General features: G+C 45.6%; 6 protein-coding genes and 1 long non-coding RNA gene across 18 annotated transcripts; 4 read left to right on the forward strand and 3 right to left on the reverse strand.

Annotated features, from left to right (window-relative positions):
• Positions 1-9,874: 9,874 nt before the first annotated feature.
• On the reverse strand, positions 9,875-44,798 carry MAP2K3 (mitogen-activated protein kinase kinase 3). 2 transcript variants are annotated; one of them, XM_082314650.1, is made up of 13 exons: positions 44,725-44,798; positions 24,582-24,614; positions 24,098-24,167; positions 22,161-22,209; positions 19,148-19,261; positions 18,535-18,654; positions 17,940-18,056; positions 17,729-17,780; positions 16,779-16,906; positions 16,059-16,136; positions 13,970-14,109; positions 13,109-13,154; positions 9,875-12,627 (listed from the first exon to the last, which is right to left on the reverse strand). In XM_082314650.1, the coding sequence occupies exons 1-13, from the start codon at positions 44,738-44,740 to the stop codon at positions 12,544-12,546; spliced, it is 1,047 nt and encodes a 348-aa protein (XP_082170776.1). In that variant the 5' UTR covers positions 44,741-44,798; the 3' UTR covers positions 9,875-12,543. The 2 variants fall into 2 exon arrangements, with proteins under 2 accessions (XP_082170776.1, XP_082170777.1); XM_082314651.1 differs by lacking the exon at positions 44,725-44,798 and adding an exon at positions 29,779-29,928.
• A 4,823-nt stretch (positions 44,799-49,621) lies between these two features.
• On the forward strand, positions 49,622-62,087 carry NATD1 (N-acetyltransferase domain containing 1). 2 transcript variants are annotated; one of them, XM_082313563.1, is made up of 4 exons: positions 49,622-49,818; positions 57,676-57,794; positions 58,602-58,719; positions 59,658-62,087. In XM_082313563.1, exons 1-3 carry the CDS (start codon positions 49,722-49,724, stop codon positions 58,716-58,718), a joined length of 333 nt encoding a protein of 110 aa, XP_082169689.1. In that variant the 5' UTR covers positions 49,622-49,721; the 3' UTR covers position 58,719; positions 59,658-62,087. The 2 variants fall into 2 exon arrangements, with proteins under 2 accessions (XP_082169689.1, XP_082169688.1); XM_082313562.1 differs by having other exon boundaries at positions 58,602-62,087.
• Positions 62,088-64,608: 2,521 nt separating this feature from the next.
• TMEM11 (transmembrane protein 11) lies at positions 64,609-78,333 on the forward strand. Of its 4 annotated transcripts, none has more exons than XR_014228177.1 (4): positions 64,609-64,836; positions 72,896-75,687; positions 76,184-76,414; positions 78,243-78,333. XR_014228177.1 is itself a non-coding variant. In XM_082312004.1 (2 exons), exons 1-2 carry the CDS (start codon positions 64,772-64,774, stop codon positions 73,410-73,412), a joined length of 582 nt encoding a protein of 193 aa, XP_082168130.1. In that variant the 5' UTR covers positions 64,609-64,771; the 3' UTR covers positions 73,413-76,159. The 4 variants fall into 4 exon arrangements, 1 of the variants encoding a protein (XP_082168130.1); XR_014228178.1 differs by having other exon boundaries at positions 72,896-74,297; XR_014228179.1 differs by having other exon boundaries at positions 72,896-73,688.
• On the reverse strand, positions 76,428-91,286 carry DHRS7B (dehydrogenase/reductase 7B). 3 transcript variants are annotated; one of them, XM_082312001.1, is made up of 7 exons: positions 91,257-91,286; positions 83,855-84,030; positions 82,094-82,209; positions 81,176-81,386; positions 80,388-80,480; positions 78,748-78,900; positions 76,428-78,410 (listed from the first exon to the last, which is right to left on the reverse strand). In XM_082312001.1, the coding sequence occupies exons 1-7, from the start codon at positions 91,274-91,276 to the stop codon at positions 78,205-78,207; spliced, it is 975 nt and encodes a 324-aa protein (XP_082168127.1). In that variant the 5' UTR covers positions 91,277-91,286; the 3' UTR covers positions 76,428-78,204. The 3 variants fall into 3 exon arrangements, with proteins under 3 accessions (XP_082168127.1, XP_082168128.1, XP_082168129.1); XM_082312002.1 differs by lacking the exon at positions 91,257-91,286 and adding an exon at positions 90,851-91,225; XM_082312003.1 differs by lacking the exon at positions 91,257-91,286 and adding an exon at positions 85,914-87,217.
• Positions 78,359-90,821, forward strand: LOC309590645. The gene is made up of 3 exons (XR_014228180.1): positions 78,359-78,448; positions 78,860-79,033; positions 88,534-90,821. It is a non-coding gene; the product is annotated as an uncharacterized lncRNA (long non-coding RNA).
• A 19,622-nt stretch (positions 91,287-110,908) lies between the features above and the next one.
• On the forward strand, positions 110,909-222,158 carry USP22 (ubiquitin specific peptidase 22). Of its 5 annotated transcripts, none has more exons than XM_082311706.1 (17): positions 111,099-111,176; positions 116,028-116,251; positions 116,775-117,006; positions 117,125-117,237; positions 152,212-152,344; positions 164,104-164,217; positions 164,763-164,807; positions 169,690-169,791; positions 194,178-194,347; positions 201,133-201,280; positions 208,594-208,699; positions 210,396-210,554; positions 212,764-212,890; positions 215,727-215,818; positions 217,291-217,353; positions 219,283-219,432; positions 221,277-222,158. In XM_082311706.1, the coding sequence occupies exons 5-17, from the start codon at positions 152,233-152,235 to the stop codon at positions 221,317-221,319; spliced, it is 1,431 nt and encodes a 476-aa protein (XP_082167832.1). In that variant the 5' UTR covers positions 111,099-111,176; positions 116,028-116,251; positions 116,775-117,006; positions 117,125-117,237; positions 152,212-152,232; the 3' UTR covers positions 221,320-222,158. The 5 variants fall into 5 exon arrangements, with proteins under 5 accessions (XP_082167830.1, XP_082167834.1, XP_082167832.1 ...); XM_082311707.1 differs by having other exon boundaries at positions 116,775-116,870; XM_082311705.1 differs by lacking the exons at positions 116,028-116,251; positions 116,775-117,006; positions 117,125-117,237 and adding an exon at positions 148,321-148,421 and having other exon boundaries at positions 111,142-111,176.
• A 6,453-nt stretch (positions 222,159-228,611) lies between these two features.
• TNFRSF13B (TNF receptor superfamily member 13B) lies at positions 228,612-232,614 on the reverse strand (the record flags this gene model as incomplete). The annotated part of the gene is made up of 4 exons (XM_082312252.1): positions 228,612-228,886; positions 230,341-230,592; positions 231,243-231,359; positions 232,476-232,614. The coding sequence occupies 4 exons, from the start codon at positions 232,612-232,614 to the stop codon at positions 228,612-228,614; spliced, it is 783 nt and encodes a 260-aa protein (XP_082168378.1).
• Between the last annotated feature and the right edge of the window lie 7,633 nt (positions 232,615-240,247).

The raw sequence follows: 240,247 nt of genomic DNA on the forward strand, positions 1-240,247 counted from the left end.
GGTCTGCAGCTCCATGTTAAATCTGAATTTACTATATACCATGCCATTTACGTGTGTTAGATGCTATTTCTTCGTTCTCCTTGTTACCCCTAAAACCAGTTTTGTTTAGCTCTAGCTCTGCATGTCCTTCACTGACCATTGGTGAGTTGTTTATAGACATGGGATCTCCACTGCTAACCTGGACCCCAGGTCCCACCATCCCATGTTTGTGGTCCTCTATGCTGCCTCCCACATCTCCACTTTTCACTTCTCTACTTTCATACCAGGCCTGTATTTCTCTATCCCACATCATTATATTAGTCAAAAAAAACGCTCATTCTATATGGAATAACTGCTTGCTACGATTGTCTGTATAAAACTAAGGCTCTATCACACAAACAGAAGTAAAATAAATTAGCCACAGGTTCCTGCTTAATTAGAAAAACTGCTGTTACAGCTAAACCAGGTAAAACAAAGCCATGGGAGGTCAAGAAAAGCTCAGACAGATCAGGTCCACCAAGCCTCAGTCCTGAGGCCTTGCAAACTCAGTGCAAGGCTTATGGCTTCGTGCAATGGCAGCACCATATTACAGGGCTGCAGGTACCAGAGGTTGCATTGAGGAGCCCCATCTTCCCACCTCCAAATACCCTGGGGGAGCAGCACTGGCGCCTTGGGGTGGGGAGAGATGTGTCCCTCTGATGGCTCATTGAAGAAGTTGAGGTCAGGATGGATTACTGTTTTCTCCCCAGCCTGGGGGATAAATGCCCAGTGTCTCAGGCAAGATACCGCAGCCCTGCTCGGGGTCTCCGATGCTTTCACTGCTGCATCCAAGCTGCTGCCGAGGGCTGGGGATGGAGGACAGGCTGCCAGTGCGCTCTTCCCTGCCTGCTTCATTACCTCCAAAATTACACACACAATAAACGCCCAATTAAACACTTGCTGACAGAAAGGCATCTGGAGCAGGGGGCAGCACAGCTCTGCAAGGATTATTCCCTGCATCCCAGGGGCTGTGCTTTCAGGTGAATTTATATAAACCACATGTGAATTCCCATAATTAATCGCTGCCATCCCCAGCTGCACACATGCTGGTGTGAGCGACAGCAGACAGGGTGGGCATGCAGGGGAGGCAGAGAGCCGAGCCCACATCCTGACACCAGCCAGGTCAGGATGAGGCCAAGCTGGGTACCACGTGTGCTGGAGCAGCAAGGGTGGGGGATGCTGGAGGTGCTCCCCAACAGTCCCTGGCTGCAGTGAGGTCGAGCCACCTCAGGGCTTTGCCAAGCAAATTGGCTTTTTTTGACCAGAAACAACACAACCTGTCTGGTTCAGTCCCCATTGAGACATGCAGTAAGTTCACCTAGCCCCAGAATGTGATCTGATCCCAGGACGAAGGGAGCTTGGCTCCTGTGTAGCTTCCCTGGTGTCTCATAAGGACCAAGCAGCATCAGCATGGGCACACAAGCCCCCGCCTCATCTCCCTCCTCCATCAGCCCTGTCTCCATGTCACCCATGGGAATCTGATTATCAGCAAGATCTCTGCCGCCGTCAGATGTGATCAAAACCACAATTCAATTAAATTTGATTGAATTGAAAGCCAAGGTTTTCGAGGAGACAGGTACGTACGCCCAGAGCAGCACGCCATTCCCCAGGGAAAGCGGGCTGAGAACTGCAGGATGGTCAGCACTAGGTGAAGGAAAAGCTTGGATGTGGCTCTGGCCCCAGGATGAACTCCGTCCCTGGGGGCAGGAGCCTTTGCCAGTTCACACATCTGCCTTCTGGAGGATCCCGGATAGAGTAAGGTGAGCCCAGCCTCCCGGAGACGCTTTTAATTCTTTCTCATCTTTTGAAATCAAATAAAATTCTGAAGGAGAAACTTTGTCATCTGAGTAACAGAGGAAAAAAAAAAAAAAACATGCCTGGAGATGAAAGGGAATTCTAGATGGGTATTTCATCTCTTGCTCTTGTAATGAACATGAAAACAAAAAAAGAAAGAAACAAACAAAAAATCCGAGACACGGTTAATGAGCTTTGCATTTAAATGTGGCACCAATGTCACCGTGCAGACTGTTCCCTCAAGGTCCCGCGTACCTGCTCACGCCAGGCGATGGGCGTGGGACAGCCCATTGGAGCAAATATTGGATGAGATTAAATTTCACTAGTGTTTACTAAATAAAACATGCATTTTGAGAAATCAAGAAAAAGTTTGTTAAATATTTTAGTACATCTGGTCTCTTCTTCCCCACCCATATACGGACTTACAAAATGCTTTGCATATTTATTTTAGCATGCACTAGATTTATTTAAAAATAGCATCACCAGCACTGGAAACAGCCCACTTGCTTTTCATCTAGATCTTTGCATTGAATCAATGAATCCAAAATTAAACAAGGTTGGGTGAACTAAATCTATACAAGGACCTATTTGCTGATCAATACAGAAATGGATGCCTGGGATCTCTTTACTGTGTGAAATATGAGGACTTATGAAAGAGAAATTGGTTTTGTTATTACATTAAAAAAAATGAGATTTAATCTCCCCACATAAAAAAAAATTATCAGAGAGATGCTTTGTCCTAAATAATTCATGCTGGTTGTATAGTACCCAGAAGAGAGAAGACTCCCGTCTTCCATTCCTAATGAGAAGGAAAAAGACTGCAAATATTTTTCTTGGATTCAGTTTTATCAGCACAAGGAGATGAAACTCTACTTGGCTTCTAGAGGGTGTCCTCCTCCACCACCTCAGGGGAACGGACTCCCCCAAAACACGAAAAGAAACCACAATGCGCTGCATATGGAGGGAGAAGAGCTTCAGACATGTCTGGAGGCCAAGCTCAGATCACCAGTAAGAGGCACCTTGCTTGGGCATTGAGGCTCAAGGGATGATGATGGTGACCAAGTAGCCAGAACCCATGTGACAGAGGGAAGAAGGGCCTCCTGGAGAAGCCACCTCAATATGGCCGTAATATAAATCCAGCCTCCACTGTCTGTGGCTGGATGTGTTCCTCCAAAATGGGGTGGAGGTGAAGCCATCCTGGGCTGCAGTGAGCACTGGCTCCCCCAGCAAAGCGGAGCTGGAAGACGTTGGAAAGTCAGCCCAGGCCACCCCATATGAAGTATAGCAGAGGCACGAGCCACAAAGGCTAGTAGAAATCCCTCCTGGCCCAAAACAGGAACAGAATCAGGGCTGAAGAGAATGGCTTCAGGAAAAAAAGTTGATTGGCCTTTAGCCCATCTTGGGCACAAAATTTGGGGCTGGCTTTGGGAACTGCCTTGCACAGCCATGTGCTCAGCCAGGTCCCTTTCTCCTAAGCGTGCTGCACTTGATCCATCAAAGGCTGTACCTGCTCCGCTCTGAATAAATCTGAATATCAGTTACTTCCATGAATGAAAAATGCATGCGCCAGTAAATTGGAGGTGAAATAATACATCTGTTGTCAGCACTCTTTTTTTTTTTCCCTCTTCCACAAGTTTCATTAAGAAGAGACATGTCGTCTCTGATAAAGTTAACACCACCAGTTCACTAATTGTTCCTGACACTTCCCTGTTGCTTTGATGATGGATCGCTGCAGAAACACCAGCCCCAGGCAGGGAGGGATAAAGTCACCTCCTTGGGCTATTTCTGGAAGGAAACAAAATGAAGCTGCAGACCCCATGCCAGGAAATGGCCCTGAGCCATGGCGAAGCTGGGGATACGGGGATGGCAGAGGTGTCCCAGGAGTCCTGCGAGGTGCCAGCGCCAGATTCGGATCCTGCAGTGCTGCAGCCGGCTCCTGATGTGCTTCCTCTGAATCTGCGAGTGCATGAATGAAAGGAGGAATGAGAAATAGCTGACCCTGGCAGGACACATCATGGGTCCCGGGGGTGAACTGAGCTCAAGGGACAATCCCAGCCCCAGCTTCCCCGATCACCTTCATCCACCTGCATCTTTCAGCCCTTCTCCAGACCAGGAGCTGGGCAAACCCAAAATGACTGGTTTTGGGTCTGGTGCCCTCTCCCTGGGGTGCTGGCACTCAGGCTGTTTCCATCCCCACAGGAAGGGACTCCATGGTGCGAAGGATGTGGAGGGACCAGGTGCTTGGTTCCCACTCACAGAGATGATCCCACCCAGATGATTTCAGCCCTCCTGTGGACAAGGCAAGGGTGGTCATAGCAGCCAGCTCCACTCAGCATCACCTCAGGATGCCTGGAGAAGCCAGGTGGGGTGGTGATGACACCAGTGCCCCCATCTCTGCATGAGCCCTGTCTCACCCCCATGCTGTGCCCTGTCCTGTCCCTACATGGCCAGCAATCAGGTTAGCGGCTTGCAACACACCCGAGCACACAGCAAAGAGGCAACAGCTGCTTCCCACTCGCCCAGATTGAGGATTTTAATTAAGGAGAAGATTTGGGGGAATAAGGGGGAAGATCCCTCCCAAAGCTGTAATTAAAGAAACTCAGGGCAAGGCAGGATGCTGAGAAAGGACATGTCCTGCTGCCGAGGGGGCTCAGCTCAGGAGGGCAGTGCCAGGGGAGGGGAGACCCCCACAGTGGCCCCATGGTGCTGGCACAGCCCCCTCCCCGAGGGGAGGTATCCCCCACACACGCAGGTCATGGAGGCTGCTCTGCACCTACAAAAACAACCTTTCAATCTTCACTGAGGTCCCCCAGACCTCCAGCAAGATTCACCAAAGCGAGCAGGCACTCCAGCCTAGTTAAAAATATATTAAACCCAAATTCCTGTTGCTTTGGCTCTAAGTTACGACAAAGGTTTGCTGGGCTGGTGAAGCAGAAGGGTCCTTGTGGGATTCAATCCCAGCCCCAGTTCAGCCCCTCCAAGCCAAAAGGGGCCAGGTCAGAGCCCGGAAGGCCACCATGGCCTTTGGGAGGTGGGTGCCACCACTGCCAGGACCCACAGAGCCCTTCTAAGCTATTTGGAGAGGTGCCGCAGTCCAGGACAGCCTGCTCCACAGGCTGGCCACCTTCCTGAAAAGCAGCACAGCTCGCTGCTCGGTGTGCACTGGTGCTCCAGGAAAAACACCGTTTCAATACGGCGCTGCTGAGAGCAGCATCGCCAGCCAGAACGGGTGACCAAGGGCACCAGACCTCCCACCCTGTCTCCAGCAGGATGGGGGTGCCTGGCTGGGGAGAGTCTGAGAACTACACCAGTTGCTGCTATCTCTCCGTCAGCTGCTGAGCCAGGCACAGCCCCTGCCACCAGCCCACTCAGGGTTGATGCTGGAAACAGGTGATTTTCCCACTTTATTTAGCTCTTGGTGTGTCTCATCAGCCCTGCAGGAGCAGCTCAACCCTGTGGGCAACATCTGCTCCCCAAAACCCCCTTGTCCCGGGAGGAGAGGCTGCATGGCCCGCTCCAACACTCCAAAACCCTCCAGACTTCAGCAAGAAGGCACAAAGCCAGCCCCAGACAGGGCAGCAGCATCTGTCCTGGTCCCATCTGCTGCTCAGGCACAGTCTCCAGCCCTGGAGCTGCACATGCGTCAGACTTTAGAGATGGTTCTCCTAGCTCAGGCAACCCCAAACCTGCTCAGGAGACTCCCTGCTCCCATCACAACATGGGACTGCAGGGACAGTCCCTCCTGGCCACCAGAGAGGAGAAAAAGTCGATGGGGGCTCACAAGCCCTGATGCTGCACGTCCCTGCATGGCTGTTCAGTGCAAACCAGCCCCTTTCCCAGCCCCATTACTGCTCCCTCATGGCACCTTGAAACCCCCTTTCTTCTAGTCCCTTTTAACCTGAGCTTCTGCTTCGCTTCTTTAATAGATGGGTAAGGGAAGAGCACAGCCAACCCGCCAGGCCAGCCAACAGCAAGCCAGGTACTTGCCACAAAACACATCTCTGTCACCAGATGCCGACTGCCTGCAGAGGTGGGAGCTCAGCACAAGGCAGCGAGCAGGGAGGGGAGCAGGGGTGAGACTCTGATAATAGGAAGACCCCATGAAACATCTTTCCAAACAACAAGAGCCGGCCTTTCGTTAGTGGTGATGGCCACAGGAGCCAGGTTGGGACCTCTGTCCCAAGATTCAGAAGCACTGCAGGAACCAGGGTCGCATTCTCGAATGTGTGAGTAGACGTGGCTGTGCCCAGGGCTGCAGGTCCCTGATCACCTTAGGGGCCAGGAAATGAGGTTTTGAGGAGAAAGGTGCAGCAATGGTCCCTTGTAGGGGGGAAGAGCCCCCAGGTGAGGCATGGAGCAAAGTGACAGACCCTGGCACATGGTAGCCACAGGTTAAGTCTCAAAAAAAAAAACAACCCAACAGCCCCAAAAAAAACCACCAACGGGGTGGGAAGACAACCTGGAGGTACCACTCCTTGAGAAGCACTGCTGCCACCCCGACACCTTGCACTGGCAGAGCCCTAGGAGCCACCAGCACCTCTGTGTCCTCCTAGCTTACCCCAGGCTCCCAAAATTGCATCCAACAATGCTGCCCATCACCGCAGCCTGGCTTTGCCAGGTTGCTCCCTGTCCCCGGAGCTGCGCACCATCAGCCCGTATCAATTCAGGTTCACACAGCAGCTGCTGTGTATTTACACAGCGATTACGAGCCCTGCGAGAGAGGGAGGCAAAGAGCATCCCCAGGGCTCCTGTTCCCAGGGCTGGGGGCAGCTGCACACGAGCTAAACACCTCCTGCCACCAGCAAGGGCTCACCAAGCACGGTTTCCATTGCACGATCACATCCTGGGGTACCCTCAAGCTCATTCAACAGCTTCTCGTTGCCAACACTGAACGGGACCTGTTGCAGGCGGTGATATTCTGCAGGGCCTTTGCAGAGGGTCGAGATGACCTAGGAAATACTTAATTAATTGCCTCACTGAGGCAGAACGGCGATGCTCGGAGAAGCCATGCACGCAACGCACGCTTCATAGCATCTCGGGCAGCTTCAGACCCAAGCTGGAGCTTTTGTCTGAAACCTTGGATTTTATGTATGAAATCTCAGCTTCCATAAGAAGAAAAGAGCGTATCACTCTAGAAGAGACAGAAGTGGCCCTGAGCAGGGATGACACCGGGAAAAACACAGCCGATATCAAGGTAACTGCTTTGGTTCATCGAGGTTCCCATCTCCTCCACTCCGAGCTGCTCCAAGATGTAAATCAAGTGCAAAAGCCACCCTGGCTCGCCAGGCTTCCCCGCAGCCCTCTGCCCACGTGCCTGCAGCATTCACCGCTGCTCCCAGCGTCTGGAAATAAACAGCCTGTTCCAGCACCGCTTGGTATTTCAAGAAAGGTTAACACAGCATGTGAAGGGCCAGAGCCACTGCTCACGGGGGCTAGAAAGCCTCCAGGCAAACCTGCCAGAGGACCGGGGCTCCCTGCGTAGGAGGAGACCTCCTTGGCCCCCCCTAAAGTGCTTGCTTCAACCTTCAGTATTTTCAGGCTTTGTGCTGCTAAGTCTTCCTTTCCCCACCCCCGCGGTTTCCCCACCAGCATTCCCACCTCTGAAAAATCAACAGGAATTTCAAGCCGTGAGGGAAGCCAGGAGGTCCGCCTTCACTGGGCAAGCTGGGAGTTTTCCCCCTGCTTTGAGTCTCCTGCTGAAGGCAGCAGAAAATCACCCCAGTTTTCCAGCACCCCATCCATGGGGAGCTGCTGTTGGCCCTGGTGCAAGTCCCAAGGGAATGAAGCAGCAAAGCAGCTACACGTGGACCAGTCCCATGGCTTGCTCCATAAATAACACACACACTGGGGCTGGATTTGCAAACCAGGCTGCTAGGACAGACAGAAAAGGCTTGGAGATGCTTTATATCCAAGCCAGTGGTGAAAGCAGAGCAAAGCATAGAAACTCATATCCAGGGATGACCAATTATCAGGGGAAATTATCAGGCAGGCACCAAAGCACCTGGATACCCATGGTTAAACCAGAGCTTGAGCTCTCCTCACCCCAAAACAAGCCACCTACCCTCTGTTTGGAGGGAAGAGCTGGGAGACATCCACAGCAGCTCTCCATGGGCAGCAAAGACCTTCGTCACCCAAGTGCACCTCACCTAACCCCTTCCCTCTCTGATGGGCTGCACTAATCCCTCCAGGTGCCAGCCGAGATGATTTTAAAGCCTCTGGCTAGCCTGGCTGGGCCTGGAAAGGCTGATCCGTATTCCTGAGGTCTCATTGGTATTCTGCAGCTTCAGCTCATTAGCACTTAGGTGCTACAAGAGCAGGAGCGTTGGAAGTTTCTGGGCGAGACAGCTATTAGGGGAGGATTGAACAGATCTCGTACAAACCAATGGCCTGCATGAACTCTCTAATTTACGCTATCGATCTAGAAGGTGCCCACAGGCCACCTGAACCAAAAAAAAGCCCGCCCTAGATACAGTCTCAGCCACCTTCAGAAAAAGAAGAAAAATGAAGCAAAATAAATAACCTGCAGCCCCAGAAAACTGGCTGCATCATCACACCCCCTGCTAACGCTATTAGCCAGGCCTCCTCCACAAACGGCTCTTCAGGAAAGGTGTGCGCTCCAGCTCAGCAGCTCCTGGAGAGACCCACCAGCCCAGCAAAGGGCCAGTATGACCAGTACAAACACCCGCACTGCACTGGGAGAGCGCATTTGGGGGTCTGCCCTCTGAGAGAGACCGTGCTCCCAACACATGCTGCTCAGCAAAGGGCAGGGAGAGTTGCTAGCACTTAAATTCAGGAGGGCTGAGCTGCTGCAGCCCTGATGGTCCCGATGTCCTCTCCCTGTGTTGGATGTGCTGAGTTTTCCCTTCTCTGCAGCGAGGGCTGCATCCTCCTCGCCCAGATTTGGGCACTGCCTGTTTACACCTTATGATAGACCCACAGGGAAGAAATAACCTCTTTTTGCCTGTATTTGAGACAAATGGGGAGAAAAAAATCACCATTTCTCCTAATAAGGGAACTCAAAGTGATGAATTTTCCGCTTCTCCTGAAGTTCTCTCCTCAGAGGCACTGATGCATTTTTAATGGATCTCGATGTAGCTATTAAGCTGGTAATTGAAACTGAGAGCCCTCCAGCTCGGCCCTGGCCCCGCGGCAGGTCAGGTCCCCTCCGAGCACGTTCCCCAGGCCATGCAGGTGGGCCAGTGGCTTTTCCTGAGGTCCCCGCTCCCCCGCAGCATCGCTGAGACCCCTCGGTCCCATCTCTGGACACAGCATCGCCACCCAGTTCCCGGTGCTTGAGGGACCCGGTGTCCCTGGCCTGATCCTGCCTGGCGGGGGCTGACAGGGGAAATATTTGGGGAGGGAGCCATTCTCCTTCTCCCTGTCCCATTGCATGGCGGGGGGGAAATAACACACACCCGCCGCTAAACCTGCAGCTCCGCCGCCCGTGGGGACGATGCACTGGCGGTGGCGGACCCCCCCCGGCCCTAATCCCGGCCACGCACCCCTGAGGGACGCCTGGGGGGTGCTCGGGGGGTCCCAGCAGGGCGGGGGGTGGGCGGGGAGGGGGCGAACCCCCCGCCGGTCCCGCCGCCGGCGGAGGCGCAGACCCGCGGGAGCGGAGCCGGGCGCTGCCTCCCCCTCGCGGCCGCGGGCGGCCCCTGCCGCCCTCCGGACCCCGGGGCGAGCGCCCCGCTGCCCTCCTGCCCCCCCCCCGGGGCGAGCGCCCCGCTGCCCTCCTGCCCCCCCCGGGGCGAGCGCCCCGCTGCCCTCCTGCCCCCCCCCGGGGCGAGCGCCCCGCTGCCCTCCGCCCCTGCCGGCGGCACCCACCCTCCGGCCCGGCCGGGGGGAAGCGGAGTCCTGGGTGGCCCCGGTAGCCCTCCCGGGGGGACGCGGGGGTGCTGCTCGTACAACCCCCGGATGGGGACCAGCGTTACCCCACGGTAGGAGGACAAAGCACGATGGTGGCAGGACCCCATCCTGGGGTGCTGCGGACCCACCCTTGGTGTGACCAGACCAAGGCTGATGCTCAAACAGTAACAGAAGAAGCAACAAGAAGCGGGTTTCAGGGTGAATTTTATTGAAAACAATGACTGGGTTTAATGGGTACAGACCGTTCTCAAAAATACAAGGCTGGAGGGGCTTCTGCTGCGAGGCAAAATCCTCGTCCACCTTAGAGCCAAGCTGGTTCCCCCCAGGGCTGCCATTCCCCCTGCCACGGCAGAGGGGACACAGCAGGGCAGGAAAGTGTGGGATGTGAAGAGGGACAGGTACGGCCCGTGCCAAATGAAGCAGAGCAGATGCCACATGGAGGTATTGTGTTTGCCTCTGCTCTGCTTCATCCACAGGTCCCAAGTCCACCCCAGAGGCATCTCCCTGGTGTCTGAAAGGGCAGATGCTCCCTTTCCCAAAAATATGGGAATCAGGACTTTATCCAGGAGGACAAAAAAATCACCATTCCCCAAAGCACCAAAAAAGGGTGAGATAAAGGAAGGGGAAAGGAGTCAAAACAAGCAGAGAAGGGAAAAAACAAAAGCTCAACATCAAAACAAAAAACAATCCAAAGTAACCAACTATGAAAAAAAAAAAGAAACAAAAAACAAAAAAACAAAACCAAACAATTGTACATCTCAGCTGCAAAGCCATCAAACCGAGCGGGAAAGGGCACTGGTGCTCCCAGAGAGCGTCGGGTGGTTTGCAGAGCGGGACCGAGGAGGGAGACGTGGAGACCATCAATCACTTTCTTCTTTTACACAAAGAGGTGGAGTGTGGGTTCAGGGTCAAACCAAAGGGTTTGTCCAGCTCGGCCTGGGCTGGTTTTCTTGGCATTTGTCAACTCGGGGAAGGGGATCAGAGCAGTGACCGGGGCGTGTGGGGAAGCGCTGCTGCACGATGCCCCAGCACAGCTTCCCCCAGGAGCAGCTCATGGGAATAGATGGTGTCAAGCAGCCCTGGTGCCCAGCGCCACTTCAAACCCCGGGCTGCAGGAGTGGGGAGCAAGGAATTTAAGGGGAAGCCATTCTTCTTTAGGTGAGGGACCCTGAACGCTGGAAATGCACCCTGAAATCCAGACCTCCAGGGCATGAATTTCAGGAAAAATGTTTTTAAAAGATTCAGTTAAAAAATAGATTTTTTTTTTTTTTTTTTAAAGTCTTAGGCCAGGCTGTCTTCTAGTGACCCCTTCCCCACCACCCCAAATTTCGCCAAAAAAATGCTAGTCATTTATTTCACCAAATCTGCTGGCCACAGACATTCACACATTCATCATGGATTTAAAAATATATAATATATATATTGCACACACACACAAATATGTATTAGAAAAGAAAAAAAATCCCTCTGAAAACTCAATCTATTAAAAAACCCAACGAAATCCACAGCCGGTGCGTTTATCCTGTGATCATATACAGTAGAAGACAGAAATCCCTTTTGCTCCCGTAGCTCCTTGCAGAGTGCTCAGGCTGGGAGAGTGGAGAAACACATCAGGTTTTCACAGTGGATTTGTTAGTGGAGAAGGAACTGCTTCTCCCTCCTCCCACACAGAAGGGCTTTAATTTATAGCAAGTTAGATTAAATCTAGGAAACATGTTACAAAGTCCATTATATATAGACATAAAATGTACAACTGTCGGCAGCCCCCGTGTGAGTCACTGGGGTTTCGATCTCGACTGACACCTCAGCGGGCAGCTGGAGGGTTCAAAGGCAGTTTGGGACACGAGGGGTGCAAGTACGGCCTCCGAAACAAGCGGGTGTCACAGTGCAAGGTCTTACATGAGCTCCAGGTTGGAAGGGAGATGGAGCAACGTCTTCTCCAGGAGCCAGGGAAGGCGGAGGCAGGGGCTGCGAAAGGCGTTAGATGCCCAGAGGGGAGGATGCGCCCTCCCAGCCCAGGGCTGGAAGGGAGAGAGGCAGCGCCCGGAGCCCTGCTGGTCGTTCCATCCCCCGTGCCCGTCTGGGGAAGGGAGCACTGTGTGCTGGATGAAGTCCTATGGGCAGATGTGGGGAGAGCGTGGGTCGCAGCTTGCATCAAGGTGGGCTCATCAAAAAATGCTTTTCTTTTTTTTCCCCCCAAGGGAGCAGTGTATCGATTGAGGGAGGGGGACGCCCGGTCTGGTGCTGCCTCGAAGGGTCATTAAGATGTTGAGCCAGGCATTAAAACATCCTCTGGTGTGAACAGCGGCGTGCCCAGGGAGCCCCACAGCCCCCTAAAAAGCTACGTAGGCTCCCGAGGGCAGAGAGCCAGGCACAAAGGGAAGGTGAGCGAGACCAGACTCCAGGGAAGGGGCTTTGGGCAGGCAGGGGAGAAGACTGGGGCAAGTGCAGCAGCATTTTTTCTCTCTGCCTTCCCCAAGCAGCAAAGAAACACAACCCCCCTGCGCTGCGCACCAGGCTGCTAGGGAGGGGAGATGCCCTCTGGCACCCTCTGCCCCGGCCTCGCTCAGGCGCCAACCGGCACAGTCCTCTCCCCAGGAGGGATACGCTGGCATCAGCGGAGAACTCCCAAGCCTTCAGTCTCCGTGGCTTAGTTGGAAAGTTGTTGGCTTCAAAAGGTTCATCCTGGGGGATTTCGTTTACAGGGCAAAGAGAAAAGAGATTGCGAGGCCAGATGGGGCCAGAGATGCCCATGGGTTGGGGAAGTGCGATTTGTGCAAACCACCATTAACTCGAGTCCTCATTCGCTCTTCTGTGGGGAAGCCAGGATGGAGGGGACTGCACAAAGCCGTGAGGTTTGAGTTAGGAGTCCTCCCCGAGGATCTCTGTCACGAAGGAGGCCATGTCAGTCTCTTTGGTGTCGTGCAAGGTAAAGAAAGGGTGTTCCTGCCAACAAGACCAAAGACAACATCAGCTAACTCCCAAGGACAGACACACCCAAGAGCAGTCCCTAGGGGATGTCAGGCAGCTGGCGAGGTGCTGGGGGAGAAGTGGACACCAACCTCCTCCCCGGGCTCCCACAGACACCATCCTTTAGCTTAAAGTTTAACTAGCGCTTTCAGGTTTGGCATTTCTAGGTTCAACCCCAGCAGGACAGCCCACCTTGGCAGCTGTACTACCACCATTTGAGGTCTAAACTTGCCAAGAGCAGATAAGACAGAGGAAGAAAACACCTAGAAACCTTGACCTTAACACCCGTGAAATCAACACACCCTTCCACCTTACACACACTACACCCATCCCACTCCGTGCCTGAAAAAATCACCCACATGTCCTGTTGTCCCATTTTCCTAGGACCTGCTGGACCATTCATTTGACTTTTGAAACGCGTTGCAATAAAAACCAGCAGAAATAGCTTCACACTTACCATAAGTTCTAAATAGTTCATTCGCTCAGCAGGGTTCTTCCTTAAGCTGGAAGACAAAAAATGGGAGAAAAAGGCTGTAAAATCTTTTTTTTTTTTTTTTTTTTTTTTTTTTGCTGCATGTGGTCTATCACAAGGGATCTCCCCTTTCCAACCATGACATCCTTCTCATGGGCAGCACCCATTCCTCTCCCTCCTTGGCCACGCAGGTTCAAACTACCAGCAAAGCAGCCAGGCAGGTAACTGGGAAAGGCCACCTCAAGGTGTTTTGCCACAAAAAAGCACAAGCCAAGCAGCTTGCTGCAGTCTGCCCTGCACAGCCTCATTTGTCCACACAGACCACAACAAACGGGGAGGAGAGGGATGGTTTCCCACCATCTATGCGGTGGGCAGATCATCTCAAGGCTCATTCGAGCCTTGCCTCGGTGGGCTCACCCCTGCCTGGAAGCTCCAAGCAGCACACAGGGAGCAGAGGAACACCCCGAGAGGAGCAGCTGCTGTATGCAGTACCCACAAAACCACAAATCAGCTTTCACCCAGAGGCACCCAGACGCTGCCAGGCGTTCGTTCTCGTTTCATTGCTGCTTTGCCAGAAACCACCGGAATTTCAGCAGCAACAACTGCAAAAGGGGAAGAGAAACCTCTGTGCCTTCCAACCAGCCTGGGTGAGTCAGGCCAAGAGCAATACCAGTTTGGGCAGCGCTTCCTGCCATGGCCGAGCACCAGCCTCGGTACAGCGAGGTGGGGAGAAATGGGCTCCAAAAGGACGACAAACCCAGCCCCACGCTTTGCTCCAACCCCCACGGATCAGAGCTCCTCTTCAGCCAGGCTGGGAGAAGCCACCAGTCCCTGCCAGACACTCACCACTGTGCTGTGAAGTCCACAAACTCCTTGGAGAAGCGATCAGCGGGCAGCTGGGGCGAAGGCTCCTCCACCACTTGCTTGAGCTGTTGGAAGGGGGTCCCCCAGGACTCGTACGGGAAGCGAAGAATGGCCAGCTCGATCTGAGAATGGAGACAGGCCGACATGAGACACCAAGACGAGCGCAACCCCACATAGCCTGCCTACCTCAGCCTCTGCAGCCAGCTCTAGATTCAAAATGAAAAACCTCTTTCCTTACAAACCATTTTCAATTTGGGTCATACCACTTTTTTTTTTAAATACAAAGACCCAGAGGCCAAAAATACTTCCTTTCAAGGCTGGCTCAGCATATTAATGCATTTACAGGAAGCCGCCAAAGATATGTGGGATTATTTGAAAAGATAATAATAACAGCACGCCATTTCTGCACCAGCTTCCAAAGTGCTTTGCTCTCCATAAGCTAGCCTCTGGGCTTCAGACTAGTGCTGTATAAGCTAGACAGAAAAAACATCCACAAACTCAAGAAAAACCAAGTGCTACAACATCACTTAAGAAGATCTTTGCCAAATCACCTCCATTACCAGGTCCTTCCTACAAGTCACCTCTGCTCTGTCATCCACTCAAGCAGGAAAAAGCCCGTCATAGTTCTTGGGCAGTTGCCTCATGCCAAGGGTCAGCTCCCATCTCGAGACAGGCAGCAGGACCTCCAGAGCTGCCTGGCAGGGTGGGACAGGATGGGATGGAACGGGAGGAATGAGAAACCTGAAAGGATGCGGGGCAGAGCCAGGGATCCCTGCCTGCTCAGGCCTGGGGAGCTCAGCTTCTGCTGCCAGAAAACTGAATGAAGCCACCAGCCTGGAAAGGCCTGGATTAGCCCTGCAACTCAATGGCCCTAAAACTGGCCGGTCTGAAATCAAACCCCTTCAGAAATTAAAAAAAAATAAAATAAATAAAAAAAACCAACCAGGAAACCAGCCCAGGAGGAAGACATTAGAGGGAGTCAAACAGGTCAGGGCTCTGTTCAGCTGCAGGCTGGCAGGCATTCAGCAAGGTCCCCTCTCCCATCCCACTTTGGAAAGGTTGAGAGATTTCGTCATTCATGCAATCTCCCACCCCACAGCTTCCTGCATCTCAGGAGGAAAGCCGGAGCTGATTACATTTCCAGCCAGCCAGCCCAGTTCTGCTCTGCACTGGCATGGGGACATCAAGGAGAGGCGCTTGGGTTTGGCACTGCAGACAAAACTAGCTGGGAAAGAGAGAATATTTGCCAAGAGATCTGTACAGAACACACAAACGCAGGGATGCAGCACCCAAAACAAGCCACAGCTAACAGGGTGCAGGAAAAATTCCTGAAAATAATCTACCCGCAGAGAGACAGTCTCCTGGAAAGCGAGAGATGCATTCCCAGGCGGCATCCCCTTCGAGCCAACAGCTGGGATTTCCTTTGTCCTCTGGCGCCAGAAGATTTCAGCTGCTTTCTGCAAGATCCGTTTCTTGCAGGAGGTAGATAAACCATCCTGAGCAGCTGCGATTTTGGAACTGAAAGTATTTCCCCTTCCTGTTGGCTGCTCTGAGCTACTCTGCAGGCAGGACTTGCTGCAAACCATGCACAGCACCTCTCGCTGCAGCAGCGCAGGCTAACTCGCCCCAATCCTCCTGCAAGGCTTTGCTAACACGGGAGGGGGTGCATGCAAGAAGGCTGTGACCCAGCCGCAGCAAATCCTGCTCCACTGACTACCTCTCCAGCCAGCGTATAGGGAACTGCAGAGCAATTAAAAGCCAGGCTCTTGGATGCCTACCTAAGCCCACTGTCATCCAGATATTGCCCCCTGGGAGTCTGCCATCCACACCAACATAGTTTAGAGCTAACTGGAGCTATCTGGAGCTGGCACTGTACACAAGTAGCTCTGTGAAACCAAGCAGAGGGGTACAAGGGAACTACGTGGGGATAACGGGCCTTTACGTAACCCCCAGGATCCAGCAGCAAGAAGGGAGAGGAGGAAAGAGAAGGGGCAGAAGATGGATCACCTCCTGATCAGACCCCATCCCAACCCCAGGGCTGCAGGGTGCCAGTCCAAGCCCTCAGCGTTACCATTGTGATCCCCAGGCTCCAGACGTCCGACTTCACGTTGTAGCCCTTCTGGTTCAGCTCAGGGTTTATTCTTTCTGGCTGTAACAGCAAAATGGAAGTTATTACAACTCTGTCTTGTTTTCCCAGTGCAAACCCCACAGAGCAAATCTCTGGCTCAAAACTCAGGTTGGGTAGATTCCCCTGGCTCACATCCCCACGGAGGCAGGGTCTGAGGTTAAATCTAGCACTGATTGCTCCACACAACCCACATAGACTCTCCCCTCCAGCTCCTGTGTGAGACTTGTACTATCCCTGCAGCATGATCCCTGCCCCAGGAGCACAAGCTACCCACAGAGATGCCACGGATGGCAAATGGAAATTCATACCAACTTGAGAGGATGAAATTAAATGATCCTGCCAAGAAAAGCCTCAGCATTTTCTAGCCAACAAGGAGCAGCCCTTCCAACCACCAACCAGCACCAGCCAGTCTTTTACCCTTCTGCAAACAGAAGGTGGCAGAGGAAGAGTCTGCTGCGGGATTAACACAGGCAGCAGGGCTTACAGGGAGGGTAATCACGTCCTTGGAGGACTCTGCTGAGTCAGGAAGCCCAGAGCACTCTAAAGTGGTTTCTGTCTCAGGACAGAGGTGAACCAAGACTGATTTCTAAGCAGCAGCCTCTTCACGTAAGGGCTGAAGGCAGATGAAGGCTGCCAGCTCTGACCCCACACGAGCACACTTACAGCCATGTATGGTTTGCAGCCAGCATCCATGGTCTTTGCAACCGAGTCCACCAAGTAGCCGCTGATCCCAAAATCACACATTTTCACATGTCCCTCCTTGTTGATCAGCACATTGGAAGGTTTCACGTCTAAGAGAGAGAACATGAGAGAGCAGATTGGGCCTTTGCAGAGGTATCACAGAGCCTGAGACAGGACAGGAAACTCCCCACCCACCCGGGAGGGGAGCAGGCAGGCCCTAACACAAGGGAAGGGAGACAAAACCCCACTAGTCTTTTATTGAAATAAAAGTTGTTCACAAGTAAAACTATAACCATGCGCCTCCAGGCAGAACAGGCCTCCTCTCTAACAAGGCAGGTAAAAAGGTTGAAATAAAATGTTGAGGAGTTAATCCCTAGCTCCTTAGATTTACGTGCCCAACACAGCTGTAAAAGCTCAACTCTACCAAGTTCTCAGGACAGCCTGTCTCATGCCCATCATGATCTGTCCACAACTACACAAGGACCTATGCCAGGATGAAGAACAGGACCTGAGCGTTACAATTCCCATCTGTGATTTGCAAGGTCTCCTTCAGCCCTCACCTTGCTAAAACTACCCAGCCAGGAAGGCTAGGGGATTTTATCCCCAAGAATTGCCTTTGATGCATCTCTGTACTCCAGGAGAGCTAGAGATGCCCACAAAAATACAGGTAGAGAGGAATTCAGTTATTATATTCAACTCTTCATCTGGAAAGGAGGATGAGAACAACATCATGCAAGCAGATGCACGAAGGATACATCTCAGGAATAGGCCTTGGGCATCTAGATCTGTCCACAATGGTCCCAAGTACCTTTAGACCCCACTGTAGGCATCCCAGAGGCATGCACCACGCATCTCCTGGGAAGGAGCCCTCACATAACTTATTTCAAGGCTAGATCTCCAGCCACATCACACTAACCCCATCCAGCACCTACCTCTATGGATTACGGACAGTTTACTGTGCAGATGCTCCAGAGCTCGTACAATCTGGGAACAAACACAGCGAAAGAGTATCCGTTAATCAAATGCAGCACCAGCCTTCACTGCAAACACACCACCCATTTCTACATGCCGTGGACTCGAACAGAGACCTCCAACGGGCTCAGGGGATACAAAAAACCACATAAGAACTCAAGAGGCACTCACAGACACAGCCATTTTCCCCAAAATGTCTTCAGGGATGGTTTTCTTCTTCTCCAGTACTTTCTTGTAGAATTTATCTAGGGAGGTGTCCATGAGCTCCATGCAGATCCACACGTCACCCTGCAGATAGAGAGAAAGCAGTTGAGAGGGAATCCCCTGGAAATCCCCAGAGCTGGAGGGAGAGGTGGGGACAGATGGACAAACAGACACCGCCCCTTCCACATGGGGCAAGCCAAGGTCCCTGCCACACAGCCACTGTTGGCCACACCACCAGCACACGGGCTCTGCACTTGATAGTGATGGGCACAGATGTCCAAGTACTACCAAAACTACCTGCGATGGCTCCCTTTGAGGGTCTACCCCAAAGCCAGTCCAGGCCACGGACAACATGCTTGGGCACTTGCCATGAAGTGAGGAATGGGACCTACTCAACACTGCCTGATGGAGGCAAGCCTTTGACTTTAAGTCATGGAAGCATCTCAAACAGCCCAGCTGGGCTGAAGAAAGCAGAGGTGGTTTGGAACAGTTTAATGCCTTCGGTGCAATCGCAGGGGCCCCAGGTGCTGTGCAGCCCACCAGCCATCCACCGGCTCAGTACCTCACGGAATAGGGCTCCATAGAAGGTGACGGTGTAGAAGCAGTCAACGGTCCTCATGGAGATGTCCAAGTCCATCAATAACCTCTTCTGCTCCTGAGTATTCACAGTCGCTCGAATCCTCTGTGACAAATAAGAAAGAAGAGGGGTTTGATGTAGGTGGGATAACACCATTATCCCTCAGGCTGACTCAGAGGACCTGTGGTTCTGGGGCCAGGGCAAGTGTTTTGGGCTTATTTTGAGGCCAGTAGCACCCCAGGAGATGCCCGGATTCCCTCTTCCAGGCAGCACCTTAATGAATGACAAACCCTTGGCAAGCTTGTCAGCAGATGCAGGATCAGGCCAGCAGCCTGGACAGACACTCTGACATCCAAACCTTGCACTAACTGCAGGCACCAAGCCTGGCTTTCAGAGCCTGCTGATCAACCCCACAGTGTCCAGCTGGTATCAGCACAGACCCTCCAACAGGCAAGCCACACTGGGGATACCAGAAGCTGCCAAACTGAGACAAGTCTGTCCCCATTTGGTACGACTGGTGGAGTTCAGCAGAGTCTCTCCCCTCCCTTGGAGCTGCATTTCCCAACCTCCATCTCCCTCAGCAAGCAGCTGTCCTCACCTTCACAGCCATGATGGTGCCGCTCTGCGCATGCCGGACTTTCTCCACCACGCCGTAGGCCCCACGGCCCAGCTCCGAAATTGCCACCAGGTCATCCGCTTCCACCTCAAAGTTCTTGCAGAGACAGAAATCAGACACAGGCACGCTTATCACCAAGAACATCACCAGAGGTCCAACTCTTGCAGCTCATTCACGCAGAGCACTTCCAAACGATGGTACCTACAGAACCCCACCAGCTCCTATATATACCAGAGGCACCATACTTAGAGAAGATGTGTATATTTTTTGCTCTGTTGAATCAGAGCCCAAACCCTCTCACCCTGTACTCACCAGGGCTCATTTAATTCCCCCTCTGCAGCTAGAGATCAGGACTTTCATCCTTTAAGCCAGGGCACGCTGCCACTGGAAAGGGCACCAAAGGTTGGTGCCTCTTCTGCCTGCTCGGGATTACCCACACAAGGGTATTTCTGCAGTTGCTGAACTACTTGCAGGATTTTAACAGCTCCTGTGCCAACACAGGCAGCAGTCAGGAGCCTCTGCCACAGCTCCAAATCCCTGTGCGCAGCCAGGGATCCCCCACCTCGCCCCGCATACCAAGAGATCATCGGTCACAAACACACCTACGTGTCTAATAACACCTCCACCTGTGGAAAGCCTCTCTTCAATAGGATGGTGCATGCAGCAACTCAATTCCTAATTATCAGGGAGTTCAAATGGGTTTTACCTGCTTTCAATACTTTCTCCCACCATCAGAAAGCAGCCAGCAAGCTAAAACGTGAGTTAGCACCAACAAAGGAGCTCAGGCAAGCGCAACTACATAAGTCTCACTTGAAGCTGCAAAAAACCTGTCGCCAGTGCTCAGACAAGCGAGTGCCCCACGCAGCAGGGAGCCAGCGAGCTCCTGTGCAACCCACGAACAAGTTTCCCTAAAGACATGTTACCCTGTAATTGCCTGCTCTGCTGGGCAGGGCACAAACTGTTTGAGTGAGACATGGGCTATTTTTAGACACTGCATTCTTTGCTCCTAATAAGTCACAGGCCTTCTTTTAGCCAGGCTTTATCCAGCCTCCAGTTTTCCTCCGGTCTCAGGGAACAAAAAATATAATACCAGGATGCCAAATTGCCCCAGTAGCCACAAAGGCAGCAAGGGTGGGAAATATCCACGGCACAGCGCCGGATACCGTGCCTGCGAGCTACACCCAGAGCAGAGAGGAAACAGCCTTTGGCATTAAGGAGCCAAGCTGGGAGATGTGGCTGTCGGGCTCCTGGCCAGCAAGCTCCTCTCGGTGCTGGCCACAGCACAGCCAGCAGCGACCAGGTCCGCTGGACCTTCCTGCCAGCCCCGGCTCCATTTATTTGAGCCAGATGTGCCTGGCAGGCAGCCGAGGCAGGGAGCAAGAGAGGTCCGTGCTTGAGCTCAGCACTGAGCTATGCACTGCCCAGCACAGGAAGGTGCCGGCCCTTTCCTGGGCAGGACGGTGGATCCAGAAATGAGGAGAGCGGAGCTAATGGGGATGCATCCAACCCCCCACCCTGCCGCCCCGGGCAGCTGGCAGAGAAGCAGTGCAGGCTTGCAGCTCCTGCAGGAGCCTCCAGGAAGGATCTGGTGGTGCTTTTCAGGACACATGTTCTGCAGTTGTTCCAGGTTATTGTTTTTTGTTGTTTGTTTGTCGTCCCCATCCCATCCCCCCTCCCCTCCCCCCCCCCCCCCCCCCCCCCCGCCATTTACCCTAAGGCTTCCCCAGAAGCTGGCGGTTCCCAGCACACTCCAGGAACCAGCATCGCCCTGCCCAGCAACAGAGGCAACGCACCAACAGAGGGCTGGCGCTCCCCTCCCCAGCATTGCTCACCCCGTGCCCTGGGGGGTTCGAGTCAGTAGTGACGACACAGGGCATCACCTGCATGGATCTGATGGACCCGAGGTCATCATCCACTCCCACGACCCAAAGCTGGCCTTCTGCCCAAGCCCTCTTCCTCCATCCCACATTGTGTCGCTACAAAAGTACCTGGACCAGACCCCTCCTGCAAACACCAGTGCAGGCAGAGCAGGAAAGCATGCCCAGGCTGTTACAGAGAGCATCTCTCCCCAAGCTATTAACACACACAACACAATGGCCGGAAAATGGCACAGGCAGCGGGGCTGTTCCCTGGACCCAGCCAAAGCTTCTTCTCCTCTCCCCTCTCTCCTCTCCTATCTGTCCCCTAACCCTAAAACCTTGCACCAAGGCCCATCAGCCAAACCACCTTCCAGCCTGGAAGGTAAGCAGCTAGATATAGGGCTGATCCAATGTATGGTATTTTTAGCTCGTTTGCAAACAGCCTTCTGCAGCCCCAGGAGAGCCCATAACAAGAGAATGAAATAAGAGAGAGACAGTGGCTATTTCTAGCAGTCTTTTTCATCAGGTCACTAGAAGAGGCTTTGCAGAGTCTGAGAGAAGCATTGTGCCCAGCTTCTCTGGGGCCACAAGCAGTAACACAGCCCTGCGGGTCAGCAGGACAAAGGGGACTTTGTCTGGGGCAGCCAGAGAGCATGGTGAGGCCACACTGATTTGGGGCAGATGGGATGGGTCCGTGCATTCAGACCAAGGTGGCCAGTGGGGCTGTCAAGGGACCACTGCCATCTCCCGCTACAGACAAAACTGCACACCCAGCCTTTGACACCCACCCGCCTTTCAGGGACTGCCTGCAGGCAGGAGAGACCAGCCAGCAAGTGCACAGGCTCAGAGACGAGCCCTCTTGCAGGCAGGGTGACATGTTCAGCTCCCCAATGGTCACTGCTCTAAATACACACAGACACCCCATTGCTCCATAGGGGAAGGTCCTGCTGTGGGATGTCTCATCCCTGCAAAGATGCATCCCATGAGGCTTCACCAGGACGGCACTGTTTTCTTCATGGGATGGCTCTGAAATCTCAGGATCTGATTTGACAGGCTGTCAGGCATGATCCATAAAACTCCCCATACAAGGGGCAAAAATTGGAAGCAAGCAAAAAATAAACCACACTGACACGTACTTTATCTCCGATGGTAATGAATGCTCTGGAGTCCAAGTTCCTCGGGGGCCTGCAAGAAAAGAGAGAGAGTCAGGAGAAAGCCCAGCTTCATTAACCCTCTTGGCCAGAGCCAGGTTTCACATTCCTTCGAGTACTTTCAGCCACTGCTTTCCACTGTGCCTTGTTGTCGTGGGTTCAAACCAGCCCCCTCCAAACACTCACAAGTGCTTTAATCGTGCCAGTAACACTTCAGCCCACACCCATGAGGCACTTGCTGCACGCACCCAGCAAGAACCCCAGAGACTCAGCTAGGTGAAACATGCATCAAACCAACAGGCTACGAAACCATCCCTGCTCAGGAGCCCAAGGAACCGAGACCGACAAGGTAAGGTGTTTCTGTGGCAGAGCAGCTCAGCTGTCATGTTTTGACAGGCAGGTGTTGTAACCGGACAGCCACGTAGCCTGAAACACACGCCGAGGGAACAACAGGTAATTCCTCACCCGTGAGTCATTTATGTACACTCGCAGGCCTGTTTCAGGCAGTGTGGCAGGCAGGGAAGGCAGTACTTCAGTGTCACACTTTGCACAACACTGCACAGGTGAAAGTCTTCCTTTATGGCTTTTTTCCTCATCGCTGCCCACTTCCCATTATGGGCAGCACGGTACTTTTAGAGCCGACAGAAGTGTTTTGTCCCTCGTGCCTCACTTCTCTGCTCTCCCTATCCCCTGGGACCTTCTAAGAGTGAAGATTGCCCAACTGGTTTAGCCTCCCAATTCCAATCAGAGGAATACAGCAATCTATACCTTCAAGGAAGTACTTCAGGCTCACAGCAAAAGCCTTGCACTGTGCAAATATTTGCACTGCAGCTTGAAAACCACAGAGAAAAGGAGTTGTGGATAGCTTGCACCAGCTTTTACGTGAACACTCTGGGCATGCAAGCACCCTGCAAACTTTGGCATGACCCCTTCTCCAGGGGAAATTCAAACACCCATAGGAGCAGAGACAGATGCACCCGTGGGAGAAGGAGGTGGCTGTTGCGTGCAGGGCTCAGCGTGTGCATGCTAGGCTGCCCAGCATTAATGGGGGAGTTCCCCTGGCTCCCCCTCTGGCAGATCTGCCCTATCTGCCTGGGATTTTCAGTAGTGATATTTCCCCTTTGGGGATTTCACTGCTCTCCTGGAGGTGGGAGGGTCTCTAGAAAGGGTTTCTGGAGCAAACAAGGCTCAGCAGTGGAGATGCAGCCCAAGGTGTTTTGGAAGAGGACCATGGAAGAGGAATTTTAGCTGTCTGCTCTTTGTCAAACCAAGCGCCACTACCGTGGGCTCTCCCCCACAGCATAACAAGCATCAGCCCCAGAAGCAAACAGGGCAGAGAGAAATTCCAGTGCCCTGAGATACTGCTGTGCACCGGCCCCCGGCATCAAGCAGCACAACAACGCAAAATATCTGTGTCCTCCTTGCACCAAGGCGAGGAGCTGCAAACAACTCAAACTATCCCTGACACACAGGTCAGGGGGAGGATGCCCTGCCATGCAGAGCATCCCCTAACCCTCACCCCCCTGCTCCTGCCATGGTCCAGCTGCCACCACCTCTTCTCTTCACCTTCCCCTCTGCTTCCCTCGGGCAGATTTGCTCTCTCCACCATGTCTCTGCCCTTTGACATCGGCACAGCCGTGGCAGAAAGACTGACAAGAGTCTCCCAGAAGTCTCCTAGCCTTTCCCTTTCAGCCATTTCAAACCAAACAGGCACCTCCCAGAGAGGCACACGCTGTGCACATGTCTGCATGCAGATCGGCATATGTGTGTAATTCCTTCTCATCATCCACAAGCCAGAGCTTAAGAGAAAAAAAATTAACTATGCTGATTTTGTGAAGTCTTCACGGGCCATTCCCCTTGAGATGGCGCTGAATCCAGCTCCAAAGAACTGCTGGCTGGCTTAAAGCAGCAGACGCACTTACGTTGTGTTGGCAACGGGCTGTTTGATGGGGACACATGTTATCCTCAGCTCCCGTTTCTTCTTGCTTTTCACTGGAAGAGAAGATGCACATGTAAGCAACTGGCATTTTTACTTTTCTTCCTTCAAGCATCCTCTTGCCTGCAGGCACCAGGTAGGGGAGGCAGGGCCTGGATCTGTGCAGCTACAGCAAGATGACAGAAAGGTCACAGTGCTCATGACCATTTGCCCAAAATTTCAGGCAAGAGCCAGAAGCACAAGTGGTTCTCAATGTCCCTGTTGAGCACTTTCCTGCAGAAATACCCAGGGCTGCACTGACAGAGACCATTTTCCAAGTCTCACAGCCAAGCACTGCCTTGCAGTGCCCCTCAGGCACCCCAAAAGCGCTCTTTACCCTTCACAGCCATTATCAGGCCCCTCTTCTTGGGGATTTTAATTGCTGATGTTCAGGAGATGGGTTAAAGCTGCGATTTCTGCTGGGCACTTACCCGGTTTGTGCGGCTCCAAGGATCCTTTGGAATCTGAAAGAGAGAAGAGAGACACCAGCTCAGCCTTCGTGCTCCAGACCCGCCGGGTACCAACCCTGTATCCCTCACGGTCCCACACATGGCCCAAGGCAAGCCCTCCCGGCTGCGCTGCAGGCAGAGGGAGGCAGACGGGCTACCAGAGCCCAGCCCAGCAAAGCCTGGCCTGGTCCCCATTTCTCCAGCCACAAGAGGTCCCCATGCCATTAGTGATGCACAGGGCACCCGAAAAACGCTCCCCGTCTGGCTCCTCCTTGCCCGGCAGCCGCCTGGCCTCCACCCAGGCCTTCTTGGGAAGAGCCAGACCCATTCTGCAGCCCGGGTCAGATCTGGCATGGAGGGTGACAGCCATCAGACCTCAAGCAAAACCAAGGAGTTAGTCCCAGCAGGAGAGGGGACACCCCACACAAAACGAAGGGAAACCAGGGCAAAGTCAGATAGGAGCTGACTATAAGAGCCAGTAGTGAACTGGCCGCAAACCCAGGCTTGCAGAGGCCGAGACGCCACCAGACAAGGCATGACCCCACGAGGAGCAGCTGGCGAGAGGGTGCTTTCTTCCCACTCCTCCCCAACTCCAAACAGCACTGAGATAACATAACCCACTACTGCAGAGGGAAACGGAGTTCAGGCAGGTCCAGGGCAGGCCAAAACACTTGCAGATGAAACTACAGGGACAAGAGATAACAAGCACAGAGGGCCCGCAGGCAGCAACAGGCAAAGGAGACCTGCGCAGGGCTGAGAATCAGCTCCCTGCAGTGCCATGGACCCCAGGCTGCTCACCGAAGCCCCAGCAGTTCCTCCATCAGCAAACAGCTCACCCACCTACCCCAGCTTGCTGGGAAAATAAACAGACCATGAGGGGCTGGGATGGGGGCTGAAGTGATACAGCTGAGAGTATCCAAGCCCTGATCCCCCCAAGAGAGACAAGGGGGCAGCCGTGCTTTGCAGCTAAAGGCACTTCTGGCTGCAAAGACCTGGAAGATGCATTAAAAACCACGAACAGCAAGGTGTGCTCCAGGCACCGGGCTGGGAGCTGACAGCTCGGCGTGGCCTTGGACAGCCCTTCAAAACGGCTCCTACCTGCCTGGCTCCCGGGAACAGGCGTGCGGACAAAGTCCAGCACTCCAAAGGCTGCCAGGGAAGGGAGGAGAGAGGTGAAGAGCTGGGATTTCAGCAGGAGATGCAGCACTGTGCAAAAGCTCCCGCAGCAATGAGACAGAAGGACAATACATGTCCAGAATGCTCCCAGCACAGACAGCCCCCATCCCCATACCTGTCCCCCGCCAGCTCCACATGCCTCAGCTAAGACGGGTGCCTGAAATCCACTTTTCCAGCCCTGTCCTTCCCCAAATGCAAACCTTGCTGAGGCTGCAGGTGAAAGCTAGTCTGCAAAATACCGCAAAGGTCCCAACCGCAGGACCAGCAGCATCTCTTCCTGCTGAGGGAATCAGCACGGATCAGTCCATATCCCCATCTTATCTGTCACCTTTCCTGCATCAGAGCTGGCCCATAAGGTCTGGGACCAGTGCAGCTCCCATAAGCTACAGGAGTGATGTGAACTGCCAGCTCAATGAAACCAACCAGCAAGCCACTCCACCTCAAACCAATCCCACTCGGCTGGAAACCATCTCCAGAGACACGACCACGTCATGGCAATCACGGCTTCTAATTCATGAGCCTGCAAAGTTTCCCCTCCCTATCACCCACGCAGCAGGGCTGGAAGGAAGACTATCAATAGCCCAGCATGCCCACTGATGACACTTTGCAAAATACCTGGTTGAGCAACAACGGGAGCAAACAAAACGGAACCAAAGGAAAGACGCCGTCCACGGGTTCAGCAATGCCTCCCCTTCCCGCACCCAGCCTCTCACTACTCGGCATAGGGGGGCCGAAAACAGAACCTAAGAACTGGGGTCCCCAGAGTCCTTCTGCACCCAGACAAGTTGAGGAGCTCACCGTGGGCACACATCCCATCCCATCCAGAGGGATGGATTTAGCTCGCTGCTGACTAGGAGCCTTGCACCGACCGTTTCTCCCCCATGACCGGCTCCAAAACACAGACAGCAGTTTGCATGCAGCCCCCCCCAGGCAGTTACCTCTACAAGAAGCCCTGAAATGCCCCCCATCCCAGCTGGTATTTTGCTTAATCTGTTTGCTCTCCCTCTCCCCAATTGCCATAGTAATCCCGCAGCCGGCACAAAGCGCCTTCTGTGCCGCTGGCTCCCCTGGCAGTGCTGGCTGCAGCATGGTGACTCACGCAGCAGGAGCAGGGTCCACACACTCCCCAAGCCAGGCGTCCTGCAGGCTGCGGCGTCAGCCCTGCCTTAGCCCTGGCTGCAAGAGCCATGCCAGAGGGAGCTGGGAGCACCCAGCCTGGGCTCAGGAATCAATAGGGCACGTTTTTTGGTGGAGCACAAGCTCGCAGGCAGGATGATTTGCAAGCATGGGTTAGAGGGGCAGCGAGGGATGGGGAGATTCCCCATTACAAACCCTCTGCACCATACAGGAAAGCCATTTAACATCCCTGTGCATCAGTCATGACCCATGAACTCTGCTAGAACAGGGGTACCCCCAAACCGCTGCCCTTCACTTCCCAGCATCGTACTGCCAGGGTCAGTGACAATCCCCTTCCCACCTTGTCATGCCTAGCCCCAAAACGCATTTCCTAGCTCCAACCTGAAAAAGCACTGATTAAACTGGAAATATTCTGCCACCACTCCCAGGCTCTGCCTGGGCCACCTACACCAGTGGAAAACCCATCTCAGCCCATGCCTGCAGGCATAAAATCAGCCATGATGCTTCCCTGCAGCTGAGGGAGCCAAGGTGGAGATTGGATTTGCCTGTTACGGCTCTCCCAAAATTTGCCACGAGCTTTCCAACACCTTGCAGGCTGGTCTGAACTCTTGCTTCTTGCTGCAAGCTTCTCCTGCTGCTTACAGCGGCAGTATGGGTCCGGCCGGGCAGAGGTTGAGTGGGCAGGCACCGCTTCCCCTTGAGCACAGCCCGGAAAAAAAAAAGGGGGGGGGGAGGAGAAAAAGAAAAAATAAAGAGACCAGCAGTCCTGCCCTGAAGCTCTGCACAGCCTGCTCGGGGCACAGCCCAGCGATCGCCCCCCAAGCACCCGGAGGCTGCCGGGCTGCCTGCTGCAAGCCCCAGAGCTGGCTGCATCACCCTCTGGGAGGTGACCTCGCTCCTGAGCCTCTGCAGCCCCCCAGGGAAAGCCCACACACTGTTTCAGGGCGAATGAGGGTGGAGGAAGGCTGGAGGGGGGGGAATAAAATGCGAGGAACAAAAAGGCAGTGGGATGGGCATGACAAGACCTTGCAATTCAAGCCCTTCTGTCCCGAGTACATCCCAGGGCAGCATTTGCTTTTAGCCCCCGCAGGCAGCGGCTGTCAGCTCCTTCTCACCAGAGTGGCCTCGGCACTCTCTCCCACATTTGGGATCCCAGTAGGGTCAGTGCAGGAGGAATTGCTATAATGTGCAGAACGGTTTATGTGACCTCAAAATCCTGGAAACACGCTAATTTCCCAGGGCTCTTGCAAGAGGCGTGGCTGCAAGCACAGAGCAACACAGCTCCCCTCTAGAGATCCCTCCACATGGGCAAAAAGGCAGCAGCGGGACAAGGCAACATGGGGACATGTCCTGGTGACCCTTGCGAGCCCCAGGGCTCTGCTGCCAGCCCTGAGCACGCGGGACGGCTGGGCACTGCCGGTGCGGTGCTCCGGGCAGCGGAAGGGGCTGCTGGCCGTGGGGGCATGCGGCACAGCGCCTTGCACCCGGGCAGGGGAAAATTAGCTGACAGAAGTTCCTGGTGCGGATGAGATTGTAACCCACGTGATGGTGCAGGCACGTAACTGCATCCTTTATGCTAAGAAAGGAACCATTTCCTCCTAAAGAAAAAAAAAAAAGCCTAACAATTTTTTTTCTCATGCTATAACCTCCACCAGCTAAGAACTGACACAGACGTTTCCTGGAACTGCTTAATTCAACATCCGAATCCTTGTCTCCACCATTGACTTCAGTCCTATTAAGTTGCACCTCTCCCCGGGAGCTTTATCCTTCCCACTCCACTGGTGTGGGCAGAGAGAAACAAACAGGACAATCTAAAGAACTGTAAATAAAACTATCTGCCTGAGCCGACCTTTGAAATTAAACCTCCCCGCTGCCTCCCCAGGGCTCTGGTTCCAGCCCCAGGTGAAGTCCTGGGGATGGCTGCAGCATGGGAGGCTGCTTCCAGAGCTGCGCTGCTTTGTTAGTGCTGGCGAAAATGTTTGGGATGCATCCCGGTTCTCCTCTATCCAAGGAGGAGAGTCAAGTGCCATGGATGGGGCAGAAGGCTGGAGGGTGTGTCCCAGCCCTGCTGCAAAGAAAGAGCTGGAACAAAAAAAGATCAAGAAAAAAAAAGAAAGAAATTAGAGACAAGGTGCAAAGCAGACGGGAATTTGATGGCTTTGGTCATGAGAGCCAGCTCCTCACAGGCACACTTTGTGCTATTTTCCACTGTTGAGAGTGGAAAAAAAGCTATCTGTGGAAGTGGAAAAAGGGCTCTCAACCTGCCGAAAGCCGTCACTCATCAGCCTGCCAAGGTCCCACTGCAGAGAGGGGCTCTTGCAGGTCATTGCTGCCCCACGCTTGCCACTTCTGCAAAAAAAGCAAGTGAGGAGAAGGAAAAAAACACGCTTCAGAAAAAGCCCCTTGCAGCCCCAAAACAACGTGCCAGCCTGCGCTGAATCAGAGCTCCTGACTGCTGGGGCCACCGTGCACACCCGCCTTTCCGATGCAACAGGCTTTTTATCAGGGGACGACCATGCAAGAGCTGCTGGAAAACCCTGCGTCCTGGGAATGCAACCAAAACTGGAGCCAGGAGCTAGCTTTACCCTCCGAATATTTTCCTTTAGCCATGCTAGATTTTACTTTTTTTTTTTTTTTTTTTTTTTTTTTACAATTAAGATGCCAGTGTTTCAACCCCACACAAAACATGCAAGTTTCCAGTGCTTTAAAAATAGATCCCCAGCTGCAAACACCAACCCCCCGCCCAAGCAAGGAGAAAGAAGTAAAACCACATGGATTGACCCAAAAAAGTTACACGGTGCCTTTTAGCACCAGAATCAGCCCTTTGCTCTCCCCCACCACGTGTTTTGGAAATTGCAACATCTACCTTCCTTCTTGTCCATGGTTTCCCAGAAATGAAGAGCAGTGCCGGCACGCCTGGCAGAAGAGAGGGATGGGGGCGGGCTAGAGGAGGGAGGGGAAAAAAATCCCACAGGATCCAGCACACGGCACTTCTTGCAACCACCGATGATTATTTTCAGTGGGAATGCATGGCCCAAAGCACTCGCCAGCTTCACGCAGCTCTCCTCGCCCAGCGTCCCTGGCTCCCAGGGGTGTGTGAGCTTGGGAGCAGCAGCAAAGGCAAGCGGCGGGAGACAGGGAAGGTAGTGCCGTGTTCCCTCATCGGCAGCTGCTGAGGTTGGCCGGTCTCTGCTCCGATTACCCTTGAAAGCTCAACAGTTGTAAAAACTGCAGCAGCGAAATAGCAGATGACGTCAACAGGAAACTGGGGGGGAGCCAGCTCCAGCTCCGGGAGCCATTGAAGCACTGGATTGCTACAGTGCATCCCCGTGGGACGCGTTTTCTTCCGACAAATTAAATCATTCAAACCCAGCCTGCAGGCAGAGAGGCAGAGCCCGCTCCTGCCTCCTCCATCCCCCTTCCCAGGCATCCCACCAGAGCGAGCCTTGCTCGAGGATGGCCCTGCTGCCACCCAGCATCAGCCAGTCATCAGAGCAGAGGGAAGCCCACGCTCGCTGGTTCGGGCACTGAGAGGGTGCCAGGATAGAAAGAGGTCACATTTCTTTGTGCTGCAGGTGACACACTAATTGCTTTGCCACTAACAACTATTACCACAACAAATAGTAGAAATATTGTTCCATGACAATTCCGGCACAGAGCTCAGCAGCTATTCCAGGGTGACAACCGAGACGGCATCTCTGGTGGCAAAATATAAATTGCTGCATGGATTTAGCTAGTAAATAGCAAGGGAGAGAGATGAAGGCGTGGGGGAAAAAAAAAAAAAAAATATCATTCATTTCTCTGCAAACATGTGCAAGAAAAGCCGTGGCAAAGTATCGCTGCTCTTCTCCTTTCCCTCAAAACCAGCCCAGTAGAAGCCAGCACTGATGTTCGTGATCAAAGCCAGACTCGGCTTTGACAGGCTGCAGTTTTGTTTTCGATTTCCCTGTCAGCCTGGAGGGGGGATACTGCACCAGCTTCTTTACCTTAAACTAATTACAGAAAATAATGCCTCTGGTTCACTCCCGAGCTATTCCCTAACTTGTAGGCTGTGCCAGGCCATACACATTTGCAGGCAGAAAAGTCAGAGGTCAAGGTAAACGCACATACCAACATAATGAGTGACTCTAATTTTAAATAGTGTTTATATAAGCCCCAGAAGGACTGCGGAAGATATTTTCTCAGGCGTATTTCCAATCTCAGGGTATAGTTTCAGGCACAGATCATCAGCACATAAAGGATGCTGACGCAGGAGCTGCTATCGCAGACAGCACCAAGAGCCACCGGCACCCGTCCCCAGCACTCCTGGGGAGAACGATGCTGCGTTGTCCTCCTGTCATTAACTCTCTGGCTTGATGGCTAATTCCCTGACCCAGACATAAGACACTCCAAGCATCTTTGCAGACACCCACAAAGTCAGTGCTGCTTTGGAGCAGAAAGTCCCTAACCCAGCAGGTGGGACGGGAAACACGATTTCTTTTGAATTAGTCCTGTCAGGTTTCAGTGCCCAAGGAGCAGGGGCAGTGTAAAGCAGAGCGTCCTGACATCTCAAAAGCATCCAAAAAAAAAAAAAACCCAAACAAAAAGAGGAAAAAAACCACCAAAAAACCAAAACCAAGCCCAAGTATCCTTTCAAGTCTCACCGTTGGCAGCTCTTTCTAAAGTTTGCCGACATGGTAGGAATTGCCCAGCCTTGAAAGACGCACACCATTTGACATTAATCATCCAGCTCTTTATACACTACAGGTAATCCCAGACGAACAAAAGGCATCGGGTGTTTTGCTGGTGTTAAGGAAGCCTCCCCACGCCTCTGGGCTGGGACATCACCCCGTAACTGCTGAGGGAAGCCGGGGGAGCAAATCCTGCGACAGGGAGAAGTCAAGGCACTTGCTGCAGGTCCAGGTACGCTGGGGCAGAGCCAGGGACAAGGCGCGGGTCCGGTGGGATGGCAGCCATGCTCCCATCGCTCCCAGCAGCCTCCTGCCAGTGGGCCGCTTGAATAAGTGGAAGAGCACACCCTTAAAAACAGCAATGAACTCAAACAGTGCCCTACCAATTCCGGGCCCCTCTCCCTACCATTCCCCTGCGGAAAGGCAGCATCTCCCGAGGCTGGTTTGGTTAAGGCTGGGTCACCATTGCAGCCGGGGACCGGGGAAGAGCCACTTTGATGAAAGCGGCAAAAAAGGAATGCCCCATTTAGGGTCAGCAAGGAGCTTTTTATAGGTGTGTGTTTGGGGTTGAGAAAAAAATTAAATCGTTTCACCTGCCCTGAAAGAAGAGTTACTGCCTAACTGGGGGGGGTGTGATTTTCACAGAATACCCCTTTCCTGCTGATCAGAGAAAAGCCCACACACCAGCCGGCCACGCCGTCCCAGCGCCGTGTTGCCCGATGCCCACTGCACCTCGCTGTCCGACCAGGAATCGCAGCAGTTTCCCTGACCAAGGCTGTAACACAGCCACTGTCCCAAGCCCGGGATGCACTTGCCTTTCCACGTACGAGGTGCACGTCCCATGGGAAAGCCCCGCGTGCCTGAGCCATGCACGGGACCCACAGTCTGGAAACTCTGCGGCAGTTCTATTTTTAAACAAAGCATTTGAACCGAATCCGATTGGAAAGGTAACAGGGTCATCTTTCTCATCCCCTCGGACGTTCCCCTTGGGAACAATCAGTCACCGATACCACACAGGGCTCGTCTCCTCTGGCAGAGCGGGATGTCACACTGACGGTGCCACCAGGGCTGGGTGAGGGGGAGATAGATGCAAGGGAGAAGGGTGCGACCTCCTGGTACCCAGCGAGGGATTTGGGGACGGGCACGTTAGCCAAAGCTACCAACAGCCAGAGGCTGACATTTGTGCTGCCACCTCTGGGGCTCGGAGCCACACCCGGCCTCCGTGCACCGGCCAGATAACGCCACCGCGAGCCGCGCCGGCTCTGCCGGCAGCTCCGGGAGGATGTCACCACCCAGTTACATTCCAGCTGTATTTTTAGGTTACCTGCATAACCCCAAGGGCTGGAAAAAACGTTTGATTTTGTGATTTGTTCCCAGGTGGCAGCTTGCTATCCTGCAGCCCTGTGACAATGGAGCACACAGGCTCCCCTCCAAGAAACCCACATGAGCAGAGACCAGAGTCTCTTTAGGAAGCTTAAAAGCACCAGCTAGCTGGCATTTGCACTATGCCATTACAGGACACGCTACATACATGCCAAGAGTCATGCTGCTTTGCACCAGAGCTTGTGCAAAACCCCAGTGTGAAGGCGGTTATGGTCACAGGGGCACCTCTTTGGAGCAGACGCTGAGCCGGGGTGCAGGCAAAGCATCCTCTGCGGGGCTGGAGACTGCCTCCTTTGCATCCATTGTTCCAACTGGGTTTTCTCCCAAAAAAAGCAGCGGCAGAGGCAGCACCTCCTCAAAGCTCAGCTGCAGTGCAATGCCACATGGACCCACCGAAGGTGGGAAAACGCTTGAGATGGGTAATTAACCCAACCCACAGCTTGTCGGGAACCACGGAGCTGGGCAGTCCACAAGTCCAACCAGCCCACAGCGTGCACGGCCAGTGTGAAACCCACGGCTACAAGACATCTCGTGGGACCAGCACGGGCTGCACCGGCTCAGCTGCAGACGCTGGCGTGCCACCACAAGACAAAGGTCTGGAAGCAATCCCAGCCCCAACGCCTTAATTGTTAGGAGAAGGCAAAGGAGACGGTGCTTAGAGAGAAGCAAAGAGCATGCTAAAAAAAAAAAAAAAAAAAAAGCAGAGAAAAAGGAAGAGGCAGAGCCACTGTCACCTGCGCCCATCTCCCGGCCAGCAGGTACCCAGCCCTCCCCAGAGCAACACTCCTCCCTTTGATTTCTCAGCCCATAGGCGAAACCATGAAAAAATAAAGCCTGTTTGGAATTTGATGTGACCGGCTGGTGACAGCTTCCTGATGGAAGAGAAAACTCAAATCATTTTTGGAATAGATCAGCTTGACAGGAAGCACACAGTTAGTTTTTTCTTCTTTCTGGGAAAGGAAAAGAATCATTTGACTTTTTAATTGTCAGCTGTAACTCAACTCCAGAGTCAACAAATACTCTCCTCCTATCCAAACTGGTGCAATTCAAGTACTTCCAGGTGTCCCCAAAACTCTGTAAACTTGGCAAGAGAGCAAAGTATTCCCTATCTGCTTCTAATGCAATACTTAAATTAAAAAAAAAAAAAAATAGCTTTCTACCATCATCCCTCCAATTTATTTTGGGCAGGGATAGAGTGACTTAATCTCTGCAAATGATGTAAGACAGAGGAGGCACCTGCTCTGAAAACAGAATTTATGGAGGGAGAAAAAAAGGAAGGCCTCAATGTCCGCAGCCGCTTGCTCCGGGAGAGAGGCAGAAACAAGAGACCAACCCAGGTGCTTCCCTGGCCCGGAGGCTTCAGGCAGGACTTTCTCGAGACCAGCATCTGCGCTGGAGAACGGGGCAGGCAGCTGCTCCGATGGTTCGCGGTGACGTTACCCTCCGGGACCTGGAGGGGGACATCCTGCAGCCTGTTGTTTCTTGCTTCCCGGTGACGCGGGACCAAGCGTGCACAGTTCACATGCTTTAGGTCTGTTATCTCACCACAAATGTCGCAAACTCAGCTGGGGGGATCCAGGAGTCAGAACAGGTCTGTCCATCGTGGCCAGCCGCAGCACAGCACAGGCAGGACCAACTCTACACTCTGCCTGCCTGAACCAACACACACATTTATGCCTAACAGACCCAACAAACTCATCTGCTATTTTTACCGTGTTTTTCCCCAATTACATCCATGCCAAGACGCTCTCCCCAGCTGAGACAGAGGAACCCAGGGATCGCCCAGGCACGGCTCAGGAGAGAGGAGCTTCTCCACCATCCCAGGATGCTCCAGGGATGCCACCGTGGCTCGGGAAGACGAAGCCTGCGCATCTTCAGAGGAAAACCTCCGATCTCCAGCGGTGGCCCGGCACCGCATCTCCAGGGTGGAGGAGCACGGAAAACCTTCTATTATTTCTTTCGGAGCAGGGTGCTGATCCAGCGGCTTACGGAAAGCAGCAGGCGAGCGCTGCAGTACACTTCCCTATGTCTCCTGCTATCCCACACCAATTCTTTGCTCTTTTTGGTGCATCTTTGGTGCCATCCCTTTTCCCTGCCTCTCTCACCCTGTCCCCTCCCTGCTCCGGGGAACCAAGCAGAAGACACAAATGAAATGCGCTCATCACACGAGAGAGCTGGTGCAAAGCAGACACAGCCAGTTGGAGCCCCCAGTTTCTCCACTGAGTTTTTCCGAGAGAAAAATCCACCCCATCACAAGGTGATGGGGGAGGCAGGAGGCCTCCCTGAGCTCAGACAAGACAAAGGAAAACCACAGGCTGAGAGCAGCCAGGGAATATGGACACTGTCCAATTCCCCTCAGGCCGCAGCTCATCCTTATCTCCATGTAAAGCCTGTTACCACACACAAACCTCAGCACCCAGCTGAAAAGCTTCAATCTTAACCACTAACAATGCTCCCAAGTCAAGAGAGGCAGCAGGTGACCCGTTTGGTCCCCATGACCTGCTTGCAACAGGGGCTGGGAGAAAGGGCTGATGTAGCAAGGAGGGAGCTGGCTCCTGAAACCCCAGGAGAGCTCAGCTGCCGCCAGCCGGACCTGCAGCCTCTTTTCCTGGCATTAACCACACCATCCCTCTGACCCGCACCACCATACCTCTTGCTCTTCCGTTGCTGTTCCTCTGGCCCAGAGGACAGATACATGTCCACATCCCCAGAGCATGTCCCACATCCACAAGATCAGCTCCTTCTGCTTATCGGTTTAGGAAGTTAGATATATCTATATACCTATCTTATAAAGTAAGGTGGAGGAGGAGAGAGAGAGAGATACAGAGATACATATAAAGAGAAGCACCACACACTTGCTAAGCTCCACGTTTTGCAGAAGTCACCTGCAAACATTTCTCCTTTGCTCCTCCAAACTCCCTGCTGCAAAGCTTAAAAATCCGTCCCCAATGAAAGGCTGGACCACCAGCACACTGAAAGCTGCTGCCAGCCCCGCTGCCCAGCATCACCCTGCACTGTCCCGTCCTGCCTCCCCGCTGCGGGCTCTTATCTGAGGCTGCAACAGCTCTGCATGGGGAAAACACCTATTTTGCAGCGGACTTGCCTGGTACCCACAGGGCAGCTTTGATTCGTGTCTGGGAAAGGCAGGGGCTCTGCAGGAAACGTGCCCACAGCTCAGTGGCGTTTCGCCACCACGGTCCCACGTGGCTGCCGGCAGGAAGGGCACAGCCTCGCTCCGCTGCTTCCCTCTGGCTTGGCTTTATTTTTTTCCTCCCCTTTTTTCACTCCTCGCCTGCCTCTCTCGAATCCACCTATTGCACTGCAATTTTTCCGATGTTCAGGGGAAGTCAGTGTTGCAGACTTTTCCGAGTAAAGCCGGATTACAGAGCCGTCACTCTGTCCCAGGAAGCCAGAGGTCTCCGCAGATGGGCTGGTCCCAACGCATCCGGCTCATGTCCCGGCTCACAAGCTTGCAGGCTGTGACTCAGTGCAGTTCAGCCTGCAGCTTCTCATGGGGCACGCTTAGGGCTTCCAAGAACCATTTCTATTTAAATAAGAAATAATAATTTTTTTTAAATCCCCTTTACCCCCAAAGAGCGAGCATTGCATCAATGTTTTGGGGGAAGGAGCAGTGCTCTGCAGGGCAGCGTGTGAAATAGCAAGTAGAGGAGCTGGAAGGAGACGTGTGAAACGTCAAACCTGTTTGAGATAAAGGGAAACGCACACTGGGTCCCTTCCCTGCAACGGTTACACACGGTTTCCCTCGCTGAACTGCGACTGTAAAACCCCACGGGGAAATCCACAGTTACCGAACAAGAAATTCTTTCTGGATCCAAAATTAAGGGTAAACTCTTGCAGCAACCTGGCATGTACACAGAAAAGGAAACCACACGTACAGGAGAGCAGCTGGAGGAAAAGCCGAATTGTTTCCTAGCACCTTAGCAAAGCACATGCAAGGCTGATAAGAATTTCAACTAATATTCACCCACAATTTCTGACTGGCGATTTCTAGAGGCACCTCCTCCAACCTCTGCTTTACTCTCATCACCAAGCCAGGCAGGGGCAGGCATAATTAATACTTACGAAAAGCTTCTCTTGGGCAAGAGAGCAGAGTCTGCAGAGCACAAGAGGCAGCCTGGCCAGGGCACAGCCCCGCAGATATCCTTGGCTCAGAGGACGACCCCAGCCCTGCCTGGTGCCAGCCCACCTCTGGCACCTGGTGCTCACCACTGATGCTCAAGGCAAGTGATGCTCACAGCCAAGGAATCGCAGGAAACAACCAAAAGCCTGGAGGAAATGGGCTGCAGATGCTAAGGAAGAGTTAACACAGGGGGCTGTAGAAGCAGCAGATATAAAACGCCCACCACCACCTCCTTTTTTGGCAGCCTTAAGGCAGCGTGGGGCTGCTTCCAGTCTTAAGGCAAATGGGTGCTGTCAAAGAGAGAAAGCCAGAGCGCAGAACAGAGGCAGGTCTGTGCCGGTCCCCTGGCAGCATCACCACCCACCTCCCACCCTCCCAGCACCTGCATCCTCCTTTCTGCGCCGCTACATCCTTTGGGTCCTCTGACCACCAAGCTCCCACCGATGGGGATGGCGGTTAGCAGGGAGCATCACGGGCAAGCCGGGTATGGATTCGGCACAGGGTAGTTGATTTTAGTTGCGGGGGGACCAGGGAAACCTTGAAAGCCAGCTGAGAACACGTGCACATGCACAAAAATGCCTTGCGCTGCCCTGCCCTGTGCCGGCAGGGATTTTCTGGGTGCAAGCACGGGGTTTTACAAACAGGCACGTGGGGCTGGGCCTGCCACCTACCCCCCGAGCACCTTTCAAAGGTGCTTGGAAGATGACAAAGAACAGCCAAAGCAATGTATCAGCAGAAGATCATTTCATCTTTGGCTGAGATGCAACTTGGCAACACGTCAGGAGAGAAACCAAGCAGTGCACAGCAGCAGGGGATTTTCAACTATGCAGAGCAGCTTTCTTAAAAAGCCTTGATGGTGAGCACATCTGGCTCTCAGAAAAAGAGCCACGTCATTTTAGTGACAAGCTGCAAAGACGTCCTTCAGGACAACACACCCCCCTGCACCGTGGGGCACACGTTCAGGACTGACTCAGAGGGACCATTCTTGCCGGTCCTCAGGGCTGCACACTCTGCTGCTCCATCGTCTCCCTCTCAAGCCTCAACTTTGTCACTCCGACACCAAGTAAACCAAGATCTCCATTCTACAACAAAAAATACCCCCACCACGCGGTGTGTTTGCTCTTCACTACCTCTAATGGGAAACACTCTCCTGCAGGGAGAGATGCATGCAGCAGGAGAGGACATCTGCTCCGGCTGCTTTGAGATGGATGGCAAATGCCCTCCAGCAAGCCAGGTCAGGATGCTGCCACCTCAAAGGGCTGCCATTAACACCAGTAAAGACGGCCAGGGCTGCATGGCACCGGACCCACCATAGCCTACTCCCGCAGCACAGGAAGGCTGCTTCGTCAGCCGTCCCTGCGAGATTTGGAGCGAATTTATATACACACACCACAAAGCAATATCTAACTGGCCTGCAAGCCCAGACAAGCTGACACTCCCTAGATAACCTCGTCATCCTCCCCAAAACCACCCCCTGCCCGTCCACATAACCAGCCCTGCGTGTTTATGATCTGTCAGACACATGACTGTCACCTGCCAAGCCCTGCAGACGAGCTTCTTCCCCTCCTGTCCCTCTGCCCTGCACCACAGGTCATTTCACCGCTGGTCCCACCCACACCCGTCACCGGCAGACGATAAGGACACGGCTCTCGGCGCCGCCAAAGAGATGGCGGCAGGACCTGATCCCAGCTGCAGGGTTTTATGCATTCCTTATTGGAAATCTCCAAGACCCTTATGGGAATGAAATACAATCATTAAAAGCTGCTTTTAAGTTTCCTAAAAGATACAACAGGCACTATCGAGGCAGAAGATGAGACAAGCAAGGTACAAACGCCCCGCAACAAGGGACACTTGGTGCCCCACGTGCAGCTCCCGGGGAGGAGAGGGTCCAGGCACCACCGTCATCCTTGGAGAGGCTCATCGGATACAAGCAGTTAGGCTGATGCCAGTGCCAAACCACAGCTAAGGTTAGCAGCCTCTGATGGGAAATTACTTGTATTGAGCACTCTGGAGGTTTCTTCCTTTCCAAAACTAGATTTTTCTTTGGTGGTAATGGTGGTGTGGGGGGAGGAAGGGTGGATGCTCTACAAACAACTTCTGGTAAGTTTTGTCTCCTCCTCATCCTGCCTCCTCTTCCACTCAAGTTATGTTTTTAATGGAAATTTACCTTTTTGAAAAAAAATATAAGCATTTCACTTGAAATTACGAAATTAAGGCTTAGAGCATGCGACAGACCTAGTTCAGCAGCGACCTCCCAGAGCACCGTGCAGGCAGGAGGACGGAGGCTGCGGCAGGCCGGTGGGTGCCAGAGCCTCCCCAGCCCCTCCTGCACTCTGCCAGCACCCAGAGGAGGAGGTAACAGCCAGGCCATCGCCTTCACGCTTCTCCTTCCCTCGCTTCCCGGCGAGCGGGGCTATGAAGCCATCGCTGCCAGGGACTGGAGGGAGCCAGGGGCAGGGCAGAGACATCCCGCTGCACCACACCCCAGTGCACCAAACAGCTCCCCAAGGTCACAACACTCACATTTTGGAGAAACCCAACTCCAGCACTAGACGTCTCTAAAAATAAGATCGGGTGTCTCTTTACACAATCTGGCTTAATTCACCCAAAAGCTGTTGGACCGGCTGCAGTAATTCCTGGAAGCAACGCCCTGACCTCCAGCCAGGCACAATGCTCACCATCATCCCTTCTGACCTTAATGCCCATGATTCAAGTGATTCCCCATTCCCCGCTACGTTAGATCCAGCAGCACACAAGGGCAATCGCACCACACAGAAAAGCCCACCCGCCTCCGGGGCTTGAAAGGGACATGCTCTTCCAAAGTGCTGTCCATCTTCTCTTGCAACAGGTCGATAGAGCAGAGAGTGCACAAAGGAGCCCTGCAGTATTACGCCCGTGGATTAATTAAGCCATATGGACAACGCAGCACAGGATTAGTGGGGGAAAGGATGCTGGAGAGTGTCCACCTCCCCCCCACTGCAGGTCCAGAACCTTGCCCAGTATTAGGCAGCAATTCCCTCCCTCCCCTACCCGCTGGGACCACGAGACCCACAAATCCTGCCCTTCCCCTTAGCCTCACCGTAACCCACTGCATCCTGCACAGGCAGCAACTCTGCTCCAGCCTTTTGCTGGACAGAGAAGCAGCTGCAAGAGAAAGGTGCAGGCAGGGAGCCCTTGTCCCAGCTCCAGAAAAGGGAGCAGAGACTTGGACCCACTGCAAACCAAGGCCAGCTGGTGCCACAAGATGCTACCGTGATATCTGAGATAGCTACGGTAGTGCCCAGTAATTATGGTATTCCTTGGGGCAACGAACATTTATACTCACAATGCCGCCACGAAAGCAGTGCAGCGGCATCCCCACACAGACAAGGGGCTCTGGAAGAACAGAAACTTCCAGTTTCTACCATAAAAAATCCTCTCTGCTTTCTCCCTCACTCAAAATCCCTGGCTAACACTCGACCTGCGCTACAGAGTTTTGTCAGCAAAAGAGGCAGCAGGTAGACCTAGCTCCACACGTACCCACAAGCAGTCTTGAGTCACGCCAGTAAAACCCCAAACTTTTTGTTGGTAGAGTAAAATCACCTCCCCAGCCAACGTAAGTTCCTCTCCCAGCTCTTTCCCCAGCAAACAGCCTGCCCGGGCAGTGCCTTATTAACACCAGTAAAAACCATCTTCCGTCCAAAAACCCACAGAGCCCCACGTCCGCAGCAGTGGCTTCTCAGGTCACAAAATCACCAGGACCAGAAACCTGCACCCACTCCCAGGCACCCAAAGGGAAGCTCTACAAAGCACATCGCACCTTCCTCCAGCAACGACCACCTTTGCAAACGGGGGGGGGGGGGGGGGAGCAAACTCCGGCTCAGTCCTGGACTGCATCCCCGAGCTGGAAAATAAAAGCACCAGCCTTCAGGGAGAAGCATTATCCACTGAATAGGAGCATGGATCGCTGAAGCACAGCTAAATATTTATCAAGTCCAACATGATATTTTCCAGCACCCACCGTTATGCTAGGAGAAAGCAGCACAAGGAAGAGGGCAGGAGCAAAGCACTGTGCTCTCTCTATGATTGTTATAATTAATCGGATGCAAGCTCCATGATGCTTCAACTAGAATTAAAATAAAAACCTGGCTCTGTGGGTTCAGAGCTCCCAGCCCTGCCGCCCCCCTGTCCTCACACACCCAGGGGACACCAGGCTGGTGGCTGCTCTGCCCGGAGGCGACGGGAGCCCGAAGCCAAAGCCCTGCTTCTGCAGGTCACGGCCCCGTGTATTTTCAGCAGAACTGCCTTTTTTTGGGGTGGCGGCGGGAAAAGCATGAATGGCACATGAGACAGTGCAGGATTCACAGCCGACTGAATTGAATAACGGTGGTGTGCTCCCACAGAGGGCATGGCCAGGGCACAGGAGGGACCCGTCCCCACCACTTATTTACCTACCCAGAATAGACACACCACCAGAACAAGTACCAGTTCATCCCCAGGTTCTGGCATTTCTCCCTGCTGATTTTTCCAAGCCTTGGTGTCAAAGAAGAGCTGCTTCCCCAGAAACACAGCCTGGCTCCAGCTGGATCCTGCCCACTCTCCCCAACAGCACCTATCTTCCTGCAGGAAGATGTCTCCCCTAAAGAGAAGGGCCTGCTTTTGAATTACTCGGGGATCAGCAGTGGGTGAGCCCAGGGGAGGCCAAGCAGGTCTTCTCCCTCCAGACCCCATCTGCGCATCCTCCCTCCCTGCAGCTGCATGGCTGCCATCTCCAGCAAACTCCCCACTTTCGGGAGACACGTGCCTCCCTGCCAGCACGCTCCTGCCTGTCCCTCCAGGAGGGGCTTCCCGGGCATTGGTGGCCACCCGAGTCACAGCCGACAGCCACAGCAACGGGCACATGGGTCTTCACACAGGCTGCGCACACAGGCAGTAAAACGTGTTGAGCCCCACGGGAAAGGCAGCAGCCTGGATTTGTACGCAGAGTCTAACATAGACCCTGCACCCTCTTTCTGCACGCACCCAAAGGCTGCAAACTCCCCAAGGCTTCCTCCCCGAGGCTTTAACCTCTTGGATACAACACCCCTCCCTTCACAGCATCCGTTTCACCAAAAAAAGTGCAGGCTTTGTTGGAAAATCATGCCCAGGACCAGCCATGTGTTGCAATCTGCCGCTAGAGGCTGCGTCCCTTGCAAAGCTCTGCAAGGAGGACACACCGGCAGCTCCAGAGCTTTGCACGCAACTCTTTCCCTCGGTGCCACCCATTCGATGAAACACAGCTCGAGGGAGCTTTGGTGACCTGAGACAATGGGAAGCTTTTGCATATTTTAGTAAACATCAGACTCGACAGTACAAGATAACACGGAAACCAAGCGACGTTTTCCCACACACCTGATCCTGCGAGATAATTTGGATCAAGCAGATACGAGCAACGGGAAGAGGAAGAAAGCCGAAATCTTTCCTAAGCTTTGCATAATCCCCAGAAGGTGTTTATCTCACAAGCTATGTTTAGAGCAGAGCGAGGCAAAGCTCTCGCCCAGCACCATTCCTATCGCGCGTGTCACAGCCAGCCACGCGCATCCCTGAAAACTCCCGAGGCAGGAGACAACCCCGTGACTAAGCCAAAATGACGGCAGGCGAGTTTTGGTACGCATCTATCATGGAAATAGCCAACCTGAGAGCTTCAACACAGCACCCTCCATTTACTACCATGATCCACTCAAGCCTGAGAAGGCAAAGCAACCAGCAAAAGGAAACCTGAGACTGCTCGCTGAATTTCCCAAAGGAAAATTAGGGAAGTTTATCTTAAATTCAGGCCGCCCAAAAGCAGAGACAGAAGGACCTGCCACAAGTGCTGCCAGCGGCGTCCGCAGTCCCAGCAGCGGGAGCATGCACTCGGACCTACGAGCATCCCTACGCGGCAGCGTGCAGCCGGCAAATCCACTTGGAGGGCTGGCACCACCAGGGCAGATGCAAAAGCAAGAAGAGGCACAGCAGAGGGCTAGCAGGACAAGAGAAGAGGGTTTTGAAGAGGCAGATGCATTACACACGCTCAGGATCGATCCCCGTGCTGAGTGCTGCCCCAACAGGGGCAAAGGAGCTCGGGTCAGATGGGGAGACCAGGCGCACTCGGCACAGGCGCGACACCTCCAGCAAAGGATATTAGGAGTAATTGTATGAATGAACCGGTTTGTCACAACCAACAGCCCCGTGCAACCAGAAACCTGCAGACACAGAAGGGTTCCAAACTTCCTCCGAGGAAAGCACCACGCTCCCAGCTGCTCCCACAGGCATCGCCTTTTGCTGTCAGCCAGACTGCTTCCCCCAAAATTCTCCCAGGCCCAGCTCGGGCCTCGTCTCCTGCGGGGCACAAGCGGCCCCTTGGCCAGGCTCACCTCTTCCCTCCATCCACACATCCACACACCGCCCACGGCGCCTGTGAGCTGAGCGAGAGGTCTGGGCTCAGGCGTCCCGGCGAGAGCCTTTTTAAGAAGCCCGGCTGATCCCTTTCAATGCGGGACAGCGGCTGGAGGCATGTGCTCCTACCTGTGAGTCAGCAGCTCCGCTCAGCAGCACCGTAAATCACTGCTGATTCACACCCTGCTTACACAGCAAACAGGAAACTCAGGTCCACATTCCCTCCGGTTAAGACACGGACCATTTAAAGGGGGGAAAAAAAAAGTCACACCAAGGTGCGTTCATCTGCTCACATGGTTCCTGACTTCAAGTTTCCAGTGCATCACTCCCGCACAAGGAATACCCCTCAAATTTTATTCCGGTGATAAGAGAGGCAGCAACCGTACTCCGTGTGCTCCCTCCTCCCTCCGGTCTGCGCTCACGGCGCTGATGCAACCAGCTCCCCGGAGCACCAAGACACCAGCGAAGCCCTTTCCCCGTCTTCCTCAATCCCGGCATGCTGCCGGTGTCATCCCGGGCCGATGCCTGCCAGCCGGCGCCCACCTAGGGACAGCGACCAGGCCACCTGAGTCACGGCGATACTCTATAAATAACACCCGTGACACACGGTCACGTTTGCCAGCCCGTACGGTGGAGACGATGGGAAACTCCGCCGCGGCGCTCCCGGCACCGCGCTGGGGACCGGCATCCTCGCCCGCGTCCTTCCCGCCTCGCCGGGCCGGGCCGAGGGCCCTGCTCCGCGGCAGCCACGCCGCTTGCTGAGCTGCCGCGGGCGGCTTCTTTGAGGGGAAAGACTCCGGCAGATGAAACGCGTGTATTTTTATCGTTCCCCACGCCGAGAGAAGCTTCGCCCCCGCGGGCCGCCTGCCCCTGCGGGCAGCGCGCCCGCCCCGGGCTCTGCAGCTCCGGGGGACGCGGCAGCCCGGCTCCGGCCCCGGCCCCGGCGAGCGATGCCGGGCTGCAGGCGGGGAGCAGCGCGGCGCTCGGCCGGGACCAAGCAGGGGGAGGCACCCGGAGCCCACGCAGAGGAAGCCCCGGCCGGCGGCAGCGGGGAAGCCCACGCCCGGCGGGTTGGGCAACAGCCCCGTCCCCGCAGGTTACGCCAGACCCGACGGCACGGCACGGCTCGGCCCGGCCCGGCTCGGCCCGGCCCCAGCCCCGCTCCCCCCGGAACACCCGGCCCGGAGCCCCCCGGAGCATCGCCCCCCGCCCGCGGCCCTACCTCTGGGCTGGGACATGGCGGCGGCCCCGCTGCGCCCGGGCAGAGCGCGGCGCCCGGCGGAGTGCGGCCCAGCGCGGCGGCCGCCGGGGAAGAGCCGCGGGGCGGGGCGACGGGCGGCAGGCTCCGCCCCCTCGCGTCGCGATTGGTCAGCGGCGGAGAGGAGGCGTGGCTAAGGCCTCCGCGGGAAGAGCTTCGCGGTTCTAGGGCACGGCTGTGATGGTGAAGTGAGTCGGGCGGGCGGGAGAGCGGAGCTGTCCGGCCACCGAGCTGTCCCCGCTGTCCCCGACACCGGCGTGACCCCGCCGCGGCACCCGCAGGGCAGAGGTGGCCCCAGAGGGTCCCCGGTCTGCGCCACGCGGCGCCCACAGGGGCACGGAGCGTGGGGGCAAGGTTGGTGCTGGACTGGGAGACTGGTGCTGTGCAGCTGAGACCGGCCCAGGTCATCACATCTGCCGTGGGTCCCCACTTCTGCACACCGGTCCCACCAGTGGGTCTGGCTGAAAAACCGATGGGGATTTATTCCTCTCTGAGTCACTGTGGTATCAATCCCTCCTAGCCCAGCAATGTGCCACGGCACATCCTGGGGCGAGGATGCTCTCCCAAACACCCGAGCTGGGCTGCAGAACGTAGCGGCTGAACAGGAGACGAGTGATGCAGTTGAACAAGCAAAAAGGAGAATACAAGTGCCATTTTCTGGCTGAAATTCCTAGCGTGATCCATACAGATACAAAGGAGGGGTTGGAGGGGCGGCAACTGCAGCCAGCCATGGTGAAATCACAGCTGGTCTGTCACAGTCCATTCTCAGCTTCGCCTTTTGCAGAGCATTTTGGATCAGTTTGAGGGCTGGAAAACCTGCCTCAAAACCAAACAGCTCAAGGGCATCACCGCAGGAGCGAAGGAGCTGGGCAGACCGGGGTCTGCATCTGTGCAGAGGACTGGTGCCTCAAACGGACCTGGAATGCAGCAGCGATGGCATAAGATCCGGCAGCTGCAAATTGAAGCTAGAAAAGTTCAAATGGGAAATAAATTACAGGTTTTTAATAGGGAGAGCAATTACCTTCCCAAGACAGGTAGTAGATTCACCACCTTTCAAGTCTTTCAACACAGGCGAGGAGTCTTTCTAAAAAAACTCTGCTCCAGTTCAACCACAGGGTTATTAGCTCTGATGCAAGAGCTGCAGATGTCACTGCCTGGGCTGGGCAAGCAGGAGGTGGGAGCAGAGTGGACCTTTCTGGCGTTCAGCCGTACAAATCTCTGAATCAACAGCTGGGTTTGAACTCCGGCCCGGCTGATCTGAGCGGGTTTGGGCTGGGCCGGTGCTCAGGTGCGAGATTCAGGGGGTGCCGCTGCAGGGCAGAGCATCGTTAGCACTTTTGCAAACGCGCAGCTGGACGTGGACCTGCGAGGACCGGTGGGACCGGCTTCCACACCCGCCCTCGGCGCTGGTGGCACCTGGGGTGTCGTTGCAAGCGCAGGGCACGACCCTGCTGTCCCCAAGCACATTGCATGCTACGCCATTCCTCCACCTGCATCCCCAGGCACGTCTGGAGATCGCTGTTGGCCCCGGCTGCAATTATAGGGGTGGATGAAACAGTCGCCTGGCTTATATTCACCCATCTTGAATCGCCAGGCACTTCACAAGCAGGGGTTTGTCACCTGCTCCAAGGCCTTCCAGTGCAGGAGCGCTGCAGAAGCACAAATGGAAATTTGGGTATGCTCGGAATCAAAATCCAACAGGGTGGGAAGGTGTGGGGCTAGGGAGGGAGCCCATGGACCTCCGTGGGCTGCAAGGAAGGGACCAGAGGCAGCATATGGTCACCTTCGCTTCAGTGGCAGGGTATGGGGGCCTCCTGAGAGCTCCTCTCCTTTTCTTCTGCAACCTCTCCGTGCCTGCCAGCATGGCTCCTTTTGCCTGCACCTCCTCTGTCTGCCCGAGCTGCTGTCATCGGACCAGCAGACTCTTTGCTGGAGAAATGTATCTGAAAGATTAGAGGCAGCTGTAATTGCTGGCCCAAGGCAGAGGGAATCATCACAGGCAAAGGCAGAACAAAGTGTCCCGGCAGAGCCTGAGTGCTCCCAGAACTTTCAACAAGGGTGCTGGATTTTTGGCACCCCTGGAAGGCCGCTCCGCGTTTCTAGGGTGCTGTAGGTAAACCTGTGGGTTTGCAGTCTCTGGAAGGAAAGCCCGACGGAGGGAGAGGGAGGGAGGGAAGCACCGGTGCGTCCCGGGGGCCAGATCTCATCGGGCACGCTGGGACCTTTGCTGCCGGCGCTCAGCACTCGACTCTTCAGTGCTGGCCCCTCGCTGCGGGCCTGCATCAGGCTTGGTTTGGAAATCCACCCACGGCAGGACAGGGCGTCCCCAGTGTCCCCAGCACAGCGATCGGGAGGATCATCGAGAGCAGCGGGGAGCCCCTCGCCTTTGTGCAAAACCTGCTTATCCTTTCCCCTCTCTCCTAAGGATTCCCAGCAAAGTGACTGACTTTCCCCCAAGCATCGCAGTGCCAGAGGGCACCAGTGCTGCCTCACAGCTCCAAACTGTGTGCAGGATTGGGCCCCTCTCTCCACCTGCCCCAGGCTCCCCCTTGGCCTTGGGCTTGTGCCACTCATTTTCCTCCCTGCAAAACTGCAGCTGTACTTGGACCAGCTGTTTGCAGCCTGTTTGCCTTCCTCTGCACTCCCCTGCTCCAGGTGTTTTGCTGTCTTTATCCTCCTGCACCGCCATACGGTGTGGGAGCACAGGTGGAGCAAAGGCTGCCAGGGAGGGGATGAGAAGAAGGATGGCATCTCACCACTTACATTTTCCAGTCTTTCGTAAAGGAGGAGGGTAACAAAGCCCTCTCCCCTAGCAGACACCTATTTCTGCGGGCCAGCGGGTGCTGCAGGTGCTCATGCTCAATGGGAGTCGGAGAGCGTGACCCCGATGGGCACAACACCAGCACCTGGCACCGGCACCCACCAATGGAGCAGCACAAACCAAATAAATCAAGTGACCTGATGAATTAATCAGCTGATGGACTCTAGCTCAGGGAGCAGGAGCCAAAGGGATGAGTAAACAAAGGCCAAGCTACACGAGACGGTATTTAGGTGCAGAGTAGGTGCCAGTGAACTATTATGAGTTCCAGATTAATTCTAGGTGTTGTTGCTTTTCCTGTTGCACAGCTACCCGCTGTGTAGCCGGTGTGCAGATGCCTCGGACAGGCTCAGCTCCTACCTCCGAGAGCTTTCGATTCACATATATTGAGGTGTTACTGCTACAGCTCCACAGGCATGGAGACAAACCCCCCTATTTTCTCCCCCAGTTTTGCACGTGGTGGACACACCGAAGTTATTGAGCAGACTCTGAGGTATACAAAGAAGCTTGAGTGTGGAAGCTCGAGTGTGGAAGCTCGAGTGCTTCTGTTTTTGAGGGTGCACTTAGTGCAACTGTCCCACAAACAGTGATTATGGCATGTGTCCCCCCCAGGCATCCGTGGTGTCCTGTGACAGCCCATGCACAAGGCTTCCTTTGCTTTTGGGACTGCTGGGACGAGCATCTTGAAGCTGGCTGTTCACACAGCAGTGTGGCATCACCCTGACAAGCCTCCTGGTGCTTTCTGGGGTTTTCTGTGCTGCAGGGTGATGGGACATGGCATCGCCCTGCAGTAGGGCACTGCCGGACCCGCCTGCCCCGGGAAAGGGCCTGCTCCTGGGGGGGCAGAGCATCACACGGGGGCCGTGACCTGGGGCTCCCACTGCACCCCGCAGTGTCAGCGCAGGGCACTGGCATCGCACCAGTGCACAAGCCCCGTGTGCTGGTTCAGTACCAGTACAACAGGGCAGTAACAGCGCAGCACCAGTACACTGGGGCAGAGAACCCAGTACACGGGCAGGGTATCCAGTACAGTAAGTAGAGCAGATGGCACAGTGGGGCAGTACCAGTGCTGGGCCCCAGCACAGTACCAGTAAGCCAGTACAGAGTACCTAGTGCAGGACCAGTAGAATCATAGAATCGTTAAGGTTGGAAAAGACCCTTAAGATCATCAAGTCCAACCGTTAACCTAGCACTGCCAAGTCCACCACTAAACCATGTCCCTAAGCACCACGTCTACCCGTCTTTTTAAATATCTCCAGGGACGGGGACTCAACCACTTCCCTGGGCAGCCTGCTCCAGTGCCTGACTACCCTTTCGGTGAAGAAGTTTTTCCTAATACCCAAGCTAAACCTCCCCTGGCGCAGCTTGAGGCCGTTTCCTCTCGTCCTGTCGTTTGTTACTTGGGAGAAGAGACCGACCCCCACCTCGCTACAACCTCCTTTCAGGTAGTTGTAGAGAGCAAGAAGGTCTCCCCTCAGCCTCCTCTTCTCCAGACTAAACAACCCCAGCTCCCTCAGCTGCTCCTCATAAGACTTGTGCTCTAGACCCTTCACCAGCTTCGTTGCCCTCCTCTGGACACGCTCCAGCACCTCCATGTCCTTCTTGTAGTGAGGGGCCCAACACTGAACACAGCACTCGAGGTGCGGCCTCACCAGTGCCCAGTACAGGGGCACTATCACCTCCCTGGTGCTGCTGGCCACACTATTCCTGATACAAGCCAGGATGCCATTGGCCCTCTTGGCCACCTGGGCACACTGCTGGCTCATGTTCAGGCGGCTGTCAACCAGCACCCCCAGGTCCTTTTCCAGACCACCAGTACAGGACCAGTACACCACGGCCGCACCAGCCCAGAGCACCAGGACGGAGCGCGCCATGGCCGGCTCGGCGGTGCGCTGCCCCTTTAAGAGCCGGACGTCTGTACCAAAACAAAACAGCGGCGCGGCCATTGGCTGGGGCGCGGGCACGTGGCGCACAGCTGGTTTCCTGCGGCCGCGCGCCGGTGGCAGCCCCGCGGCTCCCGCCGCCACGGCCCGGCCCGGCCCCGCCGCTCCCCCGCCGCCGCCCTCGGCGTTCCGGGGCGGGACCCGGCGCTGCCGGGGCTCCCTGTCGCCTGCGGCCCGGCCCTGCTCGGCCCGATCCGGCCATGGCGCACTCGGCACCGCTCGGCCTCCTGGAGCAGGGTTGCCCCATCCAGGTGGAGCACGATCGGAAGCGGCGGCAGTTCACCGTGCGGCTGAACGGTAAGGGACGGGCGCCCAGGGCTCTCCGGTACCCTCCCTGCTCCCCTCTGTGCCCGCTTCTACCTCCCCGGGGCCCCCAGTACCTACAGCCCCCCCCTTCCCCCCCCCACTTTCTCCCCCCCCCATTTTCTCCCCCTTCTCCCCCCCCATTTTTTCCCCTTTCCCCCCTCATAGCCCTCCTCTCTCCGTGCCCCGAGTGCTGCCGTGTCCCACGGCACCTTCCCTTGTACACCCTACCTTGCCACCGCGTCCCCCCACTGCGCCCCCCAATACCCTTCTGAGCCCCCCCCCCCCCCCCCTTCCCCAGTGCTCCTGGTTCCTGCTGGTGCCCCACATCCTTCCTGCCACCCTAAAAGCTGGGCCCAGGAGATCTGGGGGTCTTTTGGCTCCCTTGGTTGGTGTTGGGGTGTGGAGCCCCATGCTGGCCTGGGCAGGTTTTTGGGGGGACTAGCTGGGCCCCCCCTGGAGCAGGTGCCTTTGGATGATGTGGAGGTGCCATGCCGGGTTGGTGTGGGGACACGTGCCTCAGCATTTGAGCTGCTCAGTGGCTTTTCTGGTGGGATTCCTGCAGGGAAGCCCCCTGGGGATGTGGGCGGCCCATGGAGGCCCTGGCGCTGTGGGATCCTACCTGGTTGAGTAGGATCCACAGCATGGAGCCAGGCTGCCATGAGCATCTGTGGGACCAGGGCTGCAGAGATCTGGTGACGCAGTGACCCACCAACAGATCTGTCATGTATCAGGCAGAGCAAATAGAAAAGTAGGTGCCACTGACATTTCTTTATGGCACGCCGATTCCTTTCCAGCCATCCTCTTAATGGTTAATCCTAAATATTAAACAATCCCAATGTCTCTTCCCTGTCTGTTTGTCATGCCGAGAACCACTCTGGGGAAAACAGGCTGTCTTGCTGCCCTACAGAAATTGCAGGGTAGTTGCCTTTTTAAAAAAAAAAAAAAAAAAAAGGGTAGTTCAGAAATTATACAGACTGTAGGAGGCATTCTTAATAAAACAACAGGAATAGTCTGGATTTTATTTTAGACTTTTCTTCCCCCCCACCCCATTTTCATTTCAACCACTAATTACAAAGTGCAGGCTGGAGGCTCAGCGGTGGTGGAGCAAGGAAGGAGGAGACGTGTGTGCTGGGTGCGGAGAAAACAATTTCAGCAACTGCTTATTTCAAACAGAGAGAGATCAAACGAGGTCCCAGGTGACGGGTCCCCACTGCCATCATGAGAGCTGTAACACAGCGTTGTCGCTGTTGGCGAAGTTCATATGTGCATGAAAAAGAGGAGAGAGCTAAGGACCAACAGTTATTAGGGAAATGTAATCCTTTTATTGTGGTTTGCCGAATAAAACCTCTGCCAGCCACACCGTGGGCTGAGTAGCGTTTGGTGGCTGAGTGGGGATGAGTCGGGTCTGGAGAGGACAAACTTTGAGAGAATCAACTGTGGGACCCAATGGTGGGAGTCGTGTGTAAATCAACACAAATCCTCCTGCTTCAGGAGGGGACCACCGCGGTTCAGGGAAGCCATAGCCTTCCCCAGGGTTGTAGGTGGATTCCCGTGGTCAGGGTTGGTTTTTTTCTGGGTATTCAGGGAAACTGAACCCTTTTTTTGAGTTCATCACTGGCCACATAAGGAAGCCAAGCTGCACAGCGTCCTGGCGTGACGGTATTCCTGCCGCTGGGCTGACTAACATCCACTCAGGGCGGGTGATCCATCTCTGCTTCTTCTTGTTAGGCTTTTGTTGATAACAGCCAAGCCCTGGAAGGCGGGCAGAAGATAACCATCTCTGTGGGAGTGCGTGGCGGGGTGTTTGTTTATTTCCTGCACCGCTCTCTTCATCGCTCCCGCTTCTGGTGCAATGAGCATCAGTGATGCTGAATGCTCTGGCAGGTTTTCCCTGCTGCACACAGGGGAATGACAAGAAAAGGTCAGGCACAGATTTTAGCTTCAGTGTGACCCACCTGTCCCTCTGAGAGCACTTTTGTCCTGTGTTACTGCACTGTGGCAGAGATGAACAGCAGCCCATGGGGCGAACCTGCAGCTCGCCAGTGGGCTCCAGGGTCAGCTTGTCTCTGGTGTCTCGGTCCTCATTTCAGCTAGATGTTGAGTGTGGGTGACGCTCTGGGAAAACACAGGTGCATCGACCTTGTGGACCAAGGAGCCAGGCTTTGCTCATCTCCAGTAATAGCTGGTCTATGGGCTGATGGCTTGGTGGTTTACAGTAGCACGATGTTGGGTAGAAAACTTTCTGTGGTGATATTCTTATGAAAATTCCTGTAGCAAGAGGCCTGAGACACTGTAAAAGCTGTGAACTAGTTGTGAAAGTGTTTGTTTGCAGCATTGGCCTGTGTTTGCCTTTGTGCCCCCGTGTAACCTCCTGTCGGGACTCCCTCCTTGTATGCAAGAAAGATGAATTGCATTTGGTGTTTTCTGGGTTGCTCTGTCTTTCCCTACTCTGAGCCCTCGTTGCTGCACATGGCTCCTAAAACTCTGATAGAAACAGCTGCTTCACTTTAACACCTTCCCTTTTTGTTGCATCCCAAATACAGAAGCATTGAGAAGCTGAAAGTAAAGCTGATTATAACCAGACCTCCCCGAGCTTCGATATCCCTCTGAGAGGAGGGTAGAAAGAAGCCCAACTGGATTTGTAATCGGTTAAGATGTGACTAACAGCACGAGCTAGCCAGAAACCTCCTGATGCAGTGACTGTGTTAGAAAACATCAATTTGTCAAAGCTCAAAACTTCCATGGGAATCATATAGGCTGGTTTTGTCAGGAATAGTTGGGTGTTTTTTTGGATCCGAGAGAAAATTTCTGGTCAAAACAAGAAACCCAAAGAGACCCCCACCCCGAAGTAGTTGGCCGGTCATTCCAGCAGCTGGCACAGCTGCTTGGGGCACGGGAACAGCACTTTCAGCAGTGGCCTCTTTGACTTCTTGATACCTATCAAACACATCAGGCTCTCCAGTCGGGAGATGGGCTCACCGCAAGCACCGGCTGGCTCCAGTCCCTCAGGGATGCACGGGCTTCTTGCACGCCCACGCTCCCATTCATTCAATGTGTGGGTGCAGAAAGCCACGCTTCCCAAACCTCCCGCTCCTCCTCAGCTGGGTTTGGGCAGGATCCAGTGGCTGGAAGCTCCTGCTTTGCCTGCTGCTGATCTGAGTCTTGGGAGCTCCTTGTCAGGAGTCCAGGCTCGGGCGTATGAGGAAAACGGGAGCAGGTCGTGCCTTGGTGCTTTCCTCCCTGCCAGGGCAGATGCTTCCAGGAAGGGAAAGCTGCCGCGTTTGCAGTGGGGACAAAGGGATCTGGCCACTGCATCAAGATGTCCCCACTCTTCTCCCGTACCACAGTTGCCTTGAGAGAGCTCCTAAACAGGAAACTGCTTCAAACCAGAGTGCCCCCCCACTGCCACTCCTGCGAGCGAGGCCCCTTGGTGACGGTTGCGCCGTCTCCGCTTGGCGCTGTCTGTTGTGCTCTGTTTTGTTTTCTCTCCGTAGTAACGTGCCAGTGGCTCCCAGGGAGCAAGGCCAGCCCGTGGCGTGCAGAGAGCCCTGGCCTGGGATGCATGCGCTCCTCGGGACGTCTTGTCCTCTCGGCTCGCCCCACATGCAGCTTTCAGCGGCCACCTTTTGGCTCAGCAGCCAGAAGAGCTGAGCTGCCTCTGGGCTTTTGTGGGTCTGAGAGCGGGAAATGGGGCTGGTGTCTGCTCTCTTCCCCTCTTGCTCTTGGGGAATGGCTTTGCAGCAGTGGCCCAAGGAGGCTGGAGCTCCGGGGCTGCCTCCAAAGGCTGGTGAGCGCAGAAATTGGCCCACAGGCAGCAGCTGGGCCCCTGCCCTGCTCTGGTCCCAGGCACACAATGGTGTATTGTACGCTGGGGCCAGAACAGACGGACAGGGAGAAGGCCTCAGGCTGGGGGGACGGGTCCTGCTGTGCTGCCAGTGCTGCAGCATTCCCTCACCGGGCAGGTACCGTGCACGCCCCGGGAGAGGGGACCAGCGAAGGATGGGCTGGAGCAGGGTGCCTGTGTCTTCCCCAGCTCAGGGCTGGGGCCAGGCTCGCTCCTTGTTCCTCCAAGGCGCACGATCTGCCCGGCCTGGGGGCTCGTGTCTGGCTGTGCGGCTGAGCCTGCGGCGCAGGGGCCTCGTCTGCTGCCCAACGCGGTCCGCCCTGCTTGGGTGGAAGCTCTGTGCTGCTGTTCCCAGTGGAAACCCTCCATGGAGAGCAAGTTTAGACCTGATCTCTCTCCCACCTCCTGGAAAAGCTTCCCCTTCCCTGTGCACCCTGTGATTCGAGGGAGGGAGGGAGGGAGGGCTGGGGACCAGCTGTGCTGCCATTGCTGCCATTTTCATTGCGCAGCCTCTTCTTACTCCTCTTTCTTGCTGTGCTGATTTGCATTGACTCAGACTTCCTCGCTCACAGTGTCCTCAAAGCCAAGGCGCTGTGCAGGGGAGTGTCTACAAGTCAAATATCATGATCAGGCTCACGGGGCACTGCTCAGGCCAGCCGACACCTGAGCCTGTTTTGCCAAGCTCTGTCTCTGCAGGCCGATAAAATCCCTGCCCCAAAGTCTAAGGGGGCGAGGCAGGCGGGAGGCTGGCTTGCGGCATCCCTCTTTTGCCATGTTTTGGTGTGGTTTCTGCTTGCATGCCCTCTCTTCAGGGGGGATTGAGACAAGCTGGGGCTGGGCTGCTCCTGCAAGGGGTCAGCGCTGCTTCCAGCTCCCCCAGTTTTGCAGTGTTTCCTTCGCTGGGGGCAGCCCCCCACACCCAAGGTACGTAGCAGCAAGGCTTCTTCCAGCACTGTTACTGCAGCAATGTGCCTCTGCTCCCCCATCTCCTCCCTCTGGCCCTGGGGAGGCTTTTTGGTGGGAAAACAAGGGTTATGCCTGGAGCTGCTCACGGGGAACCCAGGAACAGTCATGGCTTGGGGGTACAGCCTGCTTCACTCTGCTTTTCCCAGAGGCCCTGGGCCACGGTGAGGATGGTGTGGAGAGGCTGTGCAGAGCAGCTGTTTTTGAAGGAAAGAGGCTTTCTGCCAGATGATCCTTTCCCTCCCTTTATGAGCTGTTGGCCACCTTCAGCCTCTGTCAGTAGAGGAATAGGGATCTCGATCTCCAGGAGAGGCTGTTCCTGCAGGACCTGTGCTGTGAGCCAGCGTCACCGTGGAGGCAGGGCTGCCGTGAGTGCACAGCCTGACTGTAGACAGTGGAGAATCTGGGCGGGATGCTGTCTCACAAGACTGAAATCCTTTTGGATCCTGGCTTGTTTCTCCTTTGTTGATCAGGGCTTTTTCCCACCTCCAGCCCTGGTGGCAGTGCAGTCCCATGAATCCACCTGTGCCCAGCTATGGGTTTGGCTTCACATGCTTTTGTCTGGAGGGGCCCCAGGGTGTATTTGCGGTGACCTTTAAGCATAACCACTCACCTCTGGCTGTCCGCCTCCGTCAGCTCCTCTTGCAGCCTGGTTGCTCAGTTTGTGGCTCTGCATCACCCACCATCCTGCAGCAGGGAGCTGGAGACAAGGGACCAGGAGCTGCTCAGCATAGCCCAGCCCGGCCCCGGGGCTGCGCAGGAGTGGGGACGCAGCAGTGGTCTCCTCCCAAGCCGTTGGTGTCACCTGCAGGGCCTGCAGGGGTGTTTTTCTGAACTGGGACCAGTTTCCCACAGTGTTGGCAGCACTGGCTTTCTCTGCAGAGCCTGTTGTAAAATCCTTTGGGCTCTGTGTGTGTTCATCTGTGTGCTAGTGGCACCCTGCAGCTCCCGTCCTGGCTGGGGTTTTGTGGTGCTACTCCAATACAGGAAATATCGAGGGAAAGTCTGTCCAGGGCAGATCTGAGATTCTTCAAACACTGCATCATCTTCTGGTTTAAAACATATTTTTGTGGGTGATACTTCTATACAGATCATGTATAAATATAATGTATAAAAGTATATTTAAAAAACAAAACAAAACAATCTTTTGCTCTGTCATCACTTAGAGAAGGATTTAATTTTGAACTTATCAAAGCTTCAGACAGAGTCTATGGAAAATTTTGGCCTGGGAGGAAAGCAGAGTGGAAGGTCTGGAGCATGTGAAAGCTACCGTTATAAGAGCATTTTACAGCCTTCGGTGGTGCCAGCTCTGCCAGTAGCACCTCTAAGAGAGTTGCTGCTGAATGTGTCACTTCTGATGCAAGGGTGAGGGCACCCAGCTTTGCCTGTGCCCTGACCTGGGCGGGCTTTCTCTCGAGTGAGACAGGTCTGTGCTGCTGGGGAAGAGCTCAGCTTTGTAGCTGCTCCCTTGGCTCTTGGCTTTGTTTGGATGCCTGGATCCACACAGGAAAATGCTGCGGTTCTCCGTTTTTTCCCCTGCAAGGATTTGCAGCTATAAAATGGGGCTGTAGGATCTCATCTGCACTGGTCTTGCTAACGGGGAAGAGGCGAGCACCCCTTCAGCCCCTTCCCCACCCCATTACCTCTGCCTGTCCCAGCGGTTCACCCCAAACCCTCTGTCCCGAGACAGAGAGGGGAGTCTGGGATCTGTAAGGAGACTAAAAGAGCTTGGCTTTTTGGCGAACTAGAGGCTGAGAGGGGCAGGATGGATGCCTGTAAATTCTTGGGGGGATGGCAGGGAGGGAAATTATTTCTGTCCACCCAAGAACGAGCAGGTAGAAACCAGCAGGAATAAACTCAGGCTGGAAATGCGAAGGTTTCCATCCGATGTAGGAGGATTGAATCTCTGCCTGAAAGGAGCAGGAACAAAAACTTGAGCTGCTTCTCTTGAAATGCAAAATTCAAATGGTCTCATTTCTAGTGCCTCTCAAATACAGGGATCAGGGGAACTGGGCTGGGGTTGTCAGCTGAAATGCAATAAAATAAAGCGTATTGAGCTCAGTTAAAGCATATAGTAAATGCAGGTGAACCCTGTGGCCCTTCATCCTCCAATAACCATTGGAGGGAAAGGAAAGGTTTCCATTATTTTAATTGAGCTTGTCTCTTTGACTGGAAGCTTGCATTTCTGAAACTCACTTTTAAATGCAGAAACCCTCTAGAAATGAAATGTTTGCTTTTGTGTTGAAGACAGAAGCTCAGGTTCTGCAGATGAAGCTGGAGGGGTGTTATTAGCTCTCCTCTGATTTACATGTGTGCTGAAACTTCTTTTTTCCTGTAACTGAACTGCTGTGAGAAAGGTCAGGGTGTCGCAACAGGAAGCCTCTATGTGTGTGTGCACGTAAATGTGTGTGCACAATCCCCCTTGCACGCCTGTGTGCGCTTTCCTGTGTGTTTGTGGGATTCACCTCTCCCAGCATCTTCCCCAAAATGTGTCTGTCCAAATGCTGCAACACCAGGCCAAGAAATCTTGTCCTGTGTTACATGCCACGACAAAAACCTGTGCTGTAGAGAGAAAGGAATTGGCTGTTACCTGGGTCAGCTTTGTCCTGTTCTTCCCCCTCCTCTTTTTGCTCACTCCCGCATGAACACATCCCACCCCTCCCCACCAGCTGCTTTCCTACCCTAAATGTGTTGTGTTGGCACGTTGGCCCTTGATTCCGGGCTGGATAGAAAAGGTCCAGGGGCTTGGAAAAGCCAAGCAGATCTGCCTCTGCTTGCCCCTCGGCGGGGGGGAACCAACAGGGACATCCAAGTGTCACTGAAAGCAAAATCTCTGCTGAGACTTTCCACTGCGTGAGCCCACCCAGCACCACAGCCGTTCCCATGGGTGCGTGGAGCCGTGCGAGGGCTGTTTTAGCAGTCCCAAAGCTACCTGTCCCCAGCTGTGGGCTCCCTGGGGAACAGCTCCATCCGACGGCAGGCCGGGAGCCTGGGGTTCCCTGGGGACATCCCGCACCTTACCCCTTTCCCACATCCCCCAGGTTGCCACGACAAGGCGGTGCTGCTCTATGAATATGTGGGGAAGCGGATTGTGGACTTGCAGCACACGGAAGTACCAGACGCCTATCGAGGGAGAGGAATAGCCAAGCACCTCGCGAAGGTACGGCCCCAGCCACCCCTTCTCCCCTGGGCAGAAGCTGTTGCTGTCCCAGCTGTGGCTAGAGACCCTGGCTGAAGCAAGGCCCCATTGCATTGGTGTTGCACGCATGCCCCATGGGAACCATCCCTGCTCTGATGGGAGACAGGAGCAGCTGGCGGGGCAGATGGAAATCTATGGTCAGATATTCCTGTTTCTGGTGGTGAGAGGGGCTGGGTGAGTTCCAGCACGTCCAGCCGCTCGCCCAGGGTCAGCCTCTTCCTCTTCGCAGCAAACAGCCCTCGTGCCCATCTTGGAGGGGCTGATGCAGTGCCTCTCCTGGGGGTTGGACCCCCTCATCTCAAAGCTTCAAGGCCCTCATGAGCCCTTTTCCTGCCTTGGGCCCTGCTTTTGAGGCCCACAGTCATGCAGGGAAAGCTGAGGAGTCGCGAGCAGAGTGGTGGGGGTGACTCTGGGGTGATGCTTTGGGATTACAGCTGCTCCCTAGCCCTGTAAGCCAGGGCAAATGGGTGACAAAAGTGGCCTTCACGTGATGTGGCTGGGTCACCCACAATGCAGCATCCACCAGGCTGGATGCATTGAGGGTTACCTGGGGGTTCCCTGCACACCTCTGGTTCAACTGGGGATGCTGTGGCAGGACGGCCATCCTTTCCCCCCAGCTGCCTCGTGCAGGGGGTATGTGAGGGCAACCTGCCATTTCTCCCAGCTGCATGGGGGCGTACGTGAGTCCAGACCCCCGGGATGTTTCAGAGGAGAGCATAGGCTGGAGGTGCTGGTTGTAACCCATCTGTCGTCTCTGGTTGGTTGCAGGCAGCCCTGGACTTTGTGGTGGAGGAGGACCTGAAAGCTCACCTGACGTGCTGGTACATTCAGAAATACGTCAAGGAGAACCCGCTGCCGCAGTACCTGGAACACTTGCAGCCTTAAGGCAGGACAGCTCTGACACCAGTGCACCTGTCCCTGACTGTTCAATGCGGCCTTTGCTTCTCTGCGGTCTCAGGAAACCCCCCTCCCACACTCACAATTCCCAGTTTTTTAAGCACATCCATGTGGTGCATGAGTGTGGGCACGACCTCCTCCTCTCTGCCCACGTGTGAGCATGGCTACAGCCCCTGGGCCAGGCTGGCTGTGGGCACACGTGGTGTCCCCCAGTGCTCTTCTTCCCAAGCCAGGGGGTGGAAGAGAATGATTTTTCCACCAAACTCCATCACAAGACCAGGGGATGACTTGCTCTGCGCCTCATCCTCTCCCTTCCACTTGGTGACAGCTGTGAACTTGCTGGGGGATGTTGGTTAGGGGGGGTTGTGGAGTACCAGCCCCCTTTTCCTCTCGGCAGCTGGCGAGATGCTGTGGATTAAGCCTTGTGGGACAGAGGGAGGTGCTGGAGGAGGCCCAGCCCCATGGCAGGTTCATCCCCTGCAGCATCTGCTGGGCGCGGAGCCTTGCCCAAGCCCACATGGAGTACTGCTGAGAACATGGGGGCTATGGTGGTGCCTCGGGGGCTTTGGTGCACTGGCTGTGGAGACACTGGGATGGTGATGCCTTTGAGCCTAGAGACAGGAGCCGTGCGAGGAGCAGGCTTCAGCTGTGGGGGCTGCGGCAGAGCGTATGCAGCGTGAGCGTGCAGGGGAAGAAAGGTGGCTGAGTTGTAGGCACTGCTCCCTGGAGATGCCAGCTCCTGCCCAGCCGTCTGTACATAGCCCCGCCGTGGCATCCCTGCAGGGTTGTGAGCCGTTGTTCCTTTCTCTGCTCCCTGCTATCGGTGTTGTCTGTGTTGTTGTGGACACAGCCTGCTCAGGAGATGAGCACCAGCCCCAATGGCCAGCCCTGGCCTAAGCAATGAGGGGACATCCCATGCTTTTGCAGGCACCAGGGTGATTTCCTGCAGCTGAAGAGGAAAGCTCCCCCATCTTCCTCAACTCCAGCCCTGCACTCCCGTGTGTGCTCCAGATCGTAAGGCCTGAGCCGTCATCACGTCCTGAGAGCGTTGGTGGTAAGGCCTCCGGGACCTGGTCCTGGCCTATCTCCAGGGCTCGACGCTAGAGCCGCCTGCCTCCGCCTGGATGTTGATCACTTCTCCTTATAGCCTTTGGAAGGAAGCCCTGGCTCAGGGCATTACCTGTCGTCTGCTCACTGGCCTCCTTGCAGTTCCAAGCCCTGGGCACTGGCAGCATCGTGGGGTCCTCAGCCAGCAGCAGGAACACCCTCTCATCATGCTGTTACCTCCGCAGATGATGACCTCATAGTGCAGCTCAGCATTGGCGCAGTCGGATGTAGAGGTAACGCTGTGATGGCAGGGCACTGCCTGCCTCCAGCTTGCTGCCTGTCCCGCCTCGCCCAGGCTTTCCAGGACCTGAGCTAGATCCCAGAGCATCTCCCCCTGAGCTCTCAGGATTTTGTGGTGCCCCAGGGCTGGGCTGCAGTGGGGGAGATGGTGCTGCCGGCACGCCAGCCCTGAGCAGCTGCTGGAGGCTGCAGCCAGGCAGAACGAGCTAAAGAGCCTTTCACCTGGAGGCTAAATCTAGACCTAGCTTATCTCTCAGCAGGGACTAAAGTTTACAATCTGTGCCACGGACCGAATGAAGCCCCGGCCAAGAGGCAGCTCAGTCCTCTCCCAGAGCCCAGTGCAAAGGCAAAAGCTCCTACAACCTTCTCTCCTGGTTGGGTTGGTCAGAGATGGAGAACCTGTGCCTGATCTTCAGCCAGGGAGGCCCTGAGCTGTTCCTCCCGGCCACTGGCTCGAGGCGAAGCCCTGCCACCTGCCTGTGCTTGCGGGCTGCCCACCGCCAACATAACGCAGCCCTCTGCCCGCAGGCTTGAGTAAAACCTCCCAAACTCAACTCCATCCCTGCCCTGCCACGCCACAGGCTGTGAGACCCCTGCCTGTGTCCACCACCTGCCTGGGGAGGGACCTCTGTCCGGTGGCAGACCCATCTCCGTCTCGTGCTGCTCAGGAAAGGCATCGGGCTCAGCCCTGCTGCTGCCTCCTGCTTCACTCTTGCTGCCTATTTCAGCCTGTCTGCAACCTTGAGGATGGCTTAGAGGGACTGGGAAAGGGTCGCAGGTAACGAACTAAAGAAAAGGGGCTCAAGAAGAAATCTGGGCTGCTAAATGTTCACTCTTTAACATGCAAAACACACCTCAACATCTAGTCACAGGAGCAAGGCTGGCTCTGTTATAGCCAAGTGATGACAGAACCGTCCCTGCTCTTGATCTCAAGGTGAAGCTGAACCGTCTCCTCTCCTGCAAGCCAAGATAAGACACTGTCATATCTTTGTCACAGTGGGGCTGGGTGCTTGGAAGAGATGTGTGCCTGGTTGCCTCGTGGGAGCAATAGTGTGAGCCCAGCACTGCAAGCCTCTGCCCTGGTTTTGTGCTCATTTCCACTGTGTGACAGTTCCCAGAAGTACCCCGTCATGTCCGCTGCATGAGAGCAGCTCGCTGGAGGGTGTGCTGTGGTCGCTGCACCGGCAGGGTCCCAGCATCCAAGTCCAGTCCTGGAGCCCTTCGTGCTGCTCTGGCAGGAACCTCATGCTTCCTGGCGCTGGATCACAAGTGGCAATCGCTGCCTTAAATCAGGCACCGCACACAGTTTTGCTGCTGCTTCCCTTCGAGGTGCTACAATCCCTCCGGTGTCTGACCTGACGGAGAGGTGTGCCAGTGTCCGTGCCAACCGTTTCACTGCTGTACCCATCCTCCACCCTGGCCTTCCCTTCCCTGTGGTCTTTGATGTCAGCGAATAGCAATACCCACAGGTCACCAGTGATGCCGTGGTCCACGGTGCTCCTGTGATCTGGCACTGCTGGGTGGGGGATGACTCGGGGTCCCTCGGCGCTGGGCAGCCCTTCCACCAGCCACCCTTTCCCAGCTGGTCTCTGCAGGAAGGAGCTTTGAGTCCTGCACTGCCCCTTGGTGCTGACTAAGCCTGGAGGAGTTGGGGATCCTGGACTCTCTCTGGCGACGGGACTGTGGAAGTGGTTTGGTTGAATATTGAGGTCCCCAAACCCATTTGAACTACAGACCTTGGTGGGTGGGGAAATGCAGATTGCTGTCAAACCTGCTTCCACATCACCCAACTTGAAACACCCCTATCCCTTCTCTGCTTTCCAGCATTGTCTTCCTCTGTCCAAGGTTTCCATTCTGTTGAATTCGGTGGTTACAATGTGCCTTTCCTTCTCAGGACCTGTTACAAATGACCTTTCTGCTTTTGTTTATGTCTAACATTTATCTTTATCCCTCCCTCTGTCATACTATAAAACATGAACATATTGCATGGAATACAATACAATAAAAAGTGTGGCTTAACTGACCCGCAGTGGTTCGCTGTGCTGCGCTTGGTGGGAGGCAGGAGGAGGTGCCCACAGAACCAGGGGACCTCGGGCATCCCCAGCTCTGTCACTGCTGGGCTGGGTCACTTCAGCAGAGAGCCTGTTTCACAGGTCCTGTCAAACAACTCTGCTCTCCAGTCCGTGTCCAGGCTATGATTTTTGCTGTCTTGTTGCGTATTTATTTTCTACATAAATGTAAACAATATTTTTCTCATCCCCAAAAAACATGTCCTCTAACAAATCTAACCCCAAATCTCTTGGACAGTAACCACCATGCATCTGTCAGTGTCTTGGAGAAGGTGAGGGAAAAGGCAAAAGTTGGCAAATCTGCACATTGGTGTACTCAGCAGCTACTCTCCTACTGCCTAGCCTTCCCCTCCAAAAAATGGAGAAAATGCTACTTCTCTCTCTCATGAGGAAGAGGACCTTGTGCAAGAAGAACCCCATCCAGGTGGTGAGGATTTTGGAGGGTCCATAAGACCCTCACTAGGTTCAGGACAAATGAGTCTTGGTCCCAGGGCTAGTGTTGGCCACAGCTCCCCCTGACTTGCCACCAGCCACTCATGTCTCTTCATCACCTAACCTGGATGCTACCAGCATCACCCTTCTCCCATCACGGAGCACCTCGGAGCCAGATCCCAGGTGAGCCCAGCATGCTCCCATTGCAAATGAACAGGGAGGCGTGGGCTGAAGCTACTGAAATGCAGCTTCGGGTGAGCAGGCACTCAACGTTTGTGTTCATCACTTTAAGATGTTTGAAAACATTAAGTCACAAAAACATTTAAATAGGCAGGCAGTTGTTCCCTGCTGTCCTTGTCCAGAGCAAGGCAGGCGGGCAGGTGACTCAGAGGAACACAAGGCGCTTCCCTCCTGGGGCCAGCGCTCCTCAGCCCTGGGAGCGCAGCCTGGGCTCCCTGCGCAACAAGTTTACGTCGCTTCCTAAAGCTGGGTGCAAGCTATGGAGGCTGAGGCCGGAGTTTCAATAGCTGAAAATGCCAGGGCTGGGGCGGGTAGTGGGGAGAAGGGCCACAGCTTATTTACAGTTATGATTTGATCCAACGTGACAAGTGACAAGTGGCCCCTGGGCTGCAATTCGAGCAGGCAGGAGCGTGGGTTTTGCTCCTCCCAAGAGACAGCACGGTAGGTTTGGGTTATAGCACAAAGCCGGGCTGTTGCTGGTAACACGCTCTGTTTACATTCCACATTCCAGAGAGTCCGATGCTCCGGCCTGCCCCAGCAATGCCGCCGCTCGGCCGTGCGCTCTGCCAAGCTGGGCACGCTTCCCAGCTGCCTCTTGTTCGTGCAAATGCACCATTTACCTCCACCGAAACAGCCGACCCCCAAATTACAGCTGAGAAAGCAGGGGTGCGGGAGGGCCCTGCAGCCTGCAAGCGCAGCCCCACAATGCCAGGGAAGGTGGAGGAAGCCGTGGGTTTGTCTTCTTTAGTTACATCACTTGGAAATAACGTTGTCAAAAAGAGGCATTTTCTAGGAATGGGAGATGCAAAGACAGCGCCGCTCTCTTCTGAAGCGGACTGTCAGGCTGGAGGAGGGTTGGTCACGCTGAGGACAGCTGGCAGCACAGCGTACCTCGGGGAGAGGGGAGGCAGCGGAGCAGGGAGCCGCTGTTTGTTCAGGGAAAACCAATTCCTGAGAAAAAGGCTCCTCTCCTGGGAGGAGTCAGGACTGGGAGCTAGAGAGGGCCCCGGAGAGGCGCAGGGACCCCGGCGTGGGTCCCCTTGGGTGGCCCTGCTGTGCTGGGGGGTGGCCCCGGGGCCAGAGGCTGAGGCCAGGGTGGGTCCTGGGCCACCCCCGCAAAACCTCCAGCACCGGCTGCTGCTGGATCGGCGGGAGCCGGGAAACCTGCCACAGTGGCAAACCTGAGTTTTGTTTCCTAGTGAAGAGTTTGGCTATAAACTGTTATTCGTCCTCAGAGGTGCAGCAGTGGTGGAGCCTCCCCATTCCCCGCTCCTCTTTCGGAATGGATTAAAGGGGCTGAATTTGCCCCGGCAAAGGCCAGCCTCTCCTGCCCGCGGAGGCGCTGCTCGGCGGCGCTCCGCCGTTCCTCCTCCGCCTGCGAACACAACTCGTGTGCTTCTTTTCGAGCAGGAGAACAAGGCCACGCTCAGGCTCTGGAAGGCTGCTGAACCCCACCGAGAGCTGACCCCGCTCCTGCCTACGGCCTCTTCCACGGCCCGGGCCAGGCCGCCTCGCCCGCGGCGCAGGCCGCATCCCCGGCCGCACCCCCCCTCATGGCGGGGCCGCGGGGCAGGCCGGGACCCGCCGCGGCGCTCCTCCCACGGCCGGCCCGCTCCCCGCGGAAGAAGCCGGCAGCAAGGGCCGAGCCAAGGGCCGCGGGGCGGCCCTGCCCGCCGCAGCCGACCGCCAGTGACGGGGGGCCCCCATCCGGGCTCCCGCCCCGGGCCCCCTCCGGCCCCGCCACCCCCACACCCGCCGAGGGAACTACGCGTCCCAGGGGCCCCCGCGGCCGGGCGGTGGCGCGGGGCACTGTGGGACTTGTAGTCCGCAGGTGGGCTCGCCCCCCGCCCGCTGAGTGGTTCCGGCGGCCCCCGCGAACTACATTTCCCGTCGGGCGTCGCGGCGGGCCCGGGGTCCGTTGGTGGAGACATTTGCGAGCCGAGTGTCTCCAAGATGGCGGCGTGGGGAAGGAGGCGCGCTGGCCCCGGCAGCACCAACAGCGGTGGCGGCCGGGAGAGGTGAGCTGAGGCTGGAGTGGAGGGTGCGGGGCAGCTGAGGCGCCTCGGGCGGGCAGGGAGCGGGAGGAGGTGGGCTGCAGCCGCCCGGGGCTCCCCGCGACCCCGCGGCAAGGGCGGGGGCCCCGCTGAGGGGAGCGTGGCCAGGCAGGGCGGGTGGGGGACGCGGCCCCGCTGAGGTGGGGCCGGGGCGGAGGGGCTCGCCGGGGCCGGCGGGCTCCCGCTGTGGGCGGGCGCGGGGATGGGGCCGCGGAGGGGGGCCGGGGCCGGGGAAGGTCAGCGCGGCCCGCAGGGTGGCGGTGGCGGCGGCCGCAGCCCTTCCCGCCGCGGGGATGCGGCGCTCGGGGCCGGGGTGGAGGAGGGCCAGCCCTGGGGAGGCTCCTTCACGGCTATTTTTAAAGGCGGTAAGGGCAGCGACGAGTCCTCCAGGGTGACCTCCTTTTGCGGGCGGCCACGGCGGTCCCGGCCGCTTGGGGGTTCAGCGCGGAGCCGCCGCGCTCCCCCGGTCCGCGGGGCCGGGGCGGGCGGCGGTCGCCGGCTCGGCGGTCGCAGAGCTCCGTAAGGCTCCCGCTTTGCCGCTGTCAGGGCGGAGGAGCAGCTAGGACATGCTGGAACTACCCGCAGAGTAGCTGTAGAAGTTTGGGAATTGTAACTTTAATACAGCAAAAAGAGACAGAGGAAAATCTTGTTCAGCTACTTTAAAATCTGTATGCACAGTTCTGTACCTACTTAAAATGTCTAGTTAAACCCTGTATTTCCTTACGTTGGCATTTTCCCTGTTTTGCCCCAGGGCTGACTGATGTAACCAGCAGCTGCTGAAAGCTGCTGCATTTTTATTGTGAGGAGTTTTCTTTTGTCCTGCTGCCTTACCTAGAGACTCTGGTATCTCTCTTCATTTTTGCTGTGGCTTTTGCTTCATTTTGTTCCCTTGCTGTAATTCAACAGTATTCTTTTTGATGGTGTTGACTTTACATAGCCAAGGAGAGCCACAAGTAGCCCTTAAAATTCTGGTGCTAATGTGAATTGCAGGAATGCTGTCTCTGCTCAGGGAATTTAAAAGTAATTGAACTGGAAGAGCCAATGGAATTACTGCATCAGTGTAGTTCATATAAACAACTAAGAATACCTCAGAGCTCGGTGGCATAGTGGCGAAGCTGTCTGCACCACTGCTGGCACCTGCCCCAGCGCTAAGCACAAGAGGTGTGGAGTTTTCGTGTGGTAGATCTGTCCTCCCAGCAGAAGTGAAGAAAAAAAAAAAATATGGAAAAGAGCACTTAATAACTTCAATGAAAATTATTCTACCAGGGTGAAAACGGATGCAGACTTAAAAGTGAATTGTTACCTTGTAATTTAGTCTAGATTGTGAACTATACAATAATCTAATTGTAGTTTGAGGTGATTTTTTAAAGCTATGATTATGATCAAAAATATTTATTCATAAACACGAGTTACTTCATGAACCTGCTGCACGTAGTATTTTTCCTTTGGCAATGAGAAGTATATGGCTAAGTATAAGAGAGCACAGAAGCAACACAGCAGAACAACAGATACACCATTGACCAGCGTTTCACAATCCCTATCAAAAGATGGTGGTTCTTGTAGGTGTCATCCTATATGAACGTGACGGAAGATCATGCTTCTCATAGGTATCAGGTGATGTCAGCTAGGTACTACTTCTTCCTTGCAATTGCAGAGCTGGAGATACGCGTGACTGGGCCTCTGCCTCTCTCCATCAGTGGCTAATCCCAAATCACACCTACTGATCTTGTTTGACTGCTGGCAACGCAAGTTGTGTAAAAGGCAGTGCTGACAGACCTGATGTCATCAAATGATGACATATGCTTTTTATACGGTGAATACAGTTTTCTTAGACTGGGCAGGATTCTTGTCCAAAGACACATTCCTTTGAACTGAATATGCTAATCCAGCTTTCCTCATAAATGAGCTGCTTCAAGGAGTTTTTATAGTTGTCAGCCAGCTAGTCTAAAAGGCATCTGTGTGTTGGGAGGTGGTGTGAGGAAACTCAGTAGTGAATAAAATACTGTCTGCTATTAGACTAGACCAGCTTTCATTTAAAAAAAAAAAAAAAAAAAAAAAGGTCCAGCAACTCTATCTGTGGAGACTGTATCAATAAATGACTTTATTGATATAAGGAAGTCTGAAATTGGTCAAAAAGTGCTTTCCCCAGTAGCACTAAATGTAAGGATGTTAATTTCAATGTTAATGTTGGCTGTGAACTCCAGCTGGGCTCTGGTGGTGAAATAATAAGGTTAAACAAAATAACCCAAAACACTGACGAGAACCAACTAAATATTTGTTTTTCTTCATTCTGGATAGACTCTTTAATGGAGACTGTCTAAAGGGAATTGTTAATCTGTAGACCAAAACAACTTTTTTATACAGAACAGACACTGAATTGTACTTAGTGTTTTTGTATAAAATTCAGCACGATGACCGCCAGAACACAAGACAGAATGCCATTTGTTCTCCCGGAAGATGTTCTAATAGACTCCAGAAAGGACAGCTTTAATGTCATCACCACTGCTTGTATTGGCTTCTCTGCACCCTTAAAGAGATCTCTCCTTTCGCTACCTGCACTGCTCAGATTTCTGGTACTCTGTTTGCTTACAGCAATGATTGACCTATTTCCATTAGCCTGGCTAATCATTAGTTGACTTAAAATTGACACCTCTTTTTGCTCTGGTGGCTGGAGCTTTTTCTTATGGTCTGGTGATGTTTTCCTTAGTATTGTCTTCCCTTGCCGAGGCTGCTTGAAGATCTCGCTTATGTTCTCCTGTTCTCTTTCCTATCTGTATTTAAGGTGTATCTTTTGAACAAAAGTCTTGCTTTATTGCTACGATTTTCCCGTTCTTCCTCTGCTTTAATGCATGCATTGGCAACCTGTTGAGAATGGCCTTTAAGAAGCCATAGGCCTGACAGCTGTGGCTGATGGCCTGAGACTGTTATATTGTGTGGACGTTCAGCAGAGAAACAATTCTTCAGGTGCTTAAGCTCGGATGTGTTCATACGTTCTGTATGCCATATCCTGGAGCTCTCCTGAGTAGGAAAATATACTGTTGAATATGACTTTGAGGTGGAGTATTTCCACTGAGAATTAAAGCCAGACCATAGCTCATTCCTTAATCTTGAAATTAAATTAAATTTCAAGAAGGATTTATGTGGGGTGAGGGAAATTTAGTTTTTGAATTTGTCATGCTTTGACTTCATTGACTTACTCAAGCTTGGCTTAGATGCTAATAATGACCCCAGTGCTGTGCTTTGGCTATCAGTAATGTCCTTTTTCTGCAGTTCACTTGCCCAGCCAGCATGAAGTCCCTCTGCTGCATTGCTAAACTAGATTTTGTGTGTGTGTGCTGCTTGTGACTGGCATTACCACACTGCTGCAAGCCTCTCCTTTCTTATTTTTTGAACTACTAATCAGGCTGGTCTTCATTTACAGTTAATCTGAATGTATGTTTGGTGCTCTGAGCAATACTGTTGTCCAGGAACATTCTTCTTTTAAAAAACAACGACAACAACAAAAAAACCCTAACAAACTTGAGCTACGTGTTATGGGAGGGGTTTAAAAAGAACCTTTTTTTTGCACAGAACTGTACCTGTGCTTTGTGCAGATTGAGATTGTTTCTAATTGTGATTCTGAACATTTTGCAGAACTGAGATAGCTGGACAACTTGAAACTCTCGCCAGAAGTCTATCTGGCAGATCGAGGAACACCATTAGGCTGACAGCAACAAACTCGTGAGGCTCAGTCATTCTCCCCTGCAAGTGGACAGTGGTAGAAGGATGCTGGGGTTTCTTCCAGGATGTTGTCATCTGCCCTGTTTTCAGCACTGTGTTCGTTTGTTTCTCTTTTTGCCAGTTGGCACCTGGCAAAACTTAAGCTCTTTTTACATCGAGTGGCATTGTGTCTCCTCCTTAGAAGGGTATTTATTTCTTCATCCATAGGCACTATCCAGTTGAAACTTACTTAACAGACAAGCTGCTGTTTTCAAGAGGCAACTAGGAGACTGCTTCCAAGTTGGAGGCAGAGAAATGGAGCTGCTTTGAGGGCTGTAACTGGGAAACTGCTGGAGTTGCTATTGTTCAGCCAGCTGCAGCACCCCTCTCCTGGTGCTCTCTGATATTCCCATGTTAGGAAGATAATCCAAATGTAATTTGAAGCTTGCCCTATAGCTAAGACACTTCTGCCCCTCCTGCTGGTGGTAGCTCTGTTAACAACTGATTCCTTGTTTATAACTTTGGCAATACCAAAATTTTACATCAGTGATTTTAAATTATATTCATCTTTCTATGCTGAATAGTTGAGTACTGTCACATTCCCCCATCTATGCATGCAGTTGGTACCAGGAATGAGATATTTAAAATTTCTCAAGAACAGAATGTGTGAAGCTGCAATAGAAAAAACTATTTGCAAATAAGGTCCAGAACTATTCTTATAGAACAGCTGTACAACTTTTTAACATAGCCCTCTTTTTTGGGGTGGGGAGGCAGGTCCTAGAAAAGCATTTGATTGAATATTAACAACTGCTTTTAGGTTCTGGTCTGTCTAGTAAATAGCAATCTGGGCTTCTGAATATGTGGCAGCATTTTATGGTTTCTGGAACTAGATCCTCTCTGACACTGGTTATTTACTATTCTTTTAAGTAAAATGGAATTTATATAAAATCACTGCACTTTGTAACCAGTGGATGCCAGCTTGGAGTCGATTGCATAGCTCTGCATTTTTGTTTGTCATTGCTGGGGGGTGGGGGACAAGCTCCAAAAAGGAAACTCCATAGCCTCCAGTGTTTGAGCAAATCCAATTGCTTTGGCTGGATTTGTTCATGTGCAGCTGCTGTGTTCAATTGAAAGGCTGTGTCAGGAGAGATTGCCTCTGCGGACTAAGGTCCTTGGTCCTACTCTGCATGCCAACAAGGGCTAAAACCTTCTCAAGCCCACGTACCTCATCTGTGTCTCTGCCTATATCATCTGAAAACAAACCAGTTTTCAGCTTTCCATCCTCCAGGGGCAGACAGTTCTTGTGTGAAAATAATACGTGATAAACCCCACTTCCTCTGTTACAGAAATGGAGACTTTCTGCTTGCGTTGCTGACTCTTCATGTGTCCTATTGTTTGAGCAGCTAATTTTTCATTCTTTGTTTTTGGATTGCCCATTTTGCCATTTGCAGCTTCAGCACTGTGATAGAGATTTATTCCCATATTAGAGGACTAATTTGGAGAAACAGCATAGTTAAAGGGCCAGACTCTATCAGGGATGAAGCCTTTGTGCAGTTTATTTCCCAGTGATTTTTTCAACAGAACATGTTTTAGGATCTGCTTGTTTTGGCTTAGGAGGATTCTGCATTTCTTGACTTTATTGTTAAAAAGCTCCAGAGCCTGGCAAGCCAAAAGATTCCAGAAGAGATGGACAGTACTGCCTCTCGCCGAAGTCTGTCGGATTCCTGCTCTCTTTGACAGGTGGCCATTGCTTGTGGTATGGCTCTGTTCGTGTACGTTACAGTGAAAGGAAAGAAGGGATATTCAGAGGGAAGAACAGGCAAGATTTGAGCTAGAAGTGAGGCTGATAGGTTAGTGCCACCTGTCCTGATGCTGAACCTGGAGAAATCCCATCTAATGTAGTTACTTGACTTAATTCCTAGAGTTAGAAGCCCAGTTCCCCATGGCTCTTGTACAGAGAAGAAATGGGCTTGCTTCACCCTTGTTTTCTCACTGATGGCAGGGAGATCCAAGGGTGACTAGGCTACTGTGCTGTTCCTGAGCCTCTGCAGAGTTCTTAGTTGAACTTGGATTCTGCTTCTCTGGTACTTAGTTGCCAACTGGGGTTAAACCACGACAGTTTTGCAGACCCATGCTGTGTGTTCCTAGGTGTTACAAAACGCTGAAAATGCTCCTTGGTAGGAAATACTAATTTTATCTGGAGGGTTGTGTTAGCACTGGGTCAGCTTCCAGCTTGAAAATGCCTTTCAGCAATAGCTCTTCCCTGAAGTCATTATGCCTTAGCAAGTGGTTTCACATAGTCATTGGTGTTGTTTTAGAGTTACCTTAAATCTCAGCATGTCTTCTGTAATGAAACTGGAATTTTTGATTTGGAAGAAGCTGCGCTTGGAACAGTTGTCATCAAGAAAAAAAAATCCTTGGCAGAAACCATTACCAGCTGTGTCCTTAATGTCTCAGGATAACACCTGGTTAACTATTTCTTTGTTGGAAATTCCTTAATGTTAGCTGATACTCTTAGTTATATTAGAGATGTAGTACTCTGTAAAATTTTTATCTAAGTGCTGTCTTTTGAAGTTTTTCTTTAAATACTTGCCAATTCACTACAGAATGTCAGAACCCACCGCATCCTGTGCTGAAAGGTATAATCATAATTTTCCAAATAATGTCCTACAAGATGATGGCCTTAAAGAAGCCCCTGGCATACACAGCATTCAGGTGGATTTTTATTTTTCTTTCTACCCGTGAACAGGCCAAGGGGGAAATGCACTGCAGAGAACTCAATAACTAGCTTGTGAGTTGAGTTTTCCTTGTAGTTTATATAAATTCCAGCCAGACTTTTAATGAAACTGCTTATTACTCTGCTTTGAGAGAGGCTGGTACGTCTTGGGTCCTGCTGTTTGATATGTTTGCCACTGTTCACAAAAGCAGCTACTTCTGGCAACAGCTTGTAATTTAACAATATTCTTGATTACAGATGGCCACTGCACGATACCCTTTGCAGCATGAACGGAGCTGCGCATTAAGGGTAATGTCTGGTAACACAGCAGCTTGCGAATGTGTATTTTTCTCCCTTATTTTCCAGTGTATGCACATAAGTACCACTGTACTAATGGAGCAAGAAGTGCTAGTTTCATTCTCCATCTCAGCAGTGTCTTGCCTCCCAGTATCGGGAGGGTCTAAATGCTGTTGGGATTTTGTCTGCTGTGATTAGGTCAAATATGTGTGCCATTTGTTCTCCTTCTGCTAAAGGAATCTGCTAGATATTTTTATCCTTGAGAGGCCACGTGCTCAGTTTTGCTCTGGTTAAGCACAAGTATGTCAGAAATAGTTATTTCTTCTGCTTAGAAGGGAGGATTTTGCCTTCTTCTCATGGCTGGGTGTTTACCCTTCCTCAGCGCAGGTAAACAGTCATAATCCTATTTCTTAGCTATCTGTTACATTAATGTAGCTGCAGCCAAGGTGATGTGTGTGAAGAGGGTGGAGGGAAGGTGGAAACTGATGTGACTTCAGGTAGCTGAAAGCTGCTACTCAGATGGGGGAATGTACAAGTCTTGTGAATTCCCTGTCAGCAGGGACACTGCTCCAAGGCAAAGCGAGCAGCTCTTTCTTCACTGTTAAAACCTGCCTGGGTTAAAAACATGTTCCTTTCTTGCTTTGCTGCGCCCTGTTTCAGGAGTGAGCTGTTCTGTAACAAACCGAGTTCTCTGCTACCTTTTTCACCTTCACTTCCAGCAATGTTTCTTGGCCATCCTTGTTGGATTTACTACGGAGGACTAAATAGCAAACTGCATCAGTGGCAAGGAGGGTAGTTACTGTGGGGAGAAAGCAAACGTATTCACTGAAGATGCTTCCTCTCTTAAAACCTTTCAGTGCAACTTGCCCTCTTGATGGATGAGTTGCTAGTCTTATTTTCTGTGAAAACTCCTGAAGTCTGTATGGTTCGTTCATTGATGGGGTGTGGTCACTAGGGTGTGACGCTTCCAGTATCTCCAGAGAAACTGCTTGGGTCTCAGTGTGAGGAACCACTTCAGGATTGTTAACAAGATCCTGTTTTTCTCAAAATGTTCTAGCTCCTCCAAGTTAGGAAAAGGTAAGGAAAAATACATTGCCTTATTCTGGGATGACTTCATGTACAGGAGGCATAACTAGCTGATGTGAAATGAATCTTGATTTGAAAAAGCTGCTTGTTGTTTAACAGAGGCAGTGACTGACCTTGAGGGGCTGCCCTCACTTCAGGCATTTTTCTCGCGTGTTCTCACAGCTGGGTGGGTGAAAAGTCCATCTTTAAGCTCTGTAGTTTTAATTCTGTATTTCCTGTTAACAGGGTCACCTTGTCCTCCACGGACTGTTACATCGTGCATGAGATCTACAATGGAGAGAACGCTCAGGACCAGTTTGAGTATGAGCTGGAGCAGGCGCTGGAAGCGCAGTACAAATACATAGTGATAGAGCCCACTCGCATTGGGGATGAGACGGCCCGCTGGATCACTGTCGGGAACTGCCTGCACAAGACCGCCGTGTTAGCGGGCACCACCTGTCTCTTCACCCCTCTGGCACTTCCAGTAGATTATTCTCACTACATCTCCCTGCCTGCTGGTGTGCTGAGCGTGGCTTGCTGCACCCTTTATGGTATCTCTTGGCAATTTGATCCCTGTTGCAAGTACCAAGTAGAGTACGATGCCTATAAACTTTCCCGCCTGCCCCTGCATACGCTCACCTCCTCCACTCCAGTGGTGCTGGTGAGGAAGGACGACCTGCACAGAAAGAGACTGCATAACACGATAGCACTCGCTGCCCTGGTGTACTGTGTAAAGAAGATCTATGAACTCTATGCTGTATGACTTCAGCAGGGAAGAGAGAAACCCACAAAGACAAGTGTATTAAGACTCCCACAGTAACATTTTGTTTTTCCTCTTTGAGAAGCAGTGGAGACTGGGAAGGATTTGGTTTAATAGAGCTGTTATTTTTAAAATAACATCACTGGTGCACCAAGGTTTTTCAGTTCTTCGTTACACTTAAGATGTGGATGTGTGGTGACTTGAGAGCTGTATGTTAGGCCATGGGAGTCCAATCCAGCAGTGGAACGTCGATGAAAGAAAGCTATAGAAAGAGGGGGTGTGAGAGCTTCTTTTTTTTTTTTTTTTTTTTGAAACATTTAAGTATATTGTTTAATTGTATTACACAGAACCAGCCAGAAGTTATCATTGACCATTAAAGGATGAGAATTTCAAATGCTTTTGCTCTCTGGTTACTGTTATCATAGTTCCCTTTTATAGTGTGCTTCCAGGGGATGGAGGCTTTGCTATGAGAAGTCCAGTGGTGATAATTATTTATGCATGCTCATACACAGACCTGATATTCCTCTTGTCCATTGCACATGGCAGCAGCACCCATGTTACTTCACAGCAGCCATCTGTTGAAGGAATAGCTGTGGAGTGTTGCTTTCCCTCTTGCTTGACTAGTTTTGTTTCTTGGAAGAGGGCTTACTTGTTACCCCAGTGTTTATATCTTTTTGATAATTGCTTAAGCATTGATGGTTGGGGCTAAGGTGTCCAAATCCTCTGCTGCCCCGCCACCTCCAACTATGACTTCTCTGCACAATGGAGATAACGCTCTTAAGTTTCCAGTTACAAACACATTCTGCTCAGTTCCTGTACAAGTTCTTTCCAGTGTGGATACATCTCCACTGACATGCGTTGTAGCACATGCAGCTGAGGAGTGCTGAGGTGGGAGCCCAGCTGTCTTCCCTTTGTGCTTTGTTACTGCTGCTGATGCTCTGGCTGTGCCCTGACTACGCAATTCCACTGCTCTTGCTTGGAACACGCTTCTGGAGTTGCCTGCTACTGCTGCAAGGCATCCACATGATTGTATCTTGTAACTGTGTTATCTGAAATTTTACAAGTCAGTCTTGTGCATTAATTCATCTTTTTAGCTCAAAACTGTCAAAATCTTGTTCTTAGAATGGCAAGTATTTACTGTTTTGCAAGATCTGCCAGTGACTTTTAAAAGATAGGGGCTTGCTTTCTTTAATCTCCTCCTACCAGATGGAAAATAGGCGTGGCTTGCATTTACAAGGCCGGCTTGGCACAGCTTCAAGTGTTACGATCTGAATACAAGAGCAAAGCCCTGTCATAAAAACCGCCTGCACACAGGTGTACTGCTTGCTTCAGTGGTAGTTGCAGTCCGACCTCCACAGCTGAAGCACTGACCTTGGAAAGGAGTCTCATGAGGTCGGAAACCAAATTCAGTAGTTCTATCTTTATCTTTCCAAATTGCAACAGCAGGCACCAAGAACTCCCCCTCGCCTCCAGACTGCAGCAGCCTTTTCTGGCCGCGGTTCCAACTTGTGCTTTTCTGCTGATGCAGCTTTTGTGTTAGCAGGCTGTGCATCCCAGCCGTCTGCGGGCTGGGCAAACGGGGTTTGCCAGCAGTTTTGAGCGAGTGCTTTTACCACCCGCGCAGGCAGCCGTAGCTGAGCAGGCACGTGAGCTGGAGGAAACTCCTGTGGCACGGAGACATTTCTAGGTGGCAACAGCCCTTTGCCTCTTCTGCTGGTACAGTGGCTGAGTTGTCTCCCTCCAAGGTTAAAAGAAGCTGGGATCCAGAGTGTCTCTATTTATAGCAACAATGTACAGTTGCCTTGGCAGACAGGAGGGGAAGAAATGCAAGTACTTCATCATTCTGCGGTTAGGCCAAGACGGCTGGGCCGGCTGCCTTCCGAGTCCTGGCGTTGTTTGTTCCTAAAGTCCTGTCTACTGGATGAATTTTAAACTAGTGGCAGATCTGCCATAGCTAATACGTACTCTATTGCTGCAGAAGGCCCTGAAACATCCTTATGCTAGCCACACAGAAGACATTCCTGCTCTTTTTTAATAATGCAGAATAATTGTCAGGGCTATTAGCTCCTTTTCTTCACCAAACCTCTGTGGTCCTGGGCATGTTTTTTGTGTTAAGCTTTCCCTTGCCTGGAATGATGACTATGGCAGAAGGACTAACCCTTGGTAGGCTCCCTAAATGCGTGGCTTGCGTCAGACTCTGGAGTTAAAAATGAGCAAGTTTCCTCTGGTCTCTTACTGCAGGAGGAAAGGTGAAAAGTCAGCTTAGCTGTCAAAACAGGTAGGTCTGTTTTAAAAACACACCCTTCACTCCATTCTGAGGTGGAGAGGACATAGATGGGGGCTTGTTTTCCAAGAAATATTAGTGATAATGTAGCTAAAATGCTTGGTGATATCCTGGGTATTAGTCAGTCAGTGCTGTAACGATGCAAGGTGACCTGGGAGAATGAGAGGGGTCTCAAGGGTCGTGTGTTTCGCCACATTGCGTGGATGGTTGCTGTATGCAGGGCTTTGGGGTCAGTCTCTGCCTCCCCCGTGCCGGCAGCTGTGGGTTACAGCGGCTGGGAACAAGCCTTCCTTTCAAAAGCCCCGCACGCTTTGCTGCCCATCCCAGCTGTTATGGAGGTGCTCTGAAATGGAGTGTGCTACATTCCTCTCATCACAGAGAGGGAATTTACTGTCAAAGGGGAATGTGCCCGCTGTCAGTAACCTCTGACTTGGAGCGGTAGTTCAAACAGTAACTATGGTAACTCCCCACGTAATTTTTTTTTCCTCAGGCCTGATGTGTCACAGCCCTCGGCACCCTGGAAGATAACACAGAAATGCAAAGCGGCTCCTTGGTCCTTCCTGGGGAGCCATGACCTGAAACGCCAGAAGACGGAGCAGCTGGACAAGACTGGCGGGAGTACTGTATTTTGCCAAGAAGTGGAGGACCTGAACATGCAAAACACGAAAGGAAAAGCACAAGTAACGCTTACAGAAACTCTCCTTGTGGAGAGGGAGAGAAGGTAATGCCTTGGTTTCCTATCTTAACAGGAAAAAAGATAGATACATACACCTGAAAGCTTCAACTTGTAACTTCAACCCTAGGCCTTTATGTAACAAATCTGCAACCTCAGCCACAGCGAAAATGGTAGAGGATGTCCCAGCTGAGCAGCGGCATTGTGATCATTAAACATGTCCTGGTCATCATCTGGGATGGATTCTCGGAGATCATTTCTAAATCTGTAGTGGTCAAGAAAAGGCTTTTTGAAGGAGAAGGTCCTGCTGAGCCTGCACACCTGTATCAGTTTTAGTGTGACTAGTCCTCTGTGTGGATTCACACTATGTCTACTGTGAGCTAGCAGATGATGTAAAGAGGGCTGGGATGAAGTATGTTGTTCTGCAACTACTACTGGTAAAATAGCACCTTGCAGGAATGTAAGAAAAGAAAAACAAAACCCTCCTGCTTTCTCTTCCTCTAATGTTACCTGCTGTGAGGAGCTGAAGTAGAACAAAGGATTAATTTCATAGCAATGTAATTTATTTGTCACCAGATGTGCACTCACAGGCAGGACATACAAGGCAGTACACATGGAGAATGCGGGTAAGTGCATGGAGGTGGCAAGCAGGGGTCTGGACCTTGGTTCCCACTAGCAGGCTTTATTTCAGTTATAAGTCAAAAAAGATTATTTCTGTCCTTACTGAGCCATCTCTGTGCAGCCACTCCTTTTTCCTAGTGGTGCTGGTATCCCTCACATGAGGAGAAGGGCTGAAGAATGGAATATGGCACTCCCTCAGGCTGTCAGACTCCCTGAAGCCTGTGATATGTGAACAGGCGGGTATCGCTCCCCCACTGGATGTGATCCTAATTGGCATCCGTGATTGCTTTAAAACAGATGAGAACTAAGGGTCTGTCTCTTATACTGTCCTCTCTACACACACAGATTCTCCTCTGCTTGCCAGGAGACAGTCTGCCTGGCATCTACAGAATTGCACCTACTCCGTGCTCTAGGCCTGCAGGTGGACCAGGCGCGCTGCTGCCAGCTGCGCAGTATTTACACACAACAACATACCTGGTGGTGCTGTTTTCTATCTGTTCAGTGGTGCCCCTGCATTAGGGGTTAATACTGTACTGTCGGGTAGCACAGAGTTAAATGTCCCTGTATATCAGTAAGGCATGGTTCAGACAGATAAAATAACTGCCAAATAAAACTTAAATTTTACATCAGTTGCTTCTTTAAAAGGAGCACGAGACTTGACTTTAGCTTAACATGTCAGATGATTTGGCGCGTTAACAAGCAGAGGCTCTGAAGTTTCCTGCTTCAAGCAACATGTTCTAGATCAGATTGGGAGTGGGAAGGAGACACTGATCACCAGAGCTCCCAGCCAAGGACTGTATTTCACAGGGGCCACAGGGTGGGGAAAGCCAAGATCTGCTTTTGTGAAGGCAAAACGGGTGGTTTTTATTTGTAGCAGGCCAGTAAAGCTGAGCATGCCTGGAGTGAGGTGAGGTAAGGTGCTGTCTTTCAGCACATAGGCCTCCCCTGCTGCAAAGTGTGTTCCCTTCAGTTCCCCTCCCCTGCAGCCTCAGCTCTCCCCCTTTGTCCAAGCACCCTTCTTCAGGTGAGGTTTAGATGCTGTCTTCCAGCAAGCAGGCCTGACCCGATGTGGGGGAAACCGCTTCCCACTCTCCATGCAATGGTAAATTGCAGCATTTTGAGAAAGGTTTTTCCTGCAGGAGCACCTCCACTGATGTCCCAGCCAATCTGCAGGGGGTTAGCCTCTCCCTACAGTTACTGCTCGAATGAGCTGAGCTCTAAGAGTCCTTTCCTTTTCTCTCCTTCTTTGCTCTAGCTGCCATCAAGGTGAAGAAGAGCCTGGGGAAGAGGTTTCGCAGGTAGACAGCCAGGGAGGGGGTTAGGCCAGCTACAAGTACTTCCTTCTTCTTCTGTCCCACTGCATTGAGAACCACCTGAGCGACCTCTGCGGCTGTCTGTCCTTCAGCGGTGTTCTTGTCCATAACTGCCAAAGGAAAGCCGAGTAAGCACCAACGCCAGCAGGTAAGCCCACGCTGAAGTACCTTTCCTAGGTACATGGCTGCTTGTATGGTTTTGGTTTTTACACCAGTTGTGTATGGGAGCACAGGCAGGTATAATTCATGGTTGGGCTAGAAGGCAGTAGTTACTGTCTAGGAAGGCTAAATTTGGGGGTTACTGTTCCTACCCTGCATCCAGAGTTGTCTTTTGATACTTCAGGGCTAACCTGTGTCCCCACTAGAGGCCATATATTGCAAGCACATCTTGGAGTAACTCAGTGAGGTGGAGATGCTTTAGATATAGGGCACAAAATCATATCTCACCTCCATAGCGAGATCCATCTGCTGTTACAGCATTGAGAGAGAGGTTTGTCTGAATGTATCCGGGGCTTACAACCGTCACATCAATGTCATACTGCTCTACCTCTGCTCGTAGACAATCAAAGAAGGCCTGGGTAGCATGCTTAGAGGCAGCATCTGAAAAACAGGAAAAGGACTGCACTAAGGAGAAGGAGCAAGGCTGAAGGAAAATTCACTCCCCTGAACAGGTTTTTCACTGCAATGCAGCCACTTCTCAGCAAGAACCCAGCAGCTGTTCTCCAACTTCTAGGTTGGTTTTGTTTTTTTTTTTTTTTTAGTGAATGGCAGCAACAGGTAGTGGGAGTGAGAGGCAATTTAGGAAGGCAAAATGTAAATACTCAAGTTGGAAACTGGCTAGGATCCTGAGCTTAATATCACAGCCCTGCCAAAGCACTACGGAGCGAACCTAAGCTGCCTCCTACTCGCGATAAAGGAGACGCGAAGCCTGGCTTGGGAAGCATTTGATAAGACAGGCTGGGGCTGGGGGAATGCGATGCCAGTACAGGAGGGCAGAGCTGACATTCGCTGCTGAGCACCCTGCTGGCCTGCATGCGCTGAGCGTTATGGACTTGCAGAGCCAGTTCAGAGCCTGGCTGCGCAAGAGTCAAAACCCGATCACACAATCGGACAGGAGTAGAGAAGTGTGGCCTCAGGCAGGACTTCCCCCTGTTAAACAGCTGAGCGACTCCGTTTGCTCGCTCCCTTTCCATGTATACTTGGTCACTACCACCGTGACTGCCATCACCTCAACGTGGCTGCAGGGTTGATACCAGCAGCACAGAGCTGAGCACAGGCTGCATACCCCGTCTGAGGACCTAGGCAAGAGCTGAGCTCCGTCCTGCCAGGCCCACGTGGCTCTGATCACTGTGCAAGCGCTCGGGAAGCTCTTCAGAACACACTTCTTGGTGCAGTTGTACCCACATCATCTGCAACACCAGGTGGCCCAGACGTTCCTCACTCAGCATCATGCCCTACCACTCTTATGCCATCACCACTGTACTTTTCCATTTTTATGTTTATTTTCAGTGATTTACAGATGCTTGTATGCCAAACCCTCTCCTTTTAGTTCCTCCTTCTTTTATAAGGCCTTTTCCAGTAATCTCACCAACATTATTTCTTGTCATAACTGATTTAGCATAAAGAGTTTGCTGGATCAAGATAACTGTTTAGGCTTTTATTTTGGCATTGGTTATACTATGGCACTTCGTAACTTATTAAAACAAAAAGTTCCTACTTTCTTATAGGAGATTAACCAGGCAAACAGCAAGGATAAAGTGCAATAAAATTATGGAATTAATCAGAAAGTTTATAGGGACTCTCAAGTGTTAAGATAGGAATATCAAGCTGTTTTCAAGAGATAGACTGAAAACATATTCTCCTTCCCCATCCCTTAACAACTTTAGGACAGGGCTAAGATTTTGTATTTGAGAGTGCCTTCCTCAACAGCTGTCAGTGATTTGTGACCACACTAAGAATGATGCACAGCTCTGCCTTCCCTGCGTGCAGCCAGCTCTACAGAGAGCTAAATGTGGAAGCAGTAGCCAAGTATTCATTCAGTCCGGTGCCCCAAATATGTCTTCCCCATCTTCTGTGGAGGTACTTACATGCGGATCTGAAAGGAATGCTTATTTTGCCTTGAACACTGCTGATGGCCACAATGTGGCCTTGTCTCCTCTTGATCATGGAGGGGAGAAGTGCTAGCAAAAGACAGAAAAGACTCATTCAGAATAACAGTCCTGCCATTACTGCTGTCAAGAATCGATGCTTTCAGAGCATTCAAAGACGCCTAAGTGAATTACAAGATCCTTTTTCAGCGTAGGGGCTGGGCAAGGGACAGTGCTTAGGATGCCTCTAACTGAGGCTGCAGTCTGGCTGGGACATTCACCTATGAGGAGACTCCTTGTGCCAAGGAGGCTGCACAAAGGCTGTTACAGTTGCTATAATCTCCCACCACAGGCATGGTCAGCAGGACTTGCTCTTTTCTGCCACCAGTACATCTTTCCAGTTCCTGCAGCTGACCCACTCCAGGCTGAACTTTCTGTGTAACCAAAGAAGCTTCCTAGGAAAGCTACAGCTTCACCTAGAACCCGCACTGCATTCTCTAGGGTTTTATCAGTGCAGACAGGCTAACCATATCTCTCTTTATAAGTTCCTGCCAAAGTAGGGTCAGGAGGTTTTTTAAACAAGATGGTATCTCTAATCAGGTACTTCACATGCAGTCATGCCCAAGCATTTCCTTTAGGCCTGCCCATAAAACAAAACTTTCCTCCCCTCTTATACTGTACTGTACCAAATACAATTGCAAACAGAAGTTAAGCTGTGCTTAGTTGTGTTGGCCTGCGGAAGGTATCAGCCAAATCCCTTGTCCCCCTGTAATCCGGATCACAGGTACCTTTGGTGAGGGCTATAGGACCAAAATAATTTGTTTCCATCACTTTCTTATCCACATCCAGTCCTGTGTCCACAATTGTGCCTCGGAAACTGATGCCTGCATTGTTGATCAGTATGTCCACGTGACCCAAGTACTTCAGGATCTCTTCAGCAGCATTTAGGACAGTTTTAGTGTCCGAGAGGTCAAATACCACAGTGTGAGGTTTGTGTGTCTGTGAATAAACAAAGTTGGCAAAAGAGCAGTTCAGGCTGTGCTGAATGTGGTGTTATGTTCATGCTCATGATGGGATTTCCCAGCTCTGGAAACACAGAAGCAGGGCCATCTAACCCTTGTGCAATTACAGTGCAGCGGTTCCATTTGGTAGGAATACGTGACAGAAGCAGGTTGTGCTCTCGTTTTTCTCTGCTCCTGTAGCCTGTTCCTTATACCAGAGCCTAGGAAAGGGGCAAGTGAGATCTTTCTCAAGTACTAAAGTTTCCTATTGTCTTATTAAAGAAAATGCATCCGAAAAAGTAAAAAACTTAACCCACGTGTCTTCTATGGAACCCAGCAATACCCTTCTTAGCCACTGTCAGCAGAACTAGACATCAAAAATAAAAGCCAACAGAAGGAAAGTCACTTTTCCAGATTCAGTATATGACATACAGTTGCACAGGGTCTGGGCACTCTGCACTCGCATGCTTTCACTTCCATTACAAGGCAAGGAGTCTTTCAGCTGGCTTATTTTTGTAGGGTTTTTACAAGATACGACATGTCAGCTCAATGTACTCCTATAACAATATCTATCCCTAACCACAGAGTTGCATTTTTGCTATTGCTCAACAGAACAACCCACAAGCAATTCTGTAACTTCTGTAATGACATGAACAGAAATCCCTGCCTCACGAGACAACAAGCCTCTCCTTCTCCCACACTTACGTTCTTTTGGTGATTGGTCATGGTAGAAAGCTCCTGCACCAGGTCTTTGAGTTTCTCGCTGTCTCTGCCACAGAGCACCAGCTTGGAGCCAGCTGCATGGAAGGCTTTTGCACATTCTTTGGAGGAAGCAAGGAAGAGAGAAAAGTAGACATTTGAATGCCAGAGACAAACAGCAGATCCACATCATACCTGGTGATAGGCTAAAACTTCTTTTAGCTGGCAAGGATCTAAGGTGGCTTTATTACTCCTGAGTGATGGACTGATTTACAGTGAAGTCACAGCAAGATGCCATTTTCCTGTGACTTTGACAGACGTGTGACAACGGTGAGGCAGCTGGTGTGTTCACAGTTACTGGGCTGGTTATGCAGTTACTGTGCTGTTTATGCATCCGCCCCCATCAGCTGCCTGAATTTGCCTGTGCCTCTTAATTTTTGACTATATGCCCTTCTTAAGAGGGACTGCGGTTACCTTGTGTATGTCATCTAATGCAGCAGGTCCTAGTCTTAGGAGTTTCAGTTCTAGTGAACGCTCCAAGGGTTTTGGAAGCCTTGGAGCTAATGGCTTCATCAAGGTGATCCTCTTCATCAAGAAAAGGCTGAAGAATGGATGCCATGCTATTGTCTGCCTTTCAGTGCTACCAGCTGCTGAGGCAACCGCGTGTTCTTCTACCCCACCCCTCTGTGATCCAGTGAGACAAATTGCTTATTTGTGCAAGAGATTACAGTGGGTGGTAACGAAGGGTGTTTAAGAGCACACAGCAATTAGAGGTGGTGTAGTATATTAATAACTGGGAGTCAGGGGAATAGTGTAAGATCTTGCCAATGAGTCAATAAGGGGGGAAACTTCACTGTACAGTGGTGGATCTATACACCCAACACCACACAGCACTTCATCTGCCCGGCCTATCACAGCTGGAAGGTCTCTCCTGAGATACTAGTTCTATCTCTTCTTGATGTGAAATACAAATTCTTTTACCACTCCCAGCTCTTTGGTTCTGACAGGCAGAGAGGACCATTTCATCTCCTTTGGCCATTCAGTTACTGAACACTCCTATCCTTAAGGACAAGCTCACATGCAAAGACAGCATCAATTTAAGCTCTATTGTTCTAGAAATGTAGTCATCCTAGTGAAAGGCCTCGATAGCAGAGAGCACCTTGTCTTCTATACTTGCTTTAAAAGCTTCTTGAAGAGAAAGCAGAATTAGAGAACCTATCCACTCAAACAAAGAATAAATTTTATTTGGAAAAAAAAATACTGTGATTTTATTTAGAAAAAAATACTCACTGGTGTTAATATTGCCAAGAGTTTGAATTTAGAATGGATGGATTTGTACCACAAGTGAAAAGTACCTTAACTTGGGGGAGAGGGGCAGGGAGAAGGAGTAGAAAGTGTAGCAGGGTATCTGGAAATATACCAAACACGAATGTAGTCTGGGAAGTTTTGGAGAAACAATTTGACTTTCTGGCTTTTTCAGGATTTAGAGAAAACACCCCTGACAGTACAAGAACAGTATAACTTGTTCCTTGCTTTGATGAGCTCCAGTTTATACAGCATACTTAAAATTTTCCTCAACAAATTTGGAGACTTTCTTGCATCAAAATTTGCACTGGCTATAGTTATAACTGATATGGCTGTGCAAGCTATGTCCCTCAAAATTCAGAGCAATAGGAACTTTCTGTTCATTACTGCTTTATTCCAATCAGTGGCCCTTCCACAACCCTCTGCTTGTCCTGCCTTTGGTGCCCTTCTGTCGGTACCTACCTTTTCCCAGGCCAGAGGTAGCCCCTGTGATCACAACCACTGCTTCCTGCAGGTAAGCTCGCATCCGCATCCACTGCAATAGCCGGAAAAGGGCGAAGATCCCCAAGCTGCCAAAAAGCAGCGGGATGATGACTGTGCTTGTGAGATCCATGAGTTTTCCTTTATGAACAGTCTTCCTAGAGCCACAAGATGAAGGAAACAGACCATTTCACCATCGAGAAAATTAGCAGAGGCTTGAAAACTAGGGAAATCCTTTTTCTTAACCCTGCCTTAGACCACCAATAAACCAAATCCCACACAGAGGTATCTTCAACAGATTTCCTCATCTCTTCATTTAGACTTTCAAAAGTTCACATCAGTACCCAATTTTAAGCATTTAAATGCTAATCTGAACATCCCAGCAGGACACTTGGTGCTGGATCTTGTCAGCTGTCTTGTAACAAACTTGGGTTCAGAGATGCTCTTCCCACATGCTTTTCCAGTTTGCTCTAGATTCACTCTCTTATACAAAGTGTATTTAGAGTGGAAGCTCCTCAGGGCTGGGGTATGTCTCTGCATTCTTCTGATTGCAATAAAACCTCTTGGATTTCTCTAGAACAGCCAGTACCGCAGTATCTACATGCTAGAGACCAGTGACTGTGTATTATCCCAGATGGACATAAGCCAGTCCATCTTCTGGAGACGCAGAGTAAGTTTTCTCTCTGAGCGTGTTATTTGCTTTATGCACTGAAATCTGTGCTTCCATCTCCAGTGTCTTTCACCACCCGTTAGTAGAGGCAAGCTAACTGATTTAAATCAATCACATGTCTAATCTAGTAGGCTAAAGCCTACATTAATGCTCTTTACTTTTATGCCAACATTAATTGTGCAGTTTAACAGCATGAACCTCTGTTCTAATATACTGAAATTAAACCTGTGAATGAAACCCAAGCTCATCCTGGAATTGGATTCTGATACCAATGCATAGTTCTAATCTCCTTGCTAAGCCACTGCCTTCAAGGGAGTAGTTTATGTTACAGCTTACTACATGGCCAAAGAGTAAGTGATACTTCTGCTTAAAAAAGGTCACTAATTTTCCCACTGTATATACCCCCAAGCTTTTATGCTTGATGTCACAGTAAAGTCAGTTACAACCCCTTCCTGGAATCTCTACAACTTTTGGGGCACACATGAAGTCAAAACCAAAGCGGAGTACATCTTCCCTGTTGTGCAGATAGAGTTTAAACTCTTGCAGTTTGACCTGCAAGATAGGCTTTTACCAGGCAGATACTGGAAAGGTCTGGGCACACAACTCATAGACTACTTCAAACAAAAGGACAGCATGAGGAGCAGAAAACAAGAGGTAACTAATAATGCTAAGCCAGAATTCAGTGTCATTAAGTAGGACTGAGCTTGTATGGAGCTGAAGGGATAACAGAGGCTCTACATGCCATGGAACAGAGCTAATGTGGAAAGTGTCAGGCTCTTCCAGATTTCCATCACAGGCTTGGACAGAATTCCTCAAGTAGGTGGTCAGTGAACAGACTAGCTCGCTGAACCAGTAGCAAACTGTATAAAATAAGTATTTCTGGAGGTATAGCTAAAACACAATAAAATAGCACATAAAGATAGCTGAGCTAGCTCTAAATAAGCTTGACAAGGTCTAAAAATAAAGTCATCAAGTTAGTACGCAGCTCTTCTCAAGGTACTATGGAGCTTCCCATTCATGAGCTAACTCATGTATCTACAAAGTACTTCATTGTGTAACACGCTGTGCGTAATGCAGCTAGACATCCAGGCCACAAGCTCCCCTGGGCGTAGGGAGTATGCCCAAAGTGGGAAATCAGAAACCCAAAAGGAGGATTAAACTCATTCTGTTGCAAAGCAGTGCATGAGCACAGCACCCAGCTGCTCAGACCAGCGTCTTATTCTTCCCCCTCCTTGTACTGAGTGCGCATAGAGAGTGTGTATTTTGTACTGATTTACAGCAGAGGACTGGTAGAGCTGATTTAACGTAAGAGTGTATATCGCCCCTAAAATAATTCCTGGGAAAGAGCTGTTTAGACACAAGGCCACTGACCTTTAGGCTGGATAAGCAGGAGGTTCTCCTTACTGGTTCACGTTCAGCTAGCCATTTCAAGCAGCTGCCCTCTTTATGTTGTCCCTTTTTTTTTTTTTCTCTCAAAGGTCTCTTGAGATTCAGAAGACAAGATGTGGGCAGGGACAACAGGTGCTGTTCTGACATTGAGCAGCAGGGCTTACAGGACATTTTGGAATCAAAAAAATCTTCAGCTCCCATTTAGGACCTTTTGTTATTTCCAAAGTGGGAGCTGACAGGTGGAGTGGCACGTCCTTTATGGGCCCAGATTGAAGCTGAGGCATTTTAAAAATCTGGTCCTGACCAGCTTTGCTTCTGATTTCAGTAAAATGCAGCTGACTGTGTAAAGCAGATGAAAAGGTAACTGGGAAGATGGGGCTTTTCTGACACCTTTTCTAACTAAACCACACTAGGAGATGGGAGGGAGTCCCATGTTTGATTACAGCACAGTTCCTTCACGTTCTTTGGCAAAAATAAAGGTTGAATTTGCAAGGACTGAACTCTGCCACAGGGCTGGTGGAAAAGAGCCCCCATCTTACCAACTAAAAGCTAACTGTGTTTTGGTCAGGTAGCATCCATTGCTCATCAATATGAACCAGTTATGCCTGCTTAACTTATTCCTTAATCGTATCACTTATTCATCTACTTTCTAAAGAAAGAAGGTCTGCCTTTAATCCTTTTTCATTTGAAAAAATCTTTACTCGCCTTTTATGGGTTTTCTTTCTCTTCCCCACCCCCCTATCATATACAGGAACTGGGTAAATTACCCAATCTCCGCCCGAAGGCTGCAGCAAGCCATGAACCCAGTCAGCAGCAACAACCCACTTTTGCAGCTTCCAGGATAGAGTTGGAATCAACAGATAAGCCTCTCTGATATATGGGGAGGGGAAATACAGGATGGGGAAGAGAAAGACTGGACAAAGGAGGGAGAGCAAGAGAGAGAAGGACTAGCCGATCAGAGATGTGGATCCCTTTTTTATTAGGGTGTACAGTTGCAGTACCTTCTTCCAAGGAAGGTACTCAAATGGCCCCTTAAAAAGAATCACAGAATCATAGAATCATTAAGGTTGGAAAAGACCCTTAAGATCATCGAGTCCAACCATTAACCTAGTACTGCCAAGTCCGCCGCTAAACCATGTCCTCAAGCACCACGTCTACCCATCTTTTAAATACCTCCAGGGATGGAGACTCAACCACTTCCCTGGGCAGCCTGTTCCAGGGCCTGACTACCCTTTCAGTGAAGAAGTTTTTCCTAATACCCAAGCTAAACCTCCCCTGGCGCAGCTTGAGGCCATTTCCTCTCGTCCTGTCATTTGTTACTAGGGAGAAGAGATGGACCCCCACCTCGCTACAACCTCCTTTCAGGCAGTTGTAGAGAGCAATAAGGTCTCCCCTCAGCCTCCTCTTCTCCAGGCTAAACAACCCCAGCTCCCTCAGCTGCTCCTCATAAGACTTGTGCTCTAGACCCTTCACCAGCTTCGTTGCCCTCCTATGGACACGCTCCAGCACCTCCATGTCCTTCTTGTAGTGAGGGGCCCAAAACTGAACACAGCACTCGAGGTGCGGCCTCACCAGTGCCCAGTACGGGGGCACTATCACCTCCCTGGTGCTGCTGGCCACACTATTCCTGATACAAGCCAGGATGCCATTGGCCCTCTTGGCCACCTGGGCACACTGCTGGCTCATGTTCAGGCGGCTGTCAACCAACACCCCCAGGTCCTTTTCTGCCAGGCAGCTCTCCAGCCACTCCTCCCCAAGCCCCAGAACAAAGAAAATCTCAGTTCAGTCAGACTTGAGAAGGAGGACAACCTAGCCGAACTAAATTATTTTGGAAGGAAGGAAGAATTTCTGTAGCACTGTAGACCTACAGCAACAAGTTTTGCTTTGATTTCATAGGCTAGCTCATACCACAAACGCATGAGTCCTTATTTTAGCTTGTCATATTGAACATGCTGAAAAAAGTAATTGATAAAATAAATATCAGTGGAACAAGAGAATGTGGAAATCAGCTCAAGCCATAGAGCGACACTGCAGTGTGTTCAACAGTATCCATCTTCTGGAGCCCAGTGCCAGGCTACTGACACAACAGGGTGGCAGTTTTACATTCTGTTCAGTTTTCAGGGTTATTTGGTGGAAAGACCAAAGGAAAGAATTGCTGCAACCTGAAGAAGTTATATTCTGTTCGGTATTAGGGTTATTTGCTGCAAAAGCCAGAGGAAAAAACTGCTGCAATCTGAAGGAGAATGAAAGAGATCATAGATAAAAAAGACTTGATTCATATCAACAAAAATGCTAAGTTGCAAGACAAAGGCCGGGAGAAGAAGATAAAAAGCATAAAACCCAACTTAAGATAGATAACACTTTGAAGTAGCTAAAGATATCCCAGGGCAGATAACGCCATGTCACATTAAAAACGTGGGGGAGGGTGGGGAACACATGGGTTTCCACACCTAATTCGAGATGAGCTGGATATCCTCAGATCTCCTGCTCAAAGGTCTGAGACCCCAATATCGCCTTTGTTCAAAAATTTGGGTATTCATGTTGAAAAAATCTGTTATTAATTCTTAACAGATAACGTTTATTATCTGTTTATTATCACCAGGTTATCAGCAGGAGAGAAACCACTGCTCATAATTGGTTCAAATGAAGTCCTGTCATTCTCCGTTCTCCATCCCAAAAGGCAGGGCTGGAACATGCAGGTTATTAGAGAGCAGAAATAAGAACACCGATAATGTAAGCAAATACAAGTGATTGGAAACTTTTTGAAAGGCTTACCATAAAATAAATCACATATATCCAGTTAAAAAAAACTTTCCCCTTAAAACAAGAACTGGACGTTATCCTATAAAAGCCGGGACTACGATTTCCAAAGGAACAAGGATCTTAGTTAATAAGGTCAAGAGTGCACTAAAGGCAGCAAAGATGAGATCAAGTCCTAAAAGAAACAAAAACCATGATAGTTTTCCTAAACAACACCTATTCTCCTTTAGCTTCAGCCACCTAGAATCACATTGTCCTTTACATGACAAATGGCAGCAACTGGGAGGCTATTTTCAGAAATCAAAAGGTGTCATTTAAAAGGTGGGGGGATAAAAGGAAGGAAAAAAATAATTTTTTTCCTATGGAAGCCCTCATCCAGGAGCACAGCAGCTCTAAGCTTGATTAGCTACTGACTTTAGTCTGAAGAAAGCACAATATCCTACCTTTGAAAAGAACTCACTTGCCAGTGACTCTGTGAGATGGTGTCTCCCTCTGGTCTTTTAACAGGAGAGACCTGACTTAAATTTGGAAGTGGCAGCAGTCCAGGCAAACGCGCTCTGTCCAATGCTAGCACAGCCAAGAACTGCCTCTAAAAACAAACCTCAGGAATACAGTCTGTGACCTTTGAAATGTGGGGGTAATTTAACCCCCAGATTAAAAAGATGGAGGTGAATTCAAAACTTATGATGACCCTCTGATTATTTCTAGTACTAAATAAGTAATTTCTAGTATTGAATCCACAGCATCCATAAAGATCAACACTTAAAAAAAAAAAAAAAAGGCAACTTGTGAATCAGTTGCAATGGTTCTCTATTACAGTTCTCTATACAGTTCTCTATTACTGTAATTAGTTTTGGGGCATACACTGATTTTACAGTGCACACTCTAAAATGGGTACCACGCTAATTAAAACAAAAAGGACTTTTTTCTGTCTTTACTTAGGATTCTTGAGAACTTTGAGGACAACTGAATGGACAGATAAGTTTCTCATCACACTCCGCATCAACACCCGATATTTACTGGGGAAATGGGCTTTCCCTCCAGCAGAGCAAATTCACTAAATCCCTTATAAGCCATGTATGACAGGGAGAAAAGTGAGCATTACTTGCATTTTATATCAGCTAAGCAGTTTTACTGACCTAACGGCTTTGGAAAGAAACTGAAATCAGACTTACAGACATCTAAGCCAGGAAAAAAAAAAAAAAGTCATATAGCATTGTCTGTTAAATCAGGGGTTTAATATAAGCCTATGGGAAATTTGCTGACAATTTCTCTCATGCACAAGATCCCCATAAACAGTAAGTGAAACTTAAGAAAACTCATTCAAAACCCAATGAGAAAAAACAGATTAAATTAATTCAAACAAATGAATTACTGAAATGCCAGTCTGCACTTACGTGCTTACATAATCAGCTTTCATTCCAAACTTTACGAGCAGAAAATAATGTAAAAAATACACAGAAGTCATCATAAACCGGTAAAACTCCTAAGAAAGGATGCAGGAACTGGCCAGAGCTCCTCACTACAACACAACCATTTCAAACAGAAAGCAGAGAAGGGGTTCAGGAGAAGGAATACAATAACCCAACTGGAATTCTCTAAAGAAAGGATGGCAACCGGTGTTATCAGGAGCGCCACAGAAGTGCTACGCACTGGTAGCTGGTAGGTCTCATTCTAAGTAGCTGGCAACAATGAACAAATGTTTGAGCTTCGCTGGGGGGTGGGTAAGTATCAGTTGTAATATTTTGAATTCGCTTTTTCTAGTGCAATTTGAACAAGCTACCATCTCACAAGCATTGCTTGAAGCAACACCCAGGAAAACCATCTGTTGTATTTCAATAGTACATTCAATGGCATCCTGCTTATGTTTTTACATAATCGTTATGCAAAAAAAACACCTTGCCCCATGGTACAGGAAGAGGGAAAAAATATGTTTCCAGCACCCAAAAACCAGACTGGACTTGAGAAATCATCTTCTCATAAACCTTCCTGCCACTTTTATTCAGTTACAAGCTTCATTTCCAACCCTCCCACTCGAAAATCCTCTGTTGGTGTTTGGGACACAAAAAAAGGTAAATCAAAGGGACATGATTAGAAAATTAAAACATTTGCTGTGCCAGAGAAAGTATTTTGCAGATATTTACCAAATCAAGACTCACCTAAAACATAGCGAGAAAATGAACAGTTGGCTTAATGTCTCTCCCCGCCCTGGTTTATATATAACTATGTGTTTAATGGCTGTCACAGCGATGAACTATGTACTCGGGAGCCCAGTGCTTCCCCGCACCCAGACCCGGGGCACTTTCCCCCAGCCTCTCCCACTCGCCAGACTTTCATCTCCTTGGCCCGCACTCGCAGCCCCCCGGCACCTCCCCGTGGGTTCCCCCGGGGAGATCACGGGCGGGCGGCGGTGGGCAGGGCCACGGCGGGGTGCCAGCATCCCCTGAGGGGGCCGCCGGCAGAAGGGAGCCGCCTCCCCGCCGGAAAGGGACGGAGGCGGCCGGGGCCGGGGCCGAGGGGAGCGGGAGGCCCGGGGGCAGAGCGGCGGGGGCGGCCGGGCCCTACCTGGCTACCGCCGTCACCATGGCCACCGCCGGAAGTGCCGGCAGCGCGCATGCGCCTGAGGCGCCCCCGAGGGAGAGGCGGGCCTTCTGCCAGAGCGCCCAATGACAGGCAGCTCCTCCGCGAGGCGAACCGGAAGCCGCCGCCGGAGGGCGGCCCGCCTGCTCTCGCCGGTCCGCCCGCAGGTGCCGCCCGGCCGGGGAGCGGCGCTCCGGGCCCGGGGTTCCCCCGGCCTTCCCGCCCGCCCGGCCGAGGAGGGTCGTGCCTTGCCGGCCCGCAGCGCTAAGGCCGGGGCTTGTCACCGTGAGCGCCGGGCTCCCGCCCTTCGTATGGGCACTGCTTACCCCGTGTCTCCTGCCAGGGTCGCCTCCGGCCGAGCTGCGCGGTGGGGCTGGGCGGATGGGGCGGGAGCGCCCAGGCTGCTGTCCCGGCGGCCTGGGGAGGCCCGGCGGGGGCAGAGCGGGGAAGGTGGCAGTGGCGCAGTTTGGCTTCACCAAACGGCTGCAGTTGGGGCTGATTTTTACCATCAGGTCCCAGACACAGAAATGTGGCTGTTCCTAAGCTGGGCGGGCTGTGTCTGTGGCTCGTTTTAGGGGAGTCTTCCATAATTACAAATTTGACCTCCAAAGAGGATCCCTGACGAGCTTGGAAGACTTCCCATTTCCAATGGTCATTATTTTATGTGCACATTGCTGATGACACTGACCTAAATTCTCTTCTCTTCTTTGATACCTCTGCATCAAAGGTGAAGATGGGGCAGCTGCATGTGACGGGACTGCATGCAATACGTGACTATGAGGAGCAATGGATGGTGAATTCCTGTAGAAGGAGAAAAAGAGGTGTTTCTGCAGAGTCCCTTTCAAAGCCATGATCAGAGGAAGTCTGATTTCTCCATTTTTAAATGAGCTCTGTGCAGCGCTGCTCACAGACTGCAGCAGTTGTATGGAAACATTTCAGTTTGTCTGTGATGAAATGGGCCCTGAATGTTAGGCATACTAGGAAAACCTTCTTCACCGAACGGGTTGTCAGGCCCTGGAGCAGGCTGCCCAGGGAAGTGGTTGAGTCCCCATCCCTGGAGGTGTTTAAAAGACGGGTAGACGTGGTGCTTAGGGACATGGTTTAGTGGTGGACTTGGCAGTGCCAGGTTAACGGTTGGACTTGATGATCTTAAGGGTCTTTTCCAACCTAAATGATTCTATGATTCTAATGTGCTACAGGTTCTATAGCTTTAAATTTCCTCGTTGAGGTAATGGCACTGGTAAGGGGCAAGAGAGCCTTGCTGGGCTGTAGCACAAATCTGACCAGGCCTTTGGAAACCCAAGGCCCCAGTGATACCAAAAGCCCAAATGGACTCAGTGGTGTAAGGAGCTTTTGCCCTGAGGAAGGAAAGGGTGCATGGCTTCATCCCAGCACCGAGAGCTTTTCCACCTATTTGTTACGGTATGCGTGAGCAGAAGATACATTTACAGAGGCAGTTGGAAATACTGTAGTGTTATCCAGAGACAAAGGCAGTTAATCCCAGATGTCTTTCCCTGTGAACAGCAGCAAGATAAAAGATAGCTTTTTATCACAGCTATTTGAAAGACAGTTTTATCAGAGGTTTTTATGATAACAGTGTTCTGCTCCTCTCTTCTAATAAGGAAAATACACTGAAGCTGTGAATTCATCTCAGTAAGTTTGCCACTAGTAAGGGATCAATATTTGAGGAAAAAGGATAAAAGAATTCAAGATCTTCCTAAAAAATTACATTCTGAAAGGTCTGATGGTAATGCACTTTTCTGGCTTCAGGACCAATGCAAAATGAAAGGAAAGAATCAATAACTTTATTTATGCAAATGATACTGAAAAACAAAAACCAGAAGAAGGTAATTTGTGTCATGGCAACCTTACTGGAAGCTGTAGTCAGTTCAGTCTTCTGAAAATCAGAGCTGGAAAAAGCCATTTCAGGCCCTCTTTCCCACCAAATCAAGGCAGGATGAGCTGCAGGCTAATGCATTCTCTTTCTTACAGGACAGTAGTTGCCTGAGAGCCCTGTCCAATCTCCTGTGGTCATTTACCTGGTATCTGCCAGCTTATTTATTTTAGCAGGGAATAGTCTGTCACCAGACTGGCAGGTGCTGGCAAAGTTGATTGAAACCAAGTGCCCTGCAGTGATTGTATAAGTAGTGAGTCATATAGGAAAGCGCTAGACTGGAGCTGCAATTAGAGAAGGAAATTCATTGAACTAAGGCTGAATCTGATTGGGATTCTATTTTCTTAGGTTAACCTGCTGTAATTAGGAACAAATTCACCGTTGATTTAAACCTGCTGATTCACACATTGCACATTGGATGGCAGTTAGGTGACTGACTTATGTTGACATGCCTTTGTTCGCAGAAACGTTAGAGGGGAGTCTATCCCGAATCTAGGACTTTTGTTTTGGAGACTGTACAGGCCTGACTGGTAAATGTTGATACAGTCTTCTAAAACTACGCCTATTGTTTCCATTAGCACTCAGTCTCCTCTTTTCTTTCTCACTGTGTCAGGCCAGAACTGCAAAGGGCTGGAATCCTTTTAGCATTTTTACACTTCCTTGACAAACATCCTGCTGTTCTATCGCTGCCCTCCTGAAGTGTAGGAGCTCTTTTTTTGAGGGGAAAAATACCTCCAAACTCAAGGAACTATTTGCACTTGTGCTTGGTGACATCTGCTTTACTGCAAGCATCACTGAATGCAGATCTACAGCCTTTTAACCCTATTCTCTAGGGCAACAATTTTGTGCTCTAGTTCTTCCAGGCTCTTATTTGTCACCTTTTTTCAAGGAGCATAAGATGTAGTTTCTCTCTTAAGAAAAGCTTTAGTTGCTTACCCTAAGAGCAAAGATCTGTACAGAACTCCCCACAGGGTAACAAAAACCTTCCCCAGGGAAAACATCCTTGAACTAGTTTGAACTGAAAGCTCCCAATTTCACAGTGCCTTTGGCTGGAAAATGTAAATGTTCAAAGAGCTGTGGCATGATTAAAGATTTTCTTGTCTCAGCCTCTGATGCAAGAGTGCAGACCCTCCTCGTCCCCTCCCTCCTTGCATAGATTGGGTTTACCCATGCATAGATTGGGTTTACCGGCATGAATGAAAGCAGACTAGGGCGTTAGGGGAAGAAACAGAGACCTAAGGTAGAAAACAGAGAAACAAGGGCTTCTTGGGGCTTTTCCATTCTTTGCCCCTGCAGCTCTGTGCAGATTAGTCACCTGTGTCCCTTCCAGGCAGCGGACCCAAGAAGATGGTCTTGATTTTTGTGCCAGTGAGAGTTCTGGTTTGGAACTGGGCTCTGACCCAAGGACATCAAACACCTTCCGGAGAACTCTTGCTGGACACCTGGTCACTAGTCTCTCAGCTCTTCTCTCCAGGAGAATTTTGCCCTAGGTTCAGTTCACTGCACTCACGGTTTTTGCACTGCCTGAGTCTTTTTTCAAAGTTAGTTTCTATGAGGTTTGGTTCCAGTTGTTTATAATTACTGTCTTCTCCAGACCCTGCACTGCAGCATTTCCAGGCTCAGTATGAAAACAGTGTAGACTTAGTGAGACTGCATTTCTGATGTATTACTGTGCTGCAAATCCCTGATCTTTGTAGCTAACCCAAAAGCCGGGGAAGAGGGAGCAATATCCTCTCCTCCTGCAGCTAAAGATCCTCAAACATACACCACAACCTTTTTAACCGAGTTGAACGCCTCCAGGGGAGAGAGTGATGTTTTGTCACACACAGAAATAGAGACATGGCAAAGCTGAGGTACCATTTCCATTGCTTTAATTGCTGAGCAGACAGCTCAGGCCCAGTGTACAGAAATATCTCCTACCTGCAGCTTTGCTGATCGCAGGCTATCCAGCCCCATCTTTCCCTGCTGCCTTCCCTCTTTGTTTTAGAGTGGTAAAAGCAGGTGAGGTCTAAGGGCTGGGCCCCCAAGAGCTGTAAGGCAGCAGGCACGTATGCAGAGAAGTGTATAGCTTCCCCCTTTTCTGCTTTTTGGTGGGTTAGGAAAGAGTTAAATGACACCAGAGGGAGAGGCTGTGCTATTGTTCAGGCATCCCTGGGTCCAGGGTGGCTGATCTCTATTCCCGGATCTGCCTCTGGCTTCCTGCATGACCTTGGACCGGTCACTTACCTTTTCTTTTCCTTAACTCCCAAATTATAACATGGAAATCATTCTCTTCCTGTGGTGCCTCCTTCCCTGCGGGTTTCAGGGTGGCTGAGGTTCTCTGGTGGGAGATGATGGGAGGAGAAGAACACATTTCCAACGGAGAAATATTTACACAGAGGGTAGCAATTTTTGGACGTGTTCTTGTTCACTCAGATACGGCGCGGGCTGTGCATATGGTGATATTTGTTTTTTTTAGTAGGCAAACCTGTAGTGAAAGTCAAATTCCATTTGTCGTTGATGCAGCTGCCCGAGAGCAATGCCAGCTGCAGTGATCCTTTTCTTCACTAGATGGTGCTTTTGATCAAAGATTTGAATAACGGCAGTTCTGTTCTGCCCAGAATTTCCCAATTTCTCTTCCCCAGTCTCCATTCCTTCCCCTCTTCTTTCTGCGCTTTAACACTACGGGGGACACTTAATGATGCTGGATATTGAGCAAGGCTAATCTGGTGGTAATACACGCTCCGAGCCACCCGCGCCCACCAGCCAGCTTGTCGTCTGGGCTTTGGTTTTTGAAGCGTGTATCAGCGCTGCTGGGCTGTGGCAGAGAATTGAATTCTTTCCGTGTTTTCTATTCCCATAAGGAAAAGGCTTCAAAGACCAGGTCCCCTCCCCCTCTCTGCTGGTGAAGGGCATTTAGGGAAGCTGGGAAAAGAAATCCAGCTCTGACAGATGCATTTATTTAACAAACCACTGCCTTTCCCTACCTTAGCAGAAGATTGGTTGTGGTTTTTTTTTTTTTAAAAAAGAGAATTGCTGCGTTTATATCCATCTTTGTATTCAGGAGATGGTTACCTAGCCAAGGTCATTGCTGCTGCATGCCAGCATCAAGCAGCGAGTCAGCCTCCTCTTCCTTGAATGAGCACTGATTTCGGTAAGGCTTCCCCAGGTAAGGAATGGGAACGGGCTTGAATCTGCCAGTGCGAGGTCCCAAGCTGCTGCTGGGTAGAGAAAGCCGCCAGAACAGCCTTCCCTGTTATAAAGGCAGCAGAGGAGATGAATGAAATTGTAATCAAACATTTCCTGTGCAGACATGCACGGGGATCAGTTATGAGCTCGTACAGTGTGAGGCACAGCAGGGTGTGTGGTGGTGTGCTGTCATCATCCGTGACGGTGCGTGCGGGGCAAATCGGGCTGCCTGCCCCCAGCACCCCAACCTGGCGCACGCAGACGATAACCATCGTGTGCTGGCCCCCTCTGAGTCCGCCCCAAGGCTCTCGCCCCTCTGGCACTCGCCTGCAGCGATGACGTTTGTTCACATTTGCGCGCTCGCAGGGCTACCTGCAGCCTGCGGTGCCCGTGCCTTCATGCCAGGCTGACCTCGCACACTGCAAACGTGCATCCAGACACTCCCATCCGGGAGGCTGCGAGGTTACATCACTTACAGCTCCCTCCCCGTGGAATTTTACAAACATTAATGAATGGGGCTGGATTGCTGCTATGACGCCAATCAGCCATGCACAGATTTATAGTCTGAGGCCAGGGGAGATTGTGCTTCTGCCTCTGGCACTGTTCCAATGACAGCAATTTCATGTGCGTGCTGACAAGCCCTCAAGGCCAGTGCCCGCAGCAGCCCTGTCCTCACATGCTGGATGTTATGCTTATGGCAGTGACGTCCCCACAGGAGGGACACGAGCTATGCTAAACTGCAGTGTGACACAAAACTCCTCTCGGGACTGGGAGCTGACAGTGATTTCTTTGTCATTCCCCTGTTGTCATCTTCCCACTGCACATACATTTGTTCATCATTAGTAAGATATTGCTGATGACTAAACACTGGGTCTGCATCACAGAGAAAACGTTTGAAGGAGCAGCCCAGAACTGCAGGGTTCAAACTCGTAAGAAGAGTGAGAAGTGGGGACAGTGCATTTCCTCCCATTAGATCTGGAGAGCAAACCACTCTCCTTGTCCCTCCTGGCTGAGAGGGAATTGCATCACTGGTGCGTGCAGATATTTTTCCTGAAATCTGCTTGTTTTATTGTTTTCCTTTGGTGGAATTTGCCGACCTGTCCCAAATTATGTGGTTCTGAAAATGAAAAGCAACATACCTGTGAGGGGGAGAGAATGAGTGGTTTCGCTTTGCAGTCTGGCTCTTCCCTCCCTCCTCTCTTTTCCCCACATCTTCATGTGTTATGGAGCCAGCTGCTCCCGGAATAGTTTGGGAATGAAATGTCACCGTTTGAAACTGGTGAGTCACACTTTTTGAAGGGGGGGGGGGGGGGGAGAATATGAAATCTTGCAGTGTGGCAGAGCGTCTCCTGGTGAGTACAGAGAGATTTTTAAAACCACAGGCTCCCTGATGATGGAGTTGAGGGGCTTTGAATAAAGGCTGCTGGGTGTGTCCACACTGCTTTTTGCAGGAGGATCTCGAAACCCTCTGCAAACTTTAGTTGCCTTCCTTAACATGCCCACTGCAGCTGGATCCCAGTGCCTCCTCCAACAGGACTAGGTTGTATCTGTCTGGCAACACACCTACAGTGACTCTCTTAATTAAGTCTCCCCGCACTGCTGTGAGGTATGTAATTACAGTGAGACCTGACTTAAGCAACCCCTCAAGGGACTAACAAAAAAAATTCTTTACCAGAGCAGGGAGGAAGAGAATTTTACTGAATACATTTTGGGGGATATTTTAGGGGAAGTTTATTAAACAAAAGGGATTAATTATGCTGGATTCTTCTCTGTGTTTCCCAATATTAGGATGATGCCTTTAATATACTGTGTGTTAATATAGTCATTTTTTTTTCCTTCTAAAATGATACTTGAGATCTTTTGTCTTTTAACAGAGATTGCTATTAAAAAAGTGTCAATTAGTGCAAATGATGGCAATGGTCTTGCAAAATGAACTACTGTTTACCAGCAGCTGAGTAGTTGTCTCTCCCTGCCCAACCTCTGTCCAGTGGTAAAAATATTTAGTCAAAGGGCAGCATTCAGGATTCGTGCTCTAGGGTTTTACAACCACCCATTTTCGCGACTCTGCATGGCAGCTCTGCCTAGTAGGTACTAGGAACCGTCTATCTTGAACTAAAGTACCACGGTAGCTGCAATACTAATGGTGTCTCCCAAAGAGCCCTAGCAGTTCCAGGCAGACTGATTTTCGATGTCGCTGCCCCTGCCCGCTGTCAGAGGTCTCTGTCCAGTACCCAAGGTGGCAGGCTGCACTGTGCATCACCACTCACCGCCCAGCGTATTATTCTAAACTGCCAACTATTTCAGGCTGCATTACTATTCCAAGCACTGAACTGTGGTGGCCACGGAGAAGATGCCACCCATTTTGCAGCCTCTGCTTCAACAGTAATGATCTCCAGCTGAAAGACAGGAAGAAGCTGGAAATAGTAATATCATAAATAGTCCCAGTATGGGCTGGCAGCCCTCCCCTCGAGTCCCACCTTCAGTGGCATTCTGAATACATGCTGTGAGTAAAACTCCCAAATTGCAAGCCAAGCTATGCAGCTAACTTGGTGGGGATTTTGCAAGCATAAGCCCTAGGGGGGTTGATGCCATCTCTGTCTATTTTATTTGGAAGACTGAGCTAGTAGCGAGATTTTTATGAAGTGTGCATTTCTATCTCAAATTTAGATAGTGTTAACTAGAAACCCACATACTCTATCGTCACTAGATTTGACAAAAATAATCTCTGGCTGCAGAAATTTGCTGCAGAGCCTAAGATTTTGTTTAATACAAAATAAAACAACCTCAGAGACAACCTTGAGAAGTCAAATCTGTGTGACATTCCACATGCCTTTTTCTCAGCAGCAAAGCCTACTTATCCACCCCACTCTTTTCTCTTTTGTCTATCATTGTTGCCTGTTTTTCTTAACTCAGACTGTTTCAGTGATTTGGCTTACACTGCAGGTCTGCAAAGAGTTGAACCAGCAATGCTGCAGGAGCTCTAAGTTGCGGCAACAATGTAGGAGAGAGCCAAGGACCCAGGTAAGAAAAGGGTACCCCTATGGGTACCTGCTACGCTGACAAGTTTGACCTTTCAGATATTCCAAACCAGTAACTCTAAGAGATGTGAATGCCAGTGGATCGTCAGGTCTGAAGCATAATGACAGTATTTTAGTGCTTGATATTGTCTTCTTAGCCTCTTCTAGCATAGGTGTCTGCCTGGTATGTTTACCTCCCCAGATCCCTAACGGGGATTCCCTTCAGCTTGCAATTTCCTGCAGATAACTCCCAAGATAATGCTGGGCATGATCACTACAAATACTCCCTATTGAAAAGTAGCTTATTTCTTAGAATGAGGTTAGTGTCATTTCAAATTGAGTAACAAAAGATGAATTTACTGAGTATACAACTCACTGAAGTACTGAATTCAGTAAGCATTTGAAGTTTCAAAGATAGGTGATGATTTCTTTAAAACTTAATGGATTTTTGTCCAAATTAAAGGATTTTGCCTCATCACCTACAGTGGGATTTCCCAGGGAGCCTGCGACCACACATCTTCAGCCTCTTAGACCTTGGTGAAACTGACACATAATGTGTGGAAGTCTTCCTAACATGAAGCATTTCAGTTGATTCTGAAAGGCCAAGATTACTACTGATTTGTTTTGGGGGGAAAAGAAAAGGACAACCGACATTCATTAGGGAAGCATTGTCAGAACACAATAGAAGAACAGACAAAAGCCAATCCAGATTCCGTGGTATTTCCTAAAGGGCTCCCTGTGGCACATGGCTATTCCCTGCCAATCCTTTTGTATTGTTTTTGATAATGAATAGAAGCTGAACAGATGATTGTTGCATTGTCCACTAAGTGATACATTTACATTAAATAGTGCTCCAAAAGTAGGCTTTGGGTGGACTTTTTTAATCACTTTAGTGATTTATTTGTACAGTTTAATTACCGTCTTTTAACTCTCCACTGTACGTAACTATTTCCTGATTGCTTCAGCTAAATTACACGAGGTGTAACTCCTCTGAAGTCAGTGGTCCAACAAGCCCTGACACAAGAAGCAGCATCTCTGCATTTTCAAAGAGGCTTAATTTTGAATGGCCACCTCTAGAAAACTGTCCCTGACTTGGGAAGGCGCTGAGGTTCTTAAGCATCTGCAGGTCCCTAGTGTCCTTGATCCCTATCTCTGAAAGTCGGGCTATGAAGCAGAAACTTTGCTGCATAAACCATCCCAGTTCCATTGATTTCCTCGTTAATCTCACAACTTCTGCGGCATGTCTGCACCAAGGTTTCTTTATTAACCCAGGGCTTCCATTACAATTTCAAGCTTTTCTTACAGAGGTCAAAAGTTTTGTTTTGTTTTCTTTTCTTTTGTTTTGCAGGGTGTGACAGATGTTACGTGCTTGAGGGCATATTGACAGTACTGGAGTTTTCTAATTTCAGTGTAAGAAGCTATTTAGTCCCAAATCCACATCCAGAACTGCAAGTCCACTAATTTGGATGTACTAATGAGTGGTGGAGAATGACACATACTGAAGGGTTTTCTGATGGCTGAAAAATCTAAGGAAATCAACACTCTAGGCCTTGCCATCTCCCGGTGTCTGAAAAGTTGCATGACTTTGCATTCGTTTAATAGCTGTAGTTCCATCTCAAAGGCCCTGATTTCCTAGTTGTTCTCTGTTCCCCATTCCATGTACCACATAGAGAGGTTCAGCGTGGGCTTTTGGTTCTGCCTGTGTGAAACAGTAGAGTCTGGGGCCAGGCAGCAAAATAGTGAGGCAGAGAGGGGAAGGGAACAGTCCTAATACTGTTGAGTTGTACATGTAATATGGCCTAGGTTGAAATCTCCCAGGACAGAGCAAAGCAGCCTTTGCAGTCTTTTCTGACATTTTCTCAGTCCCTTCTCCATCCAGTTAGGAAAAATGAAATCACCAGTCCTGTGCCTAGATATAAAAGAAAGAAGTTTGTTTTGAAGAGTTTATATGCCTGTACCTGCCAAGATGAGGCAAGAAAAAGACTGACTCTTTGCAACCAGTTTCCCATCAACTGATAGCCAAATGAGCAGGGAGGACAAGTATGCTCCAGTACATTGTAGCCTTCCAACTGTGAAAGACATCGCACTACAGCTCTTTGCCATTCTCTACTGCTCGAGCTACAGAACCTGGGCAGAAGCTGCTGCATGGCTTCCGGAGGTTTAGGCTTCTTTGTGGGTGACATTTCTGTTACCCTGCTTCACAAACTGCCTTTGCCTGGTCTGTGATTAAAGCAAACTTTCCACCCCTTGGGACCTCCCTGAGCTTTAGCCTTCTTTGGGGTTTTATGGCATCTTCACAAACCCAGATGCCGCTGAGCAGACACACAAATAAAACCAGCCCTCCCTCTGCATAAAACCACGAAGTATTGCTAGGGTTTCCCCCACTGCCCTGCCTTCCACTTTAACCCTCCAGCATTGGTCTCCTTGTATTCTTGCTCTCCCAGGAGCCCACATCGCTCTGTGTTCAGTGGCAGGCGATGAAATCAAACCGTGCATTAGCAGCTCCATAATAGCTTTGCTCACTGGAACCCAGCTTCCTTCATTAATCCAGAAAATGAGAGTTGTTTTCGTACATTTGAGAAGCTAATTATTTAAGTGCTGGGAATTAAGGCTCATCAGATACTGGAGACTGATTTTGGTTTTGCTTCCCAGGGGATGGAGCAAGATGGAAGGAAGCTGGTTTTGCACAGGTGTGCAGGATGGTAACTCACCAGTACTTGGAGCAGGGAAAAACAGTGTGCAGATCCTTGTCTACCTTGAGCATAAAAGCCCCTCTCTTTGTATGTCCCTTTTCTTCCAGACAGACATCATCCGATGATTCTTCCCATTTGAATAGATTTTTTAAGTCACCACTGATCAAATAACTCTATAGCTTTATTTTTTTTCTGACATGAAAAGATGTACCCCACTTGTGGTTGACCTAGCCTGAATATTTTGCAATAAAATAATGCCTTGTCTCAGCTGGGTTTTTAAGAGAGGGAAACAAGCTCACATTAGTTATCCTTCAGCCTTACCTTTGATCACCATACTCAGAGAGGGGTTTAGATAGAACAGCTACTACCTAACCTAACAAGGGACCTTCCAGTGGCTTGGGAAACAGAAGATTGCTTGGGTGAAAACCCCCCTCGTCTGTGGGAAACCACAGATGAGGACAGATCTGTTGTTCTAAACAAAGTTTTTACAACAGAATGACTTTCAACAGTCGATGGGTGCCTTTGACATTCTTCCCAGAAAATGACAGAGAATCTGTTGATGCTATTGCCAATAACTATATGCTAAAGAACGTGGATTTGGTTCCGACAGTGTCACTGGACGGATCCACTCTTTATTACAAGCAGCTCGCAAAGAACAAATTTCTCATTTTTATTGCGATAGCCAATGTCTTGTGTTGTCTTCAGAGACTAAGGGAGTGAACTTTCCTCTGTGTTCAGTTGAAGCCAGATGTTAAAGTATTGTCTGGATGTAATTGACTTGACAAATAGCAGGAGTGACATTTTAGCTCCATTTAAGTCAGTGGCAAAATTCCTGTTGAGTTCAACTGGGGCCAAGATTTCATCCTATGACAGTGCTGATGGGAAATCTAACAAATGATCTTCAGAAAAATAAGCATAGGCATTCTGTTTTTCTAGGACTCTTTTCAACCTATGGGCCATGAATCCTTGGAATTCTGTGCACTACTTTGAAGAGGTCTGCAAAATATCAGAAAGACAAGGAAGCTTATTATCAGTAGATTTAAATTCGCTATACAGGGGTCCGTGATTCCAAGGGAAAACTTCAGGAGGCAATTACAAAGTTCTAAGTCAGCTCGATCGATAGACTAACAAGCATCCTTCTGGCAGGACCTGTGCAGCTGAACTAACCCTTTGTCACTGAACATTGTGGAATCAAGAAGCCGCTCTGTCCCCTACACTAGGACTGAGCCATGTGGAAACCTCTAATCTGGCACCTATGAGGTGCCGTTACCAATGGATTAGGCTGAAAACAAAACCTTTGTTTTAGAGAAGCTGCTGTAGCTCGGACTGTACAACCAATTCAGTTTTGTAGCAAGGTCAGTACTTTGTCCCTGAGATAAATGAGCAGGTCCACAGTGTTCTCCCTAGACTGTGAGGTGCCTGAAGTATCTCAGATGAACTTGATTGGGAACTAAAGGCAATCAGCTTCAGGCAGAATCATGCAACAGATTCTACCTATGATACCTCCAGAGATTTAAGCCCTGCGGTCAGACATACAACCTGAAGTGCTTTAAAGGCTTTGGATTAAGTAATGGTAGTACTACTTGGATGGAAGTTCATAATGCTTCGATGAAAAAAGGCTTGCGCTAGGAAAAAAAAAAAAACACTAAAGATCTAAAAATAGAGTAATTTTAAAATGTTAAAAGTGTTCTGTTTAGGGTTTCAAAAATTTTTCCATGTGGGTTTCAGTAAGCAGAGTTGTTCTGTAAGTTCTCTCCTGTTAGATTGTGGAAGAACTTGTCTTTTTTAGAGTGCCTGAAAAAATGCAGGAGAGATACTGAGGAATCTTCATGTATTATGTATTGGTTATTAGCATGGAGAGTCCTTGTGCTTGCAGGAGCAAATAGACTCTTTGTGACGAGAACAATATGCCATAACTGGATCTAGCATTTTAGCCACATGCACAGAGGCTAACTTCTCTGTGTCTCTTACTAGAAGATGAAATGGGGTTCATATCTGGAGACCTGGGTCCAGGGGAAGCCACAAAGGAGTGAGTGCTAAAGTCCAGCATCTACCACAGAATACCCAAGCCATGCTTCTCTTGTCTTTATATGGAGGAGTGCCTACTTAGGAGTCTGCTTTGATTGCTCTGCCAGAAGCAGGATGACACTTAAGGAGTACTACTTTATGGCAACATATTCCTGAGTTCCTTTCTCAGTTCTACCAAGCATGTGCAGAATTAAGAACTTTGCAAGCTATTCAGTCCTTGAGTTTCAAACCAGCAAGCAATGCAAGCTCCTGAATAACCCCCTTCAAATCCACTTTTGGAGCCAGGGTCTTCAGCTTCTTGTAGGTTCAAACATAAGACAGCTTCACTTGTAATCCAAGTTTATGTGAGGAATCCTAGCTAAATCCTTGATGTTGCTCATACATCTGAGCTAAGGGAAAGGTTCACGTTTACCTGAGAACTAAATTGGAAATTTTAATGCATGCCCAAGTGATAAAGTAACAATTGATTCGTGGCTATCCAGCAAAGTCTAGAAGCGCCACCTTGGGATGACATGGATAAAGGATACATTTACTTTGCTTTTCCAAGTGAAGAACGCTGCTTCTTCCCAGCTGAGCTATCATGTAATGTAGATGACTCTCTGGAGGAAGCGTTTGCTGCACATTTGCAGTATGTTTTAGCTACTATCAACATTTATATTCCATTGTCATTTGGGGGTAAGCACTAATTAGCATAATCATCAATGCTTTAAAATTAAAAATTCTTCCAAAAGACGCAGGAGGGATTGAAACTGTTTCCTGTTCCCAGAGGCAAATCCTTTCCCAAGCTATCTGCTGCACCAAGAGGTTTTATTCTAGAAACATTCCCAAGCTATGCCCAAGAGTAAATTAAACTACAGCAAACTTGTGAACTCTCGTGTGTGTGTGTGTGTGTGTGTGTAGCAAGCAGGCCCTGATTTGACAATTACTACATGGCAAAACGTTGTCACTATTTCCCACTATTTTGTTTTGACTGCTGCTCTGTGCTGCTCTGTCACCTTTACTGTGTGGGCTGGAACAATCAAGAAGTGTTTGTAGAGTATGAAGTTTTTATATTTCACAGGACAGATTCTGGTGTCTTCACAAGATGGAAAGCAAAAGGTTTAATGACAGTGCCCCCTTCTAGAGCTTGCCTCAAGCTCCCCAGCTCGGGAGCTGGCCTCAAAAAATCTCAAAAGCCATTCTTTTCTAGACTATTTTAGAGTGGATTTTTACTCTAGTTCCAAAATTATTCATTGACAACAAGAACCTCAGATTGGATTTCTGGCTTAAAGAGACTTCTTTATGGAGAATAAATGCCAGGAAAACCTTGGAGGAACTTTAAGTTTGAAAGGTAACGTCCAAACCTTGGAAATGTCCCCTAAGAGTCAATCTTTAAATTTCTGCGTTCCTGCCTTTGGGAGATGACAGCAGGCCTCAGCCCCCATTGGTAGCAGGTGTGGTCAAGGATGGGTGTCCTGCACGTGGGTTCCTTGTGTCTCAAAGAATGCTTCTCATGTCCTCAGCAGGTCTTCAAGTGGTGGGCCATGAAACCTCAGGGAGCAGGAATAGTTAAATGTTGTAATTGTTCTTGAAATGGCCAGAGAGAAAAATTAGTATTTTTCCAAAGGAAATATTTCTTTGAGAGGGAAGGAGTAACAAACACAGGTGTTTCTTAAAAGAAAACAACTGTGTTTATAAACTCACAATTCTTGTTATTGCTGCATAAGACAAACACCACCACACCCTACATCGAGTAAACATGAGGACTCTGCAAGAAAGAGTGGTACAGAAATCTCTGTGAAAATTTCAGAATCCGCAGGGCATTGAACATATGTATTGTCTTTTTGGTATCTTATTTTTTCAGAGAGATGGAGTTAAATTTCACCGGCAGAAATTCTCTCTTTTATCTTTATCTCCTGTTTTGATGTGGTAGCCATGGAGAAAAGCCCAAGATTAGTAACAGCAGGTTGTTGCAGAATAAGAATAACTCTCTACTTGTATTTAGACTCTAGTAATATCGGGGTTTTTGTCTAACTGGAAGATACTCAGATTGCACAGAATAAATACTAAATGTTGTTAGGACATTAATCACCCATCCCATTGAGTTCTATCCACCTTGAACTCAACGCTGGTCATCTTTAACTTCCATCTGTTCTGAGGGATGTTTAGGTGGCTTTCACAGGGTAGAGGGTGGTTCTCTATGCCTACTGCTTTTGGAAACAACGGTTAGTTCTCCTGAAGGTCAATGTGTTTATACTTTTGCCCTGCTACAGACACCAGGGCACCCGGACCCTTGCAACTTGACTCTGGCTAATAATGAATGAAATGGGCCATATTCTGAAGCTGAGATGCCTCGAGTGCCACAAGAAAGCCAAATTAAAAAATACTACTTTAGCAGCAGTGTCTAGCAATGAGTTTCCAGATTCCCTCTGGAAGCCCGTACTGAGAAACTTTAGAGAAAGGAAGGAGGTGGTGAATCTTCTCTCAGAGAACCTAGGAAAAGACTGAACGCCTTTGGCAGTGACATGGGCTAAGAAAGCGGGACAGTGGTAGAACAAGGACACCACACCTCGCTCTGGTTTGCTATTGGCAAAGCAGGCTATGGGTAGGATTAGTGAATGCTTGGCCATAAAGTTTTAGTTTCCCAAATATAGGTGATATCCATGCTGTCTGGTATATTACTTGATTTGCCTCACCTCAGCATCTCAGCACGTAGCCTCATGCATGTTTTGCAACTTTTCTTTAGAAGACTATTTTGCATTTTATAGGACCATACAAACCAGAGCTCTTGCAGCATATTTAGGAAGAAAAGAATTTACACTGCTTTTGCTGGGATGACATTGAAGGATGACAGAGACACACAGTGACACATAGAGATAATATCACATATTGTTAAGCACCAGTCAATGTGCTTTTACAACATATATCTTGTTTCCAAATGATCACAGCTAATGTCCTATTTTGATTCATGGGGATGGAAACTAGGGTTGGATGACTAGCTGATTTTAAGGCTACAGAGAAAAGGCAGATTGTCAGAGAGACCAGGGTCTGCTTGAAGACTGGCTTCTGAATTAAAACTAATTGGTAGCTTCCTTTGATGGCCCTTTTGTATCTGGATGAGAAAGATATACGAGAACTCATTTTTATTACTACTTAATTTTAGTGGATGATGTCAGAACGCCATCATGACTTATGTACATTTCTTTTGAGAAGATAAGAGTTGTTTGATTAGTAAATGTAAAAGATCTATATTTTCCTGATGGTTTTTCATTGCTAAAGATCTGGTAGATGTTAAGATCAAGGTTATTAAAAACAGTTTATGACATTTCTTAGGTGAGACACTCTTGAATGTGTCTGCTGTAGATTTGGTGTTGAAATCAGAGTGATATGAAAGAGTATGGCCGATCATGGCATGTAAGAAGTTTCTTTGGTATTGTCTTTGTGAAGACAGGACAAGCGTGCAGCATTTAGAGTACAGTTCTGTTACACCTGAAGTCAATAAGGAATATTAACATTGACTTAATGGAAGTAGAAAAGGATCATTGCCAAACCCATGAGGCTGTTTTTTAACATTGGGAGAGCGTTCTCAGATCTATAAAGGTTTCACTTTAGCTCAGTTATTACCATTTATTATAACACCTAGTAACCCCCACTAATCTTCGCTGGACAAATGCAAAAAAAACAACCAAACAAACAAAAAACTGAGTCCCTGCTCCAAACAGCTTAGGAGCTAGGACAAGATAAGAGGGAGACTTTGAGAGCGTTCAGGGAAACAACCTACTAATCATCAGGTAGACATTGGTATTGATATGTAAGTAGTTTCCTGAGCCTCAGCTTCTTTGTGCCCACTGCAAGCAAAGGGTTCTAATCAGGGGTTCAAAGGAAGGAAAGAAGAAGCTACATAGGTGTCATCAGGGAGCTTGTCCCAAGCATGGGAGATGGCATAGCTTAATTGGTTCATACTGTTTCTTATGTTTATAAAAGAGCCATTCGGACTTCAGGGAATGACTGTCTTAGCAAGACGTCCAGCCGTTCCTTGATGTGAGAAATGCTCAACACTGGGGTCATTAAGCTGTATTCATTAGCATCAGGAAGGCGTCACGCATGTGCAGGGGTCTTCTCACACAGAAAGGACGAGGGCTTACAAGCCCCGTTATGGCTCATAGTCTCTCAGATGTGTTAGGGTGAGTAGGTGGTGTCAGAGCTGCAACACTGAAGTGACTGCGGTTGGAAGCGTTCTGCTGCACAGTCGTGGGTAAAGATGTCACTGAGGGCGACGGGCTAACATGTGGGAACTATATGCAGCACCAGTTCTTGTTACCTTTTCAAGAAGAGGCGTAGGTTGCACACTCACTATGATGACTTAATAGGTCTAATGATTATGTAGGGTCAAAGAGGGGGCATAGCCTCACTCCAGATTTTGCACAGAATCTTCTGAAACTGCTTCTCTAGCAGTGCAACTAGCAGCCTCTACCAGCTTGTGTACACAGCAGGATAACTGGGCCCCTTCCTATCTCTTGGCATCTTTTTTTTTCTCCTGTGGGGCAATTCTAGTTTCATTGCTGGAGCCATAATCCCTAAACTTCATGGAAGTAGCATTTCAGAGGGAGGCTAACAAGCAGTATGAGCCAGGCAGACTGAACGATCCATGTTACCGTTACAGGAGGTCACCCGTATGGCACACAGCTACACTGGCTGGACAGCGCGGCCTGATGCTGCTTCACAGCCTGAGGGTATAAACTCAGGCCTTTTGCTAGCCCTATATTCCCTACTTGCTTTGCCACCAAACCTCAAGTTATACACGAATCATGAAAAAATGTTTCTCATACTACCGGATACCATGCTTGCTTTCTAAAATGGCAGCACCTCTAAAGAAAACGGAAAGTGATTCTGTCCTCAAGGGATAGTTGCAATTGTCTTTGATTTCTCCAAGTTGCAGCAGTAGGTCAGGGAACCAGACAGGGCCTTACAAAAGTCTGCCAGGTAAAGACTTAAAGGTTGTAGCTCCTGAAAAAGAATGTAAATAGCACATATCGAAAAATGGATTGATAAAATAATGCAGTGGTACTTAACCACTACCTTTCCTGTTGCACAGTCCTTCCAGGGCTTGTTTAAGAGCCTAGCCTCTGCAAAGCCTCCTGCCTCTTTTTTCACAAATCTCGGCAGAATTCCCATCCTTTTCCTCCTGCCTTGCTCCACCATTATGTAACCCTATAGTGCGTGTGGCACACAAGCCAAGAACTATGCACAGATTCAAATTTTTTTCAACGTCTTCTCATTTCCTTGTATAGTCATTTATAGGAAAAAGCTGAAATAATACCACTTCTGGCTATACGCTACTTTTGTTTCTTCCCTGTGGAAACACCAGGAGAGAAGGATGGCAGCCTAGCGGGACCATATATGGTCCTCAGGGCAAATCGGAGCATCGCACAGATCGGCTCCCCGGACCCCGACGATCCCGATGCTCGGCGAGGCCTGTTACACCCAGACCTGCCCCCACAGAGCCGCCCTTGGCTTTTTGAACCTGCGAACGATAAGGAGGGGGCCTGCCTCTCGTGTTCATTTTGTCCCGCAATACCGGCTGACCTAACCGGAGCCCGCTGCGGCGTTGCCGGAGCCACCCCCGGGCGGGAGCCCCGAGCGGCGCGCAGGCTGTTAACAGCCGCCCGGCGCGGAGGCCGGGCCTTGGCAGGGCCTCTGCCAAGCACACAGAGGCACAGGCGGGGAGGCAGCCCTGCCCCGGGAGCGGGAGCCCTGCCCCGGGGAGCGGCCCGGCCGCCGCCGCCCCTCTCCCCTCAGGAAACCACTGAGGGAGCAGCGAAACAGCCGGGACCAGCGGATGTGACAGCAGCGCTGCCCCCACAGCGCAGGCTGCTGCCGGGAGGGACCGCCCCCTCAGCCGGCCATCGCCAATCCCCTTACGCCTTGGTGTGTGACTGACGGACGCTCCGGCCAGTCCCGCCGCAACACTCGCCATGCAGGCCACGCCCCTTTCCTCCGTTGGCCGGACGTCCTGTCAATCGGCCGAGCCCTTCCCGCCCCTTTCCGGCAGGGGGAAATGCTAGGTAGGAAGGGTGGAGGGGGGAGAAGAAAGGGAAAGAAACCAATGAGGCGCTAGAGAGGGACCCCTCGGCGGCGGAGTGACAGGCGGAGGGGCCAATTGCCGCGCTCCTTCCCCCTCCGGCTCCCTCCCTCAAGGGTGGCGGGGCAGAGGGGGCGCACCTACCGCCCCTTCCCCGTTGGTCTGTCCCACTCCGGGCCTGGCGGGCTAGGTTGAGTTAGCGGCTCGGACCATTGCACACGGCGGGCGGAGGGGGGTGCGGGCGAGGAGGAGGAGGAGGAAGGAGACGACGAAGGAGGCGGGGGGGCGGTTTAAAGAGACAAGAGCCGAGCGGGCGGCCGGCTGGGGGAGCAGGAGCGGCGGCGGGCGGAGACTCGCCCCCTTCCCCACACACGCTCGCTCACACCGCGGCCAGGGTCGCCGCCGCCGCCAGCGCCCCCCCCCTCCCCTTCCCCTCCGCCCGCCGCTTCCACAGCGGCCTCTATGAGGTAGAAGGGAGCGGCGGCCACTCCGGGGGCGGCAGCGGCCGCTACAGCCGCCGCCTCCTCCTCCTCCTCGCCTCAGAGAGCCCCATCTTTGTGTGTGAGGGAGAGGGCGGGCGAGAGGGAGTGCGCGCTGCCCGCCCGTCGCCGCGCTTTGTTCGGAGCCGGGGGGCCGTGGCGGCGCGGAGCCCCGGCTCTATGTGCCAGCCGCTCCCCGCGCCCCCACAGCAGCCGGCGGGGGCGGCGGAGGCCGCGCGGCAGGCGGCGGCCTGAGGGGCCGGAGCCCCGGAGGGCGGGCGAGCGGCGGGGGGGGGGCCGGCGGCGGGGGGGGCGCGCGGCCGCCCCGGCCCGTGCCCGCGTCCGTGTCCGTGCGGTTGCTGCGGAGCGGGGGAAGGGGCCGGCTCGCTGCCCGCCGGCCCGGCCCGTCTGCGGGCGGATTGATGTGGGGGGGTCTGACATGAGTCCGCCGGCGGCCGGGTGCTGCCATGTGACCGGCTTCAAGGTGGAGAACTGGAAGCAGAACCTGCGGGCGATTTACCAGTGCTTCGTGTGGAGCGGCTCGGCCGAGACCAGGAAGCGCAAGGTACCGGGGGCGGCTCGCATCCACCCCCCTTCCCGTCCCGTCCCGTCCCTTCCCTTCCCTTCCCCACACGCGCTCCCGTCCCTTCCCCTCCCTCCCTCCCCCGGCCCACCCGCCCGCCCTCCCTCACACGCACTCCGCCGCCTCGGCCTGCCCGCGGCCGCGGGGAGGGGACGGGTCCCCCGCCCGCCCTTCCTCCCTCCCTCCCTCCCCACGGGGCAGGTGGGCCCGAGCTTCCCCCAGCCCCGTCCCCGCCCCGCCGGCAGGGAAGGGGCCCGGGCTCCGACACGCGGTCGCGGGGGGGGGGGGGGGAGGAGGAAGCGGTCGGTGTCTCCGGCCTCCGGGGGGGGGCGGGGGGGGGAGTCGGGGGGCACAGCGGGACCGGTCACCGGGATGGAGGAGGCAGCCCCCGGCGGCGGGGCCTCCCCTCCCTGCCACCTGCCCCGGCGGCGGGGACGGTTTTCCGCAGCGGGGCTGTTCCGCAGCGCCGCCGCCTTCCTCCTCCCGGAGGTGCGGGAGGCAGCGAGGGTTTCCCGGAATACGGCGGCGGGGGAGGGGAGGCGAGGCCCCGGGGCAACGGGCACGTCCGGCCTGCGGCGGAGCTTTGTGCCGCCGGGGCGCGGCGGGGCCGCCCGGGGCACGGCGGCGTGTGGCGAGTGCGTGGGGAAAGCGGGGAGGCACAATGGCTGGGAGCGTGTCTGCGGGTCCCGGAGGCGGGGGGGGGACGGGACGGGCTGGTTGGCTTGTTTATTTATTTATTTCCTTAAAAGAAGAAAAAAAAAAAAAAAAGGCAAGCAAGCTGCTCGTTCTGATAATCCGGTTGGAAAAGGGGATTCCTGCTGTAGTGGGGCGGGGGGAGGAAAGGAACTGACTCAGTCCGGAGCAGACGGAAGGGGAGAGGGGAGTTTGCTCTCGGAGGCTGTCGGTGCTTGGGGCAGGCGCTGCGCAGGCAAACGCCAGGAAAAAAATCCGTGTTAACGAGGCAAAATGCGGGAGGAAGAGCGCGTTTTCCCACGGATCTTCTAAAATTACATCCCTATCCACATGCATGTTTCGGGAGGACTCCTCTCTTAACTATGCAACGAATTACTGTTTTCCCTAGAATCAACTAGTTTTTACTTCAAAGTGACTTGGCAGATTTCTATCGGTCGTCATATTCATGACTGAGGAGGGGAGCGCAACAGCTACACGTAGCAAAACTTGTTTTTTGGGACAGCACAGATTGTGTTTGTGTTGAAGCAACCCATTGAAAACTTTCTCATCCCAGTTGCTGTGCATTAAGCTGCTCAGCTTATTATTCATCCAAGAACTAGAGTATGAAGGATGTACTTCAGGGGTGAGGTGGCTAACCATTTTTCTGTGTTCCGTTTATGTTCTCAGGACGATCCAGTTTTTTACTTAAAGAGGAAAAAAAATGGAATCTGAGAAGAAACACGTTTTAAATGTGTTTAGTTACTTGATAGCCCTGCAAAATATAGTCAGACTTGTTTCCAGTATTTATAGTCCCCAACAAGTCAATGTTATGAAATATATTAGTGAAAATCTGGTTTTATTTAGCCTTTAGTGTGTCAAAATACAAATTGGTATATAATACGTGGTACTTACAGCTTAAATGGAGGAAAAAATATACATGTGCTGTGGAAGAAAAAAATGACAAGTGAGGTAAGAAGATGTCTCAGACAAAGATAAATCAAGTGTTACGTGGAAGAATGAAAATAAAATTTCATGAGCAAAATTACCGCTTTAGCTTTTTTTTTTTTTTTTTTTAAATGTGGAGCATCCCTTGTAACCTGCATACCATTTGTATGCTGCAACAGTTTGGGTTTTTTCTCCTGAAATTTAATGGTAGTGATGTGTTCATCATTGCTTGAAAAAACAGCTGGAAATAAATAATATTCCATTGTAATCAATCTGTTCTCACTTCCTCTTCACACAGCCAGGCTCATAAAGCAGAACAGGATTGTTTCAAAATTATCTGTCATCTCATGGAAAACATCAGTTTTCCAAATACATGCTAAAAATTCCTTCCCCTCCCGCTTCTTTTTAAGCAGGTTACCAGTCTGAAAATAGTTGGATTCCTGAATTCAGCCAACCTGAAATATGTGGGAGTACATGATAGGGAAATGTTTTGGCTAGCTGAATTTGGGGTTCAGTTCCCAGTCTATATTCATAAAGATTGAAGAAAGTATAGAAACGACAGTTACGGTACTTATCTCTCCTGCATGTGGACATGAGACCTTCTCCTGTGGAATTTTTCTTTACTGAAATTCTCTGTCCGTATGTATGCCTTGCAGTTTTACATGTAAAATTTGATAAACGATATTTTCTGTTTGGAGGCATGTTTATAGTCTAATACCTAGAAAACAATCCTTTGTCCTTTGATATTTTATATATACATATATTATGTATGTGTACATATATGTATTTTAGGAGCATAGCTCTGACTGCTTGAGAGTACCTATTTATTGGTGGTGAGGATTCTTGTTCTTAATCCTAATGAAAATGATGAGGTCAAATTAAAGGTTTGGTAAAAGGTGATTTTCTGTTCTGTTGCAAAATCAAGGATGATCGCATCATTCATTTATTACAGAAAACATTCAACATATGTAGCTGATCGTTAATGGGAAGCATTGGTCAATTGTTAGTCAGATGAACCTAGCTGTAAAAAATGTCTTGGCTGCCTGGTGATAGCCAGATGTAAATTGTTAGGTTTCTAGAATGGTAACATACTATCCCTCCTAAGGCTGTCTTAAAAATCTAGATAGCGATGGAAACTGCAGGGGGCAGAAAGTGTCCATTCCTCCCGCTTTACGTACACTGCCTACTGCATTATGCTTTGGAAGACCATTTTAACGTTGCTTGCTGTTTGCTGTTCGTTTTTAATACATACCTTTTCTGCGAATAAGCTTTTACGAGCTTCAGCTCTTGGTTTGGTATGCTTTACACCCAGAGTTTTGAATAGAGTAGCTGTAAAGCACAGTTTATAATTGGAAAGCTGTCTTTTGAATGTGTATTTGAATTCTCAGTCAGAAGCGAGAGGTAATTATGTATTTACCTTTGTAGGTACTGGAATTCTGGTGAAGGTTTTGGGAGTATATTTGCTTCTGAAACGTTGTCGACACCGGATTTGAGCTGTCGTCATGGTGCATCGTTGTATCTACACGAAGGAGCGAGGCTGTAGCTTGCCTCACCTCACTGCATCTTGGCCAAAGTAGTAAAGTGCAGCAGTCGTAGTACGTGCTGTTCTAGGCAAAGGCTTTGCCATAGTGTAAATGTGTTGCTGACGGTAAAGCCTAAGCGAAGACAAGACCTGTCTGTCGCTGAAGAGTGGAACAGGAAAAGGGGTAGAGGAAGAAATCTGAAGAATGGTTCTTGAAATTGTAATAATTGTGATTAAAAGTTGGAACTGGATTTCAGGACTTAAGTTGTATGTAAAGTGGCACAAAATTAGGGTTGACTGTCTTGGCTTTAGGACTTTGACCTATAACTCTTGATTTTTAATTTGTGATAGTTAGAATCTGTTTAATAAGCTGATGGCAAAGTTCATGTTTCTGTAGGTCGTGGACTTTACCTTGAATATTTTGATGTGGAAATTGCCTCACACTTAATTAAGTAGCACTGTATAAGAGGTCCTTAAATTTGACACCACTACCTCCCATTCAGGGATTATGGAACAGACAGAGGATGCTGAAAAGACTTACTGCCAGCCCTTCGTGTCAGCTTTTTCCGTTTTTCTGTAGGGTCACACTTGAAATGCTTTGCTTATTCCATTAGAATTACAGATGAGCAAAAATCTGTTTTGCAGTGCTGAATGTAGTTTTTGGTCCCCATCAGGGAGCAATTAGACATGTAGATGCATCTTTGTGTCTAGGAGTTGGTAAGTAATGGTTTCAGTGCTTGAAGGGCAACTGAATTTACAATTAAATTCTGTCTTACTGGACTATACACCTTGGAGGAAAGCTGTCTTTCTTGTTCTGAATGATTCGTATTATCACTGCTCTGAAAAGGTTCTTGATGATAAAAGTAAGCTGCTCATCATGACCACAGTCATGATACGCACAGGGTCCTATTTGGAATTTCAGAATGTTTGTTCTGTGCTTCTGCCAATAGATCAAAGAATAATTGCCTGTCAGGGGTTGTACGCTGTCATTGACAGCGGTGCATTCTAGCATATTTCTTCCTGTTTGAGAGCTTCTGTTGTTTTTTCCATTTTTCCATCTTTACATGGACCCTCCAGACTTATTGATGCTTTCAGATATGAAGAAACAATTTCTTTTATGGGTGATGACCTTTTCACAGGTATCCTCCCCGTGTACTTGCGACTTCAGTCCTTTGTTCCTTCTAATATTTGACAGATAATTGATTCATAGGTGCTTAAAACTGAAATGACTTTGGTTCGCTTCCTAACTTTCAAAGCAGAAAAAGCTTAATAATATCTTAGCAAATAAATGCCATGTCATGTTTTCAGTAGCAAGTATTGTGGTTCACAGTCTAAATCAACATGTTAAGTTCTTGCTAAAATGACCTTGCAGTCACAGGGTAAGCTAATGGTGGAACTTCTCATCGAATGCCTGTTGAGGCATGCTTGCTCACTTGCTTTCTCCCCATATACCTGTCCAGGAATAGGGAGGTGTTGCTTAGGCGATTTGCTTTGTACCGTAACAGATGGGCAAGGAACCTTACCAGGCTGGGCCGCCTTCTCAGGCTTGGTGTTTTGGTTGCTTAAATTAATAAGGAAATCTTAGCTTGTTTTTCTTTAACGTTTTTAGCATATGCACCAAACTTCTGGATTACAAATCATGTGGATAATTTGAAAGAGGAGTCCAGGATTCAAGAAGCATGTCTCTTTTTCAGCTGCATACTCCACTTTGGCTGCCTATGTGAACTGTCTGATTCACTCAGGAAGGATCTTCTTCTTTGCCATGTGTTGTGGGGACTACCTTCTCCCTGAAAGCCCATAAGAAGTGTCAAAATCAACTGCAAGCTTCATTGTTCAGGAGGTCTCCAGTTTCATAACTGAACAATCTTCCTTAGCCCTTAACCTGTAAGGAGTAGAAAGGTCCTTAGACCTGCTGAAGGTAATGTTCTCTTTCTTCTTGGTGTGAAGACACTGTCTGGTGTGAGAGATATCCAGAGATGAGATTTTTAGCTCCATACACAGCAGAGACTTGCATATGTGGGACAAGCCAGTTTGAAAATGCTCCACTGAGCTTGTCTTTGGTGTCGAAGGCCTTCCTCTTCCTAGTGGTGTTACTCCCTATTGTGTATCCTCTGCCATGTTTTTTTAAATAAATGGTTGGTTTCCAGGCCAAAGGTTAGGAATTACTCTTGTGCCATGAACTCTGCAGTGGTGAACAGCAATTCGTGAGTTGTGGGACCTGAACCATCAGGACTTACCCGAATACTTGCTCATATCTCTTTCTCAAGTCAACACTTACAGTCTGATTTAGAGGTTACACAGATCTCTGTCATTGAAGCTGACTCATGAACAGTAGTTGTATTGGAACCATTTCCTTCTCTATTTTTTTTAATATGGATGGAGACACAAACGAGCACAAGGAATACAGTTTTCCCTATACTTTTGTTTGCTCCCTGTTCCAGAGAAAGAAGATGGATCTGCACAAGCTGACAAAGGAAAAAAATGGATATGCTGGACAAGAAGGCTTCTTTTTTTCTGTGGTCTTATCAGCAGTCAAGGTTTGCTAATAGCCGGGCTGTTTGTTGGGAGCAGTTGTAGCATCTCTTTAATTTTGTCTGCAGTCAATGATCTTACTTGCTTGATGTTGAAAATGGTGAAAGCTTTCAAAGTAGAACGACAGCTAGTAGTGTGAAGGTGAGCAGAGTGGAATGGCTTTGTTTGATTTGTTGGACTATCCGTTGAGCTTTATTTTAAGCCATCAAAGCTTTAAACCCCAAACAAAGGTTAGCTGATATCCTCATTTTTGTTTCAGGCCTTAATCTGTAGCGTTAACATGAAACTGGAGCTGCAAATCAGTTTCAAACCTTCTACTCTCCTTTCATTTGAGGATTTTCTATCTTGGTAACTGGAGTAACAAATCAACAGGTAAATGCTGCTGACTGATAGTGGAAGTTGCCTGCTTGTGAATTGCTGACTCCCCTCCTCCTGCCTTAACTACTCCTTGAGTCTGAGCAAAAAAAAAAGTGTGTTTTCCTTTGGGTCATACTCTGGGGATCCTGCTTCATAACAAATGATGTTGCAACTGTTAGTTTGGTTCCCAACAGTGGCTGTGGTGGCTGGTTTGTTTTAAATCAGAGAAAGATTAACTCAGTTGAAAAGCTTGTGTTTCTTACATTAAACCTAGCACCCATAGTTTTTCCTGCTTATGTGCGATTGACTTGGAACTGTGGTTTCTTGACGTCTTTTTCCTGATAGATGTAGGGCTTTCTTTTATCAGCTGTACCTTTCCATTTCATTTGGCTGGTAGCTACTTGAAAAGGTTGGGTTTTTTAATTCTTGAATTCCCATGGTTCTCCAAGTATTTGTAATGTGTCTGTAGCACATGGCAGCATCTAAGGTGAGGAGATACATAGGTACTCTTGCTTATGTATCAATTATAGGGGCATCACAAGAAAGGCAATCTGAAGGTGACCTGTATGCATTTTGCTGGATTTACTAGAACTATATTTTAAAAAAGTAATCTTTTTTTTTTTTAAACCATGGAAAGAGCCATCGTTGTTGGAGCCTTTGTAGACTTGGACAGAAAGAGCTGCCTAGAGCAGCTATCTCCATTCTCTTGTTAACCTATGGGCAACGGAGCTAAGTGAGTGAAATGCTATGATGACATTACAGTTTATTATGTTATCCTGGACTGTGTTGTCAGCAAGCAGTGCTGAAGCGTAGGGAGAGCCATATGTCATCTGAGAGGCCTGAATTGGGAACCTTTTCTTAGCAGAAGCAGTTCTAGAAGCCGATGGATCTGTTCTGACTGGATGAAAGCTCTGTCTTGGTAGTTGTATACTTCTACATATTGATTTGGCAGTCCTTTATGTACACTCTGCTTAATTCAAGATTAATTCAAAAAGAACTTTGCTGCATTAGCTAGTAATATAATCAATGTTGTAAAGAGTTACTCATTGCAAAATTAACCTGCGTTCTGTTTGGTTCAAAACACATGCAACTTGCATAGCAACTCCAGAACAATCTGTGGTTTACTTTAGTGGTAGGACAGCTTCCACCATGTTGATATCTCTCATTTAAGAAAAAGAATGATTTTAATTATTTCAAGACCTATTTGACAATCAGTAAAGTGAACTGTTAGCAGATGCCAATTGACTCAAAGTAACCTGAGATTCACTTTATCAGTTGGTAGCTGATGAGCAGTAAGCGTCTATCTTGTCACATTCTTTTGTGTGTGAAATACAGCAAATACTCGACTTTTTTCAGTTCTCCACTTAGGTAGAATGTTACTCAAGGTTGTTGTGGGTTTTTTGTGTTGGGTTTTTTTTTGGGGGGGGGGTTGTTGGTTTGTTTTTTTTTTTTTTTTTTTTTTAAACCTCTCAGTTATATGTAACACTAATTTAAGATTCTTATTTTTTTTCTGTCTGTCTCTGCTGCTTTTCCAAGTTGGTAAAGATAACTTTTTCCCCCTTCTTCCTTTCCTGTGTTCAGTGGAGCTTGAAATTAACATGGCTCTTCTTGTCTACCTTTTGTATAGTATCACTGGTGATGTCAGCCTATCCCTGGGAAATATTTCTGTGAAGGTCTACAGTGTGCTAAACTTGTCATTGAGTTAAAAAATTGGGTGTTAGACAAGGTGAAACTCAAAAAAAAAAAAAAAAAAAGGTAGACATGGTAACAAAAGTTGTTTTCAACACAGTTAAAGAATGTAGTGTCTTTTTAGCATGAATATTGGGGCCAGTGGAAGTTCTGATGTGCAGTAACAAATTCAGACATTAAGACATGTCAAATATATTAATTATTCTCATATTAAAAGTAGTAGTGAGAAGCAGCTCACTAAATGTGACACTGCCGTAGTAGTAACTCTGAAAAGAGTAACTATGCTTACATGGTCTTGTTCTTATACCATGCTGTTTTTGCAATGTGACAGTTTGCACACACAGCCGAGCTCTTCCACGCATGCATGTAATATGTAAAAATATAACTATTCATAAATTCAATGAGTTGTGTTTATGTAGCATTAAATTTTAGAGATGATTAATCTACATTTCAGTTAAGAGATTATTAGAATATCTCTTTTTTTTCATTAGTGTCTTAGTCTGGAATTCTGTGTTGCAACTTTTGCCCTAGTATATTAAACCAAGTTGTTTTCATCCATATATGTGTATATATGTTAATCCACAATTTAAAAAGTAGTATGTATAAATCTAAAAAGTAAAAATTACAAAATTAGTAATAACTTTATTTTTGTCTAAACACATGAAAGACCCTGTACTACGTGAATATAGTGAAGTGATGGGGATGGTGGAAGTATCAAACACTGATGTGACACTGAGTTCCATTCGTGGTGATTGCCTTGCTTGTCACTCAGAAGTTCACGTATCCAAGCAGCCTTTTTTAAATAGGATTGACTTTGGATTCATCTTACTGAATTGACTGCCAGGGCTTTTATATGTATGTTTTGCTTCTGTTTTTAAAGGGGTTTTGTTTTGCATAAAGTACAGACTTGAATTCTATTACTTCAGTGTGTGTTAGCACAAGGAGAGAAAACAGCAGCTATAACCTTTATTTTTGCCTTCCCCCCCATAATCTTTTTTTTTTTTAAAAGATTAATCTTGCCCCCCTTGTGTCTTTGAACCACCTAATGTTATTTCACAAGGTTTGTCTAATTATAATTTGGGCTTCTGTCCTGTGCATTCAGGCTTGTTATTGCATGCAAGTCAGATTGTAAGGGACATTCTTTAGAATATAGTTGGTAAATAAAGGTAAGATTTATTGCACAGCAGATGTATGATGACTTCATAAGTGAAGACAGCTGAGATAGCTGACTGGTTTCAGTACCTCATTTATGTTAGGTGAGGTTTTGTGACCCTGTGCCCTCCAGTGACAAATGCAAAATTTGTCTTAAGGTTTTAGGTTTTTCTTTGCTGTGCTTCAATATGGTCATATTACTGCCCAGTTTTCTTCTTAAAACTGGATCGTTGTCCTGCTTGGCAGCTAGTAACCTGGGTGAAATTCTCATACAATCTTGTTTTCTGTACATTGCTGACTTTGTCATGCTCTCTTAGCAAGCATCCTCCCCCAAAAGCTAATTATTGAATATTATCTGAATTATAATTATCTGAATGGTTAATACTCTGTTATTTGGTCATTTGTGACTACATTTTGTGTTTTTGGTTGTGGGATGATCTTAACAGTGATGTGGAGAACAGAATGAGGAAGACAGTGAAAATAGTTTCAAGAGTTATTGCAGTTATGTGCATAAAGAGGAACAAAGCTCTCTTCTCTAATTATGAGGCTGTTCCCTAATGAAATTGATCTTACACTTTGTCCAGCATAATTTTGTTACTACCCTTAGTGATGTGTTTCGTTGTCACATAGTAATTTTGCTTCTTATAACTTTTCTTGATGTTTAAGTTCGTGTTGCCCCAATAAATGCAATTCCTTTTCTGCATTTCTTTATAATTATTCTGCATTGATTCAGTTATCAGAATTGATTCAGACTTGCACATACAGTAGAGTTACTGTCGACCACTTGTTTGCTAATTGAAGGGATCTTAATCACAAAGTGCAATGGAATGGTACCAAAGTTCATAATTATATGGAGTATATCACTGTGTATCCGTGAAATAGTGCCAAGTTTAAAAATGAAAAATGTACATGGAGCATTAGAGAAATTGCTTTATGATGCTAAGTAACCCTCTTGTTCATCCATGCGGTTAAGTATTTTACAAAAAGGAAAGTTGTGGGGAGAGATCCTGGTATGTCTGAGGTCACAGGGACATCTCATAATTGGAATGCAAGTTTTTGGGCCCTTATCGAAAGATTTCAGGCAGTAGGAGGTAGAGGTTTTTTTTGTCTGTCTTAGGCTGCGTAGTGCAAAAGTCTGGCTGTAGAAAAACAGAATTCCAGTCTAGTGGTCACCTGAAGAATGACTTTATTATGGTAATTCTTTATAGAGCAAGCAATTTAATTCTGTAAGTGCGATGTACCTGTAGGTTGAAGCTGTTTTGCAGACAAGGTGTTTTAAGCAGTGGAAAAAAAAAAGAACGCAAGAAAATTGCTTTAAGGAGGAAAAAGGAAGTTAGCAAATTGACAAATTTTAAAAGCTTGAATTAAAATTTAAAAACTAGCTATATATGTGGGTATTAGCGACACACAAGTATGTGAGGGACTTGGCAAATGGTTTGGATGGCAAAAATGCCATTCACATACAGGACAGTGCAATATTTGATTTACCAGAGGAGAGCAAGAGATGTGAAATTTGGACCTTTCTGTGCATTATCACCAAAGACTAATGAGTGGGGAACATGAAATCCAGCTCTTTGACTGTGGGTGTATGTGTGTTAACAGTCTGAGGAATTAGCAGCTCTTGGCTGCATGTTCTTGCTGTCATACCATTCGCTGCATCGTGTTGGTGCGATTGTGCTGTGAACCAGAAAGAACAGATAACGATGAAAAAGGCTTTTTTCTTCTCTTAATAATATTTCACCTGAATTGGCTCTATGTTATGTGTCAACGTAGGGTTGAACAAACAGCTGTAGTGTTGGTAGCTTGAGGGGAGGAGTGCCTGGGTGATGGCAGAGGACCTGAGCGGTGGCGCTTGGAGGCTGCGTAAGGCAGCTTGAGTAACAACTGCTGCCAGTGTGCAACTGCTGCCTTCCCCCAGACTCTGCCACTGACAGATTGACTGTGTTTGAATATTGTCCATGTACTAATGGTTTCTTCTGTAGAGTGTGGCTAATACTATCTTCATTTGAAAGGTTCTGTGAAGGTAGACCTCTGTTACTGCTACAGTTGTGTGATTGTACCTGCTATTTTAAGTATGGCATGCTTTCACAGATGTACTAGTGTGTGCTGAGCCTGATACGTGAAACTTGTCTTCTGTTTGCAGTCATTAGAACTTATTCCTGTATGCAAATAATTTGCTTCTACTCCAGTTTCCTTGTGAAAAATAAATGAACCAGGGAGTGTAGAATGCCTGTAATCTGTGATCAGCTATTACAGAAAATCCACTTTTCACATTACATTTAATTTAATGAAATGAATAGTGTTTTTCTAAGTAATCAAGTTATGAGCCACTTGTTTCCCTCTTTAAACAGGCTTGTCTCTCAGTTAAGATTTCTGTCTTCTATAATCAAACTCTATTAAGATGTTTTAACTTTTTGTTTTGTTTTGTTTAAAGCATCTGGTCATGGGGCGTGTCCCTAGATCATGCTCATGCTGCATATAGTTGAGGATGATGGGGTAATGGGTTTGTAAATTAGCTCTTTATGGTACTGGTTTTCCTCTGGCCTGCTTCCTTGTGTAGTCTAGAGCAGCCCCAAGGCTGATCTGAGCTGTGCCAGCTGGCTGTAGCCCTGCGGGACTGGTGTGCCAGATGGAGACAGGAGAATAGCAGCACTCCAGTAAAGCTCTAACATGCTTCCTAGGGTCAAGGAGAGGTGCTAGCTCTGCAACCACACCAGGGCATCCCTGGGCAAGTGGTTGTGCTGGTATTCAGTTACTCTTGTACTGGTGCAGCCATGGAAAGGACTGGACTAGTGGGTCTGTGGGTCTTTTTTTTTTGAGGAGATGCGTAATACAGGATTCAGTTTTTGAAACATTTTGAGTGTGTTAGCATCTCCTTTTTCCTAGTTTTATGCTTCTGTACTGTATCTGTGAAATGTAAATTCCATAGCTTGTACAGATAATCAAATAGACAAAAATCTGTCTTAATGTTGAGCAACTATGGTGTTTCCTGATGTGTTGTCCTGTTTTTTCCTGACTATTGAAAAATGCTGTTATCTGTAAGATATCCAGACAAGAAAAGCTTGTTAATGCTGATGGTTTTTCTTTTTTTATTAAAACGAAACAAAACCTCAAACCTTTAATTTTACTGCCAGAGAATGACAACTTTAAACATGCTCAAAATGAAAGATATCAGAAGTTTTAATCCCTTCATTTGGTGAGCTGACTTATAGTTTTTACTGAAAGTTATTTCTTAGAATACTAGTGAAATCTGTTGTTGGTATTACTGCATTATATTCAGGTGGGCCTGCTGGTCCATCTGAACCCTGTGGCCTTCTTTGTCTTCAAGAACAAGCTTAGTCAGAGTAGTCTTCCAGCAGGAGCAGTATAGTCTCATCTGCAGATGTACCCCACAAAAACAATGCATTTGAAAATTTCTGTCTTGTAGAGATGAAGACAGTAAATGGGTGAAACTCCTCGAAGAATCGTGTTACCTGATGGCCGCTCAAACAGTAGTCATTTTTTAGAGGAGCTGAGATATGCCAGCTTACCCAGTGTTTTATCACTCTCTTGCCACAGAAGACTTTGTTCTCATTGCCCCATTAATGCAGCTAACGCTTCTAATCCAGCAGCCCAAAATAGCTGTCAAGTCTGGATTTTGCTCTGGTGGCAGTTGCTGCACAGATAGTTGATATAACCCAACATGCTGAACTGTAGCTGAAAAAAAACCCAACTGAGGCGCGTAAAAGATATTTCAAGTGTCTGATTTAAATAAGCTAATAAACACGATAGTATGTAAAAAGGCCCTTCTCAGAAGAGCAATTTACTTACTTTGAGACAAAAAACCCCCGTCAGCCCCCAGAACTGTATGGATACTAGTGGGAATAGGTAAGGAAGGGTGTGCCCTGTAGCTCCCTTGCTCCAATGATTATCTGTGCTGGAGGAGTGAAGTAGAAGGAGAATGGACCACAGAAAACGGGGCTATCATATTCCAACCTAAATAGTATCTATCTCTGCGCTTGAAGACAAACTGCTGGTATTTTTGTGATCCCATAGGACATTACATTGGTTTGGGAGTCATCGTTTTGTCTTTGTTAGCAAAGGTAAGTGATTTAAGGCTCAGTCTATCATGAAAGATACGCTAGCTTGAAGTAACGGAGTACTAGGGAAAAAAAGTATGGCGAGAAATAATTTACAAGCTGCTCTGGGGGAATTAAAACCAGAACTTTGTACTTTAGCTTGTTTGTAGTTTCATGGGTGTTGGGGGGTAATGTGTTTCTGTTAGGATTGATTTGGTTTGGTTTTTTGTTTCCTGAGTGATCAACCATAGATGGCAGCAGTAAGTGTGATCTCTCTGAATAGTATGAATTAATTAGTGTTTCGGAGCAGTCCAGTGGAACTGAAGTGGTAGCGCTGTGCCCCAGAAGACTGGAGTCTGGTTTGTGGACACTTCATACTAAACTATGCCCCTTGGATGAAGGTTGGTCTTGCCAGCCAATACGGCATTCATTTCATCATTACAAGCCAGTATTAAAAAAGTTTTAGATGCACTTCCCTGATTTCTTTACAAAGTAGATTTTTCCAAACTGACTTCAGTTACAGAATCTGCTTCAACTCAGTGTTTATTCCTCTTTGCTAGACAATATTTTTGCTACCTTTTTACTTACAGCGAAGCTTCTAATCTCAGGGAATTGGAGCTAATTTCCTAGGAAGATAATAGATGAATTGTAATCACTTCCTTACAAAATTCTCAACACATACTCTTCTTTTAATTCTCTCTTGTGCTGTCATATTTGAGAGTTTGGAGGTATATTGTATCTACTTACAGGTATGTGTTTGAAATAAAGCTTTTCAAGGAAATTGTAAAATTTTCCTTTTGTTATGCAGAAAGCTGTGTTCTATGTAAAACCCTACTGATTGTGATGCCTACTAGACTGTTCTGTCACTTTAACATACTTTTATATCCAGCTACTACTAATAGTTCATGAATTAGATTTCTTTTTTTTTTTAAGAGATGAAATGCTTTTGTCCTGGTTTTCATCAGTGCTGAATCCCTTAACCTCACCTATTCATGTGCTTCAACTCACACTGCTTAACTTCTTAAAGTATTTCCTTCAAGTTAAGATCTTGGAAGTAGAACACATAATCTGTGAAATCAATTCTACCAGCATTAATATTATACATTTCTTCTGGTTCATGAAGCAAAGTAAAGCTGCATTAGAGGTGAAGCTGATGATTGGTGGAATCTCCTAACTGCATCTATAGAAAAATTTCTAGCAAACCAGATCAAAGAGCTGAAGTCATGCTTTACAGTTTTACCAATTCTGCAACGAAAAAGAAGATGTAAGTATGGTGAGTGTTCAAGCAGGAAGAAGATTCCAGCATGTTTTCTTCAGCTTCATGGCTTTCTTCACTTCCCTCTGCAGTTTTTTTTTTTTAAGAAACTTGTGGTAAGGAGCTTTGTTTTCAGATTTCTTCTCTTTGTGGTCAGTTAGCTGGAAAAGTAGAATGGATGACTGTGAATCTGCCAAACAGAACTCCTTAGTAGAGTTGGTTTTGATGTAATGTAATCTCTGACCTTCCAACGAGGCCAAAGCTGTTTTTGAATCTGCACTTAATTCACAGGTAATGGCATGTACTGTTGTAGAACACAAGATTTGACAAACTCTTAACTCGGCATGAGTAACGTCCTAAGTTGGACTCGGTGATTGCTTTTTTCTGTAATTTCCACCTAGCTTTCAGAGTAGCTTATTTCATGTCAGGTTGGTTTGACTGGATACTTTAATGTTTTTGTGTTAAGTGGGAGAAATCTGGTGGGCTGTTTTCTAATTTTGCGGTTTGTTCTGTAACTGTTCTTTGGAGCATGTCCTCCTATCAAAGGCAGTACCTTGTTTTCAGTGGCTGCTTTCTCTTTTTTTCTTTTTTCTTCCATACCTTGAGTTTCTCTTGGTGTTCCTACTTCTTTGGCTGTACACTGCCTTTTTCCCTAGAAGTTATCTGTTTGTTTACAGTTCAGGCAAATGCCTGCATTTCTGTGCTCTTAATTTCTTAACGTGATCCCACCCTTTCGAGTCTGATCATGGAGCACTACTCCTGACACACTATTTGAGCAGACTGCTCTTCATGCCAAGGTTGTAAGTGTTAATCTTGCTGCAGACTGGGGTGATAATTCATTGCTGTCACAGCAACACATGCTTAAAGTTGCTTCTTGCCAGATTTGTTGGCTATATGCTACACTAGAGAAAATTATTTCAAGAGTCTTATTGCATAGCCAGATGCTGTAGAACGAGTGCAATCAACCTCCCTTCCCCCCTTTTTATGACTGTTCTGACTTCAGGGAGGAAAAACTATTATATAGTGAAACACATTCCTGTGGAGCACTAGTAAAGAGGTAGATGAACTTCTGATCATGGCTAATTTTTCTGGTTTTGCTAGTAGGGAAGTGCTATTTTGTGTTCAGGTTAAAAAGGAAGGAAGGCTTTTAAGGTGGGGTGAGGGGAATTTAAAAAGGAATTAAACAGTGTCCCCCTTGCTGTTTTAGTTGTGTTCTCTGCAATAGTCGGGTGCGGTGGAAGTTTTATGTTTTCTTTAAGAACATGTACTAATGGCTAGATTGGCTTGATTCTGAAGAACTGTAACTTCTGCCATCTGTGTCCTTACAGTCTTTCAAAAGAAGGAGAAACTTTGTGAATTCTTGGTTGATAATGGCCAGTATTATCTAGGCACTGGCCTGTAAGATGCTGTTTGGTTTAGTTACAACTGCTTTAGCTAGGTTAGGTGGTTATAATTTTATCTCACTTGCAATTTTTATTCTATGCTGCTCTAAATGCCCAAGGATACATATCCTGTTCCTGGAATTTATGGCTGTAACTTATAAACTCGTTGTTATTTGGGCTCACTGGAAAATGATACTGTAAGCCAGATCAGAGTACAGGTCACTGATGCTATTTGGTCACATCAGTCCCTTGTAAGGTTTCTATGAGCCCTTACATCGGTAGCTGTTCTGTCTCTGAGATGCTGTAGAGCTCTGAAGAGGAAAATTGGTGGCTTTTTGGTACAGGATCTGAGGCCCCCCCAGAACAACTTAACATTTGCCCTCATATACATGCTGTAGAAAAATGCTAGTTATTTAATGGATAGCTTCTGGAAAAACTACATTTTGTGCACAGTGGTATTTGATTACCAGGGAAGTGAGATTTATTGTTTAGTCAGACATAAACTTGCTAATACGCTTTTCCCAGTGTATTTCCAGCATAAATCTCAATGTCCAGTGGCTAGGCATTGTGTCACCAATAACTTTATTCTCTGTTATTTTAAGAGAAGTTGCCATAGAATTTAAATTATTATGAATGCGTTCCCACAGGTCAAGATCCAGGCAAAAATGTGGTGTCGGAAAGTTTGCTCTAATATCACCAAATTATGTGTGTCATGCAGCCTTCCCTACTTTTCATTCTTTGTGCCTCAATTTTTTGCACTACCAGATTATAGGAAACATTACCTTGAAAACCAGAACTAGGAAGGACTTCTTTTAGACCCGAGTAAACCACCTCGTTACTTGGCAGGGATAGCTTTTAAGCAAGTTGAAATACTCTCAAGAAGGCCTGAGGCGTTACTCTCAAATTCTTTTTTTAATCCTGCTGTAAAGCATAAAGACCATGTATTTGTCCACAAAACACTCCACATGTTTATAACCATAGAAACAAAGCAAGAGATCAGAACTAGAAATCTGTACAGGATCTCATGCAATACTTTTGCTCTACTCTATGTGAGATTACTGGTGATTTGCAATTGTAATACTTTCCTCAAGAATCCCCTGGTTTTGCTTCAAGCTCTTAACTGGTTTTTCAAGTGAAGCATGCCAAGGCAGTTCTGGTTTTTGCTCAGGTAAAAAACTTAGTAATTCACTCTCTCCTTCACTCCCATGTTTTCCCTTGTCACCCCCATCCCAATGCTGTGGTTTGTGCATGTGTATTAGCCTTTCAATTTTCTGTATACAGGGGCTTTAAGAGCCCAGAGGCTGACTAGAGAAAGGTTGAGTTCTCTGTCATAATTTCTGGCCTCCACTGACATGTCTGAGTAAATGATAGATTGAGGCTGAATCTGTCTTGCCATGCGCGTTACAGATGTTGAATTTGTTACTGGTACCATTTCTGTGAGTGTGGAAACAGGGATTGTTTAGATCGAATTGCAAGATGAGTTCTCTGTTCTTATCAAAATGCGGATTGCACTGTTGTTATTTTTAATAGCAAATACAACTCTTTTTTTTTGTTTTTTTTTTTTTAACCAATGCCAAGTGTGTGCAAACTTCTGCTATTATGTTAACTTTGGTCTGGAGCAGTAGTGAGCTGTTAGTATACCAGCTAATGCCCTAACCAGCACGAACTGTTGGTAAGTCTATCTTAGTTTTGGAAACAGGGAGGAGCTAGATCAATGGAAGAGCATACTAAAAGGTACGCCTCATCTGCCAAAGAATATTTCTTAGTATGTTGGGAGCAATAAATAAAATAAGAGTTTCTGAAAACTGTTAATGTTCCTGTAGTATGGGGAAGAACAAGGAAAGCAAATAATGATAAATACCCTAGTTCTCTCTTTCCCAGTGAGACTGCAGTTTCAGATCTTCAAGTCCAAAGCAGCTGTTCCCCCCTCCCAAATTCAATTGTTCAGTTGGGAGACAAGAAGCATTAAGCTTATCTGTTTGCTTGCACTGATTGATTTCAGACCTCAGTCATTTGCAGCTTTGGGGCAGAGCTTGTGGAGTCCTACCTTTTGATGATGTTTCCCTGTTGGAATGCAATGTGGTAACTTTCGAGATTGCATCAGATGGATTCCCTACTTAAGGGGAAGCTGTGGATACCAGCAGACCATCCATGTTGATTTGGGGAGAGAACTGAAATTCAGGAGGGAAGGCAGGACACACAGAACCCACGCCATCTGTCTTTTGGCTTGTTCAGACTTCTCTGCGATTCAATTTTCTACTTATATCCACTTGATATAAATTATTACCTTCTACCTCAACAAAAACACTTTTCATTTCCTGTATGGAAAGTAAGTAAACTGAAAATAATGAGAGATGGAAGCCCATACAACGTCTAACCCAAAGTGAGGGAAGGTAGAAGAGTTGGAAGCAAAGCCTCTTGTTTTGGATGGGGAGATGATGGGGAAAGTGTCATAATATGGACGGTTCAGGAAACCCCTGGTTAAGCAGTGAGGATACACCAAGGAAGTAACTAGTGACTAGATACTCAAGCAGCATAGAACAGGCCAGAATCCTGTTCAGGTGTAACTATCCCTCTATCTCAAAGGTGAAATACGATTTTGGCTTGATTCTGTCAAAGTGGTTTTTGGTGGTATAGCTGATTCTGTCCATCCCAGCAATGTGTTCTCTCATACAAGATTGATAACATGAGGCTTTGGAGCAGACACTGTTGGCCAAGTTTCATTTCCCTGAAGGACGTTATAATGTCAGCATAAATTATTGTGTAGACTTGGCCTCCCCATTTGCATGAACATAGCTTTTTCATGTGGATGGACCTTCTTGTTTTTTTGTATTTCTTTTAAATGCTTAAATTCTGTGCAAAGGCTGTGTAGTTGCACGTTAAACATAACTGATAACTTTGTCCATTAGTGCATGCACGTGTTGAAATTCAAATTTAAAACCACTTAACAAAAGAAAATTTTTCTATCAGTCTGAAAAACAAGAACCCGTCACTTTTGTGCTGTGGCAGCATGTAAGATCTTGTGCTTCTACCACCATTCTTTGTTTTTTAGAGAGAATCCTGAAGTACCATTATATTGGCTGCTGAGAAGCCAGTTGGAAATAATAACTTTTTCTAATTGGAAGACTAAATGAGTATACTCTTACGTCCCTCAAAAGCACTGCTCATGGTATCTAATGTCTGTTAATAATTTCTTAGGAGAAATTATGGAAATACTACTCAATGTACTAATTTTCTACAGCTTTTCTAATTATTCCGTTGATTTTTGAAGCATAGATTTATGCCAAGGTACACTGGGGTATATTTGAACAAAATACAGAGCAATAAAACTATAATTGTAATTCATGTATGATCAACAAACAAAGCATTAATTTTATTAGTTTTGCTAGCAGTCTCTGTGTTTGAAGTGTGTGCTTGGTTCTTTCTTAAGCCTGTGCCTCATTAAACTTTTTGCACTGTTCTGTCTCGCCTATCAGGCAGTCTCTTGAATTGAATTGGTGTTTTATATGTAGATGTATGCGTATCTGTAGGTAATTAATTAAAAAAAAAAAGTCAAACAATGTACGTAAAGGCTGGCTTAGTAGTTACTTTTTGTAACACTTTCCCCTTCTCCATGGTGTTGTTTTAACCATAAAAGAAGAAAAATGTCACTTAGGTTGTTCCAGTTGGTTTATGTTCAGTTATTAAGTACTGGTACACTGAATAGTCACTGTTCCATTGTATTACAGTTAATCATACAGTGACTTAATCTACATTGTTTTACTAAAAATGCAAATAATTATTGTAAATAGTTTTAAAATTTATTTCTCATTTAAATCCCAGTGTCTCATGGAAAACTCCTATTGAACTTTATCTTGTATCGTGAGAGACCAGAACCGTGTGATGAGAAAATGTGTTCTGGTGTTTAGAAGCCTGTAAGAACACTTATTTCTTTTTTGTGATGTTGCTGTTGGGTAGAGCTCAGGGGTTGGTTTTTTTTTTTTTTTTGGCGAATATAAATGTGTTTCCAAATCTTAACTTTTTAAAGTCTCAATTTGAATGTTGAGATTTTAATAGTTCATTTCATTGCACAGAATATCATTGCCATGGATTTTTGACTTTAGTTTTGTGTGTGTGTGTATATATATTAAAATACATAACATATATAGTCAATGGTAACTTACTTAACGTTGGGTAGGAAAAGTGGAGAATGGTAATATAAGGTGTGTGGTATCCAGTATAGTACAGAATCTGTTTCTTCTCTGCGTTTTTAAGGATTAGGTTCACTAATTTAATGATCAATTAAAGAAGATTCAAGGTCTGCTGTGTTTTGTTAGAGCAGCACAGCTAGACCTCATGCATAACTTTTTTTCCCTTTATCTTTTTTTGGTAATTTCTTTGGATGTGCATGGCTATCAGTGTTCCTGTCTCCTCCTCTTTGATTAAAAGAGGAATTTAGTAGTTCTTTTAATTATGTACAGTATTAATGGTTATTCTGAATTTTTTTCCCCATTTTCTAAGAGAATACTTGGCAGCAAAAGAGCTGCATAAAACCTTTGGAATAAAGAACTGCTGTCCCTTGAAATAGCTACTGTTTCTGACTTTTTTTTTCCTCAGTAGAAGCAGAATCTAGCTGCCCAAGGAGAGAGAGTGTCTTCTTTTGCCGTAAAGATGAAAAGATGAAACTGCTACAAAGAACAGGTGAATGGAGATGGTAGTGTTCTTGTAAATGCATACACCGTTCCTCTGCTCCCTCCCCAAGAGTCTCGTTGAAGAATGATGGAAATAGTGGCCACTTCTGAAAGACTGTCACTACCATAGAGCACTGCTCTTCAGTCTCTGTCAAAAACATGTTAGGAAAAAAACCAAAGGAGGTGGGCAATCTTTCCAGGCCTGTTCTTGTAATATTTTAGTCAATTTTAAGTTTGCAAATTCTTCGTTATTATGTTGACTGTTAGAGGTGAAGTCTGACCAATATGTAAAATATGAAAGGACCCACTTTTTTAGTTAATTTGTGACTAAAATAATGGAGGATGTGTTGTAAATTCTCCAAACCCCTGTTTTATACTGTATGTGCAGTGCAGTGGCTGTGAGGATGGACTGTATTTTGAATATTTATCAAACATAGCAAATCTGTATTTTAAGGTGCTGCAGCTGACCATCTTGTAATGCTTGCAAAGCCTGAATGGTAATAATCCCTTCTCTGAAGAACTGCGGGAATGATTTCTTATCTCTAAATGGACTTCTGGTTATTTCAACCCATAATCTGCTTGCCCAGAAGTCTTGGGTAACTGGAATTCATTTTTATAGGACTGCTTTATCTTCCTCCTCTCCTCTTTACCTAGTATCCTGCACTGCCCTCCTTGCAAAGAAACAGGATTTTGCTTACCTCTTCTGTTTACATATTGACCTGCGAGTTTGAACTTCTGGTATTCAAAGAGCTACACCTTACAGGAGAGTGTTGAGCTAGTCCAGGAATATTTTTTTTTTTTTTGTATGAACTGTAAAAGTCCTTCTGTTTCAGATGACCACCTTACATTTTAAACCAAATAAGAGCAACTTGTTTGCACAGTGGATTGTAAGACTTCCCAGCTACTGCTTTTTTCCAGTAATGCTTTTTGGGGTTTTTTTGAGAATCTAAAAGATCTGGTAATCTAGCTTTGTCGCTGGTTTTCAATTCAATCTTTTAATAAAATCTCATACTGCAGGCAGTTTTACATTGGTATACAGAATAGTTAGACTGATGTTGGTGTAACTAGCTCCACATGTGCGCAAGCCCCATATTTTAGGATTATCATCAAGATGTCAGTATTTTCTACCATAGACACGGCAGTAATCTTTTACCAGGTACATGAATGCTGGAGCCTTCTTTTACCATCCATTTTGGAGCATTATTTCAAATCTGAAGCTGTACTTGGAAGGGTGCTTGGATGTTGCTTTCCCATCTTGTTTTCAGACTCAAGCAGGTATTTCCTTCACAGCTCTGAGTAAGTTCTGTCCTCGAGCAAGTGTCCTGAGGAGCCGTGGGTTCTGCTTCATCATCAGACAGACTATGGGAGTTTAGCTGGCAAAGAGGAGACTGCCTTTTCTTGTAGCTCGTTTGAATCGTGGCAGTCATGTTAAAGTGAGATTCCATTAAACAGAATTATAAGGTCACTGACTACGGCCCAGTCTGGCTTTATAGATGCCAGTGACACCCAATCTTTGTTTGCAAGATCAAAAAAGATGGTTTGATTTTGTCACAATTGCTGTCTGCAAATAGCTCAATCATGTTTGCCGTAGGAGTTAAAAAGCAATTTGTTCCACCAATGCATGTTCCAGTTTTGAGTTGTGTCTTTTTTTCAGTTAGAAGTCCTCAGATCTATGATTTTTGCTTTCTAAATAGATTATTTAAAACACACAATTATTACATTTATACAACTGAAGTTCTCTTCTGTGTTCTGCTTTACATGAAAATGCACATGCACCCAAGTACCCTTAAACTCTTCTGATAAGATAAACTGTAAATTATATCTGACTAATTTTTTTCTGAAAGCAGTCTGCAGCTTAACTCTACAGATGCTCTCTTGGTAAATGAAACACTACTTATCTTAATCATTAGTCTTAATGGATATGCTTTGGGCCCAATATTTGCTAATGTCAGGTAGAATCCAAGTTATGTCTTTTTATGCTTGACAAATATGACAGTAACTGTAGTTCTTGCTATCTTGTCTGAATGAATCAGTGGCATGTGGATGAGTAGTTGCTGGCAGTCACCTGTAATGCATAAGCAGACTTATCTTCTTCCCTTTTTTGAAGCATCTTCTGCAGGCACTGTTATTACTAAAATGCCACGTGCTACTAATTTGTCAGGTGCACGTGCTCCAGAATGCTCTCTGTACCTGATGAATGTCTTGTAGTTTCTCCTTGTGCATTTCTCTCTTTTTAGAGGTCTCTCTGCTCTTAGAGAAACTGAGATGCTTCTGCCCAAGTGTGTGATGCTAACTACTGAATGTCTATGGCATTAATATAAGTAGACATAAATAGAGCAAGGCCTCTATAAAAAAATGTATCTTTTCCCATCATACAAACTATACCTGCGTTCAGATATTGTTTTTTGGTAGAAAATTTGCAATGGCTTCCTGGAGCTCGATATGTACTCAATATTAAGCGTGCATAAAGTACATTCTGAAACTATCTTTACAGGAAACTGAGATTTAAATTCCCTTTTCTTTCTTCGAAGTAGAATGGTTACACTTTTTTAACACATATATGTGTGTGTATATATATGTACATAAGTTGTATTTGAATTTGACAAAGAAGATTCATATATGGGACAGTTCTTTTCAGAAGCTCAAGTTTCCCAAGAGCCAGTGGAGGAAAAGGGAGACATGAATGAAGCAGGCTGAAGCAATTTTGATCTTATTTGCAATACTCCTGTTTTGCAAGATATAGAGAGGAAAATTATATTTCTTTTCTTGAAACATAAAAACTGAGCTGGTTTACAGAATTTGAAGGGATATGTACAAATAGCTATTCCTGCTTACTTGTTATCATGGATGTTATTTGGGGGGATTATTGTCTTTGTTTTCATGAAATAGGTTAAAGTTTGGAGGACAAGCTGTACGTCTTACATAAAACCGAAGATGAATCTTTACGTGAATGGTAAAATGAACTTTTAGCTGCACTAAATGCCTGCGTATTTAAATGTTCTAGTAGTTGGTCACCGCGCAGAACAGCGTTTATATATACTTCATGTTTCTTGTACCAAGTGCTAAAGGAGTTGCCTGCAATAGCGATAGCTAAGTTGTCACATTCACTAGAGTTCTGTTTTCCTCCTTTCTTCGTAGCATTGCTGACCCGTCCACTATGTGAATTTTTTTCTCCTCTCTCTTTTTAGTGTCATCATTTGACTTTTCTCTAGCAAAACTATAGTGATGAGTTTGCTGTGCAAAAACACTTGTCCAAAGGGTCATGTGGAGTATGAATATATTTGATAAATCTTTTCTTCATTTTTCTTAGGAGATAAGTTTTACCTGGGATTGGTGAACTGGGGAGTCCTAATGCAGATCTTGGGCTAAGTGCATGTAGGTAGTACTGTTCCCCCACTTCCCTCATCAGTTACCACTGCTATCGCTTGGTTATCAGAAATGGGATGTCAGGAAATCCTGGTCTAATTAAGTCTTTTGGCACTTTAATTCCAAGAATTATTTCATTACTGAGAAAGAAATGCCCGGACATGGGTTCACAGTACTGATGAAAAACACTTGAACTTGCCTACAAACTTTCAGAAAAATTTCCCTTCTCTTAGAGAACCTTTTCTTTGCTTTCTTAATTTCTGTGTGATTAATCAAAGAATAACTGGAGTAATTAATTAGATTTGACAGGCAAATTGTCTTTGCATCAAAGCACTGTTCTTCTAGCTCTCTGGCAGTGGACAAAATTAAATCTTTAATAATGTCTTCACCAAAAAGAAGTGGAAAATGTTATGTAGCATGTTACTTTTTCTTGCTTACAGGGCACAGACATAACGGCTAGTAGAGCATCTGAAAGGTGAGAGTATTGGGTTTTGAATACTTCACTGATCTGACACGTAGTAGATCTGGCAGTAGTTAAAACTGCTGAAGGTGAATCCATTTGCGTTTTGTTTTAAAAACAGGTCTTTGTCTTTCGCTGAGACTTATAATTTTTTAATATAGTTTTAAGATGTTCTTAGGCACCTTTGAATGTTTTTCTTTGCTGTCTCGTAACTTGAGTTCCAGTACTTTAATTTAAAGAGCGTTCTGTTGTGAGAATGTGAAGCAAGGTGCGTATTATGCGTTCTGAAGTATTGTCAAAAAGATGCATTGTGGAATGACACAATGGCATTGTGTCAAAAGCATTCTGTCTTGACGATTCCTGTTCTGCAGAATAGTTTCAAGAATTGGATTACTTTTAGGATTTTTTTAAGTTGTTAGCCTCAGCTTTTCAATTATTTAAGTAAAAGCTGCGTTCGTTTCAAAAGGTCACTAATAATTGTTTGGAGCTGGCTACCAGAAATGGTTCTCAGAACTCCCCAGTTGCTTTGTAAGATAAGTTTTTACCCCATAGAAGTGTTGTATTGTTGTTATGGTTTCTTGTTTGTTTTGGTGTGTATGGTTGTTGGTTTTTTGTGTTTGTGTTGTGGGTTTTTGTTTTGTTTTTCTACTTTTCACTCTCTTCTGAAGGTACTTAAAAGGGGGCTTAGCATTTGCCATATTTGGTAGTGTGAGGATGGATTGGTTTTTATCTTGCCAGGATTGGGTAGCACTTTGGCTGAAATGTCTTCTTCCTTTCCATCTTCTGTATTTTACTAGGGGTATTAGAATTTTATGAAACCTAACTAATTCAGAAAGAAACTGGTGTTTACACAGATTGTATAATGCTTATGGCTCTGGGTATGCTCTCATGCTTGATATCAAGGAAGAAGGGGATGTTTTAGGTCCTGAAAGTAATGTTATCTGCACTTAATTACATTTTCACCCTTTCTTCTGCAGCCCTTCCAACATCTTCCTTTGGAACAGTAGAGGGTAGGTGAAGCTTTTCTAGAGACAGGCTTGTCTTTAAAACATGGCTAACAAAATGGCAAAAGTGGAGGTGCCTTGTTTTTGCTTTATTTTGTCCTTTAAAGAGCAAGGAAAAGAGGAAGAAGGATCTGTGGTTGATATTATGAAATAGGCCTTCACTGTAATTAACAGCCTGGGAATTTTTCTGCTTGCTTTTCTTATCCCTGTGTTGCAAAAGCTTGCTGTCCTGCTGGGATTTCTTTTTGGAATGCAGAGGTGTGTTCTAGCTGAAAGCATGTGCTTTGCCTAATAAGCTTTCCTAGCCATTGAGCCCAGCTGGCTGCTGCAGTCTGTATTTGTTTTGTCTTAACTAATTTTTATAGCCATGCTTTAAATTAAACTAACACTTTTTGCATTAAATGACAAACCAAGCACAATGTCCATAAATGAAAGCAAACACTATAATCTACTAATTTTTGTTTTCAATGTGCAGTATTATGTAATCAGGCAGCCTACTAAAAAGGAAGATGTGGAAATACTACTGGTGCCATGTAAATAGTGCTAAAGTAAAGTGATCAGCCTTTGTGGAAGGGAATGTTTATTGACTAAAGGGTTTAGCACTTCCTCTTGTAAACAGGGAAGACAAGTGAAGAGAGCAGGGTCTGGCTGATCAGCACAAAATGCTTTTATCAAATCTTCATATCTTTTGCTGTAGGAGATTATGCCTGCCATTAACATGTAGCACATAGCTGGAGTCTACTGATGGGTTAATTTTCAGGGTTGCTGCAGTCTGAAGTTGATGAGTTCCACGTACTCAAACTCTCTGAAATTCAGCCATGTGTCTTTCTGGTTTGGTCCGAATTATGAATGAACAGAATAAATGTTAGAAGATGAAGCGTGGAATAGAAATTCTATTTCAAAATAGTAATGAATCATAATTTACAAGTCTACAACAGTGACACTGGAATTGTTGCTGCAAGATTGTCCTTCATGTATTTGTGGAAATTAAATGTTTTTGGTTTATGCCCCTTTTTCTTCTTGTCTCTCAGTTTTTGTAGTTGTGAGTGATGTGAGATGTTTTCTTGTTAGGAAAACACTTGCAAATGGGAAAAGGAATACTTCTTTGTATCTTCTGTGATTGCTCACAGATTTTGAGACTGTTGGATCATATGTCCTTAGCTGTAGACAAAGACAGACTTACTGTGGCTGATACCTGTAATAGATGCATTATTGCAATGTGGGCTTCAGTCTCAAGAGATGCAGAGCCTTAGCTGTCAGGCTAGCGCTCCATCATCTTCAGTGCTCTTTCAGGTAGCGCTGATTCTCTGCTTCTGCCTGTCTGGCTTTGTGGGTCACAGCAACAGTCTGGGTTCTGGCACAGTTCCCCTCCGCTCCTCAGCCCCTTTCACTGTCAGTTTGGGCTGTGCACCCTTCTTGCTTTTTCTCTCCTCCAGACTGTCCGTGCCTGGCCCTGGTTTACAGCTGCAGTTGCCACACACAGTGCAATTGTAAGCATGGACAAGAGGCGTAGGCTTGCCTCTTCTCTGGCTTTATTGCTGAATATGAAAATTTTTCATATAGTACCAGTCAAATATACAAAGCTCTGGCCACTTCCCACTCTGCTGTTAGGTGCCAGAGGATTTTGGTTTTTGTTGGTTTTTTTTTTTGTTTTTGTTTTTGTTTTTTTAAATAAGATGCAGCAGCTGCTTGGAAGTTAAAAGAAAAAACCCACAACAATTAAAAAAAAAAAAACACAACAAAAACAAACAAACAAAACCCACAACAAAACCCCCCTGTCTTTAACCCTGTTTGGATAGTTATTCTCACAGTAATAAGGACAGACTTTTTTCTTCTAGTGAGTTCATGTAGTTTAAAGCTGCTGTGAGTAGAAGCTTCTCCCTTTGCTGCTAAGGTGAGTGACATCTGACCTGCACATAAATGCTCTCCTGTTCTCATATTCATTGTAGGCGAGCAGTCTGAGCTGGGTCAAGATGAAGATTTGAATCTATTTGATGATTCTCCATGTTGCTCTTCAAAGAATTGCATTGCAGTGAGGCTCTAGACCTTTTTTTTTTTTTTTTTTTTTTTTTTTACACAAATGCCAGTGGACAGATTTAGGGCCTGGATGTCAACTTCATTCACTTACAGGTTTGCCTCGTGTTTATAAAACTGTGACTGATCAGAATCAAAGTAAATTTCCTGAAGTCAAAACTACTGTTGATGATACATCAGGAAGATACAAATAATTGTGTTTGTAATTACAGTATTAAAAAAGGGCAAACTTTTGCATGTGACTAAATATAAACCCCCCCCCCCCCCTTGTTTTGCTAATAGTACTCCTTGTAGTAGTATACAGAATAGACCATTAAAAATATCAGGATGAATTTCTCTACACTCAATTTAAAAATCTCAATTCAGAAATTTGTCTGTTTAGGTCTTCTGAACAAAGCAATGACACTAATACATGAAATATAATCTGCTAATGGCTTACAGGCATCTGTGAGAAGGGAATATATGAATTTCTACATAATGCTATTGTTTGGTGCATAGAAAACCCAACAAAATATTGTTGAGTGGTTGAATATTGCTGGGAAAAAAAAATATCAGAGTATGAGAAGGAGATCTCTTTAGCTGTAATTGACAAACTAAAAAGAGGAAAGAAGTGAGAATTTCTCCTGCGAGGTTGTCATCCTACACTTCTCAGGGGAAGGTTTCAGCATTATAGCTGAAACTTCATTTAAAAAAAAAAAAAAAGTAGTGTCCTTAACAGTCGTGACATCAGTGATGGAAATTCAGAAAGTACTTCACAGCCACTGTGACCTTTTCGGTATTAAACCAGTCCGAGGATTGCTATCCCAGCTTCTCGGTAGCACTCTGAAACCATCAAGGAATGGTGTCCTTGCTTTTTTGTATTTGCTGCTGGTGGATATTTCAAGTTCTATAGCATGGGAGGAATAGAGATTTCAACCACAAAATACAGAGATTGTGTATTAAACTAGACGTTCAGTTGAAACACAACTAGGTGAGGTTAGAGATACTTCAAATGTAACAAACTTAAAATGCTCTTTCCTGTCTTAATAGAACTTTGGCTTTGAGATCATTAACGAAGTGCTGGGTAGCATCTCGGGGGTGGGGAGGAAAGGAGCAGACAGCTGGAACTTTGTAGTTCCATGTTTCTACAAAAAAGGCAAGTATTTGTTATAGCAGCATTTTTTTTTTTTCTTAACGTGGACAAGATGCTCTAAACTCAGCTCCAAAAACGGAGTCCTGTTAGCGAAGCGCCAAATTGAGAATGTATTATAATGTATTTTTGTTTTGTGTTGGGTTTTTGGGGGTGTTCTTTGTATCTTGGGGGGGGGGCAGGTTGAAGGGTTTTTGGTTGCTTCTTGATTCCATTTAGGTGATTCCAAATTTCTCTACTTGGAAACCACCCCTTCCCCAAGTCCTCCTGACCAACAGGAGCTAGAATTTCATGTGCCCTGATCTTGGGAGGCAGTAACGATTTAACTGCACCCCTTCTCCCAATTCATTCCTTTGAGAGGCAGGTAAAATGAACTTATTTTGCAAAACAAGTTAATGTTCCAAATGCAGCATGAAGTTTTAAAATTAATTGGCTGTACATCCTATGTAAAAAGACAGAAGCTCTTTGCTAAGAAACTATCACCCACCTTCCTACACACATTGTGATTAATGATTATTCTGTGGGACCGCAGCAATTTGCAAACTCTTTAGAAGGATAAAGGAATAATTTTTTTTCCTGAAAATGCTTATTTCCCAGGTTTTTTTTTCTGAAGATGCTTTCATTCATCTTACCAGTTTTAGTGTGAGAAATCCAAACTACTTTTCTCTTCCAAAAGGTGTTTTGTGTTCATATTGCTTTAATAACAGTTTTTCTAGGCTGACTTGCATGTCTGTAGAGTTCAGAATATCCATCTGTCTAAATCTTAAATCTTCTAAAGGGTAAATTGCAGTTCTGATCACCTCTGTCTTATCTCCATAACTTTAGATTTGTGAATTTGCATAAAAGTTTTCTAGTGAATGAAAGACCTCTTATTTTGCTCTAGTAAAATGAATTATTAATTTGTTTTGTACTGAGATATGAGGAAGTAGTAAGCTACACCTTACTAGATATCAAAGTATGTTCTGTGTAAGCATACTGAGAATTTGTTTTCATTCTCTGGCTGTTCCTAGGCGGTAGTGTGCTAGTTAGCTTAGAGTATTCCTGTACGTATACAGCTAGGTGAACAGAAATATGTCCTCAGATGCTCATGTCTTAATGTCGTAAGTGGAACTAGACAACCAAAATTTCTAGTTTGTTCATTATAGTTCCATTTTATGCTTCATGCTAGTGAAAGCACTGTTGTTTGAGACCCTGTGAATGTTCTGTCTTATTTTCTCCAAAAGACTTGCTGGGTAATTTTAGAAGATGCACTTCTTCTGTGATGAAGATTATTTAGTGTGTATGAGTTAATGGTCTTTTCTGTGTCAGCACATTTTTCTGGCATGTTTTTTAAGGGGGAATGTGCTTGGGAATGGTTTGTGGTACTTTGGGCAAATCGGTCTTCAGAAGGAGAATCAGCAAATGTTCTGTATAGCTCTTGTAAAACCAAAAAGGAAGTTTATTTTATTGTTCTGTAATGGTTTTTCTTGTAGGCTCTGTGAGGGGACTAGAACTTGTCTTGAGCTCCTACTAAGCAAAAAGAAAGTTTTATTCTTATGGCAAGAAGACAGTTTGGCTTGTATGCCTTATTTGTTTGTTATACGTATCATCATTGAAATCCACAATTGTCAGAAAAGTTGTAAGCAATGGGGTTAATTTCTGTACTAGCAGTTGGCTTGCTTTGCCACAGTAAATGTAAAAATGTCATGTATAATAACTCTTAAAGTCTTGACAGAATGGTGCATAACTCATAGGAAGCTTTTAAAAGCAGAAATGTTTTCTACCAGACTAATGCTTTCTCGTTAGGCTCAACAATGGATCTACCCTGTTTAGTGCGGCATTGTTTTTTCGTTGTTTTTTTTTTTCTTTAATAAAACAAATAGCCACTAATAGATGCACTTTGTCACTCTGTTGCTGCTCATTTTCTACTAGGCTCCTTTTTTGCTGAAAGTATTTGTCTCATAAATAAGTCATGCCACAGAGAATCTGTGCTGTAGCATCATCCCATCTATCTTTCCTACTAGCAAAATTGCTTTGACTTTGATGTGGACTAATTAAGTTCACATATTTTTATGGACATCTTAGAGTAGTTAAAGAAAAGATAGCTGAAATATCTGTGCTTTTCTAAATGAGGCTGTAGAACTTGTTAGGGCTTTGATCCTATGTATACTGAAGTTTCTTTTTTCTTTTCTTTCTGAAAGGATGCTACCTAGAGTATTTCCATCAAAGCAGTATGGCAGACTTCCCAAGAGCATACCTGTTTTCATATGAAGAATCCAGTTTCTTAGTTTTATGCAGGGCAAAATACAATCTCTGCAGCATGGGCCGGGTTGAATTAAGACTCTGCACAGCATCAGGCAGGTTTGTCTGTTTAGCTTGCTCCTTGAATTGCTTCCCAAGTCACGTGCTCACAGATTAGATCAATACACTACCTAAGAGGACGTTTAAAAACATTTCCATGATTTGCTGACATGGGAGAATGGTGAGGTAAAGTAATAGATTTTGTACTAGATCTTAGAATACACTGCTGCGGTATTGGCAAGCCCCTTGTTCTCATGTGAAATTCGCTACTGCAGTGGTGCATTGCAGGAAATAGATAAAAATCAACACACAGAACATATCCGTGCATCATATATATTCAGGGAGAGAGACATGCATTTGAACCTTAAGCAGCTTACGTGTTCTAACAAGGCAAATAGGCTTTCCACTTTTAAAAGAATCTTACTATAGAAGGACATGCGATTTAATTTGATCCATTATTTAAATGGTTTAAGAACACAATAGGCTCTTAAATGCATCTTTTATAGAGTACTTGAGAAATCATTTAGATTTGTAAATGCTAGTGGTGGAGATGAGCACCTACCAAAGGAGAAGCAAATAAGCAATTTTAGCATAGTCATTTGAATTCGGAGAATTGCTTTGTTCTTGTTGAAATACAGCTTCTTACTACTGTGACTATATATGGGAAAACCAAAATTACATCTTTAGAGCATCCTCCTATTTTCTCCTCCAGCTTGTGCTGCCTGTCTTTTGAATTGTGCAACTTTTTTTTTTTCTTCCCAAGTTTCGTTTCAGCCTTGTACCTGCTGTGGAATTTTGTGTGAAACAAAAATTGGAAAAAGTTGTGGGTTTTGTTTTGTTTTTTTAAGCCTGATTTAATGTCCAGCTTTTGGCATAATATATCCTCCATAGTGAGGAGGGCAGGAAAAAAATCTGTATGTAGAGGTTAAATGATAACTAGTCAGACCTCTGTTGCACCCCCAAATACAATTCTTAATTTCATCAAAGTTCTCTAGTTTTAGATTGACTTACACCGCTCCAAGCTTAAGATAGCACAGATTGTCAATAGAAGTAACTCTCCAGCTGCACAATCTAATTGTTTTAGAGCAGGAAGGCGGGATTACTGCACAAACAGCAGCGGTTGCTCTAAATGTGTGTCACTGCCCCTCATTTGGGGATGGTTCCACTGACAATTGAGCCAGTGGAACAGATAATGTGAGTGTTCCTCATCAGCATGAAGTCACCTGTATTAGTTTAGAAAAATACATGTTAGGTGCAAATTGTACAAGATGAAGCAGAACAGTTTAAACCAGTTCCTTCCAGTGGGAAGGGGACAAATAAGATGAGTTCACTGATGTTTTCCATCCTGCCATTTAGTGCAGAGCCTCACTGGATCTTTGATCTTACTGAATGAAAGACCACATTGAAAGCAAGTCATTATTCTTGTTCTGAATCCTTGGGAAAAAATTACTTACTTGAAGTAGCTCACTTAAGAATGGAAAAGGTCGCTCTAGGATAGGGTGATCCTAGTGTATAATGGCATGTAATGCTAGCAACCACCAGATCGAGTTTAGTAGATGAGAACTATAAGTATCTGTCCTCAAGAGGTCTGGTTCTTTCTGGAAGAAGGGCTCTAGAAAGGCTTTTCTGAGTCCTATAGATCAATTTTTGTATGTATTAATCCAGTATTTATGGATAAGGAAGGGGGGAAAAGGAGGTTATCTTCTCTGAAATAACTTTCAATGATTTTTCTTTTTCCTTCTTTTCTCTCTCCCTTAACTGGTCTCAGATGTAGTATGTTTGGGCAGAGTGGACTATGGTCTTTAACACTACTCTCTAATGCACTCAAGAATTCAGAAAAGCATGTGGAGCCATAAAAAACCTACTGTATTATCTGACACTTAGTATCTATAGAAGCATTTCTAAAGCTTTTTATGTGGAACCTGTTTGCCGTCTGTCTTTTTTTTTTTTTTTTTTTTTCCCCAATGGACTCAAAGCTATTTGAAACTTGCTTCTTTCAGTTCAGATCAGTGAGTCTCCTTATTTTATACTGCACCTTTTTCCAACTGCTGCTTAGTGAAGAATTACCCATATTTTCCTTAACAGTGATAGGGAATGAACCCCTGCCAATTTAGGGCTGGAACAGTACTGCCATGCAAATGAGTTACTCATGTAACTGTTCACTCTGCTCTAGAACTGCTCCATAATATCCATTCCCATTTTGTGGTACAGTTTGGAGAAGGAAAGTGAATGCTCTGGCTATTGATTCCTAAGTTAGTGGACGTTGGGATGTTACCTGCTCTGTGAAAGTTTCTGGGATAACTTAATCCAGGTTTTTCATCCTTCAGCAGAACGGATAGTGGTATTTCAGATGTTTGTGGTTCATTCAGGCTTATTCTGAATGTTGTTGCTTCCAGCTGATGTGTCTAGAAGATGCTTTTATAGATGGCCTCTTTTCTCACTTGTTATGAAGCAGCCCCTCTGTATTGCTTATGCCTTGTGAACTTGAAGGGTTTACCTGCATGGTCCTCATGTCTTGTCTTGGGATCAGTGTTCTTTCCTTGTTACTAACAATTCACTTTTGTACAGAGCATTTTTTTATGGTGTTCAGCTAACTCTTGAAAGCATGGTACCTGTCTTGTCATCTTCCCACCTGTCAAGCAGAGAATAAAAACAATAGTTTACTGTGTCCAAAGGCACAAGACAAAATACTGTCAGGTTTCCACAGTCATTTTGGTGGCTAGTTTTACACTTGAGAAGACCTGTTCAGGAATTGGAAACAACCTAATTTGGTCTCTTTTCCTTCCCCCCCCTTTTTCTCTTCTTGCTCTTCATCTCTCACGCTTGCTCCTTCTCTCGCCTCAGTTCTACCATTATGATTTCTCTGGATGCAGATCCTGGTCCAATCAAAATATTTGGCCAACTGTGCTTTGGTTCCTGATGGGTTAGCCACACTGCTGTTGTGGCAAGCCGTCAATCCTGCAGAAGGTCAGGCTGCTTTATTAGTTAGGGTAAACTCCCATTCTCCCTAGCCTCTGGAGAATTTGTCAGCCTGGCATCAGAGCGCCACAGAACACTTAGCAGAGGCTTCTCATTGCCAGATGAAGAAATTGAGATAATTTGTCAAAACCAAACAATACAACTGAAAAAGGAATAGGATTGGTGTGCTTTTAAAACTTTTAGATGAAAAAGTATTAATTAAGCAGATCATTCAAAATATTCTGATATTGGCCTCAAAAACTGCAAGTCTCGTTTTCTGTGTGTGGTTGCTAGTGTATCTTCTGGGGGGGGACCCTGGAAAAAATAAAGGCGGGGGAAAAATTGCCTTCAGAATTTGAATTGCAGAAAATATTTAATCATTCTTTCTCTAGCACTAGGTACTGTGCAACTATATATATATATTTTTTTTTCCAAAATCAGGGTTAAATTAAGATAAAATGATTCTGAGGTTTGAACAGGTGAGTTTAATATTCATGTTAGTTTGCCTTACCAAAAGACAGGTAGTTTATGCCCTTGCTGGGATGCAGCATCTTGAATAAGGTGTAATGGAAAACTTTTATCAGTTCGGAAGAAAAAAAAAGTTTCCTCAAGTTGCTTTCTAGCATCTTTTGTAGCATGTTCAGTACTTTCATTTTTCCCTCTTTCACAGTTTTTTTTCATTTACAGCCAGAAATAGGATTTGTTGGAATTAGTCGTGGGTTAATCTAATACACAGAAGGACAGCAGGCTGCTCAGATGGTCATAATGGTATATTTTTATTTACTCTGTTTGAGAACTGTGGTGTTATTTAACAACTTAGCTGTTTCATCTTTAATTATAAATTGTGATATTGTTGTCTTCAAACTTGCACTCAGATGGTCAGAGCCAAACGTCCTGTTCACAGACTAGGAAAGCTGTGTAGACATCTTCTCTCTGCTGCACCCAATGGCAGTATGGGAGCCAGTAAATACACCGCTGTGCCTTAGATTTAATATTTACTGTTGAACAGAGCTGAAATACTTAACTGTCTTTTTCTGCTGCTGTCTAAACAAACATTTAGAATAACCCAGTTTAAGAAGTTACCTGTACTTGGCTTTTTTTTTTTTAAGGTGACTTTCTGAACACTTACCAAGCCACAAAATTCTGTAACTAGCAAGTGAGTGAACAATACTTAAGTTGATTTTTTTTTTTTTTTAAAGCTGATGTGTCAGAAATGTGTGCTGACTCAGAGTAACTCTGAATCATCCTATCAGCATGTGGAGGAGTGATTTGTATGCCATAGCACAGAGAACTGTAGAATCAATTCCCTCTTTTTGTTTCTTGAAACCTAAGAAAGTGGCTTTGAAGTTTTAAGTATTTACATTTATGAAATATTCCAGCCACTATACTAATGAATGATGGGTCTGTGGCATGCCTGCCTTAGGAAAGCAGTACTGTGAATCTTGAAGTAAATGTAGACTAAGAAGTGATAGAAATGTCCTAAGGCAGATTTGACCTAAATTTGTTACTCTTGAGGTGCAAAGGGTACTTGAGTAATAAATCTTGTCAGCTGTGGCTTAATACTGGCTTTCTCCTCCGACAAGCCAGAAGAAAGGCTGCTGTTGGAATAACTGTAGGGTCTCCATCTTCAGCAAAGAAAGCAGCAGTGGTCATTTACATGACCTTTTGTGATTATCTGTCCTTTCTTCTTTCAAAAAATAAGCTAAGGGAAACATGCTGTTCGTCACTCAACATGCACTGCTGTGTCTACATTACATTTAGACAAGAACTGGTTGCAACACGGATGCATAAGAATAAAAATTAAAGTCTGTGCCTAAGCTATGATCTAGACATGGCAAGGTGAATAGGAAAGGCAAAAATTGACAAAGAGGATTAACTGTACTTAAAATGTGCGTATTAAGACCAGGAGCTGTGAATATGTGAGGAAATTATTAAATTTCCTTTAAATGTCTTGATCTGTGGCCCAGTGAGGGCAGTTGCACTTTGTATCTGAAAAGTTTCAGTCGAAAAATCTGACTTTTCTTGTTTGGCTTTGGTGGTTTTTTGTTTTTGTTTTTGTTTTTTTTCCCCTTTCCCATATTCTGCTGTTAAACTAATGAACACTGCAGACTTTAAATCTATCTCTTCACTTTTGTTCATGTGTCTATAAGGGATTAAGAATTCAAGAAAGCAGAGTTTTATTGCGGAAGCTGTGACAGATTCCTAAGGCTCTGGGCGGCTGGACCCTCATTTGTTGCTTTCTCTTACTTGCTGTTCCCACCAACGTGTGGAAGCATCACTGGGAAAAGGGGATGGGACTTGAAAGGATGTATTTGTTTATCTCATAGTATCTAGTTTTAACTTAAAGCAAGTTTAAACATAGAAACATGAAATCATAATGAGAGAGAAAGTATTGAGAATTACAGGTACTCTGCTTCTAGGCATCTCATAGCATTGCTAAATTTTGCCTCTCTACTTTAGGGCTAGCAGCTTCTCCTGCCTAAATAACTGCTGTGGTGGTTGTACCAAGGTTAACTTTGAAATAGGTTTCTCAATTTCTCACAGAATTCAACAACCACAAGTGGGACTTCTCAGTGTCTCCTTGTGCCTAGAGTTCCCCTTCTTTCAAGTCTGCTTAAGTACTACCTTGTAAGGAATAGTTTGTCTGAGCTGAATTAACACTTGTGGAGCACAAATGCTTCTCCTTGGGAACAAAGCAGATTATGGTGACAAACTTAGGCATGGAGGGAGAATTTCCCACATACACCTGTATTCTGTAGGTAGGCATATTTAGAGGTGCACAACAAATACCTTAATCGATGTAAACTGAGATTAAAGTTCTTTCTGAAGAATTAGACTTTGGTTTTGAGCTGGAAAGTGAAGTGTACCCCTCCAAAGACTTTCAGTAATGATGATAAAGTATTAGAAAATTAAATACTTTGTCTTCTTCCTTCTGATGTGTCTAAATAGTTATGTCTGTTTTACACAAAAACTTACTTTAAAAGGTGGGGAAATTGAAGTAGATTTGTATTGGGAAGTTTTTACTTTCCTATTGCTAAGGATTTGCACATGATCAAACACTTGCAGGGGTCAATAGCTAGTGTATTTGCTATAAGAGTACCTTAAGAATCTGCTTTTTTGAGTTACTTGTGAACACGTACAGTGTGGCAACACCTTCCTTATGATCTTTTAACCTCCCAAGCCTCCCACTGTCTTGTTAGTGTTACCTAGTTCATCTTTTCCTGTGAACCTTTGTGGTGAATATGGTTTGCAGAGTGTGAAAGGTAGGAGGTCTTTGGCTTATAAGCTTGTAACTGAAAACAGCTCTGTTCTGAAAGTGCTTTGATATATTTAGTGTGAGCATAAGAGGCAAGACTCCTTCAGTACCCTAATGGAAAACTTCTCTAAAAAGATGTTTTCCTCTCATGTACAATTAAATAAAAAATGAGCTTCTAAAGCTACTGCTGAAATAGCTGGAAATACGGAAGGATGGTTTGCAGTAGCTAAGGTCTATTGTATGCCTCTTGCTTTTTCTGCACAGTTTGCTTTGCAGGGATAGTATATTGCCACTTGAAACTGCCATTCATTGATTTGAGGAGCCAGTATTACATGAAGTTGAAACGTGTTTGTAGGTTTTTGGAATAACTGATGCTACGTGCCCAGTGTAACCTTCTTGCTTTAGGTGGAGCCTGAGCTGGTCCAGGAAAGGAGAGGAGGAATGGGAACTGTTGGAGAGTGAACTGCCAGCTGGATGCATTAATTTTCTCCACCACTGTTTTGATGGTAGGATAATAAACTAATAATAGGCTATTCCGACAATTTGGAAAGACTTGAAGTGTCAACAGTCTAGTTTATTTGACCTCCTGATGCCTGCTGCTTTCTTTTTAACTCACTTCATATCCTAGCTATTAACAATAATCAAGAGCAGGTAGCCTTTTCGAGATGAGACTCCATTGACCTGTGTTACAGGTCCCTTTTGTGTATTGTGCGCTAGACTTCACACCCTCGCTTGCCTGGCTGTTTAAACCTCCTTTCAGGAAGGTACAGAACCATTGCTGGGGGTCTGGGCGTGTGAGTTACCACTGTCCTAGTAGCAATGCAGGAGGTTAGTAGAGGAAAAAACACTGAAGAGGGAGTTGGGGTATCTAATGTTGCTCATTCCTGCAGCTTTGTCAGAAATGTTGTCAGTTACTGTCTATGTGTGCATACACCGTTTATATTGTACAGGACCGTTCTTTCCAGTTTTCTATCATTTAAAAAACTGATTGTAATCTTCCAGAAAGAAAACACTCAGGGCCTCTTTTGGTGTCTCTGTGCCGTTTGTTAGAATATCAAAGCAAAATGAAAGGGGATAGACAGAGGTTCAGTATGGACTGAAGAAAGAGTGGCTGAGGACGTAAGATGAGGAACTGAGCGTGTGGGGAGAGAGAACAGGGTTAAAGATGGAGAGTGGAGTACTTGAGGGTGAGGAGAGTAAAGGAGAGAAGCAAGCAGGGAACAGAACAAAATGATGAGAGGAGCAGAACAATAATGGGAGAGGGTATGGAGGAAGGGGAAGACTACATTTATGTCTTAGGGTAAGGAAGGGGTGCTCTTGTATCTAGGAGGACATACCAGAGAAAAGGAGAAGCGACAGGTTGATTCTGCAGCCGAAATGCTGCTTGACTTCCCTAAAGCGTCTAGACCATAAGCAAGACCTAACTTGTTTTTTAAAAAAGTTGAGTCGTGTTTTAAAGCAAGCTTGTGACTTCATGGATCCGACTGATTTTGATTACTCATTTGCAGTATTCTGTTTCGTCTTAGACTGTAGCCTCAAGAGATGTGAGCAGGGGTGGGAGTATTACGAAACAAAGTAATTTGATTATTTGGGGTGGGGTGGGAGGGTGGCAGCTTTGTTTTAACTTAGCAAATTGTTTAAAAGCACAGACAGATGAAAAGGAAACAGCTAATCTGTTTAAGAATAGCCACTATGTTTTTTTTATATTGATTTCTTTCTTCACTCTGTTGTCTTTTAACTTTGTTTTCTTACAATTTTAGAAAAAACATCTTGAGCTATGCTGAACAAATAGAGGATATGGATAAATAGCTTCCTTTAAGTGATTTAACTTCTCTTTTAATTTACATTCTTCAATTTATCTTAATTTTCATTGAAATAAAAACTCTCAGGGTATGAATTTTCTGCCTTTTAGCCTAAAATGATTGGGTTTTACATGCTTGTTATGTCATCTGTTTACAATACATTTAATGCTAAAAGATTTATTTTTAGCTAGCTAAGTAAAATAGCTAGTTGCTAGAGTTGTTGTCATAGCAGCAATCTTAACAGATAGGCTGATCCTATTTAGCTTTTGCAGCCAAAGAGCGACCGTTAGGCAACAGTTTGACAGTTCTGCAGTATTTTTCTAAAGATGGAAATTGTGCTGGTGGTGGTGAATTTTTTTGGTCCTACTTTAAAATATTTCTTTCTGTAGGTGTGTGGAGTTTGATTCAACCAATATGTTTTCATCTAACAGAACTCAAGAGAACTTTGAATACACAACATGTGAGATTCAGGATTTAAGTCTTAATTTGTAGAAGCTTGAAAATAAATTACATGGTGTGGCATATTGCAAGCTGCTTTGTTGATTATTTTTTTAACAGCCATAAGTATTCTGAAAGAAAAATGCCAGACTAGACAACAGGATTGTGCATCATTTATTCAGCACTAATTTTAAGTTGTGGCAGACTGGGCAAATATTACTGAAGAACTTTGAGGGTTATTTTTGATGAAATGCACTGCCTGGGTTAGATGATAGCTTAGCATTTTAGTAATTCCAATTCTTATTTTTTTTAATGTGAAGGAAAAAAGGTGCTTCTATATTGACAAGCAAAGGAATTGTATTTTCAGATTGGTCTGTAAAATAAGGCATACCTCTGTAACTGATCTCTGTAGCTCTGAGCTGTTAAAGAAGGTCAGTTACTCTTAAACATATGTCTGAATGCAGTCGCTGTTGTCTGAGATGAAAAGTGAATTTACTGTGAGGAGTTTCTCCTGCCTGTATCTTCCAGTCAGATGGTATTGGACCTGAATTGTTTTTGGTGGTGTTGAGCAAAAGACTTATCCCTCAAACTCTGTTAGAAAGTCTCTTACTAGACAGAGTAATTTTTCGACAGATTTGTTGAAGTACCTGAGTTTAATGCCAAGAGAAGGTTTTGGGCATTGTTGGCTTAGAGTGCTTCAAGTATGATTGAGAGTCAAAAAGTCTACTTAACTTTCTAATTGCTTTTTTTTTTCTCCAGGCCTTCTTGTTAAAATGTATTGCTATCATAGGAATGCAAGCCATCGTGTCAGGCTTACATGCTTATTAATTTCCAATGAATCATGGTAACTTTCATCACATTCCTCCCCATTCTGGGTCACTCTGGGGAACAGTCAGCACATCACCTTCCAAACTTGATTCAAAGGCAGTCTGAGAGTGGCAAAAGTGACTTTTGTAACTCTTTGACTGGTATAGATTTGATGTTGCACCACTATTTCATGGGCTGGTATAAAGAAATCTAATGAATGAATCTGGCAGAATCTCCCAGTGAAGAAATGAAATGCCATATACCCACAAACATTTTAATATTTGAGTTATATTACAGCTTTTGAGTGGATTGAGGAGCTCAGTGCTGTGAAAGAGCAGAGTTCTTGCTGTGGTCCCACCACCCAAAACTCCTGCCTCTCTACCACTTTTCCCTCCCTGCTGGGCATCTGCTCTCCCAGAGCTCTGATGTTCATCTGAGTCTACTCCATCTCCCCATAGACTTACTAACCTGACAAAAGATTAGTTTTAGATTAGCTTCAACTTCCAGGTTAGCAAGCTGAACCAGTTTAGCAGAGGGGCTGTTGAGCAGCAAAGCCCATTGCTTCAAGGTAGGGACTGTCGGTTGGGGGCGATTCTGAAGAACTGAGCAAGAAGAGATGTGTCGAGACCTCGCTCCCCTCGTAATCAGCATCCGTGCCGCTGTAATGTTAAGCGTGTGCTGTGCTAGCCGTAATGCCCAAAGGTTTCGCACCAGCGATGAATGTTTGCATGGCTCATAGTGAGCTGGATTGAGGAACTGATACAGATTAATCTGGGGGGGAGTGGCAGGTTCATTTCAAACACATCTATTTCCCAGCTTGAGCCCATGGCTGTGATGGCTGTGTAGGTCTTTCTGCTGATACCTGGTTGGTATTGGAATAGAGATGCACAGGTGGAGTTGAGGGAGTGGTAGGACTGTGTATTCTGGCAGCAGTACCTGCTTACCCTGGCTTGAAATGTTCATTAAATTACAGGCTGAGAGTTGTAAATGGGTTGCCTATCGTCTGCTCTTAGATGACACCTGTTCTCTATGACGTGGAAATGTATTGGATGAATGGAAGAGTTTTCTCCATTAATATGTCTAATTGGTGTTTTTGTCACATGAGGGCAGAACTGTTCCCCTGATGGTCTGCGACACCAAGTTGCAGGCACTGAGTAAAAGAGAAACCTAGCAGTTACATCTGTGTCCATTTAGCTGGACTTGTAGATATGGTTCTGTCACTCATTCTGTGTCTGTTTCTCTATTTCAGGCAAAGTCGTGCATTTGTCATATGTGTGGTGCCCACCTGAACAGACTCCACTCTTGCCTCTACTGTGTCTTCTTTGGCTGTTTTACAAAGAAACATATTCACGAGCACGCAAAGACAAAGCGACACAATTTAGGTAAGCTGTCATCCCTTTATACTCACTGGTGCTTTTTAACTTGCTCTATTATCCCTGTCAATTCCAGGCCACTAAAGTGAGATTTTCTTGTAGCTACCTCATTAGTCAGGGAGATCAATTTTATTTGTGTTTTGGGTTAGTTTAGTGGCATTATTTTAAACTTGGTGCTTAAGCTTCCACTGCATCACAGATAAGTGTTTTTTTTCACAACTTAAAATTTGAATTATTATGGTTTAGTATCTTAGTATTTATGAATTAATGTTATATGTAGGGGAAAATAATAAAAATGTGTGTAGCCAGATTTTTTTTTTTCAAAGTGTGAAAAATGGTGGGTTTAGTGCCTTGAACTAGAGCATTTATTTCAGTGAACTTTTTTTCAGGAGGTCATGTTCACTTTTTTGTTCTTGCTAAGGAAAAAAACATCATTCCTATCACAAAGTGGACTAATCAAGTGACAGTCAGAATTATTTAAACTTTTAAGGTTTTGGTGGTGGGTGCTTTTTGTTTTTTTTTTTTTTTTTTCCTGTCTTGGCTTCTTGTTTCCAGTGGGGTCAATAACCTAAATAATAAGAAAACAGTTTAACTGATATGGAATACCTTTCCCTCAACTGCCTCAAAAACGATGGTAAAATGCCTACAAATTCTATTCTGTCAGTTTTAGTGCTACATAATCTTCAACACCAAAAGCATTCAGTTTTGTTTTAAATTACTTATTACTTGTTGTTTACAACATTTTAGAGTTATAATGCAAAATCCTGATCATTTTATATGAAAATTCTGGTTGTGTCATAATGGATGTATACAATTTTGCTTGGTGTACAACACAATTTTTCTTCAAATGAAAATACATTCTTGGTGGAGTGATAAAAGAAACAGGAAAAAAGGCATTATTTCATGGAATAAATTTTTTCTTGACCAGTGTCGCCACCATTCTTATTTAATTTATCCTAAGTGCTTATGGAAATAAGTGTATTTTCCACGAAGACAAAGATGCTCCAGACGGCCAACAGTGCTGTGTACTCCAGTGCTTAAGAAACTGGTGTGTAAGTTTACTATTTATGGAAAAGATTATTTAAAACAGCAAATTGTTGTAGTTTCTTCCTCCATATGTGTCAAGAAAGAAAAAAATTTAGGCTGCATAGCAGTATAGCTTAAGTTTGTAAATGCCTTGAAAAATAGAATGTTGGAAAATAGTACTGAATATCCATAATATTTTTATGAAGTTGCTCGTCTTTGAGAGTGACATGATGATAATTCTTGATGTCAAGGTAGGCAGCAATATTCAGTATAAACTAAAGCACAAATAGCTGTACTTCAAATAAGTTCACAAGAGGAAAAAATGAAATGTACTAGTATGAGAAGACATCTGAAATTGTTAAGTCCTGATAAGGCCCCATCTGGAATCCTGTGTCCAGTTCTGGGCCACCCAGTAAGAGAGAGATTGGAGGTACTAGAGGGAGCCTAGCAAAGGGCCGCAAAGATAGTGGAGGTACTGGAACACCTCTTATGAGGAAAGGCTGAAAGCACTGTGACTGTTTAGCTTACAGGAGAGATGGCTCGGGGGATCTCATCAGTGTGTACAAATATCTGAAAGAATTGTTTAAAAAAGGTGGAGCCAGGCTCTTCTTGGTGGTGTCCAGTGACAGTACAAGAGGCAGTGAGCACAAAATGAAACACAGGAGGTTCTGTCTGATCATCAGGGAACATGTTTTTATTGTGAGGGTGACCGAGGACTGGAACAGATTGTCCCAAGAGGTTGTGGAGTGTCTGTCCTTGGAGATACTCAAAAGCCATGTGGACATGGTCCTGAGCAACCTGCTCTAGATGCTCCTGCTTGAGCAGGAGGGTTGGACAAGGTGACCCCCAGAGGTCCCTGCCAACCTCAACTGTTCTTTGAAAATTGGAGGGGGGGGAAGAAAAAAAAAAAAAAAAAAAACAAAACAAACAAACAAACAAACAAACAAAAACAAAAAAAAAAACCACCAACAAAAAAAAACCAAACCAACCCTGTATGACAATTTTTTACTGCTTTTTACAGGGTGTAATCTCAAAGAGCATTTGAAGTCAATTCATTAGGTGAAATTATTTGGGAATCTTTACCAATGCAAAAGTACAAGTTACTCTAGGTAAACTCTATCTAAAGATTTCTGGTAAAGTGTATACGTGTATAAAAAACATCTTGTGCCAATATAAGTTTATGGTGAAGTTTAGGGTTTAAAAAAATTACAGCGCTAAATTGAGACTGTAAACAGTATTTGCCTGTTTATCTGTGGATACTGTGTAAACACTGTAATATTTTTACCATTAAACTTACCATATTTACAGAGAACCTTTTAAGAGCTTTATAATTGCACATGTTGTGAGCTGCTGTTTTATCTTCATATTTGGGAAGCCTAAATCCTTCAAGTTAACTTTTGTGCAAGGTAGAATTTGCTGGTGTCTGCTGTAGTGAAATGTCTTCTGTTTTCTTAAAGGAAAAATTGGACAGAGGAGGGAGGTGCTTTGAGGATGCACTCTTGCTTTAAGACTGTTCTAGTTACTGTCATGGTACGAGACAATTAAGAGTGTGTCAGATAAGGTACTTCCCGAAAGGAATAGCCTTTAGATAAAAAGGGCGGGAGTTAATTATACAAGCCAAAATACAGAGTACAGTATTGTATCATCCCAAAACCTATTCTTTTGCAGTTAAATGTAATGTACTCAGTGCACAAATACATTTAATGTGAAGATTGTACAACTGACTGCTTGATTTCTAGTTTTGGAGATTCCTTTTTTCTTTTTTAATGTATATTTTGGTGTTTAATTTCCAGCTGCATGTGAAATGAGCTGTAAAAATATTTTTGTAGTTTTGCTAGTGCTTTTGGTTGCTTTTACTGCTGCAATTTTCGTTGGGGAAATAACATCTGATAGGCAAAAACGAGTTAAGTGCTTTGAAATTTCAAAACGAACAGGAATTATTTTAAAACACTTGGTGACTTTTTGCTGAGCCAACATCAGTCTCCATGGAGACTAGCAGGAACTGCACACTTAATCACAGTTCTAAGAAACATCATAGATTTCAGCTGTAACAGCTGTCTGAGCACTGGAAGCGATGTTTTTGCAGCTAACTGCTATATGTTTCAGGAGGTTTCAGGATCATAGTCCGGAGTGTTCTTAAAATACATCCCTTGTCATCTCTGCTTCCCTGAGCAGTATAAATTAGATATTCACGCTCTGATCTTACACTGATACCTGTGCCTATTCAGCGTATATTAATAATACTGTACTTATTTTAATATATTCCTTGAGTTGTGGATGTGGGTGATGGGTAGGTGAAGTAAGATCCAGCTATATGAGCTTCTTTTTTTAACCTCTGCATTGCACAGTCTCTGTTAGTTGATCCCCATGGTAGGCTGGTATTGCCACTGGGTTGGGCTTTAATGCAGTGTAAAATTTTTATACAGGGGGAAGAACCTTTAGAAGGAGGTAAATAAGACTGACCTTTCCAGGACCTTGAAGACTTGGGACTATTCAAACTAGCCTTTTGCTGTTCTGTTTCGGTGCTGTTTTCTTACTTTGTAGGCATCCCTCATCCCCCCCATGAAAATGGTATCAGTTATAAACATCCATGGGTATGTCCTAGGACTGCTCAGAGATGACCTGTGTCAAAATACATAGTATGCAAAGGAGTTGTCAGGAGCAGATAAAGCAGGGCTGTCTGTCCATACCCTCCTTGAGAATTGTAAGGTACTTAAAGTCACTGTAATAGACATCTGATTATAGATGCTACAGATCTGAAATCCAGCAGCCTGAGCAAAGTGATATCTTAGCCTGTGGACGTTGTTACTTCAGGAAATACTTTCTGCTGTTGCAATATTAGTAACATAGAATCCTTAATTTTTCCTTTCTTCCTTTTCTTCCAATTTCATAGAACATGTTTTGCTTCTTTGAAGTGGTTGTACTGGCTGAAGCTGTATCATAAATATCCAGCCTTCTACCTGGTGGTGGTCAACGGAGGTAGCTTAGAGAATAGGCAGCAGAATAGTTATTAAGCATTTTTTTCCCTTGTTGTACTCTCCCTTTTTCTACTACTCAGTTCTTCAAAAACTTTCTGAACAGGAGACTGCTTCTAGGTGCTTGCGTTCCAGTAGCTGCCAGCAGCCTGTCCAGTGTTAAAGCCTGGTTCCTTTCTGGTGCCCACAACATGCAAAGGCAGTGAGTTCCATGGTTTTTCTGAGCCATATGAAAAATGCATGTATCTTTCTGGTTTGCTTTATAATGGATCTTGTAACTTTGCTCTGTATTTCTTTTGTGAGGAATTGAGAAATGGTGAGTAAAAAGTCCTTATTGATCTCTTCTGGGATTCTTGATCTTTCTGATATTGTCCAATGTTTCCTTTTCCCAAGCTGTAGGATCCTGAACTATTTTTCTTATTGAAACTGTTGTATGATTCTCAATGTCCTCATCATACTTTTTTTTTTTTTTTTTTTAGTTCTGTTATGTCCATCTGTGGTGACAACTCTTTGGATTAATACAGTTTACTATACTAATGACTTGTATTCTTAGTTGATACTTCCATGACTTTTGTTTTGTGTTTCTTAATATGCTGTTCAACACTGAGCTGATGTTATTCAGAAGTGACTCCGAAACTTCTTTCCTGAGTGGTAGTTGTTACTCATCTACTACCTTACTGGTAGTGATTAGAGTTTTGGTCTCGGTGGTATTGCCTGTTTGCTAAGTATCTTGAAATCCTTTTGGAGGTTTTTTGCAGCTTCAGATTTGATTATTCTAAATGAATGCGTGCCATCAGCATACTTTGTCATCTTGCTATATAATCTTTCCAAATTGGGCTCCAGCACCTGGGGAATCTGCTGGTGGTTTCTGCCCTTGTAAAAACTGATGGTCTCTTCCTTCTCTTCTACAGTTGCTCAGTGAAGGAAAAGACATAGTAACTTAGTCCCAGAGTAGCAGGAACAGGAAGATGACTGAACAGTAGCTCTAAAAGAGAAGAGAGGTTGGTGCTGTAGAGAGAGTTCATCTTGAAACGGAAGCAGGGATTCTTTTATCAGTTTCCTGGTTGGGACTGAAAAATACTGGGCAGACACCAAATGAAGTTTTAATATTCTCTGAGTGAATATTTTCTGTTTCTATTACATAATGATGAAAACTTTTGGGGGGGGATATCATATGAGAAAACAAAATCGATGATTTTGAGTGGAGTATTCATGTAACCTTGCTTGGGAATTTTCCTCCACATGTGTGGTTTTTTTTTTTTTTTTTTTTAATATATACACACACGCACTTAACTGCAAGAAAAATCAGTGGTATGACGCTTAGGAAAGTCTGTTGCAGATAACCATTCTGAATGAGATAAGTTCAATTATGGTATCAAAGCTCCTTGTAGACCTATTTAAACTCTTTTGTAAGGAGCCAACTCCTGCATTTCCATGCTATGCTTCTATCTGTTAGAGATGCACTCTTAATGCATGAATAGTATCTCTGAAACAGCACATAATGCAGTTTTTGGATGAAGTCTTGGTCTGCTCTAAGGCCCTGTTCTGGACTTAAAGAATAAAGGTAGGTGAAATAGCAGGACTGAGGTTCAGTGATTAAAAGACTAAATGAGAAACAGTTGGAAGACCGAACTACCATTAAATTTCTAAGGAGACTGGCAAACAGTTGATTTCAGAATTAGTCCTGTTAGAGTACATTCATTATTTATTAGATCACAAACTGTTGAGGAACTGTTTTTTCTAAGTATATGCTGACGTAAGGTTCAGTCCAACAAATACATTTGTGGTGAGAGGGACTGGGTGGGTGAGCATAATAATAATGCTTATAGATTAAGTTGAGGATTTTTTGGTAGCATTCAAAAAGCTTCTACTTCCCCTAGAAAACAAATAACTAATTTTTTTCATCTGATTCAGAGGAAACATGACAAAAAGCTGGTTTCTGTACTTGAAGTTGGTCAAAGGAAAAAAATCTGGTTACTGCTGTTAATACATACCTGTCTGTTGAAAGTTAATATGTAGAAACAGAACACTTATGTAAAGGAATGACAGTAAAAAGTTATTTAATTTTCATATGAATTGGAAGGTATTGACGGTAGTGTTAATTCTGCATGATGGCAGTAGAGTTGAGTTCTTCTGTAAACAGCTAAGACTTTCATTATATTCTGTGTGGAAGGGGCAATTAAAGCACTTCTCATGCAGTGTATTGCAGTGCTAGAGTGGCAGTTTGGTTTTTCCTTTGGCATCTAGGCTCACCAAGGGGTAGAAAGGGTCATCTGGGCATTCTACCAGCCTCTTGAGTTGAATTCTGTTCTAATGTTTTGCTTAATGTGGGTATTGAAAAAAGTCTATTAAGGAGATGAAGGCAAATGGAAAACAGGATACAGTGTTCTTTAGTTCTGTCAGAGATGGATCACGTCAGACTAATATGTCTTTTTGATACTATAACTGATTGTCTTAGAAAAAGGAAGTACACTGGACCTAATTTGTCTAGATCAAGGGAAGAATTTGACATTTTGCCCTCTCGGAAATTATTACTTGAGGTAGAAGTAACAGGGATTAATGTAAGAATTGTGGTGTATATAATGCAGGATAAATTGAGACTGATGATGAATAAACTGAAAGCAGAGTGTGTTGGATGCACGGACTTTACTAGCAGAACCAGTCCTGGTTTACTGTTATTTTCTAGTAATTGAAGAGAAGGAATTATATCTGTGTATGAGATTCATGATGGTCACAAAGTTCAGAGGTATTGCCTATACTGAGGAGGGATAGGTAGTCCTGTGATAAGAATGAAATAGCCTCATTGACTACAGCAATAAAAATGAGATGAAATTTGATAGTAGAAAGTACAAGCTCTTTGTACTTCGACATAATATCCTTGTGATGTCAACCAGAGGATCATTGATTGGAAGTGGAAGAGGAGAAGGAGGAGGAGGAAAGCATTTTGAATATGTGGGTCAACCACAGGGTATGGCTTTGAACCTCCAATATTCCTCATAGCCATTAAAAATATCTGCTGTTCTAGGATGTATTGTGCAAAGTATTACAGGCAAATTCTCATTTCCTTATGTGATGCATATTCCAGCATGGCATTCCTATAGCTTAGCTCAAACTTGGAGCCAGACTGAACTCATAAGAAGACAGCAGGCATTTGTTCATTGCAGTTGTCTCCTGCTAGGAGCTGCTCTGGTAAGTGCAGGTAGTTACGAGCTCCTGCAAGAGTTCTCTGTACACCTGGAATATTCTTAGCCCTCAAAGCCAACCTTCTGAATATTTACCTGCATATTGCCAGCTCTGCATGTATCTGCTTGCCTCAGACCCAGCTACTAACTTCTATGCAGTTCTGGATTGTACTACTGTTTTTATTGAAAATTAATCTTTAGGGTAACTATCCATGGTTGATCAAATAAGAATATGGAGATGAGTAAAACACTTTGCACCATGTCATATGGAGCAACACAAAACTTGGTGGCTGTGATTTTTGGATTCTACCCCCAAATTTCTGAAGAAAAAAGCAAGATTAAGTAGGGAGTGTTTAACAATTTCTCTCCTTTAAACCTGAATAATATTTTGTGGGATCAAGAAAAGGTGCTTTAGCCAGGAGGATTTAATCTTTTTCACTTTTCAGAGGTTTGCTACAAGCAAGGGAACTGTTAAAGGTCGTAGGGTCAGAGAAGGGCAGGGAGAAGACTGAGCAAAGGCAAAACATCTTTTTTAATAGGAAGTGCAGGGCAACTGAAGTATAGGCATGCTACGTACTCCTCTGTAGTATACTGGGTGCGTGCACACATGTGTAAGGTGTGTGTGTGTGTATGATATATGTATTTCTGAATATGGTCAAGGAGCTGAAGTTAATATTCTGCTAATAATAAATGAACATAAAAAGTTTTGACAGACTGGTTCCTCTAAATTAACAGTTAACACTTTTGGTATCTAGATTACACAGGGGTACTAGGACATTTTACTTTCGTTTGAACATCTCATCTTTCCTGGCTTGAATTCGCCTGCTGATGTAGGATGATACTCTATCACAGAGGCAAGTGTACAGCGTAGAGGTTGGACATTTCACTCCTAGTTTTATTTGAGTGGTTTGCAGCCTAGTATTGCGGTTTTGCCCTGTTTGGATTGCAGGCAAATCAGTCCCTTTAAACATTGAAGTTCTAGATCCGTATGGGGCCAATAGGCATCTTGGAGACTTTAGAGCACAGCCCACAAAAACACTTATCTGTTGGCTGCTGGTGTAAAAGAAGAAAAAGAGGTACTTAAAGAATAGAATGGTTTTATCTCAAGTATTAGGAGAAGAAAATACCATTTTTCTTAAATATTGAATGTGGGAGGGAAGGGTAATGCTTAACTGTTTTTAATCATTTTAATGTGTATTACAGGATTGGGTATCTGACACTGCATTTTTGGCAACAAAAGGAAGTTTGGGGTTCCATTCCCTCCCCCTCCACCCCATAAGTAACTACCTGCAATTCTCAATTATTTCAGTGGAATCTGGCTTGGATCACCTTTGAGCAGGACTAGCCTTTTATTTATATATATAAATATGTAAAAAATAAGTATACTTCTTTTGTGACTTGTAGAGTTGATAAGGCTGTGAGTGCCTTGATAGAGACTGAGAGGATAAGGGAAAAGTGTGAATAGCCTTTAATGTATTTGCTCACTAGTTTCTGGCAAAAACTCAAAGAAGTAAGTTGATCAATGCTTCAGATGAGTCTGCTAGTGTGTTTTGGCATTTTCTTCCCCCCTTCACCTTCTAGGTTAGTAGTTCCCAAACTTTTTATGAATTTGAGGCCCATTTCTGTTAGTTTTGTGACCCCAAATACTAATGCAAATGATGAAATTTGTTACGTGTGCATTCTTATACTTTACTCCTGTAGTGGTTTTTTTTACTGAATTTTCTGATCAAGTAGCTCAGTTTGGAGTAGAGTTTCACGGTAATTTAGTTTTGTGGGTTTTTTTGGTTTGTTTTTGTTTGTTTTAAAAAGTTTTAGCCTGGTGTTAACAATTAGGTGAAATTTGTGTTGCCTGCCTGCCCCCAAAAAATCCTTTGAGGGAGAAAGTTTTGTATGGATCTTGTCCTTTTGGTGTGGTGTAACTTCAGTGAGTGCTAACGAATTGCTCGCTTTGGGAGAATTTCTGTCAGTAAGACAGACCCTCCAGTGGTTCCTCGGTTGGGGACCCTCAGCCCAGCGCCTGCCAGGCCCTGCAGGCCGGCTCTGCGGGCACAGTGCTTCGCCAGTGACTTGGTAGTGGGTATTTTGTACTTGGCTGTAAAGAAAGCATTCTTTTTCACCTCAAGAGGACCAGAATAAGAAAGTTAAATTACATTTCCAGGGAAAAATTCGAATTATACTAATTTGAAACAATTAACTTAGAAACTTTACTAGTGGACTCTTTTTCCTGGGATCCTGAAACTGAGCAGCCGTGTTTTGGCTTTCATGAGAAACTCCTGCCCTTCCTTTGTGCTGCAGCCAGGCCTGTAAGGCCGCCTTGTCACTGGTGCTTGAGGTGATTTGTCCAAAACCTGTTGCAGTCTTTCTAATGACATTGAAAGTGTTGGCATATATACAACTGTGTTGTTCAGATAACTATGCTGGAGAGGACATTTTCTCAAGAGTCCTTAATCAGGCGCTGGACAATTACGGCTTTTACTCCACCAGTGTTTCTGTTAAACTTTCTGATTCGTTACACCAGAAGTTCATTCTGCTCTGAACAAGTGGTTTGTATAAGGTGGTCTCTTGTTGGTTTTGATCTTGACATCTATACTTCATCACTCATGCACGTAAATCCAGAAAGCTGAGAAAAGTAAGGAATCCTCTGAGGACAATGTATGCCTACTGATTCTGATGGTAGATTGAAAGCATTAGTGCTCACAGAGGGTCCTATTTATTTAATATTCTGCCAGCCCTGTTCTATTATTTGGGGCAGGGACTGTTTGTGGGATCTTTTAAAAAATATATGGAGACCAATATTTGATCTTGTGTTTTGAGACCAATACTTTGGATTTTCAACAATTCTTTTTAGAAAACTGTGCATAACTGGTAGTGCAATAGATAATGGAGTAAATATTATACAACTCTAATGCTCTGTAGCATAGCTGTGATTTTATTTTTCTTTCTTTTCCTTTTCCACCCATGGCATAGTGTTTTGTTACTGATCTCCACCGCAGCTAAGATTCTTGTCCCCTTTTGTGGTGTTTTGCTAAAGGAGTTCATTAAATCCTCTGGGTATTTAGGTGAAAATTCTGGTGTTCAGACATTACACAAGGTAATGCAAGCAAGCAGTCCTTATCCTCCTCCGCAAACTGACTGTGGTCCAAATAGACAAAACAAAAGAATAAAATAATGAAGCACATAAGCAAGATGACACCCAATAGACATTATGCAAACTTGTTTAAAGTAATTGTTCTCTTTGTAACATAATAGAAGTAGTAACAAACAATTTGACACAACCATTGAAAAGGTGATTTCGAAGGAGGAAGAGGAGAAAAACGGGGCGTATAAGACAAAAGGAGAGGGGTAGCAGGTTGTGAAGAGGGGCAGAGGCTGTGAAGGATGGATGAGATGTGGTTAGAAAGAAACCTTACCAACCTTATCAAGGCCACTGCCCCACTAACAGGGGAGAGCACAAAGACCTCACCTTTGTTTGCCTGATGAGACTGCCAGCAGAATCCCTCCTGCGTGGCATGCAGTTTGGCTTATTTATGACTTCAGAGTAGTTCAGTGCTGCTCCTTGCAGGCCACCTAATGTGGTAATGGTTTCCTTTGTTTAAAACAAGTTTCCACTGTAGTGAGGTTCTTTTTTTAATAACGCTATTTATCTGAAATAAAAGGAATTTGGAAATAAAATAAATGGAGGATACACTCTTGAGGGAGAATGGTGATGTGTTTCTCAGCTGTCTGCTAGATGCAGATCATATTTTAGTAGCTGCCTAAGAAGTTGTTAGTGCCCACTGAAATTTTTTTTGTTTCCTTTGATTGTGGCTTTTTTCCATATCTATGTACTGAAAATCAGCCGTTTGCTATGATTAGTTTGCACTTACTTCTTCCTCACTATATCTTGAAGCAAAATGTCATTTCCCAGTTAGCTGATTTATTTCGTTTCTTGGCTTTCTTTTGTTTAGGGTTGTGTAAGAAAAATACTTTTAACATTGGTCAGTGTTCATATGTCCATTCTAAAAGGGCGTGTGGAACAAGAGAAATTGAGACATGCAACCTGTGGAATAAACTACTCTGGAAAACCGTTCCCCTGGACAAGCATCTTTTGAGGCTTCAGTGCTGTCTTCTGTTTGAGCCTTCGTTTGGATGGGTGCTTTGTAATTCTTTTAATGGCTTTGAATAGAAATTACTGAAGTCTTAGAAAAAGACAATTCAAACTTACACATCAAATCTTACAGTACTAGTTCTGCATGTATTTTAGTCACTGTAATTATGCCTTTTTGTTACTTATGTCTTTGGAAGGTATATTGTGTATTACAAACAACTTGAAGGCAGCTAATGCTTTGCTGTCTTGCACAGTTGTCTTGCTGTGCCAAAACCAATTGAATAACTCATACTGTAACTGGAAAAATTTCCCTGTTTTTTTTCTCTGCCCCCCCTTTTTTTTTTCTCCCTTCCCCTCCAGATTCTAAGGTACAGATTTTACTTTTTGTGGACTGCTGAGAAGGAAGAGTGCCTGACGTGGAAGCCTGCTTTAAAATGTCTTCTAGTTTATGAACTCACATCTTTTTTCCTCCTCCCCAAATTCCCTTCTGTTTTGCAGCCATAGACCTTTTGTATGGGGGTATATACTGCTTTATGTGTCAAGATTACATATACGACAAAGACATGGAACAAATTGCCAAAGAAGAACAACGAAAAGCTTGGAAATTACAAGGTTTGGTTTTCCTGCCTGAATTTCTTGTTTCTGTTTTTAATCATACCTGTCCCTCCCATTTGTCAATGGCAAAAGACAGTAAGGGGAAGAAAGAACTCTTTAGAGATAGTAGTACAGGCCTTGGGAGAGAGATGTCTAGCTATTACTTTCCAGGAGTTAGACTGTTAGTTTAACATGTGCGCCACACCGAATTGTAGCAAAAATATTTTATTTTTAATTGCAAAAAATATAAAAATACCTAACATTAATCCTGCAAAACTTGAATAATATCAGAGCCAGATCTGTATTAGGTAGAAAATGTAACAATCTGCTCCTTTCGGCTAATTTAGGTGATATAGGCAATAAATCTGTTCCCCCTCACATGAAATGCCACCATTGTGTGTGATTTTTTTTTTTTTTTTTTTTTAAATAGAACGTGCCAGCTTACTTACACACCTGTGCTTTCATGGTACACACACAGTATCTATGTAGAAATATTTACACACAAATATATGTACACACATTTGTTTTATTCAGTTTGCTTTCCCTAATTTTTTCTTTTTTAGCCTTCACCCCAACAGTGGTTTCTCACTACCAGTGTACAATGACAGGTAAGAGGCGTGGGCTGGCGACGCACTTCACTAACAAGCGTCCCTTTGCTGATTATCCTGCCATTTTAGACATGAATCACAGTTAAGAATGCCAGTTTTATCGTGCAAATTGTTTTCCTCTTGTTTGGATATGTTCCAATGATTGAATAATTACAACAGACTTGATTTCATATGCCCTTTCCTTGATAGAACTACTCCAAAATAAACCTTTTCTCCTTTTTTTGGAAAGGAAAGGAACTAGCATTTACCTTTAACTGAGTAGTTTTTAAGCATCAGTTATAAAAGCTTGTCATCTTCCATTTCCAGTGGCCTCTAGGGGGTATGTTTTCTTAAAGTGGGAAAGTCTGTATTTGAAGACAGATGACTTCTGTCTAGTAATGTCTCTTACTGAATCCATGGCATCCTGTTTCAATGTGACAGCCTTAGTCAGGGCTGATATGACTTCAAACCATTCTTAACCTCATTTCCAATTTTAAAAATAGCAGCTAACATCGTATTAACTAGAGCTTTTCTGATGGCGTATCAAAAGTATAGCTGCTTTTACTTAGTTCCTACTACAGATTCCATTCTACTTTCTGCTTATTCCCCATTTTGAGGGAGTTGAGTCAGAGGAAAGGAGGATAGTGAGATTGCTAGTGAGTCCTAGAACAAGAAAATACAGCTTAAAACGCTTTAGCACAAAGCACTAGTTTTCAAAGCAAGACAAAATGGAAACATGTATTTAAACCTTTCATTTAGGCTATGCACCTCTTCTGAAAACTCCTTCATACCTTCTAAACTGTGTTGTTTTGGGCACCAAATTAATCAGCTACAACATAGCACTTCTTCATGATACTATTGAAGAGGAAGGCCCCCCAGTTCCTTACTACCGAATATGTAAATTCGAAGAGCAATTTCTTAATTATGTTGTCCTCAGCAAATGATATATTTGTGCCTTTGGGCTGAGATGCAGCCAATTTGTCCTCTAGTGGACATCAGGTTGCTATAGCTTATATTTTAGGGTAATTACAGCTACAAGATTGTTCATCTTGTTGTCTTGGACCACAAAGTTGTGCGGTGAAGGGAAGAATCACCAAGAGGAGCTGCCAGGCTGAAAATCTTCTGTGTACTGGTTAACTGACTAATGAATGGCATGCTAAATATATATATATGAATGCATATTTATGTGAATATGCACATTGCATCTTCTGCCCTTGGAGGACAAATCTGTAATGACCAATGAAGACACAAAATGAAGGAACAGACAACAATACACTTTAAATTACTGGGGTACACAGTATAGACATTTTTTCTTTAGTCATGTCATAGGATCTTTTGTTTTATAGCTTTTCATCGTGAAACCATGTGTGATTCCCTGCAAATTTATCGAAGGAATGAGAAAGGGAGATACATGGGAGAAATAATGGAGAATTATGTCGTCTTTTTTTCTTTCTTTCTCCATTGCTTCAATCCATCCCCTCCTTCCCATAGTGACTCATGTTATCTGAAAGATTATAAAGGGGGAGGGAACCCTTCTTCCTCCAAACTGAATGTCAAGATGAGTATAGACCCCAAACTCAGTGTCTTGGTTTTATATTTCTACCACAGAGTTAGTTTACCTCGGATAGTGTTGCCAAATTAAAGAACTTAAGAAGTTAATCCAGTCTGCAAAAACTGAGATTGGCTTAAAAACTGAAGTGTCAATGTTGTATATTTTCCAACTTCAATCCACAGTGCTTGAAGGGTATTAGTATATACTTTAATAGATGCTCACATAACAACATGATGCCTGGAGAAAAAACTTTAAGAAAACCCCCAAATATCATGAGATTCATTTCATACTCTTTTAACAGTAACTCTTAGTGTGATGAGTTCCCATGTCCAGCTGTAGTTCAGGGTTATATGATATAACTCTGAACAAGTTGCAACTCTACCATTTTTTTTTTTTTTTTCTGTGGTATTGAATATTCTTTAATAACAAGGGAGGTGAGAATACATGGAGCCCTTCATTCTAATTAATGTTTGGATTTTGGGGAGGGGAAAAAGGGGGATTTGCTCAAGTATAGCAAAGTAAACAATCTATATCAATGACTACTTGCAAAATTGTGGCTTATAAACTAGAGCCTTCATCGCCTTTTCCTTCACTCATCCATGTGTCCCTGATAAAGTCTCTGAAAAATGACAATTTGTGTATTTGACCTAGTAAAATTAATTCTTGGATGGAGATTTCACATGCTGACTTGAATCTCTGGCTATTTTATAGCATCATTTTTAAAATGATGAATTTTCCCTCATAACGCTACTTTCCTTTTACTCTAAATGATAACCTGTGCATGTTTTGCAAATCTTTGTTTAAGGTAGTTTATATTGGAGTTTTTGGCATGTTTGTGGGTGTTATTAAACCTTTTCCTAAACCTTTTTCTTTTTTTGTTGTTGTTGGTTTTTGTTTGTTTGTTTTTTAATTTTAAACATTGAACCATTCCTAATAAATGGTTCTGTCTTCTTTCCAAATTTTCAAGAGTAATAAAATCTCGGTATTCTTGTTAGATTGTATAGCTGGAACAGAACACTTTTCAATTTCTGTCTCTGACTTGACTTGTGCTCTTTCTAATGAAAGGCTTCTGTAAGAAAGTTTTCTGTCTGTTTTGCTCTGTTTGTTGTGCCATTAACTGTACGTGGGTTTCTGTTTCATTTCTTTTTAATTGAACAATATTTGATTCACCCAGAATCCTGCAAAGTAATCCAGCCTGTCATGTTTAACTTTACTTGAAGAGTTGCTCTTGTGAAATGCTTTGGTCCGCATCATCTCTAAGTATTTAAGCTATGTAATTATATTTAGAGATATATAAATATATGAGAATAGTCCCACTGACATGTGGAACTATTGCATGCCTGAATTTGAGCACACATGTGTTTTCAGGTGTGAATTTTGTATATTTGATTTAAACCAGGATTTAAACATAGCCAAGTTTTGGTTTTTTGGTGGTTTTTGTTGTTGCTTTTATTATGAGATTTCATCCTGTTGTCAGATTATACTAACTCTGTTTGGCCATGTTTAAACTACAGTGAACCCAAATGCAAGAGTTCAAGTTTACAGCTGGCCAGTGCAATAGCTGGTACTAACATGATGTTCAAAATTATTTTGAGCTTTTTTACAAACCAATTTATATAAATTCCTAAGGGAGTACTACAAATATGAAAGGGGTTGCTGAAGACATCTAATATAAAACTTGTTGCAAGCCAATGTTCTGTCATATGTGAACTGTCCATATGTGCGTCTCTAAAGTTGCTTCATTCGTTTGCCTATGCACACTGTATAGTGTATTCAAAGCATTGCAGCTGTTTTATCTCATCAATCTGTTACACAGTAATTAGTTTCCTTTTCTGTTTTCCTGGGTGTGTAGCTTGATGCTGAACCTTGGATAAAGGAAAGGGACTATATGATTCTGGTATTCTTTCTTATGCTTCTTGCATAATCTATTGTTGAATCAAATAAAGTGAGATGGGTGCATCCATGTAAATAAGAATTTTCTAGTCCTTAAGAATCTGAAAATGAGACCTTTCATTACTAGAACCTGGAGGGTCAGTAGTAACTATGAATTGAACATTTTTGGGTGGGTAGCTTCTGACAAGCATAGCTATTTCTGAAAATGAAGATCAAAGAGCTATTAAAATTTAATGTATGTTATGCAGAATGTGTAAGCCTCTAGCTATATTTTCTACTCTCCTTCTTTTCATATGTATGATTTATAATTTATTTTCTGTAGCATAGCACTGTTTCTGCTCCATGCATTCTGTGAAAAATAACTCTTAATTGACTTTAATCCTCAGTTTTAGAATAGATTGCTTGTCATCTTATTATTCTTTATTTTTAATGCCAAGATGCTTTTGTGACTTGCTATAATTGACCTCGCATAGTAATTTCTCTGTGCTACATAGAATGCTGCAGCAGTACTTAACTGGTCAGCACATGAGTCTTCGCTGTTGTGTTTTTCTTGTATCAGATTTACACTGAACACAACTCTCTGCTTACTTCAGATCTATTCTCTGTGCTACTTGCCTGACTCATTTCTACTGCACTTTCCTTTGAACAAAAGAAATGTATTGGAAATATAGTGTTGATGTTTAAAGAGAATAATGACAGATTTTAGCTGCAGCTCGTGAGAAAGGGTAGTTAAGTATTTGGAGAGTTTTGGTTAGTTGGTGCGGGGAGGGTTATGTTTAAACGTACTACTAATTGCATTTTTAGGTAATGTTAGATATGTCAGTAAAGCAAATATCAAGTATAAGAACTTGCTAATATCTAGTCCTATATCAGTGGTTATAAGGAGAGGTCGTACTCTGTAATGGTATATCCTAAGACATGTAGTAACTGTTTCGTGTATCGAATTACTGAATTCTGCTGTTAATCTGTAAAGATTAAGCCTGTGTCTGTCCATTAAGTTGGGTCAGTTTTGATTTATTTAATAACTTGTCAAAGTTCAGTGGTGAGATTTCTTGGTTATCGTGTATCTTCTCCTAAAACCATATGGTGGTTCTGTCATTTGACCTCATCTGAGCACAAAGAAATGCATTTTTGAGTAATACTGGATTTATTCTTGTGCTGGAATTTCTTTTTAACTGGAAGGAGGATTATAATCCAATAATGGACACTTATTTGGGCTATGTATTCTCAATAAGTAAAGAAGTGCTTTTCTTCTTTTAGTTCTTATTTGTTGGAAGATTGGTTGATACCTTTCTGACCAATATTTTTGGGGAGGAGGGGTAAAAAGAAGTCAGTTTGTTGTGTTTGTATATAGATTGAATCTAACTTAATGGACAGCATGTTGAAAGTTTTTACTTGAACAGAGTTTTTAATCCTTTTACTAAACAACTTCCTGAAACTTTCTTTTCATCTGCTTAGGCATTGGAGAGAAGTATTCAACATGGGAGCCAACCAAACGAGAGTTAGAATTGCTACGACACAACCCCAAGCGAAGAAAAATAACCACAAACTGCACCATAGGTAAGTTCTGGAAATCCTTTCCAAAGCAGATTCTCAGCCACTTGTATGTTCAAAATTCTGTGGTGTTTTTCCATAAATATTTTTACCCTGAGGTAACTGTAGTGGATTTCCTTAACCGTTAGGATAACAAAATAAGTTTATTTTGCACTACCTTTTTCTCGCTGTAGAAGGATATCTGCTCTGTCACTTCAGGTACTGATGATGATTCATCTGTGTAACAGCTACAAAACACAACTTTTTTTTTTTTTTTTTACAATATGCATTTAAAGACTTCAGCAGAAATCAATGATGTTATCTCAACTCAGTCTTCATCAGAGATCCCATGCAGGTGTATGAAGGGAAATCCTGTAGTTCAGATGTATCCTTAACTATAGCAGTCTATTGCTAAACCTGTTTTTAGCAGCCAGAATAAGCACAATGATGTCTTTCTGCTTCATGTTCTAAACTCTAAATGGGGTCTCTTCAATTTCATATGACTCTGAAAAGATGTAATTGTTCTCCAGTGTGTGTCAAATAGCAGTTTTGAAATGCATATCAAATGTTTAGAGTTCAGTAGTCTAGAGCAAAGAACTCTCTGAAATGCCGGTGTATCTACTTACAGCTGGAGAGTATTTGGTTAAGTGTGATGAAAATGAACAGCGTTTTCCAGGGTTTTTGGTGGGTTTTTTTGTTGTTGTTTTTTTTTTTGTTGTTGTTTTTTTGTGTGTGTTTGTTTGTTTGGTTTTTTTTTGCTGTCTATAGATTGGAGGAGTAGGGGGTTAAAACCAGCTTCCTGACAAGCTCTAATGAAGATTATTGGGCATTTTCCTATACTGTTAAGTGCACAGTAACATTTTAACGGTGAAGGTACAAGGTTGGAGATGTAGCTATAGACATTGGAAGTAGGAAACTGTTTAGAAAGTTTTTTTTCCTAATTTTTAAGCTTCTTACTGTTTTATGAGAACACATCATGCTTTCAGCACGTTTGTTTTTGTCAAAATATGCTCAACATAATTGCTAAAACTTTCTAATGTCATGTTTCTAATACAGTAAGTCATATTTAATCCAAAATATGTGTATATTGATTTGGAAAAATGGACTGAGAAGCAGAGAGTGAATTGTAATAAGTCAAAAATGCATGTAGAATGGTAATTCTAAAGAAGGGACCTATGCATTTGCAGTAGTGGAACAGGAAAGACAGTTGGAAAAACATTTGGACTTTCAAGCAGCCTAGGAAAAAATAACTAGGCAAAGATTGCTTGCATCATGTTCACACTGGGATTTTGTGTTTTATGAAACTCCAGTATATTTTGTAAAGGCTGTTACAGATTACTTAAGATAATAGAACTGTGCAGGGCAAAAAAAAAAGTTTGATAGAATTCTGAAGGTGAATGTGACCTTTCTGAAGAATTGAAGCACATTTCTGTGTTTCTCTTTCCAATTTGAAGGAATGCTATGCCTACTCTTAAAGGATTTTAAATTTCTCAGTCTGTTTCAAAAGGACATGTCTGGTTGCATGAAATCTCGTACAACGCTGCATGGGCAGGGGAGCACTCATGAAACACAGGGGATAAGGGAAATGACTGATCTCTTTACTTCTGCAGGCATGCTTTTAATAATTTCTCCTACTGAGCCCTGGAGCTGTCTATGTGCTGAGATTTAGAAAGAGAAAAAAAATCAAAGCACCCAGGAGACATAATGCAGTTTTGGGCTACAGTTAAAAGCAAAAGACTAGCTTTCTTTCACAAAAAAATACATTGGGGGTTTAGCTGAAGGAAGAAAAGACCTGCCATTGTCCTTGAGCCTTTTCTCTCCATCTGACCTGCTACTAAATATATATCTGCTTCAGAGTCTTTTTCCCTTCACTTTCCTCACATTGACTTGTCTGTTTGCAGTTTCAGATCAGTGAAGAGCCTATATGCAGACTGAAATGCTGCAATTATCTGGACATTCCCATTTCTCTCTTTTTCTAATACTCAATTCTTTTGACATCAAGTTTTTATCAATCCCATAGCAGATATTAGTGAATCCAGTTTATCTTCTGAGGTAGGTAAATGGCTCAGAGAATAGGCATAATGTCCAGTTTTATTGGTTCTGAAAACAAAGATTGTGTTGATAACCATCTATAAGCTTTGAACACCTGTTGATCAGTTCTGTTTACAAAAAAGTCTGTTAAAACATAACCAACTGCCTTGTATGTATAAAATGCTCTTTGCAAAGCTATTTTAAGAGGAATGCCAGGGGTGTTTGCTGCTTTCTGTCTTACCTCCAGAGATACGCTGATGTCAGTTGGGAGACAGCATGTTTAATTGCTCTGCGATGACCTTCTGAAAGGATTATTGTGCCAATGCCCATTTCAGCATTTGAGTAAGACAAGTGTATTAGTATTATAACTAAAGTAAGTGGGACAGTACTCTGAAACCTGGTCAGGCATGGCCTTGAAAGGATATACTTAACTTGTATGTGAAGGCTTGCATATGATTTTTAGCCCTGATAATAAAATACATTAAAATTGATGTTATTCATATCTAGAACACACTTAAGTGGTAAAACATGTTTTGTTGTTGTTTCCTGTTACACTTACATTATTTACATGATACTCATTTAGGTGAATGCTTTACTCTATGGGAGAACCCTCTTTGTACATAAAGGGATTTTTTTTTTTAATTGGAGATTTGTAGCGATCTCATGATGCTTCTCAAACAGCTGGATGTGTCTACTACTTTTTTCTGAGCTGTTTGAACTTTTATACAGCTGCAGGATCCTTTGTCTTTCATTGGCACCATAAATTAAATCTGAAGAACACTCAGTCATGAAATGAATATGTTATAATGGAGGATTGAACTGGTAGTTCATTAGAGGAAATACTGTGCAAAACTCTTAGCTTTTGATTTAGCAAAATGAAATGATGTTTCCACTTGTGCGACAATTTGAAACCCATTGAAGAAGGAACTTCTTGTTCACATCCTCAAAAAAAAAAAACCAAACCCACACAAACAAAGAAACCAAACCAAACCAAAAAAAACCAACAAAACCTCATAAATTTTGCTTAGTTCTCTTAAAATGGTGTGTGTTTCCATCTTACAGGTATTTTTCCAGCTAGTAAGAAGATAGAGTAGGTAACTTTGCTTGAATCACTATTTTGCCATTGAGCAAATTGTTCTTCAAATAAAAACTCATGTCGGGCACTGCTACAGGCTATAGAAACTGTAGATTCCTGCCTTTTGGGATATAAACGGAGGGCTGTTCCCAATGTTGCACATCTTCACAGTGACTCGGAACACACCGTTAACCAAGTGGAAACGTTGAGCGATCTACAAGCAAGAAGCCGTGATGAAAAATCCTCACATAGTGTGGATTTTATGTGGAGTGTTTCATATTCTGATGTCCTAGCAGACTTGAAATGTTCATGGAGTTTCTGTATTTCAAGACATTCAAGAAGAGTGTGTAGTCTACTTAGACTATAAACATATGCTCTTTGATAGCAGTATCAGCTCAAGACATTCTCAGACTTTGTGTGCCCCAGATGCTATAATATGCTGCCTTCTTTATCATGCTGGCACAGTTGTTTTCAGGTGAACTGGATCAGGCTGAAGGGATGGCATATTGCAGGGAATGCAGAGGGTGAGTGGAAAGTAGAAATTTTGTAAGTTATTGTATGTTGTTCTCAGCAGTAGTACTGAATTGTGGCCTAGGTTATTCAATTCATAGAATATTTCTATTCATAGAAATGCTTATCTTGATTTTGGGTTGAAGCTGGTGTTCCAAGCATACTAAAACCATCAAAACTTGTATATGGAAAATTAGATAAAACTTAACAATTACTAAATTGGATTCTAACAGTGTAAAAGGAATATCTTAATTTTTCAGCCGCTTCTTGTCTGTGAAGAGGCTGCCCTCAGTAAGTGAGGGTAATGACCAAGCTCCAAGTTCACAAGCAGATTTTTTTATTACGGGGTTCTCCCAGAAGTGAAAGTGATGCAGTATCTTTCAGGAATTATTTTCCAAAGCTTGTCTTGTTCTGCTATCATTAATACTCCCAGCAGATCAGTTCTCTTGGGTACATGAAGTATTAGCTTGGGATCAGCTGGTCTCTGATTAGCATATGAAGTGACTTTGTGGCTAAAGATTGGTATATTAACAATACGAAGAATTAGACTCCCAAGGCACATGGATAATTAGCAGGAGCCACCTGGGATTCCCATTTGCAGTGTTGCAAAAAGGCAGAGGGGATAGCCTTTATAGGAGACTGAGCAAATCCTTCTCAGAAAGAATGATGAGGTGTGGGGGAGGTGGCAAAAACAATAGCTACATGGGAGTAGCAGGTGGTTTTTGCAGCTGTGCAACGCTGAGCAGTGTGATGTGACGAAGAGCAGCATGAGCGGAATAAATATTGCAGCAGAGCTCCCATGTAAAGGTGGCAAGGGAAGAGGAACAGTGGCCTGGAAAATATTTCTGGTTCTCTAGACAAATTACCAGGAGCATTTCCACTTCTGTAGAAGTAGTGGTAACTTGAAGGTATTGAAGACTACATTAGTACTTCGAAGTTTTTTTGTGAATGTACCGGCTTTCTGGTGTACTTTTTCTAGTTGAATGCTACTTAAGGTAGCTCAAATGGAAAAGTAGAATGAAAAGCATGGTTTGGTACAGCACCAAATTTTTAGCTGTAACTTAAATTTAAAAGTTACTGATTTGTAAGGAGTAATACTTTTATATTTGAAATCATGACCACACAAAGTGCATTTTGAATAGAAGTCTCTTTGATTCTTAAAGTTTTTTAGACTGCTGTGTGGCGAAGGAAAGGAAAACCACCATTAAGACTACTCAGGTGAATGTTTCCTCTGTGACTATTTTTTTTCATCTAACTTCGTAATTAGAATGGTTATCTGGTTGGAAAATTGTTTCCTAAAAGGTTGGATTAGTAAAATCAAAAAATGCTGCCCTTCTATCAGGGAGATCCTTCTGTTCCTGTTTTACCTTGTCATGAGCTCTGACCATTGGACTGAGTTGTACAATATTTTTCCTAGGTCTAAAATTGATAAACCTGAATTAAAAATAAATAAAAAAAACCCTTTCCTCTCAAAGCTTCCAGGGAATTTTAAGAAAAATTAGAGGAGCATGAATCTTTTTTAAGAATTCTAAAACATAAGATGTGATTAACTTGCTGAGGTTTGTAGAGGTTTGCTTTCAGAAAGTCTTGCTAGGCTTCTGAAATTTACCTCTTTAGCAATATAAAATATAAAGCTTTCCTCTGCAAAAGACATTTGAAAAGAAATTCCAAATTTGACATTTCAGTAGCCTTTTTGTGTATTGTCATCTGAGAGCATGTCATCTAGTTTTCCAAAGCTAGTGCCAGAAAGCAATTTGCATCACTGCTGTAATGCCACTTTGTATGGTTTATCTTCACAGCAGTCATTGATTAAGTTATCTATGATTTAATTGCTCCTGCGTAAGCTTAGGGATGACCACATTATCACTGAAGCCCCTGCAGTGTTTACCTGCTTAGAGTGAGCAAACTTTTGTTATAGAAACTTCTGTTATAGAAAAGTAAGTCATATTACCTTCTCATTTGAAGAGTTTACTAATTAACAGTGGTTCTTCAGAATACTTATTTTTATCCCAGGCTGGCTTCACTGAGGAATGAGGGGCTTTTTCTGCTCTTATTATCTCAATATTTGATTGAATTTTAGGCCCTCTTTCAAAAAGAACACAAACTGATGTCTTTCAGTATGTGAGTTGCCCTGTTTGTTTTCATTTCATGTCATGGTTTTGGAGGGGCATACTCTTTAATGAACATAAGAGAACCAAACTCTAAAAAGCATTACTGATGAAAGGAATAAGACTTTTATTATCTTTCCCTCTCCCCTCCCTCCATGTTGATGCTATGCTTTAAGCAAAAGAACTAGTAGTATACTTCTAATACCTGCTAAGGATGAAGACATATGCTACAACTGAGGTAGATGGCTTTCTTCCATCAGGGGACAATCCTTTTTTTTTTCTCGTCACCCTTGTGTACGCTTCCCCCCTAATTGCAGCCACATGGTCCCACCCTCTCCTGGGCATTCACTCGTGTGCTGTCAAGCTGGTTGCAGAGTCTGTTCAGTTCATTAACCTGGCAGAAAACGTTGTGCGCTTTGGTGGTGGTGGTTTTGCAAGAGCGGTGTTCTCCTGTGTTACCACGCTCAAGAGCTTGACAAAGGTTCCGACGCCTGCACAAAGCTGGCGTGAGGGGGGGACGGCGCAGGAACAGGATGCGTGGCTGGGAGTAAGGAGTGCGGTCCTTTTGCTGACAGCAAGCCACGCTGCATCCGAGCTGTAGTCCCATTTGTATACAGCAAAGCCAGCTAAGATTAACGACTCTTGGATTGTCACCTTAGTAAGGCTTGAAGTTAGAGTAAGCCAGGAAGTCAATTTTAAACAGAAAACAAACTTTTCAGGCTTTTTAGGATCCCATGTGAAGAAGAGAAATTCTTTGAGAAGTTGGCATCGGTGATAATGTGGCCTATATTGTTGCATATTTAGCTTAATATTTTTTAACGTAAATATTACTTAATTACGTTAATTTCTTCTTGTCTTCTAAGATTCTAAAATCAGTCAGTTATCTTGTATTTATCAATTTACTTCTTTTTTTAAAATCAATCAGTAGTAAGGCTGAAATCTAAATTACCGTTTTGGATTATGCTATTTAATCTTCCTGCTGTAGGCTATATGGATAACCTCAAAGTTTAGGGCTCTTCTTTTTCAGCTTTTATACACAGTCCCCCTCCCCAAGAGAAAAAAAAAAAGGCTCTTTGGAAGTAACTACTACAAAATGTTTACCTGTATTTTGCTTGATGATTGAAGAATAGTTGAAACTTGCAGGGCATGTTTTTCAGCTTTTAAAGATTAATGAAAGAAGGAAACCGATTCCTTTTACAAAGAACTCTTTTCCCCAAGGGTTTAGTCCTGCTTTCAAGTTAAAATACTGTAACAAGTTGAAGTATAAACCAGTTAACATCTTTTCTCTAGGGAGTATCAGGCAATAGTAGTAGGATAGCTTGGAAAATAAAACTATGTATTCGAGGAAGTCGTGACTAGTTTGGGGCCCTTGTTAGGCCTCCCAGTATTTTTTGGTTGATCTTCTTGCAGTAGCATATGGATCGTTGAAGAAACCACCAGACCTAACTTTTGTAGATCAGGAGTATTCTTAGCAGCTCTTAGAAATACAATACTTTGAGATTAGTTTTTACAGTATCTGTGTACAGAATAAATCCCATGCCTTTGCTTTGTTTTCAGTAACAATTAACAAAATGTCAAAAACGATTTTGAGGAGAAGTTACCTTGAAGCTTGAGCTTGGTAGTAGGTTAGCATTGGAAACGGCTTTTGCAGTGATGTGCTAAATGTGTTCTGTAGGAGCTTCTTAGGCTCAGGGGTCTGCTTGAAGGTTTCAATATGCGTGGCTTTATGTGGGAGCAGTTTAGTTTAAAACAGAATAGCTAGTCAGTAGAACCTTTGGGTATATTCTGCTGTCTGAGTAGTGGGTTTTCGTACAGGTTTTAGAATTCTACAAAAAAATACATAAAAAATTGTGACTGGTTTGACTTTTTTCCTTCCCTGTAAAGCTTGGTTTGCATGTCTTGTTAGTGGGGAAATAAGAGCGGAGAGACATACCAATGTATAGGCATGTGCATGGCCGCAATAACATAAAATATTGCAGATGAAGAAATGTTGACATAAGCATCAAATTTTGTAAAGCTGGAATTCTGATCTCCAGGGATATTTACCTCAAATACAACCCCTGCAGACAGTACAAAGTTAAAACTACTTGTATGTGAATAAGCAGATTGCAGTTGGGTTTGAATTTTTCTCTTATCTTATCTTGGAAAATTGCCATTCATATTACTTGCATAGAAAATACTTTAATTTTGTAACTCTAGGTGGCTCTTGGGGATTTGAGACAAAGGAAGACACACTGTGTGTGCACAATGTGAAATTCCTTAGAAGACAGGGTTCTTAATCCAGGGCTTGGATCATGTTCCAAACCTCTAACTCAAACCTGATTTTCCTCCTCTGGACTTCTTTAAAGTGGATCCATGGTTGTTACTGATCTGTACACATCATGTTTAGTTTACAGACAGCATTTCAATTTGACTTTTCTAAAATTGTGTTCTGTGCTTCTTCAGGTGAAACTTCATCATTTGCACAAAAAAAGCCTTTTTTTTTTTTCCCCCTCCTAGATGCTGATTCAACTTTCAAGTGTAAAATACTTGCTGACTCAATTATTTGTCTTACCTGTCTCTCTCTAATGGTGGTTAATTTTTTTTTTCCAGTGCTGTGCTTTCTTCACTAAGTCATTATATAACTTCAATATGCAGTCAAAACACTAGGCTTTTAACATAAAAAATGCAGTAAATGTTAGTCACTTGTCATCATCTGCTTGAACAGGTTTTTATGGGAATGGGAGATTTCTTATCAAGAAAAACCCAACAGCAATATATAGCCAGAATTTGATTCTGGCCCTGTGAGCAAGATACCTTTATTTAGATAAAGTATTTTTTGTTTGTTTGTTTAAAATTAAAGAAATGCCCTGATAAATTTTCTTTAAAGTAGTGTTTGTCTGGCTTAAAAAATAAAATTTCAAAACAGTGGATGCTTACAGAAAAACAGATGTGCTAAAAGTGCTTGGCTTTCTGTGTGTGTCAGAACAACCAGCAGGCCTTACCCTTCTTTGACAGCAAACCCTGAGGTCAGCAGATACGTCTCCCGTTTTCTTGACCACACTATGCCAAGCTACAGACTATTGCTTTTTTTTGTTGATATCATGCAGTGATCCTCTAAAAACCAAAGCCTTTCTTGAAATGAAGGGTATATTTTTGCTGTACAGTGGTGCAGTGAATGCAAAGATACTTTCATAATCTCTAAATCAAGAGCCAGATAAAGGAAGTTCAGAATTAACCCATGCAGCTACACTCATGACAGTCTTAACATGTGCCTCTTGTCTTGTCATGGGCAGAGATGTGCCCTTAGCATGAGAAGATTCTTTTTCTTACTATTAAAAAAAAAAAAAAAAAAAAACACAAAACAACCCAAACCAAAGAAACAAACTTTGATTTACCACTGTATTTTAACCTGATTAACTCCATGCCATTACAGAGAGCACGGCATTTTCAACAAGGCCAGTAATCTCCATCTCAGTTTTGTTCTTTTGTGGATTGCTTTTGGATTATATTTACTATGACCTTCCATTCTGCTCTTTCATATCTGCTTCTAGAGTTGGGCTTTGTGTGGACAGAAGGTAGAAACAGTATATACTGAAATGAGGAATATGCATAAACAGCATGTGGCATGGTTTGTGTGTTGTGGATTGTTGGAATAGCTCTGTGCCAATTCATCAACAATAATTTGTGCATATTAATATATTTGGATGCATTTAATTTCATTGGCAGTTAGCCTACTCCTTAAGTTATTAATTTGTGAAATCTGTTTTAAGGAAGGGTAAAAACTTGTAGGCAGCATATGGTGTGATATTGGGGGGAAAGGACGGCTGTGGGTGTGAATTTTATTTTGTCAGTTTAGTGGGAGTACCTCTTGTTCTTTAAAGATGCCATCTGCACAGGATTCTCACTGTAAGTCTTATGCTTCTGTGCAGATCATGCAAGATCTCACTGAGCTTTTAAGTTTGGCTGCTTTGGGGGAGGGCAAAGAGAATATTTTATTCTGTGCCACCTTTTGAAGTATTTTATTTTTTCTAAAGGCTTTATTTCTTTGCCATCAAGTTGCTGTATAAAAATACCTTGAAGGGTCTAAAACTTAACTAGCTTTTAAAGGCTAGTTGTCATAATACTCCGTATCAATCATTCAGTCGTTTTGACAAACACAGTTCCTGTTCTTTGCCTACTACTGTTCTTTTTTGACATTGGCTGTCGTCTTATCTGTTCTCCCTGATCTTCCTGCAATTATCAGATGAATAATTATTTTCATGCTCTGGTTCATAGGACTTTAACGTCTTGAACCTTGCTTTGTAGGGTGAGACAAGGCAGTTCCTATTTCGGTTGTGGTTGCTTTAGGAGCTTCTCCATACCTTTATTCAACTTCTTTAAATTCGTTCGGCTCTCTGTATCTGAGCATACGACGAGCACCACAGTTGTAAGGGGTCTGGTTTCATTGTTAAACTAAGGCATTTTGTGCAGCGCGTATACCTATATGCGGCATTTCATGCTGTGTTTTCTGCTGTGCAGAGATAGGCGCCTTTTTGTTTCTCTAGCTCTAGATGTGACTTGTGCTTGGAGGGCATCATGTTTCTCCTCCAGCGGATTGATCTTCAGGTGTTACAGGGACCAGATAATCAAATCTATTACTAAGTATCAAAGTATTGTGTGATTATTTCCAGTGCTGTATATGAAAGATGTTTTTTTCTATTGCGTGTTCTGGAAATTTAAGATCCAGATTGTATATATGTATTCCCCAATGTGTTCACTCACTGCTAAGATCCTGACAGAGATTGGATGAGGTTGAAGCACAACAGACAAAATTTGTTCAGTAGGTCTTGATATGCCAAGACAGGAATTCAGGGAAGTTTGGTAAAGTTCTTCTACAGAACTTAATGTCTTTTTCAGTCTTACTCATTTCAGCTGAGAGAATCAAATAGAGATGATTCCCTTGGATGATTACATGCTGTATAGCTTTCTGCTTTTGAGAACATGATGCATTGGTTTCTTCTTGAGACACCTGAGAGAGAAAAAACAATTTTGCGATGCAGATGGTCAGTAAAAATGCTGAAGATAAAAAATTATGGGTATAAAACCTGACATTTTCCATACTCTTGAAGAAAAAAAAAAGGGCCTTTATTTGCAGAGTGCACATGGGTCCTCTTCCTGCTAGGTGACTTACCAAAAGGTTCAAAACTAATCTTGCATATTGCAGAGATCCTTGGCTTTAGCTCCCCTTTCCCCTCCTGCCCCACACTTATTTTAAACTTAAACTTGGCTATGGGAGACAGTAAGTTCATAGAGATGCCTGTTAAATTCATAAATATTTCAAGATCATTTTTTAGGTGTGGATTTAACTATGTCACCTAAGTTTATGAAAAGACCTTTCCCTGAATTTTTTTTTTTTTAATTCGGGTTATTCTTTACACTTACGATACGAGGCAGCCATTGCTTTAACAGGAAGAACAATTCAGCTTCACGTGCTGGCCAGGAGAAATTGCTCCTAGAATTTTTTTTTTTTTTTTTTTTTTAATTCTACCTAGATGAAAACCCAACCTCTGTGGACTTGTCACATAAAACTTTGTGTGGTTGTATCAGGATTGTTGTCATGCTCTGCAGCTACAAGACAGCAAAATATTTACTCTAAAGGGAAGTATTTTTACTTGCAGTCTGATCTGTTCCTTTTTACTATAATTGTGATCAGCTCGGGGACACATTGGCTAGATTTGGCCCACGGAAGGCTTCTGTCTAGCTGATCTCTTTTTCTTCCTTTTGGGGAAGCATATGGGGAAATAAAATGGCTCATGCCATACCCACTCAGATGCACAGAAATTTCTAGTGGAGAAAACCAGTGATACTGCAGTATCTTGGACGAGTTGCCTCCTCCCTCATTTTGGGAGCTTTTGTAAAGCTATTGTTATTTGAAGTATTAAAAAAATTATTCTAATTCAGAAGCTCTAATACTACTACTGAGGAGCTTATCTGTAGATTTTATAATGTGTCTCTTCCATATTAATATTGTTGCGGTTCTTAAACTCTGCATTAACTTACTTACCGAGATGACACTGGAACACTTCAGAATTCAAGTATATCAGGGGATCTTATCACTGGAGAGTTTTGAGAACAATTCAGGGTGACATTTTTCAGGAATAATATAGGTATTGTAAATTCTGCTTTGAGGTAGAGGGCTAGACCAGGTGACTTCTCAAGATCTTCTACAGCTATGTTTACTGTGATTTTAGTGGAAGATTCAATGCACTTTTCAGTGGTTTGGTCAAAAACAGTCACTTTGTTTTGTTTTGGAAGCATGTTTCTTAATTTAAATTCACAGGGGAAAAAATACTTGCAGTCCCTTGTCTTGTTTGAAACAGCTTCTCTATTTACATGGGCTATATGAAAAATTAACCTTAAGAAGTTTGTTTGTTTGTATTGCCAGATATTTTAGGAATGCTGACTCATTTTACCAGGCTGAGGGTGTGCACATATGAGCAAATGACTATCAAATCAGAAGGATGAGAACTTAAAGTGCTCCTGCCTCATCTATGTGCTTGGTCTTAACCAAGCATACGCTTACCACAAAGTAAATGACAGGCTGTAACCTCACAGCCTGGCCTACCATGCCCACACCGTTAAAAGAGATGACTTGCCTTGCTTGAAGTCCTTTAAGCCTGGAGAAACAAACAAACAGAAAAAAAGCATAATTGGGCAGTACTCTTCTGGGGAATCAGGGGCACACAGTGCTTGCACACCACTGAAGTCACAAAGTGTCTACAGGTAAATGAAATCATAGGGAGTGTGCACTAAGGCAAGGAATGGAAACTCCTCTGGGCTGTGAAATGGTTCATGTTTTGGCATCATTAGTTTGTGAATTGGTTCAAAGATGTACATATTGTAAGTATAGTATAGAGAGTACTTTGTGTCTTGCACACTGTGTACACTTGGGAATCATTGTCTGGTTTGTGGGTTTTGTTTCATCTGTGCAATAATAATCTGAAATGCTACACTTTTTGTTTAATCATACTCTTGGTAACTTGATCCGTTTGCTCCAAGGATGCGACTTGTCCTTAGGTTCTTCCAGCAATACATGTCTGAATAGCATGTGTGGAAAGGCTGATCTGTGGCTCTGAGGAAGAATCTATAGTAAAGCCTTCTTTGGTAGTCATTGCTTAGAGATGTGTATTTTTCTCCCAAATCTGGTAAAGTTACCCTTAACTTTCCTTGAATCTTTTCTCCATTTGTTGCTGTTAATTCCATATCATTACTAGAATTTCTTTATTTAAATAAGCTACAGACATGCATCTCCTATGCTGAACCTCTAGTCCAGTGTTGTTAAAATGTTATGCGATTGCTTTTACTTGAAGGTACAGCTTGATACAGGGACACTGCAGAGTTCTGCCAGAATTGATATATAGCACCGCCGATAGCTGAAAACTTAAATTTTTCGTGACCCACACTAGCAGGTATGACGCAAAGGAAATGAACTGAAATACCAGATCCAGGTGATCTATTCGCATTATCCTGTGACTCTTTTTTGCCTTACTGAAGTGAATGAATGATGCATTGAGCCATAAATGCAAAAGCTCATATGCAGAATACCTATATAGTCTAAAAATTACATTGAAGATTGTTAGCAGCCCTGATTCTAGCAGCAGCTGTTACCTGTTCTCCATCCCTTCCTGAGTGGCAGCAGGGCAGTTAATCTTGTTTTCCAGAGCTGTGTGGTAGGAATAAGGGTACAGGTATTAGGGCTATGGCTGTTTTGCTAGCCAGCCTGTGGCTTTTAGACAACTGCCTGCGCTGGAAGTTTGTTACAGTAGAGGGGATACAAGGGCTGACTGTCTCAGAGGGACCAAGAGTTCCTGCATCCCTCCCTCATTCTGGCACTGGCCTTTTGTCCTGACCCACTGTGAGCTGTACGAACCTGCTCAAACGGGTCAAAGAGTCATCACTGTTTGCACTGTTCATCCCCTCAAGGTGATACTACGTTTTCTATCAGACGGGCAAGGTGAACTTTTTCACAGTGGAGTCCAGCAGATGCCAGCTCAGTGCAAGGGGAGCATCCCTTTTGGCATCAGCGAGCTGTTAGATGGGCTTAGCTGTTGTGTGAAAATGTCCTCACCTTCTCCCTCCCTGTCAAAGCTGGCTCCTGTGTTTTGTATCATGCTGTAATATTAATCTGGATGTGTGAATGGTCATGGGATGAAAAAGTGGAGGGGGCGTTACACACCTCTTCTGAGTCAGGGTCAATGTACTGGGCCATTCGTGATGGCTGGCAGAGCTGCTTTTGGAACCGCTCCAACAACTGGGAGTCCCAAACTCCCTTGTTGCAATGTTTTCTAACTGTGAGACAATTATTTTTAATATCTAATTAAATTTCACTTCTTTTGAGCTCAGTCTTCTTTTATTATAGCTTTGGTAGGCCACAAGAGTTAATTACAGTCCTCTTTGCAGTGGCCTGTAACATACTTGAAAATTGTCAGCCTGGCTGTTCCTCCATCAGCCCTATCTTTTTTTAATTAACTCACTCAACCAGTGGGTTCTTCAGTTGTTTCTCCAATCTCAAATATTAATTTCAGGCAAATTTTCATTCATGTTTTTGACTCTTCCCCAGTTTGCACGGATATCTTTTAAAATGGGTGCTCAATTCCAGACTTCATCTAGCTGAGGTTTTCCTGTCACCAGGGCAGAATAACTACCTTTCAGGCCTTCTCATATTCCTTTTAAGTTTCAAAATGCTGTTTGTCTCAGAACTATAGCACACTATTAAGTCATTTAGGTTGAGTTGCTGTAGCCATGGCTCCTTATTTTGTGTTTGTCCACTTAATTTTTCTTGTTTCCTACTTCACAATTGGTTTTATTGAATTTAATTGATTTCAGATAGTTTATCTCATTTAACAAGTTGCTCTTGAATTATTATTCTGTCTTCCAATTACGTTTGCACTATCTTGATGTAGTTTGTCCTTTCTGTAAGTATATATTATGTGATGTCACTGAAGCTATTGAATAAAAATAGTGAATGCAATCAATTCCCTATTAACTAAGAGGGGTGGGGACAAACTAAATGCTGGAAAAACATTATTGGTGTCTCAATCCAATCTAAGTCAATGCAAATTCAGCTTAGGCTCGGAGCAGCATGAACGTGCGCAGTGTCAGCGTGGGTCTGTAAACAGTATGAACGTGTTCACATGGCGCTGTGCCCAAGGTAATGAGCCTTCCAAGAAGGACTGGGGAACGCAGAGCGCAGAGGCACTAAATCTGGTTGCATAAAGAATGTAACCACATTTACTTGGTCTGGGCTACTTAATCTTGCCTGTATAGAACCAGTGCTGCTGTTTTTACTTTTTGGTGTGGATGAACTAGATCATCCTTATAGACATGCTAGAAAATATGTTCGTCTCTACTGCTGAACAGATGCTACAAACATCACTGTGCATATATCCTGACAATTTAATGTAGATAGGTTGTTACCTATTGGTAACGTTTCACGGGTTTTTGTATATTTTAAGGGAGAAAAAGAGGATAAACAATGACTTTTGAATGGCAATCCTAGCGCAACATAAAAAAGTATAAATCTGGAAAGTCGTCTGTGAACGTTGAGGTCATGCCAGAACTGCCCAGTTGCACACAAATATGCCAAAAATTACCAGAAAAAAAAAAAGGCTTCGAGCTGTCACGTGAACCTGAATGAAGTACTTGAGCATGCATTTAAGTGTTGCATTTAAGTCATAACACTTAACATGAGATTTTTCTTACAGACAGCAAAACTGGGAAATATGAACTGACGTGTTGTTTTCAGTTTTTTTGAACTACTTGGTAATCTGAAAGGTGGGGAATTAACTCTCTTTTCTAAAAGCAAAACCACCCTTGGCCAGTAATGAGTACCTTAAGAAAAATAAGTAAATGGCAGAGCATCTAGTTAAGATCACAACTTGCATTCAGTGCATGGGATATATTTCCCATTTTTGTGGGTTTTTTTTTTGTTGTTGTTTGAGTTGTCAGTTACTCGGCCATAGAACAAATTGTGTCTGGTTAATTTCTTTAAGTGGACCGACCAACCCATCTTTGCCTCTGGGTAAAGTTGTGTTAATAGGTAAACAGATCAGTAATGAGAATGAATTCCACTTACTCTGTAGAGCAGTGACATACCAAAACTGAGAACTTTCTGGGTTTGGGTGATTAATCCATCTAAATAGTCTTTGTCTTCTGGTGCTGGTGTTGCATACAAGGAGGAATACTTACTATATTCTGTTTTGTTCAACAGTTAATGATTTTGCTATACATGTGCTGTCATGGCATATACTTCTTTCCGCTGGTGTACCATCTTGTAGCTGGACTCCAGCATTTTCAACTGGAAACAAAGTCAAGGACAGTTTCCTTTTGTACACATAAGCAAACTTTTTTCTATTGAGCAATCTGTTATTTTAATAATGGAAAAAATGTAATTTTAATGGAAAAAATGCAGTGATTGAGAATCCTTTTGCCAGAAATTGGAAGGTTAAAGATGGGTTTTCATTTAGAATGCAAATATTTTTCTCCTAAGAAACATTCTTTTTTTCCTTCCAGAAGGCCTTTTCTGAAGTAATTGCCTTTCTGTTTGTGTAGGGGTGGGTAAACTTGTAGTTTATGGTGCAATGCATAATGCAGTGTATCTAAAATAGTCCTATAATTTATTTTCTCTCTATTAACAGGAGTTGTTCTTCATAGTCTTATACCAACTGGTTCTGTTTTCAGTGTCCTCCATGTTTTAAATTACTTTTCTTCTGCACCTTCGTTCTCATGTTAGAGTTTCCCAGAAGGGGGCAGGGGAACATGCCGACATTAGGTCAGTATGTGTAAGGAAAAAAACCCACCTCATTCTTCTCGTGTGTTTGGATCGGGTAAGCAGTGGCAATAAATACAGATAAATTTATTTTCTGTTCTAATCCCAGCATTCTACAGAATGGACTTAACTTACAGTTCCTCCAAATGATGTGTGCGCAGATCAGATATTTAAACTAAAGACTGTGTTGTCCAACTGCACCAGAGTGCATGTGTGGTCTGTTAGGGCTTCTGGATGGAAGGGGCTGGCTTTTTATTTGACTCCTGTCAGTGCCAAATGAAAGTATTTGTTTGTAATTAAAATAGGAAAAAGAAATCCAAATATGTACTCTGTCATGCTCCCAACCTCCGAAACTACAGGATTCAATGTGGCCTATGAATCTTGATGCACGCACATATATAAGTGATATTTAATAGGTATTTTTAAATAGTGGAATAATATAGGAAAATATTTATATTAATATATAGAATATAACATATGTAGAAAAATGGAAAATATGTATCACAAATCTCTTTTTATATGTTAAGAAATACTGCTCTAGAACTCTCTTTGACTTGTGATTTAAAAATCTTTGCTGAAAAGTCAGGTAGAGCAGAAGAGTGAGTAAAGTTCTCCAGGTTGTGCCTCTTGGTGATTGAATAGCTTGAGGGGGCTGCGAGAGGGGGTGGGTGGTGGTAGTGATATATCTCCAGACAAGTGGTTTGTTTCGGAAGAGATGTACAGTGATTCAAAATGAGCAATGACTAACCTGGCAACCTTGAATAACTGGAGAAAAGGAGCCAAATCAGAAAAATAGACACAGGGGAACTTCAGCACATTTTCACCTGGTTCAGCAGTAACCCGAAGAGGAAAGATTATTGTCTTGAGCGTTCATCTTAATTTCTTTGATCTGTCATGTAATCCCTTGCTAACTGTTTCTGTCAAAAATACTCTGTTTAAAAAGGATTTACTGATTAACCAATCTGAATCAATGAATCAGTTTGGAGAGCACTTATTCAGGCAGTTGCCCCAGCTCATCTGCTGGGGATCCTTAAGTACTGCGGAAAAGGGTGGTAATAAGCAGTCTAGTTTGTAACATCCTTATGCTGGTGAGCTGCAGGACAGAGCAGGATGCATTTGGTGAGGAGGAGCCCGTGGTGACTTGGAAAGGCAGTTTCAGTGGGAAGTCGAGGTGACAAGCCCGCTAGATGAGAGAGGATCAGGGCAACGAGGAGATGCAATGATAAGAAGCCTGGAGCTGCAGCCTTGGCGTCCCTGATCTTGCTCCTCAGCACTGCTCAAAGGGGGTGGTCTCATCATTTTTGTGGTGTTCTTTTAATGTTACCGGGTTTGCTCTTGTTATGGGAGCTCCTAGAACATTTTTGTGGTTTGTTCATTATTTTTCTGTATCTGGATCTCACCACATCTTTTTCATTCATTTAACTGAATTGTTTTAGTCTAGTCTTCCAAAGCCACATATCCATTTTTCTCTTCCTAGTACCTTTTCTGTTCAGTGAGGGTTTTTTCTGTAGCTTGGTGATTACATAAAACAGAGAAAGGTTCAGCGTAGGGATGCACAGTGTTTTCAAGCTTAGCCTCTTGCAAATGTCTGTCATCTTGCTTGCAACTCAGTGGTCTATAACTGCTTATCATCTTGAGTGGTTCATATTATTTTGGCAGTATGCATTTTCTTTATCAAGTTTCTTCTCCATTTTGTATCTCCTAAAGTTTTACGCTTTTTGGAAATCCTTTTGGATTGACAGAATAGTTTTGCTGCTGTACAGGCTTTTTCTTGAACATAAGCTATGTTAACCAGCACTGCAGTAGCTTACTCCTATTGTAGGTATTTGGCAGGCCCACTATTACCTGATTTTTGGCGGGGTGGTGGTGTCAAAAGTGTATCATAAAAAAAAAAAAAAAAAAAAGACTTATTGAAGGAACTCTGTTCAGGGTTTAATGTCAGTGTCTGGTGAAGTGTCCTCTCACCAGCAGTAAGACTGCAAGTCTACCTATGACTGCCTAAGAGGCTCACCACAAAGTTGAAAGTTCTCCTGCGCTGCTGTTGCTGACTGTATGGTCTTAGACCTGGGGTCCTGAGAGACCACCTTCATTCCACTTGAATGGCAAATGATGTGAAAGTATGTAACTTGCTGCAAAATCATTGCTCTGCAGATACAGCCTTTAACTTGCTTCTAGGCAGAGTGTATTCGTTTCAGGGTTATTTTTAGTAGGTTTTGACCATACTCTGAATTTTATAGATGTTTCAAAGTTTGTACTTGCAGAACTTTCTTGCTTAAATTCTTTTCTCAAATTCACTGCATCTTCCTGAAGCGGTACTGCTGATGTAGCCTAAAAACCAACAGAATATCATGTAGGCATTTTTATTAACTCTTGAAATATATGTGAAAAGGGGTGGGGAAATCCCCCAACATTTCCTACACTGCTGTTCTGTATATGCTCCTTTTAACAGGCACTGGAACCAAAGCCTTCCTGGTTGCTGCAGGCTTCCTCCTAGCAAAACATGACAGTGTAGTTGCTGGCAGGTGTTTCAGTTCAGCCATGTACCAGGTCACATAAATGTTTTCCATCCTTCTGTGTTCTTTATCAAAGCTATTTGTGGTCTGTGTTATTTTTGAATATTATTTTTGCAGTGTTTAAAAATCAGCCAAACAAACCTGCCAGGTTCTGTCTTGGTACCTTTCTGCAATATAAAGAAGGCATAATACCTAAATGCGGTGGCTTATTACTGAAGGAATAAATACATGCTTTTGCCTTGTATCTTAGAAGTGGTGGATAAAGTGCAAGATGTGGTTGGCAGAATTCTGGTGAACTTAAAGATAACTTTTGAGAATTTTATATCAAAATTCTCCTCCTATTAAAATATGAACTTAATGTGGTCAAACTGTTTACTTGTACCCTTTAGGAATAAACAAAGGAAAAGAAATTCATTCTTTACAAATTCTAAAGCAAAGCTATATGTTTGAATTTAAAGAATACAAGTTACACATTTTTGGAAACTCAGATTGTGCTCAAACACTCTCCTCCCTATCCCTCCGCCCTTTTTCTTTTATGGTAGATTTCATGCTGTGTGTTTTCTCATGGCAGAGACGTTGAATTATTAAGTTAGTTTTTAAGATCATGTGGTTGAAATTTTTTCATGTAACTTGGCTGCAGCAAAAGTTTATGTAGCTTTTTCTTAAACTGTTGTTGAAATAATTTAATACCTGACTGTGTCATCAGTAAGTTTGTAAAAAATGTTCTGTAAAATCCTCTGAAAAAAACTTTTCTGATACATTCGACTCAGTATTTCTGCTTCTGCAGTTACATGTGGGTTTCACGCAGCTACTGAGAAAGGCTGCTTCATCTGAAGTGGTGTGGAATAAATTCACTAAAACTGCATGGTTCTCTTTTGATAACTCACATGATCATTAGTGTCACAGAATGCCATGCTTTTTCCTGTGCAGACTTGTAATTTCATGCATCTGCATACTGTTGCTTTCTGAAATGAATAGGTTTTTTGTTTCTTTTAAAAGGTATTATCTTTTGAGAATAATTGCTGTCACTAACCCTATTAGCAAAACTATGCTGCTTCTGGCACGCAAGTGGAACAGGAGTGTATTGGCCTGGCTGGGGCCAGTGTTTGTAACAGATACATTCTGGTAATGTATGGTGTGGTCTGCACCTGAAACTTGAGAGCTGAGGTAGAATTTGGTTTTAGTTTTAGGTGCTAAGAAGTAGGGCAGTTCTCCCTTGAAATACACTTTCAGAAAGATGCTCTTAAATGATGTTGCAGTTCCTGTTGATGAACATAGGATGAAAACCCAAAATTGTTCTAGAAATCTTCGTTCCTGTGCTACACCCTTTGTTTCCAAGGATTATGTTGAACTCTCTTTAAATATTTCAGTGAGCACTTCCTCAGCTTGCACTGACTTCTGATACTGTCTGATGGAGCTTCAGGGAAGCATCAACACCAGATGGGGAACTGGGAGGGCTGGGGGTAGGGGACAAAAAATTGCTCTAAGGTGTTGCCAACCTGTGTTTGATGTAAAAAGGATCTCAAGCTGGCTGTGCTTTAGTGCATCTGAATGATTTCCTGATTGTCTCACAAAGTTGCATTATATGTTCTTACTTCCAGAACTTTCATTCAAATAAATCACAGTTTCTGTGTGGTAATATTTGTTCAGACTGGTTTGTCTCCTGTCTTTCCTATCACAGCATGAAGCTAGTTTTAGAGGCAAACAGAACCTCTTCCAGGAGAGCAAGACAGGCACCTGATTGGTTTTTCTGTATTTTGTATTCATGTGTGGTCCTCGCATTTCCCCGCTTCCCCACCTTTAATAGCTGTACAGTTGCATTTCACAGAGAAGTGGAATTTCCTTATCTTGTTTTGGTTTTTTCATCTCGCCTGCGTGGGTGGACTTGCAGAACCAGTGTTCTAGATCTCCCTGTGTCACAACAAGCGTTGTTGCCCAGTATTGCAGATCTACTACTTTGAACATTTCAAAAAACAAAACCCGTTATTGGAAGAAGATTGAAGAACTGAAGCTGACAAAGGTAAGCCAGTTGCTTAGAACCTAGTTTTGAGAGCAAATGTAAAAAGAATTTCCCAGACGGGTTTACCTGTGCTCAAGGCATCGCAGAAGTAGATTTCTTGCTGCCTTGGTCACACCATGCCTGTCCAGCATGTGACAGAATGAGGGTAGTGGTTGTACACCATGCATGATGATTAAAGGGTATTTTCTTTTTTATGATTATACCATACATGACAATTTTGTCTTGACAGCAATATTAATTTATTCCAATATTTACATCAGCAAGGTTCAGAAGTATAACAGTGCTTTTCCGCTAACTAACTTACCACAAGAGCACACATCTATGTATAGAATGTATTAAGTATCTCACTGGTTGCTCTTACTCATTTCAGAAACAGTTCACAAGAAACAGAAATAAAGATAATACTATGAAGCACAGCAGAAGTCTGCAAAGTACCGCAGCTTTATTACTTAGAGGTTGGATCCTGTTGGCAGTCCTTAGACAGTTAGCCCACTCCTCTGTACAAATACTGTCCACTGATTAGATGCTAGTGGAGACAACTGTTGATGCTAGCAAAAGTGGACTGCTGCATTTGAGGTTTTGGCACATTATTTTTCTGTTAATTTATGACCCACATGTTGCAATGCTTGACTATTACAGTTAAATATTGCCAGGCTTTATTAATGGGGAGGGAATAGGTGTGGCAGACACAAGTCTTTTACATTCTTAATATTTTATTGGCCAGAATGCTCTATAGGCTTTTTCTTTTTTAGCTATTTTTCTTTCCAACAAAACTCATTTTTTCCCATAAAAGTTAAGCACAAGGGGATGTGTTGTTCTGAGTTCTGTCAGCTCTTTAGTTTACATACATCAAATTTTGATGTTTTCCAAGATGCTGCAATTAGTTACGCAGTATCTTAGCTGAAGTTCAGTGCATCATACCCATTTCATTTCAAATATCAGTTTAAGAGGCAGTGTAGCAGCTGCAGTCATTGCTGTCTCAAGGATAAGACTGATGTATGCTCCTTTACATTTTTCCCTTTTCAGCCAAGTAAGTTCTCATGTTTTGCTACATACACCGTTTTCTTATTTTTATTAGGGTTTGGAGTATTCACGTTTCAGCCTTGTCTGTTTTGCAGGTTGCTTTGTCTCGGTTCATTCAAGTGAAGTCATAGCATATGAAGCACTCCATTTAGACCTATGAAAAACTGGCACCAAGAGACCAAGCAAGTACGATAAACCAAGAGAGCCTTCCGAGTTTGATGCCTGTAACTAGTCTTCTGGTGGCAACTTTGAGGAAGATTTGATTCTTGTGGTCACAGGGAAAGAAGGTCCAGCCACAGGCATGTAATAAATGATGCTTAATAAATGATTCCAAAAAGCTGCCTTTATGTGTTTGCTTTTACTTGTGATTGCTCGATTAGATATCAAAAAGCGATAGGGTGAGCCTCTAGATGTACTACCGGTTTTCCACTAGTCTTCTGCGCTGTGCAGGCTGACTTTGAATTCCATCGGTAACCAGAGGGACAGAGTTTTCCAGAGAGAAGCAGGGAGACACTCTTCTGCTTCTCAAAATACCCTGGTGCATCTCAGGCATGTCCAGGGAGCCTTACAGGCTTCTGTTTGCACAGTCTGTGATTTTAAATAAAAACAGTAGGTTTTAAATGGAAAATACAGTGGAGAGGTAGGCAAGAAGTACCGACCAAACATTTCTGCACTTGCACAGTATGATCACCTTTCTGTTGTGACATTGTTTGCATAGACATGTAGACTGGGGATTGAAATAGGGTTGTGTACAAAGTGAAGCATCACACCATATTTCAAGCTGCTACAACAAATTAACTATTTAACACTTTGCTAATGTTGTGCATACACTTGTTGCCTCCCAGCCTGAAAATAAAGCAAATAATTGCAATAAGCTTTCTGCCCAGTAGAAGTTACTGTAATATAATGAGAAACTGTGTCCTGCACTTTGAGTAAACAGAAGCAACAGGAAGCTGTTGGAAGGAGGACGGTATTGCATTAGATACAGGAAGGAAAATTTAAGAGGGCTCTCTGTCCATCGCCTACAGCTCAGTATGCGGTTCAAGCTGATGTAGTGCCGTTTCTCTCTGGTAACATAGCAACTGGACCACACCTCCTTCGGCTGAAAGATGCTAAAGAGCCCTTTGAGCACTATCTGGTGTACTGCAAGGGAACTGCACCATTTTTAATTACCACAGCATTGCCAGCTGGTACTTTCCCCCCCCCCCCATGGTATGGCAAGGAAATTCTTCGTTCTCTGTCAAGTAATCCTGTTTTTTTGTTCACCGTTTGTGTAGTAATCCCATTTATATTGCAGAAGAGGACTATGCTAATTTTAAATTAATGCCAGACTTGTATCTATCAGTGCATTTTATCTTGTTTCAAACTAAGTTTTTGATTACAAATAAGCATTCTTGTCCACCTGATGCTCTTCTCATTTAGCACTCCTGTATGGTGGTATTATGTTAACATTTTGGAAGAATACTCAAGGATTTGAGCATGTTTTTCTTCTCACTTAGACTGCAAATGACTGAAAAGCTTTCCCCACTCCTAACCTCTCTTCTGTTGTGCAACAAAAGAGCTTTCCTTTAAGCATCTTGGTTTCCAAGCACAAGAAATCGTCTCTGGGCATTACTGAACGTTTGACTTAAGGTGTGATGAATCCTCTTATGCCAAGTTGAATTTTTTGATGTATACTGTAGATTAATGTTTAACTTAGCTAAAACAAGTGTGGAACTAGGATTGTTCAGAGTTTCTCCTTAAGGTTGTCTTGTTTGGATCTCGGGTTTTGTACAAAAAAAGGATATGCTAAGTCTGCATTGGATGTCACAGCCTGACTTTGTTTTCTCAAGGCTGTTTCCTTTGCTGCCTGTCTTAGATGATTGTTGCATTATAACAGTACAAAAACCTTATTCTGGCTTTGTGACCTGCATGAGGGAAAGCCTTTTAAACTATCTGAAAACTTATTTATTGGTTTATTTAAATGTATTGGTTCCTACTATAGTGACTTAACCAGTTGTTGTCATTACACTTTGGTATCAGCTTGGGGAGGGGGCACGTTTTGGTGATGTATGGCAAAACAGCCATTGCAAAATAATGCTATTGGTGTTGCTGTACTTTGAGGTTTCCTTTCTTCTGAGAATGTAAAAAAACAAATCCTAGCGCAGGTCAGAAAGCTCGTGGCAGCTTGTGCCTTGAGTACATCAAAACCAATAGCCTCCCTAAAACAATATAAAACTGTATACTTGGAGCTGTGCATATACAGTAAATCTGTAGCACTATTGTGAAAACTGTATAAAAATGCAAATACACCATTTTGTTAACTTGGTAATGCTTATGCCTCCTCCCCCTTCTGTCATTATAGGTCTACGAGGGCTAATCAATCTTGGGAACACATGTTTTATGAACTGTATTGTCCAGGCACTTACCCACACTCCACTGCTGCGAGATTTCTTCCTCTCCGACAGGCACAAATGTGAAATGCAAAGCCCCAGCTCATGTCTGGTCTGTGAAATGTCTACGCTTTTTCAGGAGGTGAGTGCTGTTTGCCACAATAGCATTGCCTTTCCACAGATGCTGGCTGTTTCTTACTCCAAAAGGGATTGTGTTCTATTTGCAAATACAAAGGAAATGCAAATTACGTTTTCCCTCAAGGTGTGGCAAAACAGAGTGGTAAAGATTGAGTGAGACCCTACCGTTAAAAATACCCAACTGCTAAAAAAGAAACTATTGGCCTTTTTAATTCCTATTCTTAAGTCACCCTTGTTTAGGCAAAGCTGATATTGGAAATAATTACAGTGCTGCCTGCTCTTCTGAGACTGATCTGCAAGTCTTTAGTCTTAAAGCTGAATGTGTGCTTTAGTTAAAGGTGCAAGTTGTAACTGGAAAATATGTCACAGGGTTTTTGGGTGATAATGGGAGTGAGAATAAAGCAATGGTATATAGCCTTGTGGTTTAAGGCAGTGGATTATGTAGGTCTGTATAAATATTTTAAAGATCTCAATTCAGTGCTTTCTAACAGGGAGAAACATCTTTGTTATCCTCTCTTATGTGAAAAAACATTAACGGCCAGGAGGATGTAGAAAAGTGAATGTGTTGGTACAGTTTGTACCTTCCATGTACGAGCTACTCTTCTTTCCCTTTCTGCAGTGACTGGCTTTGCGATGTGCCTTTCTCTGTAGGTCTAGTCTGTGCTGTATGGCTAGATGTGGGCTTCTAGTTTTAAGATGAGTCTTTAAAAACAAACAAACAAATCCAGTCCTGTACCTTTTCCTCAGTGAGATCTGCTTTCTTAGTAAGTAAAAACAAAACAAAACCAAAAAAGCCCAACCAACCCCCGCCAAAAAGCTATAGTACGTGCTGTCACAGAGCATTTAACATAGCTGGAGATGTCTGTATGCAGAGCATGTCTCTTGCGTATATGCTGTCATGGAAGTTTGTTCAAACCGAGACCAACCTAAAATAGCTTTACCTTTATCTTGTGATTTTCAATTTGATTTTACTTCTGTACCTTTTTCACCAGAGATGATTCTTTTTGGTCTTTGCAGGTGAGTTAAACATATGTGGAAGGTAAAGTCACCCTGAGCCATTCCAGTACAAAGTTGTTTTCTGCTCATACTCAGCACTCGTGAATTTGCAACTTTTCCTGCTGCTTATCAGTCATTAGTTGTGTGTTACACTTCTTATTTTTTTTTATTTATTTTTCAATTATTCTTGAGCCTGTCAGGAAAGGAGGTAAAAACAAAAGGCAGGCATACCAATAGGTAGCAGCTGCAGGATTATTGAAACCAGATGTGCAGTTAAATGGGGAAATATCACCCTGCCTAGATAAAAAAAATCAGTCATGGTATAGAAATACCAGTTTCTGTACGCTGTTAATATAGAAACCTATTTGCTTATTTAAAAAAAGTCATATTATAATCTTGATATCCTTTCATCAAATTGTGGTATAAAGTCTCATTCCGATGAATATCACCGCATTCTGTTTACACACATGCATTTTTAATAAATCCCTTGGGAAAGGGGAAATGAGTATTACATTACAGATTGAGGGGATGGAGGAAAGATCAAGACTGTCTAGGTAATGATTTTTATTTCCATTTTTGTATGTGGAGCCCTGTTGATGGCCTAGGATGCCTTTTGCTAGACTACGTACAAGCATGTAACAAAGAACAAGCTGTTACGCAAAATGGGGCTTAAATGCAGCATTTGCATTAGTTTCAATTGTAATCAAGTTTAATTTCACACACAACTTTGGGAATCTCAGCCTTCACTTTCCCCAATCAAAATCCATGCCTACCCTTGCATTAGTTCTAATAATTAATGTTCTGAGACATGAGGGTATATGAATGAGGGAAGAGCCATATCGGTCATACCAGACTGTGAAGACAGCAGTACAGTAGTCAGTGTCCTTATTTCACGTTGAAATACAGCAGCTATGTGTTGTGGGAGGACAACAAAAAGTGACTCAACCACCCTGAAGTAAAACTAGAGCTTAGTCCTCCACAAGAAAAACTGTAGTGTCTGTAACCAACTCAGTATATTTTAACTTGCAAGCAGTAAATACCATGTTATGTTTATAGCTCTGTCAGCACTCATTGTAAAATTCTGTTTCACAGTGAGTTTTAATTTCTCTACATTCAGAATTAAAACCAAAATCTTGCATTTTTGGAGCAGACTGGTTATCTCTCATGTCCCAACTATATGCAGTGGTTATGATGAAGATTGCTACGCTGTCTTTGCAGAGATGAGGTCTGAATGAAGGAAAGCTAACCAGTGGAGATTTCAGTGCTATGGTTAAGAATTCCTTTGTAATTGAATTACCAGGGAAACTTTGGTTCAGGTTCTGTCTTGTTTTTATGTAGCTTTCCCACTGGGATTAACTGATGTAGTTACCCAAAGCATTTTACCCAGTGACAAACGATCAGGGCAAGAGTTAACTTCATCTCCCCTCCACCCTTCTTTTCTGAAGGTGTGATCTTAGGCAAATGGAATGCCAGGGGATCTGGTGAATGCATGCCAGTAAGAACTCTCCAGGAGAAAAAGAGGCTGTTTTGAACATTAAGTGAAACATACTATACATAAATAAGGAAGTTTTGCTGTTCTGCTTCTTAAACAGAAAACACTTGTCCCTATTTTTTCTTTAAGAACATTTAGTTATATAGGTTGCATGATTTCGCTGTGATAAATAGGAAGCTACAAAGTTCTTCTACCTTGAAGTAGCTTGATGGTGAGTAACGAGTGTCAGATGGTTCTTAGAATTGAGGTTTTTTTCCTGGTGGCTTTTCTTGTGAATATGCCAAGCATTGAATCTCTGTTTGTTTTAAAAATATCTGACTGCATCAATTAACATTCTCATTTGTACTACTTGAAAACTATTTATCAATAGAATCATGAAATGAATTAACACCACGTAAGAAAAGGAATGAAAAGGATTTGAGAATAACAGATAGTGGTGAAACTGGACGGAGGAAAGATAGAACACACAGAATCGGTTCATTGAGCCTTTTGGCTGAAAGGGTTTGTGCACTATGTCTTACCTACTGGTATTCGTGTTTTAGTCTTGCTTCGTCCATGAAAATTACTTTCTAAGATGGTCCACACCCTAAGGTTTATCTAAATCCTTTACAGAATGACCATTCAGGATGATAGGATTAGCGGATCTGTATCTCAGTGTACTCTGTGACTGGAATAGCAAGAATACCTGGGAATATAGCAGAATGCAGTGCATCCACTCAGAAATGTAAAGAACAAACCCTTCTGTATTCCCATCATTACTCATCCTCATGAGCCTATCAAAGTGCACAGCACAACTGTGTGGAGAGTTGAGAAGTAAGAACAAAAAGGAGAAAGACTGGGATGATTTATGGCTTTGATACCTTAAGATGGTACGCTGTTGAAATGGCCTACGTATATAATAACTTAGAACAAAGGTTCAAGGGAGAAAAAGTAGTTAAAGCTCTTTACATAGACAGAGGCCTTGCATTTTCTAATGGAAAATACATAGTTTGTGCCAATTTAGTAAAATCTTTAATCCAAAATAAGTATAGAACATACAGAGTGTGTGCAAGCAAAATGATTTTTCTGACTCCTTGAACCATTGCTCTTTGTTGGGAAACCTCCAGTAGGTGTTCTTTTATTCTGAAAAACACATGCATTTATCCATTGTAAATTTTCAGTATGCTTGAAGTCTTAATTGAGAACCAATGTCTAAGAGGAGGTTTTACCTTCTCAAATTGGACTGGAGCCTGGGACAGGATTTATGCCTGTAAATTCTTGATTACAAAGCCGGAGACTGTTTAGTTGATACATATGCAGGATAGATCAAATGTATCTGTTTGTTCATATAGTTGGAAGACTTCCATGCATGTGTTTTTGGCAGGAGGAGGAGAAAGGTGCAGATGTGTGTGGTGGTGTTTTGTTGTGGGTTTTGGTTTGGGGTATGTGTGTGTGTGTGTGTGTTGTTTTTGTTTTTCTAAAACCTGACTGGAATCTCTATATTTTTGGTAACAATAATGCAAAATACAAAGCCTAGAGTCCTCTGAATCCCCTATAGATACTTCTGTTTGGACTCCAAGAGCAAATGTTAAAGTGCAAAAAAAGAAAGCTAATGTTACTGAGGTTGTGTGTAAGAATGGAGGCTTTGAATTCTGGTTTGTTTTCTCCTCCCCCCCACCCCCCCAAACAGCAATTAAACAGTGTATTACCAAGTATTTTCAAATTGCTTGAACTAGTTCTCTCCAGTATTAAAAACTGATACTGCTGAATTGAAAACAAATTTAAACAGAAGTTGGTTTCAATTATGTTTGGAAGAATTGTGCCATTCAAGTGTTTTAAAGATGACTTGCAAATACATGATTATTTATATTTGCACACTTCAATTAAAAGGTTTGTATAATAGTGATTGAATAAGACTTGACACGGACTTCTTTCCTTTTTGTGGATTGGAACAGCTCTGCTAGGCTGGTCCTCCCAGCAACAAGGAAATGACAGAGATGGGATGGATGTTTTATACATTCCAGTTAAAATACTGTTATTGAGTATACTCAGATTCTTTTGTTTCATTTTTAATTTATTGGAATAGTGAAGCTTTCCCCCACCCCCACGTATATTCAACAGCATTCTTACTAGGTGTGCTTCTAGTTTCTGTGTGATAATAGCTAATAATTTGATAAAGTTTCTTGTTAGATTCTTCTAATCCTAATGAAGCACTAGAGAATGTAAAATCTGCTGGCAGGTCTAGTGTCTGCAGTGGAGTAATTATGGAGAGTGCTGTTGGTTAAAATGACTGGAGAGCTCTGGGACTAATTGTAAGGAGTGACAGAACAGAGAAGTTTTATTGCTGCAGTTCCCTGAATTATGTTGAGCAGCAGCTGCATCAGCAGATTTCAATTACCATACTACTGCTCCAGTCCCTTGGTGTCATTCTTATTGGCATCAGAGTTAACTATTGATCTTTTTATTTATAGAAGCATTTTGTGTTGTTTGGCTGCAGAGGTATATCTTCTTGTTTGGAAAAAGCGGAGGTTGCAATAAAGAAACTTCTTTGCAACGAAATACACTAAAACCCTTTAGAAAACCCTGCAGATGTGAGGACTAGATGAGAAGATTGTACTACCTTTTCACTACCTGTCCCTTAAAATACAATATGTTTTATCTAGGCAGGTTTGTAGCACAATGCCTGTGCTCGCACTGATATAAAATGCTTAGAGACTGGGCAGGGAGAAACTTAGGGGTGGGGAAGGAAGCCTGCTTTTCCAATGAGAGTAAGAAATTATATACTGCTGGGGCTTTAAATCTTATTGTTGTTCTGTGTGTTTGCTTACTGTCTTCTGTTTGGGAAAAGTAACTGAAAATAAACCGCTATCCATTTGATAGGATCTTGGCAAAATATAATCGTGGTGTTGCAGGCACCCTTTACTGGCAAATATCTTTTCCATAGGTTAGGGAAGGCAAAATGACTTCTAAATTTTCACTTATTAAAAATGAAATGTTACCCTGTTAAATCCAACCTGAAGCCCAAGTGAATGGCCTTTTCTGGCTACCTGCAGGGACACCAGAAGCATCTCTGCTTTGCTTTTGAACTGGTAGCAGGGTGCAGGGTTTGTGAACAGATACAGAAGCTAGCTTGCTCAAGAAGGGACTGGTAGCTTTAGTCTCAGGCTCTGGATGCCAGAATTGGCAGCAGACGTGAGGACCCAGGAAGAAGAGTTGCAGCAGTAGCACATGGATGGAAATGGAGAGGGTAAAGGAAGGAGCTGAACCTCAACCCCGGGGAACACAGACCCTTAGTGGGGAGAGAGTGTTGGTGGTTTTTTGGTTGGTGTGGGTTTTTTGTTTTTTTTTAAGTGGGACCTGGCTGTTTTTTATTAAAAAAAAAAAAAAAAAGGCGCATGAATTTCTGTAGGCAGTTATCTGTCCTCCTCTTCTGTGCTGATTTACCTCCCCAGCTGTGTGTCACCACTCAGCAGTGGTGCTTCACATAACGGTTTTGCTGACTGAATAATTTGTCTGTGTGCTCTCTAATACGCTTCTGGCAAAATCACCTGGGGCAATTTCAGTCGCTACAGTAGCCAGCTCATCAGATTTTGACTGAAGCAGATTAAGAAGCAGATGCAGGAGCTGGTCCAGGACCAGAACTCCAGCAGTGACACCCTGCAGGAGTGGTAACGGGCAGCTGACTTTGGGGATAGGTGAATGAAGTGATATTTTCAGCTCTGCAAAAAACTGTGCTGAATAAAGTTGTTTCTAAAGCCTTGCGCTGCTATAGCTCTACAGTGAAAGGCCAATACTGGCACGAGGCTGTTATCCTGCTTGTATATTTTTCCATAAGATAGGATTATGCACAGCCATTGGATGCAGAAAGTTACCGTGGCTTGGTTCAGGGGCTGGATGGCAGTTGGCATCTGATATTCTCATCTTCAGTGGTTGTCCTGATTTTGGGGGGCATGTAATTTGTGAACGGAATTGCTAATCTCTTGCAAATATAGGATTCCCCCCCCGGCTATTTTATTAAAAGCCAGTGGTATCAGTAAGGAATTTTTGAGTGTTGTTTGCCCCCCCCCCTTTTTTTTTTATTTTAGGCTAATCCATCACAAAATGAAGGAATTTCAAGGGAGAAAATTGAGGTGCTCAGTTCTGAGATCACTTCTTCAGTAGCCTGTGATAAAAAGCTGTCTCTGTGTTTTATTATTAAGGCCATCAGAATTAAATGGTTTAAATTTATTTGACTAATTGCACTCATTTAAGTTTTTAATAATTAAATGCACTGAGGCTGTGTAACTTGTTAACAGTTATGTCCTTTTCTTTGCTTTGAGCAGTTTTACTCTGGGCACCGATCTCCTCACATTCCATATAGGTTATTGCACCTGGTATGGACTCATGCACGGCATTTAGCAGGGTACGAGCAACAAGATGCACACGAGTTCCTCATTGCTGCATTAGATGTGCTACACAGACACTGCAAAGGTAAGGCTTGTACTGACTCTTCAATCAACAAGGAATATTGGATCAAAAGGAGGTAGAAAAATCTCTTCTTAAATCAAGTGTAGTGTCTTCCAGTACAGCAGTCTTAGCAAATTCCTTTTAAAATGTTTGGTAGACTTAAAGGAAAAGATTTATGAATAAATAAGTAAACTATTTGCGCTGTCAAAAACTACCTAGAGTTAGAAGCAGACAAGCCTGTACATTGATCTGAATCACCATCGTGATGTTCTCTTATTGGTTGTGAGTCACTGTCTTTTCTTTTAAATTGCCATTTTAATTCTATTTATACTTGAGGTAGTTAGAACTCTTACTCAGTGTGTCATGGGACTGATGAAAATAACATAGGGGAGGCTATGGCTGTTCTGCTTAAATATTATTCTACAGTATTTATGATGCCAAATTGCATAAAGAAATGTGAATAAGAAAGAAAATCAGTATTTTTGGTATCTTTTATTAGTCTGTATATACAAATACATGTACAATACAGTAAAAATATTCAGTGACATACATTTAGAGATGAAGTATCTTAAGTCTTGAATTGATTTGGTAGTATCATATGAAATTATGTATTTCATGTTAATTAACTGAACTAAAACTGAACTGAAAATTTCCCAATCTGCCAATGTTTGATCTAGCTTGATTCACTTAAGCACAGAAATTTTTACTCTTCTTATAAGGGAAAAATAGTAGGGTTGATACTAGCAAAACAAACAAATCCATAGTCACTAAAAATAAGCTCTAAAGCACTCAGCTTTCCTCTAGTGCTCTTAGAAAAGGCACTTAGAGGTTAGTTTTTTGGCTTATCAGAGGACTATCAAAGGGAAGGCTGCTACTGCTTCTTTGAAACATTTTGAAGTCTTGCTTTTGTCTTTGAGACAGTCTTACGTGGTAGCAGATGTGCTTGTTCAGATTTGTAATAGGTGTCCTCCAAAAGAGTCTTCTCCAAAAAGAGCACTTCTAAGGACAGGAGTACATAGAACAGTTCTTCTGTAATTATTAGTATCTGTCATTTGACAGTCACTAACTGAAATTCAATAAGCCTAACGCAACTAGTGTTGAAGCACTGTAAGGAATAGAATCTATCCAAATACTGACCTCTCACTTCTTAACACTGAATAAACTCAGCTGCAGACAGAAATACTTCATGGTTCCTGTAAAGTTTCTAAACCACTGATCTAACAAATCTTGAAGCTTTTTCATCATCTTTGATATAAAATGATGTTCGTATTTCTTCTGTTCTTCCCGATTAATTCATGAAGGAGGAGTATTTTCTTCTCAGAATTGTAAAGAAAAAACTTGCAACAATAAAGGTCTCTGCACTCTTTTCAAACTGATAAAGAATCTGAAAAGACTTCTTTTTTTTAAGTGTGGTTTGGCTTTAAATGAACAATCTATCTGATGTATCTTCTGCAATTACCGACAAAATCAACCTTTCTCAACAGTTTCTTTATTCTTGGTTCTATTTGGCCTCTCTGGCCTGAATGAAAAACTGTCCTGAAACTTTGAAAAAATTATGTTAGACATTCTTTGGAAAGAGTGTATGCATGTGTGTGGATTTTTTTTATGACTGGTTGGATTATCACAGATGTGTTGAAAACATTGACTTCTAAATTGGTATCAAGTTTCATAACGGTTTTAGCCATGTTGAATTGAATTAGGAGTTTGTGCACCTTTAGTACTGAGCTGTTTTGAGTTGTGGCAAAGGTACCATTTGCGTTCAATACAAGGACTGAAATTCAGTTATTTAATGGATATCCTTAAGTTTGAGCTACTTGCATGGACAAAATTAAGCTGTTACAGCGCTACTAGTGGGAAGGCATTAGCACTAGATCCTTGCCACCTGTGCACCCAGGTTTTAAAATTTCTGTTTTTGAAGAAATGGACTTTTATTAAACTATGGTAAATAATCTATACCACATCAAGGTAATTTAAAAGAAGTGGTTGAGCAGTTGTGTGGGAACCAAACCAGTTCATCTAAACCAGAATTTCAAGTATGGTCATGATAAACCACTTTCAGAATGAACTAGTTTGCTATATAATGAGAAAGTTTTCCCACTTACATACTTATATATGTACACAGACACACACACCCACCCCACCCACCCCCCCGTGAAGTATGCATATGTAAAAATATTATTGCTAATAGTGAGAATGTCCTGAAGCGACAATAAGCAAATAATGCCTCCCCTGCCAATATTAAATATTTATTTTACTGAATGAAAAATATTTTAAAGCTTCCAGTCAGTAGCAATCAAGTTCTACAATTAACACACAGTGAAGTAAAACAAAGCACGGAGAAAATTTTGTCCAAAAGCCCTAGCTTTTGGACGTTATTCATGATCACCAAGGCTTCACGCACCAAAGTGTTCCTTATGCTAATAACTGTATAAATGTCCAGTGCTATTTGCTCGGCTGACATTAGTTGTTTATCCCTCTTCCATTCCATTTACTCTGTTTCTAGGAAGTGTCCTAATGCAAGTCAGAGAAGGCTGTGAGTGCTTGTTGTTGATATCTGTCATTGCCTAAATTAGGAAAAATACATGATTTTGATGTGCATTTAAAGATAAATTTTGTACTATTGCATCCTACAAAGCATAAAATTAACTGCCCTGAGATTCATATATGGGCTGGCCCATGTAGTTGGTTGTTTGGGTTTTTTTTTAATGCCGATTGAATATATACCTTGTTTTAGTCACATCTGTGAAGTTTTGGAAGCCCAGGAAACCTGTGTGATCACCTCTGTAAATGATGTGTCAGGTGATAGCTCTCCTTGTGCTAGCGCTGTTGTGTTGAGCTGTGGCATCTGTGCAGGGCATATTCTGAAGGCTTAACAGAGCTCCTCTATGCTGCTAGACTAATATAAAATGTTTCTGAATAAAAGGAATCTAGTCTGTCATGCTTATGCATCACTGTTTTTCATTCCAACAGCTGGAGAAAGATGAACTAACTGGAAAGTAGTATTTTGGTGGGGGGAAAAAAAAATGCTAAGCCATTAATTACTCTTCTTTTCTTCTTCTACCATTTACCCAAAGCGTGCACAAGGTCTGTCCTTAAATGCATGCTCCAACTAAAAAAGCAAGAGCTTTCTTGAATCTGAATTCTTTTTCCAACATTGCTACTATAAATGACACTTAAAGTTGTACCTGCATTTTGTGCTATTACGGTCTCTCTTGCTGGTTTGATGGTGCTCAAGAGTTCTGTAGTGTCATTGTACGTTGGCATTTGTGGTTCTTCTCGCCACAAAAGCTTCCAAATGAGATTCAGAGCTTACTCTGCATTAGATGTTAGCTTCTTCACCAGAGTAATGCTATGAACAGCCTTGCTGTGTAGGTAATGGCCACCTTCTTTGTACTGAAGTCTAACTGTTCACCTGGACTTTAACATGTATTGACTTTGATCTTCCAAATGCATGACAACTTTGATTTTCGGTCTCGGAATATGTTTGGATTATAGAAGATGGTGAAAATGACCAGACATTGATCTGGTGCTTCTTCCATGTTTTCTTACTCTTCTACGAGGAACAAGTACAAAGTGTACCCCACTCTTCATGTGGGATCCTTTAGGAGTTCCAGGGCTCTTCATTTGTTAGAAGAATGTACATAATGGGTGTTTCTGCCTAGTGTGTAAAGTATTAGGTTAGCTTTTAGTCAACACGATGGATACATCTTAATTATCAGTGCTGTGGAAGAAATTCAGGGTTCTAATTCTGTAAACTCCCATGACAGTGAGGTTCCAATCATCCAAACACTTTGTAAATTACTAACTTTGTCTCAGACATATTCAGACTTGAAGAAACTTAGACCAGAGTTGTTATTTTCTTGTATGGAGCAAGACCGCAATTCGAAAGTTAATATTCAGCCCACTGAAATCACTAGCTGTGGGGGGTTTTTTTATTTATTGCAAGAGCAACAACAATCAAGCAGCAGAGAGTGGCAGAGATGGGCATTTGTACACAAAGGTTCAAAAAGCAAGATAAAAAAATTGAAGTAATCCTATGTTTATATCCCAAACTTTATTCAGCCAATGTTATTCAGTTGTCTAACAAAAAAAGAGTAGTACTTTAAATCTGATTATTTCTCATATAGCTGGTTTTCATGAAGCATTTTGCATTCATCTTTAACAGGGACTGCTACAAAGCAAATTTGAAGCCTGGTACTAGGTATCGTGACAGAAAAAGAATGCTGTGCTGAGATTAGGGAGTAAAACACTACCCTGCTCTGTGAATTTTGCATGATATTCTTAGGAGCTGATAAAGCATATGTTTGTGAAACATGTTATCTGCTATGATCCATATAAATTTGTGTGTACTGCTTTGTCATAAAGAACAACAAGCACATGTTCAGAACACTGGGGGCCAAAGTAAAGGAGAAAAGTTAACATTAATGTCTTGTTTTAATAAATGTCGCTTTTAAAATTTGGCAATTTTTTAAAATTAATTTTTCTCATTTAAAAAGCACAATGGAAGTTTGAGGCAAAACGTCTTTATTTTTATTTCAAAACAAAAGCAATGTTAAAAAGTAATCTATAGCGGTTCTTGCAGTTGTTATATATGATTTGCCTTTAGTAGTATATTAAATGCATATATATTTGAACACCAAGTTAATATGCTTAGTTATTGCACAGACGCAGTAGTAACTTCTGGGTGTTTGTTTTTTTTTTTTTTTAAGAGTTGCATTTAATTTGAATCCAAACTTTTAAACTCAATTTTCTGCCATTCTCATAATTACATTAGTGTACATTGAGGTATTCTGAAGTTTTTGTTCCAGTCTTGTGTTGACCAATCTCTTACAAGATGCTGCTGATGTCCCTAGGAGGAATTATGACCAGCTTTAAAAACAAAATATATGAAACTAAAACCTACTTTGTAAGACAGAAATGTTGAAGGGAACCTTAACTTGAGCACAACAATCTAGCAGCTTCTAGTTCTCAGCTGCATAATATACCTCCTCTCAGCATCTGTTACATATTGACAAGTGTGAGTAGGTGGTAATCTTACTTTTTTTTTTTTCCCCTCCTCTCCAACCAAATGCCATGGGAAATAACGTTGAGTGGGTAATGCCCTTCTGTTTTGCTGGGAACAAGCTCGCAGGATATTCTTTCGAGACCCTCTCATCACTGATCCTAATTGACTTGTATAATTGAAAAGAGAGTATTCGTTCTCTCCCGTAGGCGGAAATGGCTGTCTATTAAAGGTGTCCAACAGGGATGTTACCTGTGGTCCAGTGAAAATCTCTAGACACTGTTTCTCTGCTTCTGCCCCCTCAAAACAAAACAGAGGGAGATAATGTTTCAAATGGTGAGATTACCAGGATGTGGCACTTGCATGTTGTTTCTTTAAAAAGAAAAATTGGTGTTTTAAAAACAGGATAAAACCCATTAAATTCTTTTTCAAAAATCCACATGTAGTCTTTAAAGCTTATAAGTGATCTTTTTCTAAAGGTGAAGAATGTCATGTACAGTCTCTATACTGTATGTGCTATTAATTAGCTTAGCATAATTGAGACCTTAAAAAGATCTTAAGTTCAGTAAGGTTTAGCTGAAATTCCCATCAAGAAATGCCTGAGACTGGGTCTGATAACCCCCAACTTGAACCTTGTACACTTGAAATCTAATTTTAGAGCACTTTGTTCAAGAGCCATTTTAAGGAAACAATATGCTTTTCTTGACAATTCAAACAAAAGTTTCTAAAGTAGGCAGCCCAGTGAGAGCTTTTCTGAGGCATTTAGGATCTAATTAACTGAAGTGGCCCATTGCAGCTTAGTAGGTATCACCTATGTCTGCTTTTCCACACTTAATATTGGGTGGAACCTTTGTTGGAAAATATTATGTAAACTGACAAACTTCAAAAACTTCATTGGGGAGGAAAATAAAAAAATCTCATTCCTTTCTGCTGCAAGAAGACGCCAGCTAGAGCACCTTAGGCACAAGAAAAGTGGTGGGATTTTGCCTTATGCTTTTAGTTTCCTTGGGTGTGTTTTTCACGTGCTTGACTAGAAATTAATTATTTTTGAGTAATAGCTCTGATTTGAGGAGTCAACATCTTTAGTATTTACTTTCTGAAACTGAAATACTTCCTAGCAAGTTAAAGACACTAGAAAATCTGGCAAAATTTGATTCTGTCTTAGCAGTTTCTGTTGTAGGAGATTGGAAGACATCTTAAGATGTACTTTACAAAATAATTAGCTGGTGCTGTGAAATAGTTTGTATGTTCATCTCTGTTTACAAAGCAAAACCAATTGCGTCTATCCTACCCAAGGAAATAAGCAGTACAGTCTTGGAAATGGAAGAAAAAGTGTATCACTTGTAGTTCACCTATGGGGAATGGAAGGAGCATGCTTTAAAGCTAAGAACTGTGCCAAGAAATTTTTGGTTACTTAATGCTCTGATTAGTCTAAGAAAGCTGAATTGGCCTAATCTCAGCACTCAAATCAAAAATGAATTGCTGTGCGCCTCAGACGTGCAATGACAGTTTATAATGCCTAAAAAGATAGGTATGTGAACGCACTGTGCCCCTTGGGAACTTAGAGGATTGCCATGTCTCTGAAGAAGCTGGAGGAAGACACAGCACTTATCTTCCCACTTCAGATAAGGACATCTTTCATTTTCTCACTGGTGAAAACTTGAATAGAAGGTACATGTTTATGTTGAAAGGACAGGATGCAGACAGCAGGCTGGAGGTTAATGGGTCTTAACAAACCTCCTCCCCTCACTCTACTCTCAGAAGTTGACTGGGATAGAATTAAAAAGTAGCATCTGCTGAGGTTTCTCCTCTGTGTTCATTTAGGAAAGTAATGTGCTATTGAATACTCTGCCTAAGCAGAAATTAGTGCTTCTGTGGTAAAGAGCTGGCCATTTGTTCAGATGCAAATGTTGCACAGTGGCCCTCTAAGTGAAGTTTAAATGATCTTTTTCATGAACCACCTTGGCAACTCCTTCATCTTAGGAACTGATCTTTACACCAGGTAGTGCAAAGAAAATCTCTGTAAAGGGAGATAGGGCTGTACCCTGAAAAAGGGGTTGGCTGACAGCTGATACGGCTTTAAAGCTTCACCTCTACAGGAGTTAACTGCATTTAGTCACCCTCTGATTATATTCTATATTTTCCTAGGAGTTCTCTTCTTGTTTCCTTGTTTTTCTTTAATGCACAACACTTTCAAGGTTCCATATTGTCTGTGTGAACTTGCAGTATGTTTATAAATTTGTGTTATAAAGAGTTACTGGAGGCACAGTCCAAGATAAACCACTGTTCCCTAGGAGGATTTTTGACTTCTGAGTTTGTGTTTGCATTCCTCCAGGTGATGATAATGGGAAGAAGGCCAACAACCCCAACCACTGTAACTGCATCATAGACCAAATCTTCACAGGTGGACTGCAGTCTGATGTTACCTGTCAAGTCTGCCAGTAAGTAATTTTTTTCTGATTTTGCACTCTGATTTGAAGCTGTACACCCTCCAGTGCAACAGTGTACTGAATCTTTTCTTTCTTGAATACCAATACAATACCACCAAAATACCAGCAAGACAAGAACTGTTTAAATACAGCATCAGCTAAATGCAATCAGTTACTAGTTAACTGTCATATATTAAGACATACCAAAAAAGCTACCTGGAAAGTACCACAGGCTTATGGACATAAACTTTTTACTAGTCTGTAAAAGGTTGTTCTTTTCCAAGTTCATGAGGAAAAGACTTCCAAGATCTCTTTGGTTTTGAAAGTATGTAATTGCCACTACATTTGAAGAAAATTCTGATATGCAACCATATTTTCCTTCAGTTAGGAGCCTCATGTATCATCAGGAGAGGTTTCAAAGAGGCTGATACTAATGTAATCTCAGGTACCAACAAGTGAATGTTTTACAAGAGTAAGGAAAAACGTATTTGTTGTTCTACTCTGGGTACTGGAGCAAGTTGACTTCTCTTTCAAGATGTTTGGTGTTGCCATAGTGCAGAAGTCAGAGTTCTTGTTTTTTGTTCTGTCTTGCATTCTTTATAATTACGCACGCTGTCCTGCAGATAGACTGTTGTACTGTGCTTGTTTGAATCTGCTTTTGTTCTCAGTTTCCTGGAGAGATTTGCAGAAGATTTACTGTAAGGAAAACGTACGAAATGTTATTCTTTGCCTTGTAGAGCCACAGAATCCTTATATGATAATAAAAAGCTTGATGTGTTATGACACAATATTAGCATTGATGAAACTTTAACAAAAGTTTTCTCTTGAAAATTGACAACTTTTGCACAAACGAAGCTGGAGAAAAGGCAGACTATTGTAGGCTTAGTGAGATCACAGAATGAAAGTACTAGTTTTAGACGAAGAGAGAACTCAAAAAATCAGCATAATGAGTACAAACAGAAAGTGCATCCAAACTAGGAGCTTAGACCCCTGAAGTTCTGGAATGCTCTTAAAAATGTAAACACTAGAAGAAAATATTTGAGTCAATACAAGTTAAAATTTTGAGAAGCTTTTTCCATAGTCTAGCTGTTGGCTTGTCTTCAGCTGTCTTGTAGAGAAATCTGGTTGAGAACATACGCTACTTCTTGGTGCAGTTATTCTTTGGCCTCTCAAATTCCAAATGCTGTAGGAGACGCTAACATGAACTGCAAAGCTTAATTCAGTGCGCTACTGTTTAGCAAAAGTGTTTGGGTCTCTCTTTAACAAAGTAGCCTTAAGCACCATCTTCCGTGTCTTGACCAGAGAACCATGCTCCTGAACTAGTTGGATTGCACTAGCTGTCATCACAGATATTAGCTGGTTTATACTGGTCAGTATGACCACTACCTCTATCTCTGAGTAACCCTGCTTGTTCACTTTGAGTCACAGGACTCCAGTGAGTGGGAGAATGTATTAAATGCATATATTTTGCATTTAGTACATCACATACGTTCTTCTCAAACATATGGCTTTTAAATTTTCAGAAAAACAGTCAGTCATGGTAAAACACTCTGGAGCAACTGTATTTTCTGTCATCTTTGAGTGCCCTCTAGGGGTGATGTAGATCCCATAGTTCTTAAAAGTTAGTGTCTGGTGTGCACCCTAAAGTGAGAGAGACTGTTAATTTTCCTTCCTTTAAATATGTGTCAAACTGCTTTCTTTTTCATAGTGGCGTTTCCACAACGATAGACCCATTTTGGGACATCAGTTTGGATTTGCCAGGCTCCTCCACCCCGTTCTGGCCACTGAGTCCGGGGAGTGATGGCAGTGTCGTAAATGGGGAAAGCCATGTATCAGGCACCACCACTCTCACAGACTGCTTGCGAAGGTATGAAATGAGACAAATACAATTTTGGCTTCATTCTGTTCTCTAGGTGGCACTGAACAATGGGAGTAAGTGATGCTTTGTCATGGCATTATCCCCAAACAACGTTTTTATACGTATTTTAGGGTTTTGCCGAAGAGAAAGTAAGAAAGCTCAGAACAACAGTAGGCCTAACAATAAGCAATCAAAACTAGTTGCCATATGATGCGAAAAGAAAATAAATTTTACATTGACTGCTGCCAGGCAATGTGGTTTTAAATGATTGAAACCACTAGTGTCTGTCTCCATGTTCTTGGTTGTGTCAGCTAAGCAAGCACATAAAGAGAGCTCACAATGTGTTTAATACTTGTCTAAATTATAACACCAAGTATGAAACTGATTTTGCTCTAAGCAGAACTGAGGGTCAGCTACTGCCAGCTTAGTTGCGGGGATGGCGTTAAGAATTAAAGAAGTGGAGCTTTCAAAAATAAAAGATAATTCTGAGCAGGAAACTTGGGCATCTTGGAAACAGGTAACTGGAGAGAATGTCATGGCTTCATATACAGTTAACTTGGATCTTTCAGCAGATCTGAAAGTCATTCTGTTGTGGCAAATACAAATATTTGTTGAAGGTATTTCACTGAAGAAGAGGTTACCTGTAGCCTGGGGCGATGCTAATCCTCCTGAAATAAAAATTCATAGCTTCTGACATGATTTCTAACCTTCTTGATACTTTTAAAATCAATAATTTTAAGAAAACAAGGGAATTAATATAAATGAGAAATTGATGATGCAGGAATGCATCAGGAGGCAAAACCAGTTGGATTTTGGAGATTTTCTTCAACATGGGGATTAGTAGAATCAGAGAGAGATGGTGACAGGGAAGGAAAAACATCCAGGTTAAAGGTACTGTCAAAGAGTATGGATTTTGGAAAGCAGTTGAACTCTAATGGATAAAGAGGATGGGTCTAGGTTTTTACCCACAAATTAGCAAGCAGGTTGAATATTAGATTGTAACAAGGAAGGTGCGTAACTTCATGTCAACCAGTGTGGCCATGCAACTTGAAGTTGGCTTGAAGAAGGAAGGATTGAGCAGGAATATGACAAAAAACGAGAAAGATGTAGGTGCTTCTAACAACAATACCAACAAATTTATAAGCCTTTTTACAGACTTGAGAGAAGGAAAAAAAAAAAAATCAAAAAACAAAACCAAAACCAGAGAATGGTGGTACATAGGCTAGGTAAAGGAAATCTTGTTAATCAGACAAGAGGGGAGACCAGGAGGCTGTGATGATCATTTAATGCTGGAGGCTGCATTGGCCATAAATAGAATGAGGCAAGGTAGGGTTAGTGACAAGCTGATAACGTGTTGCACTCACATGCTTAGTGTGTGCATTAATGTAAAATGTTCAATTACATTTCAAAATACTTCAGCTCAAAAATCCTAGTTGTAAAGCAGCCTCTGGGGAGATGATTTATTTGCCCTGTGGAAGTCTAAACTTCGAGGAAAAGACTTAGCAGTCCATCCTCCTAGCTTTTTCTGAGCTGACAGTTTCTGAAAAAGTGAGAGGTATTTTGCTTTAGTGTGTTGTGAGAACACAGAGGTGGTATATTTTCTCTGAGCAGTTCCCTATTCTGTAACGGTCTCTTCCTATAGCTCCCTTGAGCAGTTTTGTCTGAAAATTTTGAAAGAGATTTTTCTAGTTGTCAACACTTGGGTTTTCTTAGAAGATATCTGTATTTTGAAAAGAACTTTGTGTTTATGGCCCTTTCCATCTCAGAGCTTTGATCCTAGCCCTGGAGGGCTACTAGCTAGAAGAGTGTCCTGCAGACTAGCATGCAGCTGAGCACAGAAGTAGTGTCATCTTCCTTCGGAACTTCCATATCAATGTTTTTGGTTTTGAAAACAAAAGATCTTTGCTTTCTGTTTGAAAATTAGCTGTCCTGTTGTAAGAGATGAACTAACATTTAGCTCCCTTCTCAGACACTGATGCCTTTCAGTGCAATGTTGCCAAGTAGAGCAATGATAAATGTCAGATTTGAATATCTGAACCATAGCACTTTACGTTCTTGTAGGTGTTGAGTTTTTTCAAAATGACACTTAAAAGGCTGTGAACTCTGTCTCTTGTGGTGCCAGTGACCCACAAGTAAAAGTAAAAGAAGCGTTTTCAGCATGTGTGGAAAATCGTCTGATTGTTTTGTGCATCCCTTTGCTTTTTAATATTTTTTTCAGGTTTACAAGGCCAGAACATCTAGGAAGCAGTGCCAAAATCAAATGTAGTGGTTGCCATAGCTACCAGGAATCTACCAAACAACTCACTATGAAGAAGTTACCCATTGTGGCCTGTTTTCATCTCAAAGTAAGTTCACAGGGGGCAGACAGAGCAGAGGACATGTATTCCTCTCTGAGAGGATGGGCTGAATTCCTGGACACATCTTCTGGCTTTCACTGACTAATCTTTTATGATATAAATTAATACAAAGAACAGCTTGCATGCCCAGCTAGATTTTCTATTAAGATCGTATTACATTATCTATAATGTAGCTTTGCAGTATGTCTGTGGGAACCTAACTAATCAGAATCTAGAAACAAAATCAAAGGCTAGTACAATACCTGAACCAGCGTAGAAACCGATCTTCAATAACACTTAGTCATCCTGCATGGTAAAATTTTTACCCTACGCTTCTACTGGAAGAACGCCACAGAGGAACTCTGTGTTGAAGGAAAAGCACGAAAAAGTTATTGGTTGCAATGGAGAAGGCTTCTTGTATCCTCCCAACTGTGATGCAGTTTTCAACATTTCCAATCCAGATTGTCAGATGCAATGATGGGAGATAATGTCATAGCTGCTGCCCTCAGATAATTTAGTCCTGTACAATTTATGTCTTAAATATAAAGAGTATGACTGTGGTGCAAAGTAGGCGGCTATTGCAGATGAAGGTCATTCTGTGTCAAGAGGCAAAGGGTCCTTGAAAAGTGATGCCACAGGCCTTTGTAGAAGCAGCCACCATAGTAATTTAACTGCATCTTTGATCTGCTTGAGCTTTTCAGATGCAGACCTCTAAGGTCTTGAGTGCCTCCTGGGACAGAATGACAAAGTCCTCTCACTGCTAGGCAGCAACTGATAATCACTGGCCTCAGCTCTGACTGTGACCAGTGTTTCAAGAAACTGCTTATCTGATGATGATATTAATGTCACATGAGCTCCATAAAGAAAAGCAGCATTTTACCTACCACCATGGTGGCTGGGAACAGATTTCAGAACGGCAGCCTATATGCTGTGTACAAATGAAGGCGTGTATCACTTTTCTTTCCGATTGGGGAACGGTGAATTGAAAGAACACACGCTCCAGCCTTTTGCTCCAGAGACTTTGTTCAGTTGTTCAATTCTTACATGGTTTCTAGGCTTTGAACTGTGGTAAAACACCTGGGTAACTTTAATAGTGTTGGAATGAGACCTTTATCTTGTAGCTGTCATGGCAAAGTGAGTGCTGAACTTTGCTGTAGCATGCAGGCAGTTTTTCTGCTTTATTTTCCAGTAGCCCTCTAAGCTAGGTCAGTACGTTCATACTGGAAAACCTAATAATCTGTGTAACTATAGTGTTATGGTCTCACTGAGCAAGTCACAGACTGTATTCAAGAAATTATTGTAGTTTGGAATTGTTAAATTACATAGCAACTCCGTGTCCAGTGTAGCAGCGATTTAAAATTTATTTTCAAAATCTGGCTTGTACAGAACCTTATTAATGAAATGCAGAGGTCTTGACATGAAAACAGAATGCCATAGGAAGGTCTGTATTTGTGAGAAAGGATTGATTCTGCTTTCTGCTGGAAAAAGGTGTTACAGGTAGAAAGAGTTCCCTCTTCTGTAATTTGTAGGCCTTTTCAGACTGTTTGGGACAATCATGCCTTCAGATGTTCACCCCCATATACCATCAGTTCTTCAGTTGCATCTTGAGTATTAACCAAGATGATGCGCAATATTATATGCCAAAGATACTAGCCTGACTGGAATAGATAGTAGCACAGTTCATTTGTTCTTTGGCTGGTTGTGGTCTTCCTGAAGAGCATTCTTGCATGACTGTCTTGAGGTTTCAGGAGTGCTTGGCTGGCTGCTTGGCTTTTGGAGGGAGTTTTGGGGGTGTGGGGCTCTTGTTTTTATTTTATTTTTATTTTGTTATTGCAGAGTAGTTGGCAAGATATACCTAGGTGATTCTGCTCTTTGGGCAAGGCAGTGTGAACATGCTCAACACCTTTCCTATACTCAGTTCAGTATTTGCGTTATCCAGAATAATGGAAGATTTTTTTGAAAATAAATTACTTGTCCTAAGTGATTGTGTTGTCCTGTCCATGCAAAATGCAAATTTCATTTCATGTGTTAAAGCAAAAAAGAAACACGAAAGATAAGAATTACAGAACTCTCAGCTTTTCATGTATGGATCTGTTGCTAGGGAATTGTTATGGCACCACAATTGGAAAATAATTAACTTGAAGTGTAAATAGAGCAGAATTTCTGAGAAATGGGGAGAGAAGCTGCCTTTAAATAGAAACTCATTCATCTTTTTCTGGTATTGGTTCCTGTTTCCATTTAATGTTCAATTGAGAAGATGAGGAGAGGATGGTGGGTATTGCAGGCTCCTTTTGGCGGAGGGACAAGGCTTTTTTATTATCATATTCCATTTTTGCCTTAATTTGAATTGGTATTCCTGTGTAGGCTTGACTCCTGTCGCTTGAGATGATTGGATGGGTGGATTAAGTGTGTGAATCTGATGGCAAGCTCTCATTGTCACCAGTTTTGTGTGTGAGTGTAGGCAGCAGCCATGTATTTGAATAGTGCGTAGTACAAATGAACACTGGTTTGGGTGAAGGCTGTGTGTGCTCTCTCTGTTTAATGTATTTTTTCTTAATGTCAGTTGGGAATAAGTTTGTATGTATAGATATTAAGGTAAACAATCTAATTTAATACTGTGTTTTTTTCCCCACAAATTGTGGTTTATTTTCCTGGTAGAAATGTGTTAGCATTTACACGGGGGTTTCCAGCCCAGATCGTTGGTAGAAAAAAATCTGGGGATGTCCCTGGATACTGACTGCTAATATGCTTTCGTGTTATTGTTCCTAAGCTTAGGACATTTATAAAAGATAGAAAACTTAGTCTTTCTCTAAAGAAAAAAAAAATTCTTCCACTTTGTCTCCAGCGGTTTGAACACTCAGCCAAACTGAGGCGAAAGATCACTACGTATGTCTCATTTCCGCTGGAGCTGGACATGACACCATTCATGGCTTCCAGGTGTGTACCAAGTTCAAAATCCCCCAAAGACCTGGACAGAACTGTTTACCAGTTCATACATGTGCATCATGAAACATGGAACATCCTTGAATCAAGGTTATAGAACAGTATGTATAATGATACTTCTGCTGTAAGCTTCTCCTTGAAATGTGCATCTTTTCTAAACTAATTTCTATTTTTGTGTGCCAGAAAAGGCTTTATATTTAAACGATAATTTTTTTTTTTATTAATATGTGTTACATTTCTAGTTGCATGTTAAATTTATAGACTCAGATCCATCGTGCCTTCAGATCTCTGCTTCGGTCCCATCACCTGAGTGCCCACCCACCAGTCATCTTGTGTAATCAGGCAGACTAGACATAACCTAATGCCTAACCTAGTATTTCTGAAGTTATAAAAATCCTTCCTCTTTATTCCGGCATACAGGCAAATCTCGGGTTTTTTGGTTTGTACCTTCAACTTCTGTTTAGAGAATACTGCAAGAAGAAAAAACATAGTCCAGATTAAAATAGGTATTTCTAATTGATACTTAAACAGAAACAGTAAGACTTCTCCCACCTCCCAGGTTTGTGAAAGACATGACATTTATATAAATACACCTTTATGAAAGGAATTTAATCAGCTCAGTTAACGGGTATTTATCAGGTATTCCATTCAAATATACAAGAGGATATTCAGATTTAATTTATACCTGAAGCAATGTAGAAAGCCCCAAAACATGGCATCTCTTAACACAGGGGCTCTATTTGATGCTAAAATTTTACTAGTAATTTCAAGCCCCACCTCCCCTGCCCCCCGGAGAAAAGTAGATGCTTCTGCCAGGAGAGAAAGGAAAGCCCTGAAGCCCTGTTAAATAGTGTTATATTAAGAATATATGGTTTATTCCGGTATATTGTGGAGATTTTGAGACTTCCCTGTTCCTCTGTGGTGGATTCTCCCTGGGTAGAACAGGCTCTGCTGATGAAAGGTATCGAGCATAATGGAATAGAGATGGGATAATCAGCAGGCATAACTCAGTAATCTGAATTTCATCGGCTATGAAATCAACAGCATAATCCTATTGCTGCTGTCAAAACACAAAATGAATTTACAAGTCAGAGCCAGGATGATTGACCCATCACAGGATAAAGGATTGATGTAATTAGATATTTTCCCAGGTTTAAAATACAAATCTTTTCTTAACCTGTTTTTAAGCTTTCTGGATAGGACATTTGACATAAACAGATCTGTATTTGCAGCACTGAAGCCTGGACCGGGAGGAGAAATGGTGTTTCTTATGTAGCATTGCTGTGAGAACAAATAAAGCATCTTTAGCATCCTAATCAGCAGCCCTTCTCTGCTGCTAAGCAGCATTGTGCCTTTGAATAAGGACCTGGATTTGGCAAACGGGCTGTGTCATGTAAAACCTATTTCCTCGGTTTGGGAAGCCACTGCTTTAAGTGACTGGATTTTTGTGTGTGTGTGTGTTGCAGTAAAGAGAGCAGAATGAACGGGCAATACCAGCAGCCGACGGATAGTCTAAACAATGATAATAAGTAAGTGGTACATTCCATGACTCCTATTGTGAAAGGTAGTTGGCTTCTAGAAGGAGATATACAGTCTGCTGTATATCCTGCAGTGCGAAGTGCATTACCATATTTGACAGCACAGTAAGTCTGAACTGTTGCAAAATGAAGCTTCATTCACTACTATTGCCTACCCTTTCATGGGTTTGTGGCAGCTGACTTTCAGATCTGAAGGTGATAACCCCAGCAGTTGATCTATGAGCAAAATTAAAAGCTATGGTTGCACTATTAAAAGGGATGCATATTTCCTTTAATCCTATTTCTATTGCAATAGCAAAGGGGGTTCCAGAGGACCAAAAGAAAGTTTATAGAACACTGACGCTTAGAGTCCCAAGTAGATGACCCCAGTAATTCGGGGGTCTATTGGTCAGGTATTGATTCCAGTCAGAATAAATGACAGGCTGATATGGGACTTGCTCAAGAATGTAAAGGGAGTGTAATTGAAACCAATACCCATAGCCTTATGGGAATAAAGATGGTCACACAAACCTTATCTCTCTTTTTTTTTTTTTTTTTTTTTAATAAGGTTACAAGTTTGATTGCTACAGTCATGTGCTCATGTTGTGTATTTAAATTCTTCAAGGCACTTCATTTGGCACGAAAAGATTCATTAAGAAACTGGAATCACACAATAGATTTAAAAACTAGCTAACTAGGTCTTAGTGGAGTTGTCCTACAAGCAGATACCAGGCAGGTGTTATGTGTTGTCCTATAGCAATTGATTCATTAGATGTATAGTTTTTAATAGTGTTAGCAAAGATTTGAAAGAAGACACAACTGATCACTTTTGAGGCTTGCACATGACTTGAGCTGGAGAAGTTGTTGACAATGAGGAGGATTAGGTAATGAGAGCAGAGGCTCAGTAAACTGGATGCCAGCGAACAGCTGGGGCAATCTTAGAATCCTCCATCTAGAACTAGAGAGTGGTGTCCATCCCAGTTGGATTAAAGGACTCCACTAGGAAGAGGGTGACTTTACAAATCGGTGGCTCTGTAGACTGTCAGCTGAACAGGTGCCTTGTTGCGGCACCACTGTGTCAAAAGAGCTCTGTGAATTTTGAACATAAGTAGGGTGATATCAAGTGAGATTAGAAAGATTGTTTTACCATTGTGCAGCTGTGTTTGTATCCCAGTTTCAGGATAGCATTTTAAGAAAGAGTTAAAAAGAGTGGAGAACATTTGAAAAAGAGCCGCAAGTACATTTAAGACTGGAAACAAAATCTTACCTTAGAACAAAAGAGCCAAGGGCTTCAGTCTTCTCCTTTTTAGGAAAAGAAAAGGGAAAAAAGAGCAACTTGATCAGTCTATCGGTATCTTTCTTTGGAACAGAGATGTGTCTGCTAGTTTTCAGGCTAGCAGGCAAATGCACAGCAGCATCTGGAAGCTGAAGCTGCATATATTCAGTATTTCAGAATAGGTACAGGCTTTCCAGATTAAGGACAATTAATCAGTACAGCAATTTATCACTAGAAATATTTAAGATTAGCTATATTTAAGATTACGTCCTTCCCCATTCCCATCCCTCACAGGCATTTTTCTGGTTCACTAGAGTAACTAATTCAGGGAAACAGAAGGTCAGACTAGATAATCAGTGGTCCTCTTCAGGAAGGCATCAATATTGATCTATTTTAGAAGAAAAATATTTGGAAGCCAGTATTGGTAAAGCTGACATCAGACTGGAGTGTTGCAGTAATAGCAAGATAGAAAAAGAAAAATGTGGTTCTTTTCCCTGGGCAAGGATGCCCTCTTCCCAGTTAATGTTAAGAGCTGGTGTTTTAGTGATGGATCAGATCTTTTACTATTTCTGTACATGTTTATGAACACAAGCTTCTGCCTGTCTAAGATGTCAGTTGTTTTTCCCCTTTTGATCCACTTATTCACTACCTCTTTTCTGTACCAGGTATTCCTTGTTTGCAGTAGTTAATCACCAGGGAACCTTGGAGAGTGGGCACTATACCAGCTTCATCCGGCAGCACAAGGACCAGTGGTTCAAGTGTGATGATGCCATTATCACCAAGGCTAGCATTAAGGATGTGCTAGACAGTGAAGGGTAAGTTGCGATCTGGAAAGGGGAAAGGAAAGGAAACTTTGACCTTTGTTGGGCTTTCCTTACTTTCAGTTAAAACACCCTTTCATTGTAGAGGAGACTTAATTTCTGTCTTTGAATATCTAATGTCTCTCTCTGTATGTGTCAGTGCTTCAGAATGTTGCTTTATAATCCTGGCTTCTTGAAGGAAGAGGAGGGGAAGGACGAGGGACATCAGCTGACTCTGCAGTGCTCATGCCCAAACTCTTGCTTGCTAATGGAAGTGACTCTGAAAACCAAAGTGATATGATCGTCCAGTGTAGGAGCAGTATTTATCTTCATGACACAATCCAGTCTTTGTCTGCAGAACCTTTGGATTACTATGAGTGTAAAAGATTTGAAGAAAAGCCGTTAAGAAAATACTGTGAACCAGAGTGGCAAGGCTATATGGGAGGCAGGTATAGAACATGAGCTATTTTTTAGCTCATGGCTTTAAGTTGATTTCAGATTGACTTTATGGGTTCAGATATTTGCATTAGACAAGTATTGGGAGTGCAGAGCAGTAGTTTGCAAGGGAAGCATCTTCATGTTCCTCATTTGAGGGAAGCATTGGGGACTGGTATATGTTTCAAGAATAAGGTAACTTAAAATCTGAAGTCTTCATTTTGCATTTTCAACTATGGACTTGGTACTGGAAAGATAAGCCTTTATTGTTCTTGTTTGAATTATTCCTGACATTTCCATGGGTTACTGCAGGCACAGATGTTCAGTTTGTAATTTTTTTTAACAGATTTTCCCATTTTTTCATTTTTTGAGATTCAACCAGGAATCTATCCTATAGTATCTGAATTTTAGCGTTAAATGATTTGACAAGGTAACTTCTGCTTTGAGGTCAGCAAAAAAATGAGTTTGTTTTTCTTCAATAACAAGTGGCTAGCTCTGGTCCTCAGATAGGGTATGTCTGCAGAAGAAACTGCCATAGGCAAGGAAGAGAGGATATGCGACGCAACTGCTGCCCATCCATCTCATTAAAGGCTGGTTTGAGCTCAGATCCACTTTCCCTGGTTCAGATAAAGGCTGACACTAAGTAGATCTGCATTGTCTACGGGAAGTTCCACAGGGCGTGAGATGGAATGATAATAATTGGAAAGTCTCAAAAGTGCTTTGAAGCGTTTTGAGAGTCGTGCAGTGACCCTGTCAGTGTGTGGCATGTAAAGAGTACGTAGAGATGAGTCCAGTTCCCTCTGACGGGTAACTGCTTGAGGGCTGGGCTCCGTTATGTAGCAGTATGCATAAAGTAATTAAGGACAGGAAGAATTTCATCCCATTAAAACACCAGATTTGAGTACAGATTGAGACATTAGATATTTGAGTTGGATTTGATTGGGACACGTGAGTTTTCACCCCCACGCCTGGTTCTTCGTTTTGCTTCTATAACAGTAAAGAGCAGACAGTTTGCAATAATCCTAAGTGTCTGATGCTTTGGTAATGTGACTCTAAAGCAACAGTTGCATCTTAAAGTACCTCAGTTGTGTCATGATAGTGTTAAATGGGTGCTGCCAGTCTAGGCACCAACACGGTCCAGTCTTCTGGAGCTTTCAGGTTCTAAATAGATTGTACAACAAGAGGGTTTGACTGTTTGATGTACAACTGTTCAGTTTTCTGAGTTGCTGGTAAAATTATTTCAGCTGGCTTCCCTCCTTCTCATTCATGGTTACTGTAGGGAACTGGCATGCCCCTGGAATCGCTTCAAATTGAAAAGAAAAACAAAATTAATAGTCCTCATTTTTTATTATCGCATCAATAGAAATACTAACCTGCTCCGACGCATAGCAGAAAGCTGAAACCGTGCCTCTGCTTTCTTGCAGATATTTGCTGTTCTATCACAAACAGTTCCTGGAGTATGAATAGCCTTATCCAGCAGCTTGTCAGACATAAACAAGGAAGAAAATAAGCAAGCCTTCTGAATCGACACACAAACCTACCTGAAATGAAAAGACCCATTAAAAAATAACTAGCACTGAGCTGTAACAGGACCTACTTGACACTGAATCAAATCCTGGCGGAGTAAGAAATGAACAATGTCCATCGTGTATGCAGTCCCGCAAGGACAGAAAGGGGGAAAAAAAGAGGCTACAGTCAGTCACTTAACAGAGGAAATATAAAATGAAAGGAATGCTCTGGGTGGGGGAAATGGGAGCAGAGGAGTCCGGGCACTGGTACATCTCCTACGTTCCTCCAAAATGTGTGTGGGAAGGCAAGGGGTTATACCCTCATCTCCATAAAGTATCTTCTCCATTTGGTGCTTCAGCTCCAACGACCAATCATATAACAGTTAAAATTAAAAATCCAAGCCCATTTTTTATGCATATGGGTCTGAAAGCAGTAGAGTGGAGGAGGAGGGGATGACACAACTAAAGGACTTTGCAAGTATCTTTTTATTTGTGAATTTTAGTTATTAAATAAATACAGTATGAAACTATTAGGCTCTTTTTTTTCAACAACCATAAAAGAAATCCTGGATTGTGGAACTGAAGCTACAGTACTAAGACAGGTTTTCAAGCATGCCTGCTTGCACAGGTAATGTTTAATGCCATCGGACTGCTCATCAAAAGCATCAGCACAGATTATGTTCTGTTTGAGCCCTTTTTTGTTTTGTTTTCTATAAATAGCTATTTTCTTAATTTTTTTCTTTTATTCCCTTTTTCACGAGAATGAAATTCATAAATGCAACCATCAGTAAAAATGAATGAATTGGCGTGTTTATACTGTAAGAGTGGTCTTGGTTCTTTTTTTAAATCTTGTGAATAAGTTTGACTTTCTCAAAATTGCTTGTTTTGTTGTTGCTGGTTTTGGTTTGTTTTTTCCCCTGCTGCCTTCCAAAGGCATATATATGACATGTGAAAGAACCTCGGTATTGAAAAATGTACCATCTGTTAGAAACGGGTGCTGCTGGGGGCAGCATTGAGCGATAGATCTGCTGCTATTGAGCACTTCTGCAGTGCACTCCGTTTTTAAGTAAACAACACATTTTCCTGGTACGTGCTAGGCTGGTTTTGGTTCCTTGGATCCTCCCACATGCATTAACTCCTCACATACTCTTCTCCTCCTTGCAGAATCACAGCCCCCGTGTTGGCGTCCTTAGCTTGCAGCACTCCGTGCACCGGCTTACTCTTGCTTTGTCGCAAACGCAGTTTTGCTCCTTTTCTCCCCCTCCACCGCTGTCTTTTAAAAGCAGCTCGTTGGCTTGTCGAGATACCAGCAGTAACTGCTGGTGTGCTGTATCTTGCTCTCAGGAGGCTGGGCTGTGGATTGAATTGCAACCTGTGAGAGAAACCATTCAGAACACAGAGCTTAAACGAGCAAAAATAGCTTTGTTCTCCCTTCCTTATGGAGCCCGTAGGGAGCTGTGTGTAAGAGTTAGGCGCTGTATAAAAATGGTGTAAGAGCCACACCAAAAAGGTCATTAAGCTCTGCCTGTGTATCCAGACAGCCGTTCTTTGACTTTGCCAGTGTGGTTAAAAACATGGATGAGTCTCACCTTTTAGATTCTGTGCTCTAGAAATGAGTTACAGGTGTCTAACCTGCCTGAGACAGAGGTGGAAAGCGATCTGATTAACAGAAGAAATAGGAGGAAAACAAGGGAAGCGGGTTTGTTTGTCTTTTAAATGAGCATTTTAGAAGAGCAGCCGAACAAAAGGGCAGTGGAATTGCGTTTGATTTGTACACAAGCTGGAAGAGTACAAGGCAGTTTTGTACATCAAGAGATTTCTGCAACAGCTTGCAATAGGGAAGGAAGAAGGGACAACTAATTGAAGCACTCTGAATACCAAATCAGCCATAGAAAACGTACCGAACGGTGTGGGAGTTACCCAGGCAGCCTGATTTCTGCAGAAGTGATAGCGTACTCTGGTTTTGTAACCTGTCTTTCCCTATCATCATGCTTGAAATAATTTTCAATTGTAATTGGGTGCTGCAAGATTTAACCTGAGCGTTCTTGCCGCAAATGAAAAATGGCTGGAGAAATGCAGATGAATGGCGCACCCGCAGGAAGGGGGGCCCCTCCCTCCCCGAATCGGGCACGGTATCGTGCAGATGCTTGACAACGCTTTCTGCTACCTTTTAATAATGCAGCAAGCTTGCAGAGGAAGACAAGAATCAGCCTTTCATTATTCCCAGGGCTGCTGCAGTTGGCGTCCCCACCTCGTCCTGTTGCTGGAGGAGGAGTGCCACCGCGCGGCGGACGGGTTTCGCGGTGCGGGGATGCCTTCGCTTTGTGATGCCGAGGTCTCAGCCTTTGGCTGCTTTTTTTGATGCTGGAGCCTGAACAAATGAATTCTGTTTTCTGCTAGCACGCGCTTGGCCACCGGAGCTAATGCAGTCTGTTTCGTTAATCCTTTAGAAACATTGTTTAGGGACGATGCCAGCCATATAAATCAGCCATAATTTTTTTCCCCACCCCTGTAAGGCTGGTGAAGAGGGCTGTGCTCTGTGCAACCGCACCGGCGCAGATGGTGTTCAGTGGGAGATGGAGAGCAAGGTGGATTTCAGCGCTCTGTTTCTGCTTTCAAAAGCAGAATTCCTGGTGTATTAAAAGCTCTTATTCTTTTCTTCCCTCTGCCCATCCCACCCCTGTGTCTCTCCCTGAATCGTACCAGGCATGTTTCTATTTCCAGTAACAGTAAATCGGCGCAGGTTGCTAGAGGAGGAGAGAGCATTTTCCCTCTTCCTATAAAAATGGAAGAACAGCTGCTGTCATACGAGCAGCACTACCCCTCGTGATGCTTTTTCTCAAACACAGCCTTCTCTTACTCTTCATCTCTTCAGAAGCAGCCATGCGGCTCGTACACTGGGTTTATTCCCCGCAGAACCGAGAGGTTTCTCTGTGCAGAGCTCTCTTAACATCACCTTTAGGAAAACGCCGACCGCAAAGCGCCTTGCTGTGCAGCAAGACGCTAACGAATGGCTGATGAGGTTCTGCCTCCCCAATGTGCTGGCAGACAGCAGCAAAAGGCTGCCGCCTCCGTGAGCAATGACTGCGCTGCTTCAGCTGCTGAACTTCATTTCAGGGAGCAGTTTGGGGTTGACTTGTTTCTTTTGAGGTACAGTTTTATATCGACACAGCTTGGTCTGTTGTGAGGAAGCATCTGCAGAGATGACTGAAAACAAAGACTGGTGCAGTGATGCAGGCTCACCTTGGAGTGTATATTTTGTTATCTGCCAGCAAGGAACACAGCTCTACGTGAGGCACAAAAATAGCCAGAAAGTGGCTTTCAGTATACTATTTTCTTGTCCCTTGGCTACTTGACTGGAGATAAAGCTTTACTTGATGCTGGTGCCTAATGAAAACCTGAGCAAAAGCAGAAATGTGAGAATTGATTAAACCCCCAGGTGGATGCTGTTGCTCAAAATCAATGCCCTTAATTCCATGTAGTTTAACTCGTCCCAGCTGTAACTGCTTGTGTCCCGTACTTGCGATGTCCCTCTGATATTCAAAGCGATACCTCCAGGTGTGCTCTATCAGAGCTGTTGGCCAGTGGCTGCAAATGTGATACCAAATCCATTGATTCCTCTTAGTTTTCCAGCATCAAAGGGTTGTATCTAGGAGCCTGTATATTACTCTCACTGCCAATTTGTTCAAGTTGCTCCATGCTACCTTTTCTTTTATATGCTGGTAACGCATAAAAGGGGAGGGCACGTCTGTGAGAGTGAGGAATGCTCCCCTCTTGCGTATCGGGGCTGGAGGGAAGGACTTGGCTTCTGATGAGCGTTTTCCCCAGTTTCTGGGACACAAACTGCTGCTTTCTCTGTCTGCTGCAGTGAGTGCTGGAGAAACCAGAGAAGCACTAAGCAGCAGCCTGGGCAGCACCGCTCCGCGGGCAGCGTGGTGACGGGAGGGACAGCCCCAGCCCAACACAGGCTCTGCCTCAGTGCGAGGAGGCGAGTGGCCTCCTGGGCCAGCTGGAGCCAGAGCTGCCGCTTGCCAGCACCACACAGGGTGAGCTCTTGTGCTAGCAGGCATAAATGCTTTCCTAAAAGCTTTCTCCTTTGAATAATTGATGCCTCTTGATCCTCAAGAGATGCCCTAATTGCAAAATTGGTGGCACATGTTCAGTTATTTATATCCTATTTTTAAATAAGGTTCTGAATCTCCTTGCACAAGTAGCGTGGCTGGGGGTTCCCCACGGGTGACGAGCGCCTGTCCCTGAAGGTGACGCCTGAATGTCAGCAGGGCACCGAAGCCGGGCTGAAGCTGCGCGTCCCCAGCGCTGCCCGTGGGAGCTCCGTGCTGGGGAGGGGCAGCGTGATGAGGTGCTGCATCTGCTTATGAGGGTTTTCCTTCCGCTGGAGCCTCCGTCCTCGCTGGGGAGCACTTGGGCAGAACGGGGCTGGGGGCTTTCCCAGCCCTGCTGCCGGGGGGATGTGCTGGCGCTGCCCCAGGGCAAGTGCAAAGCCCCTTCGCACCACAGAGGCTGAGAGGGGGAGGCTGCGAGGAGGGGAAACCAAGAAGAGGGAGAGGGGCAGCGCTTTCAGTGCTGGGGAGGCCCTGAGTTGGGAGGTCAAGCTGGTGGGGAGGCCAGGAAGGAGTGGGAGGCCGAGGGAGAGTGGAGGCCATAATGCTGTAGGAGGCCATAGAGGGAGCGGGATGCTGAGCAGTGAAGAGTGAGGAGAGGCCAAGAGGCTTTGGGAGGGCGAGCACGAACAGGAGCCTGACGGAGAACAGAGAAAAGGCTGAGGGAGGTGGAAGAGGAGTATGAGGATGAGCAGGAGCGGAGGCTGAGCAAGAATGCAAGTGGAGACTTTTGGGGAGACTAAAGGGTGTAGGAGACGAAAGGCAGAGCAAGAGCAGATGCCAGAAGACAACAGGAGGGCAAGAAAGAGTAAGGCTGAGCTGGAATAGAAACTGAGAGACTGGGGGAAGCTGATGTGGAGATTAGTCCATGCAAAGATGCAGGCTGAAGAGAAGTTTAGGCTGAGCAGGGGTGGGAGGCCAAAAAGAGGAGTGGGAGGCCAAGGAAGAGTTGAGGCTTTGCAAGGGTGGAGGCCAAAAGGGGGTGGGAGGCCGAGGAAGAGCTGAGGCTGAGCGTGTGTGTAGGCCAAGGTGGCTTCTGGGGCCAAAAGACTTTTGGAGGTTTAGAGGAATTGGGATGCTAATGATGTCATGGTATTTGGGGCCGTGGTGTCAGAGACTGAGGCCATGGGGCAGGAGGCCACAGGACCAGAGACCATGGGAACTGATGCCATGAGACCAGAGGCCATTGGAGTAGGTTCCACAGGAGGGAAGCAACAGGAGTTAAGGCCATGGAAGACCATGCTATGGAGTTGGAGGCCCCAGGGGCGATGGCTATGTGAAAGGAGATGCCAGGAGGGAGCGGGAGGCCAAGAGGGTCTTCAGGTTGAGAGAGTGGGAGGTAGAGGGGGTCTGGAGGGTGAGACGCCCATGGATTGTGGGAGGTGACAAGTGCGAGAGGCTCAGCAGGTGGAGGTCCGGGGGGCCCAGCCAGCGGAGGTTACTGCTGTCGCTGTACCCTGCCAGCGGCTCGCTCGTGGCTGGGGTCTGTGTTTCGGCTTTTCTCTCGTCTGTAAGCCCTTGCTCTCCCCATCGCACCGTGGGGTGGTGGCCTTCAGGGCTCACACGTTGTATTTAGGAGACCCAACGGAGTAAAACGAGATTTTAGTTTTGAAAAGGCTTATTTTCTCCCCTCGGACACAAATGCAGCGCAATACAAAACTCGTCCCTCGTGCTACTGCGGGATAAGGACTTTGCTAAACAGAGGGAGGAGATGAAAGGCAATACGCAAGGATAACGATATGGAGAATCGTCAGGTTGGTTCCTGGAGCAATTCAAGACAGCAAAACTTTGCCCAACGTACCAGCTGTTGGACTTGCACTTTCTAGTTCTAATGGGTTTCATGTGGTCCTAACACCTTTCTGCTTTGTGACCGGACATCACTCATGGCACTGGCTTTGTCATGGTCACCCCCTAGGGGCTGCCTTCTTTAGTGATAAGAAAACGTTGACATTTAAAGAAATACATAATATGGAGGGGACAGAGTCTGTTGTAACTATCTGCTCATGCTTTCTCCAGCTGTTTACTTTCCAGCACCAATTTGTGCATATATTGACTTATATTTATTCATCTAAGTTTGAAGCTCTAGTTTGAGATAGTGGAGGGGATGAGCTCCTACCAGGAGCGATTCCTCACCAAGCAAAAAATTCCTACACTCTCCTTCAGTGAAAATGAGAACTTCAAGTTACGCATCAAAACCCACATTTTTCCATAGTAGCTTTCAAAGCCAGGTCAGATAAAAATCTTCCCTCAAAGCAGCTATATCTCTAGCTGGTTCATCACTTTTACCAGCTATTTACCTGACATACATAAATCCAGTCTTTTAGAAAGTTGTCAGACTTGGCTGAGTTTTCACATTTAAATCCAATTGCATCGGGGATTTTGGTGCCTGTCCCAGCTCCTCCCGTGCAGCATCGTGTCCTGTCGCAAGGCAAAGCCTCGCCATCACCCATGACCTGTCCTCCCCTCCCAAGCAGTGTTGAAAGTTGGCAGTGGAGCTTTCCATATTGTGTCTTACCAAGTATTCTGTCCTGTAAAGAAAGTGTTGTTAAAGTCAGAAAACACACCGCTCTTGAGGGTATGGCGGTGGCATTCAGTGGGCATTATAACTTCCATGAGCAACTTCTTGGGTCTGAGTCCACATTTGAGATGCTTACAGCTCTGCTTGTGAACTGCTTGTGTTACACGGTAGAGTTTTCAAGCAGGGAAAGGTGTGCTCTCCATGGGGACTGGTGGACACCACAGTCTGATCCTGGCTCTGCATCGACACCCTTTGCAGAGACAAAGTGATGCTGACAGTGGAACCAGGATGAAAAGCCCCAGTGAGATGTCACTCCCAATGACTGGGACGCACAGAGGGGTCTGCGGAGGTCAGGTCGGAGGATGAAGACGCTGCTAAATGGGAAGTGACTTCTGTCACCGGGAGTGCACAAGAATAATGAGAATTTCATTTCCTGAGTGGAAGAAAACAGCACTGTCTGTAGCCTACAGCCCTTGAGCAAAGACTGTGCCAGGTCCGCTGGTCCTGGTAGAAGCTGTTACAGTCACTGGAAACGGAGGGTGAAGCAGCTGTGTTTTGGGGGCAGAGGGAGCATCCCTCCTTTCTGATCCTGTGCAGGAACATTCACTATGGTCACGCCATGAGCGTCTTCTCTTGTGAAGGAGAACATATGATTTTGAAGTGGCCGTCGTCAGGGCTGGGAATGGCCCCAGCGCTTCCTGTGCTGCATATCCCGGTGTGAGAGGGAGCAGCTCTTTCCCCTATATGACAGGAGGTGCTGTGGCATGATTTGGTCTCTTGTACAGCAGAGCCGTGTCCAGGGAAGCAGAAGCCGCAGGTTTCCACCGGCTCTGGGACCCTGCTGCCAGTGGATCCATCACCAACGCTGCCCGCTTCCACCAGACGATCTGCAAATAAACTACGTGTGTTAGTGTAAGGGGTTTTAGGAGCACCTTTTACAGAAGAAATGCTTTGCAGTGCTGCGCTGGAGCCTATAAAGAGCCAGTCCTGGAACTGGAGAGGACATCTACCTCCCACTGCTTTGATAAAGCCCACGGCGCTGCGTTGTGTGTAACGCATCGCCTGCATGCTCACCCTTAGTCCTGCCACGCTGGGAGGGGAGATCGGAGGGGGAAATTGGAAAGTGCCTTGAACGGGAAGGCTGGAGGTTTAGCACTAAAGCAACTGTAATGTTCATAACATTACATGTAAATTGTCTTTTCATTAAATGCTGCTTTTGCAGCACATGCAGATGCAATGGTGCAGCACTGTGCAAGGTGCCAGAGCTCCAGCGAGTGCAGCGTGGCAGGCTGGCTGCCCATGGCCACTTCAAGGGACCTGCAATGCTCTGTGGGCTGGACATAAGCTGTCAAAGGGCTCTGCTCCGTCATCTGAGATCTGATAAGCGAGGTTAGACTAGGGGTATTAAAAAGCATACAGTAAACCTCTTTGAACCTGGCGGCCTCCCTTAAAAGTGAATGTTCAATGCCACCGTGTCCTTCGACCAAAGCAGATAGGAATAGCTTGAATTGCAGTTCTGCTGGAGAGTGACTCCAGGCCACACCAGCTCACGGGCTTTTTCTCTGTGATTTTTGAAATCCAGCATGACTGGCTTTGAAGTGCACGGATGTAAACATGTATGCGTATACATAAATAGGTAGACAGACCTTTTTATTTTTAAAGGCAGAGGAGGATGGAGAATAAAAACATCTTTTCTATGTTGACTTACTGTATGTTATCCTTTCACTATCAAGCAAAGACTTGTGAAGCCTCTCTGGTTCCAGGGCTAAAACTGCAGGGTTTGATGCTGCAAGACAACTCAGCAGACCGACTGCATCATTAGCCTGCTTGAAGGAGCAAGTAGCCTGTGCTCCCATGGTTCTTGCCAGACAGCAGTTTGCCCCAAAGCAGCCCCAGCACAGCCCCAAGTGAAGGAATCCAGAGCTGCAATTGCCACGAAAGCCCTGGGTCTTCCTTGGGCAGGTGGTTCATTCTGGAAGAGGGTTGGCTTTTTGCAACTCCTCCTCCCCACGGCTCAGCCTCTGGGTAGAGGCTGGAGAGCTGCTGGTTGACGGTGCAGCTCCAGCCCTCAGCCTGGCCCCTGCCTGGCGGTGGGAAGCTGTGCCTGTAACTCTGCAAGAGAGCGACTGAGAAGGGGGGTGACGATGGAGAATCTGGGCATGGGGATTCAGTCCGCTCCTCTTCCAGGCTCAGACTGAGCCGTATTGCATGCTGTTTGCTTTCTCTCCTTACCCTTCTTATGAACTGGCTCTGCTTTCTGTCCCTCCCGGCCATACCTGGGAGCCTGCCCACCACGAGCTCCCCATCCTCTCCCAGTCACCCCAGTGCAGCCACCACTCACCTTTGGAGGGGTCCTCCTTGCGGTGGCAGGTCCCAGCGCTGGCTTGGCAGGAGACCACCTCTCCCTTCCTCCGCAGGTGGGTCCAGCCCAGGAGCAGGGAGCAGATGAGGGCGCAGAGGCAGAGCCCCAGCAGCAGGTAGACCACCAGCCACGGCTCCAGCTCCACACACGCCTTTTGCTCCAGCACAGCTGCGGGCGGCGAGGCCGTGACCAGGGCGGCTGGCAGAGGGGGGGTGGCCACCAGGGCACCCGCTGCGGGCCAGGCAGAGATGGGTGTGCTTAGAAACCCCTCAGGTACATGCTTCACACTATTGACTTTTTGACAGGGAAAGGGTGTTGCTAATGGCACTTGTGCACTCTGCTTGGAAAGAATTTGAAAGCAGCTATGCACCTCCTCTGTTTGCTTGCATTTCTCTTCCATGGCAAGGTAGAGGAGATCCCTTCCCAGCCCCCGTTCCCACCTTCCCCTTTCTCCAGTGATCACGTCTCAACCCCCAGGTGGGAATTTCAGATCTCAGGGAAAAGAATCCGTCCCCTCCCGCTCCCCCTCCCCGAGGGCTGGAGGCAGCTCAGCAAGGTGGGAAACGTGACTGCCGACCCTGCCCCTGGCTGGTAGCGCCGAAGGACAGGTTTGTAAAACACCGGCACGCAAAAGGGAAAACGCACTGCGTGATGGAGCTGTATGATGGAGCAAACAGGAGAGAGGCACGCGCCCTGCCGTTCTTTTTCCTGGCCCCAGTGAAATGGCGGCGCACAAGCACACAGCCCCCCAGGATGAAGAGAGGGGTGGTTTGCTGCTCCTTCCCTAGCTTCGATCCCATAACCTGGCTCCTCTTCCAGCCCAGCCCTGGGGGGGTCCTGCCCCACACCCCCGCTCTGCCTGCCCTCGCGCGCGGCCTTACTTTCGCAGGACGGGGCGCATTGCTTCGGGTGCTGCCCGCAGACCGTGGTGCAGTTGATGCATTTTTTCAGGAGCTTGTCGTAGTAGAAGCCAGCTCTCCTGTTGCAGTCCATGGACTCTGCGGGAGGGGAGGGAGACGAACACAGTGTCCTGAGCACGTCCTCCTCCCCCGTCATTTGAGCGTGAGGCTCCCAGACCGCTGCCCTCCCACCACCCCGGGTGCCTGGGTTCATGCGAGGAGGAGCCCGCAGCCGCTCTGAACAAGCTCACGGCTCCGACAGGCGCAGGGAGAGACCTGCACACTGCCGTAAGTGTTGACAACCTCTCCAGGGCTGGCAGGGTGACAGATCCATGGGATTTGCAGTGGTGTTTGGCCATATGATGAATACTGGGGAAAGGCATCTGCTGGCAGCTGTGCGGGGAGGGGACGGTACGCAGCCAGATGCGTGAAGCCGTACCCACCTGCAGCAGGGAGCTCCTGGTTGCTGCTCTTAGAGCTGCTGCTGCCCTGGGGCTTGCACAGCTTTTTGGGACACACCAAAACCTGCCTGAGCACTGGCTCGAGACCCCGGGGATGGCATCTCCTATCCTAAATGAGGAGATGTGACTTGTCACTGCATGCAGCCCTGTCACAGGGCAGGATCCCCTGTGCCCTAGGACAGGGTGCAGCAGTCCTGGACCGCGGCTCGCAGGGAGGGAAGGGGCCATGCACAAGGTTGTGTACAGGGTTTGGGTGCAAAGTGCATCTGTCTCTCTTCCTCCTCCTCACCTGTTATCACTGCACCTTGCTGCCTGCCCCAGCACAGGGCTCGCAGTACAGCCTTGCAAACGTACAGCTTGAGTTTATAATTATCCACATCGACTGAACCTGATGTTTCTCATGGCCCTGCCTTTGGAGGGTGGGGTGTCACCGATGGGGGATGTGAGTGTTGTTGCAGCTCTGGGAAGGGCTCCCTGTGACCCCAGAAAGGAGAGGTACAGACACGTGGACAACTTGATCCTGGTCTGTGCTGAGCGGTTGCCAGACCCAGCCCATTGCTGGGAAGCTGTCACGTTCCCCAGCGATTTTGGCTTGAAGCTCTGTTAAGCTGAGCTGGCCCAGTGCCTGCCCCATGGTTCATCCCAGGGCCTGATTCCCCTTCCCAGCTTTGCCCCATCGCTGCCTGCTTGGTCCAAGGAACAGGCCCACAGGCCGCGGCCCCGCGGCGCCCGCAACCGGCCGCCCAGCACTCACCGCACAGGGCAGCGCACCTCCTCACTGTGGGCCGGCCGCATACGAGGCTGCAGGGGATGCACTGGCAGACAAGCGTGTCCCAGTACTGCTGATCGGTGCAGTTGTTCATGGCATCCCACCTGACGTGTGTCCCATCCATGGCTGCAGAACGAGAGGCAGGTAGGTACGGGGTGGCCCTGCAGCCACCTTGTCCCTTTGCTAGGGCTGGGACCCCTCTCAGGGGGATGCCCGGCTGTGCCCTAGCCCTCTCTGCTCCTAGGCTTGGGCAAGAGCATACAGCACAACCTGCTTCAGGCTTAGCAAGCTCTTCAAATTACAACCCTACCTTGAGCACAGCCCGTGCTGGTCCCTGGGGACATGCAGGGAGACCACCCTGGCTTATAGGCGGCCCTGTGCTGCGCCAAGGGTCTGGGGATGCACAAAACTCCCTGAGGGAGTAAGAGTAGTGGGAACCGCTCCTGAGTTTACATGTTTTTCTGAAAATATTGGAAATACAACCAGAATGACCACTGGCAACGTCTTCTGAAACAATTTTTAATTCTGGAAACTTCTGAATTTCTCTGTGGCATCGGGGCAGTTCGTGCCATCCTGTGTGTAATTTCTGACATCTCCCTTTGGTGTTCTGGCATCATAACGAAACCCGGTTTTGATGTGTAAAACTCCCCTAAGCAGCAGCAGGAGGGACGTCTCTCTGGGAGAGCTTTAAGCACTGGTTTAACCAGCGCCAGCTGGGAGACCTGGAGGTGGACGTGCTCTTGTCCCCACGAGGAGCCGTTCGTCCCATCCTCCTCTGCCACGGCGCGCCCTGTGCCTGTGTGGGCTGGATGTGATGCCAAAGGCACAGGAGGGAAGCATTGGTAGCAGCTCTCAGCAGCACAAAAATCAAGGCAATGACTTAAAATTTTAAGAATTTGCTTGCTAATAAGCATTGACATATTAGCAGCTGAAATATTTGTGCGTGTCCCCATCTTTGGGTGCTGCATATCTTTGCAGCCTCACCTGTGCCACCGCAGGGTTTGGCCTTGGAGGCAACACAAGTGATGGGCTCAGTCCCTGGCCGTGCCCCTGCTGACCCCCACTGCTCAGCAGTACCCGCCGGCGTGCCGTGATGCACCGTGCCGCACGCGGGGTCTGCGGCCAGCGCGACTGAGCAACTGCAGGAAGCGCTAACCCAGCACGAGGGCGGCCGCGGTGGAAATGTGCTGTTTGCTGACCGCGAGGGCTCGCGGGTGACCGCATCCCTCTGCGGAGCCGTGCCGGGGAGCTGCAGCTGTTTCCTGCCGGTGCTGACGGGACCAGAAAGGTTTAAAACTCCCCGATGCTGCAGCACGGCACTGGCCTCCGCATGCCCAAAGGCTGCGCATTGCCTCGGCTGGAGCCTCTGTACCGCAGCCATTGCAAAGCCAAACTGATTTTTGTATAGAAACCCCCCCCCTGTACTCTGGTGGGGATCTCTCCTTCTCTCTCTCTAGTATTTGGGAGCGTGCAGCATTTGGGCACTTTGCATGTCTGTCTGTCCTGCTGTTGCTGGCACAGCACCTTCCCTGCAGAGGGGCTGAGGATGGGCTTCCGCCGCTGCCTGCTGTGAACTGGCTCCTACCTGGGGCAGCACAAGTAAAACTCTCCCATTCTCAGGGATAAATCCAATCATCTGCACAGGGATGCTGGCCTTATAGTCCCAGTTGCTCAATTAACATTGCTATAAAATTAAATAATTACTTTCTGTCGAGCTGACTGAAGACATTCCCCAGGGCAGAGCGAGGCTCAGGCAGGCGCTCTCCTCAGATGCTCTTTGAAGATATTTTGTACCCAAAGAGAATAAAGAGAAGACCCCCCACGGATGGCAGCGAGCCCTGCGGATGGCAGTGAGCCCTGGGGATGGCGGTGAGCCTGGCCATCCTTGAGCTATGGTGGGGTTTCACGTGGGATAACTGCATGGGAAACAGATTTAGGGCTGTGTCTAAGCGGGGGGGGGAGGCTGCAGGCTGGGCAGCTCCTTCCCCGCTGCTGCTCTGCTGCAAGGGCAGGTTCAAACCAAGTGTTCGGCCCTATCTAGGAAAAAACGTGCCCGATGGCGGAGCTCCCCTCCCCGGGGAGCCTCAAGGTGCGTGTGGTGCTCCCAGCTCAGTGCAGCCGGGCTTTGCGGCCACGCATTTTCCAGCAGAGCCAGGTGCGTCTCCCCCTCTGCCTCTGCACCCGCCAGGGACCAGCACGCCAAACTCCTCTATGGACCTCTCATCCAAAGCATTAAGCGACTATTTCATCTCCAGCCCCATGGCACTGACTGCCTTCAGCAGGGTGGAAGCCCTTTGTGGTGGCTCTGCTCCTCCAGCAAGAGCCCGGGGAGACTCTCCACTCCCTGCCAGCACGCTGGAAACATCGCCATGGCCCCAAGCCCTGGCATGGACAAGCCCCTCACCCCCAACTCCCTGCACAGCCCCTCCGTGGAGTAACTCACGTTTGACTCTCCCGCGGTGTCTAGTCCCCCTCGGCTCCTGCCATTGCACTGCAAGCTCCAGCCCTGAGCCCGCGCATTGCTCGGGAGGTTTATTATTAGAGATAGATTTGATTAATGCCTGGGCCATGTGTTTCCTGGGGTTTCCCCTTATCCCTTTGATGCAAATCGGCCACACGCACAGCGCATTGCATTGGTTTGCCAGGCGTCTCTGCGCTGCCGGGGTCTGGGGAGGGAGGCACCCTGCAGGCGTGGGGAGGGGTGTCCTGGGGCCAGCAGCCACGTCGCAGAGGGGCTTGCAGGGATGGGGGCTCTGCGGCACCTGCCCTTGCATTGCCTGGCTGCGATGGGATGTTTCCTTCTGCAGAGAAGGATGGTTTTGCTCTGTAGAGGAGACAATTACCCTGGGTCAGGAGAGCTGGCAGGAGACCCTATGGGTTATTGCTTTCCCAGGCTATGCTGAGGAGCAGCTGTGTCAGAGAAAGAGGCCATGCAGCCACAGGGGATGCCACTGCGTGGGGCTGCAGGTGGAGAGGAGCACGGCCCCCTTGCTGGGGCTCTGTGTCACAGTCGCAGAGCCCCGCAGGTAGCATCCCGCCGATGCGACACGGCACTGAGGGCTGGCCACCCTCGCCTGCCAGAGCAGCTGTGGCTTACCCTGCCTCCGGCCGTGAGCAAGCATTGCTCTGTGCACCCATCCTTTCCCTGTCCACAGGATGGTCAGCCCACACTGCTGGCCTGTCTCCTGCTCACAGCATCTTGTGGGCGCCAGTAAGGTGCTTTAAACACTGCTTTTCCCTAGTGCATCCATGTCTCGGAGGCAGGAGGGCTGTGCTGTCCTGTGCTGCCCTACGCCGGCAACCGAGGTCCTGGCTGGGCTTGGGGCCCAGCACTGCCCTCGCTGCTGGCAGTGAAGGTGCACGAAGCATTAATAACACAGCTTCATTCTCACAGAGGGAAAGAGCTACCTCTGCGCTGCTGGCAGCCTCCAAGAGTATAGCTGTATATTTATTTTTAGATCTCACCTCACCCTGCAAGCGGAATGGGCTTGATCAGCAAACCCGCAAAGGAGCAGCCAGGCGGCTCCCCCAGGGCTGCCTCAGAGGGGGGATTCAGCCCGCGCAGGGCTGCTGAGAGCATCTGCCCTCACTCAGCCGGCACAGGAGAGAGCAGGCTACGATTGCTGCCACAGCTGCCCTGCTGCCTCTGACCAGCAAACTATCCCACGTAGATCTGGCCAGTGGCACGACGCTCCATAGGGAATGTCTAGTGAAAGCAAAGCCAGACTGTGTGGTTACCGGTTTCCCCCTTTTCCACTGGCAGCACATTATCATTTCTGGAGGTTTCTCCCCCTTTCCCGCAGAGGTGCTGGGCAGGGCTGTGCCATGGCCGTGGCCATGGCCGTGCCACCGGGAAGGGGCGAGGGGTGCTGGGAACGTGGCAGGACAGTGACTCAGCTCAGCCCGGCGGGACCTTTCTGCAGAAGCAGCTGAAGGGGGAAGGAAGAAGCAATACCTGTTACTTTCTATAAACATCAGCAGGGCAGCGTCAAGGTTTTTTCCATTCAGTTCAAAAACTCCTACTTTGTGCTTACCACGGTGATCTGCAGCTGAGAGAGACCAAAAGGCTGCCTGCAGGGCGCAACGCTCTGTGTCCATTGCAGGGACGTTGGAGGCCAAACCTGCTCACAGGGAACAAAGCCCAAAGCAGAGAAACCCAGCACCTCGTGGCTGCTTGGCCCTGCAGCGGCTGCATGTGGCTCATCGTGTCCCAGCTCCTGCGGGAGGGAGGGAACCAGCATCGTTGCCATCCGATGGACCACGGGGCTTGGAGCGAGGACTGGGAGAGGAGGTGCATTGTGGCCACAGAGACACTGCAGCACCAATGCTGTGCCATGTGTCGTGGTTCTGCATGTGCATCTGATGCAAAGGATGGGATCATTGCTGGGCTTGAGTCCCCCGCTGGGAAGACCTGTGGGGAGTCCCAGGAGGGAGCAGGAAGGCAGGGGCATGGCTGGGAGACAGGGTTGCATGGTGCAAGGGCTTGGGGGAAAAGGCACCTTTGGCTGCATGTAGCTGGTGGCCGTCCATACGCAGACTCGTCCCACTATCGCTGTGCCCCGGGCAGATGGCAGAGCCCGTGGCCCATTCGCCTGCAGAGCTAAAGCCAATGGCAAAGGAAATAATGATTTCGGCATTGCCTGTGCTGCTTGAGCGTGGCAGAGCATGGCCCTGGAGCGACGGTCCCAGCCCTGCCCTCCAGCTCTCGGGGTTTTGCAGGGGAAACCTGCCTCTGTAAATAGCAGCGGGAGACTTGCAGTTTCCACCCTGGTGTGCCCTCAAGAGGGAAGTGAGAAGCACTTGGGGGCGGTTTGTCCCTCCTCGCTGAGCAGAGATCAGGCAGTGTGATTTCGGCTTTAAAATTCTCGTTGTGTGCCGTGACCAGAGCCCCATCTCCTCAGCCATGCGCCCCAGCAGCCTGACCCTCTGTGCCCTGAGCGGCATCACCCCCCCCCAGCCTCCGAGGACAGCACGTGGCTCTTAAGCACCTCTGAATATGGTCCCCCATGAGCTGCCCTCTCGCAGCCAAGGCAGTGGGTGACGGCCTGCCCCGCCTGGGGTGGTCCCTGAGCTCTAGGACCCAGGCAGGGATTGGGCAGCAGCCACCAGCACCCTGTTCTGGGTTCCTGGGTTAAACCCTTCCTTTGCTGTGTGCCACTGGTGGGGGAGCATCAATCGGCAGTTCCCTGCGCAGCCTCTCGGCATGGTGCATCCCTCTGCACAGCTTTGCATCCCACAGCATCCCCTCGCAGGGCTCTGCATCGCTCAGCACCCATCTGCCTATGGCTCCAGAGGTGCCACAGTCTATTTGGGCTGATGGAGCCCAGTTTTGTCCCAACAATAAAATGTTTTTTTCCTCTGAGCTCTTGCCCCAGTGGCATTGCTGTAAGGAGAGCTGCAGGTAACAGTCAGGCAGGGTGGATAATGGGGGCAAAAATTTGCCTCGCCTTCCCTTTGAGCAGCTTTGCTGAGATATTTGCCGCCCAGCTTCTCCTCAGCCCATCTGCCTTTTGCAGTCCCTGTGCTCGGGCAGGGCTGAGCCTTGGCCAAGGCATTTGCTTACACACGTGCTCCCTTTGGGACCTGAAAAAAGGGGCCAGGGGGATGGGAAGGGGAAGAGGAGTCATTTTGAGTCGAAACTGGTAGCTGTGAGGCCGGACTGAGTGCAGATGGCTCCGAGCACTGCTGCTGAGGACTCATTTCTTTCACCCTAATTCCCTGCAGACATCTGTTCTTGAATGCGCTGGGGTCAGGACGCCCCCGTCCCCTGTGCACTGCCTGGCTGTCCTCTGTGTCCTGCCACCACTGCCAATTCCTCGCAGCAAAGCGCAGAGCCGCTACGTGACCAAAGCCACGGGTTGCCGGTGCACGGTAGCCACCGCCACTGCCTGGTTTTTCGGTGCAGGCAGGTGCACGGCCGGGTCCGTGGTGGCACGCCGGGTGTCTGTGCAGGACCTGCACCCACGCGCAGCTGCAGAGCCACGGCCACAGCACGGCCATCCCGTTGGTGAAGAACCGCCACGCCGTGCTCGCGACCGCGTCTGGAGCAGCCCTGGCTGCCTGCCCTGCCTGCAACACCGCAGCCCAGCCGGGAGCCGAGGGCAGCGATGGCTCTGGGGGGCCGGAGAGCCCCGGGGTGCAGCTCCAGCTCCCCACTCCTGCAGCCCAGGGGTGCCTGTCCTGTGCCTGTCCTGTGCCTGTCCTGTGCCTGGATGCGACGCCGGGCCGGGCCGTGCTCCCGGTTGTTCGGGTCTCTCCCCAGGAGATGGCACCCTTGGCTAGCCCAGCCTGGCTCCCCGCTGGGTGCTGGGTGCTCTGGCTGCCTCTGCACCCCCGACACCCTCCAGCCGGCCATTCCAGCCGAATGCAGATTCGCCCAGCCAAGCCAGGGTCTCTGTGCCAAGGAGGATGCTGCCCCACAGCTGCCAGGTTGGCTCCTGCCTGCTCCCCGGGGCCAGCCAGGCCCCTGTGCCTCCGTTTGCACCAGCCCCTTGTGCAAGGTGGGGTTCAGATGCCCCCATACACCCCACACTGCTCCATTCCCCTCCTTTGCACCACGGTCTCATCCTGCCACCACCCCGCAGGGCTGCAGCAGGGCATCATCCCAAGGATGCTCAGCACCCACCGGTGGCCTGGTGCTGCGGCAGCCCCTGTGCCGCGGGGTCTGTCCCCTCGCACCTGCTGTGCCAGGGGGCTGCCGGCGAGCCCCAGGGCACGCCAGGCTCCAGAGGTGCCCCTGTGCATCACTGGGGGCAATACGGCAAAAACCACCTTGCCAAAACCCGGCACAGATCAGGAGAGGGAAGCGTTACTGAAAACCAGGCTGCATCCAAGGCCGGCTCCGTAAACCCGGTAGCCAGCTGGAGAGCAAGGACAGCCAGACGGGAAAAGACCTGGCTTGGCTGAGGGCTGGCATGGAAGCGAGGATCAAACCCTATATAAATGCATAGCAAAGGGGCAGGGAAAGGAGGCTTCAGCGCCGGGGCTGTGTGCTGAGGTGTAAAGCCTGGGTGGCAGATAAGGGAGATGAGTCAAAGAACGATCTTTGTCAAAGTTAATTGGATAACGCAGCATTTTTAACCTGGCGGGAACGACTCCTCGTCCCCACCTCCGACATCGCTGGATTTTCTCGGGACGGGAGGCGTTTCTGGCAGGATTCTCATAGGAAGGGTCTTGCAGGCTGCCGAGGAGCTCTGCTGTTAATTTTTAACACTAAAAACCCTGGGGAAATTCCAGAGGGCTGGAGGGTGGCCAGTGGGAGTCTAATATTTAAAAGGGATAAAAGGGCTGACCCTGGGAATTACAGACCAGGTAGGCTGATTGCAGTCCCTGGGCAAATTATTGGCTGGGTAATTGGGGGTACTGTCAGCCAAAAATTAGAAGCTAAAAATATAATTAAGGTCGTTAGCTTGGTTTCATGGATGGCAGCTCCTGTCAAGTGAGTTGGCTTTGTTTTTTGGCATGACTCTGGGCTGGCTGATAAAGCTAATTGTGTTGCTGCATTATAATGGGTTTCTCCAAAGTACTTAATTTACAGCCACGTGACATTTTCATTTGTAAAACTTGCATTATATGGAGTCAGCAGAGCAGACATCCGAGGGCTGTGGCTGGCAGCTCAGGGGCGGTGGCCAAGGGGACTAGTGATGGAGAAAGCTGGAGGGACCCGGTTTTGCACGGGACAATATTTTTAGCAGGGACGCTGAGGCTCGCGGTGAGAGGGGAGTCGGCAGGACAGGCAGCCATTCCCCTCGCAGGGG

The sequence above is a fragment of the Platalea leucorodia genome, assembly GCF_965183815.1.
Source record: "Platalea leucorodia genome assembly, chromosome: 5".
In the NCBI taxonomy this organism is placed as follows: Eukaryota; Metazoa; Chordata; class Aves; order Pelecaniformes; family Threskiornithidae; genus Platalea; species Platalea leucorodia.

Coding starts and splice junctions, on each gene's coding strand:
- MAP2K3 (XM_082314650.1), bottom strand. Junction 19,262..22,160: donor TCATTACCATCGGAGATAAA/GTACGTGTCAGT, acceptor TGTCTCTGCAAG/AACTTTGAGGTGGAAGCGGA. Junction 17,781..17,939: donor TGGGGAAAATGGCTGTGTCT/GTGAGTGCCTCT, acceptor GTTTGTTCCCAG/ATTGTACGAGCTCTGGAGCA.
- NATD1 (XM_082313562.1), top strand. CDS start 49,722: ATGGCGCACTCGGCACCGCTCGGCCTCCTGGAGCAGGGTTGCCCCATC. Junction 49,819..57,675: donor GTTCACCGTGCGGCTGAACG/GTAAGGGACGGG, acceptor CACATCCCCCAG/GTTGCCACGACAAGGCGGTG. Junction 57,795..58,601: donor TAGCCAAGCACCTCGCGAAG/GTACGGCCCCAG, acceptor GGTTGGTTGCAG/GCAGCCCTGGACTTTGTGGT.
- TMEM11 (XM_082312004.1), top strand. CDS start 64,772: ATGGCGGCGTGGGGAAGGAGGCGCGCTGGCCCCGGCAGCACCAACAGC. Junction 64,837..72,895: donor AGCGGTGGCGGCCGGGAGAG/GTGAGCTGAGGC, acceptor TCCTGTTAACAG/GGTCACCTTGTCCTCCACGG.
- DHRS7B (XM_082312001.1), bottom strand. CDS start 91,276: ATGGTGACGGCGGTAGCCAG. Junction 84,031..91,256: donor ATGGTGACGGCGGTAGCCAG/GTAGGGCCCGGC, acceptor TTGTGGCTCTAG/GAAGACTGTTCATAAAGGAA. Junction 78,901..80,387: donor CATTCCTTTCAGATCCGCAT/GTAAGTACCTCC, acceptor CCTGTTTTTCAG/ATGCTGCCTCTAAGCATGCT.
- USP22 (XM_082311704.1), top strand. CDS start 111,051: ATGAGTCCGCCGGCGGCCGGGTGCTGCCATGTGACCGGCTTCAAGGTG. Junction 215,819..217,290: donor ACACCATTCATGGCTTCCAG/GTGTGTACCAAG, acceptor TGTGTGTTGCAG/TAAAGAGAGCAGAATGAACG. Junction 219,433..221,276: donor GATGTGCTAGACAGTGAAGG/GTAAGTTGCGAT, acceptor GCTTTCTTGCAG/ATATTTGCTGTTCTATCACA.